Raw genomic sequence first — 260023 nt, forward strand, 5'->3', positions numbered from 1 at the left:
CGGAGCCAGCTGAGCGGGTGGGACTTTCCCCTGGACCCCCTCCGGATGTCTAGCCTGGACTGCTACCACCCCTTCACCCATCCTGGGTCCCGCCCAGGCCCAGTTGAGAAGGAGGGATCCCCTGAGGGGAGCCGGTCCTGCAGGGCCTCTGTCCTCTGGTCAACCCCAAGAAGGGATGTGCCAAGGGCATGTGTCCTGCTGAGCAACAGAAGGAGCTGAACCCACCAGCGGCCTACAGCCGGCCCCACCCTGGCATGCGGAGCCTTGTCCCTGCGGTGCTGCCCGGCCCAGATAGGACAGGTGGGCAGCGTCATACCCCAGAAGGCCAGTAGGACCCACCCAGATGCCTTCTGGATGAAGGGCCCGGAGACAGAGGACCGGTGCCAGGGCCCCACGCTCGGGCCCCAGAAGCCCCGCCCCCTTCCGCTGGAACTAGCCTGGAGGGGGCGGGGCCCTCACTCCCCGCCTGTCCCTGCCCTCGGTCTGATCCAGGCTTTTCGCGCTTGCTGTTTCCCTTTCCATCTGTCCTTGACCCCGTGTCCTGGGCATCAGGCAGTGAGGTTCTTGTTGCCGGGGGTCCCCACCCCTGCTCCCTCGTCGAGCAGCTTCCCAGCAAGTTGGAAATAGGCCTTGCACCCCCGGCTGCGTGAAGCCCAAAACGCATCTATTTCCACCCGTGTAACAAGCTCGGATAAGGGACCTAATTGGTTTCCCAGTGGTGGGTAATTTCTTGTTCCAAATATTAATCCGTTGTTTTCCTGGCGCCCGGCCCAGCCCCGCCGCGTTACTGTACTCAGAGTAGTTCCTATGCAACCAAAAGCCCCAGCAAATACTTCATGAGCTTTGCAGCTTCAGCCGAGCAGCTATGCAAATGCGCTTCTCATTTGAAGCGTGGGGCTGATGTGAAGATAAGGAATTGTTTCTCCCGGAGAAGATCCATCATTTCTGTAGCTTGCAAGCCCCCGGCTGCCCTGCTCACTTCCCAGATGTGGCAAGTGCCTCCGGGGCCTCGGGGCTCCCAGGAGACCTGACCAGCTTTTAGTGACCAAAACCAGTGCCGTGGCTTTAAAGGTAGCCCAGCCTTCCATCCCCGCCGAGGCACGTTTACAGGTCAGACGTGTCCGGGAGATTGCACGAACACCGCACACACTTGCTCCTGGAGTCTCAGTTGGTGTTTAGAATAATTGTATGTACCATGCAATTTATGGGGGGGAAAAAGCTGTACAGGCATTAACTCTAAAATAACTATTTTTTCCTCTTGCAAAATCAATAAAAGATGTTGTTAAGAATATGGTCTGATGCACTGGATTTGGGGTCAGACAGAGGGAGCCTGTGTTGCCGCCAAGAACTGAGTCAGAGTCCACTGGAGGCTGGCTGTTCTGTTTTCCCACCTGCAAATGGGGTCGTGGTCCTGGCCAGGTAATAGAAGCCTGTACGTTTATAGTGGTTATTACCTGCCTGGAACTAACTCATTTCATCCACATGCAACCCTGTAGGGTAGGTATGATTATGATCCCCCTTTTACAGACAAGGGAACCAGGGCACAGAGAGGTTGAGTAACTTGCCCAAGACACACAGCTTGGGGAGCTATTAGTCAATACACAAATCCTGAGATAACCAAGGGAGAGCTGAGATGGGGTGAAATTCCCTGGGCCCTGGGGTTTCCCTTCAGCATGTGTGGATTCTGAAAGCCCAGCCCCCAGATGCTGGATTGCTGGCTCCTCCTGCAGTTCCCCACGCCCCTGCGTCCCTTAGGGGTGAGCATTGGCATCTGGTTAAAGCAGTCATTGAGTGGGAAGAAGGTTCAGTCGAAGGGGCCAGGGGTCTAGACTACAGCTCGGTTGCCAGCAATTGCATTGGCACTAGGTAAGAGGGCCCTCTGGAGACCCCACCTCCCTCCACTGAACCAGTGAGAGGGGAGAGGGCCTCTGTCCTGCCCGAATGTAGGGAAGACGGCAGGGCCTCTAGGGGGCCCGCCCCAGCCCCTGCTCCCCTCTGAGTTCCTGTGAAGACAGAAGGGCCCTGCTCTGTCAGCCACCCTGGTGTTGCCAGGGCTTGTGTCTCTGCACCAGCCCTGGAGACCCTGAATGCAGGCCAGCCCTTCCCGCACTCCAGCTGTGGGCTGTGAGGCTGGCCGGGCATCCCAACTTCTAAGCCTCTCCAGCCACCAGCCAGGACCCTGGGCCTGGGTCCTTGTTGCTCAGGAGCCAGGCAAGCAACGTCGGGGAGCAAAGCTGGCCTTCAAGGACCTGGTCAACAGGGCAGCATGGGCCCCTTCTAGGGGGCAGCTGCAGCTCAGCACCCAGGGTCCCGCAAGGCCAGATCTTCAGGGGTTTTAAGGGAAGCCAGGAATCCAGGTGTTTTCATTATTTTTAATGTGAAATCAGACTTTTAAATGTTGGCTCTAAATTGTTTAAGTTAAAGTAAACATTGAGTGAGCCAAATAAATCCGGTTACAAGTCCTGCGTAGCTGACCGTCCACCCCAGCTCAACCTGAACATCAGCCCTCCCTCCCTTCCTGGCCCCTGGGAGCTTTCAGTCCCTGACCCCTGGCTCCATGGGTGCCCAGGGCTGGTTCCCCCCAGCCCTCCTTGCCTCTCCAGGGAGGTAAAGGGAGGGAGGAGATTATTCCTGAGACCTCAGCCCCGCCCCTCAATGCCCAGGGGCAGAAAGGCAGGGGTCAGTGGGGTAATCTTTGCCGACTGGAGCTACAGTCCCCACCCCCAGCCCTCCTGGAGAACAGAGGCCTTCCTCTCTCTCCACATCCCGCTTCCTGTTCCCTGCATCCCACCCCGACCCTGTAAACACAGGGGTGTAAATCAGCCCCAAACCAGAGCCGTCAGTTGGCACCCAAACCACGCAGGGGCTTGTTGGCACCCAGGCATGCTCTGCTGGGAATGAATCTTGGCCACAGCTGACAAGAGGATTAAGGAAGAGCAGGCACAGGCTCCCAGGGGAGCCTCCCCCAGGCCTCTGTGCCCTGGGGACCTGCCTTCTCTGATCTACAGTGGGAAGGACCTGCTTCTGTCTGTCTGTTTGGCTCCAAACAGTTCCAGCACTGGCACCATGACCTCAGAAGGGCCCAGAGGGTCCCGCAGAGCCTGCCAAGGCTGTTTTTTCTGTAGCCAGACAGGTGACAGCTGCCCCATGCCCAGACATGTTTGCTGAGATGCCCTGGGTCCCTCCGCAGGCCTCACCTCCCACCCCACCTGGAGCCAGGATGGCCCTTTCCTGAGGCTCCAGGCACCCCCTGGCCTCTGAGTGGAACGGCAGCTCACAGTCTGGAGGCTCAGCCTCCTCGGGGTTGGTTGGCTGCACTGGTCTGGCAATTCCCTGCTTCTCTGGAAAAACTGGAAGCTCTGGCAGCTCTCATCCCACATTACCAGATGGTCCCCAAAGCCAGAGCTGGCCCTGAGCCCGGCAGCTCCTCCCAGATCACCACAGTCCCCACCAGCCCCTTTTGCCTCACTGGCCTCGATGTCACAACTCCACAGCATCCGACTTGGCACCCCTGAGACAGAGACAGTTTGATCATGTGGAAGAGCAGGGGGGACGGGGTGACAGTGCTGTAGGGCCCGGCAGGGGTGGGGCTCAGCCTCCTAGGCAGGCAGAGAGCTCTCCTGGGGGCCTGGGACTCAAGCTTCAAACATCCAGTCAGGCAACAGGCCCAGACCAGGGGGCCAGGGGAAGCAGGCGAGGTGTCTGTCGTGTGTCCCAATGTGCCATGGGGCTGGCGGTCAGGCATGTCCCTGGACCTCTACGTGGCACTCACGACACCACTTCCAGGTTCCCAGCCTCTGGGAAACTGCTCCACTCAGCCCCTGCCGAAGGGGCAGCCTTTGGTAGTCATATTCTGTGATAATGACAACAAAAATAATAGCCAATGCATGCGAAGCCCATACCAAGCTGGATGCTCTGTGGGTTTCGTCACTGATGGTGCGTATCACTGTGAGACACCGAGACCTGGAGGGCACCCTTTCCCCAGCGTGCTGATGATGGGAGCAACGGCCCTGGGGCCAGCCAGCCAGGGCTCAAGTGAGGCCCCACCACCTCCTAGCTGTGCGACCTTCTCCAGTGACTTTATGCCCCGCGCTTCCTCAGCTTCCTTACCCAGGTCGCAGGGTGCCAGCCGTGCCTGATCCGTGGAGTCGCTCTGGGTGCCCTTAGGGCATCTCCTGGGAGGGAGAGCACGCTGGCTAAGTTCATTGATTGCCCTTTTTTTTTTTTTTTTTTTTGCGGTACGCGGGCCTCTCACTGTTGTGGCCTCTCCCGTTGCAGAGCACAGGCTCCGGACGCGCAGGCTCAGCAGCCATGGCTCACGGGCCCAGCCGCTCCGCGGCATGTGGGATCTTCCGGGACCGGGGCACGAACCCGTGTCCCCTGCTTCGGCAGGCGGACTCCCAACCACTGCGCCACCAGGGAAGCCCGATTGCCCCCATTTTATAGGTGTGCAAACTGAGGCTTTCACAGTAAGAGAGTGGCCTGGGGGCTGAAATGGGACCCCAGGGCTGCCCAGCTCCGGGCCGAGGCTCCTCACCAGAGCAACGCGGCACTCTCTCCCGCTCCGCCCACCTGAACTTCCGGGATGCCCTCCAGCCTCAGCTGGTCGTCCTCCAAGGGCACTGGCCTTACAGAGTGAGTGCTCTCCCCTCCCCCACCAGCTCTTGTCCCTGCTCTGAGCCCCTCCCTCGTCTCCTCTCTCTAACCCACCCTGCCTGCAACTCCCACCCCTGACACCCATCCACTCGCCCTGGAAGTTCTGGGGGAGGGTCAGCAGGGTCCAGGGAAGGGGGCTTGGTGCACTGACTCACCATCTTGGCCTCATGCCATGGAACTTCTCCCAGGCAGAGGCCCCTTCCCGCTCCCCGCCCCCCGAGTCCCAGGGCCCCTCCCTCCCCAATGTCCCGGCCAGTCCTGGCCGCTGCCTGCTCCCCTGCCAGGCCTCTGGCCGTCCCGCAGCCACCGGCCTCCCCGAAGGCAGAGGCTCAGACAGCGTCAGTCCGGGGTGAAATGTGGCCCGAGAAGCCATTTCCAGGGTATGGTGGGCCGGGCTGTGCGGGCACAGGGAAGAGGTCCCGCGCCATGATTTCCTGTCTGTCTGTGCAGTAAATCCCCACGCGGAGTAGACTGGTTTTTCCTCATGACTGGTGGTCCGGCTGGGCTGAATTTATCTTCGGTCCCACGGCGGGGCTGTCCACCAGCGCAGCAGTGTAATTCCTTCACTGCCCAGAGGCCCTGGGGGAGGGGGGAGAGGAGCTAAACTCCGGCCTCCCAGGCTGTGTGCTCCAGGGCCCCATCTCTCATGCTTTGGGGACAGGAGCTTTTCTAAGTCATCCACTCAGAGGACACTCTTTCCTGGTTTCCACGAAGGCCTCATGTGGCCTACAGCATCCCTGCCTGCACGGTATCAAAGCCCCAAAGGGAGGCTCAGAGAAAGGCCAACCCAGTCCAGGTGCCCCTCCCCACCCATCTCCCTCCAGGACCTGCAGCAGCTCCTCTCTGGTCACCCTGCCTCTGCCCTGCACCCCATCTCCCAGACCTGGATGAACTTCCCAAGACGCAGAGCTGATGTGTCCATCTCTTAAAACCCTCCTATCAGAGGTTCCCTGCAGCCTTCCAGGTGAAGGCCAAACTTGCCGTAATCCACAGGGCCCCACACACTCTGACCCCAGACACCTGCTCAGTAGCAGCCCTCATGCCCTCGCCTGGAGCTCCAGGCATACTGTCCCAGTGTCACACACAACCACACGGCATTCATGTCGACCCCAGGGCCTTTGCACATGCTGTGACTTCTGCCCACACCACCTCGTTGCCTCCTTCCTCATCCTTCAATCCCTGTTGCCATGGCCCTTCCTCTGAGAGGCCCGCCCTCACCCCTGCAGTTTAAATCCGGTCTTTCCGTGGTTCGCCTACACAGCGCTTCTCAGAAGCTGAACTGATATTTTTGTTAGAATTATTAAAGTCATCTCTGTCTCCTCCCTGGAATATACTTTCCATGAGGATAGAGTCAGTGTCTTTCTGACTCACCGTGGCAGCTCCAGTGCACACTCAGCGCCTGGCACACGGAAGCCCCTCGGCAAATAGTTCTCAATGAATGAGGCCCGATGCAGGTCAGTGGTGGTCTCAGGATTTGAACTAACTCTGCAGCCCCAGCTGCTTTCCTCTGTCCCCACTTCCTCCCAAACAAGGAGTCGGCACCTTGGAAGCAGCAGCTCTTCCCAGAGATGAGCCTCCCAGCGTGCCTTGTCCTCAGGCCTGGCTGCTGCGGACAAATGGCCATGAATCAAGTTGATTCTTCCATTACCTAAGGGAGTGTGTGGCCAGGATGGGTTGGCTTTGGTGCTGGTGGCAGGGAGGATGGCTCATCACAGCCACCAGCCGAAGAGGGCAGTCAGCCCAGTGACCTCCAGAGGCCTGGACCTGCCCGTTAGCCCCCGGGCAGGGGAAGGACCATGGCCCCAAGGGCACCTTGGGAGAAAGGGGGTGACGTGAGTAAACAAAAGGGCAGAGCCTCATTTCAGGGCACGGGGCATGTGCAGTCACGGGTCCAGGGCTGTTACATGTCCAGGGCCAGCACGTGCCCACATGAGCACGTGCTCAGGGCCAGCGGGAGCACACAGGCAAGGGTGGGTTAGCAGCTGTTCACGTACGAATTGCTAACTCAAGCTTATACAATGTCGAGGTTGGCGTGTGCACACAAGCCCCGGGTGTGTGGCTTCAGGGAGGCTGGGAGCAGGTGCCCAGGGCAGAACAGGCTGTATAAGAACTACTCTGGGCTGTGGATCAGGCCAACCTATGGGGGTCAAGGTCAACATCCAAGGCCAACGGTCATTCTATCCATGGACAGACGGATGGTCATTCTATCCATGTCTGCTCAGTACAGGGGATGGAGCTGAGAAAGTTGTCTGCTGGGGCGGAAAGAGGGCGCCTTTGCCTCCCCATCCAAGCCTCTGTGTGCTCACCCAGCACCGCTGCTTTCAAACCAGGTGGTCCTTCCTCCTCCCAAGTTCAGACAGACAGTGTGGCATTTGTTCCCTGCATGAAGACAACCCTTCCAGTAACTCTCAGTAGGGACTCATTGGGATCATTCACCTGGCCTGCCTGGAAGTGCTTCCTTTAATCTAACCTGCAGCCTTCTTGCTGCAACCTCTGTGAGACTGAAAGACAGCTACTTCTCCCCGCTGCCCAGCAGGTGCCCAAAAGGACTTGAAGCCTGAGCCATCCCATGGGCCTCCTCCCTCCTCCCTGTCTCCCTCTCTGGCCTGAGCAGAGGGTAAGAATGGCCCTTGCTTGAGCCGTCCGCGTACCATAATCACATACCACTTCCATGATTATTTATTTAATATTTTTCTTTAAGCCAACTTTTTTTCTTTAAACTTAAATGCCTATTTTGGTTTCATCTTAAGCAATAACGTCTGTGAAATCATGGCACTAATGTGCCCGTTATACATTTTTTTCCTAATACACATTTACATAAACACAACTATTAAAATAGATTAAAATTTTTCCCATGTGTCAATGAAAATCATCTCCCGGACCTCTGTGGTCCACTTGTAACTTTGAAAGGATCCTGGGTGAGAATAAAGAGCTCCAAGGGGCCCTGGGCCAGATTTCCCTTTGGACACGCCCCTGCCCAGCCTCACTCTGCTGCTGTGGTTTCTTCTCGCCCAGAGGCCAAAGCCTGACCCTCTTGTCCTGACATTCAAAGCCTTTTTATCTGGGTCCCAGTCTGTCTCCCAGACCCAGCTCCCACCCCTCATGGTAGGTCTGCAATATTTACTGGATGAAAGAATCACTGACTTAACAGCTGCATGAATGAATGAATGAATGGATAGCACACACCTCCACCTGGGTGTCCCCCAGGCACCTGAGACTCAACACATCTGACCCTGCCCCTGCCTCCCGCAGCCCATAACCTGAGAGTCATCGCTGACTTCCCCCTCTCCTCCCCCCACATCGGCCTATTTTCCCTGCTGACTAGCTCCTGAATCTGCTCTCACTGTCCCAGCCCAGGGCCTCCGTGCTAAAGCAGCCCACCCTCTTCTCTCCCTTCAGGTGTGGTGAGGATGAGGAAGGGAGCCGTCCCCCCGCATCTGTTCTCTGTCCAGAGCTGCCAGGACCTTCCTGGAATGCACAGCTGGGCGCTTCCCACTCTGCTGAAAGCATCCCCTGCTGCTCCATCCTAAAGAGGCTTCAGAGTCCCTCTGGCTCCACCGACCTCTGCTGCCACATTTCTCGCCACCTCCACTGCTCTCCCTTCTCTCCGCACCTGCCATCTAGACTATCTTAAAGTTCCTATAATGTTCCCAACTTTCTTCCCCTCTACATTTTTGCCTGCCCAACATCTAGACAACTTCATGTCTCAGCTGAAATGTCATTTTCCCACAGGAGCCTCCCCTGACCACCACTCCCCCCCCGCAACAAGCAGGTGCTGCCTTTGGGCTCCTGCAGCTTCCCCCCACCCTCAGTTCCCCTCATTGAGGTAACAGCAAACACCGACAAGAGCGTTTGTGTGCCAGGCTCTGTTCTAAATGCTTCGCATACATTCCCTCCTTTAACCCTCAGAATAGTTTCAAGAGGTAGGTGTGCTGATGATCCCCATGTGCCCATGGGGTTGAGGCACAGAGAGGTCAGGTAACTTGCCCAAGGTCTCAAGTGGAGGACCTGGGATCTGAATCCAGGCTGCCTGGTCCCAGAGCACTTCACACGCTGTCCTATATCATCATCTGTCTAGTTACGTGTCCTGCCCATCTGTGAGCTCTGTGAGGACAGATGCCCCCTCTGGATGGTTCGGTATCCTGTCTCAAGTGCCTACCACAGTGTCTGGCACATAGTAGGGGCAGAATGAATTATATCATTGGATAGATGGATACACGGATGGATGGATGGTTGAATAATGAGGATGGGTGATGCATGAAAGGATGATGGATGGTTGTCTGATACAAGGAAGAAAGACCACTGATGGGTGGATAATGGATGAATGGATGGGTGGCTGGCTGGCTGGCTGGATGGAAAATGGATGATGGATGGTTGGATGATGGGTTTATGAAAGAATGAAAAACATTCTCTACTTGAGGGAAAGCTCTAGAAATCCTTCTGGGAAGGGATGAGGCCTCTTGGAGTCAGGAGTCCTGGTTCAAACCCTCATCTGCCGCTTGCTAGCTCTGTGATCTTGGGCAAGTTACGTCATCTCTGTGACCCCAGGTTCCCTCGTCTTCACAATAGGAATGTTTCCCCAGTCACCTAAGTCTTAAGATTCCATGTAAATGTGGCTCTAGACACAGGGTAAAGGGTCCCTGTGGGAGGCAGGGTAGCTTAGCGCCTGGGTTTGAGGGCCTGTCTCTTGTCCACCCAAAGTTCCCACCTGCCCAGCCCCCATCTCGCCCACCCTCTGGAATACAAGGCAGCCTGCCAGCCTGGCTCCATCCTGACCCCACCCCCCAGACCTAGCCTCAGCTCCAGGTTCCCCACTTTGCCCCACCTGCCCATGCTTCAATGTCTGGCCCTGACCAGCACACTCAGGGCTGTTTCATCTTCAGGTTCCTTAGGGACCTGATGGGGGGGCCAGAAGGGGGCAGCCACGGCCCAGAGAGCAACTGGCCTCCACACACGGCAAGGAAACAGATTCAACAAGCATTTATTGAGCCCTTGCTGTGTGCCTGCTGTGTGATCCCCCTGGTGCCAGCGCCACTGCCCCTCCTTCAGGAAGCCCCACCCATTCCCTGCCCCCCGCAGGGCTCCACACGCTGGGGACCTCCTGAACTTCCCGGCTGGCTCGTGGGTCCCAGGTTTTCGGTGGCCGAGGTCTGTGTCTCTCCCCGCATCCCAGCTGCACCCAGGAGGGCTCTGCATGTGGCGGTGGCGAGAGTTAGGAGTTGCTGTCCCAGAGTCACGCTGTGCAGCCCTGTGCAGTCCCTCTGGCTGCCCTGGCCCCGTTTCCAGGACCCTGAGACCCAGGCAGTGGCGGGCAGGGCAGGCCACGCGTGTCCCACACAGACCAGGTTTCCAAAGGCGCCAGACCAGCGGTCTTGCAGCAGGGGGCTGGTGCCGATGACGGTCCGAGGTCTGGAGCCAGGCTGGTCGCTGTCACACCCAGTGCCCCAGGACCCAGCACTGGCGGTTCAGCTCCGGCACCTCCTGTGCAGAGCTCCGGGGCCAGGAATCTCCCATGTGTGGCTGGTATCCTGCCAAGAGACGGCGTGGTCAGTGCCAACGGCTGCCTTCCTCCACCCCCACCCCATCGGCCCACTGACACCCACCAGCTCCCCACCCACCCATCTATCAAGCTGCACCCAGCTCTCTACCCACTGTCCCACTCACCGTATCACCATCCGCCCACCCAGCTCTCCACCTCTGCCACGTCCCCATCACCCACCCATCTGCCCACCGGTCCAACACCTAGACATCCACCTGCCAGTATCCGCTGCCATCCACTCACCAACCCACCAAGCTATCCACCATCACTCACACACGAACCCCTAGGAGCCTGCACAGCCCTAGAACCCACTCAAGCATCTCCCACCTCTCAACACCCATACGCCCACCACTGCCTCATCCAGCCCCCCAGCACCCCATAATACTCCCACCAGCCTGGCTTCCCACACACACATCTACCCATAACCTGAAACATCCACCCATCCAGCCACCCAGCCACTCTCCAACTCACCCGGTTACTCATCTGCTTCCCAACCTGCCAACACATCCACTAACTCATCACGTCTCTACCCCTTAACTCACCAACATACCCATCCAACAATCCCACACTGCCCCACCACCAACCCTGCACACCCACCTGCCCTGACATTCACCCACCCCACTCAAGCCACCCACCCACCAACTTTCCATCCTCCCCCCCTTCACCTACCCACACCCTCACCTGCCCCCCAGCCATCCACCCCGTCAGGCTTCCCTGGGCTCCGCTGTGTGCTCCCACGTGCTCGAGGAGCTGTGGGATGGTTAGAAGGAGAACAGTGAAGATGACTCCTGGGCCCCAACTGTATTTGACCTCAGGCCAGCGAGAAAGTACGTGGACATCCCAAAGCCGGCCCTGAGCAGCTCCCTGGGCCAAGACATGGGGCAGAGACTCTACCGCCTCCCACTACGGCCCTCTGCTCTTTTTTTTTTTTTTTTTTTTTTTGTTGCTGTACGTGGGCCTCTCCTGTTGTGGCGTCTCCTGTTGCGGAGCACAGGCTCCGGACGCGCAGGCTCAGCGGCCATGGCTTACGGGCCCAGCCGCTCCGCGGCATGTGGGATCTTCCCAGACCGGGGCACGAACGCACGTCCCCTGCATCGGCAGGCGGACTCTCAACCACTGCGCCACCAGGGAAGCCCCGGCCCTCTGCTCTTGACGGCCTGGGCAAGCACAGGGGCTGGGAGGCTCGACTGATCCAACATGCTCACTCTTCTGTTTTTCTTGATTCTCGGAAGCTTGCTCCCTTGCCTTCACCCAAGCACCTCCTTCATGTCTTCCTAACACACCAGACCCATTTCCATCTCCAAGCTGGGACCTGCCTAAAATGCCCTTTTACCTTCTGCTGAATTGAACACTCAAAGCCCAGCTCAAGTTTCTCCTCCTACAGGAAGCCCTCCGGACATCCTCTCTCCAGCCTCAGGGGTCTCCCTCTCTTGGAGCATCCACTCCAAGTGGTGCTCCGTCAGCGCCACCCCCCCCACCCCGCCCAGCATTAGACAGCCCAGGAGAAAAATGGCTCAACCCTTGGAGAATATTCCATGGTGAATCAATGGAGCCAGAAAGATAAGAACAAAGGAGATCACAGGGAGGAGAGACTGCATGGCATGGTGGGTGAGACTGGCTCAAAGGGCAAGGGGGAAAACTAACAGTGACAGAGTGCTTATAGTCTATACACCCTGCTAGGTTCTGTCCTTGCAAGCCTGAGCCCATTTTACAGATGAGGAAACTGAGACTCAGCCAACATAAGCAGCTGCCTTAGGATTCACAGCTACAGGCCTGCTGGGTTGAATTAATTTCTTCCTGATTCGAAACTACAGCATTAAAAGAAATGTGTTCTCTGCTGGTTTGTTTCCCCCTCCGAGCTCTAAAGGATGCTCAGATATACTTCTCATCCTTTAGGGTCAGACATCCTTTAGAGCAAGCCCCTTGAGGTGGGAATTCCTGCTGAAGCCAAGTGGCTGCTTGCACTCCTCCAAGGACAGACAGCTCATCACTCTTCCTCCACCCCCAAAGTAGCTCTGACTATTGGGAGATTCTTCCCCATAACAAAGGCTGGAAGGGAACAGGCAAAGTTGGGGATGGTTGTACCAATTGTGCGGAGTGTGCATGCGTGATTTTTTTTTCCTTTGGCGTTTCTTCTGTTTTTAATATTCTCTAATGTTGGTGCTTTGCTAATTTTACTATATTTTAAAAAGGGGTGGGAAACATTTGCCAAACATTCTGGAATCGTTTGGCCTCAGGAAAAACATTTGTTTTGGCCCCAGTCACTGAAACAGTTGCATTCTTTGGAAGTGCCTGCTGCCAAGATATAGGTGTTGGGATTTTTTTAAAAATCTAAAAGCAAATATTTGGTGCACAGAAAGCCTTGATTGTTTTTCTAAATGAGTATTTAGAAATGATTGTAGCTGCTTACCATTGCCAACAGGCAGAACCTTGGAGAGTTTGTTGGAACAGAGAGAAAGTGATCATGTGATTTTAAGGAAAAAGAAGGGCCATGATCCTTATCCTTCTGTGAGTCAAAATCAGGTCAATTCGCTGATGACTGGGGTCCTCCTCCCTTCTCTAGCCTCCCAGGAGGGGCTTGGGGCCCAGAGCCATTTACAGTGAGGGGAGCCCTGTCCTCACCATACACCCCACCAGCCCACCACGACTCCCCACTCACTTCCCTTCTCCTGGTTCCTTTACTTTGGGGTCAGTCACCAGCCAGGAAAAAAGAAAAAGCCTTATGCTATAAATCAGAGAATCCCACCTCAAAATGCCTACTGGCCCAAGCAAATGACATAATTGGGTGAAGTGGCCAGAAGCAGCCTTTCCTTAGCTTTGGTTAACTGTTGTGGGGAATGTGGGCTGTGATCTCCCAAAATGATCTGAGAAACTGAAAATCGGGATTTTGAAATCAAATCTCCTGGCTTTTAAATGATGACAACTAAGGCTTTTAAAGCATTTAAAACCGTCTGTGGGCCAAGCAGCATCTCTCAGGCTGGACTCAGCCCACAGGAGGCCATTTCTGACCTCTGACTACTTCCCGGCCGGCATCTTTGTCCCATGACTCAGGTCTGTGGCTTCACACATTCCAGACCTTCGGCCGTGGCACCCTTCCCTGCTGTCCTCTGGCCGCTGAGTCCCCCACTCTTCACTTGTGAATGCGCCCTCCTCTGGGAAGCATTCCATTGGGCCTCTGTGCCCACACGGCAAGCTGCACATCCTTCTCTCCCTGTGCATGTCCCTTTGTGCTGTCGGGGTCTCCCCAACTAACCTGGGGACTCAGTGCCGTCAGGGAGTGGGTCTGCTTCATCCCGGAGCCCGCAGCCCCCAGCACCTGGCTGGGCACAGAGCATGTCCTGAGCTGACTTTTTATAACAAATAAAGAAACCATGCGGGAGGAGAAGGAGCGATCCCTGAGCTGGAGGCACGTGCTCGGCCCACCTTCCCTGAGATTCTGTACATTTGAGAGTCTCTTTGCTCAGCCTCTCCTCCTTTGGGTGCAGACTCAGGATGGGGAACTGTACTTGGAGTCTGATAGTCAAAGGTTCAAATCCAGGCTCCACCACTGACAAGCTGAGTGAACCTATTTTTTATTTAAAGCTGTGTGACTTTTGACAAGTAACTTCACCTCTCTGGGCCTGCAAATGGATGTTAGTTACTAAGGAGTCAGCAGACCCTGAAGGCCCCCTGCTAGAAGCCTTTCATTATGTGACCTCAGAGAGATGTGAAAAATTTTAAATGCCAGTATAGAGGGGGGTTGGGTTCAACCACCTCTCTTCACAGATGAGGTGGCCAAGGCCCAGAGGTGGGAAGAGATCTATCCAAGGTCTCACTCAGAGGGTTGGTAGCAAGTATGGGGTTCAAATTCCCTTGGAACCTCCCAGGCTTAGCAGAGTATTCAGCCCATAGGAGGTTCTCAGAAGATGTGATTTATCTTCCATTTTTGGTCCAAATATCAAACATGAAGTTTTTTAACATTCAGCCTCTTCCAGTCCTAACATCTCAATCCCTCAGTGGGAAATCACTGTCTCGAACTCTCTCCAAGGCACCAAGATCCTGGGAGATCCGCTCTCAGCTCTGCTGAATTGTGTGAAATCACATCTACTGTTCCAAAATGGATTCATTGGGTTGGAAGTATCCTTCAAGACCCAGAGCGGCATCACAAATGTGCAGACAGAGAAATGGGGGCGATCACAGAGGAAGTGACTTGTCCAAGGTGCTCCAAAGCCAGTAGAGGAATTAGTGAGGGTGGGCAGGTGGCTGGTATTGCTGTTCTTGACTCCATAGGAGCTCAGCCTATCAGAGAAGAGCCAGATGGACCCTCTCCACCCGCTGTCCAAGGTACTGAAGAACCCTCTCCAGGACTCATGGGCCCATCCAGAGCCTGCTGTCTGGCTGCCCAACCTTGAACTCTTACCTCTAGAAAGATCTGGGATGTGGGGAGAGATGGGGAGATGAATCAAGGTTGGCACTGAGATGTCTGGCTTTGGAGACCCTTCCAGCTAGTGACACCATCATCCCTCTTCCATTGCCGCCCTGACTGCCTCTCCAAGTCAACCTTGCTCTGTAAATCTGCATGCTGAGGGCGCTTCAGAAACTCCATCATATTTGGTAATATCTGTTTACTTGTTTCCTCCCGTTTTCCTCCTCTAGGCTGTATGGAACATGAGGACACAGACTAGCTCTGCTTTTATTCATCGCTGTGTCCTCGGCACCCAGCACAATTCCACACACAGTGCCGAGAGCATAGATTTGTTGAATGAATACGCTGGAGGATTTGGGAAGGATTTGTGTGGGATCCATGTGGAGGCGAAGGTTGGGTTTTCTGGTTTACCTTGGGGATGGGTTGTCTCCTAGGAGATCGAATGGGGGTCTCATCCCTCTCTTCACTAGAGTCCATCTGCTGGGGACTCCTTCCTGGGCCATAGCATTCTCTCCACCTCTTTCCCACACTCGGGATCAGGCTGAGTCCACTGAACCTGCCACCTCTCCCCAGAGCCACTGATTCCTTCATTTCCTCATTTGTTGAGCACCTACTGTGTGTCCGCCTCCATCTGGGTGCTGGGTCTGCAGACAGGAGTCAGATGCAGACCTGTCCTCTGGGTGCTCACAGTCTAGTGAGGGGAAGAGATGACAAGAGCAAACATGCCTCCAGCTCTCACTGTGTCAGGAGCCATTCACTGTGCCTCGTGTTCACTGGCTCATTTAATCCTCAGAAATGGGAGTTAGGTGCCATTACTATGCCCATTACACAGATGAGGAAACTCAGGCTCAGACAGGTTAAGTGACTTGTCCAGAGTCTTACTGCTGTGATTTGAACCTAGGCAGCCTCACTCCACAGGCTGGACTTGTAACCACTATAAAATTCTCCCTCATCTACTCGAGTGCCAGGGAAGGGAAATGCAGAGGTGAACACACCACCTCTGCTAGGGGCTGGAGAGGGGACTGGTTACTATTGCTGGACATCTGAGCTAGACTTGGAAAGCACTGTGAAGCTCACAATTCCACTGGTAGGGTTTGGTTTTTTTTGTGGGTTTTTTTTGCCAAAGGGAGGCAGGGAGCAGGTCATTTCGGGCAGAAGGAACAGGGTGTGAAATAGGTTCTTGGCAGGTAAATGAGGTTTTCAGGAGGTGTGAAAAAACTCATGATGTTGGTGGTTGGAGGAAAGCAAGATGGTCTGTGAGGCTGGAAAGCCCAGTACACGGGGCTGGAGGGGTGAGGAGTGGAAGGCTGCAGTTGCAAAGATGCTGGGTGCCAGGTGTAAATGGCCCGGCAGGCCCCTGGGGGGTACAGGGTTTATCCTGCACCTGGGGTTTCTGCTGTATCATCAGACTTACCTGAAGCCAATTCCTGGCCTGCCCCAAACCAAGGAATTGGGATCTCCAGGGAAATCTTTATTTTAACAACTGTCCCCAAGTGTTTCTTAGGATCGGGGATGATTGCAGAAACACTGCCTTGGGCAAAAATGGGCATAAGGAACTAAGACACAGCTTGAGCTTAGAGTCGCCCAGGCTTCTGAGCCAAGGAAAATGACATTGTTGCTCGGAATCCATGGAATGGATTTTAAAAATGGAAATAGTCCTCAGAGAAACTACCCCATGAAGACAAAGTGCGCTCAACCATTCACTGGAAAGGTACTGAGGACCAGCCCCGTGCTAGGCACTGGGGCTGCCCCACAAATGTGGTGACAAGGTCCTGGTCCTCATGACATTTCCATTCCAGTGGGGAGAGAGTTAGCAAAGGAGGATTCCAGGAGTGATGAGTGACTGAAAGAAAAGCTGAAGCACGAGCGGGATGGCTGGAGAAGGCTTCCCGGGGAATGTCCAGGAGGGTCGGCACAGGACCTGACACCCACCAGGGATGCTCTCACAGGAAGGTTTGGGGCTGGGAGGGGGTGGAGAAGACATGATTTTGTGTCTTAGGAAGATGGATGGGAAGAGAATCGGCCCGAGAAGCAGCAGTTTCCACCCAGAAGTTGCTGAATAGCCCAAACAGGTGACAAAATGCAGACTCCCTCCTGGCAGCAGCCCAGGGACAAGTGCAGTTCAGAATTTGGTCTGTGGAGCGGCAGAAGCAGCGTCTCTGGAAATGCAGAATCCCAGGCCCCACCCTGATCTCCTCAGCCAGAAACTCTGGGGTGGGACCGGGCAATCTGTGTTTCAGGGAGCCCTCCAGGGGATTCTGATGCTGACACTGGCTCAGCTCTCTCTACCCCAGTGCCAGGGTCTCAAGTATCTCCAAGCTGCATGGCTGTCTGTGTGCCCAGCAAGTTGGCATTGATATTTATTTCAGAAATATTTTCTGTTTCCATTTTAATAAAGGAAGCAGACTCAAGCAGTACTATATTGGATTTGATTTTGATCTAATAAAAATGCCAAGTTGCTCTGAGCCCGGAAAAGTCTGCCTTGAAATTCCCTCTGCTATTTTGAGGGCAGCAGCGGCAGAGACTCGTCTAGATGGAGCTCCCAGAAGCCACCTCTATACCCGGCGAGTGACAGCCTCTCACTCAGCCCAGCCTCACAGACACACCTGGCAAAATCAAAAGCTTGTCTCGGGCATTGAACTGGACAGCTGCAATCAGCTGCAAACCCCAGCTGTCCCTAAAAGGAAGACGCAGACACCTGGACCATATGGCAGCATTGCCACCATCAAATGTCACATCTGATGTGCCCCCGAGCTAGCTGGTGGCACTGCAAAGCCCCAAAGGCAGGTTTCAAAGGCAAACTCTTTCCTCAGGAAGAAAAAAAAAATGTGGCAGAATCTATATCACAGTAGCCCAAGAAAAAATAGCAACTTTTGGAACAGTTAAGATAACCAAAAGTTCATGTAACTCTTTATGTAAAAGTGGCTTCTCGGGTGGGATATGGTGGGAGAAAATGAGAAGTTTAGAGAGGCAATTCAGCACCTACTGTGTGCCACCCACTGTTGTAGGCTCTCAGGATACAGGCCTGAACAAAACAAAAGACAGGGTGCCTAATCTCATTGAACCCAGCGGAGAAAGGCAACAAAACTAAAACCAGGTATGTAAGTATAATTTCAGAGAGGTACAGATATGATGAAGAAAACACAGTGATATGAGGTCGACTGGGGAAGCTGGTGCAGGTTAGGGGAGCTGCTCTGAGGAAAAGCTCAGAGAGGAGACAAGGGACTTCCCTGGTAGCACAGTGGTTAAGAATCCGCCTGCCAATGCAGGGGACGTGGATTCGAGCCTTGGCCCGGGAAGATCCCACATGCCGCAGAGCAACTAAGCCCGTGCGCCACGACTACTGAGCCTGTGCTCTAGAGCCTGCGAGCCACAACTACTGAAGCCCATGCACCACAGCTACTGAAGCCCATGTGCCTAGAGCCCATGCTCTGCAACAAGAGAAGCCACCACAATGAGAAGCCTGTGCACCACCATGAAGAGTAGCCCCTGCTCGCCACAACTAGAGAAAGCCCATGTGCAGCAACAAAGACCCAACACAGCCAAAAATAAATAAATTAATTAATTAAATTAAAAAAAGGGGAGACAAAGCCAGCCATGCAAAGATTTAGAGGGAGAGCATTTCAGGTGGAGACAAGAGCACATGCAAAGATCCTGTGGAGTGAATGAGTTCTGTATGTTCAAGAAAGAGAAAGGCCAGGGTGGCTGGAGCAGAATGAGGGAGGGGAGAGTGGGAAGAAATGAGGTGGAGAGTTTGGGGGCCAGAGCAGGAACGGCCTGGTTCCCAGGATAAGGGGATAGATCTACACGCCAAGCTGAGTTGTACTGCCCGGGGGGCCATAGATCTCAACAAAGTCAATCTGCGTCTCAGAGCCTCAGCCTCTCAGTCTACACAATAAAAACAATCAACCCTCCTTCCCAGGGCTGTGCCAGCCATCAGATGAGACAGCTGTGAAGTGCTCAGCGGGACCTGCACACAGTAAGTGCTTAATAATGTAGGTTCCTGGCACTCCTCCTCTCCCGTGCATCCTGCTGGCAAGTCAGTACACCAACCAGATCTGAGCAGTTGCTCAGTAGAGGAATGTTGCAAAACTTGTCCAGGCCTTTCCAAAACATTTTCTTGGCCAAAATCCCACTAGCAGCTAAGACGCCGCATTCTGGAGATGGTGTCATTTCCCTAGACGGTCTGATCAGGCTGCTCTCCAGCCCATGAACCATGTGAGGACCCAGTCCACAGGTGGCTGGGCCCCGCATCCCCAAACGCTGCCTGGGGTCTGGCAGATGGGGTGTGCCCAGCCCACATTCGGGTGCCTCCCCCGTCAGCTCCGACAGCACATGGGGTCTACCTCTTCCTCACTGTTGTGACTCTGAGACCCCAGCGCCTCCGCTGGTCCCCGGGGAAAGACAGCCATCCAGATAACTCGGCTACCTGCACACATGGCAGAGGTGCTGGGGACTCTGAGGTTCCTTTCTTCCCCGAGAGGCTGGGACCTGGAAAACCTGTGGGAGCCACAGACCCTTCCCCACCGGCTTCCATGCTTCTCTTTGAGCCCCAGGGTGTTAGGACCTCGTGGCTTCTCCACCTCTCCCCACCCCACACAATCTCCCTCGATGGTCTCAAAAGTCCCCCAGCTTCAACCATCTCTGTTCTCAACCCTACACGCCCCTCAAACTTGTCCTCTCCAGGTCCATCAGTGGGTGACATCTGGCCCTTGATTGCTGGCCTGAAAGTTCTGTGCATATCTTAGGTTCCTGGCCGCCTCCATCCGTCACCTCAAGTCACCCAAGCTGATGCTGTGGGTGCGCCCTCCCTCCCAGTGGAGCAGGCTGCTGACCTCCTACGGCGCCAGAGCTTTCTCCACCCGCCCCAGGAGAATTCATGCACCCCACCCTACCCCAGCAGCCTTCAAACAACACCTGAGGAGAGCTACTGTCATGTCTGGAGGGAAAACTCAGACCGTGTGCTCTGCACTGGCTCCCCAAGTCACCCAGCAGGGCGTACAGTGATAACCAGCCTGGAACATGGCTTCCACCTGCCATCTGCCTTTCCCCGCTTAGTCTGCCTCCCTGGCACCTATTTGTATTTTCTGGGATCACCCAAATAAGGTACTTGCTGTTGGATCCTTATCTCAGGATCTGCCTCCAGAAGAGCACAAACAAAGCACTCAGACGACTCTTCCAGCAAAAAATTCTTGTATCCTCCCACTTTTATCTCTGTTGTCACAGGTCAGGCCACCGTCACTCCAGGGGATGAGGGGACAGCATCTAAGCTGGTCTGCTGGCCTCTACTCTTCCTCCCCTCCCATCCTTTTCCCACATTGCAGATGGATGTAAGGAGGGATGGATAGATGTGGATATAGGTAAAGATGATGTAGACACAGATATAGATATAGCTGCAGATACAGATACAGATAAATAATCTGGGCAAGTCTCTTCTGTGCTCAAAATGCCCCTCCCCCCCACTGCAGAGCCAGCTCCTTCCCATGGTCCTGCCTCATGGGCCCCCCAGCCCCATCTCCTCCCGCATCCCAATCCCCACCCCCCATCGCTCTCCCTGCTCCAGCCATGTGGCCTCCAGTGCTGGCTGCTGTGGAGACTTGGCACCTGCAGGCCCCTCTGCCTGGAAGGCTCTTTGTTTGGCTGACTCCTTCTATTTCCTTAGGCCCCAGCTCCAGCGGCCCCTCAAAGAGGTGGCTCTAAAGAGGCCGCCCCCGATCACTCTTTATCATCACGTTCCTTAGCACCTGACATCACCATGTTTGTTTCTGAGTTCACTTCTTTCTTGATTCTCCCTCCCTCTAGACTCCCACCCCACAAGGCAGGAGCTCTGCCTGCTCTGGCTCCCGGCTGCAGCTCCAGTGCCAGCACGGAGGGTCTGCACAGCTCAGTATTTGCCGAGGGCACGAAAGATGGAATTCTCTGCAGGCTGTTGACCTGGGGAATGCATGTGATGCTTGGGAGGTGAAGTGGATGCCAGGACAGAGGTGAGGGGCTGGGTTGGGGGTGGAGGGCTTCTGCGGCTCCGCCGACGCTGGCTGTCCTCACTTTCCATCCCAGGGCTCGCTTTCAGGGCCAGATTTGCTCTCTGGACTCTTTCTTCCATCCTCAGCCCTCAGGGATCTGGCCTTTCCTCCTCCCAGCTCCCTAGCTGCTCCCAAGACAAGCCCCACGACCTCTTTCCACCCAGGGCTTCCTGCTCACCCTGCAGGGGCCTCAGGGGGCTCCAGCCCAAGCAGGGGAGCCAGTGGCACTCTGGAACGTGCCAAGGCTCTCAGCCTGTGTCCCTACCATGTGCTGCCTGAACCCCTCTGGTGGATTCCTGCTCTCTTCTGTTATCCCTGAGGCAGGCGCTCCCCAGCCTCCTCCATGCCCTGGCTCCTGACCCCTTCCTCCAGGAAGGCCCCCACCCTGACAACTGCCATGAAGCCACAGTCTGTGGGTCCAGCATCCACCCCAGTTCCTCGGCCAGGCAGTTAGCATTCTGGACATCTTCCTGGGCTGGTGTCTCCTACAGGAGCCTCTTCCCTCAGCGTGAAGACCAGACCCTCTCCTCCTCTCCAGCCGGGCCTCCTCCCAGGCTCCTTCACCCACCTCCATCTTCTCCTCTCAGCAGAGCCATTTCTCACTCCGTTACTAGGATCCCAGGGGTTGGGGGCAGACAAACCTGAGTTTAAATCTCTGCTGTCTTAGTTCAGATTCCCCAGAAGCAAACCCTGAGATAGGAATTGGAGCAAAGGGGTGACACTACAAAGATGCAGGGAAACTTGACAGAGCAGGGGACATGGCCCAGGGGAAGGAAGGCGGCCAACCCAGGCAGCTGCTAGACCTGGTAAACCTGGCTAATCCTGCAAATCACACACCTTGGGGCGATACCACTCAAGGGGCGAGGGAGCCAGGGTATCTATATGGCAGCTTCCCTGGCACTTCCTGCCTTCTGTGGGTGGAGGTGGGGCAAGCCCCCAGGCACAGAGATACAGATACTGGCAGCTGGGAGGCACTGTAGCTTCCTAAAAGGCCTGAGAGATACAGGCAGGGCACAGACAGCACCTGCTCTAACGGCTCTGCCACTGACTAGCTAAGCTGTGTGACCTTAGGCAAGTTGCTCCACTTCTCTGAGCCCTCATTTCTGCAACGTGTGGTTAGTAATCCCGGCTGTAGGGGTTGGCGGTCAGCAAGAACAGGAGATCAGGCATAAAAAGCCCTTCGTACAGAGTGGGGTGGGCAGGGAGCATGGGGTGTGCATTCAGCAGGCTCGGATGAGATTCTGTCACTTTAACTTTAGCCTCAGCTCCTTTCTTTTCTGTGCAGAGCAAGGCCTTTCTCTCCTTTGACCTCCCCTTTGCTTTCTGGTCCAGACATCTGTTTTCTGAATAGGAGCCCTAGATTCTGACCCCCACAGTGAGGCATATGAAGTCAGTGCATTCTGAGCTGCCGCAAGTATCCACTGCTCAAACAGATCTTGTGAGCTATCACCTCCCTGACTTGGCTAGTTCTGCCCCAGAGCTGTTGTCCCTTCCAGCCAATGGCTAACCCCAGCCTGGATGGAGCTGTGGTTCGCCTGCCTGTCTTTAAGGCACCCCCATGTCCCTCTTGCTTCTTTAGCATTCCGACCCCATTGCAAGGGCTGTGGCTGCTGTGTGCGGAAGACTTGCTCTGCTAAGACCCCAGCCTCAGTTTCGCCATCTGCAGTATGTGTCTGGGGAAGAATGCAGGGGGGCAGGGAGAAGTTGGCCTGGCCCATCTCCAGGGTCCTCTCTTCTCAGACGGCTCATGAATCTGCAGCACTGGCTCCTGCAGGTGAGGCCACTTACGGGCAGGGTATCTCTCGTGGCGGCAATCCAAGTGAAGGTCCTCCTCCTCGTGCCCATCCCCCTTCTCCATCCTGGAAAGAAAAGAAGCCAAAAGCCGGTGTAAGAAAAAGCAGGCTGAGCTGGCAGAGACCCGGGACCTGGAAAAGTGCAGCCCCGCCCCTCTGGGGAACATTTTGTGAAGCAACTTGGCCCATTGTCCCACGGGATCCTTCCCACGGCCCTGTGAGATGGGCATCGTTATCTTTCCATTTTATTGATGAAGAAACTGCGGTATTGAAAGGTGATGTGACCAATCAGGTGCCATGCAGCTGATAAATTAGAGGCGGAATAGGGATGCAAACCTACGTGCTCTCACAAAAAGATGTTCAATCACGTGCAAACAGCATGTGACACGAGAATGTGTACAGTTTGATTTGCTTAAAAATTACACACGAATATGCACAAAACATTACTTGCCAGAACATATACCAAAGGGTTAGTGGTGATTAACCCCAGATAGTGAGAATATAGTGGATTAAATCTAGAACCTTCTTTTTGAACTTAGCCCTATTTCCTGATTTGGGGGCAAAGGACTTTTATTAGCTGCGTCACTTTCTTTAACTAAATCAAAACATTCCCTAAAGATGTTTCTACATAGAAACAAAGCCCTGGTCTTCTGACCTCTGCCACAGTGCTCTTTCCCACCAACCACTGTGAGAATTTCTCCTCTGGCATCTCAAGATCACTGCAGTTCCAGAGGGAGCTGTCTCTACTGGCCTGGCCGGGGATGGGATGACAAGCACAGAGCAGAGGAAGGGTCAGAGTGAAAGCAGCTGCAGATTCTCCAACACAACTCCAGACCTAGACCCTCACCCCCATCCCACCAATGGCTGAGCCAGAGAATGGGCAGGGCCATAGTCCCACCTGGCACTCATCCATGTGTAACCCAAATACATTCCAGAGCTCCACGAGGTCCAGTCCACACGTGCCTCACCTGTAGACAAACATAACCTACGCCTCCAACATAGAAACAATTCCAACCATTACTGTATGTCCTAAAGAACACTGAAAGCACCCCCGATTCCTTATCTGTGGCCCTGTACCTTGACATCGGCCCTCTATCCCTTGCTTTGCTTTTACTTGCCTTGCAGCTGTCCTAGAACATCTCTCGTCTCACATCTCACTTTCAGTGCCCCCTACGCTCTCTCCAGTGCCCCCAGCATGGTGTCTTCCCGTTTCCCCACCGTCCTCTCCTTTCCACCACTCTCCTCTTTTCTCTCACGCAAGGATGTCTCAATTCTTTCCAAAGCAAACGCCCCACCCCTGTTTTCTGACACTTCCCATCACCTCTTATTCCTAGTTGCATAGCTGTGTCCAGAAGCTTGGGGCTAGAGGAGACGTGGGGCAGGCGGTGACTGACAAGCAAGCAATGCCAGAAGTGTCCCCAGTAGAAGGGAAAGAAATACTCATGCAATGATAATTTGGGTCTCCTAACACTGTTCATTCACGCATTCAGCAGGGATTTCCTGAGGCCCTGCTCTGTGTAGTTTGTACCAGATGCTGCAGAGGGTGGAAATGTCTACTTCATAGTCTCTGCCCTCAAAGAGCTTCTAGTCAAGTAGGAAGTCAAGCACGCACACGAGTTAGAAAATGCCATGCATTAAATAACACACTTCAGGATTGCCTACGATAATGTCTGCACCAGGGGCTAGGCCTGTGCTTCCCAGGAGACAAACTCTGAACGCAGATCTTATTAACAAGGACCTTCTGTGGCCTAGGAAGCCCCAGATGGCAGAACAAAGGCCTGAGTGTAGATGCTATAGGAAGGCAGATATCCTATAGATAACTGACGCTATAGGAAGGTTCAAGGGAGGTTCAGTATAAGGGAAGATGTATTTTTGTTTGTTTGGTTGGCTGGGTTTTGTTTTTTTTTGCGGTACGCGGGCCTCACTATTTTGGCCTCTCCCGTTGCAGAGCACAGGCTCCGGACGCGCAGGCTCAGCGGCCACGGCTCACGGGCCCAGCCGCTCCGCGGCATGTGGGATCTTCCCGGACCGGGGCACGAACCCATGTCCCCTGCATCGGCAGGCGGACTCTCAACCACTGCGCCACCAGTGAAGCCCTGTAATCTGATTTTTTAACTTACCCTTAAAGTTCCAATGTCTTTTTATATCAGTACACATAAGTCCCGCTCATCTTTCCTCATAGTTGTACATGAAAGAATAATGAATATTCAATAACCTACTGATAGACATTTAGGTGTTTTCCAGTTTGTTCACTCTTCCAAGTAATGGTGCATGTGTATCTAGCAAGGGGGTGAGTTTCCCTTCTGCAGAGGTGCTAGAGGCGGGAGAATGCCCAGTCAAGAAGGTGCAACTGGGGACTTCCCTGGTAGCGCAGTGGTTAAGAATCCACCTGCCAATGCAGGGGACACGGGTTCGAGCCCTGGTCCGGGAAGATGCCACATGCCGTGGAGCAACTAAGCCTGTGCGCCACCACTACTGAGCCTGTGCTCTAGAGCCAGTGAGCCACAACTACTGAGCCCACATGCCACAACTACTGAAGCCCGGGCACCTAGAGCCCGTGCTCTGCATCAAGAGAAGCCACCGCAATGAGAAGCCCATGCACCTCAACGAAGAGTAGCCCCCGCTCGCTACAACTAGAGAGAAAGCCCGCATGCAGCACTGAAGACCCAATGCAGCCAAAAATAAATACATAAATAAATTTATTTAAAAAAATAAAAATAAGAAGGTGCAACTGGATTCAAACACTGGATAGGAGGCTGCAGCAGATAACTGAGCCCATTTCATCCCGGACACCACCTTCCTGGCCACGGCTAGAACCTCCGGGTCAATAGATACCAGCCCAGCCAAGTACTGGGCCTCCCACATCCTCCTGCATTTCACAGCCTCAACCTTGAACCCATTCCTCGATCTACTCCAGCTCCCAGTTCTCATAGCTTCTTATCCTGAGATCATCTTCCTCCAGGCCTCGTGCTGGGCACCTCCTTAGGCTCTGCTGGGAGCCCCGCCCTGGGGAGAGGGGCCAGCGAGTAAAGGAGCTGATGCTTTAGGAGAGAACAGCCCCACCTGGCATGGTAAGTCCCGTCCCTGGTCACCCAAACCTTGCTGCTAAGAAGCCCAAAGTTCAATAGTCAACATATAAGAACAGCTGCCAGTTAGTGGGCACCTGCTGAGCTGGGGGCCACAGGGACAGCTCGAAGTCCCCATCCTTGAGATGCTCACACCTGCTATACACATGAACCAATAATCACAACTTCATGTACTAAGTTTTAAGCTAGAAGGACATTACGAAGGTTGAATAAGGGTGACTGTCTAGACCAGGGGTTGGCAAACTTTTTCTCTAAAGGTCTAGATGGTAAATATGTGAGCCCTTGCGTACCACATGATCTCTGTCACAACTATTCAACTGCCCTTGCAGTTGGAAAGCAGCCGCAGACAATATGCAAATGAATGGGCACATTGCTTAATAGACGGTTATGTACAGCAGGTGGTGGCCTGGACTTGGCTTCCGGGAGATAGTAGGTTTAACCTCTGATCTAGCCAGTGGTTCTCCATGTGGAGGCCCCCTGAAGTCACCAGGGCAGTTTCAAGTTGCCCGGTGATCAGAGTGTACAAACAGGGTTGAGATTCACTTGTGTCGGGACCAGCAGAGGCTTCACAGGAGGAAGCGATGCTGGAGCTGCATCTCGAAAGCCCACAGGACGCGCTCGCCTCTCAGAGAGGTAGCTGGGATCCAGCGCAGGTCTACCTGTCTTTCTGCTGTGCTGTGTGGCCGTTCTGCAAAAAGCTGGTTCCTTGCACAAATGCAGCCCTCTCCACCAGGTTCGCCAATGAAAATAAACGGCCTGCAGGGTCCTGGCAGCTGTCTGGTGAGTGGCTAACGCTTGGTTACGGCAATGCCTGTGACCCTTTGTCCCCCTAACCACCGTGCTTCCTGGCAGAAAACATGCGAGGACAAGAGGATGCTTTGGGCACAACTGAGACCTTGGGCCCTGCAGTGAGGCGGGATCGTGGCTGAGCCCAGCTCTGTTATGAATGGACAGCTCACCTGCTCTGAATCTCTGTGATCTGGAGTTTTCTACGTGGCCATGGGCAGGACAGTGGTGGTAGGAATGACCGTAGGACAGCTACCACCGCCCCATTGGTTGTTGTGAGGTCAGAAGCCCAGGACCTGGCACAGAGGGAGGGCTCAGAACAGAGTAGCACCACTACTGGTTTTCAATCTGTTTAATCATTGGTCTCCCCAAAAACATTTTAAACTCAGAGAGAAGAAGGATGGAGTTTATCTCCTTCTCCACTTGTAGCCTCAGGGTCTAGCACAGCGATGGCACAAAGTATCCCAAAGAATGTCAGAAGGGAGGGAAGGGAGAGTGGGGTAGGTAGGGAGGCAGGGAATTGAGGAAAAGCAGCCAAGGCTAAGAGCACACCACCAGGGAGGCAGCCCAGGTTCATCCAGGGAGGCTGAGCTTTGTATTGAAAGAAAAGGAAATACTCAAATGTCACTAGATGACTGTCTTCTTTAATTTGAAGTACTTCCTGCAGGAATTATTATATGCTTTCTGAAGACAGGGTTTTTTTTTTTTTTTTTTTTTTTTGATGGTGGTGTGAGGGGTGACCCACGAATCTAAATAAATGCCTTGAAGGGTTAGCGGGGGATGCTTGGGGTGAAGCAGTGCTCAGAAGGGGCAGCGGGTGGGTCCCAGGGCCCCTCAGGCCCTCTACGCACCTGCTGTGTCACCTTCCTCTCCAGGTCTCAGCGTCTCCTCTGTGAGGGGGTGGAGCAGTGGCTCCACCATGTACTAGCTCTCTGAGTCTGGACACGTCCCTGTCATCCCTGAGCCTCGATTTCCTCATCTGATAAATGGGCATAATAATGTACCCACTCTTAGGGTTGTCATAAGGATTCAGTGCATAATACATGCTCTAGCTCCATCTGTTTGGCGTTCTTACAGCACTGCCTGCACTTGCTACTGGCACAACTGTTATTATCATCGTTGTCAGCATCCTCATTGCTGGGGCCTTTGCGATCGGTCACTCTGTGACTCTATCTCCCAGCTCCTGATGCAGAAGGATATTATTTTAACATATTAACCAATGCTCCCCCTCAAAAACCCCCACATACACCCCTTCTTTTCATTCCATCATTTTGACCTCGTTGCGTCAGGAAAGGGAAGTTTTCCAAGAAGCAGTGAAAAGGCTTCAAAGTGTGAAACACCTCTGGATTCAGGGCAGAGGGAAGCACAGGGAGTCACAGCACAGCCTTATGCCCCAGAAGAGAAGAGTCTCCCCAAACTGGGGACAAGGAGAGTCAGAGCAGAGGCTGAGTGAGCCGATGCTGTGACAGAAAGGTGAATGAGCCCTAGGGAAAGGCGACAGAAACAGAGGTAACTGCTCAGACTTTCACAGGAGAGAGAAATAAACCTGTACATTGTTTAAATCCTCATTATTTGCGGTATAATTACACCTCGTTATTTGCGGTATATTTACATTGATTCAAACCTGTATCCCAACCACAGAGGCACTACCATCATCGTCACCTTTACCATCATCCTCATTTCACAGCTGTGAAAACCTTGTAACTTGCCCAAAGCCTAGTGGTGAGCTGGTAACGATCAACAACCAGCTCTGCCATAGAAAGTGCTCTGTTCTGGGGTGTGTGTGGACCTCTGTGGGGTGAATACTCCCAGCACGGCTGATCTGAAGCAGAGAAAAGGCTTCAAGGTGTCAAACACGGGCTTCCGTGGTGGCGCAGTGGTTGAGAGTCTGCCTGCCGATGCAGGGGACACGGGTTCGTGCCCCGGTCCGGGAAGATCCCACATGCCGCGGAGTGGCTGGGCCCGTGAGCCGTGGCCGCTGAGCCTGCGCGTCCGGAGCCTGTGCTCCGCAACGGGAGAGGCCACAGCAGTGAGAGGCCCGCGTACCGCAAAAACAAACAAACAAAAAGTGTCAAACACCTCTGGACATCACTGAACGTGTGATGTCACTGAACGTGGCACCAGGAAGCCATCTGTACACTCTGCTCTCATGGGCCAGCTCCACCCCGGCAGCTGGCTGGTGACAGGGCAGGGATTTGAACTCAGGTTTATCAAGAAACAGGCCCAAGCCTGTTTCCATTGTGCCCTGCAGATTCCCGGCTGGCAAGGGATGCTCTGTCAGACTCACCATGGGTACACCTACACTATGAGGTCCCCGTGGAAAGTGGGGCTGGGCACCATCCAACTCGGGCTCTCCCAGAACAGCCAGCAGGTGTGCAAATGGCAGTGAGGGGTGTGACCACACTGTCACAGAGTCACTGCTCCAATGACCCACAACATCTGGAATCGGGCTGAGCCTGGGCATTTGCTCTTTTTGAGAGAAGAGAAGGACACAAGCGATGGAGCAGGGAGGCTCCAAGGATTTGATGGTTTGAACAAACGTCTTGTCTTACAGGGAGACCCCTGGCACCTGCCCATCTAATTCCAGAGCCAAGTGTGGCCACAGCAGCTGGGGCACAGGCAAGAGGTCTACCGGGTCTTACCTCTGTTGTGGTGGGAGCCCCGGGCCTCCCCAGCACACAGCTCCCAGCATGCTCTCCAGCTGCCGTGGCCCTCTCTGTGCCATCCTCAAAGCCAAACCCTTGCTTGCTGCCCCAGGCTGGCTTGTTTCCCAAATCTCCAGTCACTTCCTGGTACAAAGTGGCAGTCTACGATGTGTGCTTCTCAAACCGTCTGATAAAGGACTATGTTTTTCCCCCTTAATTCTCAATCTACCTCGGATCAAATTTTTAATAAAATACAATAAAAATGAGTTGCTAGAAAATGAAACACACACACACACACACAAAAGGTACGCTTGGGTGTACCAGCGATATCAACTCACCATGAACGTTTCCAAACACGTGTCTCAGTTCCTCTCCCTATATCATCATGGACGTTTGCAAATGGGCCCTGGTCCAGGGACCACACTTTGAGGAGCACTGAGGTGTAGAACCCTTCTTTATCCACTGGTCCCTACTGGCCATGTCCACCTCCTGACCCATAACCGGGCTGCATCTGCTCTGTCCTCTAGCCCGACGTTTCCCAAATGTGCCGGTGACCACAGGTCACCCGAGGAGCTTTTAAAAATGCAGATTCTGGTTCAGTGGGTCTGAGGCAGTGGGTCTGGGGCAAGGCCTGCATTCTAACAGGTTTCCAGGTGGGGTCGATGCTGTTGGGCCCCAGACCACACCTGAGGAACTAGGCATTGGACCCTGGGCTCTGGGCACTTGTGAGGCTCCGCAAAGGGTCAGCCCAGTCACCCTCTACGTCCTGGGCTGTCACCCAGTGGGCCCAGGCCTCCAGTGCCCTCCCCACAGTCCCAGCTGCAAATGAGCTTCACCGAAGAGCCCGCAGTAGTGACGGTGGGAAGGAGGGCACCTGGAGCCCTCCCGCCTCCACTGGGCTGATATTTGGAGAAAACATGGAGGTCAGGGAGCAGCTGTCCTGCAGGATCATTTCCAGTTCAAGGACCACTCTGTTCTTTTCGCTTTCCTTTCACACAGCATTGGTCGTCGAGCTAATCTTGGGAGGGCCCTGAAATTTCCATGGAGCCATCTCTAATTTCTGGGCACCCCGCGAGAGGTGCGAGGCATCCCTGAGAAGTAATATTCAAGCGGCGAGAGTGGAAACATCCAGGTAAGAGGGAGCTGCAATCGAACACGTCTCAGAGGTTAAATGGCTAAGAAACAGTCACAGAGGACAAAGAACACAATGATTTTTTTTTTTTTTTTTTTTTTTTTTTTGGTGATACGCGGGCCTCTCACTGTTGTGGCCTCTCCCGTTGTGGAGCACAGGCTCCAGACGCGCAGGCCCAGCGGCCATGGCTCACAGGCCCAGCCGCTCCGCGGCATGTGGGATCTTCCCAGACCGGGGCACAAACCCGCGTCCCCTGCATCGGCAGGCGGACTCTCAACCACTGCACCACCAGGGAAGCCCACACAATGATTTTTAAACGATGCACTGATGATGGAATGAAGGATGAAATTAAAAGAAAATTTGGCAAATGACCACAGGTAGGAGATTAAGATTCTATAACATCCCAGCAGAAATGCCATTCCAAGACGGCGGAAATAAATGGGTTTTTTAAAAGATTCTTTTTTCTCTCTCTCTTTTGCTATTTTGTGAGTAAGATCATCATGATACAGAACAGTTGGAAAATACAGGGAAGATAAATAGCCACAGTGCCAACGCCCTCCCCTGATCTTTGTGTGTGGTTGACAGTTCTACCTCCTGTTTCTCTACTGGGTTTTAAAAAGAGACCTCTAGATATTAGCGCCTTGAGATTATTTTGGGAACAGCATGGGCTAGAAATTATTACTCAGAAAAACAATCACTAGCGTTAGTGGAGCCCCTACCCCCGCACCCCGTGCCCACCTTCAACAGTTCCAAAGGCCCCTGACAACATGAAAATCTCTACACCTGACTTATCTCAAAGATCAAAAGACCAGGTGAGCAGAGGTGAGCGCACCTGAGCAGCGTGCTGTTCAGCATGGCGGCAGCAGTGTGGGAAAGGCCATGGAAGCAAGACCAGTGGCAGCTCCTAGAGGACAAAGGTCACCTTGGCCAACAGACTGACCAGCGACCTCCCCACAAGGCTCCTTCCCCTCTGCTGTCACCCTCTCCATCCATCCCCTATTTGGGAATAAAGAAGGGAGTGGACCTGCATCCCTGCCCCGTGGAACTTGCATCCATGGCCAGTGCTGAGAGAGGACGGGCGGGGGAATTCAGTCCAGTTCAGAATCGATGCTTGAGGACTTCCCTGGTGGCAGTGGTTAAGAATCCGCCTGCCAATGCGGGGCACATGGGTTCGAGCCCTGGTCCAGGAAGATCCCACATGCCATGGAGCAACTAAGCCCGTGAGCCACAACTACTGAGCCTGCGCCCTAGAGCCTGTGAGCCACAACTACTGAGCCGGCGTGCCACAACTACTGAAGCCTGCGCACCTAGAGCCCGTGTTCCACAACAAGAGAAGCCACCGCAATGAGAAGCCCACGCACCGGAACGAAGAGTAGCCCCCGCCCACCGCAACTAGAGAAAGCCCGTGCGCAGCAACGAAGACCCAACACAACTAAAAATAACTAAAATTGATTCTAAAAAAAAAAAAGAAAAGAAAACAAAGAATTGATGCTTGAGGTAAGATCTGCAGGCCCAGAATCAACAAGGCAAAGAATGGGGGGGCACCCCAGATAGAGAGGACAGCCATCCTGAGGCTGCATGGAAGCAGAACGACTCTGTCTGGGGAACTTCCAGGGGAGGGGCAGCTGTGTGCAGGGGAAGGGGCCTGGGTCCACAGGGAGGCTCATAAGTTATGGCAGGGAGCTGGGCCTTTGTCCTGGGGCTGTGGGAAGGCACTGCAGTGTTTTAGCAGAAAGATGAGGGTAGAGGCACCCTGATCACATTAGCCTAGTGAAGAGGCTTTGGCTGCTGGGGGAGGACAGATGTGGGGTTTACATCTCACCTCCACGTAGGAGGTGAGAGCTGCTGCCCTGGACGAGGATGACAGGAGTGAAGACAAAGAGAAGTGACCCACCCATAGGGGAAAAGCACTGGATTTGGGGTGTCCCGACATGATGTGCAGAAATCTGCTTGCACAAGCAGGACCACCCTGGAGAAGAGTGTGGAAATAGGACCAGGTTTGGTGGAGACCATCATGAGTGGGTACTGGCCGTGTTGATTTTCGATGCCTTTGAGGATCCAGGGTGGAAACACCAGGGAGGCGGCTGGATATGGGGCTGGGGGTCAGGAGGGGACTAAGAACTCAGGAGTCTTGGCGCGTATGTGGCCGCTGAGGCTAATGTCGAGGAAGGGCCTAGAACTGACCTTAGGAGCATCTCCATTTAACAGAACAAGGAGGAGGGGTTGGGAAGGGCTGCCTGGAGCCCAGAAGAGTGGCTGGTGGGAGCTGGAGGGAGGGTGTGTGCACATCATCTAGGCCTCTGGGAGCTGGTTCAGCAGAGTCAGGGATGGAGGGCAGCTTGCAGTGGGTTGAGCCATGAGGGGAGGGGAGGAGGTGAAGACCAGCCCTTCCAAAGGTTTCCCTACAACAGACAGGAGAGAGAGCAGAGCCAGTGGGGAGTGGGGTCCTTACGGCCCTTTCTGCTCCAGTCATGGGGATGGGTAAAGAGGGGGTGGTCCTCCACTATGCCAGAACGATTTATGGCCTAGCCAATCGCCCCCAGGTTGGGGTGAAGCTGCTCTGCGTCTGCCCAGAGCCCTGTGAGGCCTGGCACCCAGGAAGGAGGCTTGGGGACGGTCCCCATGCCGCCTTCTCATCCCAGTAACATCCAGTCCGCTACTGTGCCAGCCCCCCCGCCCCAAATGCTGTGGGAGGATGAGAGAGATGAGACAGCCAGGCCGAACTCCCACCCATACCCTACTCTCAAATCACACCAAACTGCTTAGAGTTTCCTAACTACCCTTGTGTGTTGCCTGTCCTGGCCTTTGCTCGCACTGTTGCCTGTGCCTGGGAACGCCTTCTCCCACCCACTGCCCGTCTGGCCATGCGCGCTGTGCGTACCTTTAAAAACCTGGCTTGAGGGTCTCGTCTGTGAAGGCTTCTCTAGCCTCTGCCTTCCCCGGGGTGCCCAGCCCTCCACCTGGAGTGACCTCCAGGAGACCCCATCGCGGCACCCAGGGTGATTTGCTGCCCTCCCGAGACCAGAGCCGGGGGGCCGGCAGGTGATGGAAGAGGCTGGACGGCTCTGAGGTGAGTGACTCACCTGGGGACTCACAACTAATAAACTGCAGAGCTCATTCCAGCCCTGGTCTATTTCCTCATGGCTTCCACAGGGTTAAGTGAGAGTGTACAGATAAGGCCCTCGAACAGTGCTTGCAACAGGGGGGACGGCACCACGATAATGAACAATATAATTACTACGGAAAGTTAATAACTTGTTGAGCATCTGTGGCTCTAGGTGTCAGGGACAGAGCGGAAGCCAAGAAAGCTCACTGCTCTGGTGCGGAGGCAGATAAAGTGCACGCACAAGTTCAGAGACTGGGACGCGCGCCTCATGCCTTGGAGCAAGGGCATGTGACGGGGTGATCTGACCCTGGGGAGGGCAGCTGCGCTCCTCTCTGGAGGCCCCGGCCCTTTGCTCCGACCCACCCACTCACAGCGGCTTCCCCGGGAGCGGGATGCTGGCTCAGTTGAATTCCCCCTGGAGTCCAATCCAACAGGGTCTCATTTCCTTCCCCGCATTGTTAAATGAGATCTGAACATCAAGCATTCAAGAAAGCCCCGATGTGCAGATGTTTACCTTTCGTCCTGCAGCTTTCGACCCTCCCCTGGGAGACCCGATTAAGACGCCCTCCTTGGGGACGACAGGCAGGGTGAGGCTGGGAGGGTTTAATGCCAGACGTTTCTCAGAGCTGGGACAGGCAAGGCTGCTCAGAGGAAGCAGGTTCGCCCTCCCCCACAAGCCCAACATACGGGGCACACTGGCCCCTACACATGCGCGCGCACACACACACACACACCCTTCTTCCACACACCACAACCTCTGAAGACGGTTCGGAATCTGCCCGATCACTCTTCAGACTCACAACTGGCTCCTGCAGAGAAAAATCCAGCAAGACAGGGATGGGGTGCAGTGGGGCGGGTGGCAGTACGGGCCCTGCTACTCCATCAGCCTCCACAGGGCACCGTCTTGTCCTCAGTCAGGGGTGGCTCTCTCGATGATAGTAATGGCGAGGGCGGGGGCGGGGGGTGCCTGGGAAAACCTGCACCCTCTCCAAGGGCACGTCTTATCCCACACCGCTCTTCCGTATTCACAGCCCACTTCGTACCTCACCCACCTGTTTGCTGTGTTCTGTTTTTTTGTTTGTTTTGTTTTGTTTTGTTTTGCGGTACGCGGGCCTCTCACTGTTGTGGCCTCTCCCGTTGCGGAGCACAGGCTCCGGACGCGCAGGCTCAGCGGCCATGGCTCACGGGCCCAGCCACTCCGCGGCATGTGGGATCTTCCCAGACCGGGGCACAAACCCGTGTCCCCTGCATCGGCAGGCGGACTCTCAACCACTGCGCCACCAGGGAAGCCCCTGCTGTGGTTATTAACGTGCTTCTTAGATGCCCAATATCCACAACATTGTCTTCACCTCCATCCTAAGCTAGTCATTCCCAAGCTTTGTACTGTGTATCAGTCGCAGAAGGGACACATGAAATGCCCTCCATGTGCCACGCACTGTGCTTACCACGTGACCTGGGTCCAATTTGAGCCTTGCCAAGATGACGAGAGCTCTGGGTTCTCCTACTGTAGGTCAGCGGAAATCGACGCAGAGGGGCTCAGTGACTTGCCCCAAGTCACATAGCAGTGAGAAGACAGAACTGGAAAATTCAGGTCAGGGGGGCCCTCAAACCCCTATTCTCTCCACAGCACGCCCTGTTCCCCAAGGAGTAAGAAACATGGGCAGGGGGGCTCAAGGATCTCTTCCCTCACGTCCCTGGCTATGGTTTCGGGGACTCTGGCCACTGTAGGAGTTCAGCCCTGCTGCTGGGTCCCCACAGACCTGTGTAGACATCTGTCTGTGTGCTCTGAGCTCTTTGCAGAGAAGGTACCAAAAAAAAGAAAGAAAGAAAAAAAAAAAAAAAGAACAGCCCAGCTAAGCTGAAATGTTCTCCTTGGAGAGGAAGGGAAATAAAATTTGATGAACCTCTGCATAATGTTCAAGTTATGAACGTGTAAAGTGATATTCCGCACATATGCTGGGAAGCATTTATCTTCTCCCACGTCGTTGGGGCCTGAGCTGTTCAGGACCAGCGAACAGCAGCTTCTTGCTGATGAGGTACAAAGAGGTCCTGTCTTCGGCCTCAGCAAAATGAGGGTGCCCATGGATGCTCCAGGCTCTCCCACAGCCCAGGTAACAGAGGAGGCAGTGTTAATGGAGCAGCTTTAGACACCAGGCTGCTCATGTAGCTGCTGTAAACATTTCCTGAGCACCTACTATGGGTCCCGTGCTCTGCCAGTCATCACCACCTTCCTAGTGGACATGCTCTGTCCACAGCCGTGGGCAAGGCGGGCCTGTGTGGCAGGCTGGCCTGACCTCCCTGACCACACCTGACAGGCCCAGGACTGGACAACTGACCTGGGACTTTGATGAAGGGGCGCTGGGATGCTGAACCTGCCCAGTGATGGTGGGGCTTGAGCTGCAAGTGGACGAGGCAGCCAGGGCTGAGGTCTCCGAAGAGAAGTATTCAGCCAATCACATGCACACACGCACACACACCCCCCAAACTAACCCCCAAAATGTTAAATGAGCACCTATTAGGTGCCTGGCCCAGTCCTCGGTGCTCAGAATACAGTGGGGAAGAAGTCAGCAGAGCCCTTCCATCATGGAGCTCACGGTCTACAAACTATCAAACAGATAAACACATAAAATAATGTCAGGTTGTGTAGGTGATATGAAAAAATAGCAATGATAAAGAGTGACCAGGACTGGGTGTATGGGGGTGTACAAATTTAGATGAAGTGATTAAGGAAGGCTTCGCTGAATAGGTGACATCTGAGCCAAGACCTGAGTGAGCCAGCCAGGTAAGGATTCCAGGCAGGGGCACAGCAGGTGCAAAGGCCCTGAGGTGGGGATGAGCTTGTAGTGTTCAAGAGACAGAAAGGAGGCTCAAGGGGCAAGGGAGAGATGATGGGGTCTGTAGCAGTCAGAGGGAGGTTCCGGTGTGGCCCCCACCCCCCCCCACCGTGCAACTTCTTGGCTTAAACCCTTCCATGTGCCCCACGGAGAGTCCAAGTCCTCAACGCTGCCCAGCTCCACAGTCTCCTTCCCCCTTTTCCTCCTCAGACTCTGTCATCAGTTCTGAGAACCTTTCAGTTCCCTGCCACCAAAAGGCATTATGGCATGTCCAATCAGCTCCCCAAAAGCAGGCTGTGATAAAGATTTGGGCACAGGTAGTTTATTTAGGAGATGGTCCCAGGAAATATGATAACCATTTGCTTGTCCTTCCACTCATCCATCATCCATCATCCATCCATCCATCCATCCATCCATCATCCATCCATCCATCCATCCATCATCCATCCATCCATCTATCCATCCAGCATCCATTCATCCATCCAGCATCCATCCATCCATCCATCCATCCATCCATCATCCATCATCCATCATCCATCATCCATCCATCCATCTATCCATCCAGCATCCATTCATCCATCATCCATCCATCCATCTATCCATCCATCATCCATCCATCCATCCATCCATCGAATTCATCCATATACCCACCCACCCAACCATACATACATCTGTCCATACATCCATCCAGCCACCCACCCACCCAACCATCCATCCATCCATACATCCATCACTATTTATTGTCATCTTCTCTATTCCCAGATGGACTCTAAGGACTCAGGTGATCAGATGTGGTCCCTGACCTTGAGGAGCCCTCCTCCTCTAACAACCGTCACCGATCCCACTGCTGAGTCTTTTTTTTTCACTCAGTGCTGTGACAGAGCCCAAGAAGGAAACCTTGGTTCTGCCTCTCTGTGACCCTATCTTGGTTCTAAGAAGCATGGGGCCCAAGGGCAAACACTCAAACTTGATTCCCTTCTTGGTTTCTCAGGCTCTGTTCACATAAGCCCAAGGCAACCTCATGCCCCATAAAACATTAAAATGTCCCAGAAATTCCAACATAGTGGGGTCCAAACTCTGCCTCACCCAGCCTGCCCCTTCCAACCCGCAACCCCCCAGAACACTTCTGTCAGATCACTCTAGTTTTCGACTGGCGCCCTGTGGCCACTGAGGCCGGGCCTCGGGCTTCTGATTCCCAGTGGTGGCCAGAGGTGACCCCATGTGCACTGACCTCTCCCGGAAGTACTTGATGGCCTCAGGGTCTATGAAGGTCGGCTCCTCCCGGTAGCCCTGCTCAAAGACCTTGCGCTTGTGCCGGAACTCAATGACCGTCTTGGTGTAGGAGTTGAGCGTGGTGACAGAGGCTGCCATGCAGCAGGTAAAGGAGCCCCACGCCAGGCTGCCAAGAGATGAGGAGAGAGGTGCCACGGTGAGGGTGGGCAGGGGACAGAAAACCACACCCACCAGACATCCAGACCTGAGCATGTGCTGCCGCAGAGAAGAGTAAGACTTGATCCCTGCCCCACCGTGGTCTGGCCTGGGAGACAGCATTATCTGTACATTGTGATGCAGACACCACAGAGTTCATTACTGGGAGAGGCAAGAAAAGAGCGAGTCATTCCATCCACAGGTTGGCATCAGGGAAAGTGACCAGAATACAACAACGCTTGCCGTTGGTCTTGGAGGATGAGTGAGAGCTTACTAGGGGGAACAGCATTCCAGGAGGAGGGAAGAGCATGTGTAAAGGCGTGGAGACAGGAGGCAGGAGGAAGCGCTCCACAAACTGTAGGAGGTTTGGGGTGCCGAGTGAGGGGGTGTGAGGAGGTTAGTTGGAGTTGATGATGGAAAAGTAGAGGGGGGTCAGATACCCTAGTAGCTGATTTTCCATGAGAGTTAAATCACCCTTGTTCACGAGTGACCTTGGCAAAGGTGTTTTGCCTCTCTGCCTCATAGAGTACCATGTCACAGGCCTGTTGCAAAGATGAAAGGAAACGACCCATTAAAAATATCTTAGAACAGCACCTGGAAATAGTAGGCACTCAAGAAAGGTTTGCCCTCGTTACTGCCATCACTATTATCAACATCCTTCCTACCCACTTCTTTTTTTTTTTTTAATTGGGATATAGTTGCTTTACAATGTTGTGTTAGTTTCTGATGTACAGCGAAGTGAAATCAGCTATATGTATACATATATCCCCTCTTTTTTGTCTTTCCTTCCCATTTAGGTCCCCACAGAGCACTGAGTAGAGTTCCCTGGGCTATACAGCAGGTTCTCATTAGTTATCTATTTTATACATATTAGTGTATGTATGTCAGTCCCAATCTCCCAATTTAGCTGGCTTGGTTTCCAAGCTCTTTCTCTGTTAGATTAAGGCTCTCTGCTCACACTTCCTCCGGGCACAGCTGGGGACTCCTGGCTGCGCTCACCTGATGTGGGTGTCAACCAGAGCTGGAGAATCTGTCCTGCCCACATCTGGAGAGAAGGGAAGGGGGGTGTGGAGCTAGGGGAGTCAGTTGGCCAGGATGCTGGTCTTCTCTGCTCCAGCGCCCACTCTAGAAATGGCCTCCTGCCTGCTTCCTCTGATCAAGACCGTGCAGTAACATGTAGAACCAGAAGTGAGGTACCCGCCTTGCTCCAGCTGCACCCGGTCTGGTTCCCAGGTACCTGTTGCCCAGTCTCTGTCTTGATAACTGGTTTCCTACACATCAAGGGCTCAGTTTTGTTGCTGCCAAGGCTGCACTGTCTCAGGGCCTCCAGCCTCCCCTTCCACCAGCCACCCATTGGGTCTCTCAACGTCACCACCCCTGCATTCCTCAAGGTCAGTGCAGCCCACCTCCTATACCCACTGCTCTTCTCTGTGTCAGCCTCAGAGCCCCCAGAAGGAAAGCAAAGGGAAATCTGAGGATTCCACCTTTCTCCCAGGGATCCCCATTCATTGTCTATCCTTTATCGCAAAACCCTTTAGGAGATTCCCGTTTTTCATAAGAAACTAATTTAGGTCCTCTAGAAACTCTGAGTATGTATAATAGACAGCTGCAGGGTGTCAGTCTGGCCCCTCTAAGGACTGCCCTGTCCATCAAAGGGCCTAGTAGGTGACCCCACCCTACTGTTCACAGATGACTAGAGGAGGGCCAAACATCTGGCCCAAGCTGGTCCAATCAGATACATTGTTCTCTCTTGTGAACAATGAAACTTAAGAGTCTAGCTCAATCTGGGATGTCTGTTTGAACTAGTGATGGAAATTCAGAACATGAGGACAGAGAATGAAGAAGCAGGCTTTTTCTGGGATTCCATGAGTACACGTCTGTTGGTTTGGCCTGACCAGCACCCATTCTGTAAAGGGACCACTACTCCCCTCCTCTTGGGCCGTGTGGTTCCTGTGGGGTTGGCCTCACCCCCAAACTTTAGGGGTGTGCACATGACCTAGGCCTGGCCAATGAGAGTGTCACTTCCATCTGGCCACAGTAATTGGTTCAGGGATGAACATGTGACACCCTAATTAGGCTATCGAGACTCATTCCCAGGACTTTTGCTGAAGCTATTGGGAAACAGGGCTCATCTTTTTTCTGGGGTGCCAAGCTGGTGGGATTTGAGCCAGGAGCTGCTGGAGCCCATTTGGTCACCCCCGCCCCCCACCCTGAGAATGAAGCTGACTCTAAAGGAAGCAGAGCCACAAAAAGGAGCTAGATCCCTGAGTTGAAGCCATTACTCCTGGACTTTCAATTATAGGAGCCCAAATTCCTTTTTTGGATTTTTTTCCCCCCTCAAGCCAGTTTGAATTGGGTTTCTTTCATTGGCAACAAAAGTTCTTATACAATTACTTTCTATAAATTCCCTTCTTTTGCATAAGTTCCTTTTGAAGTGATTTTCTAGTCTTTACAACCAGGGATCTTTACTCTGAACAGGTCTAACTCTTAACTCTGATGACCCAACCAAGATGGAGCATCACATACCCCTGTTTAATTTCACCACAGTCCTCATAACACCCTGTACTTCTCTTGTGTCTTCTTATCTATTATTTTTTTATTCTTTGTTTTTAAATTAAACATTTTATTTTGAGATCATTACAGATTCACATGCAGTTGTAGGAAGTGATTCAGAGAGATGCCTGTGTACTCTTTACCCAGTTTCCCCCAATGGTAACATCTTGCAAATATAGTAACAACCGGGATATTGACACTGATACAGTCAAGATACAAAACATTTCCATCCATCACCACAGTAATCCCTCCTGTTGCCGTTTTATAGACATATCCATATGGCTCCCAACCTCTGGCAACCACTCATCAGTTCTTCATTCCTATAATCTTGTCATTTCAAGAATGTTGTATTAATGGGATCACCCAGTATGTATGTTTGGGGTTGGGTTTTTTTGCTCAGCATAGTTCTCTGGAGATTCATCCAAGTTGTGTGTATCAAGGATTTGTTCCTTTATATTGCTGAATCGGATTCCTAGAGCAATGTATGAGTTGCTCCACACCCTCACCAGCTTTTGGCATTGTCACTATTTATTAGTTTTAGCTATTCTGAGAGACATGTAGAAATATCTCATCGTGGCTTTCATTTGCATTTCCCTAATGGCTAATGGTGTTGAACACCTTTTCATTTGCTTATTTGCCATCTGTGTATTCTCTTTGGTAAAACGGCTGTTCATGTTTTTTTGCCCACTTTCTTTTTTTTTAATAAATTTATTTATTTATTTTTGGTTGCATTGGGTCTTAGGTGCTGTGCACAGGCTTTCTCCAGTTGCAGCAAGCGGGGGCTACTGTTCCTTGCAGTGGGTGGGCTTCTTATTGTGGTGGATTCTCTTGTTGCGGAGCATGGGCTCTAGGTGCGTGGGCTTTTAGTAGTTGTGGCAAGCGGGCACAGTAGTTGTGGCTCGCGGGCTCTAGAGCGCAGGCTCAGCTGTGGCGCGCGGGCCTAGCCGCTCTGCGGCATGTGGGATCCTCCCGGACCAGGGCTCAAACCCATGTCCTCTGCATTGGCAGGTGGACTCCCAACCACTGCGCCACCAGGGAAGTCCTGCCCACTTTCTAATTGGATTGTTTTGTTATTGTTGTTATTTACTGTTGAGTTTTGAGAGTTTTTATATATCCTAGATATTAGTTCTTTGTCAAATATGTGGCTTCCAATAGATTCTATCAGTCTGTAGCTTATGTGTTCAACCTCTTAACAAGGTTTTTCGCACAGCAGAAGTGTTTAATTTTTTTTAATTAATTAATTAATTTAATTTTTGGCTGCGTTGGGCCTTCGTTGCTGCACACGGGCTTTCTCTAGTTGCGGTGAGCGGGGGCTACTCCTTGTTGCAATGCGTGGACTTCTCATCGCGGTGGCTTCTCTTGTTTTGGAGCACGGGCTCCACAGTGTGCCGGCTTCAGCAGTTGCAGCACACAGGCTCAGTAGTTGTGGCTTGCAGGCTCTAGAGCACAGGCTCAGTCGTTGTGGCACACGGGCTTAGTTGCTCCGCAGCATGTGGGATCTTCCTGGACCAGGGCTCGAACCCATATTCCTGCATTGGCAGGAGGATTCTTAACCACTGCGCCACCAGGGAAGGCCCAAAAGTGTTTAATTTTGATGAAATCCATTTTATCAATTTTTCCTTTGACGCTTTTGATGTCAAGTCTAAGAACTCTTTGCCAGTTCTAAATCCCAAAGATTTTCTCCTAATTTTTTTCTAAAAATTTTATAGTTTTACATTTTATACCGAGGACAATGATCCATTTAGAGTTACTTTTTATATAAAGTAAGGAGTTTAGATCAAGATTGGGTTTTGTTTGTTCGTCTGTTTGTCACCATTTGTTGAAAAAGTTATTCCCTGTTCCACTGAATGGATTTACACCTTTGTCAAAAATCAGTTGGGCATATTTGTGTGGGTCTATTTCTGGATTCTTTGTTCTGTTCCATTGATCTGTAGGCCTATCCTTCCACCAATACTACACAGTCTGGACTACTGTAGCTATATAGTAAGTCTTGAAATTGGGTAGCCTGATCCGTCCTGCTTTATTCTTCTTTCTCAAAACTGTTTTAGCTATTCTAGTTCCTTTACCTTTCCTAATAAGTTTTAGAATAATCTGGTCTAAACCTACAAGAAATGTTGCTGAGATTTTAATGGGAATTGCATTAAACCTCTATACCAACTTGAGGAGAATCAACATCTTTACCATGAACACGGTATATCTCTCCATTTATTTAGATCTTCTTTTCTTTCTTTCATTAGCATTTTGTGGTTTTCAACAAGCAAGTCAAGTAGCTGTTTTGTTAGATTTATGACTATTTCACTTTTTGAAGTGTACATGGTATTGTATTTTTTAGTTTTGTTGCCCAACTGTTTTTTCTAGCTTATAGAAATATAATTGATTTTTTAATATTTTTATCTTGTATCCTGAAACTATACTGAACTCATTTTTTAGGTCTAGGCATTTTGGAGGGGGTAGATTTCTTAGGTTTTTCTACAGAGACAATCATGTCATCTGCAGATAGGTGTAGCTTATTTCTTCCTTTCCAATCTCTATGCCTTTTATTTACTTTTCATGCCTTACTGCACTAGCAAGAACTTCCAGCACTATGTTGAGTAAGAGTGGTGTTCCCAGTCTTAGGGAGAAAGCATTCAACCTTTCACCATTAAGTATAATGTTAGCTGTAGGTGTTTGTAGATGCTCTTTACCAAATTGAGGAAGTTTCTCTCTATTTCTAGCTTTCTGCAAGTTTTTTTAAAAAATCACAAATGGATGTTGAATTTTATCAAACTTTTTTCTTCATTGATTGATATGATTATGTGGTTTTCACTTTATGCCCCTTAATCTTCTGTCATCAATAATATAATTGCCTTAAGTATTTCCTCTGAGTAATTTAGAACCACATCAGACCACATTATAATTTTTGCTTCAATCATCATGCATGATTCAGAAAACTCAAGAGAAAAGTAAAAATGTTCTTTCTTCATTCCTAACATTCCAAGATGCCTTCTTTCATTTTTTTTTTTTTTTTTCCTGTTTAGAGAACTCCTTTGGCCATTCTTTTAGGATAGGTCTGCTGACAACAAATTTTCTTAGTTTTCCGTCATCTGAGAATGTCTTGATCCACCTTTCCTTTCCTAAAGGATATTTTTGCTAGAAATGGAATTCTGAATTCTTTTCTTTCAGGAATTGAAATGTCATGTCACTTCCTTCTAGCCCCATGGTTTCTGATGCAAAATCCCCTTTTTAAATTGGTTTTCCCTACAGTTAAGGTATTGTTTCTCTCTTGCTGCTTTCAATTTGTTTTTCTTTGACTTTAGGTTTTTTTAAAACACAGATGTATCATAGTGTGGATTTCTTTGGGTTTATCCTGTTTGGGTATCCACTCAGCTTGACTCTGTAGGCTTATGTCTATTACAAAACTGGAGAGTTTTTCAGCCATTATTTCTCTGAGTATTTTTTCAGCACCCTCTTTCCTCTCCCCTTCTGGCACTCCAATGTCAGATCTTTTGTTATAGTCCCAGAGGTCCTTGAGGCTCTGTTCATTTTTTTAAAGTCTATTTTCTCTCTGTTGTTCAGATCAGGTAACTTCTGTCTTCAAGTTCACTGATTCTTTCCTCTGTCCTCTCCATTCTGCTGTTGAGCCCGCTCACAGAAGTTTTTATTTCAGTTATTGTATTTTTCAGTTCTAAAATTTCCGCTTATTTCTTTTTCATATTTTCTAGTTCTTTCCCGAGACTTATTTCTTTCCTGAGACTTTCTATTTTTTCATTTGTTTCAAGGGTGTTTGTAATTGCTTGTTGAAGCATTTTCATGATTGCTTTAGAATCTTTCTCAGATGATTCTAACACCTCTGTTATCTCAGTATTGGGACCTCACCTTTTTACTTTCAAGTTGAGATCTTCCCAGGTCTTGATATGGTGAGTGATTTTTAGTTGCAAACTTGACATTTGGGGTATCTTTTTTTATGAGACTCTGGATCTTGTTTAAACCTTCTGCTTTAGCTGACTTCCTTTGACACTGTTCTGACACAGGAAGGGGGAACACTGCCTTGTTAATGCCAGGTAGGAGTAGAAGTCCAGGTTTCCCACTGGGCGACCACAGACATTCAAGATGGAAAGGTTCCTGGTTACTGTTGGGCAGGGGTGGGAGTTCTGACCCCCTTAGGCCTTTGCAGATACCACTCTGGTTGGGAGGGGCAGAAGTGCCTCATTACTCCTCCCCAATTTGCCTCCACTGACACCACAGGGAGGGGGATGACTTCATCAACACTGGGCAGTGGTGAAAATCCTGACTCTCCACTACTTCTCCTCTGACACCACTCCAGCAGGGATAGGGAGGGTTCTTACTTGTTACTGCCTACTCGGGGTGGGAGTCCAGGCTCTCCAGGTGACCTCCACTGACACTCAGGGGTGGGTAGGGCATATTACCGTCAAGCAGGGCGAAAGTCACAGCTCCCTACTCTGGTACCAGCTTGGCAGGACGTGGGCGTGCAGTTGAGTGCCTCATTATAGCCTGATGACATGAGATCTAAACTTGGCATGAGCGGGGTAGAGCCACGGGGTGGTTTTGCTGTTGTTGTTGTTTTGGGGTTTTTTTGTTTTGTTTTTGTTTTTTTCCTGCGATGGGTGACTGGGTAGAGCAGTTATTGCTAAAAGTTTTCTGTCTTGGTAGGCTGGCCCTTTTCTGGTTCTTTGACTAGAAAGCAGACTTTTAGAGGCGTTTTTGTTGGGGGGGTGCGAGGGGGGTCGGTGCCTTTTGGCATTTCTGAGTTGCTGATTTCTTCAGCTCCAAATCTGGGATGTAGGAGACAAAAAGTACTCACCAGTGTGTTATCCCTTGGGTCCTTAGCCAGCCTACTGTCTTCCCATCACCTCTCAGAGGCTTATTATGTTTGTTTTATATATAATGTCTGGGATTTCAGTTGTACTTAGCAGGAGGGTAGGGAGAAGTGTGTCTCCTCCATCTTCCCAGAAGTGCAAGTCCTTATTATTTGTTTTCGGATTGTCTTCCCCCACACTCCAGAATGTCAGCTTTATGAAAACAGGAGCTTTATTTCGTTCACTGCTATATCCTTAGCACCTGCAACAGTGCCTGGCACATAGCAGGTACTCAATAAATATTTGTAGAATGAATAAATACAGATAAAATAAAAACAGATAGAAAAAAAACCTGTTCTGGTTTTGATGTGGGTGAGGGGTTCAGGGGTGCATCTGTGAGTCTTCAACTTCCCTGCTCCCCAAAACCCCCGGCCCTCAGGCCCCCATGCAGGGCACAGATTGAAAACTTCGCATCTAGAATGCCTGCTGGTGTTTGCAGCTTACATGGCTGGACTGGTACAGTGAGGTACATGGGTGGTTGGCCTGGTGTTTGGAGACAAGGACAGAGTGGACACTGTGACACGGATGGGGGAGGGGAAGGGGGTGGCTGTCAACTAACTCTCTGTCTTCAGGGAGCTATACGGGTGGGTCGGGGGATGCTAGGGGACCAGATTCAGAGATGCATGGATGCCACCTTGAAATCCACCCCAGGCCCTGCTCGGTGGAAAGATTGTACCTGGTCACTGAGGGAGGCAGCCCCCATCCACCTGCAGGCCAGATGGGCATAGAGTCACTGTGTGGGGCAGGACATGGTACAGATGCTCCTAAGGTAGGCCATCTTCAGTGCCTGTGAACTGAAGGAGCCAGGAGATGATGATGGCAGGTTCTGGGGCACCAGCTGGTCCATCCATGGCAGCAGGGCACCCTTGGGCACCACAGTGCTCTCTCCCTGCCCTGGTCTTAGAGAAAAGGAGGCCAGTGCCACCTGCCTAGGAGGGGGGATGAGTAAGAGCAAGAGATTCCTGCTGACCACACAGCCTCTCGGTAACACCAGCAAACACCCTGTCCAGTGGTTCTTTGTGGCCAAGGCTCTTCCAGAACCCCCCTCCTCCCACTGCAAGGGATCAACTTGCTGAAATGCCAGCTCAGCCCTGAAGAGAGGGCAGGGCAGCCTGGGATCCCCAGAGAGGGAAAGGGCTAGCTTGCTGTTTCCACAGGGTCATGTAGACTGAAGAGGAGGTGAGGGGAAGAAAGGAGGACAGTGGTGAGGCCACCACATGACACACAGATGGGCCCCAGAAGCAAACAGAGAGAGACCACCCTCCTGGGACCTGGCCTCACTTGCTACTCTCACTGCGTGACCTGGGACAAACTACTTAACCTCTCTGGGCATCTAGCTTTTATAAGTTACAACTCCATGATGTTCTACTACCCTCATTCTGTCATGTGAATGCTCAGGATTGGGGTTTCACCATGTGTGCTAGGGTAGGAGGGCCCCTTTATCCACCCCTCTCCATTTTGATCAAATGCAAAGCGGAAGTAGAAAGTGACTAGCTTTCCATTCTCCCACCATCACCAGGAAAACTGACATGTTGACATTCCAACCGGAGTCACAAACTCCAATTCCTGCAAGGTCAGACAAATGACTAAGTGAGGAAATTGTAAGGCAAGGGAAGGCAATAGGGAGCAGTGGGGACTGGGGTAAAGTAGAGAGCAGGTGCCTCATCTAAAGGGGGCAGCCTCTACTCAGCTGAAGCTGCCTGCTGCCATGCGGCAATTCAGGCTAGACACAGACATATCTTCCAATAGTCAAGAGAAGCCAGAAACCTGGATTGTTTACGTAAAGTTTTTACGAATTTGAATGATAGAAATAAATGCAAATAAAAATAAATAAATAAACCACTGTGTCAGGTCAAACAAAATATCTACAGGCTGGGTTCAGCCCTGGGCTTCATGCAATTTGGAGCCTCTGAAGCTAATTGTGTGACTTGGGCCTTTGCCCTTTCTGAGCCTGTGTCCTCATCCCTCAAGTAGACATGGCAACCCCTCCACGTAGGAGTCAATGGCAGGACGGGAAAGCTCAGGGCTTGTAAAGTGCCTCCTGCTGTGCCTGGTACAAAGTTAGGTGCTGACCAACCTTGGTCTCATCCACCCCTTCCCCACACCAAGCATCTGCTGTGTCCCCGTGCCTCCCACCTCCCAGGGTCTTGCCTTGGCACTGTCATAGGAGGACCTGGAGAGAGTCAAGACAAAGAGCTGAAAAAAAGGAGCAGACAAGAGAGCTGGAGGGACCGGGGTGCAGGGCAGGGATGGGGTTCCACAGCTTAGTGCGGGCCCACGGAGGGGAGTCTGGGCGTGAGGGGAGGGTGCGGCCAGGGCTGGATCTCAAGGAAACACTAAAGTCCTGAAAACAAGCGTGAGCATCAAGTCGGGGCAGACTGGGGAGAACGGAGCGCAAGGGGCTGCCTGCATGCCCACCGATGTCATCCTCTTGGACATTTGGGTCACATGTCTCTCCAAAAGTGACAGTGGCATTACCAAAGGCCCAATGTCATTATCACCATTTATAATCACTGCCACTTACACTTACTGTGTAGACACACTTTAAGAGCTGGGTGTCACATGGCCCTCACAATAATAACCCCATTAGACCTGCATTACTGTGATTCCTACTCTAGAGATAAAGAAGCTGAGACTCGGAGAGGATGGGTAGCTTGCCTTTAATAGCAAAACGCATCGAGCACATTCTCTGTGCTAAGTGCCTCATGTGCGTTATTTCACACAGTCTCCAAAGATGCCCCCCACCCCTGAGACACACCTCCTAGGGTTCATGCTTTGTGCAGAACTTTCTCCTTGACCCTGGCCCCATTACTTGATCTTGACCATCAGAATGCAGCAGACGTGACACTGCATGGCTTCTGAGGCAGGGTCATAAAATAAACTTGCAGCTTCCACTTGGATCTCTTGGGACACTCTCCAGGGACCCAACCACCATACCTGAGAAGCCAGTCTCGCTGACAGCCGAGCTCCCAGTGCCAGCCAGCACTGACTGCCAGCATTGTGAGGGGCCACCCTGGATGCCTAGCCCAGTGGGGCCCCAGAGGACTGACCCCAGACAGCATCTGACTGAAACATCGTGGAAGAGCCCGAGGCAGGACACCCAGCTGAGTTGGGTCAACCCACTGAACCATAAGAGATAATAACACATTTTTTATTTTAAGCCACTAAATTTTCTGATGACGCTTGATAAATCAACAGAGAACTAGAGCACCACTCACAAGAGCCCATGACGTGGAAACTCAGGCTGTCTCCATTTTACAGCTGAGGATACTGAGGCGCAGGGAGGGTAAGTGACTGGCCAGGCCCACAGTTGGTGAAGGTCAGGGTCAGGATCTGCTCCCAAGCTGCCTGATTCCCGAGGCCACCCCTCAACCACACCTTTATGCTGCTCATGGTGGCCGGCAGTGCCCGTCAGGGCGAGGTTTGAACCCAGGCTGGTGGACCCCTAACCATGGAACCTTCGCCTTCCCATGCAGGTGTGGCTCTCGAAAGCTGGTCCCCAACATCCGTTGAGCTCCTCAGAAGCCCCAACCGACAAGCCCCTGCAGCCCGTTCTTCCTCTCCTGCTGGGCCAGGAGACAGAGGCTGGTGCTGTCTTGCCATGGAGTTGGCCTCCTCCCTGGTGGGGGGCTGGAGGCAGAATTTTGACAAATGGCCGCACACATATTAAACAAGAGAGATGACACTGCACAGCCCTGGCAAGGCCCCCAGATGCGAGGGATGAAAAATGGGGCTGATCCATCTTGCGGGCCTCAGTGACAAGGAGAAATGGATCAGACCTAATAGGGGCCGCACACTGGGCACCGGCCTTAAATAAGTCAAATGGGAATCGGGTGCCCCTTGAGAGGCTGGCCCGGTGGGGAGCTGAGGAGCAGGGCAGGAGGCCTGGCTTTCAGGGGAAGAAAGTTTCCCAAGGGAGACCAGCAGCCTGGGCTCCAGGCCAGGTGGAGAGCCGGGGGCTGCTGGAAAGAGAGGCACGTCGGGGGAGGGGGTTCGGAATCCTGGGCAAGTGACCCAACCTTTCTGAGCCTCAGTGTCTACATATGCAACAGGGGGTTATTGTGCGTGTTAAATTTCACGTCAATAACGATAATATTAGAAGAACTAGTGTTCCCTGAGCATTTACATGTGCCATGTGCTAAACACACATGAACTGTCTTGCTATTAGCCCATCATCCCCTCTGGGAGGCAGAATATAGAGGTTGAGAGCGTGGGCTCGAGAGCCAGACTGCCTGGGTTCAAATCCCAGCTCTGCTGCTCAAAAGCTGGATGACCCTGGACAGGTTACTTAAGTTCTCTGTGCCTCAGTTTCCCCTCCATGAACCACCCACCTCATAGTCTGTTGTAAGGTTTCCCCACGACTGTTCTACTTAAAGGGATCAGGGTCTGTGTTGATGGGTCAAGGTCCCTTTAGGGCACATGCCTTTAGCTTTAAGGGGGTGGAGCCAAGCAGAGAGTGGGAAGGGGCAGAAACACAGCAGGAGTCCCCACTGGTCACAATCGAAGCCTTTCTTGCTCCATTCTGACCACCTTCCCCCCAAGATGCCCTCTCACTGGCAAGTCTTTGCACCTGCCATTTCCCTGCCCAACACGCTATCTTATTCCCTCCTCCACCAGCTTGCCTGACCAGATTCTCCCCCTAGGACCCACCCAAGGGGAAGCTGGGTCAGTGACCCTTTCTCCGTGCTTCCGTGGCTGTCTGTGACTCCCCCCTCCCCGAGCCAACCACCCACATCATAGCGTGGTTCAGAGTACTGCTTGTGCATTGTCTTAATCCCCTGTTACCATGCTGTCTCAGCCACTGCTGTACCCCCAGCACCTAGGAGCCGCAGCACCAGCTGCCCCCAAATAAGTGCTCACTCGGTTAATATGTGTTAAATGACTGAGTGGATAAATGCCCCTAGGCACCAGAACCGGACCTGGATGCCCTGCGTAACAGACAACTGTGGTCACTGCCTTTTCCAGGGCACATTCCTCCTTTTGAGAACACCTCGCTCCGCCCTTGCCCCACCCCCAGTTTTCCATTAGAGGACCTCTCCGCCATCTTCCTGTCCAAGAGTTTGGATGGGGCAACCCCACCCTCTGCACCACATGACTTAGGCCAGACAATTAGAGCAGCTGAGTCTCCTCAGGGTCTAAATCAGTGGTTGCAGTATGGTCACATGACTTAAGCTAACCCAGTGAAAGTCATAACCAAGATTTTGTCTGGCGATATTGGAAAGAGGCCCCATCTCTCTGCTGGTATTGCTACATTTGTAACATGTAAGCCTAGAACTGGGCTTGGTGACCAAATTTGCTACCACCTGGGGAAAAGCTGCTTATGAATAAAGACACCACAAAGAGAATGGAGTCAGAAGTGGGGAGAGAATGACTGAGTTCCTGATCAATCACCTGACCACCTGGATCCAGCTGTGCCTGAAGCAGACATTGTGGTAGCTCACCCAGCATCCATTCCACTCACTTACCATTTGAGAGTTTTGGACTCATTCCTCGTTCCAGAGGAATGGTCCAGCTGAGCCAATGTGCTCATGACTCTCCCCCAGCCATGGTGACGATTCAGAAGAGAGAAAATGACTTAAGTTGCTCTCATCAGAGGGAGGCTTGGGACTTTAGTGAATGTTAGGGAAAGAGCTCTTTCCCCTCCTGTATGTGAAAGAAGAAGCACCAGCTTCAAAGAAGCTTTCTCACCACTAGGAGGGAAGCCCACCCAGGGACAGAGTTAACATGGGGAGTGGGCAATGCTCAGTTGACCACAGAGGAAGAAAACTCAGCCCTGATGACATCAGAAACCCTGGATCAAACGTTCTCTGCCAAGCTGCACTTTCCATTTACAGGAACCAAGGTATTTCCTTATTGATTGGACTGAGGTGGGTGGGTTTTTCTGTTACAATCCATGCCCCCACCCCCAGCTGAGCCAACTGGGTTTTTCAGTTCCATGAACTAATACACACCTCCTGTTTACTTAAGCTTGGGACTCTATCACTCACAAGCCAAAGAATCCTGACGGATTCTGCCTTTCTCTTGCACACCATGCTCTGAGGTGCTGGCCCCTGAGGTGCTGGCCCCTGCAGTCAGAACCCTTCACTAGGCTCTCTACAGCTTCCATCCCACCTTCCAGAGCAGGCTCTAAGGCAGAGGCTGGCCAACTTTATCTGTAAAGGGCCAGATAGTAAATATTTTAGGCTTAGTGGGCCATTCAGTCTCTGTCACAACCACTCAGCTCTGCCATTGTAGCGTGAAAGCAGCTGTAGACAATATGTAAACAATAAGCCTGGCTATGTCCCGAGAAAACTTTATGGACACTGAAATCTGAATTTCCCATAATTTTCGCATGTCCCCAAATATTTTTCTTCTTTTGATTTATCTGTTCAAGCATTTAAAAATGTAAAAACCATCCTTAGCTTGAGGGCTACATAAAAACAGGTGATGGGCTGGATTTGGCCCAGAGGCCATAGTTTGTCAACCTCAGCTCTAGGATCTCAAAGCATCTTCGGACTCTGGGCTTCCCCCCGACGCCCCACCTTCCTCTGTTTCCCAACTGGGTTGAGCTACTGAAGTTCCAGCATGCCTCGGGGCTCTGGTGTCTGAAAGTCAAAAGCCACTTACCAGAAGGACCACCCGTAGTCCCAGGAATGGGGCCTCCAGTCTTCAGGGCCGAGGCTCACGGTGACCTGGAACACCTGCGTGTACATCATGTGGGCTACCATTCCCAGGAGGCCTGTGAGGGGGGAGCAGGACAAGGTGTCAGGAAGCAAGGTGGGGCTTTGTCTACCCACCAGGGGCCTGTTAGTGCCGGGGAGAGCATGGACCCCCAGGGAAGGACAGTCAGCAGGACTGGAACACTGGAAGACCAGAGGGCGGTGGTTTTCTAAGCCTGCCAAGGAGTTTGAGTTGAGCCCGAGGGCAAAGGGACACCCTGGAGAAATGTAAACAAGGGAGACACAGAGTCAGATCTGCTTCTGGATGGGCAAAGTTTTTCTGTTAGGGACCAGATAAGTAAATATTTTAGGCTTTCTGGGTTTCAACTCTACTGTGGCAGCACAAAGGAGCCATAGACAGTACATAAAGGGATGAGCATGGCCGTGTACCAATCAAACTTTATTTACAAAAGCAGGCGTTGGGCTGGATTTAGCCTGTGGGCCAGAGTTTGCTGATACCTGTGTTAGAAGGTCATTTGGGAGAAGTTGCTTAGAGAATGTTTATCAAACTGCAGGTCTTGACTCACTAGACTAGTGGATTGTGAACTCAACTTCATGGATTGCAACCAGCATTTAAAACAGACAAATATGGACTTCCTTGGTGGCGCAGTGGTTAAGAATCCGCCTGCCAATGCAGGGGACACCAGTTTGAACCCTGGTCCGGGAAGATCCCACATGCCGTGCTCCACGTGCCTAGAGCCTGTGCTCTGCAACAAGAGAGGTCACTGCAATGAGAAGCCCAGAACTAGAGAAAGCCTGCATGCAGCAGCGAAGACCCAACACAGCAAAATAAATTAATTAATTTTTAAAAATTAAAAAAAATAAACAAACAAGAGTGGAATGGAATAGATATCTGATACCATCAAATGTAGCAGAAGTAAATATTGTTTTGTGAAACTTTTCAGTTCTATACATGTGCGTGTCCACGCACACACGCACGTGCGTATGCACGTGCGTGTGTATAGTGATTGTAATATGAAATGTTTTTCCATGCTCATGTCAAAAATCTTGAAACCCACTGGCTGGGAGAACTCTGATTCCAAGGGATATGAGTGGGAATCCTTTTCCACCACGTTTCCACTGTGTGGCCCTGGGCGAGGCACCTCACTCTCCTGAGCTTCAAGTCTTTCAACCCTAAGATGAGGATTATGACAAGTAAGGTGAAAAGTGGCTGAAATGAAGCAAGGCAGCCTCCATGTCTGCTGCCTAGCGGGCACACAATCTTTACAGTTACCAGGATTATTATGAACCTGGGGACATTGCTCGTGTGGACACTGGCATCTGGAGCCTCTGTGGGCTAACTGGCGTGGACCTAATTTTCAGATGGAGTGATACGGTATTGATGAGGAGGGAAGAGATAGACGACAAGAGGAAGGAAGGAAACCAACAATGCATGTGCACCTACTGTGTGCCAGGCACTCTGTCAGACTCGTTCACCTCTATTACAGTATTAATCTTTTAATCTTCATGACAACCCTCTGAAGTAAGTATGATGATGTGGGCCATGTACCGCTGTTCAGGCTGCCCACTGCACATCTCCACACGGCTCCATTCACATCACAGTCTATGTGCACATCACTCCCTGGTGTTGAAGCAGAACCACACCTCCAAGGCTGTATATGGTAGTCCTGAATATGATTATTCCCATTTTACAGGTGAGAAAACAGAAGCTCAGAGTGGTCAAGTCTGTCCCAGGTCACAAAGGGAGTAGATGGCTTCGTTGTGACGGGGGCCCAGATCCAAAGGCCCTTCAAGCCAGGGCTCTTCCCACGCTGCCTAGAATGCGTCTGTCCTTCCCTTGTTGCCCCAGTCACCCTTTCCCCTGTGGAGACCAGAGAAGAGATGGAGATAAGGAGAGGAGGGGTAGAGATAAGAAAAGACAGAAGTAAAGAGGCAGTGAGGTACCGAGTCCTGAAACCCAGCCTTGCGGGCAGGTGTGAGGGCAAAGGGGAACATCCTGTGTTGTCATGGTGTGAAGGTAAATGTTTAACACCAGGTTCCCCAAAGAGGGAGAGAGAGAGAGAGAGAGAAAAAAAAAAGCTATGATTTGTAGCATTTACCAATTTCCATGGTGTGAATAATCCCACCATGGCCAATTTCAAGCTACCCGTGTAATGTCACTGAAAGCGGAGTAGAGAAGAGGTGTGCACAGCCAGGTCTTGGAAGCTGAGCCAGCAGGATCCAGCACACCTGTCTCCTTCCAGCCACCTGACCCCAGGCCCCTCGGAGACAGAGGACTCAGAGCTGGTTGCCTGTATCTCTGGGCCGGGGCCAGCCCCTCATGGACCTCTGGCCTCAGATGAGAGCTGCTCTCCAGGGCTGGCGGGGAGCACCTGAGTCAGGAAATCCAGGGAGAGGGTGACTGTGACAGGTGCTGAGGCCCCCAAAGATCCCCTAAAGGCTCAGCCTTCCCCAGCTGTCTCTGCCAGGCTTAGACCCCATCCCCAATCATACCCCGGCAGGTATGCTAGAAGCCTCTCGGGTCCCCTCTGCCTTGGCTCCGTTTGTTAGAAGGAGACAAGGGCTGAGCCACTTGGGTATCTTATTTATCTTTACTTGACACAATTCCTGGTCAACTTCCAAGAGGTACATAACAGACGTACCTTATTCTTTGGAACGGATGCATAAGATTCCCTGATAATGACACACCATGTTTTATTTATCCAATCAGTTGATGGTATTTAAGTTATTTCCAGCTTTTTGCTCTCTAAGCAATGCTGCAATGAACACGTTTCTACAAGTCGCTTTGTGCGGACAAGCAAGTATGTCTCCAGCGTGAACAACAAGGGGAACTGCCAGGTCGTAAAGCGTGTGCATTTTACATTTTAATCAGTGTCAGTGAACTGCTCTCCTGAGCAGAGGTACCGTGTCGTACTTCCGCCAGCTTCGTGAGAGTCCTCACCCAAATCCTCACCGATACTTGATGTTATAAGACATGAACAATTTTGCCCATTGCATGGTAAAAAATGACACCTCAACATTGTTTTAAGTTTTATAATTTCCCTCATTACTAGTGAGCTTGGGCATTTTTCATGTTATTTATTAACCATTTTTATTTCTTCTTCTATGACTGTGCTTGTCTGTATCCTTTGTCAATTTCCTTTTATTAAAAATCTTTCTCCTTATCAATTGATAGAAATTCTTTATGTATTCTGGATACTAAACCTGTCTATTGTATAGACTCCAAATAGCTTACTGCTTGTCTTTCCCCCTGTACACCACAGGGGAAAAAGCACTTTTTTTTTTAACTAATAGATTTTATTTTTTAGAGCAGTTTTAGGTTTACAGAAAATTAAGCGGAAAATACAGAGAGTTCCAGAGTTCCCAAATGCCCCCTCTCTCTGCCTTCACAGTTTCTCCCATGATTAACATCTTTCAACAGAGTGTATATTTGTTACAGTTGATGAGCCAATAGTGATATATTATTATTAATGAAATCCATAGTTTACATTAGGGTTCACTCTCTGTGTTGTACAGTCTATGGATTTTGACAAATGCATAGTGACATGTATCCATCATTACTGTGTCCAATAGTTATGGCCCTAAAACCCCCTGTGCTCCACTTGTTCATCCCTCCCTCCCCACTCCTTCTGAACCACTGGTAACCACTGATTTTTTTTTTTTTTGCGGTACGTGGGCCTCTCACTGTTGTGGCCTCTCCTGTTGTGGAGCACAGGCTCCGGACATGCAGGCTCAGCAGCCATGGCTCACGGGCCCAGCCACTCCACGGCACGTGGGATCTTCCCGGACCGGGGCACGAACCCGTGTCCCCTGCATCGGCAGGCGGACTCTCAACCACTGCGCCACCAGGGAAGCCCTGATTTTTTTTTTTTTAAGTGTACAGTGGGGCTGGGAATCTGTATTTTTTTAAATTAATTAATTAATTAATTTTTATTTTTGGCTGTGTTGGGTCTTCGTTTCTGTGAGAGAGCTTTCTCTACTTGTGGCAAGCGGGGGCCACTCTTCATCGCGGTGCGGGGGCCTCTCACTATCGCGGCCTCTCTTGCCGCGGAGCACAGGCTCCAGACGCGCAGGCTCAGTAGCTGTGGCTCACAGGCCTAGTTGCTCCGCGGCATGTGGGATCCTCCCAGACCAGGGCTCGAACCCGTGTCCCCTGCATTAGCAGGCAGACTCTCAACCACTGCGCCACCAGGGAAGCCCCACCACTGATTTTTTTACTGTCTCCATAGTTGGGGTGCTTTCAGAATGTCATGTAGTTGGAATCACACAGTATGTAGCCTTTTCAGATTGGCTTCTCTCACTTAGCAATATGGATTTAAGGGTTCTCCCCTATCTTTTCATGGCTTGTTTGTTCTTTTCTTTTTATTGCTAAATAATATTCCACCAAATGGATGCATCACTTATTGAAGGACATCTTGGTTGCTTCCAAGTTTTAGCAATTATGGACCAAACTGCTTTTGTCATACATTTTGATATTTAATACAGTCAAATTTAGCAGTCTTTTGCTTTTGGTTTTTGCTTCCTGTGTCTACCTTAAGAAAACCAACTCCATCAACACATTATCCTATATTTTTTCTAACATACTTATAGATAGTTATGTTAATTCATCTGGAATTTATCTTGGTGAATGGTGTCAAGTAAGGATCTAATTTAATTTTTTTTAATGAGTCGTTAATTGCTCTGAACACTTATAGAAGGGTCTGCTCTTTCCCCAATGATTTTTTTTTTTTTTTTTTTTTGCGGTACGCAGGCCTTTCACCATTGTGGCCTCTCCCGTTGCGGAGCACAGGCTCTGGATGCGCAGGCTCAGCGGCCATGGCGCACGGGCCCAGCCGCTCCGCGGCATGTGGGATCTTCCCAGACCGGGGCACGAACCCGTGTCCCTTTCATTGGCAGGCGGACCCTCAACCACTGCGCCACCAGGGAAGTCCTCCCCAATGATTTTTGATAGCACTTTTATACCACATTCCAAGCCTCACATTACATGAGTCTATTCCTAACTCTCATTCTGTGCCATGGATCTCTCTCTGTTCCTGTGACAATGCCACACTATTTTTTTGTTTTGCTGTGCTGCATGGTTTGTGGGTCCTAGTTCCCTGACCAGGGATCGAACCCAGGTCCCCAGCAGTGGAAGCTCAGAGTCCTAACCACTGGACCGCCAGGGAATTCCTGCCCCCTGTTTTTTTAATCGTTGTAACTTATGGTGGAGTCTGTTAGCTGGAAGGACAGGTCTCTTCCTTTCGGCCCACTGCTCATTCCCCCTAGAAGTGCTATCCTACCCAGAACCTTGCTCCCTCTGTGGGGCAGGACCCCTTCTTTAGCCCCACCCCCAACCCCACCCACTGCCCAGGTCCCTTTCTGAAGGCTGGACTTGCTCTCCAAACCCTCAGCTGTTGTAACGGTCAGCTTCTTCCTCACCATGTCTGTCCAGATGCTATCCAAGCTATCTGACCAGTCAGTGCCTTGGTTCTCTCATCTATAAAGTGGGGATAACAGTAGACATAGGTAATTCCAGAGAACATCCACTAAAGAAGGAAAACATTCATGAGAACAACTACTCCATGTACTAGGACAGTGGGGACAGAACAGTATTTTAATACAAAAACTACCCACCAGACCCAGAAGCTGGACCCAGCCTGTTGGCAGAAAAATTAATTTTCCAAATTGTTAGTTTAGAAATGCATTGATTTCTCAATTGAATCCCATTTATTCCCAAATATGAAAGGCCATGCTTTAAGAAAATTCAATAAATGAAAATTACAAATCATTCAAAGATAGGCTGGTGAGATTTTCTGATTGCATTCTAACGATTCTGCTTAAAAAAAGAGAGCCCTCAATCAAGTTTCTGGAAGCATGTTTGTTCTGTAAAGTGAGGTCCCCCACCAGTAGCATCTGCTGTAACAATCCTCAGCAGAAGGAATTGTTTCCAGCTCATTCTGAATTAAAAAGTGACTTTCTGCTGAGTTATGGCACCTCCTAAATCAGTGGCAACTAAATGAAGGCAGCTTTCTGTGCTGCTTCTGCTGCTTCCTGGCATGGACTCACACCACGAAACTCACAGCTGTAAATCTCTCATCCTGTGGTTTCTAGAATCTCCCAACTCCTGACACCATAAATGGCCTTCTCAGCGCCTGTGGTGAGGCAGGCATGGCTCCTCCCTGCCCCTTCGGGACCTCGGAGAGCACTGACAGGTGGGGGATGCTGGCTGAGGGCTCAGAGCTGGGCTGGGTGTGATGCCACCCAGAACCCAAGGCAAAAAGAGCTGCCATGACTCCCAGGCCTGCCCTCCGCTGGTCAGACTGAGGAAGCCGAAATCTGTTGTCAAGGCTGGAGGGGCTGGTGTCGGGGCCAGAATTAAGAGCCAAAGTCAGGAGAGTCAAAAGGTGAGCCCACAGTAAAGCAGGGGTGAAACAAAGGGAAAGGGAGGGTCTGGTTTCCAGCTCTGTCTCTTACAAGCTATATGACCTTGGGTAGATTACCTTGCCCATCTGTGCCTCAGTTTCCTCAGCTGTAATATGGGGATAATAATAATGCCTACCTTATAGATTGATATGAGGATTAAGAGGCTTATACTGTAAAGCACTTAGAATAGTGCTTGGCAGATAATAAGCCCTACATAAGTGTTTCATGAATGAATGAATGAATGTATGTTTGAGACTCACTATGTAGGCCTGCTCGACCACACACTAGTCCAGGGACCAGGTCTGTTTTCTCTCCACTGAATCCCTAGCACCGAGCCCAGGGTCTGGCACAGTAAGTGTTCCATACGTGTTTGTTAAATGAATAGATGGTTCGTTCCGTTCAATGCTGATTGCAAGGTGCTTCGGAGAGCTGCACTGCCTGGTGTAAAGGTCCGGGGTCTGGGATACGGGAATGAGCTAGGACAGAGCCAGATCTGAGAACTCTGGAGAGCAAATTGTCTCTGTACAGGAACAAACGTCAGACTCATCATTTGTTTATTTATCATTCATTCATTCATTCAATGAATATTTATCGCTGCTTTTCACATGCCAGGCACTGTTCCTGGGGGCGGGGGAGGGGTCTGCTCTCAGAAGTCTCAGGTTCTAGTGGACAGATCCAGACAATGAGCACATTGATTAACAAGAAAAAGTCAGGCAGTGAAAAGTGTGGCGATGAAAATAAAATAGGGCAAATGCCTGGGGCTCACTTCAGAGTGGGCAGTCATGGAGGTCATGGAGGGCCTCTCGGAGGAGGTGACACTTCAACAGAGGTTTGAATGGGGAACTGCAGGCAGCCACAGAGAGGTCTGGGAAAGAGCATTCCAGACAGAGGGAGTGACCGGCTGGGGCAAAGGTTTGAAGGCAACCAGAGCCTGACCTTAGGGGCAAGGGGAGAGAAGGTCTGGCAGAGTGGGAAGGGGGCGGGGCGAGGGGCGGGGTAGAGACGGGTCAGGAAGGCAGGCGAGGACCAGCTCATCCAGGACCTTGTAGGTCACAGTGAGGAATCTGGCTTTCTTCTAGGTACTATGGGAAGCCATAGTAGAGGGCTGAAGCAGGGGCCTAATGTATGTTTTCAGATCATTCTGATTACTGTGTGAAGACAGATGATGGAAGCTGGGGTAAAGAAGGGCGCCCAGGCCGAGCTGCTGCTGCTTGGTCCAAAGTTGTTGCCAGCTCTGGGGCAGGTTTCGAAGGTGGAGTCCACAGGACCTGCTGATGGGCTGGGTGCGAGGGACCAGGGCTACCCAGAGACTGGGATGACCTTGGGGTTTGCGCTTGGGCTATTGGGGCAGACCATGGTGCCGCTCATGAAGATGAAGAAGACGGAGGAAGTTGTCTGGGTGGGTCAAACCCCATTTGGGCTACATTAATTTGAAATGCCTATTTTATACCCAAGCTGAGACAACACAGCAGCACTTGGGTGTACAAGTTTGGGGTCCAGGGGGTAGTCAGAGCTGGAGATTTAAATGCGTGAGTCATTGGCGTAAGGACATGGGCCTAAAAGAGGCCTGTAGGGAGAGAAGAGAAGGGCCGGGATGGAGCCAACATCCAGCGCTGAGCAGAATAGGTGGAGCCAGCAGAGGAGGGTGAGGACCAGAGGCCCAGGCAGCAGGAGGAAAACCAGAGTGCGGCATTGCCGGGGCCAGGAGAAGGATGCATATCGAGGAGGAGGAAGTGGTTTGTTAGATCAGAGATGAAGACAGGGAAGTGACTGCTGGATTTGCCAACATGGAGGCCATGGGGGACAGATGCTCCATGGAATACGTTGAGCAGAGGACAGAAAATAGCCAAACGGTTAGAGAGAAGACGTCCAAACTTGCTGTATGGAGAAGCAGAAAAATGGGGTGATAGCTGGAGCAGGCCTGGGGTTCAGGGAGGGATCCTGAAGAGGGGAGATATAGGATGCTCCTGCATTTACCCAGAGTGCTCGAGTAGACAGGGGGAGCCTGAGGGTGCGGAGGAGCCAGACAGCAACTGTAGAAGCAAGGGAGAGAGAAGGTTCTGGAAGACAGAGGAGCTGGCTTCTGATGAGAGCAGGGATGTTTGGCCCAAGGGAACGGGAAGCAGGGCGTGCGAGTGAAGATCCCAGTACTGGGGCAGCTTTGCCTCTCCCTCTCCCCGATGAGGCCAGGCCACCAGCCTAGAGCGAGACGGCAGATGTAGGAGTTTTGAGGAACCAGGAGATGGTGTGAAATGGTCCTTTCAGAGCGTGGGAAAGCATAGAAAAACCGTGGCAGTGCGTGTGGCCGGTGGGGCAGTGCTGCCGCGTGTGAGGCCTGAGCTCAGGAATTTAAAGTGAGACCGGGCAGCATGGCCAAGGGATTCGGGTGAGGGGAGAGGAGTCAGCCTGGTCATGCAGAGTGGTGCCTCCTGGGTCTGGAGGACACACAGGAGGGCCAAGCCATGATGCCTCCCCCCAGATAGGGATACAGAGCAATGATGCCCAACTGAGTTCCAGAACTCCTCTTGCCTGCAGCCCCACTTCTCTTTTGCAGGGTTTGTACATATTATGTTAGTGGCATGCTCCATTTAATTGAGATGGCAGAGGAATCAGCTGATGAATTAATTTATAATAGAGTTTATCATTAAAGATGCTGTTCAAGAAGTTGTTACTCAGAACACTCGGGGAGTGTTCAGTCTAAACAAACATTCCGTGTACGTGGGCACTGGCCTGGATTTGCCAACATCCCATGCATGTCATGTCAGGGACGTAAGACAGAGGGGCCGGTGGGGACCTGGAGGAAGCTGAAACCAGATGAGGTGAGACACAAAGGTAGCAAAGGGAAACCCCTGCTAGGGCAGCCTGACTTTTAGTTAGTCGCTGAGCATGTACTGAGCACCTGCTGTGTACCAGGCCTCCTTCTACCTGGGGGAATATGACTAGGAATGAGAGACCTGGCTTTCAATGCTCTCAGGGAGGTGAGAGACAGAAAACTGGGGACTACTGTGTGGCAGGGCAGCCAACGGGGGAGGCCAGGGGCCTGCGGGAACCCTAGCTGGGCTCCTAGGCCAGGTTTAGGTGAGGAGGTCAGGAAAGGCGTCTAGAGGGGGTGACATCCAAGCAGGAGGGTGGACCAGGCAGTGGGGCAGCTCTAGCAGAGCCCACAGGCGAAGTGGTTTGGTGGGGCCTTAATGGGCCTTAGGTAGGGCATGTGGGTGGAGAGAGCGGCTGCTGGGAGGGTAAACAAGACGCTGCATGGAAAATTCTGAAGCCATCCTGGGAGTTCAGGCTCTCTCCTGAGGGCAATGGGCAGGAATTGCATAATTGTAAGTTCCGGGGCGAGAACCAGGCGGCCTCTTTTTAATGCCCTCTCTTCCTGCTGGTGGAGGACAGATTGGCAAGTAGGTGGGAGCAGGGAGGTCCGGGAGGGGCAGCTGCAGTGAGAGGACGAGGCCAGGCCAAGGGTGCTGAGATTAAGAGGTGGGCAAGCAGGTGGCTGGAGGGAGTCACAGCTGGCACGGCTGAGATGGACGGATTCCCAGCAAAGCCTCAGGGCACTGGAGAGCCCTGACTCAGGAATGGGGACGGACTGGGAGAAGCTGGTGGGACTGACCCAATTAGCATCAGCCCTAAAACATCCTCCCACAGAAAGAAAACTTTGAGATCCTAAGGGCTGGTATTTCATGACACCAATCAACTGGGGGCAGACGGAAAAAGAAACCCCTTATCTATGCAGATCTAAAACATCCATCCAGATGTTTGCCCCGACGGGGGCTAAAGGCTGACTCTCCCTTCTGCCCTTTGGCCTGGGGAGGACCCCACCCCGCCCGCTGCGGAGGCCTGCACTTTAAACCATCCCCAGAAGCTGAGCTGATGCTGTTTAAAGCTTGCCCAGATCTATTTTTAAAGAACAGGCTATTTTTAGATACTCTCCAGAGAATCCGCAGCCTCTCTTGGTAGCACATTTCAGGCTTTAAAAAGTTCTTCCTTACACGTAACCTAAATCTTTCCAGCGCCAATTGAAGCTAATTTCTTGCTCTGCCCTCTGAGGACAAGGGGGCTGGGGAGTAAGCTGGTCGGCATCTCCCTGAGAAGAACCTTCCCGGAGCTTGGCAGTTGCCGAGTCAGCCCTCAACTCTGTCTTCTTGGCACTACATCATTCCAATTACTCTGCCCTTGCTCCAAAGGTCTCCTTCTGGGCCCCTTGAGTTATCAGCACCACTCCTGATTGGATTCTGCCCATTTCTCTATTTGCCTTTTCAAGTGAAGTGGCCCAAATCAGAGGTGGCATTTAATGAGGGACCAAGGTTTACTGAACCCTCACCAGCCTCGTCCACCCGGCTGCCCCCATCCAGCCCTGAGACGATGAACGGGCTAAGACAGACCCCTCACCCGGGGCGGGTGGGGGCGAGCGTCTAGAATGAGTCCTGAGGCCACGCCCCCAGTTCCCAGTGAATCTTGGGGTGGTCCGGGGCAACTTGGTGGTGGATGATTTTTTTTATATTAGTGGGTATGTCCCCATACCCTCCTTCATTAGGGTAACTAGATATAAGACCTCGATGGCCTCGGCTATCACAGAGGACTGAGAAAACAAGAATCAAACCCCTGGCTTTGGGGATTTCAAAAGCCTACATGCAGGTGTTCGAAGAAAGGTTTGGAAGCATATATGATCAAGCAGTTCCTCCTCCCCTCCACCTGGAGACTAGGTAAAGTTGCCCGCCTGGGGGAAGTGGGAGGAAGAAGAGGAGGAGGAGGAGAGGATAGTGGGTCCCAAGGAGAGAATGGATGCAACGATGCAGGCGTGAGCAGGGCAGCCCCTGAGGGGGCCCAGCCTCCTCTTTATTCCCGGGAACACATGGGAGTGAAGTGGCCTCCACGAAGGGCCCTGTCCCCATCTGAGTGGACCGGGAACATCCTGGGAGTCGGGCCACGTGCTCACAGACAGGGCCAGTACATCCTGTTCAGAACGATTGCAGTCTGCCTGGGTCCCGGCCCTCGACTCCCATATGACTCTTCACGTGGACAGCCCCACTGTGACAGCCCTGGATGCCCCTAAGCCCCCCAGGATGGAGGGTCGGGCCTCTGGCCTAGAGGATGATGGTGCGAGGAAGAGGAGAAAGTCCCCCAGCCTGTGATTGGGTGGGACTGAGTAAAGCACGCTGGGAACCTCACACGGACATCCAGGCAGAGGCCGGAGGCCCCCTTCACAGACACACACACCCAAGGCACAGTCCTGCCCCTTTCCCACATCTCCACCCCGGAAATCCATGCACCACGGCACGGGGTCTTGACATTCCACCCAAGCCTTGGACTTGGGCTGCCTCTGTGGGGAACAGCCCTGACCCTATGAAACTGAGCAGGACCCTGTGGGGCTCCTGGACACAAAAGCCTTCCTGGATCCCCCATTTCTTGATTACAGGAAATAGGCTTCATTCAGCCTCTATGACCTTCCCTCAGTTCCAAAGGGTAGGTTCAAACAGTTGCTAATTAGGGAAGGGACTGGATGGGGAGACAAGGGAGGAACAGTCAAGAAACAATAGCGCAGCCTTGGGGCAGGGTCCTGGTTCCCCCTTAAGGGATACACATAAGAATATCTTTGAGCTGTTTTGCAGATACTGAAACTCCCACCAGGTGGGAGAAGTTAACTGTACACTGCCCACAGGCACGGAGACCCCAGACTGGTTGCAACCAGAAGGTTGATGAGGCTGACTCCCAGTTACCTCACTGTCAACCAATCAGAAGAATGTCCACGAGCTGACCACACCCTCTTGGAACCACTACTATAAAACTCCTCAGTACCCACTCCAGGTCGGGACGCGCAGTTTTGAGGGCCTTAGCCCGCTGTGGCCCCCTTTGCCTAACAAAGCAATAAAAGCTATTCTTTTCTACTTCACCCCAAACTGTCTCCGAGATTTAATCTGGTGTTGGGGTACAGAGGCCGGATTTGGCTTCACCTGGGCATGATGTTCCCAGCCACATGTCTGCCATGTGGCACCTTCTCAGAGGCTCCCAGCCAGCCCCACCTGCAGCCTCTAGGCCCTGCTGCTAAACGGAGATCCCCGAGGATCCCTGAGCACTTAGCGCAGGGTCCGGAGCAGTGGGGGCAAGGATCAGATTACAGGGTGGAGGAGATAGCCAGGGCAGACGGCCCTCTCAAGGCTTAATCACTGCTCACCTCTCCACTGCCCTACTAGGTACAGTGGCTGAGAGTGAGAGGGACCATATCACTGATTGCCTAAGCCAGGACACCTTTGAGATGAAAGGGATGTAACTAAAACTTACCCTGGGACAAGAGGAATACGGGCTCTTGACAATGGTGGTAGATAAATGAATGAGGGAATGAGCCCCAATCTCTCCAGGGAATCCCCCTTCTACCTGTGGATGCCCCTAACCTTTACTGAGGGCTTTCCCTCTGCCAAGGACTTTTACACCTGCTGTTTCTCTGATGGGGACAGACTCCCCTTACGGTGACCGTCTCACAAGTGAGAAAAAAAAAGTTCACCAAGGAGAGGTTACGTGCCTGACCGACAGTGGGGAATCCGGGAACAGAATCCACATCTTTTTTTTTTGCCCAAAACTTTCTTTTTTCCTTCCTTCCTTCCTTGCTTCATTGCTTCCTTCCTTCCGTCTGCACGTAACAACGGAGCCCCTACTATGAGCCAGCACTGTGCTAGGGGCTGGAAAAAGAGATAAATGAGACAGACATGGCCCCTGCCTGCTTGAAGGTCTAGTTGGGGAGACAGACACAAGCAGAAAACAACTGCCAAGGGTCAGAGAGTTAGGAGGTAGGAGGGTCAGGGGCCATAGGACCTGACATTTGGAGTCCTCTGCTCTGAGGGTCAGGGAAGGCATCCCTGGGGCGGGTGTTCCAGCTGAGCCTGAAGGATGAGGCGCAGTTAACCAGGTCAGAGCTGCCCAAGTATGGGGCATACCTCCCTGGGGTGCTCAAGCTTATTTTAGATCAGGAGTTCTAAGCCTCAGCACTATTGGCATCTGGGGCCAGATAACCCTTAGCTGCGGGGGTGAGCTGCCCTGTGCATGGCAGGTTATTTACTCATTACATGCCAGGAGCATTCACCTCCCGGCTTCCCTGGTTGTGACAACCCAAAACGTCTCCAGATGTTGGCACTTCCCTGGTGGTCCAATGGCTAAGACTCCATGCTCCCAATGCACGGGGCCTGGATTCGATCCCTGCTCAGGGAACTAGATCTCACACGCATGCTGCAACTAAGAAGTCCGCGTGCCACAAAAAAGGAGCCCGCATGCCACAACTAAGACCCGGAACAGCCACATAAATAAATAAATAAATAATCAAAATGTCTCCAGATGTTACCAAATAGCCCCGGGGGTGGGGAGGGAGCTGAGAGTGCAAAATCATCACCCCCACCCCCCCGTGAGACCACCGTTTTAAATGCTACATAAACGTCTTTACAATGGTAATGTTTTTATTTTTACAGATTTATAATTCCCTTCTATTTACTGCAAGGGATATTGGCTTTTTATTTCCAAAAGTGATCTGAAGCTTCCTTGCTGGATAAATTTAAATTTCAAAAAAAGTGAGTGATTTAGAGGGAAAAAAATGCTAAGTAAATAATGGCACATGGATGTGGCTATAGTCGTGGAGGAAGAATGCCCAGGCCTGTGGGCTGAGAAACGCTGAGTCAGGTGAGAGTGGGGCGTGTGGCACCTAAGGGAGCTGAAGGCTGGTGTGTGTGTGTGTGTGTGTGTGTGTGTTTGTGTGTGTGTGTGTTTGTGTGTGTGTGTGTGTGTGTGTGATGCTTGGGAATCCCCCAGGGCATGCCATCCTGGAGAGCACGCCCTTTCCCTCGGGAGTTCAAGGCCAGCTTTCCTCCTGCCTGGCAACAGATTGTCTCTCTTGGGTTGGGCACCAGAAGAAGGAATTGGCTAAACTTTGGGGGCCCAAGTGGTATGAAAGATAAGAATCTTTAGAAGCACACTCGTTGAGGCAAGATGCTCGCCTTATGAAAGGCATTGGGAGCCCTGAATCAATGGAGGCAGGGCCAGCACACTGGACAATCCCATCTCACTGTCCTTCTGGGGCACGTGTTCATAGGGGCCACTAGGCAGACCCCCTCCTTTTGGCTTTTTTCTCTTTCTACCTCTGGCTCTGTCTCCCTCTTTCTTCTAGTTCTGCCTTTGACTCTCATTCTGTGTCTGGCGCTCTCTCTCTCTCTCTCTCTCTCTCTCTCTCACTTTCTCATTGCCCCAGGAATATCTAGATACATGAACCCAAGTTATAAGCAGGAATAGTCACTGTACTCAGGTCTCATGCAGTGGGCCTCCACTTCGCCTCCCACTTGGCCCATGAGGGACACTGGCCTTCACAGAGAAACCTGGGGTGGGTTTGGGGCTGAAGTTTCAGGCCCACGCCTCACCCCCTGCCCGCTGACTCTTTCCACCTCAGCACAGAGTGAGCGGAGACCTTCATAAGCAGCCTCGAGAACATTCCTCCCAGGGCTACCCTTCCATGCTTCCGTCACATAAGCTGAAATGCAAATCCGATTCTTCTGGCCGGTTAGATCTTAAGTGCTCTGAGCTTCCAACTTCCCCGCAGCGCAGCAAGGCTATGATACCATCCAATTAGTTTCACTGCCTGGGAAGCTGCCTGTGCACTAGGAAAATGAGATGCCTTACTGCAGAACCTCTAGAGAACAAAACCTCTGCACAGCTCTTCCCTTCCCTGGGGACCCTACAGTTTGTAAAGCACTCAACTGTCCCATATCTCATATAATCCTTGCCTCATCCCAAGAAGGCTAGGTTTGGTGACACCCTATTTAACAAATGAGAAAGTGAAGCTCAGAGAGGTAAAGCAATCCACCCAGCAAAGCACAGCATGAAAGGAGTGTGTTTGAGTCCAGGTCTGCCCAACTCCAAGTCCAGATGTTTTACCATTCCATCATAGCCCTTTCCATCCATTCATTCAGTCAACACATATTTATTGGGTACTTGTTGTGTACCGGGCTCTCTTCATGGTTCAGGATATAAAGGAGTACGTAAGACAAGCAAGGTCCCTGCCCTCACGGAGCTGATAGTCTTATGAAGGAAGATAGAAAATAAACACAGAAGCATAGCTAAAATTTAGAGTTTAGGGGACTTCCCTGGTGGTCCAGTTGTTAAGAATCTGCCTTCCAATGCAGGGGACGCGGGTTCGATCCCTGGTCAGGGAACTAAGATCCCACACGCCATGGAGCAACTAAGCCTGCACTGTAACTACTGAGCCGGTGTGCCAAAACTAGAGAGCCTGCATGCCGCAACTACTGAGCCCGCGTGCTCTGGACCCTGCGCACCACAACTCGAGAGAAGCCCGCGAGCTACAGCAAAGAGCCCGCTTGCTGCAACGAAAGATCACGCACGCCGCAACAAAGTTTCCGCGTGCCACAACTAAGACCCAATGCAGTCAAATAAATAAATTAATTAAAACAAATAAATTAAAATAAAATTCAGAGTTTAGTAAATGCTGTGAAGGAAAAGAGGGGGCAAGAGGAAAAGAGAGATTGGGTAGTTAGTCTGGTCAAGGAAGTCAGGGCAGGCATGTCTAGGAAGGTGACCTTTAAACCGAGACCTGCATTTTTTTGAAGATTTGGGGAAGAGAGGCTTAGGCGAAGATGAGGGCAAGCACAGAGGCCTGGAGGTGGGAAGGAAGCCAGCTGTCCTCAGTCCAGGAGGCCAAGGGGGCAGGCGCCTCATCTCCACGGCGGCAGGGAGGTGTGGTTACGAGCTGTGACGAGGTGGGGGCAGAGAACCATCAGCCCCTCCTCCTTCGTGAGTGACGCTGGCTCTGGGGGTCTCTCCGCAGGCCCCCTTCCTGACCTGGCTCAGGAGGACTCAGAGGGGCCCAGACGCCAATGGACTGCAAGCCCCACTGGGCCCACTTCCGTCCTGGGACAGGAGCTAAGATGGGAGCCTTCAAGACTGGGACCCGGCCATGCATGGCCAGGGCGATGGAAGGACAGAGCTGGAGGGAGACAGTGCAACAAGCTGGAGCTGGATGTGGAGGGGCTGCCCCAGTCCCCCTCCGGCGGCGCTAAGAGCTCCCTCGGGGTGAGAGGCTGGGACTGCCTGGGGCGCTCTTGGAGGACAGGATGTGTCACGCGCATCACTGTGGGGGACCGGACACCACTGCCTTTGCTCTTATCGCCCCGGTGCCCCTGTGCCTAAGACCTTCAGCTTTTCTCCTCTGGTCCTTCCTCAGACGGGTATGGGTTTTGCAGTCCCTCTTCCAAGGAAGGCCTGGGACTCAGGCAGGTGCCCCCACTGGGGCTCCCCGGGTGCTGAGAGCAGACATTAGGGCTGAGGGGGGGTGTCCTCAGGCCACGGGGGGTCAGCTGTATCTGCGAGCTATGGAGGAGCAGAGGCAATCATCATTGTTTTTTTTTTGTTTTGTTTCACTGTTCAAGGTTTATTTATTGTTTTAGCTGGTATAACACTTAGTTGCCTGCATTATTTATGTCGATTTTTCTTTTTTACATTACATGGCAATGTACACTATTCTGATGCATATAGTACATAAAATAAGACTCTTTAGAACAGTTATGCACAAGACATGCAATACTGGATTTATAATCAATCCCAGGATGTGATTAATTGGAGAAAAAAAAGTTGGACTAGGCATCTTGGCTAAAGGAACCAGAAGTTATATAGCGCAGAGTTAAATACACATCTGGTTTGAAGGGCAACTGCAGCATCTGCAACATGGTCAGTGGTACCTTTTGAGGAAGTAGAACTATTTTACACGAACCAATTTAGGACCACACAAGATAAGTGCCATGCAGCTTCAGGATAGAGCTACAGGGTTTTATGAACCATTCTTATTGCTAATGTTAGGAAACTGATGTTTTTCCTAGGCTGTCTTAACATTACTGCTTTAGTCACAGTTCAGATATAAAGGACAATATGCACAACCTCCATTTCCTGGCCACGTCCCTCAGGGTCCAGCTTCCCCTGGGCCAGTGCCTGGCCCCCCTCATGTTTCCCCAGAGACCAGGCCCCTGAGTACCTGGCATCCGTTGCTACACCCACTCTGCTAAGTAGCTTAAAACCACCTAGAACCAAGCAGTTCCAGGACTGTGGGATTTACTTCCAATCTTTATTGAACTTATTAAAATTCTTTCTTCCTCCTATCCTCCCCCAAAGCCCAATTGCTGCCCAGCTCTGTGCCTGGGGCCAGCCTCATTTGTATAAAAGGCCCAGTGGGCTGCACATTCCCCCAGTCCTTGCTTCCAAAAGCATGCAAAGGATGTGGCAGACTTTCAATCACCATGACCAGCCTCAGCGAGGTCAAGGACAGACACAGGCTGTGCCCTCAGCACCACCTCCTGAAGACACACCGGCTGCCCCCAGCTGACAGGTCCTGGTTCCCTTCTAGAATCTTCAGACCCCTCTGCAGGTCCCTGACTTGCTTCTAACACTCCAACTCATTCATTCAGCTAACATTTGTGAAGCACTCTCTATATGCAAAGTATTGGATCAGCGACTGGGGATACAGCTGTGACTATGGCATGGCCATTCCCCCAAGGCTAATGAGGAGGACAACATAAATAGTGATGGATAATCAATGATTACAAACACCAAAATAGAAATATATACAGTCACGACCGAAAACTGGCAGCCCATGAGCTGAATCCAACCTGCAGATGTTGGCTAGAGCTGTAAAAAATGATGAAGTTTTTTCGGCCAACATTTAAAAATCTGGAGGATTTCCATTAAAAGATGGGAGTTTGGCCTTCTCTAGTAAAAATCAGAAACTGTGGCAACACTGGGTCCACATTTCCCCTCGGTGACCCTCAGCTGGAGCTGATCAGAGCCATGCTGTTTAGTGAGGACCTGTGGTGGCTGAGCCTCACAGGCTACACGGTGCCCATGGGGCCACCGTCTCCCTGTCTGCTGCCTTTGCCAACCCTGTAATATTCCCACCCACTCACGCATCCACTTTTCCTTCCAGGCCACTCAAGGCATTTACATTTTCAACCCCTGCAAAGGACCGGAGGGAGAGAAGGGGTCGGTTTTACCTGGGCTTGGGGAAAGGCTTGGAAGGGGAAGCGAGCTTCGAGCTGGGTCAGGAAAGATCAGCATGTGTTCCCCAAGAGGGGGCAGGGGGAGGCGGGGAAGAAGGAGGAAGGCAGCCTGGACGAGTAAAGAGCCCAGGCAAAGGCAGGGAAGAGAGACACAGCCAGTTCTGGGCCTCCCAGTCCTGCTGAGTTTGGCACTGGCTGCTCTGATGGGGCTCCTGACTCAGGAATGTCCCAGCTGTGCTTCATCTCCTGGGTCCTGATGCAGCCCACAAAGGGTAGGGGACATAAGAAGGGGAGGTTTCCAACTATATCATCTGTAAGCCACCTTGTAACTCTTACTGGAATTTTTTTAAAACTCCTTTTTTTTTTTTTTTTTTTTTTTTTTTGCGGTACGCGGGCCTCTCACTGTTGTGGCCTCTCCCGTTGCAGAGCACAGGCTCCGGACACGCAGGCTCAGAGGCCATGGCTCACTGGCCCAGCCGCTCCTCAGCATGTGGGATCTTCCCGGACCCGGGCAATCAGCAGGCAGACTCTCAACCACTGCATCACCAGGGAAGCCCCTAAAACTTCTTATTCTGAGATAATCATAGAGTCACAGGAAGTTGCAAAGAAATGTACAAGGACGTCTCATGCACCCTTCCCCCAGTGTTAACACTGACCCACCCTGCGTGGTCCTAGGGTACAATATCAAAGCCAAAAAATTGACCACGGCACAATCCATAGTTGACTCAGATTTCACTAGTTCTGCCTGCACCTGTTAAGTGTCTGTGTGTGTGTGTGTGTGTGTGTGTGTGTGTTCACTTGTGTAGCCTGGCATAAACACCACCACAATCAAGATACTCAACTGCACCATCACTAGACCCCATCATGTTGCCTCTTACTATCCACACCCATCTGCCCTCCATCCCTAATCCCCCATAACCACTAATCTGTTCTCCATCTCTGGAGATACTTTTGTTACATAAATGGAATCATGCAATATGTATCTTTTTGAGATTGGCTTTGTTGGCTCAGCACAATTTCCTTGAGGTCCATCCAAACTATTGTGTGTATCAGCAGTGGGTTTTTTTTGTTTGTTTGTTTTTTGCTGAGTAATGTTCTGTGGGATGGATGTGCTGCAATTTGTTTATTTACTCACTCACTGAAGGACATTTGGTTAGCTTCCAGTTCGGGGCTATTACAGATAAAGCCGCTATGAACACTCCTGTACAAGTTCCTGTGTGAAAATAAGTCTTCTTTTCTCTGGGATCAATGTCCAAGAGTGCAATTCCTGGGTCTCCTGGTAAGTCTTACGGTCAATCCATCTTTACTTTTGAAAATAACTGCTGAACTATTTTCCAGAGTGGCTGTACCATTTTACCTTCCCACCAACAATGTATGGGGTGATCAACTTCCTTGATAACTGGACTTTTATTTAAAAACAAAAAACTAGAATTCTCACTGGGAACCCAACCTTTCTGCAGTCTCAACCTTTCTGAGCGACCCCAGGACTTTGACACCTGGGCATCCCATCATTGTCAGCCTTGGACAAGGCCTGTCTCCTCCCTCTGCCACTCCCAGGCCATAAGCTCATAGAAATTGGGGGCCAGGCCCTGATCAGGTCTGCAGCCCTGGGTCCAGCATAGGCACAGCGCATAGCAGGTACTCTGTGAAGGAAATTAAATTGCACAGAAAGACGAAGCAAGTCAGCAAAGACCCACAGCCAACAAGTCAGTTAGAGAGGAGGGTAGATGCCAGGCCCCCAGGTCCCAGGGCCATGGCTTAACTCACCTTCAGGCAGGCTCTATGTGAAAGTGCTCAACCTAAAAGGTCACTGTCATCCTAGCACATGCAAAAAAAAAAAAAAGAATCTAACTGTGTAGAAAGCACAGATGTACATCATGTGTGTAAACAGATATATAGTGTATCTGTGGAGTTAAGATTTCATGAAGGGAGGGGCAATTAGGAAAAGAAAGTGTGAAACATGGAATAAGAATGAATGTAAGGTTGAGAAACGCTGTCCTGGCTGCACATCTTGGCCTTCCACCTGTGAGTCAGAGGGAGGCCTCCTGACTAGCAGAGCAGACCTTCCAAAAAGGCACTTTGACTATCTCACTTCCCTGATCTAGAACCATCACTGGCTCCCCACTGCCTCCAGGGGAGAGTCTGAACTGCCCAGTATGGCCGCCTCTCAAACCTCATCTCGACCCACAGTGCCCACGCCCACCGCTCACATTGCAGCTGCAGGAAACTCCAGATTCACCTGCACCCTCCAAGCTCGGCCATGTCTCCTTGCCTTCACACCTGCTGTTCCTTCTGCCTGAAATGCCTTCCCCCGATTCTTTACCTGATCTTCCTTCAAAGAGCAGTCAACTTGTCACCTCTGTGAAGTCTCCTTCACCTTTCCAGATGCTCCAGGTGGCCTGCAATGCTGTGTTCACCCTTCTATGGCATCTTTAACACATCAGGTTGTCACTAAGGTATGTCCTGGATGGTTTCTCCAGGCTAGACTCTGAGTTCCTTGGAGACAGGGGTTGCGTCTTACTCACCTGCAGCATTTAACGGGCATCTCAAGTTAGTGTGCCCCAGATCTAAACTCCTGATCCCCCAAACGTTCCACCCACCCCGTCTGCCCAACCTGACTGAAGGAGACTCCATCCTTTCAGTGGCTCAAATCCCTCTCTCTCTAAATCTCTCTCTTAATGTCCATCTCCATCTCCCCTACATCTGATCCATCAGTGCAGCCTGTTGTTTCTACCTCTGAAACACATCCAGAAGCCAACCCCCTCTCATGCTTCCACCACTGCCCCCCCAAATCTAAACACCCACATCTCTCACCTGGACCACATGGTAGCCTCCTCACTGGTCTCCCTGCGTCTGCGCTTCTCAACAAAGCAGCCACTGTGGTCCCTCTAAGACTAGATCAGATCATGCTTCTCTGATCAGAACACTCCAATGGCTCTCCATCTCCTTGGGGTCAAAGCCAAAGTCCTCATAAAGGATAAAGTGGCCGACAAGGACTCCACAATCTAACCCCCGCTCTTCCTGGTCTTTCTCGACCTTCTAACACTCTCCACCTTGCTCATGCCACCCCAGACAGGCGGCTTCCATTCCTCAGGAAACACCAGACGCACTGCTACCCCAGGGCCTTTGTACTTACTGTCCCCTCACTCTGAAATGCCCTTCTCCAGATAGTCCCACAGCTCCCTCACTTCTTCCAAGTCTCTACTGAAATGTAAAATACCTCTGCTGAGAGGCCTTTCCTGACCACCCTGTCTACAATAGCCCCTCCTTCCATCACTCTCTATCCCCTTACTGTATTTTTGTCAAAGCATGTTTCATCACCCGACATTATATCATCATATTATCTTTGTTTATCTAATTATATGTCCATCTCCTCCACCAGATTGTACACTCCACAAGAACAGTGATTTTGTCTGTTTGTTTGTTTGTTTGTTTGCAGTACGTGGGCCTCTCACTGTTGTGGCCTCTCCCGTTGCGCAGCACAGGCTCCGGACGCGCAGGCTCAGCGGCCATGGCTCACGGGCCCAGCCGCTCCGCGGCATGTGGGATCTTCCCAGACCGGGGCACGAACCTGTGTCCCCTGCATCGGCAGGCGGACTCTCAACCACTGCGCCACCAGGGAAGCCCGATTTTGTCTGTTTTGATCACTGTTGTATTTCCCAGATCTAGAGCAGGGGTTGGCAAAATGTGGCCCACCCGCCAAACGTGGCTGGTAGTCTGTTTTTGTAAACAAAGTTCTTTTCCTCCCAGTTTTACTGAGATATAATTGACAGATAACATTGTATTCATTTGAGGTAATTGGTGATTTGCTATATCAAATCACGTGATGATTTGATATTTGTATGTATAGGTAGTCCCCAATTTATGATTTTTCAACTTCACAGTGGTGTGAAAGTGATAGGCACTCAGAATTCTGAATTTTCTCTTTTCCCAGGCTAGTGATACGTGCTTCTTTGTGATGCTGGGCAGCAGTGGCCACCTCAGCTCCCAGGCAGCCACTCAATCACGAGGGTAAACAACCGATACACTTAGAACCATTCGGTACCCAGGCAACCATTCTGGTTTTCACCTTCAGTACAATATTCAATAAATTACATGAAATATTCAACACTCTACTATGAAATAGGCTTTGTGTTAGATAATTTTGCCCAACCGCCAGCCAATGTAAGTGTTCTGAGCATGTTTAAGGCAAGCCAGGCTCAGCTTTGATGGTTAGGTGTATTAAATGTGTTTTCAACTTATGACATTTTCAACTTAAAACAATGGGTTTATCAGGCATAACCCCCTCACAAGTTGAGGAAGATCTGTATTGCAAAATGATTACCACAATAAGTTTGGTTAAAATCCATCACCTCACATAGCTATGATTTTTTTCTTATGATGAGAATTTTTATGATCTACTCTCTTAGTAACTTTCAAATATATGATACCATGTCATTAATTTCAGTCACCATGCTGTACATTAACAACCCCAGGACTTATTTATCTTATAACTGGAAGTTTGTCCTTTTGACCACTTTCACCCATCTTACCCAACCCAACGTGCCTCCTCTGGCAACTACCAACCTGTTCTCTGCATCTATGAGTTCTACTTTTCTTTTTTTTTTTTTGATTCCACATATAAGTGAGATCATACAGTATTTGTCTTTCTCTGTCTGGCTTATTTCACTTAGCATAATGCCCTCAAGGTCTAGCCATGCTGTCACAAATGGCAGAATTTCCTTCTTTTCATGGCTGAATAATATTCCACTGTGTGTGTGTGTGTGTGTGTGTGTGTGTGTGTCTGTATATATCTCACATTTTTCTTTATCCATTCATCCATCAATGGACACTTCGGTTGTTTCCATGTCTTGGTTATTGTAAATAATGTTGCAATGCACGTGGGAATGCAGATATCTCTCAAGACAGTGATTTCGCTTCCTTCCAAGAATTACCCAGAAGTGAAATTACTGGATCATATGGTAGGTCTATTTTAAAATTTTTTTAGGAACTGCCATCCTTAAAGTTGTTTTGGAAGATGACCATGCCCGTCATTTACATATTGTCTATGGCTGCTTTCAACAGCAGTGTTGAGTGACTCTGATGGAAGACCCAATGGCCTGCCAAGCCTAAAATATTTACTCTCTGGCTTTTTATAGGAAGAGTTTGTTGACCCTGTTCTAGAACAATGTCTTGTATGTAGGAGCTCAATAAACACTGGTTGAATGAATGAATGAACCAATAATTGCTATTGCTATTCTCGGAATTCTGTTGTAATTCATTAAGGTACACACACACACACACACACACACACATACACACACACAGCTGTATTCCAGACTTTATTCAACAGTAGAGGGTCCCCAAGGTCTTCGAGTCAGAGAGGGGGTTAATCATAGGATTAACTTTGATCACGGGTCTGGCACACAGTAGGGGCTCAGTAAAAATTAGTGTCTTTGCTACCGTTTTCTTGCTGTGTCTCTTCCTTCCTTCCCCCCACCCCCTTGGCTGTCTCTTTCTCCCTGTGTGTGTGTCCCCCTGCATCCTAGGGGGTCTGTCCATCTCCCTTTGCCTCCCCCAGTCTCCTGCTCCATCTCTTTCCTTACCAGGGACCTTCTACTCTCCTCTCTTCCCTGCCCCCTCCCTCCTAGCCCTGGACAGACTGAGACATGGTGAGCAAGTATTTCCCATGAGAGGTCCCGTCTCAGCCCTCACACACCCAGAATGCACCCCTCTGTCTTCCTGACCTCAGGGCATGACTCCCCACTTCCCCATCATAGTCACAACCTGGGCACATCAACAACTCCCACCCCTGCCCTCCAGGTGCTGCCAACCCTTCTTCTCTCAAATCCATCCCCATCCCTCTCTGTTCCCACTGCCACCACCTCCTTGTGGCTAGACACCAACATAGCCTCCTAGCCGGGCTCCTGGATCTGTGCCCACCCCCCTCCCTCTACCCCAAGAACCATATTTCTAGAACTTGCCCCTGACCTTACCACTTCTTTGCTTAAAGCCTCAGAGGTCCCCAACTACACCCCCACTCTGGCAAGGCCCACATTTCCTGGCCTGGCATCCAAAGCCAGTCACAATCAGAGCCCAGTTTCCACTTCCCCGCCCTTGCCCAGCGCATCCATGTCCAGTAACTCCAGGGGGTCACCTTCCCTGAAACCTCCTTACTGAAAACCCCAAATGCCTGGCTTCCTCCCTGTGATTCTGCTAAGAAAACTCAAGCCCTGCACCATCCGCCTCTGCATCTCATCCCCAGCCCTCCTTTGCTCCCCAGTCTCCTCTCATGGCCACCTTCTCACAGATCCTCTGACATCCCGCCTGGATGGGGCCTTTGCATTTGCTGCCCCCTTGCCTGGAGCACTCTCTCTCACCCCCTCCACCCCCGCTGCCTCCTCAACCAGCTAACTCCTCCCATCCTTAGGGCCTCTGGAGGGGCCCCTGAGCCCCCAGCAGTGCGTGGTCTCTAGCCTTGGGACTGTCTCTTCATATCACAGTCCCAACTGCTCACTAATTCACTGCTTCCCCCACTAGACACAAGCCCCCGAGGGCAGAGAGCTTGCCTGGTTGTTTTCCTGGTACCTGGTACAGAGGAAATGCTCTAGGACTCTTTGTGGAAGGAAGGGAAGAAGGAGAAATGAAGGATGGATGCCGTGTGTCCCTCCGGCCTCTGCATCCGTCATCCTGCTTCCTCCCCGGCAAGGGTTTTCACACCTTTCCACCCATCCTTTAAGGCTAAGAGAGTCTTTCTCTAAGTGTCTGTCAGCTCCAGGGTGGAATTAACACTTACACCCGAGGAGAAGCTGCTGTTACAGCCCCATCCCCCAGCTCCAAACAGTCCCCACCCTGCCTGGCCTCCCTCCCTGTTGCCCAGCTGTCAACAACCACAAGAAAGACAAAGCCCAGATGAAAGTCAGCAACTCAGAGTCAAAAAAAAAATTTTTTTTTTTAAAAAGAAGTCCCATTGTTCCAGCAAGCCGAGAGAAACAGAGCGGAAATAGACCAAGCACTGGACTAGGAGAAAAGGAACAATTCAAAGGAGTGACAGCCGGAAAGGGCTGGCATTGGGGTGGGTGATTTCTGCCTTCGGAAAGGGGAGGGGAAGATGTGGATTCTTTTAAGAAGAAACTCAGAGAATAAGGCAAGAGCAGAGCCCCCAAAAGTGGGTGAGCAGACAGTTTATCATCTGAACCAGGACGCTTCTGGGAGTGAAAGGGGCCCTGTTAATAATGATGCTGGGACTGTCCTGGGCACACCTGGACACACGGTCGCCTACCCAGAAGTGTACAGCCTTGTACCCAATCCCATCGGTGTCACTGTTCTCACCCAAACTCTTCAACAAACAAGACCGAGAATGTGCTGCGTGTCCGCCCGCTCCACTGGCTCTTCATGTGGTTCGGGGGATGTCATTTCATTGCTCAAACCCATCTTGTGCAGATGCTACAAGATGCTATAAGGAACTTGCCAGACCACGCAGTTTCAACGGGACCCAACTGTGGTTTGCTCTGATCTATCTGGTTTCAGAGTCCCTGCTTGTCCTATTGGGGCGAGTTGCAAACCCCAAAGCTCAAACGTCAACAACCCCACTGTGAGGGGTCTGGCCCACGCGTGTCGCTTCTACAGTGCACTCCTACATTCAAGGAGAATTTTCTGAGGGCCAGGCCCTGGGGATACAGCAGCGAAGACAGCCGCGGCTCTCAGGGAGCCCACTGTCCAGGGCAGTGGTTCTCAACCAGGAGTGCTTTTTGCCTCCCAAGGGACATCTGGCAACGTCTGGAGACATTTTTGGTTGTCACGACTTGGGTGGGGCACTACTGGCGTCTGGTGGGTAGAGGCCAGGGACGCTGCTCACCACCCTACAACACACAGGACAGACTCTCTCCCCCCACCATAAAGAATGATCCAGCAAAGAGTGTGCCACCATTGAGAAAACCTGGTCTGAGGAGCAGAGATGGGGTGGCAGACAAGTAAACAAATTGGTATATACGTTCTCTTATCCATTCAACAAATATTCATTGAGTGCCCACCATGGTTTAGATGATGCTCAGAAAGCAGTAGGTGCCATTAAGAAAAACAAGCAGGGGACTTCCCTGGTGGTCCAGCGGGTAAGACTCCCCAATGCCAACGCAGAGGGTCAGGGTTCGATCCCTGGTCGGGGAACTAGATCCCGCGTGCATGCTGTGACTAAGTCCACATGCTGCAACTAAGAAGTCCGAATGCTGCAACTAAGAAGGCTGCATGCATGCTGTAACTACGAAGTCTGCATGCCGCAACTAAGAAGTCTGCATGCCGCAATTAAGATCCGGCACAACCAAAATAAAGAAATAAAGATTTCTAAAAAGGAAAGAAAAACAAGCAGGAGGGGATGGAAATGACTGGGGGAAAGGAGAGAGCTCCTAAGGAGATGCCATTTGAGTGACAGCTGGCTGAAGGAGGAAGTGAGCCAGGCTCATGCGGGGAAGGCAGCCCCACGGAGGGGACCACGGGCCTGGGCAGGGCCAAGCTCAGAGAGCGTGAAGGCCAGCAAGGAGGGGCTGATTGTAGGAGGTGAAGTTAGAGAGGACGGCAAAGGCCACATTTTGTGGTCTTGGGATGGAGTTTAGATTTTGTTTACAAAAGTAACATCTGATAAATACCAACTAGAAATGACAAAAACAGACTTTGTAAAAAAAAATCCCCTAAAATGTCCAATGAGGCGAAGTGAGAAAAAAGCCCTCTATATTTAAAACTCTAAAGGAGCTGGAACTTTATCACACGGAGAGCCGTACACTTGATGAGTATCAACCTGAGGTCAGTCGCTACGTATGCAAAATGACCATTCGGCAAATAGGTGCGGTGGAATATTTTTAGATAGTAATTCATGCTTTTTTCCCCTGTATTTTCCCCCCTTTTCCTTTCACTTCATTCAAACGGTAAGAGGCTCTGGACTTCTTTGTCCCAGAGGTTTTGCAGCAAAGAGGAGAAACCCATCTGCAAAATCCTTCCCTCCTGGCTTTCATCTTTAGAAGCCTTAATTTACCAAGGAGATTAGGACAGGGACCTCTGAGTCAGGGAGAGAAAGAGTGAGCTGTCTTCTAGTCCTTAGGACAAAAAAAAGGGTTGGGGACTTCCTTGGTGGCGCAGTGGTTAAGAATCCACCTGCCAATGCAGGGGACAAGGGTTCAATCCCTGGTCTGGGAAGATCCCACATGCCACGGAGCAACTAAGCCCGTGGGCCACAACTACTGAGCCTGTGCACTAGAGCCCGCGAGACACAACTACTGAAGCCCACGCGCCTAGAGCCCGTGCTCCACAATGAAGAGTAGCCCCTGCTCGCCACAACTAGAGAAAGCCCATGCACAGCAACGCAGCCCCCCCCCAAAAAAAAACAAAAGGAAAAGGGTTGGATTGTCCTTGTCCGGGGCAGGAGAGGATGCTGAGGGTCTGCAGTGATGTTTTCTTGGCTAATACAATGTTTTGAAACATCTTGAATTAAAAAGTTAAACCTAGGGTTACTAGGTAACCCAACAATTCCTCTCCTAGGAAAACATATGTCTACACAAACACTTGGACATGAATGTTCATAGCAGCATTATTTGTACTAGCCAAAAAGTGGAAAACAACACACATGTCCATCAACTGACAAACAGAGAAATAAAATGTGGTATATTTGTGCCATGGAATATTATTTGGCAATAAAACGGAATGCAGTGATGATACATCTTACAACTTGGATGAATCTTGAAAACATCACGCTAAGTGAAAGAAGCCAGTCATAAAAGACCATATAGTGTATGACTCCATTTATATAAAATGTCTAGAATCAGCAAATCCACGGAGATAGAAAGTAGATCAGCGGTTGCCTAAAGATGGGGTGGGGGTTGGTGGAAAATAGGGAGTGACTGCTAGCGGGTATGGGGTTTCTTTCTGGGGTGATGAAAAGATTTTAAAATTAGATTCTGTGACGGTTACTAAAAGCCTTTAAACTATACACTTTACATGGGTGAACTTTACGATATGTAAATTCTATCCCAATAAAGCTGTTTAAAAAACATTTTGAATTAAAAATCAGGAGGATTTCCTATAAAAAAAACCAGCTTTGGGCTCTCCTTGAATGCTGTGCATCTTCCTCCATGGCAGCAATGGGGTGCTGATGGGATGTGCACTCCCAAGTTTGCCGCCATCCCCACATCCACTGCCGTGTTACATCTGGACAGCTTGACTCACTTATGTCACCTACATGGTCCCTGTAGGCACTGCAGGGACTGAGGTCACCAGCCCCTTCTCCCACCTCCCATCTGGCCCTAGAAGCAAAGAGCTCTGGGGACTGGAAGGGACCCTGTGAACAGGGAATTAGAGGAGGCTCAGTGGCAACCTACATGGACCCATGTAACAGTAAAGCACATGGCTTTGAAGCCAGAACCACCACATACTAACTCTGTGCCTCAGTTTTCTCAACTGTAAAATGGGAATAATAATAGCACCTACCATTGTAGGGTTCAACAGAGGGAATATGTTTAGAACAGTGTCTGGCATAATAAATGCTCAATAAATGGAAGCTATTGAGCCCATAATTTCTTATCTGCAATTTCAAATTCCCAGAAGTTCTGAAATCCAAAAGCTTCTTCATAATTCATCTGGCCACAAAATCTGACTTGGCCTGAACTCATTTAGCACCAAAACCTGACCTGAATGGACATGAGGTTATTGACCGTCTTTATTTATTCCCCCCTAGAATGAATATTCACGTGTTTCACTCTGTTTGCTTACACAGTGCTGCCCCAGCCCCTACTGGGGTGTTCTGTAATGGATGGTTTATGTATTACGTTACCTGCCCAAATCTGAAACGTTCCAAATTCTGGAACACTTCTAGCCCTAAGGGTTTCAGATCAGGGACTAAGCTGTATGATGAAGATGATAATGACAAAGATTAAACCCCACCCCCTCTTTGTCTGACACTGCATAAGACCAGACAATTGCAGCACGGCCCCAGGCAAAGGCAGTAGGGAGTAAGCCCCTCAAAATTCTGACGATAAATCTTCTACCAGCCCAGGAGGATGGGAGCACAGAATCAAAATGAAGTTCTTTTCCAGAAATGAAAGAAATGCAGTGTGTTCCTTGCATAGCTGGATTCAGGGTATGAGAATCACACAGGCCAGGTTAGCTTTAGAGGACAAAACCTCACCTTGTCCTTGGTTTAGCTCCCAGACCTCATTGGGTGTCTCTTCCTTTGGCTGGTCCTGATTTGTATCCTTTATGACGATACTGTAACCCTAAGTATAGTGCTTTGCTGAGTTCTGTGAGTAGTCCTAATGAATTATCAAACTTAAGAGGGTCATGAGAAAGCTGATTTGAAGCCAGTTGGTTAGAGGCACGGGTAGCCCAGGGACCCCCTGAACTTACAGGTGGCACCTGTAGTGGGGCGGTCTTGCTAGGGACCGTGGCATCTGATGGCAAATAGCATCAGAATTGTATTGCAGGGCACAAGTTAATGTCAGAACAACACCCTTTGCCTTCGTTTGTCCTCACCCATACCCCCCTGGCCGGCACCAGAGGTCACCTGCAGCTTTAGCTGGCAGCTCCGGTGCATGTTGGTGGCTTCCTTCCTCAAACACTTTCCATCTTAGGTGGCGAAGGCCAGAAATGCTGGGGGAGTTACTGACTCAGGAGTGCCCCCTAAACCAGTGATGGATGAGAGATGGTGAATAAATTCCACTGCTTTCTCACCCCTTGGGTGTCCTACACAGTCTCTCAGAGGGTCCCCAGCAGGAGGGAAACGCAGTTGCCACCAGTGGTCACCCGCCTACCAACATTCCCTTTATTGGCCCTCCTGCCTTCTTGTCTTAAAAATCCACTGTCCGACCATACTTCCTGGGATCAGTTCCCAAATAAACTACTTGCACCCATATCTTCACCTTAGGGTCTGCTTTGGAAGAACCCAAATGAAGACCTCTACCATTCCTGGGGCTCTTGAGTCCTTTAGCTCCACTGCTGACCTGATAATCTCCCAACTTGACAAGCCAACCAATTCCCAACCACTAGGACTTCCAGTCAACAATGCCTTTGGGCAGCCACTTGTCCACCATTGCATAGTAATCCTGCTTGGTCCACGGCTAAGCCCACACCACAGGTGTGCTTAGAGCCCCAGGCCCGGCTAATCACAGTATTTCATCCTTCGGCATGATGACTGGTTCAGGAATGAGTCTATGAACCTAGGTGGTCTGATCATAGTCCTCCTTGGAGTTTTGCAGGAGGTACTTGAAAGGAGTCCTCTCTGCCTCTGGAATCTTATGTAAGGCTGGAGCTGCTTATGACTATCCACTCTCCACATGGATGGGCCTGACTGAGACAGAAGCTAAAAGAAGTCAGAGTTTGGAGATACAGCTAGATTCCTGATGACATGATCACCTGGATGCAGCCATGCCTGAAGCATAACCACCTTGTACTTTTCAATTACATGAATCAATAGAGTTCAATCACGCCCCCGCCCCCAACTTCTTCCTTTAGCTAATTTGATTGGGTTCTTGTCACTTGCAAGCAAAAGAAGCTTTTAATGATATTGAAAAACTCATTTCTCTGATTTAGACCCTCTGTACTTTTAGACACAAAAATATACAAAAGTACTTGCTCTCTCAGTTATGAGCAAGAAACCCAGTCTGGCCAGGGCAGAAGAACTGAACAGAGGGAGCTACGGGCAGGAGATTCTTTTTAGCACAGGCCCAAGGTGGCAGGGTAGCTAGTGGAATTAGTGTCTCAGGAAACTCACCCTAAAATACAATGGCAGTTTACAGTAGGAAATTACAGATCATCATACCAAGAGTAAGCTCTAAGGAAGAGCCAAAGAATTAAGTGAAGTGTGGACTGGGGAGGAATTCAAGACCACAGGCAACCTCACTTGGTGGAAGCTGCTATGACTGAACATAAAACAAACAGATCTAAGCTTCCTGGCAGCCAGTGAAAGGCAAACCTGATGGGTTAACCAGCTTACATTCGCTCACAGAAGGCAGCCTCAGACCAGGTCGTAGGGCCAATGGCTCTATAAAACTGCCTTCCTGGAACTCATAGGCTTCATGGCTCATGGGGCTGGAGGTGGGTCCAGAGGAGCATGTGTGCGCACTTTGCATGCCTCACAGCTTGGCTCCTGAGGATTTTGGTGGTCCCATGGGTGTCTGCGGTGCAGTGGGATTTGCCTGCTTTGTCCCTCAGGCCCCAGGCCTCCAGATCCCCAAAGGTCTATCCAAAACACACGGGTAGGTGTCCACCTTGCAGGCTTGCCCTTCAACTCATACCTCACCTTGAAAATAGCCCTTGAAATTTTTTTTTCTTTTTTTAATTATTATTATTATTTTTATTTTACAGAATTTACTACAAAACACCATAAAAACTGCCTTCACTTAAGCTCTCTCTCCCCGTATCCGGCGAGCCAATTGGATGTCTTTGGGCGTGATGGTGACTTTCTTCGCGTGGATGGCACACAGATTAGTATCTTCAAATAAAGCCACCAGGTACGCTTCACTAGCCTCCTGAAGCAAACCAATGGCGGCACTCTGGAACCTCAAGTCGGCGTTGAAATCCTGGGCGATCTCCCTCACCAACCTCTGGAAAGGCAGCTTCCCGATCAGAAGCTCGGTGGATTTCTGGTAACGACGGATTTCTCGAAGCGCAACGGTCCCGGGTCTGTAGCGATGAGGTTTTTTCACCCCGCCGGTAGAGGGGGCGCTTTTCCTGGCCGCTTTAGTGGCCAGCTGTTTGCGGGGCGCTTTGCCACCCGTGGACTTACAAGCAGTCTGCTTGGTTCGGGCCATTTTCTTTCACCCAATGCCTAAGTATTACGCCGCTTCTCCGACAGCCGCGCCGCTCCCGCTGCCCAATGAAGAGCCGCAGTCGCCGCACTAACGGAAGAAGCTCCTCCGACTAACGAAGAAACCACTCTGGGTTCCAGGCGCCCCCTATACCTCCGTTTTTATACCCACGCTTCACGCTGCGTCTCTGCGTCATAGTACCCTAATTTGCATACACCAACGACTTTTTCTTTTCTTTCTTTCTTTCTTTCTTTTTTTATTATTATTATTTTTTTATTAGTTTCTGCTTTATAACAAAGTGAATCAGTCATACATATACATCTGTTCCCACATCCCTTCCCTCATGCATCTCCCTCCCTCCCACCCTCCCCATCCCACCCCTCCAGGCGGTCACAAAGCACCGAGCTGATCTCCCTGTGCTCTGCGGCTGCTTCCCACTATCTATCTACCTTACGTTTGGTAGTGTATATATGTCCATGCCTCTCTTTCGTTTTGTCACAGCTTACCCTCCCCCTCCCCATATCCTCAAGTCCATTCTCAAGTAGGTCTGTGTCTTTATTCCTGTTTTACCCCTAGGTTCTTCATGACATTTTTTAAAAATTCCATATATATGTGTTAGCATACGGTATTTGTCTTTCTCTTTCTGACTTACTTCACTCTGTATGACAGACTCTAGGTCTATCCACCTCATTACAAATAGCTCAGTTTCGTTTCTTTTTATGGCTGAGTAATATTCCATTGTATATATGTGCCACATCTTCTTTACCCATTCATCCGATGATGGACACTTAGGTTGTTTCCATCTCCGGGCTATTGTGAATAGAGCTGCAATGAACATTTTGGTACATGTCTCTTTTTGAATTATGGTTTTCTCAGGGTATATGCCTAGTAGTGGGATTGCTGGATCATATGGTAGTTCTATTTTTAGTTTTTTAAGGAACCTCCATACTGTTCTCCAGAGTGGCTGTACCAATTCACATTCCCACCAGCAGTGCAAGAGTGTTCCCTTTTCTCCACACCCTCTCCAGCAAGCCCCTGAAATTTTTTTAAAGTGTATGCAATGGTGAAGACTTTAATGCTTCTCATCAAAATTCTTAGAAGTCATTCTGCATGCATAAGATTAGAATTCCTTCAAAGAAAAACATATATGATTCAAACTTTAATTCCTAACCTAAGTTTCCACTAGCCCTGTATTTTTGGGTCACAAAAGCATCAAAACATCCTCAAGTCCCATCATACTCCATTCAATTGCCTTTCAAGTTTAAGATATTCTGTATTTTTAAAAAAGAAAATTAAAAATTTCAAATCATACATTATGTATATAAGGTTAAGAAATTGAATACGAGATTAAGAGTGGTGTACTGTGCAGTGAAATACATGCGTTATGACGAAGCCAAATATGCCAAGATTACATAAAAGATAAGGTTCTATTTTCCCAGATTCAAAGAGCTACCTCATCCTTGGTCATGTTTTGTTTTATCGCAAAATTTCCTTTTCTCGATACTTAACAAAACAGACTCTGGCTGACTTCTCCATGAGGTCTGATTTTTTCCTGGAAACAGACGTGCTCTTCTTCATTCCAGTGCAGTTTTTACTAAAAGCCCACCTGTGTTAGCCTGACCGTCCAGGAGTTCTCCAAATGACTTTCTTTTCTTCCTAAGTAGATCAGCCTCATTTTTCAGAGAAACTGGGGAAGAACAGACATCTTCCAGCCTGCTTTCACATCCCCTCCAAGATACAAGACCCTGGCTGCTGGGGGAAGAGACAGCGACACAGGGAACCCCATCTTCTCCAGCACCTCTGCTAAAGTCACAGGACTGGGTGGGCGGGGGGACACTGGCAGCTGGAGCCACACCCCCATCTGGAATTAGTCTTGCTGAGGCCTGAGAGATGGAGAAAAGCCGTGGCCCAGTGCAGGGCCACATTGTGACTTTCAAGGGCCCCAGGCACTTCTGACTTCATGGGCCCGTTCCTCCATAAAAGAAATATTAAAAATTACATTTTATGATGGCAGTGGTATAAAAAATACCAGTCCAGCCTAGATTCATTCTTATGCCTTCATTATTATTCTATTTTTTTCTTCTGATTTTAAAAGCAGTCAAAATTAAAGCCCTTTGTGGGTCCCGAGAAGCACTGGGAGCTCTAGGCTCTGGACCAGCAGACCAACAACCTGTACAACCACCCTCCTGCCAGAACTGGGAACATAGCTCTGTTGGCCCTGCCCCACCACCCCTTCTCCCTTGGCTGTAGAGTCCAAATCCCTCACCCCAGCCTCACTGTGACAGGGCTGGTCCCTGGGGCCCTGATCTGCCCTTCAGTTTATTCAGGGACAACTAGGAATAATAATAATAATAACAGCGGTGACAACCTGAAGTCCTGGGGGCCAGGCCCTGCTCAAAGCACTCTGTGTGGCAGGCTCTGGGCTCAACCACTGGCTAGCTACGTGACTGCCGGCAAGTCAGTTTTCCCATCTGTGGAATGGACGTAATGTTCCTCCCACAAGGACACTGAGGAATAAAGATATTAACACATGCAGCAGGCTCAGCCCAGTGCTGGTGCAGCATGGCATCTCAGTCCGTGTTGGCAATTACGATTAATCCTAACCCACTGGCTCATTATAATAATTAATTATAATAATTGGCTCCCGTAGGGGCTGCCCTGCCTCTGCTTTCTCCTCTACCCTAGAAGGCGTTGACCTTGGGCTGAGGACCCCTCGGTGTGAGCTGGTCCGGCAGCATCACAGCCCTGGCAGCATCAGAGCCCAACCCTCTCCCCACATGGACTCAGTGGATGGGCTCTCCCCCACCCTGCTTGCCCACTCCTTCCCCTCCCACAGCAACAAACCAGAAGCCCACCCACCTCCTCCAAGCTTCTCACCCTCCCCAAACACCCTCCCCCCCAACTCCCCCCCCACCAGCTGCCTTGTTCTCAAGGGGCTCCTGAAAGGCCAGCTTCCTGGTTCCTCCAGGCCAGGCAAGTCGGGGGCTTGGCTCTCTCCTGGTCTCATGTTTCTCCCGGGTTTATTTTCTCCCAGGCATGAATACAGAATCCTTTCTCTCCACCACTTGCTTATCACATCATCTGGCTGCTACATCCTTCCAGTTACTGTTTTCTGAGGACTTAAAAGTCTTCTCCCTCCCTGCCCGCCTGGTCACTCCTGCAGTACATACTGAGAAAAGAGCAGAGCTTTGAAGCCAGCAGGAGCCGGGTTTAATCCCAGCTCCAAAACTGACCAGCTGTGTGACCTTGGGCAAGTCAGTTAACCTCCCTGAGCCGTGCATCGTGTATCTGCCTGAAATTACGGAGATGATCTTATTTTCTTTAGCAGTGGGACTCCCCGCTAGAAGGAAACTGGGGTTTTTTGAGGGGTGAAAACTTTGATAAGCCCTTTGAGGTAGGGGGAAGAGCCCCCTATCCGCTTCCCCACGAGAGAGGCTTGAAGAACCAGAGGCAGCTGCCTTGGGCTGGCCACCAGCTTTTTTTTTGTGTGTGTGTGTGTGTGTGTGGTATGCGGGCTTCTCACTGCTGTGGCCTCTCCTGTTGCGGAGCACAGGCTCCGGATGCGCAGGCTCAGCGGCCATGGCGCACGGACCCAGCCGCTCCGCGGCATGTGGGATCCTCCCAAACCGGGGCACGAACCCGTGTCCCCTGCATCGGCAGGCGGACTCTCAACCACTGCGCCACCAGGGAAGCCCCAGCTTTTGTTTTGTCACAGGAGTAAGCAGATTGAGGGGAGGGCTGGATGCTTGGGATAATGGAGGGGATTCTTTGATGCTTGGTAGAGAGAAAGAAAAGGAGAGATGAAACCACTGACAAGGAAAGGAGCCTGGACACCCCGCAGCACCTCACACCCAACCTGTTCAAAAGGGACCCATCGTCTCCTCCAGTTGCTCTTTCCCCACCTTCCCCAACTTGATGGTACCATCCCATCCTGGCCAAATGCCAGCCCAGATCAGGGGTCTGGCCATCTGGACCTAGGGGCCCCTCCCCAGAATAATGTTTTCAGCTCCATAAAATAAAATAAAAGGATTGTAGAAGAAACCAGTTACACTGAAATGCAATTAGCAAAATATTCAAATAAATGTGTTGCATAGTAATATATGTGCTTCTTCATTAGCATGTTAGATAAGATTCAGCGGAAGCTCTCAGAAGTATTGCCCTTTTGAAGGAGTGAATTTTAAGATATGTGCATATGAAAAACGTGGTTCCTATTGGTGACTATGTCACAGGTGCCACCCACGACTGTGATGCGTTGCCTCCGTTCATATTTGAAAGATATTCTAAATGTCAGTTACAAGTTAGAGAAATAAAGATGTAACTTCTCCCCCATCCAGGTTCATGGACTCTCTGAATTCTGTGGACTCCACACTAGGAACCTTTGACCTAGAGCCTCGGTTTTTCCAACCCACTCATTCCTGCCCACCTCTCCTAGTCAGTCTGCAGGCACTGTGCCTGCATCTCCTATCCCCACAGCCACTGCATGGGGTTGGGCCTCACCCTTTCTCACCTCCTGGCCGGCCTCCTCACCTCCATTCTGGCTCCACTCCTCCCGTGCTGCACCCTGAACCCTCGTCCCCAAATGCAAACCTGACCGTTATCACCCTTTGCTCTGGATTCTTCGATGGCTCCCTATTGCCTGCATGATAAAACCTACAGACCATGGCAAAGCACCAAGACCCCTACCCGGCTCTCCAGCCTCATCTCTCAACACTCCTACTCGCCTGCCTTTTCACGTTCCCATTATTTTGAACTACGTGAAGTTTCTAGAATATGCCACCTCACTAAGCTTTTTCCTGTGCTGTTCCTTCCACCCAAAATGCCCTCCCCGAGTTGTCCATCAAGGCAAACTCTTAAAGTTTTTTTCCAAGTCTCAGCTCAAATGATTGCTTCCTCAGGTCCCACCCCACCCATTGGCACCCCCTGGGCAAACGTAGGTGCCCCCTTGCAGGACTCACCACACCCAGTTCATGAAGGTCAACTGGCCATGTTACAAGGGTTTGATGAGTCTGTGTCGCTACAAGATGGCAAACTTCAGGAGGCCAGGACTGAGTCATTTTTTCTTTGACTCCCCCAAACCTAGTACGGACCCCAGAGCCCAGGAGGCCTTCAGTGAGTGTTGGTTAAGTAAATGAATACAATATGGGAAAAAAAACTGATTTCAGGCATAATGAACACACGTAATAACAGCAAACAAAGAATAACCCATCTCTCGATCTGGAATAGCCGAAAACAGGGTCACGGGGGAAGGGGAGAGCGGCCAACATCGACACTGTGCTGTGAGGATCACTCTGTTTTTCTTTTCTTCCCTTTACTATTCTGGTTAGATTTCCCACATCCTGGGAATGACAATGCGCATGTTTTGATCTATGCAGCATGCTATAATTTCTTGAATTCCGCTTTCTATTCTTTGAGAGATCCTTCTGTTATATACACATACCTCAATTAGGGGGCGATTATTTCCCTTACCAAAAGGCTCATCGTTTCGGTTTCATTAGAGAGTTCTTCCAGCTCATGAAGAATAAGATTAGATTTATAGAAATTCAGTTTACATTTGGCTTTTTAGGAACAGATGTCGTACACAGCCAAGCCACTGCTCCGTCAGGCTTCCTGAAGTTATGGTTTACTGGCTCCTTTGACTGCCTTCTGGCAAACTCCTGGCTTAACCCCTTATAAGCCGGGTCTGCTGACGCTATTCGGGGCACCTGGCCACCTAATCCAATGACCTTTGCTTGGAGCCTTCTGTCTCCACCTCCCTGAGTCATGCTGCCGCCGCTGACCATCCAATTTTTCCTAAAACCCTCAAAGTCCTTGGCCTTTGTCCACAGTCTCTGCTCACCCCACCCTCACCATTGAGATTCCAGATGTGTTTGTTCGTCAAGCTTCCTGCTGGCCATCTCCCCATGGAGGTCTCAAGGGCAAATAAGATAAAGCAGATGAGTGATGTGCCCACCACACCCGGCAGGCTCCCCTTCCATATCCCTGTGAAAGACGCCACCGTCCGCCCATTTTCACGACCACCTCCCTTTCCCTCGTGCCACAAATCCAATCCACCACTCGCCATGGGGCGTTCATCTCCTGAATACATCTCCAGCAAACCCATCTCTCTCTCCCACGTATGTTAAGCTCCATGAAGCACTGGAACTGTCTGTTTCCATTCATTACTATAACCCCATACTTATTAAACACATGACCTGGCACACGAGACACTCAGTAAACACATGCTGAATCAGAGAATAGGGGAGCAGACAAATCCTACTTTACAAACTGTAACGCTGAGGTTCAGAGAAGAGAAGTGATTGGCCCATGGTCACCTAGGGGGACCAATCAGGACTTAGCCCGAGGGTGGCTCCAGCTCCCGCATTCCCCTCTGCTCTGGGCACAGGGTTGGTTCCGGTGTGTTCTTGCCCCACTACCCGAGGCCCTCTGCCTTACCTGAGAGCACCGTGAAGACGGCCGCAAAGGCATTGAGCTTGAGCCCGTCGATGACATTGCTGGAGTGGAAGAGCTCGAGACACATGAGGCTGAAACCAACCACCAGCAGGAGGATGTAGAGCACCTCGGAGACGACCGACAGCCACAGGACCCCTGCACGGAGGAGGGAGGGAGGTCGTGAGACGGGGGCGCACAGGGCGGACTCTCCCTGGGCTCGTTCCACCCCACGCCCTTGGGTTGGGGGATCAAGTCGGTTTAGAGAAGACCTCGGTTCCAGGGTGGGTCCTGATTAGGTAAGGCGATCCTGGCCAGCCATCCTCCTCACCAGGACTGGCTCAGGAACCCCAGCCTAAGTCAGTCGGAGCGTGGCACTCTCAGGATGACAGTTACTGGTCCAGGGAGGCATGTGACCAGTAAGCGGGTCCATTCAGACTGGAGGGAGGAACTTCCATCCTGTGGCTGGATGGGAGGCTCTCTTTCTCTTCTCATCTGTTACATGACTGCCACTGGGAGCCATCTCATGGCCCAGAGAGCACCTGCCTTAGAATGAAGCTGACACTGGTTGCTGAGCAGAGCAATGGAAAGATGACCTCACTGGGCCACGCAACCACCAGCCCCGAGGGCTTCCCTGTGGCTAAGCTGGCCAGTATGATGTTCTCTGTTACCTGCAGCTATAAGCATCCCAACTCTTACACACATCATGCTTGCCCTCAAGGTACACCTACATTTTATTTACCCTGTTCCCTACTCCACTTTTTTCTAGAAACCACCACTGCTATTCCCACAGCTTCAACCAACCTTGTGATTCTCTTGGGAGCTGCCATCTTCTGCTGTGGTCCCACCCCACTGGGCACAGCTAATTGATCCAATGTGATCACGTGACCTAGAATTGGCCAGTCAAGGCCCTTCTCTAGGAATCTGTGCTTGGAACCCACTGACGTAGACAGGAAGAGAGGCCCAGATGGGAGCCCAGGCACTCTGCCAGTATGAGCGACTGGTTCCAGCTGTTCCTGAAGGCCAGCTGCACCCCATCTTGCCAGTGTTTTGGCTACCCAAACCTTCTTTTTATTCCCTAAGATAGCACAGCTCCCTCTTCCCCCAAATTGGTCCAAATTGGGTTACCATCATTTGCCACCTAATTTAGGGGGCATCTTCTATTTCTCCCATCCTACATTATTCTTCCTTCTTCCTACATACTTTTTATTTGAAGAACCCCTTTCCTCTCTCAGTCTGTGCAGTTTAGTTGCATCAGATTCACACCCTGGCTCCATGACTCGTATCTGGCCAATCAGAACTCCGTGTCCTTCTGACTCTAGTCATTGGTTCAGGAATGAACCTCTCTATGCCTCAGTTTCTTAACCTATAAAATGGGAATAATAATAACTCCTATCTCATAGCATTGTGGTGCTGCGAGGATTCACACAGCAACGTAATGAGCTTGTGCTTAGCATATAGTAAGAGCTCAGTTCACGTGCATCATTACCATTGTTGGACGGGAGGAACACGGTGGGGACTGAAAATGGAGCCAAGGGGTCCTTGAGTGAGGTCAAGGCTAGAGACAGTCAAGAGGGAGACATGACACTGTGGGAGCAGACACGATTTCTGAGAAAAAGGGTGGCGAGTAAGAGATGGAGCACATCATGTGACTTACCTTCCAAGCCACACTAACCATAGGTGTTTTTTTTTTTGCGGTATGCGGGCCTCTCACTGTTGTGGCCTCTCCCGTTGCGGATCACAGGCTCCGGACGCGCAGGCTCAGCGGCCATGGCTCACGGGCCTAGCCGCTCCACGGCATGTGGGATCTTCCTGGACCGGGGCACGAACCCGTGTCCCCTGCATCGGCAGGTGGACTCTCAACCACTGCACCACCAGGGAAGCCCTAACCATAGGTTTTGAGAAGGGACTATGGATGGACCAGGCCTGGCCAGCCAGAGATGGACACATGACCCAAATCAGTTCAGTGAGTCAGGCACAGGACTTTTGCTGAAACTATTGGGAAAGAAAATTCCTTTTTTCCACTGGGTTTGAGGCTGGGAAGATGGAAGGATGGAAGTGACTGCATCAAGTAGCAAGGGCCTCCCTGAGGGCAGAGCCAAGGCCAAGGAAGGTGGCACCAAGAGATGGAGGAAGACCGTGTCCTGTGACATTGAGCCCCCAGATCCAGCCATGCCTAAAGCTGCCAGTCATTTGTTCTTTCAATCCCATGAACCAAGAGATCCTTGTCTTTGCCTGAGCTGGTTTGGGGTAGAACTTCTGTCTCTTACAACCGACAGTCCGGATCTTCAGTTTTTCTTTTCTCGGAAGCCGTCCTTCCCTACCGCTCTGCCTTTGCACAAGTGGTTCTTTCCACCTTAATGCGCTAGGGACACCCGATATACACCATTCAGTGAAGGAAGCAAACAAACAGCAACATCTGAGCCCCTATCTATTCTCTGATGAAGGATCCAGATTCTCAAACACCCACTATCATTCCTAATGCAACGGGGCTTTCAGAGCTTTGAAGAAGTTTTTTCTTTTCTTTTTCTTTTTTTGCTACAAAAATATCGCATCTCCTGGGCAATCCCTTGGATTTCTGTAAGAGAATAATGTGCTCTTGGCAGCCTGGATGTTGTTAAAACATCCCCTGGCACCGTACACTCGCAGCCTCTCAGGCCCTTTGCTGGCCCGAGGCCCACCGGGCAGCGAGGAGGAAGGCAGGAGGTGCAGGGTGAGCTGGGCCATGCAGGGGTGCGGCTGCCCTCCGGGAGGCCTGCTCTCCCTCCCAGCAGCTTTCACCTCCAGCTGCTGTTGCCCTGCTTGTGGGTGGAGCCTCACTCCCCCGCAGTGCCCCCGCTCCCCCAGGGGATGCTCTCATCCTGCGCAAGTGGGCCCCTGGCCAAGCCTCCACCCCACCCACCACCCCTCATAGCAGGGCCCAGCTCTGCTCTTTCAGATGGGATGGGCGTGGGGGACTGAGATGCTCCAGGAGTTAAGTTAACCATGGAGAAACAGGCAGTGGAATCTCAGCTGCATGGCTGGGGTTATGCTTCTTTTTTCTGCCAGATTTATTTCCCTGTCTAGCCACTGGGCTCAGAGCACCTGTCTGCAAGTTACAGCTCACCTAAGCCAAGGAAATTAATAACTATAGTAAGAAGCGGAATTGTTGCTGAGGTTATGCTAATAGCAGCAACAATGTCACAGTAAGGGCCAAGGGATATTAGGTGTTTACCACGTGCCAAGTCATACTGGACAATGTTAATGTTCCACCCAATGTCCTTGCACCTCTTTTTAGCATTTCTGTCTTTGGAGGATTGTCTTTGGGAAACTGGACTACATCTTGCCCATATTCATTCAGAAAGTGCCTGGAAACTTACATTTTCCTCTGTTCTGTCGTCAACCAGTGGCCGACTGGGGTAGTCCTGCCCCATGGCTCCGGTGGAGACCACCCTGGGTGGTGACCCACACTGCAAAGCTCCCTCAGGGCCAAAACTGAAGCTGCCCTCTCTGGGCCCTGGTCTGACATCACCCCCTCACTTGCCTTCCTCCCTTCCCCGTTCTGCTCCCCTCAATTCCCTTACCGTTCTCCTCTGGGGCATTTCCTTTATAAATGACTTGCACATGGATCCTCAGCCCAGAGTCTGTTTCTAGGGACTCTGGCCTCAAACACCAGCATTCACATGCATGATCTCCCCCAATCTTCCTGACAACTTTGCAAGGCAGCAATGCAGCACCCATATTACAGATGAGCAAACTGAGGTTCAGGGGGATTAAACCACTGGTCTACACAGCTGAATAGTGAGTGATATAGTCAATCTGGGTTCAAACTCAGGCCTCTCTGACTCCAGAAACCATCATGGGTAGGGAGGTTGTAACCTATCAGGATAGAATGGCCACTCTGAAGTCATATCGGGGGAGTTGGGTACCCTGGCGATGGCTCTCATCTACATGCACTCCAGCATCCCAAAGAATTCCTGCATCGGAATTCTTGAAAGAAGATGGCCACGGAGTGAGATTATGGTGGGGGAGGGGGTTCTCAGTGATCCTGAGCCCAGCTGGCCACCAGGTGTGGTGGCGAAGGAGGTCGCAGGGAAGAGCAGATGGGTCTTGAGGATGCTGGTGACTCAGGCTGGGACCTAGGACCTGGGACCCTTTGCTGCAATGCTCGTACCTGGACAAAGTCTCTTCGAGCAACGAAACACAAAGAAACTATAAAGGACTAAAAATAATTGCGCGCATTGGCAGTTGGGGCAAATTATGATTATGGACAACAAGATACGAAAAGACAAAAACCCCAACTGCTGGGGCTTCCCTGGTGGTGCAGTGGTTGAGAGTCCACCTGCCGATGCAGGGGACACGGGTTCGTGCCCCGGTCCGGGAAGATCCCACATGCCGCGGAGTAGCTGGGCCCGTGAGCCATGGCCGCTGAGCCTGCGCGTCCGGAGCCTGTGATCCGCAACGGGAGAGGCCGCAACAGTGAGAGGCCCGCGTACCGCAAAAAAAAAAAAAAAAAAAAACAAAAACCCAACTGCCACTTCTGAAGAGCCAGGAGCAAAAGCACAGTACTGCGCATGCCCCTGCACACAGCACCACCAAAGGGGTGGGCAAACCACCTAAGCCATGCCTCTGGCCCGACCCCTGGACCCGCCCCTACCCTCACCCCATATAAGGAACCAGCTCACCCCTACCCCCACCCCACCCCCACTCCGGGAGCCAGCGAGCAAGGGAAACTAACTGTTGCTTGTTTTTGCTCTCTCTTGCTGCAGCAGGGGCCCGGGTAAAGCCTTGCCTGAATTTCTTGTCTGGCCTCTTATCAATTTCTACTGATTAAGGAGGCCAAGAACCCTGGTTGGTAACACTGGGAACCGGGCTGGAAAAGATGGGTTTGACCCATGCTGCAGAGGCAGGTGCAGTCCTAAAGGGCTTAGCAAGGGAAAGACATGCAGGGAGGCTTGCTCTGGAAGGGGGCTGGCTGGAAGACCCGGTGGAGGTTTGGGCCGCGCTACATGAAGAGATGGTGGTGGCCTGGGCCGTGGCAATAATGGCGGGGGGTGAGGACAAGTGGGGAGCTTGATAACTCCAGAGGGGTGGGCTCAGTGGACTGCTGACCCATGAATGCGATGGCAAAGGAGACGGAGGAGTCCAGAGTGGGGCCATGTTTCCAGCACAGGCATCTGAGCAGACAGTCATCGTTCCTCAGTGAGAATGGGATGATGCTAAGGCAGGAAGGTGGTGAGGCCACTCCTACATGTGCAGAGTCTGCAGCAGCTGCAGGACCTCCAGTGGGGAGGTGCAGGAGGCAGCTGGAGCTCAGACAGGGATGTGGGGACATTGGCAAGACATGGGCACTCACTAAATGTTTGCTGTGATTGTTAAAGAGATGGATGCCCCCAAAAAGCATTTAGAGCAAAAGAGAAAAGGGTAAGAAGTAGAATCCACAGGAACATTAATACTCAAGGGGAGGGGTGGGGAGGGGCTGCGAAGGTGTAGTGACACTGTGGGTGTCCCACCCATCCCTGCCGACAGCACTTCAATGCACCTGCCACCTGCCAGCACCTCTCTGCCCCAGGGGTTGCCCTGGTCACCAGAGCCTAGTCCCCACCTGCTGGGAGACTGACACCACCCTGCCCTCCACCTCAGCAGCAGCCCTCAACCAATGCCTAATGTTAGCTGATGAATAAGTACAAATTATACCTGTGTTTCCCACTGTAATAGGGAAGAACAAATCTGACTCCATATTGGATTAGTTTCTTTTCCTTTAACCTTTATACTCTATTGCTTTTGCTACAAGTTAAGAATATCGCCTATAGCCTGAAATATACAGGATGGCCCATTCTCAAGGTTCTGACCTTTATAGGTGTAACACTTTTCCATTCATATAGAGATAAAAAGTTGCAGAACAGAGAAGAGCATTTGTCTTGTTGGAGGTTTACAGGAACATCGTGACCTGACCTAGCTGGGCAGTTGCAAGAACAAAGGATTCCGGCACCAAGAAGTTTACATCAACAAACCACATCCCCTCCCCTTTCAGTATAAAAGAAGCTTGAATTCTAGCTTGGGGAAGATGGTTCTTTGGGACACGAGTCCACCATCTTCTCAGTCTGCTGGCTTTTGGAATAAAGTCGCTATTCCTTGCCCCAGCAACTCTATTGTCCTGCCATGCATGAGCAGTACAAGCTTGGACTCAATAACACCACCACCAGGGGAGAGATGGTGTTAAGTGTGAAGAACCACAACATTAAATTGTCTGCATCAAAGAGTGAAAACGCTATTCGCTTTTCCATTATTTTTAAAATTCTTATCAGCCCAATCAAAAGAGTCTCCACTTGGCGATAATATGTCCTTAACACTTTCCTAACACTTGTTAATTGTTTGAAACAACGAGAGGGCTCAGATCTTCAGCAGTTCCTAAGCAGACTTGAAGAACATTTTGACAGTTGCCTTCTGTGCTGGGGACTCTCCATCACCCCCATCCTCTCCCTCCCCTCCCAGGCCACAGCTCTCCACCCCTCTCTGCCCTACTCTGGGCCCCAGGGGACTGACTCCTTAGAAGGGCATCCCCAGGCTCCTGGTCCTCTGACTCAGCAATGGGGGACACCAGTTGGAAGTCGGCACATGGGAGGAGAGAGGTCAGCGTGCTTCTGCCCTGTTCCCTCTCTGTCTCTGTCTACTTCTCTGGCATCAGCTTCATCCTCTTGCCCATGACTACAGCTCCATTGTCACGGCTACTATTCTTACAGACCCCAGAACACTGTTCTTGCCCTTTTCTCCTTCCTGTCCAAGGCTGGTAACAGCTCCCCTCTGTCATCAGCCCTTGGGGGCCTCAAATTCTCTTAACCCTTTCCATGCCTCTGTTAGGAGTTCTTTCATCCAAGTGCCTTCATTTGAACCTTTTGGGAGATTCTGTTTCCCACAGACAGCCTCCTTGGCACATCATTTTTTATGGCAAGGGATCCAATTAGAGGAGTGATCTTAGCCAGTGGTCCCAGAGTAGGCCCCGAATAGCAGCAGCAGCAGCACTTGGGAACTTGTGATGCAAATTCTTGGGCCTTACTGAATCCAGGAACTCTGAGAGTAGAACCCATCTGTGTCTTTTTTTTTTAAAAATAAATTTATTTACTTATTTATTTTTGGCTGCTTTGGGTCTTTGTTGCTGTGCGTGGGCTTTCTCTAGTTGCAGTGCACGGGCTTCTCATTGTGGTGGCTTCTCTTGTTGCAGAGCACAGGCTCTAGGCACGCAGGCTTCAGTAGTTGTGGCACATGGGCCCAGTAGTTGTGGCTCGTGAGCTCTAGAGCACAGGCTCAGTAGTTGTGGCGCACAGGCTTAGCTGCTCTGCAGCATGTGGGATCTTCCCGGATCAGGGCTCGAACCCGCGTCCCCTGCATTGGCAGGCAGTTTCTTAACCACTGCACCACCAGGGAAATCCCCCATCTGTGGCTTAGTGGGCCCTCCAGGTGATGCTGACGCACATTCAAATATGAGCATCACTGATCTGAAGTCCTCTTTCAAATGTATGTAGAAAAAAGAGAGTCGACTTGTGTGGGGGAGGGGATTGAGTCAATAAATACTAGACCTTAGGTGTTGGCGTCTGGCCAAGGGAGAGAAGGTATAATGGGAACAATGAAACAATTAGGGAATCATCGTAGTGTCTGGTCTAAAATCAATGCCCACTATTAGCGTTATGGAACGCACCCACGTGTGAATAAAGGAAGCTGGGAAGGACAGTGGGCTGACAGCCTCTGGGCAGGACCAGCGGGGAGCCTTGGTGACACCCGGAAAGGCTCAATAATCACAGAGATGATTGTTTCAAATCTCTGAAACTTGCTGCTAATGGCTCAATCTGCAGCTGAGAACTGGTGACCTCCTGGGACAGAAGAAATGAAATGATTTCTCATCAGGTGCGGGGCCTGTGGGGTGACAGCTAATCCTGTTAGCTGCACTTTTTGCCTTTTTAAAAAACATCTTCATGATGCCAGCTCTGACCCTCCACTGATGCAATTGATGGGTTTGCAAGAACCATTTCCCTTTTGCCCAGGAATCCCTCCCTTGCTAAGACACTTTCCAGGGCCAGCTCATTGGCTGAGGGGAAAGTCACAGGTGGGAACCATCTTGGATGTGTGACATTGGCCGGGGGCCTTAACCTTTTGCCCTCTGTTTCCTCAATTGAAAAATGGGCGTGATAGACTTGTGAGCGTTAAATGAGACAATATCTTTAAGTCACACAAGCCTCATACTTGGAAAGTATTCAAGAGAGCTAAGTATTACTATTACTTCCTAATTAGTATAATTATTAGCAATTACAATAATTACAAGAGGCAGTGAGGCATAGGAGGCAGTGAGGCATAGGGGTGAAGAGCCAGACGTGGGCCAGGCCACCTAGATTGACACTAGCTCTGCCAGTTACTAGCTGGGAGACTGAGCAAGTGGTATCACACACTGTCCCTGTTTTCTCGCTTATAAATTGGGGATAGATCTAGTACCCACTTATGGACTGTTGTGAGGATAAAGCAAGTTAATTGATGAGTGAAGTGCTAAGGGCAGTGCCTGGCACATAGCAAGTGTTAAGTAAGTGTCAGTTACTGTTACTATTATTGTTATCATCATCATCATCATCATCATCATCATCATCATCATCATCATCGTTGTTATTCCCATGGGACGTAGCCAAGGAGTAGGCAGCCTGGAACAATTGCATCTCAGCCACTGGACAAATAACATTCTTATGGCGGCGGTGGGGGGGTGGTGGCGGTGCACAGGGGGATTGTGGTAAAATCATATGAAATCCCAAGATGCAATGGCATTTTAAGAGAAAACATTTTTCCTCCCCAAATCCATCAGTTTCATATGTCAAATCAATAAGTCGTGGTGCAGGGGCCGCTGGCTGTGGGCTCGGTGACACGCCCCCTGAAACCCAGCATGTTAAATCATGTAAATGGCATGGGCCAGGACCTCTGAGGCTGGAAACAGCTCCATGATAGCTGCTGTTTGCGAAATGTCAATACTGGAAGCTCAGAGGCAGAGATGCACAGGGGATGGGAGGAGAAAGCCAGAGGCCTCGAAGAACCATGGGGAGGGACTTTGGGGGTCACCGAGCCCCCAGCCCTCCATCTGCAGATGAGAAGTTAGCCCAGAGAGGAGTTAGGATGTGCCCCTGTCACAAAGCACGTTGGGGGCAGATTGGGGTAGGGGTGGATTTGCCACCTCCCCGGCTGCTCGATGTTGCATGATTGGGGTGACTCTTATCACAGGCACTGGGACTGAGATTTTAGGGGAAAGGGGCTGCCTTGAAGATGGTGGCTGCACCGCACGTCTGTAGCCCTGAGTTCCAGCCCTGATGCCGTGGGACCTCTGGAAGGCCCCCCGTGTCTCCAGGGGCCTCAGTTTCCCTCCCGGTAAAACAAGTGGATTCTCAAACAAGCTGCCAACAGGCCGAAGCCAGTCCGCAAAATTGTCTTGTTTGGCCCACACAGTATTTTAAAAATATCTGAATTCATTATCAACATTTAAAAATAGGAGACCACATAAAAATCCAGATTTCTGGATTTGTTTGCAAAATGGGTGGATGCAGCAATATAAAGACCCGCATCCCCATATGATGATGACTGTGAGGCTGAGCTGGGGCGGCCCCCCTCAAACAGGGCAGCCCAGACCCCAGCCAGCACCCTTCACCCCTTCATGGTTCCTTCCTAGCACTCGTGAGCATTTGGGTTTACAGCCCCCCATACAATGCTGTCTAAGGTCATTTCTATCCCTGACACTCCGCAGCGATGCAACATTTTGAGACCCTGTATGGTCCTCCCTGATATTTACATGTGGGAGTGAAATACACAGCAAAGTCTCAGTTATCCAACTTCCTCAGGGATAGGGGGTTCTAGCAAATACCATGCTACCCCACACATGAGGGTACCAATTTTCAAAGAGTCAGATTCAGAGGAAAGGCATTCAGCTCTAAAAATATGCCCAGATTGATTTAACTGAGCCAAGAGCCTGGGTCTGAACGCTATTTCCAAGAGTCATCTTGTCCACCCCAGCCCTACATCCTGTCCATGAAGGCCTGAGAGGGCCGGTGAGTAGCCCGAGGTCACGACACTGGGAATCTTCCTTTCATGAGTCAGATGGAACCTTTTAGGCTTTGACTGGAGGTCATGGTGGAGACCCTAGGTGGCTGCTCTCATGGATGTGCAAAAAACGTTGGGTAACAGAGCGCCTGGGAATGGAATGCCATTCAAACGCCCATCAGCGCGTTGCTCTGGAAACACAGGGCCTGCGCGGGGCTGTTTTCTGTGTCAGTCGCCGTCTTTTCCAGAACTGTCCTTTTCTAGAGCCTCTCTACTCAAAGCAGACCTACTGACTCAAGGTCTACATTTTAACCAGATCCCCAGCTGACCCGAACACACGTTCAAGTGTGAGCAGCACTGCTCTAGAGGATGAAGTTCATATGTTTTAATGTGGGACCCGCATCCTTGACAAGCAGGTGCTAAGTAGCCCTGCCCACCTCAGCACTGGCTGCTTGCTGAACGTTCCATGCCCTCCTGTGCCTCCAGCATGGCCCTGGCCCTTGGAGTGTTGTCCTCCTCTGGGGTCAGCTGAATAACGGCAAAGATATCCACGCCCTAATCTCCAAAACCTATGAGTATGTCACCTTATACGGCAGAAGGGACTTTGCAGACGTGATTATGATCTTGAGATGGGGACATTATCCTGGATTAATTGGATGGGCCCAATGTAATCACAAGAGTCCTTATAAGAGGGAAGCAAGAGGGTCTGAGTCAAGAACAGGAGATGTGACAATAGAAGCAGAGGTTGGAGTGATATGGGGCCACGAGCCAAGGAATGCAGGCAGCCTCTAGAAACTGGAAAACGCAAGGAAACAGGTTCTCCCCTGGAGCCTCCAGAAAGGGATGACAACACTTTGATTTTAGCCCCATAAGGCTCATTTCAGAATTCTGATCCCCAGAACTTTAAGATAATAAATCCAGGGACTTCTCTGGTGGTCAGGTGGTTAAGACTTCGTCTTCCAATGCAGGGGGTGCAGGTTCAATCCCTGGTCGAGGAGCTAAGATCCCACATGCCTCACGGCCAAAAAAACAAAACATAAAACAGAAGCAATATTGTGGCAAATTCAATAATGACTTTAAAAATGGTCCACATCAAAAATAAATAAATAAAAATAAAAAAGAATAAATTGATGTTATTTTAAGCCATTAAAGTTTGTGCTAACTTGTTACGATAGCAATAAGAAACTAATACATCTTCTTTCTTTGTTCAAGATCACCTCTTCCAGGAAGCCTCTCCTGACTACCCTAGCCCCCACTGCGGCCCCCAGACAGACCTCAGCAAACAAGAAAGCTTCTCCATCACTTCCAGGTAGGTGCCTCGCTGAGATGGAGAGAGCCTGGACTTGGGGTCAAGCAGGTCTGGATTTGACCTTGGACCCTTACCTAACTTCTCTGAGCCTCAGCCTCTTTGGCTATAAAATGGAGTCGACACCACCAATCTCACACATTTTCTGGGCAAGTTAAATGAGATTGTGGCTGAAAACCTGCCCCCACCCCCCAATAGTCCAGTTCCTGGCACATGGTAGGTCCTCAGTAAATGTTGTGTATCAAGCTGACAGGCTGGGCCCAGAGAAATGAGTCGTTCTCCTCCTCTGAGCTCACAATTAATAAACGAGTTTATCACTGGAATGGATTTTGACAATGTTTTATGGCCCCCAGAGTTCCACAAGGTTCCAGTCCCTGTCAAGTTAGAAATGACTCTGGCAGACATGCCCTTTAGAAATGCCTCTGTTGGGACCCTGGGACAATCACTGAGCATTTGAGATGTGTCTTGGTGACCTTGGCCTTCAGCATCAGGCTACAATGATTTTTCTCTCTCTTTAGAATCCAGAAGCTGGTCTTGAAAATAATCTCTGGCCCACACAAGCTGGGGCCTGGGGAGGAGGCTGGGAGGGGGAGCGTGGTGGGAAGAACTTAGAAGTCTGAGGTTGAGTACTGGCCACTACACCCCACCTGGACCTCCCATCACTTTAGCAAGTCCTCTCATCGCTCTGGGCCTCCTCCCCCTTCCGCATCTCTAAAATGGGGTTGCTATGTAGGCAAAGGAAGTAGGATGGGGTAGGTCAGAAGTTGCAAACTGGCCTGAAGACAAGTTTTTGAGATTTTTTTGCTGTGTTTCCTGGGTTGGTGTTTTGTTTTGGTTTGGTTCCTTCTCTTTCTTTGTCTCTCTGTCTTTCTGTCTCTGTCTCTCTGTCTCTGTCGTTCTTTCTTTCTCTCTTGTTATATGTGGTATTTTTAAAATTTTGAATTAGAAAAATGAATTAGAAAAATGGGAAAATCACATGAAAATCTAGATTCTTTTGGAAATCTGGTTGACCAGGGCCACCTTCCTACAGGAAGATAATGGCTGGAGCCCGGTGGTGGCCGCTCCCTGCAGGCAGTTTCTCTCTAGTTTGCCAGAGTCCTCACCCTTCCCTATAATTTACTGCCCTGGAGGCTGAGGGCTACAGCCCAGGGAATCACCCCAGAGTGCAGGCAGGTTCTTTTACAATGAGAGCTGGGATAAAGCCGTTGGGGGGGTGGGGAATGCCAGGCGGTGTGCAGCCAGGGGACAGAGATGGGCAGGGCTCGGGGAGGAGGTCTGCAGGGGATGCTGGGGAAGGCGCTGCATCAGAAGGGCCTCCCAGACACCAGCTGGCTCCTACTCCAGCTGCCACCTGCTGCCAGGTGGGAGGAGTACCCTGGAGAACACAGCTGTGAACATAGAATTGGGCTGGTCACTGCAGAGTCGGGGAAAGAAGGAAATGATTATCTGCTGTGAGATGGTAGTGTGCCCAGTGGTTAAGGGCATGGCCTGGGGAGCCAGACCACCTACAGGCAAATCTCATCTCTGCTAATGACTTGCTGTGTGGCCTTGGGCAAGTTACTTCACCTCTCTGAGCGGTTTCCTCCTCCACCTCAGAGGGTGGTTTAAGAATTAAATGAGACATGTAAAGAGGCATAATCCAGGCTCAGCTCATGATAGGCCTCAATATCTGTCAGCTATCCCCATTTAACAGATGAGAACATTGAGACTTGGAAAGAAGAAGAAAAAATTCATCTGTCTCAAGCCTGACAGAGCCAGGCCGAGTGGGTAGTGGGGAGGTACTGTCAACCGGGTGATCTGGATTCAACATTTGCCCAGGATGTCAAGAAGAAGCACAGTTTAGCCTTCTGCCTTTGGCCTCCCTGTGGTCCCCTTGCTAAATCAAGGGCATTCTGACTTGCCCTCCCCAATCCTCCCCACACCTCTAGAGTGTCCCTCTTCCCTTAAACTCACCTGAAAAACCATAGTCTCTGCACCAAACAAATTTCCCAAACCCAGACTCTGCAGAGGGCACTGTGGGGAATGCAGAGGGGAACAGACTTGGATCCAGCCCTCTGGGAACCCCAAATTTAACCTTAGGGCTGAGATTCACCCAATAAGGACAACCACGTTATATATCACCTAAGGAGGGCAAAGCACCATGCTGGGGCCTTGGCAAAGAGAAGCTCATTTCAACCCACAAGAACCCTATGACTTGGGTGCTATTATTTTCTCTGAGTTATAGATGAGAGGAAACTGGGCACAGAGAGGTTAACTACCGAGCCCAGGAACATAGCTAATAAGTGGCAGAACTGGGATTCAAAGGCCAGCCAGCCCAGGTCCCCCTGCATGCCAAGCCCAGCTGGCCTCAAGGTCTGGTGAGCCAGTGGAAAACAGGGCACTTCCTGATAACCTCTGGGTGGCCTCCCTGGTCCCTTCCAACAAGCATTCAAAACAGCTGATACAGGCTCCATCTGACAAATGAGGACACTGAGGCACAGAGAAGGAGAGTGATTTGCCCAAGGTCCCACGGCACTGGCAAGGGGAGGAGTCATGAGTGGTGCCCAGCTCTGTCTGAGCCCCCTTCCAGCTCTCTGCAGGGGCTCTTCCCCTCTTCTGGGCCATGGACCCCTATGGCATCTGATGAAGCCTAACATTTTTCTCTGAAAAATGTTTTTAAATAAAACAAACATACAGGATTGCAAAGGAAACCAATTATATTGAGATGGAGTTATCAAGACATTTTAAAAAATCAAATGTATAATATTAACCTATGTGCTTTTTTACTAATGCACAAAATAACAAGATCTAGTGCAAGTCTAATAACTTCGGTAACTTTCAAGGAGCAAGGAAGAAAGTGATATTTTCAAGACCTCTGCAAACGCTGTAATGTGTTATGAAAACTGTGATTCCAACTGGCGACAAAGTCCCAGGTGGGGCTAGGACTCCACATATCATGGAAAGAAATGCTTAGCTGCCAGTTAGAAGCTAGTGAGAGTAAAGATGTAATATTTTGCCACCCAAGTTCTGGGATCCCCTGAATTCTGACCACTGACCCCTTGGGAATTTCCAGGTTAAACATTTCTGCCTGAAGCAGTTGTTCTCAAATATGTAAGTGCTTGCTAAAATGCAATTCCCAGGCTGGCCCTAGGGAAGCTGATGCTGCAGAGACGAGGAAGAGGCTGGGCTCTGCACTGTGAAAAGCACCCCAGGTCATTCTGATGCATGGGCCATATTTTGAGAAAGAGGCGTCTTTCAAAAGCGCAAATACCATGAAGTCTCTCCTTTGTTGCAACCTTCTGGAGATTTCCCACTGCACTTGGAATAAACTCCAACTTCCTGCCCGGCTTTCAAGCCCCGCCCCCAGATTGTCAAGCCTCTGCCTACCCTTTGACACCTCCTCACCCACCGTGCTCCAGCCACCTCAGGGCCTTTGCACTTGCTGTGACCTCTTGTCCAGAATGCTCATCCCCCAGTGCTACTTGGTTGACTGCTTCCCAGATCAGACGCCACAGACCACTCCATCTAAATGAGCCACACACCCAACACACACAGTCACTTTCTGCCCTTCACCCTGTTTTATTTTTCATTATTTGAAATGGCATCTTCTCTTGGCTAACATGTGTGGTCTGTTCTCCATTCACAGTGAAAGTTCCACGCGGGCAGGGATTTTGTCAGACCGTCCAGTGCTGTCTCCTAGAACAGTATCTGGCACTGGCCCAGGAGACACTAAGTAAAAAGTTGTTAAATAAATAATTAAGAAAGGACACAAGCCAAGAGGAAAAGGAGGAGACGGCCAGACTCCCTCAGTTGCAAAGAAGCCAAGGGAAGAAACTGCTTCAAGGATGAGGCAGCTGCTGCTGTGAATGCCACCCAAAGGTCAGGAAAAAACGAGGCCCAGGAGATGAGAAAAAGGCCATGGGCTTTGGAGATTTGAGCCCATCTAGTGACATCTGTGGGGAGAGAGGCAGAGTCTTCAGAGGGGACGATGCCAAGGGGAATCTGCCTCGAGGGGCTAGGGAAGGAGTGGGTGGTGAGGCTGGTGGTGCAGACCCCCTGGGTTTTGATGATGAGAACCGGCCGGCCCAGGGGAGGTTTGCTCAAGCTTCAGTGCAGAGGGAGAGAGAAGGAGAGGCAGCCAGTTTGGAGGTTTGGTCATCTGGACTGGGTGGGTGCCCGAGTCATTAATTCAATTTCAGGGGGGGGAGGGACAACCCCGGCAGAGCAGTCCAGGAGTCCAGGGGGGAAAAGCGGGGCTCTTGGGAGCCCTGACAGAGTGGATTCAAATCCCACCTCCTCCACGTACCAGCTGTGTGATTTGGGGCAAGTTATTTACATCCTGCTGGGCCTCAGTTTCCTTATCTGTAAAATGGAATGCCTACAATGCCCATTTCAAGGGTTGTAGCAGGGATTCAATGACCTATGTGGAAATAGAGCCTGGTACACAGTGAGTGCCCAGCAAGTGCCCAGCAAGTGCAATCTTTTATTTCCTAAATGTGCTGGCACTGTGATGGAGCTGGAATGTCAGGATGAAAGGCCACTCTCAGGACACACCAGAGAGATGAGGAGAAAGACCAGCTAAGCACGGATGGTCCACGCATGAGCCTGTAAGCAGGGGCTGTGGCCAGGCTGGGAAGTTCCAAGAGTTTCTGGAGGAGATGCTGCCTCCAATGGGACTTGAAGGACGAGAGGGGACCGGGAAGGGCAAAGGCCTGGAGGAGAAGGAGTTAGGACCACAGGGAACTTCAGGTGTGGCTGGACCACAGAGGCCGAGAGGTAAAGGGCTGGGGCTGGGCAGAGGAGGCCACTTTATCTCGAGGGCAACGGGGATCTAGTGTCCAAAAGTTCATGCTGGTGCCACGCAGAAAGGGGAGGGAGGGGTGAGCCTGGAGTCGACGCTGACCTGTGGGGAGACCACTCTGGGTATCCAGAAGGCAATGCTGGATAGTGTGACCAAGGCAGCCACAGGGCTCACCCCTGAGGACTCCAGGGCGAGTTAATTGGATGCATGTCCCACTAGGACAAGTACCTGAGGTGGCCACCAAACTTCCACCTGACACCATCAACCCTTGTTCCCCCAACTCCATTATGGCCGGTTGAGGGTCACAGATGGAGCCTATTCGTAGTGCGGGGGCGAGGGGACTTCAGCTGTTGGGACTCCATCCTGGGGGCTGCGGACAGAGAGCAGCCTCAAAGCTGGAATGGGCCACCAGGGCATCAACCCCTGCAGAGCAGGCCAGGAGTCCAGGGCTCAGTGGACAGACTGCAGCTCCACCCTCCTCCCCAAGCTCCCATTTGGAAGTCCTGGCCCCAGGAGGGCCCAGCCAAGACACAGACCCTCTCCGAGGTCCTCCACGAAGCCAGTGCGAGATCCTCCAGTGGGCTCAGCCTGTTGGGGGCAGCAGTACAGTAGCCTTTAACTCCCCCACACCTCCTGACCCCATTTCCTACCCTCCTCCCCCTTGCTCACTTCCTTCTAGTCATACTGGCCTCCTTGCTGGTCCTTAAATACATCAGGCACACACCTGCCTCAGGGCCTTTGCACTTGTCTTTCCCTTCCCCTGGATCTCCCTCCCCTCCCCTAAGTTTTGCCCAAATGTTATTTCTTAGTGAGGTCTTCCCTGATCCCACTGTTTAAAACTGTCACACCCCTCCCCAATATTCCCTGGCCCCTTCCCCTTTTTATTTTTTTCTTTAGCACTTATCACCATTCAGCAGCCACAGGGATCTTTCTAGAATGTAAATGGAATCTCATTTCTTTAAGCCCTCCAATGCTCCAATGTTTTCCCATCACACTCAAAATAAAATCCAAGTTCCTTCCAGGACCCTAAATAACCTGGCCCCTGCCCACCTGTCTGGCCTGATCTCCCTTCCTCCTTGAGCCAAATGCACAAAACTCATTCCTACCTCAGGGCCTTCGCACATGCTTTTCCCTACCTTTGGCAGAAAACATGGGTGCAAGAAGTGTCTTACTTTCTTCCTTAAGTAAAGGCACAAGCACAATAATAAATGGAACTGACACCCGGCTTCCATGTCAGGAAGACAAGAGGGCAACAGGGTGGCAACTGCAGCCACCTGGAGGGCCCTACCCCAGGTAAAAGGAGAGGCTGGCTCAACTCAGCCAACTGGTGGGAGGGTGTAACCAGGGTTGCCAGATCTTCCAACTTTTCAAAAGCCAGGAATCCTGATTTTTTAATGTGAAATCTCCCCATTCTGAAACATCAGCAACAAATTCTAATATTTCCAAACACCACGTGAGTCAAACACGGATGAGCGGTGGCGGGGTCCTAGAACACTAGTGTGCATCCTTCACAGAACTCAAAACCCAATCATAACTGAGTCCTCTCCACTTCATTATTCAGATGGTAAAAATTCACCCCAGAGAGGGAAGAAGAATTAAACAAGGTCACACAGCAGCACACTGGACTCCAATCCAGGACTTCTGATTCTTAACAGACATGTCTTTAACTCCTACAGTGCTACACTAGACCACCACACAAAGAGGAAAATGCTAGTCAAGGTCATGTCAACACCTTTAAGGCATGCACGGAATAAGGGGGAAAAAATGCTTGTGGGCAGAAATCTTTTAGGACTTATCTGCAAGGGTGTGAGAAGGGCTATTCTAGCACAAAGGAAGGGCTTCTTCTATCTGAGTAGGACATTCATCATGGCGGGGGTTGGGGGAGTAATGCATGATTCTGCCTGAGTCTCCCTTGCACTTGGAATCTATTTTATTACCCTGGAGCCAGACAGCATCTTTTCTCTTGCACCCTCCCTCACCACCCCCCACCCCGCCGTCACCACCTTGGTCAAAAGGATCCTAGTTTTATGTCTCTAGCAGAGATTCTAAAAATACCTAAACTTACCAACTTCAGGGCTTTATTCTCTCATCTGGGAGGCACTCACAAAGCTTTTGCCAATATAAATGGCATTTCCTTTGGTATTTTTAAAGATCAGAGAATCCAAGAGAATATGCAAGCTGGACGGGGCCTTTGAGATCACAGCTTCCAAATGCCTCATATTTCAGGCTTTAAAAAAAAAGGCGGGCGGGGGCAGATTTTAAAGAGGCCCAAAAGGTTAGGTTTCCAGATAATTCACAAAAGAAGAAAAGAATGTAGTTAAAATTCTATGGAAAAATAGATTCAACCTCATTAGTAGTAAAATTTAAATGAACACATCCATGAAATACCATCTCTAACCAGCATATTGAGCAAAGGTTTTTCAGATAAGAGTTTCTGGCCAAAGATGTTAAAGGAAAGTGGGTTTCCCCTGCAGGAACACTTCTTACTCCATAGCCATGTGATCCCCGGTGTTCCAGACCCCTTGCAGACAGGAAGGGCTGTGTGACTTGTCCTGGCCGCTGTGCTCTGAGCAGAAACATGCATCACTTTTGAGGAAATGCACAGAAAAGCCGGCATGTGACCTCTGTAGCCCTCACCCCTGCTTACGGGGAGTGTGGGAGACCACAGGTCGAGATGTTGGTGTGTAGACCAAGTTTGCTTCAGCCTGGGGCCCTCTGCACCTAAGCTGTTCCTTCTGGAATGTTCTTTCCCCTTATCCTCACATGGCTGACCCCTTTTCTCCATTCAGGTCTCAGCTCAGATGTCATCTCTTCAGACAGGATCCTGAAAGGTCCCAGTCTCTCCGCCAATCCAACCTTCCTCTCCCCAGGCCCTCCCCACTCTAACAGCTTGTTCATCTTCCTAGCAGCTTTCCCATTTAAAATGATCATATCCTTTGCTCAGTCTCCTCATCTGTGAAATGGGCAGTTGGACTCAACAGTTCCTAAGAGCCCATCCTCTGCGACATGACTTGTGGGACTCGTGGTAGGTACTGACCCCCACGCCCCTCCCCCTCCCCCACCCCCACCCCGTTTCCACCACCTCTCCCGCTCCTGTGCCCTTGGCCAGCCCAGCATCCCTTTTGGGAATGGAATCTGCTTTTCCCTCCAGGGACCACCGCTCCCCACTCGAGTCCCTGGAATGGGTGGGACAGATCCCCCCCCAACCCAGTTCCAGTGGGGCTGGGACTCAGGCCACGGTGATTGGTTCAGGGATGGGCACATGACTCAAAGCTGAGCCAATCAGAGTCAGTCCAGAGCTTTGCTGAAACATCTGGGAAGAAGGTGTTCCTCTTCCATGGTGGGTTGCTAAACTGGGGAAGATGGAAAGCTGGAGCTGTCAGGGGCATCTCTGCCACTACATAACCCAATTGAGAATGAAGCTGACAGGAACACCAAGCTGAGAGACAGAAGCTGCTCCCTAGTGGACCCCGCTGTGCATTTTGAAGATCTACCCGACTGCTGGGTTACCTAGGCCGGCACATTCCTCCTTTGACTCAAGCCTGTTGCAATGAGTTGTCTGTCTCTTGCAACCAAAACAGCCTTCAGCCTTCACTGGCCCTTTAAGAATGCCTGTCACAGCCCCCGGAATGTTTGCTTATTGGCCAGTGTCCCTTCAGGCTGTGAGCTCCCCACAGCCCCTGGCAGGGCCTGTGGCCTCTCTGCCCCTCCACTGCCCTCCACAGCCCTGGCCAAGTGACGAGAGAAGACAGAAAGCTCAGTAGCTCGGAGTCCTCAACTGGGGAGCTGTTCTGTCAGTCGAGAAGCTTCAGACTGTGTGATCTGAGCAATTAACCTTTCTGCAGAGGCCAAGGCCAATTATATCCCCGGGCCATCTGTGACATCTGTGTAACAGACCCAGTACCTCAGCCTGACTGCCTGGGTTTTTATAGGACAAAAGTAGCATAATCAATCTCTTCCATCCCCACCGCTCTTGCCGTGGTCTGAGCCTGCGTCCTTTCCCGTGGCTGCAGCAGCCTCCTCACCACTTCCTGTCGGCCCCTCCAGTCATTCTCCACAAACTTGTCCCCAAGACAAGACAAACGACCTCTGCTGCCTCATCTGCAGCTACACCCCAGCTCTCCAATCCCCCAGACTCCCGGTGCAATAGATGGCAGACATGGCCCCAATTCTTCACCCCTCCTTGGGTCTGCGTCCTCTGCACTACCTCCCTGCTGGGACTTTGTGCTCCACCGCGTGACTTGCTTTGGCCAATGGGGTTCGAGTGGATGAGACACAAGCATAGGTGTGCCCTGTTGCTTGCACCTCTATTATTGCCACAAGGTCATGCCCGTGGCAAAGGGTAACTGACACATATGACACATAACTCACATGTCATTACCTTGGCAAGAGATCACTGACACATCTTCCAAGTCCCCCAAACACCTCCAGCCTTGGCAAGGGCTCTTCCATCTGCCTGGAAGACCTCCCCGTCCCCACTCTGATCTGCCTGGCCAACTCCTACACATCCTTCAATACTCAGCTCAAGTGTCTCATCCAATGATGACCTTCAGGAACTTCCTCCTCCCGTCCCACCCCAAGGTAGTTCATTTCTTTGTGCCCCTGCAACAGCCCTCTGTTAAAACAGGCTGGAGTCAGACAGTGTGGTTCAAGTTCTGGTGCCACCACTCACTAGTTCTGGGGGCTTTGGACCCATCATGTCACCTTACTAAACCTCGGCTTCCTCACCTGAAAATCGGGACGATGATAACAGCACCCACCTCATAGATAACCCACAGGAAGGGCTGAGCACCGCGTCTGGAGCACAGATTTCAGGGCACCATACATCTAGCTGTTATTCTTGTTACCATGGTGCTTATCACACCACAATGCAATTATCTGGCTCCCTCATCAAGGCATGAAGGCATTTGGGCTCTAGAAGTCAGGACCCACACCTTGTTCACCACCACCTGCCTGTGGCCTGGACCATAGAAAGATGGAAAAGGTAAAGTGACCCAACAACCCCCATGACCCAGGTCTGGATAAGCTGGCACTGCTGATTCTCTGAAGAGGGCATTAACAGTCCCATTTCATTGCTAAGAAAACTAAGATGCAGAGAAGCAACATAACTTGCCCATGATCACAGAGCAATTAAGTGACGTACATGCCCCTCCTGTCCTGTCCATATTTGGGACAAAGAGACAAGAAAAGTGAATGGTTCTCTTTGGTATAAATAATAATAATAGCTAATATTGTAAAGCATTTGCTGTATTACTGGTGCTGTTCTAATCAACTGACTTATTTCAACATATTTAATCTTTGCAGAAACCTCTCTGAGGTATGACTATGATTATCCCCATTTTACAGTCAAGGAAACTGAGGCACAGAAGGTTCATTGACTTGCTCAAGGTCACACAGCTAGTAAATGTCAGAGCTGGGATTTGAATAGGCTGCCTGGTGCCATGGAGCTTTCTAGGCTGACGGGCTCTCATGGAAGACAGGATCCAAGAGGAGGAGAGGGCACCCCAGCACCACTTGAACCTGTGGCTACTACCCTGTTCTGGGCTCAGCCTGGTTGCCCCGGCACCTCCTCCAGACTCAACCTCACCCCTACCTGAGTCCCACCAGCCTGTGAGTTCTGGCATTAGTCTTGTTGCCCCAGACTAGGAAATGAATACTAATGATCGCCAGTCTTCCCACAAGAGATGCCCAAACACACATACAGGTACACACACCTTGTCAACCTGCCTTACACAGTGGGAGCTTGCCTCTGTCTCCACCAAACACTCCAGTTCCCTGCGCAGAACCCCAGGCAAGGGTTGGGGCCCCAACAGTCTCTTTTGATACCAACCACTTCCTCCCCAGCAGCTGCCAGACTCTGCCACCCCCACCAGCCTGATCGGACTCTCTCAGAGTTTCTTGGCAGCCAGAATCAAGCCTGCCGTTTGCACAGCCCAGCACAGTCTGGCCCCTTTCCTCTCTAGCCTCACCTCCCTAACTCTCCTCTGTTCTCTCTTTACTCCAGGCACAATGGTCTCTTTGCTGCTTGGCTGTTCTTTGAACATACTGGGCATTCTCCTGCCTTAGGGCCTTTGCACCTGCTGTTCCTGATGCTTAGCACATTCTCCCCCCAACTCCCCCCCAGATATCCTCATGGCTTGTTCCCCCACCTCCCTCTGATCTTTGCTCAGATGTCACCTTCTCAGTGAGGTCTGCTCCGGCCACTCCATCTGAAACGCAAACACCCCTTCGCTCCCCGTTCCCTCCTTTTTCTCCACACTTATCACCACCTAAGAAAACCATGTAATTGATGACTTTTACTTTTTGAATGTTTGTTTCTCTCTTCAAGAGGGTAAGCTCCATGGAGGCAGGGATTTTTGTCCCTTTTTACACCACTGAACCCTTGCATCTTGACCAGTGCCTAACACAGAGTAGGCATTCAATATCTGTCAAATAAACAAATGATTCACTTGCCGGCTTTGAATTCAAGCTACAAACTGCTGACTACCTACTGTGGAGGTTCAGGCTGAGGCTTGGTTAGTTCCTACAAATTCTACAATGGTCTGACAGCCACCACTGTCCCACTGTCTGGCACCCAAGCTCCCAGCCTGCCTGGGGTCCAGGCCCAGCCACTGGACCACCAGGGAAGTCCCTTACTGCATTTTTATTATTGGTACTTTGAACTTATTTTCATAAATATTCTTTTGTATCTATTCCAATATTTAATGAAGTCAGGTGTTTTTAACAAGGAAAACAGGGACTTCCCTGGTGGTCCAGTGGTTATGACTCTGCGCTTCCACTGAAGGGGGCACAGGTCATCAGGGAACTAAGATCCCACATGCCACAGGGCATGGCTTAAACAAAAACTAAAAAAAGGAAAACAATAACTAGGGAAGGCTAGAGCAAGGAGGGTTGGCAAACTATGGTCCATAGTGTGGCTTACATCTTGTTTTTACAAATAAAGTTTTATTGGAACACAGCCATGTCCATTTGTTTATGAGTTGTCTGTGGCTGCTTTCACACTACAATGGCAAGGTTGACTAACTGCGACAGAGACCACAGACCCACAAAGCCAATGTTTACTATCCAGATATTTGCTATCTGGCCACTTTGCAAAAAAAGTTTGCTGAACCCTAGGCTAGAGCCTTGAGCCAAACTCACACACTAAACTAATTATTTTAAATGTTTGTTCTTATTTTTTTAATTTAGAAGTGATACATGCTCATTGTGAAGAATTTGAAAAATATGGCAACATGAAAAAATAGCAGTTTTCCATATAAGGTCAGCACCCAGCAATAACCATTAGGAAAATTGGGAGATATTTCCTTCCTTTTTTTAATGCATCTGTTCATTCCCCCCCACCCATAACCAGGAGCACGCTGATTATGCAATTTTGTACCCTACTGCGTTCACTCAATATCATCTTAGAAGCATTTTTCTGTGTGGCTTAATTACATTCAATTTTTGCTATTATAAGTAATGATGCAATTAGTATCCTTGTACACACATTTTTGTTGACAATATGAAATATATAGTCATCCAAAATGAATTCTTCAAGGAATTCTTAATGATATGGAGACTGTCATGGCTGCATTATTTATACCAGCAAAGAGACTGGAAACAAGATGAATGGGCTGGCAGTAGGAGAATCATTATAGGAACTTGGTACATTATTGGATGGAATATTCTGTAGCTACGAAGTGTGACGATCATAAAGAATAGAAAAATGGCTGTCTTTCAGAGCCTCAGTTTCCTCATCTACAAAGTGGAGACAATACCTTGCAGAGTTGTTTTAGGAAGATTACAGGAGATGATGCTTTGGAAGCATCTAGCACAAATGGCCTTCATCCTCTGTCCTAGAGCTATTATAATTAAAAATAATAATAAATAAATGGGGAAAAAAGGATATAATCAGGCTGATAGGTTAGTCCTGCATCCTACCAGCTGCTAAATTTTTGAAGATCGCCCCTGGCTACACCCACACTTAAGTAAAAAATAACAAGCTTCTGGAAGGGGCCCCAGCAAAGTGGCAGGAGGCACTCTTCTGGCTCAACTTTGCAGCCCTGTGAGGACTGTTTCCATATCATTTGTCGAAGGACTGTGATCGCAAATGGGCTTTGATGAGAACATACCTGCAACCAAAAAAGGAGCATATGGCTCTTGACTGCAGACAGAACTGAGCCGCTACTACGCAGGTATTGATCAGAGCTGAGGCAGAACCGAGCTGAGTGATGGGGTGATCCTCTCCCCTAGAGGGTATGTGTGCACACGCATGCACACACACAAGCACACCCAAATTTGGTTTCCAAAACAGGAAGGAGGGAGGGAGGGAGGGATGGGATGGGGTCTGAACACGTGACCTGCTGCCCAGGAAGTCTGGTGATTTAGGGAGCGTTTGCCAGACTCCTATTTCAGTTAGGAAAGAAATATTTGAAAGCAAAGAAATCCGTCAACAGCAGGAGGCCTTTGGGGGCCATAAATAAAGATCGGGCATACAGGGCACGGTAGTGAGCAGACAAACCACAGGGGAGAGTCAACTGGCTTCCTGGGCTCATGGCCCCACCAGTCCTCATTCACACCAGGAACATTTCCTGAGCACCTTCTATGTGCCAGGCACTGTTCAAAGTACTGGGGATGTAGCTGTTTCTTTCGAAATGATGAGTCGGATCCCTTGAGGAGACTGAAAATAAACAAGCTTTAAGAAGTCAATGAATCTTGTAATAACCTATAATGGAAAAGAATCTGTAGCTGTACACCTGAAACTAACACAATATTGTAAATCAACTATAGTTCAATAAATAAAATTTTTAAAAATTAAAAATTAAAAAAAAGAAGGGAATGAGATCATTTCATACAGTGCCAGCCAGAGCAGAGTGGCTGAAGGTACAGACTCTGGAGCCAGACAGCCTGGGTTCAAATCCTGACTCTGCCACTTGCTAGGTAGGGACATTGGGCAAGTCATTTAAGCTCTTTGTAGTGAATGCTACCCGTGCTCTGCCCCCATCCCTGGCTTCCCTGACTGTGGACCACTAAATGCTCACGTGGCTTCACGTTGCCCCCTTTTGCAGATGTCCTTGGCCGATTTACAGCAACCTCACCTGGAAGCTCATGTTCATTCCCTCTAATTCTTGAGGCAGCCAATGAGGGGAAAAGGCCCGCCCCCTTTGTCTGAAGGTGGGACCAACTCTGCGGTGCAATTCATGCTCCAAAGCTCCCCGCGGGATCAGATTGAAGCCAGTCTCTCAGAGGCCACAACCTCGCTTAGCCCTTCTCTGCAGCATCTTGCTTCCTTCACACCCCTTTCTCCTGAAGGTGCCTCTCTCAAAAACCTTGGGCACCAGAATACACATCTTAGGCTGTGTTTCTAGGGAACCTAGCTTAAGACACTCATTCTTATCAGTAAATGGAGGCTATAATGGCACTTCTCTCTGGGAATTGTTGTTGAAGACTAAATGAGTCAATATATTTCTTTTCTTCCCCAAGCTTTATTGAGATATATAATAATAATATTTATTGACATATAACATTGTGTAAGTTTAAGATATACAACGTGATGATTTGATATATGTATATGTTGTGAAATGATTACCACAATAAGGTTAACATATTTTTAAGTGCTTAGGATAGCACATTACAAGTGCTATTTAAGCATTCATAATTATTAAAGAAAAAATAAAATTGTTTAATGCAAAATAAGTGTCTAAGGGGCTACAGTAGTTAAAAGTGTCCAGGGAAAGTGTCTATGAGGAGGTGACATTTGAGCTAAACTCTGAGTGGTGGAAAGGAGTCAACTAAGAGCTGGATGAAGAGAAATCCACACACAGCAAGTGCAAAGGCCCTGTGGTGGGAATAATGTTGTTTAGTGCTTTGTTCCTGTAACAGAAGGCCAGTGTGGCTGGAACCTCAGAGGGTTTTAAGTAAGGGTGTAGTCTAATTTGATTTACACTGCAGATCACTCTGGTTGATGAGTTAAGAATGGAGTTGTTGGCTTAACAAGTACTTCCTGGTGGCTTGTTTTGTGCAAGGCAGTATAACAAGTGTTTGGAAGGATTCAAAGATGAATCTCACATCAAAGGGTTCATATCCAGAAGAGGCAGCGAGCCTTAGCATCAGGACTCTACAATCTAGAAAGTGCTGATAGAGAGGGGCAGGTGAAACCTGGGGGAGCCTGGGGGTGGAGAGCTGCTGGACCTTAAACAGTGACAGGAATGTAGATGTGAAGAGAAAGAGAGGATGTTCCAAGCAGCGGGAACAGAATGAGCAAAGGCACAGAGGCGGGAAAGGAGGAGACGGTTGAGGGCAGTTTGAAAGCCCAATTAACCTAGAGCACAGGAGACCTTAATCAGAAGCCAGAGAGAGAGAGTGGAGCCAGACTGTGGGAAATCTTGGATGCTGGGTGAGAACTTGAACATTCCTCCCAAGGCAGTGGAGAACTATTCACAAAGTTTTGAAGAAATGAATATTAAACCATCTGTTTTTTGCATATTGAAATATAAAATTTATAGCAGGTCTTCTTTTAGTTGAAAGAGACAGAAAATACAACCCAAATAGGCTTAAACAGAAGAATCATTTATCAGCTGAAAAATATAAAGGCAGGTGTAGCTTCAGGCACAACTGGATTCAGGACTTGGTCCTCTCTCTTTGGGCTCTACCTCCCACTTTGTGGCTTGGGTCTCTGGCTCTTTGCAGTGGCTAGATAGCTTCTGGCAGCCCTCAGGCCAGTGGAGTGCTGGCAAGTCTCTCAGGGAAAAAAACGTCCCTGATTTGTGGCAAATACTTCCACTGTGGCTGACTTCGAGCTACCAGTGTGACACCACTGACCGTCAAGTTGAGAAGAGGTGCAAAATGAGCTCTTAAGAACATGGGAAACACCTAGGCCTATATCCTAACACCTTCAAATCCACGGGCACAGTAGCCTTCCCTAGGGGTTGCAGCACATATTTCACTACATCTCATAACCTCTGTGGGGTCATGGGTCCACCACTTGACCCATTGCCATGATGAGGTGACTATCATGGTAGAGGCCTGGTTCTCGTATCCTATCCTCAGCCCCAAAACACACAGCCTGAGCACAGGAAGGGATTGGTGCCCAAGAAAAAAAACAGAGTATGGTTACCAGAAGGAGGGATGCTGGGTGTGAGACAAACATAATAGATTGTTAGGTTTGAGTGAGAAAATGGCCATGAAAACTCTTTGTAAAGTGGGAAGCCCTGTGTAAGTTTCCTAACTTGCTAGACATTTTTATTCCTGGTCTGGTGCTCCAAGCTGCTGATACGTCTGACTTAAAGTCTCATAAAATGCTATAGAAGACACCTCCGGGAGCATGTGGTCTTGAGGTGAATGATTCACCACTCCTTTTTTCTTTACCCATGGCAGACATTGCTAATGGATCATAGCACTCTCCCAGAGACCCTGGGTGATACTCACAATCCTCTCCATAGCTGTCCAGGCAAACTACCAAGTGAACAGAGAAGGGATGAAAGATGAAATCTTTTTGTTATCCTTGAACGAGTCCAATTCCATCATGAGCCAGAGTGGAAACAGGCCCAGAGAAGGGTGCAACTGGCCCATTTCACTGAGCAAGTCATCAGCAGAGCTTGGGGATGCCCCTAGTCTTCTTACTCCTAATTAATCCTGGTAATATCCAAGGCGACTCATATAGAGGGATGAGTCAGGAGCAAAGAAGGTTTGAGGGTGTGGAGATGCCCAAAGTGGTGATAGCTTCCCACTGCTGTTAGAATAAACTCCGAATTCCCTACCATAGCCTGCAAGGTTTTCCATAGGCTGGCTCCGGCCTTTCTCTCTGACTTCATCTCATACAAAGCTCCCCTCACCCTGCAGCCCCAGGCATCCTGTCTGTTTGTTCCTCAAAACATACCAAGCTCAGCCACTCCTCAGTGCCTTTGAAAGGTTTCCCCATGGGGAGACAAAGACCTCCACCAGCAGCTCAAGCCTAACATCCCACCAGCTTAGCCCACAAACCCCACAGAAGGAGAGCTCCATTTTTCCACTAAGTGCAGCAAAACCCCTAAGCCTGAGTCTCATTAGCCTACTAGACTCCAGAACCCACTGTGGCAGCCAAGAAGATGGAACGCTGACTGGCCAGGACTGGATCCTGAATCCCTGGAGAGTAGAGTCAGCCTCATCCTGATCACGCAGGCTGACAGTGATGGAGAGGTGGTTGCCCATGAGGAAATTACAGCACACTGGCAGAGGAAGGGAGGAACGGCTCCACAGACACTCTAGCTGGTAATGTAGAGTCCATATCATTTGGTTTTCACCTGGAAGGAGAAACCTGAGAGACAGGAGGTTTGGATGCTTATTATCCCAGGACCAAGAACAAAGAGTGCAAAGGTAAGTGGATTTATCCCATCTCTCCCGATGAGGGTCCATCCTACTCCATGCAGATGGCATATTCAGAGAGGGCTGTATTGGTGAAATACTGGGGAATCTTGACAGCAGGGAAGGAAGCTCGTTAGCCAAGATCAGAATGTCTTCCTCTGAGGCCTACTGAGGCCTTACATGACCATTGTACTTCAAAAGGACCAAAAAAAAAAAGATCTCTCATTGTCTTATTTTAAGATACCCCCAAGCCCTGAATAGCCAACATTCACGTCCACGCTCCTGTAACATTCAGGGTTAGTGGTGCCATGATCAATTAGCAATGTCTGCCGTGGGCGGAGGAGTGGGAAACAGTGGCATGCCTGCTGTGTATTTGCTGACCCTAAGCTACCAACTTTCTTGGACTCTAGAGTGGCTGCCTAAGGCCAAAAAGATCCCCCCTGGACCTGAGCTGTCAGCACACCAGGTTGACATAATTAAAGTGAGCAGAATTACTAAGTCATTATTTAACAGATCTAAAGAGTTTCCAGAAGTCCTTGGGAGCACGTACCACCTCCAGGGGAACTGCTGTGCTTTCTGTCCTCTGTCCTGGCTGCATGGCTCTCTCTCTCTTTTATCATCTCTCCCGCTGCAAGCATTTTCCCTGCTTGCTAACTGATCTCGCAAAATGGGAATGAGACATGTTTTGCTTGGGAAAACACAGAGTGGCCCAAGGAGCGTGGGTCAGCCACTGGGGACAGCCACTGGGGACAGCCACCATGCCGGGAAGCCATTGTTCATCACTGCATGTTCCTGTCACCCTCCCAGTGACAGCCTGCAGGAGCCTTGTGATGGGCTGAAAAGCCCTCAGGGAACCTGTAATTAAATCCCAGAAGATTGCCAATTCTCTCGCTGGCGAGGGGAGAAAAGAGCAAGGCACAGCGGGCATGTCCAGACAGGGCTGAGCAGAGACAGCCAGCCAGGGACAGAGGCAGCTTGGGCTGCAGTGGCCAAGAGCAGACAATGTGGGGAGCTGGGGATATGTTTAGTCACAGGGAATGAGGGGCCAGATGGAAGCAGGTGATTTCTGGCCAGGCCCAGGCTGAGAAGGACTGGAAACTTTTATATTCCGTCAGGTGGAAAGAAATCAGCCCAGACCCCTACCCATTCTAAAATTCTATTACCCATCAATCCACCTGGTGAACAAACATTTGCTGTGACCAGAGCCACTTTTTTTTTTTTTTTTTTTTGAGGTACGCGGGCCTCTCACTGTCGTGGCCTCTCCTGTTGCGGAGCACAGGCTCCAGAGGCACAGGCCCAGCGGCCATGGCTCACGGGCCCAGCCGTTCCGCGGCATGTGGGATCTTCTCGGACCGGGGCACAAACCCACGTCCCCTGCATTGGCAGGCAGACTCTCAACCACTGAGCCACCAGGGAAGCCCCAGAGCCACTTTTTAAAGCATAAATCCAATTGTATCATTCCCTTGCTCCCAACTCAGGTCTGCTGGTCAGATGATATGCACCAGTACAGCCATTCTGATGGTTCAAATATTGAAATACTTTCATATCAGTTCATACAGGTAAATAGTTGCTATCTTGAGCACCACCTCCCTGTCCCCAGTGTTCCTCCAACACACATACACTGTCCTCGCCCCTCTCCAAGACCCTTAGTTTTCCCTTCCAAGGCTTCCTCCAGCACCATGGCCAGAGTCTGTACTTACGGTTGGTGCCTGAGTGTTATTAAAAGATTTTGAATATCACTCTCCACTATTTAAAGTCCATAGCCTTTCATCTGGCATATTCGTTTATACTCTCGCCCCTACTAACTTTTCTGGGCTTATCTCTCACAACACAATCACCATGAACCCCAGTAACATGAATTTCCCACCATTCCCCAAGCAAGACTAAACAAGGCACATTCTCCCTACCTAGCTTTCGGTCTCCCTCATCTTTCCTTCAAAACCCCTACGCATCCTTCACAAGCCTTCTCAGTTTTGCCCCAATTCATACACTTGAGCTTCCTGCAAGTTGAGGAACTGGCTTGATAGCTTGGATTCTGCTCTGTGTATAACCAGATCTCTGCCTTGATTTCTTTTCCAAGTTTCTGTTTTGGTGATGTGTCTTAGACTGTAGCTCCCTCCTAAGATGAGGACTCTACCTTGATCGTACCTGTCACCATTTTTTTTGGCAGCAGCAAGAGACAGGGAGGGAAACCAAGGCACCAGGATGTCACAGTATCTGTATAATAACTCAAGACAACCCCCTAAAGACCACCAGAAGAGTATCTCTAGCCTTCCCTCCATCCACCATGTCCTCTAATCAGCTGTGCTGATGAGCAAACATAATAAACAAATTTATCAACATTACATTTATTTACCCTTGTTGTGACCATGCCTGTACACATCTCCTTTATCCATCACTCATCCTTTTCACCCTGAAAATGACTTATTTCTCTCTCCTCTAGTTCCTCCGTCTCTCTTGTGGCCACAAGAATGTCAAAACTGCAGTTTTCCCCTCTTTATCACGCATGTGTCTCCAAGTATCTTGCTGCACAAGATAGTTGTCTATTTCCATTGATCCAATATATTCTATTTCTCCCAACAAAACAGGCCTATAAAACATTTTCCAACACACATGGCCATATAATTATACTTTTTTCCTTCACATACCTATAAGCAAATACACTTTATATACTTACTACTTAACCTAACAAGTTTCCCTACTCGATTACAGTAGATTGGCCCCCGATCAATACTACCAATCACCTCTAGGGGAAGATAGGACTCTTTGATGCAGACGCTGACCTGATTCCCAGTCTCTGTGACTCCCTCCCTATCTCCTTTCCTTTGTTCACTCTGCCTTCTGCTTTCTCTCGTGACCCAAGCCTTCAGCACTGCCCAATGGACAGCTCCCCAGCACCATTTACCCCAGGGTTCGGAGTCCAAAGGTGGATGCACTGAATCCTACACAACAGCCTTCTCCCCAAACACAGACAAGTGGAGGCATCCCATGCTGATGCTCTTCAATCTCCTCATCCCCCCTCATTCTCCACAACTGATTCAACATATCACCATTTAAACATACTATTTGCATATACAGATTTGACAAATTGGACCAGTATTTACTGGCTGGGTAAAGCCTGCTGTTGGGCGACGGGCTGGGTATGATCATTAAGCTTTGCTCTGCTGCCGCTGGCTAGGGTCAGGCTCTATGTGGTCCTCAGTGCACCGTGGCCATCTGGGCAACTGTTGCTGAGCTTCTGCCTCTGTCCCTGTGCTCCCAAGAGGCTCTAGACAGCCCCAGGATGAGGACCACCTCTCACTTCTACACCCCTGATACACTCTGTCAATGCCCTGCCCTACTGCCAAGGGGGAGACCTCACCAGAAATCCATGGTACACAGCATGCTTCAGGAAAGTTCCAAAAGACCAACTACAAAGAGTACTGTGGGAGCCATTTTTTTCAGGGACACTCAAAAGGAGTGTACCATGGTGATTAAGAGCACAAACTCTGGGGAGTTCCCTGGCAGTCCAGCGGTTAGGACTCGGCGCTATCCCTGCCATGGCCAGGTTCAATCCCTGGTTGGGGAACTAATATCCCCCACCCACGCGGCACAGTAAAAAGAAAAAAAAAAAACAGGCACAAACTCTGGACCCCAGCTATCTGTGTTCAAATCTTTCCTTCCTCCGCTTACTAGCTTTGTGCCCTTATGAAAGTTACCTAACCTCTCTGGGCCTCAATCTCCTCAAAGTATTATTAAATAGGAATAATAGTACATTCCTCAGAGGGTTTGTGAGGATTAACTCAGTGTGTTAATGTTTAATGTTTAAATTTATGAATATAATATTTATATTTATAAAGTGTTTAATCTGTAGGAGCAAAATTATATATATATGTATGAATATACATCTACACATACACAAATATATATCATTATATATATCATATATAATTAGTATATACCATATATACTTATTGAACTATGTAACCAATATTAGATGTTATTATAGTACACTATATACTATACTTTATACAGTATATTTAGTATAATGTATATGTGCGTGTGTGTGTACACATTACTAAATGTAGCAGGAAGCGGGGGTAGAAATGAACAGATTCACTACCCTAACAGCTATCATCATTGTTTAAATTCTTTTCTTCTGATCTTTTTTTCATTTGCATACATTTTTATATCATGCTGGACCTACACTTTTGTGCCTTGATTTCTGGGCATAAATAATGGTATCAGCACTGTTTCATGTGACTACACAACCTTAGAGTTCCTTTTTTAATGGCTGTATAATACTCCAATGAGTAGATAGACCCGGATTGACTTAGCTGTTGCCCTTATATCTGCTAGGGTGCTTTAGGCTGCAAGTAACAAGAAGACCTGATTCAACTACTTTAAACAATAAGGGATTTTCTTATCTCACATAAATGAAACCTTGAAAGGAAAGCATCTCTGGGGTTGATTAATTTGGCAGCTCAACAGTATCATCACAAAATCCTTTCTATATTTGGGCTCTGCCATCTGCAGGGGATGGATGATGGATTGTCCTAAGACCCTTACGATCATTATATGACTGCAGCGATCCGGGCTGAAGTGGAAGAAGGGACTGATTCTTATGTCTCTTCTTTTTTTGCGGTACGCGGGCCTCTCACTGCTGTGGCCTCTCCCGTTGCGGAGCACAGGCTCCGGACGCGCAGGCCCAGCGGCCATGGCTCACGGGCCCAGCCGCTCCATGGCATGTGGTATCCTCCAGGACTGGGGCACGAACCTGCGTCCCTGCATCGGCAGGCGGACTCTCAACCACTGCGCCACCAGGGAAGCCCCCTTATGTCTCTTCTTAAGAGTAGGAAAAGCTTTCCACTGTCTCCCAACAGAACGGGGTCACACACCTACTTCTAAGCTAATCACTGCCAAAGGGACAGGACAACCTTGTTGATTTAGACCAACTGGGATTCATTCCTAGGCTGGGGATATAGGGTTACATTCCCCAAAAGTGGATACATGTGGATAGCTGAACAGAAACCAGTTCCTTTGGAAGAAGAAAGGTAGGGCGGACAGATAGTGGGGAGACAGTTAACGTATGTGCCTTGTTTCTCGTTTGGACGTTTCACTTACATCCAACTTGGAGAAGCAATTAAGTCTGAGTAAAGGGATTAAAATGCTTAAAGGAGGTGACATTTGATCTGGGCTTTGGAGGATGTGTAAATGTCAACAGTGTGGGAGGAGCCAACATTTCAGGCTGAAGTTCCAGCATGAGCAGTGAGAGGTGCAGTAAACTGTGGGGCATTTTCCAGGAAGAATGAATGTCCCAGGGAAATTGGGATGTTGGGTGCTAGAAGTGAGGAGGGGTGGAATGTAAGGCTACATTGAGGCCAAATTGGAATAAATGTTTAAATGCTGGTTGAAGAAGGCTGGACTCGGAATCTGGGGCCATGGGAAGCCACTGAAGGTTTCAGAGAGAAAAAAAAAAAACAACACAGAAAAGCTGAACTTTGGGGGAAAAATCCTGGACATAGATACAGGATGCAGGGCAGGAGAGAGGTGGGTGAAGGGAGACCGGTTAGGAACAAGGCACAGTCGTCCAAGGGTAGTGCCACAGGCTCACCCCAGTGCAGCATTCATGGGAGGGAGGTGAGAGAGCCTATCCATCCAGGGAGGTGGGATCCACAGAAGCAGCGGTGCTTTCACGTTAGGACAGGGGCCAAGGGGCAGGGGGTGATGAGATGAATGATGACATCATTAACCAAGTCAGTAAAGAAGCAAAAATAAAGAACACTACCCGACCTGCGGCAGGCACAGAGTCCTAGATTTCCAGGCTATGTGCCAGCACCTCGAATGGCGACAGCAGAGAGCAGCCCAGGAAGTCCAAACAAAAATGCATTTATGCCAACATCGGAGGGGAAGGGGAGACATTAGCTGAATGAAATGGTGTGTGTTGTTAAAGTTCCAGAGGCATCCTCCGTGAAAATTTTTCTGCATTAATTGAAGTGGGGCTTCTCACTGGATTTCAATAAAACGGGCTTCAAGAATACAAGATGGAGAAAAGGAATGACAAAGCCTAATCTACAATTATGGTTCCATCTTCTCCAAGGAAAGGCCCTGGACGTTAGATTGTAAGCGTGCGAAGCCATCACTGAAGGGTTCCACAACCCTGACCATAGGTCAGTCTGGACTCAGTCCTGGCTCCGTAAAATGCGGGAGGAGTTCTCCATTTATTTGTTCCTTCTTGGCATTCATTCATTTACCCACAAACATTAAGTGCGTGCTATGTGCCAGGCACAGAAAAAGAACCATGAAAAAGAATCATAGAAAGAGAGCCATGATCCAAATAGTGATGGTCCCTGCCTTTGCAGAGCTCGTGTTCAGTCTAGTGGGGGATGCAGGTGAGCGCAAGACAAGCTGATAAGATGCACTGACAAGGAATCCCAGTGGAGAAGCAACGAGCTGGAAGACATGCCATCTGGGGCGACGACTGAAGAGTGAGAGGGTAGCATAGAAGGTTGACCTCAGTGAAGTATCCACTGTGGAGGTAGGTCATTATCTCCCATTTAATGATCATGACAATCCAGTGAGGTGGCTATTACTACTATCCTCCCTTTTCAGATGAGGAACCTGAGGCTCAGAAGGGTTAAGAAACATTTCAGAGACTGATGCCAAACCCAAGCCCCTGACTCTACATTGAGCCACCACCTCATCCAAGCCACCGTCTTTGCTCACCCAGATGACTATGGTAACCTCCTGATGGGTCTCCCATGTCCACTTAGATCCCCCTTCAATTCACCCTCCACACAGCAGCCAGAGGGATCTTTTGAAAATGCAAATCTGACCTTGTCACCTCCCACCAGGATCCTTCAGAGGCCTCCCTTACCGTTCAGATGGAGGAAAGACTCCTCACCACGGACTTCAAGGCCTTGTGCAGTCTGGCCCCTCCCATGTCTCCACACTCATCCTCTCTGTGCTCCAGCCACACTGGCCTTTTCTCAGACCCCCTCCCCAATGCCAACTTCCTTCATGCCACAGGGCCTTTGCCCATGCTCCTCCCTGTCTCGAGCATTCTACCTCGCCTTCACCCCAACCAAGCTCTTGCCTTAGTTGGCTCACACCCATCCTTCAGCCCACCTGTCACCTCCTCCAGGATACCCTCCCTGACTTCCCAGTATAGGGAAAATCTCCCCAGGTACAGCCACAGTGGAGAATCAGTGCCTTATCATAATTTCTTCAATGCATAAATCATAATCTTATTCATGTTTGTCTCCTCCACTAGACTATAAGCTCCATGGGGGCAGAGGGTTTCCCCAAGCACCCCTCACAGTTCCTGAGAAAGCAGGCACACAATAATACTTATTCTGTGGGTGAGGATCACCATTGCAGCAGTGTGTGCCAGGCCCGCGGACTTCACGTGCACTGCCTGGTTTCATTCTCACAAAAACCCTATCAGGTGGGAATTCCTATTAGCCCCATTTGACACATGGGGAAACTGAGTCTCAAACCAGGATCAAGATCACAAAGAGAAGCGAGTCCCAGAGGGTGGATTCCAGCCCCGATCCATCTGATTCCAGAGCTTTCTCCCTACCCAACCCTGCCCATCTCCTCACATCATGGTAAAAAATAACATCTGTGAAGCTGCCGCCCCAAGGGAGACTCTGATTAAGTGTTTGACTCAGTCTTTCCCAGCCTCTTCACCCCTGAGCCCAGCTCTAAGGAAAATAAAACCCTTGTGAGTGGAGAGAAAACAAAACAAAGACCAGGGCTCCAGGTGTCAGGCCTACTGCGCACCAGGGAGAGACATCAAATTGGATTCTGTCCAGCTGAACTGGATCTTCCTGCGGCCACTTGGCTGGTGCTGGAGGGTGCAACAAAGGCCTGGCTCAGAGGGTCCTCGGAGTGGCCCACGGCCCGGGCAGTATGACTTTAATGCCCATCAGAAGCCACACTCTGATGAAGCCCACCCTGATGACCTCCATCCCTAGAGACCCGGACACTGGCCTGGAGCTCAGTTTAATATAAGCCAGAGACTGGCTGAGGGGTTTAGAGTCTGCTTATTGATTTCCGTCCCTTTTAACTTTCTTCCTTCTGAACTGGGAGACTGAAAAAATCTTTCCTAATCACAGAATGATAATATGTGGAGTGAATTAAGGAGTGGGAACCCAGGAAAGTGATTCTCAGCTCTGGCTGCCAGAGGAGCATTTAAAAAATAATGGGGCTGGGGTCCTACCTCAGACCTGTGTCTATCCAGGTAGGGCCCAGGAACCTGTATTTCTTAAAATCTACCCAGGTGGCTTTAACCTGCTGCCAGACTTGAGAACCACTGCACAAGAGGTTAAATGGCTCCTTGAAGGTGACAGAAGGTAAAATCACACTGGAGTCACCCAGTCCATCCTCCCTTCTGGTAACAGCTGCCTGGTTTTCCTTACCCTCCCTCCACTCTTATCCCTTGGTTTGGGACAGTCTCACTGCTGGCCCCGGGAAGGTCACATGACCCAAACCTGGCCAATCAGAGTTTTATGTCTCCCTAATGACAGTGATTGATTCAGGAAGGGCAAGTAGCTCAGGTCATCCCACTGAGAATCAGCCTGGGGCTTTTGTGGGTACTGCTGAGAAAGAAAAGCTGTCTCTCCTCTGGGATTGCTATGTATGGACTCTCCAGCAGTCACTGGGCCACCTCCTGGAAAAAGTCAGCCAGATAATGAAGCCATAACAGAGGAACTGTAAAGCCAACAGCTGAAAAGAAGATAGAGTCCAGAGATGTAGTGTGAGTCCTGGATCCAGCCATGCCTGAAGGTTGTTTTCAGTTACTTGGGCCCATGAAATTTCCTTTTTCCTTTCAGCTTGCCTGAGTTGTGTTTCTGTCGTGTATGGTTTTTAAAAGTCTTGATGGCTGGAGTTGGGATTAGTCTGCCTGCTCCATGGTGAGCTTGGTGAGGTGAGGCTGTGGGCCAGATTCCATTCCACATGCCCAGGGCACCCAGCTCAGAGTGAGAGAATGAGGAATGGGTGGGCAGAGTCCCAGCTCTCTGTTCTCTTCTATCACACTCTCATCTTTCCTGCTCTTATGGGTCTCCTACAGCCCAGATCACACCCCAGAAAAAACTCTCTGTGATGAAGCAGTAGCCAAGCCCTGCACAGCTGGCCATCCCCACATGTGCAGCACTTACTGAGTGCCCCATGCTGCATGTTAGAGAGCAGGTTTGAGCCCAGCTGTGCCTCTTGACCAGGGCTGGGACTTGCATGCCTCCGAGAGTGAGGGTCTCCTTATATTTTGTTTTTGGTTTTTTTTGGGGGGGGGTTTGGTTGTTTTTTTTGCGGTAAGGGGGCCTCTCACTGTTGCGGCCTCTCCCGTTGCGGAGCACAGGCTCCGGACATGCAGGCTCAGCGGCCATGGCTCACGGGCCCAGCCGCTCCGCGGCATGTGGGATCTTCCTGGACCGGAGCATGAACCCGTGTCCCCTGCCTCAGCAGGCGGACTCTCAACCACTGCGCCACCAGGGAAGCCCCTCCTTATATTTTGTACCCAAGGCCCTTCACCTTAGTCTCAGCCTGCTCCTGTGGGCAAGAGGAGCTCCTTTGGGCAAGTCACAGGACTCCCCTGAATCTCCGCTTCCTCATGTATAAACTATAGTCGTTGTACAGAGGGCCTACTAGGTGTCAGGAGCCACTCAGTGCTTTTTTGTAACACCTTGCTGACCCCATGAGGTCAATCCCCTCATCCCCTTTGGGTCTTTATTCAAAGGAGCCTTCCTCCGGCCCTATTTACAAGTGCATTCACCCTGCCCCACTTCCCTGCTTAGCACTTAACACCAACCACCTAAATAATCTACATGATCCACATTCACTTCTTATCTGACTCCCCACTGGAAGGTGAGCTGCAGGAAGGTAGAATTGTTTCCCTTTTATTCACTGCTGTATCCCAGGGCCTAGCATACGCCGTGCACATAGTAGGTGCTCAATTTGTTGACTAAATGAACGAGTTCAGTCTTCACAAGGTCCTGGTATCATCCCTGAGGTGATATCATTATCTTTCAGCCCCCGGAGCATAGGTCCTCGACTGTGGTTCAGAAATGCTCTTTTCTTGACTTCCATAGGAACCTGAGAAAGAAGGGTTTGGGGGTACCTCTCAGGTCACTCATAATACAGCAAATAATGTGACATCTGTTTCTTCACTCAGGCTCTTCATGGGGCCAATCAAGGGACTGCTAATAAAGGTTAAATAATTAATGCCACCGGGACAAAGCAGATGAGTCTGGACTTCTTTCCGGGTGAAATCTCCTGCCTGTGCTCTGACCTCAGCCCAACACGTCCAAATGGGTGGCCTGCACACCTCTGCGCCCCGCCCAGCCCCCTTCCCAGCGCCCCCCCACTCCCCCGACCTCTCTCTCCTGGTAGGAAGCACACAGTGTGAAGGATGTGAAGAGGCAGTTTCCAGAAGCGGAAACTCAAACCTGAGGGGCACGTGAAGAGACACTCAGACGCATTACTAATCAGAGAAATGCAAATTAAGGCAAGGAGACATGACTTTAGGCTTTCTACTGATTAGACAGGTAAACATTAGAAAGCTGGCTGATACCCGGATGTGAGTCCGATGGTCCGAATATGGAGGCTGTGGGACCCTCCAGCGGCGCTGGCGTTAATGTTGCAAAGTAAGAGTATATCCTACCCTATGATCCCGTAATTCTGCTCCTGGGTGTACACCTCAAGGACATCCTCACAGGGCAGACGCAAGGATGTTCTTTGCAGCATCGTTTGTGGTGACAGAGAGTGAGAAACAACCTTGGTGTCCATCTCTAGGAGAACAAATAGCACCAGAGGAGATGCTCAGCGTGGCGTATCAGGCAGGTGTTGGACTAGGTGTGCACACAGCCACATAGATGGAGCTTAAACACGCAGTGCTTAATGGAGACTTAAGAAACAAAGTGAGACCTAAAACAGATACTGCGATCAACTGCATTACTGTTCAGCAAACAGTCTCACCCCTCCTTCTTGGGGCAGGAGATACTTCCCCACCCTACTAACTTTGGGGCTGGCTGTGTGACTTGCTTTGTCCACTGGGATAGGGACAGAAGTGGCCATGCACCACTCCCTAGCCAAGACTTAAGAAGGCATCACAGATTTCTTTTCTTTTTTAGGATTTTCTTTTTGTTCTTGATGTTTTTCATGCGTGAATGGGACTTTCATTTATTTACTTATTTATTTAATTTTATTGAAGTATAGTTGATTTACAATGTTGTGTTAATTTCTTCTGTACAGCAAAGTGACTCAGCTATATATATATGTGTGTATATTCTTGTTCATATTCTTTCCCATTATGGTTTATCACAGGATATTGAATATAGTTCCCTGTGCTATACAGTAGGACCTTGTTGTTTATCCATCCTATATATGATAGTTTGCCTCTGCTAATCCCAAACTCCCATTCCTTCCCTCCCCTACCCACCCTCCCCCATGGCAGCCACAAGTCTGTTCTCTATGTCTGGCATCACAGGTTTCTCTCATCCCTTTTGCATTTCTGCCATCGCCATGAGAATATCCTCCAGGTAGATGCCGGCCCCAATGTGACAGGACACGCCCAGGGCAGACCTGAACCCAAGGCACAGCCTGGAACCAAGCCCAGTCAGCCCACAACCCACAGCAGTCACCACCCAACTCTCAGACCCACGAGCAAGAAAAATAAAGCTTGTTTTTGTAAAGCCATTGAGTTTTGGGGTGATTTGGTATAGTACAGCCTTACTGCAGAAATAGTAATACGCGTACTATTTATATAAATTTAAAGGATGCAAAAAGTGATACATGTGCAAGAATATATACAAACATAAATACTTTAAACAGAACTGAGGGCTGCCAGTATGGAAGAGAGGGGAATGGGAGGAGGGTGCGGGGGATAAAGAGAAATCAATCCATCAGTCACGTACTCTCATGGACCACTGATGGTCACTGCCTTGATCAGAGCAGTAACAAGGGCTCACTCTCTTCCCCTGAGTTTCTGCCTCAACAGAGCCAAGCCCAGGAGGGCAGGGACCTAAAATAACCCTGGGAGGGTGGGGTCCACAGTTGGTGCCCAAGAAATACCCGTTGAATCAATGACTAAGACCAAAAATCTGAAGCCAATTTTTTTTTCTTTTTTCTTCCCTTCTTTTTCACATCTTCATTGGAGTATAATTGCTTTACAATGGGTGAAGCCTTTTTGACTGTCGGAACCCCAGAACTCTCCCTTCCAGAAGAAAGGTTCACACGATTTTGTCAGAATGCAAAACTCAAGTGCCTGGAGGGAGGGTCTTTGTCACCTTTACCTTGCAGGTCTCAGAGAGGTTCAGAAGCAAGTCCAAGGTCCCCTGGGTGCTGGCCCTGCTTGGCCCCAGATCTGCTGGAGGTGAAGGCCCTATTTTGAAGCCCGGCTCAGAGGTCCTTCCGTTGGCATGAGTGCAGGAGGGGGAAGGGCCAGAGTTGAACTAAATTAAATCGTTCTGACCGTCTCAGCCAGTTTATTTGTCAACTTCAGTCGTAAAGGGATGTTGATGAGAACTCCACGGGAAATAATGAGACAGCAGAGGGGAAGCCAGGAAGGCAGGGCAGCCTTCCGTGCCCAGCAGGTTACCGGTCCATTTGTAAGGGCCCCTCCCCCTTCAGCTTATTTAACTCTAAATAAACCTCAGGATGGAATGCCCTTGAGGTGCAGAGAGGGAAGGAAGACTTAAGTGAGCTATGAATTTTATTTCCAAGGAAACTAGATTTGAAAGAGAACAAAAAGTAGAGGAAACCCAAAGCAAATGGCTCGGAAACCACCACAGAGCCTGTTCTGGAGTCCAGGCGGCCCCGGGTTGAATCCTGATGCTGTCACTTTGCAGCTGTGTGCGTGTGAGCTGTGTGCGTGTGAGCAGTGTGCTCAGCCTCTCTGAGCCTTAGTTTTCCCATGTATAGAATGGGGACAAGAATCGCCCCTGTCCCATGGGGCTGTTAGGAGAATTCAGTGAGATGCTCTGTGCACAGTGCCTGGCTCAGCAGAGCCTCCAAAATGTACCTTTGATGTTGGCTGAGCTCCTGCTGGGCGCCAAGCACCATGCTGGGATTCAGCACCGAATGAGGCAGGCTAGGCTGTGCCCTCGTGTAGCTCAAGGTGTTTTGGAAACAAGACAGAAAACAAGTAAACGCATCCAACAAGATCATTTTAGGGATTTGCAGAAGGGGTAAATCAGAGTGATTAGAGATGGGGGTGCCCATTTCAGACAGGCTGGCAGGGCAAGGCTTCTCCGAGGAGAGAACATTGAGGTGAGACCGCAAGCTGGGAAGATGCCCATGTGGGAAGTGTTGGTGCAGATAGGGTGCAGGAAGAGATCCCCCCACTCTCATCAGCAAACAGTGCCCCCTTCCCAGGGGAAGCGCAGCCAGGATGGCTGAGAAAGGCCCCGACCACAGGTCCTCCAAAAGTGGCCTTAGCCACACCTCCTCAACTCTTCACACCCTATTGGAGGAAAGGAGGGCTTCAGAGTCAGCAATGGGGGCTTTAGTTGGGCCTTTATTCCCAATGACACCTGAAGTCTATGACACAGGCCCTGATTCTGGGCTCTTTCTACCCTGAATCCATAGGACATGTAGTCAGAATCTCAACTGACAGCTAACTCAGTGCCAGTCTCTCAGACACATCTGAGAGACAGACGACCCTCTCAGGCCCTCCCCAAGCTCCCCCAGAGTTCTAGGGGCTGCTGCTTCCAACCAAGGCCACCCCTCTGCCTAGGGGTAGCTATGAATCAGTTTCCAGAGTTCAGGTCGGATCTACCACTGTTGATCCTGTTGCTGACCCTCTGGTGGCCTCCAGGATAGAGACCAAGCTTCTTTTTTTTTTTTTTTTTTTTTTTGCGATACGCAGGCCTCTCACTGTCGTGGCCTCTCCCGTTGCAGAGCACAGGCTCCGGACGCGCAGGCTCAGCGGCCATGGCTCACAGGCCCAGCTGCTCCGTGGCATGTGGGATCTTCCCAGACCGGGGCACGAACCCGTGTCCCCTGCATCGGCAGGCGGACTCTCAACCACTGCACCACCAGGGAAGCCCGAGACCAAGCTTCTTGATACGATATTTGAAGCTTGTTGAGACCCAGCCTGGCTGACCCCTCTAGCCTGGCTCCTAACTGCCCCCCACCTATCAGTGTCCAGCTAAAGCCAGTAGCTGCTGCAGACAGAACGGGCCACGGGCATCCGATCTCCTTGAATTTGCACCTGCTGATCCTCCCACTTGGAATGCCTTTCCCTACCTTAACCATTAAGCCTGCAAAGTGCATCAAGATGATACCACTCAGTACCCCCCACCTGATAATCTGATCCCTACCCCAAGCATGGTCAGGCCTAGCTCTGGGACCCACACTGTGCCATAATCTAAGACCCCTCAGTCCCAGGACCCAAGGGTCAACCCCACCCGCTCAGGACCCCACCTGACCTTCACCCAGCCTGCCCAGGACACTAAGGATTTCACATGCCCAGTGCCATCACAACCCAGGCAAGGGAAAAGGAGGTGCTAATATTCACAATACCCTTAACTGGGGGATGATCCTGACCATTTTACAAATAAGGCAACTGAGGTTCAGAGTTGGTAAGGACACCTGGCATGCAAATCAGAGCTGGGATTTGAACCCAGATCTTGGGTTTCTCTGGTTCAAAGTCCTCCTCTTTCTCCTAAACCAAACAATGGTTCACTCCCCATCCCCCCGCCACAGTAGCCCTGCCAATCATCTCCTCCCTGACCACACCACCTTCTTAATGAAACTGACCACAACCCTGGGGCGTCCTGGGTGATCCCGCCCCCTGCTTCAGCTCATCCAATCTGCGTTGTTCCCAGCTCCAAGCTGGACCAATCAGATTCTCTGTCCTCAAGTATTTGAAAATGGGACCTAGAGATTTAGTTAACAGATGGAAGGTCAGTAGACTACTATAGGGCTACGGTCATCACGCAGGAGAGGCCACAAGAAAAGAAACAGATGTGCAGAGGAAGAGAAGTAAGACTCCTGGTCAGTCCCCTTCTCATATCCTAAGTTTTGGTCTTTAAATACTTCTCATCCGGACTTTGTGGGGTTGTCCTGTCAAAATCGCCTTTGTAGTTAAGCTGGTCTGAGCAGGCTTCTGGCTCTTGCAGCCAATCTTCCTTCTTTTCTAGAACCTCCCACCAGTCCCCAGTCCAACAATGGTGCCAAGGATTTTGGGAGCACTGAGCGATTGCCTGGGTCTGTCTCACTAGGAGAATGATCTAGAGGTAGACTGCCCATTTCAGATCCCCCGTCAACAAGGGAGATGGTCTCCTGAGAGAGCATAGGGCCATGCAGGGTGACCACTGACCTTCCAAGAGTCCAAACTTTATGCTACCCAAAGGCTTCCATCGAGGCAAACATGCCTCGACACGGGCTGGAGTCCAGCAGGGATGGGAGCAGATGCCCTAATAGGGAAGGAAATCTCGAAGGCCCTGTAGGCAGGGTGTCAGGATCCTGTCGGGATGGGTAGGCGCCCACCACCAGGGACTGAGCTGGTGAAAACTGCTGGTGAGAGCAAAAGTGAGCTCTGCAGTTCTGTTCAGAACAAGAACAACTGGGCAGGAACAAACAGGCTGCTCAGGGCCATCAGTCCAATGTCAAAGCATGACAGGAAGCGATTGGAACGCCCCAAATTCTGCTTTATTTCTGACTTCTGTGGCACGAAAGAGGATCAGTTAAAGTGAAAAGGGCAGAGTGAGCACTGGCAAGGTAGAGCCGAAGTCCGAAGGGAAGCGAAGTTCTGCGCTTCCTGAATCAGCCCCCAAAGCAAATAAACACAGTCCAGGGTGCAGGGACCCACACCTGGGACTGGTGGCCCTTTGTTGCTGTGCAGGGGGGAATCCTGTGGAACCAATGAGGAATCAAGAACCTGAAAGCAGGTAATGGGCGTTTTGACTTTAAAAAGTGCAAGAAACTAGTATCTGCAAACTAAAGGGTGGCAGACACACAACTGGATTCTTGAGTTAACAGTAGCAGGATAATTTTTTGAGACATTAGGTAAGGTTTCCCACAGCCTTCCTGAACCCCTTGTCCTTCCCCACCTGTATCCACTGCTGCAGGGGAGGGGGTCCAGGGGAAAGCAGGGCCGGGTCTCGGGACACAAGAGCAAGGCTTCTGAGCTGCAAAAGCCTGGACTTTTAAGTTTAAAAGCCACAACTTTTACTGTAAATATTGTATTTAGAAAAAGGGAAGAGGGTCTGGGCTACCTCCCCTCTCCTGCCCCTTCTCCCCCCGACATCCCACACTTAATAAAGCTCCCCTGGCCTGGGGGACAGAGAAAGGGAAGACAGAGGGTATGGCAGAGACTTCCATGTGTCACCAAAGCCCATTTCCTTTTCCTCGTGGGCACACAAATAAGCTACATTTCCCTATAGCCTTTGTAGTTGAGTACAGCCATGAGACTGAGTTCCAGCCAAAGGAATGTGGGTGGAAATGAAAGGAGCCACTTCCCAGCCCAGCCGGGCCCATAGGGACCTCCCACACCATCCTCTTTCCCCAACTTCTGGCTGGATGGAGAAGACTCCAAAGCCTGCAGGGGAAGGAGCCTGGAGCTCTGGATGAGCATGAGGAAGGGGGTCGGCCATGGGATCACCTGCACAGGACCTCCCGTGATGGGAAAACCAACTCTTATCACGGAAGGCGACTAAGATTTGGAGGTTTCTTTGTTACAGCAGCTAGTGTTGCTAATTCAAGGGAAGCAAGAAAGCACAGATGCTGGAATGGATCACTGAAGGGGGCCCCTGCACCCTCTGCCAATGCACATGCGTGCACGCACACACACACATGCACACACCATCCTGCCAGGGAGAGAATAACAGACTAGGAAATCTTAAAGCAGAAATCACCCAATCTCCCAAGGAAGACAAGGAGAGTAGCAAGACTCAAGAGTTCTCCTGCGCCCAGTACAGCACAGGAACAAATGAACGTTTGCAAAGGTTTTCCAGACAAATGGGCCTGGGACAGCCCTGGAGTATTTTTCATGAGGCCAGAAGGATGTGCATGCAGCTGGAGAATCAAAATTATTGGATGGATGGATGGATGAATAAGTTTTGGGTGTGTGTTCATGCTCTTAGAAGGAAACAGGGGGAAACTTCATGACATTGCATTTGGCAATAATCTCTTGGTTACAACAACAAAAACACAGACAACAAAAGAAAAAGCAAATAAACTGGACTTCATCAAACTTGAAAGCTTTTGTGCATCAGAGGACACTATCAATAGAATGAAAACACAACCCACAAAGCGGGAGAAAATACTTGCATAGCATATATCTGATAAAGAATGATATTCAGAATATATACAGAACTCCTACAACTCAACAACAAAAAACCAAACAACCCAATTCATAAATGGGCAAAGGATCTGAACAGACATTCTCCAAAGGAGATACACAAATGGCCAAAAAGCACAAGAAGATGCTCAACGTCACCAGTCAAATCAAAACCACAGTGAGGGGCTTCCCTGGTGGCACAGTGGTTGAGAGTCCGCCTGCCGATGCAGGGGACACGGGTTCGTGCCCCAGTCTGGGAAGATCCCGCATGCTGCAGAGCGGCTGGGCCCGTGAGCCATGGCCGCTGAGCCTGCGCGCCTGGAGCCTGTGCTCCGCAACAGGAGAGGCCACAACAGTGAGAGGCCCGCGCACCTCAAAACAAAACAAAACAAAACAAAAAACCACAGTGAGATACCACCTCACATTCATTAGGATGGCTATTATCAAAACAGAAAATAACAAGCATTGGTGAGGACGTAGAGAAATTGGAACCCTTGTGCATTGTGAATGTAAAATGGTGCAGCTGTTATGGAAAACAGTATGGTGGTTCCTCAAAAAATTAAACATAGAATTACCATATGATCCAGCAATTCCATTTCTGGGTGGAAGAAGTGAAAGCAGGGATCTGAATGGATGTTAGTACACCAATGTTCACAGCACTATTATTCACAATAGCCAAAAGGTACAAACAATCCAAACGTCCGTCAACCGATGGATAAACAAAATATAGTATATAGGCTTCCCTGGTGGCGCAGTGGTTGAGAGTCCGCCTGCCGATGCAGGGGACACGGGTTCGTGCCCCGGTCTGGGAAGATCCCACATGCCGTGGAGCGGCTGGGCCCATAAGCCATGGCCGCTGAGCCTGTGCGTCCGGAGCCTGTGCTCCGCAACGGGAGAGGCCGCAACAGTGAGAGGCCCGCATACCGCAAAAAAAAATAATAATAAATTATATATATATATATATATATATATATATATATATATATATATATATATATAGTATATATACCAGACCACACCAAAACATTTTGTTTCTGACACATCCACAGTGAGGTACATAGATGAACCTCAAAGACATTACGCTAAGTGAAATAAGACAGGCACAGAAGGACAAATATTGCATATCCCACTTATATGAGGTACCTTGAGCAGTCTTATTCATAGAGACAAGAAGGAGAATGATGATTGGGAGGGGGGAATGGGAATTAGTGTTTAATGGATACTGAGTTTCAGTTTGGGAGGATAAAAACGGTATGGAGATGGATGGTGGTGATGGTTGCATAACAACGTGAATGTACTTGATGTCACTGAACTGTACAGTTAAAATGGTAAACTTTATGTTATGGATGTTTTACCACAATTTTCAAAATTAAGAATTTATATTCATCAAAAGACATCTGTGAAACGGCAAGCCCACAGAGTGACAAAAGGAGTGTGTAATACCTATAAGCAACAAAGGGTTATAATATGTAAAAAAAAAAAAAAAAACAACTTAAAAAGCAATAACTAAAAGACAAACAATCTAATAGGCAAAAGATGTGAACAGGCACTTCATGCAAGAGAAAACCCAAATAACCATAAACATGAGGAGATGCTGAACTCCTTTAATAACCAAGGAAATGCACATTGAAAACCACAATATGATACCATTTTTCATCCACACATTTGGCAAATTTTAAAAATCTGATAAAGCTAATCATTGTCGAGAATAGAACAATGGGAATTCTCATACCACGTGTGTGGGAGTATAAATTGGTACGCCCGCTTTGGAAAACAAGACGACTAGTAAAATTAAAGATATACAGAGTTGACCCAGTAATTCTATGTCTAGGTAAACACAACAGCAGCGATTCTCAAACTGGAGGATGCATCAGAATCACCCTAAGGGCTTGTTAAACACAGATTGCCAGCCCCAACCCAGAGTTTCTTGTTCAGGAGGTCTGGGGTAGGGCTTGAGAATTTACAGTTCTAATAGGCTCCCAGGTGATGTGGATGCTGCTGGTCTGGGGACCACACTTAACTAACAGCGTTATTCATAATAAAAACTGAAAATGTCCCAAATATCCACTGAGAGTAAAACGAACAAGAACAAACAGAAGGTCGTAGAGTCACACAATGGAATATTACACAGCCATAAAAATGAACAGACTACAGCTATGTGATTGCTGTAGACTGAATGTTTGTGTCCCCTACACACACACAGATTCCTATGTTGAAATTCTAACTCCCAATGTGATGGTACTTGGAGGTGGGGCATTTGGGGGTGATTAGATCATGAAGGTGGACCCCTCATGAAAGGGATTAATAACTTATAAAAGAGACTCCAAAGAGCTCCCTCACCCCTTCTGCCCTGTGAGAACACAGCAAGAAGACAGGCATCTGTGGAGGGGTGGGATAGGGAGGGTGGGAGGGAGGGAGACGCAAGAGGGAAGAGATATGGGAACATATGTATATGTATAACTGATTCACTTTGTTATAAAGCAGAAACTAACACATCATTGTAAAGCAATTATACTCCAATAAAGATGTAAAAAAAAAAAAAGACAGGCATCTGTGAACCAAGGAACAGGTTCCCACCAGACACTGAATCTGGCGATGCCTTGGTCTTGGACTTCCAGCCTCCAAAGTGGTGATAAATAAATTTCTGTTGTTTTTAGCAGCCCGAATGGACTACAGTAATGATCAACATAATGTTAAGCAAAGGAAGCCAGACACAAAAAAGGTTCATCATTGATCACATTTATGTAGAAAGTTCAGAAACAAGCAAATCTATTGTGTTTAAGTTTGCATACTTGATGGTAAACTATGAAGCAGGGTCAGCTAACCTTTTCTGTAAAGAGCCAGGGAGGAAATATCTTATGTTTTTCAGGCCATACCATCTCTGCCACAACCGCTCAACTCTGCCATTATAACACGGAAGCAGGCAGGGATATACATAAGGGAATGAGCGTAGCTGTGTTCCAGTAAAACTTTATTTACAAAAACAAGTAGTGGGCCATGCTTTGCCAGCCCCTGATGTACCGCTAAGCAAGGCAGTGACTACTCTCTTCTGGGGACAGGAGTTGGTAGTGCTCAGGAAGGGGCACATGGCATGCTGGCAATGATCTTCTTCTTTGACCTCAGTGGTAATAAAGTTTTTGCTTTCAACTACTTGTTAAGCTATATATTTTATGTACTTTGTGGAATCGTGCTGTATTTCCCAATTTTAAAAAGTGTTGATAAATAAATATCTACACAATGAAATATTATTTGGCAATAAAATAAATGAAGTACTGACACATGCTACAGTATGAATGAACCTTTAAAACATTATGCTAAGTAAAAGAAGTTAGGCACAAAAATCCTCATATTATATGATTCTGTTCATATATGTCCAGAATTGACAAATCTACAATGACAGAAAGGAGATCGTTGGTTGTGTGAGTCTGTGGGGTCTGGTGGATTGAGGGATGACAGCTAAAGGAAACAGTGTTTCTTTCCAGGGTGATGAAAATATTCTATAATTCATAGTGGTGATGATAGCACAACTCTGTGAATACACTAAAAACCACTGAACTTTAAGGGGACAAACAAATGGTAAGTGAATTATATCTCAAAGAAGCTGTTACCCCCCAATCAAAAAAATGTTTAACTAATGAATAAAACCAACAGCCTCTGCCCTCACCACCAGAGATGGGCCAGGGAAGGGGAGTGTGTGATGAGACCAACAGACAGACACCAGCTTCGGAGAAACCACTTTCCTTCCTCATGTCTCCGGAACAAGTGCATGCGCGCGCGCACACACACACACTGGGCCTTTCTCTGCCTTTGGCAAAACACGTGCTGAATACCAGAAGCCCACGGAGGTCAGAGATTCTGTGGACAAGCAGGGGACCAGGGCATCCCTGCCAAGAGACACAGGACTTTTTAAACTCAAAATGAAATTTCAGGGGAAAGCCTAAGCGAAGCAGAGCCCGTAGGAGTCAGGCTGGCTCCAGAACCAGCACCAGGTCTGCAGGAGCAAATTCCTGGGTAGCAAACCAGGGCAGGGGCTTCAGCCCTCCAGGGCCTGAAAGGGCCTCTAACTTAAGTCCATCATTCCTAGTGGGTCCAAGATATAGATAAGGTCTCAGGGGCTTAAACCCCTCTGCTCCTCACACAGGCTAAAGGCAGTGGGTTTGGGAGATTCTGTGTCACATCACAGACTTAGTGCCTCCAGGGAGCCTGGCAGATGGTTGCAAATGACGAGTCTGCAGGAGCCAGCAGATGTGGTATGTGAGGAGCAGAGGGTGCCAGGAGCAGCAGCAGCCATGGGTCCCCTTAGCTGCCACCTCCCTCTGCTCCACGCAGGCCCTGACAGCTGTGAGCCAATGGGGCCACCTGGCTGGGTCAGAACACACAGCAAAGCCAACCAAAGAACTTCCTGGGCCCAAGGAGTGGAAGAGGGGCCAGGAGGCCCCAGGCAGGGTGGAAAGACCTGTGAGGTGTGGCAGAAATAGCACCTGACTGATGGGATACATGGCTTTGCTGTGTGACCTCAGGCAAGTAGCTCAACTTCTCTGAGCCTGTTTCCTTGGGTGTAAACCAGAGATAATAGCACCTCCTCAAAGAGCTGTCAACAGAATTAAATGAACCAAGAGATGTGAAAGTATTTAGCAGGGAATGGAATTCTGTGCATGATTCAATGAAGGTTAGTTGAGTAGAAGTAAACACAAATTTGAGTTCTTTCCAAGTTAGCTTTCCAGCTGGTTGGGCCGAACTGAGGAGATGGCGGAAATATGCTGGAATATTCATTCAAGCTAGTGTTGATTGAGACAGACCCTGTGCTAACCCCTCGCGTGGATTATTCCATTTGACTCTCGGAAGAATTCCACAAAGTGGATGCTATTTATCCCCATTTTTCAGATGAAGAAAGTGAGCCATAAAGAGGATGAGAAGCATGCCTGAGGTCCCACAGCTAATGAGGTAGAGTCACAATTTGAATCCAGAGCCCATGCTCTGCATTAACACCGCACTCAGCTCTGTGATTAAATCCAAGCTCTGCCCCTCCCTGGACCAGGAGCAAGTGTCTTAGCCTGAGCCTCAGCTCCCTGATCTGAAAAGGGGGGTAACAGTAAACCCACTTTATGGGCTGTTGAGAAGATTAAATGGGATAATATGCCTGAAAGGGACTGGTATGTAGCAGGTGCTCAATAAGTGTTCCAAGAATTGCCAGGGCAGGGCTGGGGGATGCTGCCCCAGAGTGGGGACTCCATTTCTTAGGGATTGGTATGCCATTTGTACACTCATTATACAGGCACACCTTGTTATTGCATTTTGAAGATACTGCTTTTTTTACAAATTGAAGATTTGTGACAATCTTGCATTGTCAGACGATGGTTAGCATTTTTTAGCAATAAAGTATTTTTAATTAAGGTATGCATATTGTATTTTAGACATAATGCTGTTGCACACTTAATAGACTGCAGTATTGTGTAAACATAACTTTTCTATGCACTGGGAAACCAAACAATTGGTGTGACTTGCTTTATTGCGATATTTGCTTCATTGCAGTGGCCTGGAACTGAACCCGCAATATCTCTGAGGTCTACCTGTACTCAGGCCATGGCAGCCATGAAGAGTTTTATCTCAGGGCCTCAGTTTTCTTATCTGCAAAATGGAGCAGGTGAGACCAGCTCTCTGAGGCCTTCCCACCTGACAGCCCATGTGTGATGGTTAGACTCCTGTCTTGGAACTAGGATCATAACAAGAAGGAAGCAGCATTAGATGCATGAGTCATAAGGGCTTTGGAGGATGACAAGTGTCATCCCATGTGGTATGACGGCCCTTTCTCCCTCCCAGCCACACCCAGACAACACTTACCTCATCCCTTCCTTTCATTAGATTTTAGTCCTTCCCTAGTCGCGGGGATTCTTTTTCTATTTTAATAGCTCGCATCAAGGCAACAAGTGGAATGGTAAAGCACAAGGACTCTGCAGCCCACCTGCCCAGGTTCCAACCCAGCTCCACCATCGCAACCCATATGGCCTTGGGCAAGTTAACTTAACCTCTCTGGGCCTCAGTTTCCCCACCCATCACATAGTTTAACGACAGCACAAACTCACTGAGTTGTTGGGGGAATCAGCTGGGTCTGACACATTGGCAAAACAGAAATACGTTTTTGGTATTATTATTATTTATTTTAAAGCACCTTGGAAAAAAATAACATGGCACGCTAAAACCGTGCATTGACAGATCTCATTGCTCAGGATGGGGAGAAAATAATTCGACTTTGTAAGTGAATCAACGTAAAGAGAAATAGTAAGTGAATAATAATATGGGGGTGCAGTATACAGTCCAAATCGGGAAGGCAGTGCAAAATGAAAATTCAGGGGACTTCCCTGGTGGCACAGTGGTTAAGAATCCGCCCGCCCATGCAGGGGACACGGGTTCGAGCCCTGCTCCGGTAAAATCCCCCATGCCACGGAGCAACTAAGCCCATGCACCACAACTACTGAGCTTGCGCTCTAGAGCCCCCGAGCCACAACAAATGAAGCCACGCGCCTAGAGCCCGTGCTCTGCAACAAGAGAAGCCACTGCAATGAGAAGCCCACGCACCGCAACTAAGAGTAGCCCCTGCTCGCCGCAACTAAAGAAAGCCCGCGCACTGCAATGAAGACCCAACACAGCCAAATAAATAAATAAATTAATTAATTAAATTTTTTTAAAAAAGAAAATTCAGGGCCTCTTGTTGAAAAAATTATTAAGAATTTCAAGACAGATTTTGACTTCGCGACCTTGGGTTCCGGCTGCCTGCTACCTGCAGTCTACTCTGTGCGGTCATGTCTGTGCTGACTCCACTGCTGCTGAGGGGCCTGACAGGCCTGGCCCGGCGGCTCCCCGTGCCGCGGGCCCAGGTCCATTGAAGCCGCCGCGGGAGCAGCTCGGAACTATGGATATCGCCATTGGGCTCACCTCCTGCTTCCTGTGTTTCCTCCTGCCGTCGGGCTGGGTCCTGTCACACCCAGAGAACTACAAGAAGCAGGAGAGACAGTAGCTGTCCTCTCCCTCACCTTGTGACCTGGCCACCCCGGCCTGTCCTGATCATGTCTGCTGCATTCCTGGCCGGCCTCCCCGGGATCATGTCCCTCAGTTACAGTGACCTCTTCTGCGATCATGACCTCTTCATTGCTCCATGTTGACATCCTGGGACCACATGTATCCATTTAGAAGGCGCTGCTCGGTAGGGCTTCCCTTGTAACAATAAAGTCTATTTAAACCCTGCTTCAGGGGGAACTCCGCTCTCTCACTGCTGAGGGTGTGGGTTTGATCCCTGGTCAGGGAACTAAGATCCTGTGGCCTGGCCAAAAAATAAATAAATAAATAAACCCTGCTTCAGAAACTCAAAAAAAAAGAATTTCAAGACAGTTACAGGATAGCATTAAACCAAATGGAGGGTCCTTCCGTGCACGGAGCCCTATGCGACTATAAGGTCACGTGCCCATGAAGCTGGCCCTGGTTCTACATCTTGGCAAGGATGTGGGCTACATGGATGTATGCATTTCTTGAAACTCACTGAACTGTACATGTAAACTCTGTGCCGTTCACTCTTTGTATATTATATAAATGAAATTATATCAATTAAAAAAGAAACATGACAAAATAGGGTTATAAATTCCCTGCTCATCACAGGCCGTGTGGTTCAGCAATGAGGTGCAGGTATAGACCTGTATGTGGAACGTTGTCTTCTTTTAACCCAGTCTGTGTATCCCCAGCCCCTGCCTACAGTCGTACAGGATGTGCACTGCCCAACCCAATGCCACTCACGTAGATGAATCATGACCCCCAGAGTTGCACAGTGGGTAACCTACACAACTGTACCTGGTGGCCTTGATTGTAAACTTCATTTGAAGGACTCATCGTTTGTCTAAAGTGAAGGCCCTGTGTGAATGCAAAGCCTGGGCCCAATGGAAGGGTCTTATGGCAAGTTCCATCCCAAGGCCTCCCATCCAGGCAGAGATCCAGAAGGAAACCAGCCCATGCAAAGACTTTCCTAGAATGTGCAAAGGAGGCATCCTTCAAATTCCTCCACCCCCGTGCAGTTCAGCAAGCCCTATTTCCCCAATGCTGCTGAAACCTCTGCTCAGAGGGGCAAACAGCTGGATTTAAGCATCCGAGGTAATTTCTCACACCAAAGTATGATAAGACCGAAGAGTCATTTCGAAATGTTAATTACCACTGTTTACACTTAACAGAGTCTTCTCACCATGGAGAAACTGTTTCCAATTATGAAACATGAAAGCTGGTCACCGTTTGGGGTTAATATGACACTCTCTGAGACAGCGAACAGGCGAGACTATCCAGACACCTAATTACCTGGAAAGATAATCTTGAATAATTGGAATTAGAGCAACTAAAGCAATTATTGGATGTTGTGATCTCCGGGAGCAGTCCTCCACCGGCACGGGGGCTTAATCACTTTTAATAAGAGCACGTAATTAGAGGAATCCAGAATTTCAGAACTAAAGTGGCAGAACCAGCACTTCAGAATAAGGGAGGTGGGAGGACCATGTGTGATGCTAGAGAAAATGAGGCTGGAGGAATGGGTGGGAAGGAAGGGTGAGATGAGAAAGGATGGGTGGTGTTGGCAGCGTGGGCGGGATGCTGATTAAAAGCCCTCAGGATCCTGGCAGGTGAGGCTGACTCTAACCTAAGTTTGCTGTGTGACTTTGAGCAAGGCACTTAACCTCCCAGGGCTACACCTTCCTTCCACTCTTCAGTCATTCAGCAAGTGTCTATTGCACATCTGTCACGTGCCTGGCACAAGGATACTGGGTCTCACATCTTTGCACATGTCATTCATTCTACCAGGAATGACACCCCCCCACACCGCCGTGCCCCTTATGCAGTAGAAGGAATGCCACTCATCCTTCAGGATCCTCCCCATATGGAACCCTCCACACAGCCTTCTAATACTGCCATCTTTCTTTCACGGGCCTCTGGGCACCCCCATGGGTCCTTGATTCACAGATGTGACTCTCCACCTCCTTGTGTGTCTCCCCCACTAGAAGGCTCCTCAAGATCGGAAGCTGTGAGGCGTTCTCCTCACTGACCCAGCTCCTGGCACACAGCCTGGCACCGAGGGATGCTGCCCACTAGCCTGCCCTGGGAAGGTGGAGGGAAGGTGGACAAAGGTCCCTGCAGCCCTTCCCCGAAAACAAGGGCTGCAGCCTGCCCTGCTTCCAAGAATGAAATGGCTCCAGGTGAGGTGGCCTGTGTTGTGAGTTTATTGAGAATGGCCAGGAAATGATCTCCTTCTGTAGGAGGATTCCAGAGCTCTGCTGTCTCCACAGAAGGACCAGAGCCATTCAGACAAATGATGATTCCCACCCACGGTCAGAGGGCTGCAAAAACCAGCTCAATGTTGTCTGGGAATGGCAGGTGAGAGGGAAAAATGGACGTGTGGACCACTCGGGCCAGTCCCGTGCCTCTTTGTGTCCTGAATTGTCTGTCTTGTTGGGATGAAAGAATCAGAGTTCCCTTTTTGTCAGGCCCTGGACCACAGGCATGTACTCGGTGACTTGGGAGCCCAGGGCGGACATAACTAACTCAGCCTGGGGGCCAGAGAGGACTTCACAGAGGCAGGGCCTTTGGGTTGGCAGGTGAAGGTGACAGTGAGTCCCCCAAGCAGCCAGGGAGAAAAGATCACCCAGGATTAATGCACAGGCACAAGGATGCACCAGTGACTCGGGGTGTTCAGGCTGCAGCCAGCAGGCTGACCTGCTTGCAGTTCGATGTTAGAGTCTGGGCAACTGTGGAAGCTGGTTCTCCTCTCCCTTTCCTGTTTGGCATGTTCTGATCTATGCACTTTTCAGTTCTATGACATAAATCAATAAAATGCACTGAATAAATTAAGCGAGCAGCAGAATTGTAAATCGATTTCAGACGGAGAACAGAGAGGTTGAGGGAACCAACAAGAGACTGTTATAGGAATTCAGTTGAGAAATGATTCACGCAAGACTAGGGATTGTGGCCACGGAGCCACCACATTGTTGCATATCCCTGAAATATTAAACAAATGAAAGCTACAAGCTTAGGAGATTGTTTCACAAAAATTGCCGGCTGGTAGCTGCCAAAAATCCCAGCTCCCTGGGAAAGAGGGACAGGGAGCCGGGACGGCTTAAAACACAGCTCAGCCCAGGCGGGACAGAGGAGACCACGGCTTCCAGAGTCAGGATCCAGATTTCCAAACCCAGATGGGACACCCAGTATCTATAACATGGCCCCTGTTCCTTCTTTCCTTCTTTCCTTCATTCAACAAAACGTTATTAAATTCTTGTTGTGTGCCAACCCCATCTGGGGCACGGGAGCCACTGGAAAGACAAGATCCAGAGCCTGTCCTCAGGGAGTGTCCAGTCTGGTGGAGGAGATCATCTCAAGGCAGTGTGATGGGTGCTAATAGGACCAGTCACCATGAGTACTTCTGGGGTCTGAGGTGCCTTTTCAGAAGAGTTCATGTCTTAACTGGGTTTTGAAGGATAAATAGAAGTTTTCATGGCAAACAAGAGGTGGTAAAAGTAGGTCAGGCAGAGGGAAGAGAATATGCAAAGGCACAGAGGCATGAGATATGATGGAGAGTTTGGAGGGAAATGTATGCAAGTAAGGAGGCGGGGCTGGAGCACAAGGTCCACATGAGGGATTACAGGAGGTGGAGTGGAAAAGGCAGACACACAGTAGATCACGAAGGGCCACGAGTGCCGTGTTACATGGTGTATGTTTAGGAGCCAGGAAAGGCCTTTAAGCAGGAGGCTGATGGAGCCGGATTTCCAGTTTAGAAAGATAATTTAGAATTCAGTGTGGGAAATTTTCGTTTTACTTTTTATGGAAGTATCACATATACAGAAAAGGGCATTGATCACAAACGTACAGCTTGATGAACTTTCATAAACTGAACGCATCGTGTAACTAACACCTGGCTTAAGAAGCATAACATCGCCAGCTGCCAGAGCCCTCCACTGGCTCCCTTTCAGTCACACTCGCTCTTCAAGGGTAACCCCTGTCCTGACTTCTGACGGCACAGATCCGTGTTGCCTGATTTCCAGTTTTATACAAATGGAATCACATACTGTGTGTTCTTTTGAATCCAGCTCCGTTTGCCCAACAGCCATACCGCTGAGAGAAGTTGGAGACTGCACAGTACTCCACGGTGTGTGTTGATGGGCATTGAGGAATCACAGTGATTTACCAGTACAGCCTTGATGGCAAACATGAATCAGGACGAGCTCAATTCCTTCCCTCCTTCCTTCCTTCATTCATTCTTCATTCATTCATTCACAGTGAGAACCCATCCACCGGTGAGGGGAAGCTCCAACCTGGGATTTAGGAACTGGGAATTTTCCCCATACCGCACCTTGACAAATGACTTGGGACAGATCTTTACTGGGGGGTCCGGTTAACATAACAAAGGGCAGAAAACCCAAAAATCCTCATGGACACCCCCCACCCCCGCCCCACGGCAGGATCGGAGGTGGCAGCCATCATGTCCCCAGCCTTTTGCACTGGAGGGTGGCCTCCTTGTTCCTCGGCTGGAGCCCTCCCACGATGCCGGATAACCATCTCCGTAGCTCTCTCCCACTCCTGTAGGGCAGGGCCCTTCACCTCATTCGTCCTTGCATTGCCCCCCGTACCTAGCCCAGAACTTGGATCAAAGTAGGTGCTCAGGAAATGTGTGTTGAATTGGAAGGCATGTGTGCAGATGGCTGGCATGCAGAGGCTGCTCAGTGGATTGTTTGGGGAAGGAATAAATTACCTCCTTCAAATATTTTGGTTACTTTTGGAAAAATAAATAAGTCACTTTGGGATGACAATGACCAGAGGAGACCTTGATAAGCAAATTAAGCACATACACCCAGAAATCCAGCTGGGCCAGTTCCAGCACAGCCAGCTGTCAATCATCCTTAAGGCCTGTGGTCAGGCCCAGATGTGGCAGATTAGACTGATTTTAAATTTTAAATATCACTCAGCAAATATTCATTCCCACTCCACCCTCCACGTGGGTCGTGTATTTCTCGCCCCATTGATGTTGGATGCAACCCCATGACTTGCTTTAGCCAACAGGATGTTAGCAGATAGGATGTAAGCAAAGGTTTTAAATGTGCTTGTGCATGGGACTCCCCCGGCGGTCCAGAGGTTAAGACTCCACGCTTCCATGGCAGGGGGCATGGGTGCAATCCCTGGTCAGGGTACTAAGATCCTGCATGCTGCACAGTGCAGCCAAAAAAAAAAAAAAAGAATAATTTTTTTTTCTAATGTACTTGTGCAGTTAGCCACCTCGCATTTCTGTCCCCTCTATTTGGCCCCCAAAAAGAATATACATGGAGTGGACTTGAGCCCAGTCTGCAGCCTGGAACCAAGACAGCCTACATCAGCTAAACCTAAGTCAACCCACAGACATGCAAGCAAAAAAATACGTGCTGAGTGCCACTGAGTTTGGGGATGGCTTGTTACACAGCATTATAGTGACTATTGCTGACCAACACACTAGGTTTGAAAAGTATCCAGTTGGTCACAATTATTTGGTAGGAGAATCTGGCCCCAGGGGATAAGAAGTTGAGATTTGGAGAGACAAGGGAAACCTTGAAGAGGAAGATTAGGAAGCATATGAAGCTTTTCCTCTGCATTTTCAGTAACAAGTTCACAACACACAGACGTTGCTGTTTACCTGCATTTGCACATTTCATCTTCACAAACTGCTCAAGTGTCCTTAATTCATTCCTCCTCCTCTGCCTCTCATGGGCTGCTGGGCAGATCTTTGTCAGAGAACTTATTACTCTGCTCTGCCAGTAGGGCTCCAGTGCTAGGCTGGGCCCTGGAGGCACAGAGGTAAATAAGAAACCACTGCTCGGAGGGCCCCATTCTTGTGAGGGAGAAAGATATGTGTACAGGTTACTATTACTCAGCTGTGATACAAGATTCTCAAAGTGTACTGGGGACATAATCCGAATGTCCAGTGATAGGGCTTGTTGAAATAAATTGTCTCTATGTGATGGGCTATTATACAGTTGTTCCAAAAGATGAGTGAGTTCTATGTATTGATATAAAAAGCAATCTATGATTTTATACAGGTGTCTAAGTATATATGTGTATATACGTATGGGTGTGTATTTATCTATCTACCTATCTATCTATCTTTCATCCTTCTAACTTTCTTCAGGGACTAATAAACCAAATCATTACCAGTGAATATCTAAGGGTGGGCTTATAAGAGACTTTCATTTCTCATTTACACATTTAAACATTGTTATAATTTTTATAACAAGAGTGTATACAGTCAAAAATCAATGTTCATTTTTCATTAATTCAACAGTGCCAGGCATTGCTTTGGGCCCTGGGGATACAGTAAGTCACAAATAAGACAAAAATCCCTGCCCTCATGGAGCTGACATTCTTTTAGGGGAGACCACTGTTAATCAAAGAAGCACCGAGTACATTTCATATGTGATGTAAAGACAACTAAACATTGAAGAGAGTAGAGAAGGACTTGGCAGGAGGAAGGGCTGCTCTAAGGATGTTCAAGGAAGGCTGCCCTGAAGATGTGACGTTTGAGCGATGAGAAGGGACCAGCTGTGCAGAGAGCTGAGAGAACAGTGTTCCAGGAGCAGGAAACAGCAAGTGCCAAGGCACACACTAGCGTGGCTGACTCAAGGAACAGTAAAGATTTTGGAGACCTGAAGTATGGTGAGGGAGGGGAGATAACAGGAGATGAGATCCTGGATGTACAGGGCCAGATCCCCCAGACCTTACAGGCCAAGATGAGAACACTGACTTTTACTCTGAACGAGATGGGAGCCAAGGGAGGGTTTTAAACAGGGAGCCACATGAGATGATTTATGCTTTAACAGGATCATTCTGGCTACCAGTGAAGCAGGGGTCAAAAATGGAAGGACATAACCAGTTAAGAGACTGTGGCAGGAATCCAGATGAAAAATGGTTGTGGCTTAGGCTAGTTTAAAATGAAAAGATATTTCCCACGTGAAGCACAAAGCTAGAATGATCAGGAGAACTAACAAAAATATGCCATGGTAAAAACACTGATGACAGACACATATTTTGCCAGGGGAGAGGGTAGGGAGGAAAGGACAGAGGGTATTGGAGAAAATGGCAAAGACGGGGCCCATTTCAGAAGGGCCTCAATTACTCTCACACACACACACGCACACGCACACACACACACACACACACACACACAGAGGCTTGGAAGGCCTAGCTTTTCAGCAGAAGAACCAGGCATTTAAGAGCCAGACAGCTCAGTTTTAAATCCCAGCATCCTAACTGTGTGACTTTGGGCAAGTCAATTAACTCTCTAGGCCTCAGTCTCCTCATCTGTAAAATGGGGACTAAATGAGCCACCAGGTATAAAGTTCTCAGAACAGCACCTGGCACGTGGTAAGCACCGCATGAAAGCCAGTTTGTGTTAGTGTCACCTAACACTAATTATTATGATCGGATTTTGCAGAGCAGGAAGTAAGTCACAGCGGGAGTGGGTGCAGCCAGAATCTGGGAGAAGAGTGTTCTTTGGGAGAGAACACGTCTGAGCTCCAATATCGGCCCAGACTCCCTGTGTGACCCTGAACCAGTCCCCCTCTCTCTGCAGCCTGGGCTCCTCATCTGTGAAACAGACAGTGTGGAGAGGACTCGGCGAGCACACGGAGGGGTCCGGGGACACCAGGCTCCTGCAGGTGCCCCTGGGAGGGCTGGGTCGGGAGGTTCGGGAACAGGCCACAGAGCTGCCTGACCAAACCCCGCCAGCCCCAAAGGTGAGCCTAAGTGCTTGAGAGGCAGTGAGTCCATGAAAACTGGTCTGCAAAGCCAGCCCGCTCAGGCTTCTTATAAACATTTTTATACACACAGCCAGAAGGTCTTTGGCGTGGCCACCAAGCCCTGAAAGTAAAATTACGAGGCCAGTAAAACACAAAGATACAACCCGTCTGGGGCCTCGGTCCTCATACACGAGGCAGGAATAAGCCACCATACAGTCCACACTGTATGTGGACACACACATGCATGTACACACATCCACACGCTCATATGTGCACACATGTGTACATGCCTCCGTGCCCACACTCACCCACGAGTGTGCATGCAGGCACGCACACGAGACCCATGTGCACACTCTCACAGGAGCACCTGCCCATGCATGCATATCCTCACCCTCAACCAGACATGCACACACATTTACATATGCACACACGGGCCCAGCTTCCTGGAAGCCAGATTTGGAGCGGAGGAGACCCAGGAACTCCAAGGCCTTGGGGATTATGGGATGAGCACCGTAGAGGTTGCCTACAGGTACTGGCTTCTCAGATGCAGTACAACGGAGGGGAACGGAGCATGGGCTCTGCTCCTTATGAGATGTGAGACGTGAGTGGCTTAATGTCTCTAAGGCTCAGTTTTCTCATCTGTCAAGTGGGGTGAGAACGTCAGCCCCTTCTTAGCAAGGTTGTGGGGAGGTTTCTCAATTGATACATTTAAAGTATTTGGCCCAGTGCCTGACACATTGTACCTGCTCAGTAAATATCAGCCATTTATTAGCAGCTGTAGTATTTTCTGGAGAACTCAGTTTGGAAGCTGTGGCCCGAGTTGCTCAGCTCGAAACTTCAGGGATGGCCACAAGTAGCCACTAAACAGGGCATCTTCACTGGGAAGCAGAGGAAACAGAGGAGGCAGTCCCCACTGCAAAAAGCTTGCTCAGAGGGGGAGCCCTGCCTCTTCCTGGACCCAAGAGCACTATGGGCTCCCTGTCACATGCCCCTCAGTCTCACCAGCTGCCACTTGGCTGGAGCTCTTCAAGGGGACAGCGTCTGTGAGACAGGAACGTCACCAGCCTCAAAGACACGCAGCCCCCTTGCCTGTCCCACCTCTGCCAGCACCCGGGAGGGGTCAGAGACGGGGCACTTCAGGCCCTTGAACCTCCTGGCACTGCAGGGAAACTGCAAACTCAACCCCACCAGCAGGGGGCGTGGGTGACCGCATATCCTGGATTTAAGAATTTCCCCTGAGCCTCGGCCCACCAAGGCCCCCCATGTCGGGACAGTTTAGGACTGAACTCTTGTCTCAGTTTCCCCACCACGACTCCCAGGACCAGAGCCCTCTCCTAATCTCCGGCTGTCTGAAGAGACCTGCACACCTGTTCTCTCTTGGCAAGGGTTCTCCTTGGTGGCGGGGTAGGGAAGTAGAGAGGTGGCCATGCCCTACGCTCCTGTGGCAGCACATCCTCCAGTATCCATTCTCCTGTTCTTTCATAATGATAAAACCCCTGCCTTTCAGCTGAGCACATGGTTGCCGGGATAAAGACCTCATTTCCCAGCCTCCCTTGCAGCTGTGATCAAGTTCTGGCCAAGGGGGTATAAGCCCGTGTCATGGGGCAACTTCTGGGAACCTTACTGTTGACATGCAACATTTGCCCTTTCTTCTTTGCCTTTCCTCTGCCCTATTGCCTGGAGTGCAGATGTGACAGCTGTAGCTCTAGCCATCCTGTTAGTCCATCAGGACAAATGTCACAGGGATGATGGAGAGGCCCCCAGGGGCCGGGATCCTGAAGACTGCATGAAGCAGAGCCGCCCTAGATTTGAAACTTTTAAAAGGAATAAATACATTTCTCCACTGAAGCCAGTTATTGGGGTCACCATTACTTGCAGCTAAACCTAATCCTGACTGCCCTGCCCCCTACACAAGCTGCAGCCCGCTCCTAATCATCATACCTGAGCATCACTGGGCTCAGAATCTCTGCTGTCAAGCCCTGCACACCAATGGGTCCTTTCTGAATGGCAGTGCCCGATCAGGCTGGACCTCCCCACACCTGTGAGACGACAGAGACAGAACGTCTGGCTTCCCTCCCCAAGGTCAAATCCTACGCTTGGAAGCAATGCCAACACTGGTCTTGCCTGATCCCAACTTCCGCACACCCATCCTACCTCCCCCAAAGTCCCAGCACGCGCTGGAAGTAAGGGACGTGTAATGACTCTCAGAACCATCCCACTTGGGGGGTGGGGGAGGGCAAGATGATGTCCCTCCACCTGCCTCTCCCCCTACACTAACCGCTCAAGGAACTCAGAGCTTTGCAACAGGATTCTGGCCCCTGGGGCACCATCACCCAGGGATGCTGAAGGACAGGATCACCCAGGGCTTCGGGAAGTGTCCCTGGAGAGAGCAAGGTTGGCACACCTGAGCTGGGGCCACACCTACCTTTCTCTGATGCTGGGGCCAGGTCAATGAAGCTGCGGCATTTTTCACCTTTGAAAAAAAAAAAAGAAAGGTTTTCAGAATATGAAAGGAAGTGAGAGCTTCAGGCTTCCGCCTCTCCCCCTCCCACGAGCCCTGTACGGACCTGGGGGTAGGGGGGCCCAAACGTCTCTAACCCGAGCAGCATCTTCTCTAAACCCTAATTCCCAGAAAGCCAACGTCCTGAGGAATGTGGATGGCGAAGCCGCAAGTCCCCATGATGCCTCCTTCCGTCACCTCCCAGTCCAATCCATCCAGCCCTGTCACTCCCACCTCCTCAAAGCCCTCCTGCCCTTTCCACGGACTCCACCCCGTCCAGGCCCAGCAGGACAAGGGCAGAGGCCGTCACTGGGCTCCCTGGACCTCCACTCTGGCTTCTGTCGGATCCACTCTCCACACTGCAGCTGGAGGGATATTTTCAAACCACGCAGCTCTGATTACATCACATGCACACATGCAAGTACACACACTCTTGCTCAAAACACTTTATCCCAAAATAAAGCCCAAATTCCTTCACATGCATCCAGGACTGGCCCTCCCCGCCCCTCCTCCCCTCCCCCTCCTCTCAGCTCCTATACTCTTCGTGTTCCCTTCCCCGACCCCCCGACTGGGAACACAATTCATCCCTATTAGAAGCTCTCATGGCACCATGGCCTTCTCCTAGGGGGCAGCTAGTCACCTTATAACTCTTATCATTTTGTGTGTGATTCTCAGATGGATGGTTCACAAGCTGGAAGCCCCGTGAAGGCAGGTACCACATCTTCAATTCATCCCCAGCTCAGAAAATGGTACCCCCATCCTCCCAGATGCTGAGGCCAGGACCTTGATGTCACCCTTTGTTTCTCTCTTTCTCTCACACCTCCCCATCTGATCTGCAGCTCCAGCTTCCCAATATACTTAGAATCCAACTACTTTTCACCACCTCCTCTGGTCCCAGCCCCATCATCTCCTCCTGGATTACCGCAATAGCCTCTGCATGGGTCTCCCTGTTTCTGCCCTTATCCACACAGTCACCAGAAGGGTCCTGTTATAACCTAAGATGGATTACGTCTCCTCTCCGAACTTTCCCACAGTTCTCAATTCACTCAGAGTCAGAACCTAAGTCCTTACCATGGCCTATAAGGCCCTGTGTGATCTGTGCCCCCATCACCTCCCTGACCTCATCTCCTACTGGCTTGCCCCTCGCTCACTCCACTCCAGCCACACTGGCCTCCTTGCTGATCCTTAAATGTGCAGTCCTGCCTCAGGACCTTTGCACGTGCTGTTACTTCCCCCTGGAGCATTCCTCCCCCAGATAGCTGAATGGTTTACCCTTCCTCTCCTTTATCACTTTCCCCAAGTTTTACCTTCTCAGGGAGGCCTTTCCTAGCTAGTCTATTTGATATTCCAAACACCTTTTCCCTGACTCTCCCCATCTCTCTTCCCGCTGGACCCCTAGCACCTAGAACACTGCCTGGTTCATAGAGAGTGCTCAATAAATATTTATTGAAGGGCTATACGAATAAGTAAATGAATGAATGAAAAAATGAATGACTTCCACCCAAACCTTATGCCTATAAGAAACTTCAACTCTTCAGTCTTTCCGTCCAGCCTCCTTGATGCCAGGCCCTATGCTGGCCATCAAGGACACAGTGAGAGCAAGATGTGACCTAGCCTTAAGGTCCTTTCTCAGATGGGACACGTGCTCTATACTTTGCCACAGTCCCCACCACACCCTGTTGCTTTACCCCTAGACCTTAGACCTCACTGGTCCCTGAGACACTAGACTCGCTGACCTTTAGGGTGAGCTTGCAACTCCTAGTTCAAGGGTTTTACTGCTGAGCATAGCAGCAAGAGATAGATTTCACTGCTGAGCCCAACAAGGAGATAGACTTTGAGTCCAAATGGAGTCAATGTAGGTTGGGGATGAAAAGAATCTGGAAGCTCCCAGCATTCTCAATTCTCGTGTCTGCTTGAAGCTTCCTAAGTTTTCCTCTAAGAAGGTCCCTTGAAGCCCGTTTGGGCTCCTGAACCTCCTTCCAGCCCCATACAAATGCAAAGGCAGATATCAGGGAGTGGTGAGAGATGAGGCTGAGAAGGAAGGCTGGGGCCAGATCACGAAGGGTCTTAAGTGCTGAGTTAAGGAGTGGATTCCTCTCTTATATATGTCACCCCTTCCAAAGAATCATGAGGCCACAGGTGGATGGATGCTGCTCCTGTGATTCCATCGTGCTTGCTTCCTCCCCAGGCTCTATACTGAGATGTAGGACCCTCTCCTTCCTTTATAGAAAAGGCTCAGGGCCACTGAGTGATCAGCCAGGACCACACAGCAAGTCAGTGGTACCGAGATTATAAAGAGATGTTTGCTGACAGCCAAGAACCAGAAGAGAGGATTTTTAAAAATGAGAATAGGTAGTGTGCTAAGAATGGATGGATTTTGAATGCATCATCTTAAACTTTCTTTATGTTATATTGTTTTCTCAGAGCTAGAGAGGGAAAATTTTAATGACTAAATTCAGACCAGCAGCCAGGGCCCCATTAAGACTTTTGTGGACCCTAGGCTCTTTTGCCTTTGGAGTCTCTTCCTCAATAAAGACAAATTAAATTAAAAATTGTATTTTACAAATGCATTGGTTAAAGATTAATATATTAACATTATATATTAAAATTTTTCTTCACCTAAAAGGTTTTTTTTCTTCTGATTCTGAAAGAAATTAAAACATTTTATGGGCTTTTGCTCTGACCTTGTACCCTGAATCCTGCTGAATTCATTTATTAGTTCTGATAGTTTTTAGTGGATTCTTAGGATTTACTATATACAAGATCATGTAATCTACAAATAGATATAGTTTCACTTTTTCCTTTTAATCTCGATGTCATTTATTTCTTTTTCTCGACTCATTGCTCTGGCCAAAACCTCCAGTATAATGTTGAATAGAAGTGGCAAGAGCAGGCATCCTTGTCTTGCTCCTGATATGAAAGGGAAAGAATTCATTCTTGTACCACAAGTATGATGTTAACTGTACTCTTTTTCATAGATACTCTTTATCGGGTTGGGGAAGTTCTCTTCTATTTCTAGTTTGTTGAGTAGTTTTATTGCAAAAGTGTGTTTACTTTCTCTTTAATTCCACAACAACCTACAATGTAGTTCTGAGAATCCCCATTTTAGAGACAAGCAAACTGAGGCTCTGAGCTTTCAGTGACTTGCCCAAGACCACGTAGCCAGTAAGTGATGGACTCAACCCAGCACATAGACTCCAAACTCCATGCCCTAAAGTTTTTCCAGCTATCTATTCCCATTTGCAGCTAGCCATTCCCACTGTGCAGAGCTACTAGGCCCTAAAAGTAACTCTCTGAGAACATACCTCCATGCAGATAGGGAAAATCCACCAGGGACTAAATAAAATGACTCTCACGCTTCTACTTCTGCTACATGGACAAGACTGAATAGAAGATGTTTGAGCAGAGATGGTCAAACTTGGCCCACACTCCCTGTGCAGGGCAAAGCTGAGGTTTAAGGAAAAATCATAGTAATGACATAAGGACAACTGGATATTTCAATGGTCACCAAGTCTAATAACTAAAATCCAAACACAGAAGAGATTCTTGGCTCCAGACCCTCAGTTCCATGATAAAGGTTAGCTAACCATTTGTGAGAAAGATATCAAAGTGTACCATATTGGCTAATTGCTTTTAGAAGTGGCCCTTAAAACTTTAACATCTTTATCGGTTATTATTACATTTGTATGTTCAACAAGGGATTTCATTTGGGTATAAAACTGAAGAAAAGTGCACTTATCTCTTCAGACCAAAACTTGTCAATTAGATCATGGAGCTGTGGCCTGTTACTGCCACCTGATGGCAGCATACCTTCCCTGCACTGCGGAACTAGAAAGCTGGAAAGGATCTTTTTTTTTTTTTTTTTTAATAAATTTATTTATTTTTGGCTGCGTTGGGTCTTAACTGCTCCATGCAGGCTTTCTCTAGTTGCAGCGAGCGGGGGCTACTGTTCGTTGCAGTGCACAGGCTTCTCATTGCGGTGGCTTCTCTTTGTTGTGGAGCACGGGCTCTAGGCATGCTGTTTCCAGTAGTTGGGGCATGCAGTCTCACTAGTTGTGGCTCACAGGCTCTAGAGCACAGGCTCAGTAGTTGTGGCACACAGGCCTAGTTGCTCTGTGGCGTGTGGGATCTTCCCAGACCAGGGCTCGAACCTATGTCCCCTGCATTAGCAGGCGGATTCTTAATCACTGCGCCACCAGGGAAGTCCCTGGAAAGAATCTTAAAGGTCATCCAACGTAAGTGGTTCTCAGCCCTGGGAAGCCCAGGCCCCACCCACAGACATTCTGGTTTAACTGGTCAGCAGCAGGCCTAAACATCAGTGGGTTTCCAAAGCCCCCAGGTGATTCCAGTCACAGCCAGGGTGAGATTCACATTCCAATCTGATTTGCAAAAACAACTATTTTCAACATTAGAAAAGCAATAGTAAGTCATTTTAGTGACAGCTGGTGCTATCTCACGGGACACTCCTTCCAGCAACAGTGTTTATGGGGCAGGATAGCAGAGTGGCCAAGGCCTGAGCTCCGGAATCAGCAGAGGTGGCTTCAAATCCTGGCTCTGTCACTTCCCGTCATGTGAGTTCACAGTCTTTCTGGACCTTGAGTTCCTCGTCTGCAAAATAGGCATAGCACCTACAGGGGTGTTATAAAGACTCAACATGGGCAAAGAACTTAGGCAGGATGCCTGGAACAGAGTGGGAACTTAGGAGTTGGTGGCTGTCATCACCATCATAATCATCACCTGTCACACAGGGGTCAGAGGAAACATGGAACATCATGGGAAGAGAGACAAGACTGGTGCATGGACCACCATGGGGGGGGTGGCATGTGGCTCTAGAGCCAGCCCTGCATGGGTTCAGCCTGGCTCCATCACCTACTAGATATGTAACATCAACGTTAGCCTTTTGGTGCCTCAGTTTCCCTACCTATAAAAAGTGAAAATCACTAATGCTAGTGTTTCTGTAGTGCTTATTACAGGGTGGATCTGTAGGGGTTGGTGCCAACCACCAGGTGACACAGCTAGGACAGCTCAGCAGGCAGGAGTCCAGCCAAGTGGCAGCTGCAGGGATACATGGGTTCCCCTACGGCCCTGCACCTTCCGTTGTCTTCCCCTAACCATTGGACATTGCCTGGTAACTGCCTCATTTTTGCCCGTGAAGATGCCCTTTTTCCCATCACTTCCTTCCACTCTGATTCCCTCTGACCCAAGATGAGCTACCAAGATCAAGAGGATGAATGGCTGTCAGCCTTTCCTCCCCAGGAGGAGAGTTCCCTAAAGATCCACTGTGTTCCCAGAGGCCCCCTGGAGGGTAACGCTGCCCCACTTCAGGGAGGGGCAGAGGAGGGAATTTGTGCAGGAGGAGGATAGAGTCAGCAGACCCCTGGGGAGAAGTTTTGGGGGGTCCATGAGCTACAGGACCTCCACAGCCCCCTATGGAGATGTCAGGACCTTCTAGGAAAACAGCCTGGGAAAGCTGGGCTTTGGGGTCAGAGGTCACAGGTTTAACAAAAATCCTGCACCCCAGTGAGGGTCTCAGGGCCCCCATGGGCCCAGGAAACCATCAGCAATGGGGAGAAGAGGGGCAGAAGAAGACCAGAGGTTCTCCCAAAAGTTCTGAAAACTTCACATCACCCCAGGGCTGTGAGGGAACCTTCATTATGTGAGGCCTGAATTTCTCACTATCCCAGAGAATGGACGTTCAGTCCCATTAGACCAGAGGAATAAACTAATGGGAAGTACCTTGCCTGTAAGAAGGGAGCGTGCCGATTCGGACCCACCATAGCCTCGAAGGGAAACATTCTGCACAAGGTTCCTCATCATTGCATCTTTCTCCAAGGTCCGTAGTCAACAGATGGGACTTAGAACCCAGTCCCAATGCAAGGGTGGACAATACATGAGATCTCAACACCCAGCAATGACTGGGGAAGCCTGTGGGGACTGGTAACCTGGAGGAGGTGTGCCCTGTCTAAAGGAATATGAATTAACATCCTGGCCATCTGGACCAGTCAGGATCCTGGCAGGAAACAGATGGCACCCTGGAAAGGGCTCAGTGAAGACTGCTGAGTGAAGGGCCTTTTCATAGACGTGTGGACAGGGGCGGGGGTGAGCAACAGTGGGGGGCCCTCACCTCTTCCAGCCTGAAGGGGCTGCGGAGGGAAAGGAGGCTGCAAGAGATGATGCCACAGAGGAGGAACTGCCCCTCGGAGCTTAGCTGCACCGAAGCAAGCATCAAAATCAGAATTTCTGGGGCAGGGCCTGAGAATCTGCATTTCTAACAAATTCCCAGGGGTTGCTGATGCTGCTAGTCTGGGGACCACACTTTAGAACCAGTCCTTAGAGGAATGCAGTCACTGTCAAAACCTCAACAGGCCAAGAACGAGGCAGGGGAGGGGGAAACACCCCGACCTTTCTCCCCTTCTGCCCTCTTGATTTCCTTCCTATGCCTCCCACTGCCCAGAACCAATAAGAAACCAGAGGACGCAGGAGTCCGGGCCACTGCATCGGCACAGGGCAGTCTCCCACGGCCCAGGGGGCAGTGGACAGACGTGGAGGGGTGAACGGCGAACAATCAGCATGGCCCCCACCCCAGGAGGCCCTCACCCCTCCTCACCCATCACTCTCATCCTCTCACCCTGCATGCTTGTCTCTTTCATAGTCTTCCCACGATTACTATCTGAAATGATCTTGTGTACGCATTTGTTCAAGTGTTTATTATCTGTGTTCTCTACAGGATGTGTGTGGACTTCTCCTCTGCTGTGGGTTGTATTTACATGTAGGTATGCATAGGCTGTGGGCTTGACCACATTCTGGACCAGGCTGGAGGCTGCACACAGTGATGCAACAGTGAAGATGAGATCTCTCTCTCTCATTCTCTCTCTCTCTCTCTCTCTCTCTCTCTCTCTCTCTCTCTGAATCCTAGGAATCCAAATCACATCAAGCAGCGATATTTGGGGATGTTTGAATTAATTTTTTAAAAATATTTATTTACTTGTTTATTTTTGGCTGCATCCGGTCTTAGCTGCGGCGCGCGGGATCTTTCGTTTTGGCGCATGAGCTTCTCTCTAGTTGTGGTGCGCAGGCTCCAGAGCACGTGGGCTCTGTAGTTGTAGCACAGGGGCTCCAGATTGCGTGGGCTCAGTAGTTGCAGCGTGCAGGCTTAGCTGCCCCATGGCATGTGGAATCTTAGTTCCTCCATGGCATGTGGAATCTTAGTTCTCCAACCAGGGATCAAACCCGAGTCCCCTGCATTGGGAGGAAGACCCTTAACCCCTGGACCATCAGGGAAGTCCCATGTTTGAATTAATTTTGATCCCTAAAAATATACTTCTCTTTGGTTCCCAATATCAGTGTTTAGTATTCACGCATTTATATTCAATGAACATTTTTTTTTTTTGCTGTACGCAGGCCTCTCACTGTTGTGGTCTCTCCCATTGCAGAGCACCGGCTCCGGATGCACAGGGTCAGCGGCCATGGCTCACGGGCCCAGCTGCTCTGCGGCATGTGGGATCTTCCCGGACCGGGGCACGAACCCGTGTCCCCTGCATCGGCAGGCATACTCTCAACCACTGCGCCACCAGGGAAGCCCAATGAACATTTATTGAGCACCTACATGCCAGGCACCATTCAAGGTGCTGGGGGTGCAGCAGAGAACCAGAAGGCAAGTGCCCACCCTTGCAGAGCTGCTGTTCTAATATTAAAGTGTATGTATAGACACTTGGAATCCTTGCACCAAAACAGGGCGTCCCCCAGCTCATCTAAACAGTGCCCAGATGCATATATCCAGACAAAACTCTAATTCAAAAAGATACATGCACCCCTATATTTATAGTAGCGCTATTCACAATAGCCAAGGCATGGAAACAACCTAAATGTCCATCGACAGATGAATGGATAGAGAAGATGTGGTGCATATATAAAATAAATACTACTCAGCCATAAAAAAGAATAAAATAATGCCATTTGTAGCAACATGGATGCAACTAGAGATTATCATACTAAGTGAAGTAAGTCAGAAAGAGCAAGACAAATACCATGTGATATCACTTATATGTGGAATCTAAAATACGACACAAATGAACCTATCTATGAAACAGAAACAAGACTCATGGACATAGAGAACAGACTGGTGGTTGCCAAGGGGGAGGGGGTTGGGGGAGGGAGGGAGTGGGAGGTTGGGGGTAGCAGACGTAAGCTTTATACACAGGATAGATAAACAACAAGGTCCTACTGTACAGCACAGAGAACTGTATCCAATAGCCTATGATAAACCATAACGGAAAAGAATATTAAAAAAGAATGTGTATATATGTATAACTGAATCATCTTGCTGTACGACAGAAATTAACACAACATTGTAAATCAACTAACATCAATTGAAAAATTAAAAATAAATACGTAAACAGTGCCAGATAGCATCTCTGAGACAAACGGAAGCTCTGTGATCAGGTGTCTCATTCGCTGCTGTGTCCTCAAAGCCTGGGACACTAACGGGTGCTCCGGACATGACGGTGGAATAGTAAATGAAGAGCATTTCACAGATTGCCTTTATTAAGGATTACACCAAAGGGGGGCGCCTCTGCAGAAACCTACAGGTATGGCCAACACACCTGCAGGCAGAGGTGAGAATGAAAGTTGAGCTCAGGAGCGTCTCGGGGCCCATCTGGGAGGGAAGAGGCAAACAGAAAGGGGGGGTCTTCACTACCCAGGGAAGAGCAGCCATGCCCAGCCTCATGTCTGCCACGACGCAGAGGAGCCCGGAGATCAGCCTGGGCGTGAGGTCTTTGATGGTCGCCTTTCACCTCCTTTTCTGCTGTTTTGTGCCTGCTGATTCAGATTTACAACCTACCTTTTCCTACCTCTCAATCTCGACGTCTTCTCTCCCTCCATTTCCCCATGTCTGACGCAGCCCCAGCCTTCAAACCCACCAGCTCCCCCACCGTGAAGCCTGCCTTGTTCACCAACCACCTGCCCCGCCCCAAAGAGATGTCTCCCCGCTCTGAATTCCCAGTGTTCTATCATGATATCTCCCATGATACGGTCACTTTCTACCTTGGGCACAGCTTGGCCCGTTTTGACCCCCTTTGGGCTGTTAATAGCAGATCTACCCACCATCAGGTGGAAGCTTGAGTTTGTCACGTTGCCTAAGATCCAGGATCCAATGACCCAAGGAGAATCCAGGGCAAGCACCATGCTAAGAGCATGGCACACATCACAACTGTATGAGGTCAATATCCATCCCCACTTTACAGATGAGGAAACTGAGGCTCACACTGGCAAAGCGACCTACCCAAGGTTACACAGCCAAGAAGTAGCAGAACCAGGAGCTGGACCCAGGTCTGTGTCTTTCCAAAGCTCTTTCCATCATGCAAGGGACTGACTTGTCCAGAGGGAGACAGGGACCCAGGACATTCCATGACCAGACCAGCTTGTTTGGACTCCAGCAAATCAACACTGTCTCTGAAATATCTTTTTTTTTTTAACATTTTATTACGCGAAGTTCCCATCTTTTACAAATCAGAGAGACCGGTATGAAGAGTCCCATGTCGGCAGCCCAGCTTGGAAACTCACCTTGTCTCTCCGCACCCAGCAGCCCACCACTAGTGGGGTTATCTTGAAACAAATCCCAGAGGTTTGAATCTAAATGCCTCTTTGAAGGGTTTGCTCCCTTGCTCAGAAAAGACAAACGGAAGGTCATTTCTTCTTAGACACTCTGGCATCACCCTATGGGGCTGCTGACTTTTAGCACCACAGGAACAAAACATGCAACCCAAGAGGCCCTGGCCTACCCTAGCTGCTGACTCCTTTTGACTCACTGTCTGTGGGACCTGGCTGAGCTAACGGTGAGGGGGCTCAGAAATTGCCCTCAACACAGCATCTTCAGCTTGGCAGCCGGTGCTCCAATCCCACCACCAAAGGGAACACCTGGCAAGGCCCTTGGCAGAATCGAGGCTTCCAGGAATCCACACCAGAGACAATGGGAGGGTCACAGCTGCCTCCTCTCTGGCTCAGCACTCATGCCTCATTCCAGGAATCTTACCCCGAGGTCCCTCCTCCAGGTCTGATCTACTTGAGAAAGAAACTCGTGGTGGAGGCCAAGGAAGGCGGGTAGCCTGGGGTCCATGGGAGCCAGGCAGGCTGTGCTCCCTGGTGAAAAGCCTGGGCTCTGATTTCACACAGACCTGAAGCCAAATCCCAGCTCTGCCACCTGCTAGCCGTGGAACTCTGGGGGAACCATCGTTTTTATTCATTTGGTTGGGTTTTTTGGCCAGTAAAGGATGATGATTCCAGCCTCACGAGGTTGCTTGAGGGCTAAATGAGGTAACGGGTATAAAGCAAGACGTCTTCAGTTAGGATTTAAATCAGGCAGCACCTGCGAGGGATCAGCTTGATGTGCTGACACCCACATCCCCAGCCCGTCATTCATCACAGCTCCTGGGCTCCCTCCTCGAAAGGGGGTGCTCTGAAGGCAAACGGAGGTGTCTGGGTTCAGAAGCCACAAGACGTGCGTTCAAACCCCTCCTCTGCCTCCCCTGGCCCCGTGACCTCAGGAAGTGGCTTCACAAGTCTGAGCCTTTTCCTCAGGTGCCAAATGAAAGTCATTTCAGCTCTGCCCTCCAGGCTTGCAAAAAAGGATGAAAACGGAAGGGAGTGTGAGAAAATGCCTGCCCCGTGCTCGGCTCCGTAAATAAGCGCTATTTTTGATTCCATCCCTGGATCCTAAGTTAGAGTCACACTGCGCTCCTCCTAAGGAGAGCCTGAGCCAGAAGCAGGAGGCTGTAATTGTGCCACTTCAGCGGGAGTAGGTGGGGGGAGCCTGGCAGGGCCACGGGCAGAATCCAGGGAGGTGGCCAGAGGCAGATGCCCAAGGCTGGCAGAAGGGTGAGGAGTGCTGAGGGTCAGCCAAGCTGCCCTCGGCATGAACACGCAGGAGCCAGATCTGGTTGGCAGCGGGAAGACGGGCAGCAAGAGGAAGGGGCACTGGGGAGCCCAGTGTCCTTGGCTGGGTCCCCAGATCATGGGTCTGAGGTTCGTGACTTAATTTCACAACCCATCTGATGGTGGAGTTGAGGTTTCTGTGGCTTGCAAGGTAGGGAGAGGGCACCCGGAGGGAGCCCCATGGTGAGGGGCTAGGCCCAACATGCTTTACAAACTACCACCCCCATTTTACAGATGAAGAAACTGAGGCACAGATAGACTGAGTAACTTGTCTAAGGTCACACAGCCAATGGTGGAGCCTGGATTCAAATGGAGACAGACCGCCACAGAGCCTTTGCATTTGGCCACTACCCTGTGCTGCCTCTTAGGAGAGTAAGCAGATTCTAGAAAAATCTATTCTTTCTAAGGGAAGTCTCAGATGCCCTCCAAGAGGACTCCACATGTGGCAGGAGAAATCAGCATCCATCAGGATGTGGCTGCATTTCGAGATGTCCACCAGATGCCCAAACATGGCTGGTTCTGCTTTTGACTCTGGTTCTGAGACCCAGATTCCACGGAGCCCAACCTCTGGGCAGGTGCATGGCTAGTTTTCTCTATAGTAGGAGCTTTCAACTTGCTGGGAGGGCAGAGAAAAACAGTCCTGGCCCCCAACAAATGTGGCCAAAGAGAAACAATTTTAACTGTTTGGCAAGGGTGAAAATCCACACACCTTCGCTAGGCTGGATTCAAGGAATTCAGCACCGAGAGCGGGGAGTAAAGAAAAATGCCAGCAGATCTTGCATGAAGCTTCTCCTCGCGCTATCCAGGCTGGCGGCAGAGCCTTGGCAAGCACTTCCTTGGAATTCTCCGGAGGCCTCTGCCAGTTCAACCGACAGGGCAGCAGATGGCACACACTTATCTGCTGATGATATTTTGATTTATTTATCTCTTACAGATGGTACCAGGCCTTGATTTCTGGCAGGAGTTCAAAATATGGGTCAACTTTCTGGAGATAATCATTTCTCCAAGTGGATGAAACACTGGAAACTCAAATCCTGCCTGGCATCATGACTGCATCATCATGGCCTCCAGACGTACCTTGCTTGGGCATTTGGGGGCATTCTGGGTAAACTGAAGGGAATAATTTGTTCTGAAGAATTTTACAGCCAGAGGAACCTAAATACTTATTTAAAATTAACACCATAGTGGTTAAATGTAAGAGCTTTGAACTCACAGAGCCTCTGCCACTTACAACCCCTGGGACCCAGGCCAGACTCTCTGGGTCTTAGTTTCCTCATCTGTAAAATGGGTATAATTGTCTTCTCCACCACATAAGCTGTGACAGAATTACCTAGCTATCCACCAAAAAGTGTGCTACTCCTTCTGCAGTGTGGAGTTATTGCTAGAAAGTGGCTGCCCCACCAGGCACAATATTTCCCAGCACCCCCTACATCCTGCTGGGGTCAAGTGACTGGTTCTTGCCTATAAAATGTGAGTGTGAGTGATGTGTGGCACTTCCTGGGGTGGGCTTTTATGAAGTAGACGTGCCTTTTCTTTCCTCTTCCACCCAGATGCAGAGGCCTCCGAGGTCCTAGGAGATGGTAGAGGCACAATATGGAAGTTGCCAGGTCCCCAAATCACTGTGTGGAGGAGAGCTGCCATCCACCAGCATCACCTGTACCGAAGTGTTACATGAGCTACTGTGTTAATCCCCTGCCATCTCAGGGGTTTATTTGTTACAGCAGTTGTTGTTGCCTTATACATAGTTGGGGATAAAATGAGACCCTACATGTGAGAGAGCTGGTGCATGACAAGAACTCAGCAAGTGTTTACAATTATTGTCATCTTTCAAGGGAACTTGATAAATAAAGGATATTGTGATTTTTTTTATGTCATCCCATCTGTTGGGGTTAGTTAAAGCAAAGCAAAGCTGCTTTTCCTGATACCTCAGTCTTATTTTCACCCTTTTTTTGACACTATCAGGAATCCTTCTTGCATTGTCACTCCTCAAAAGAATGTCCTGAGAGAAATTAGGGAGGGAGAAGGTATGGGTAGTTTTTGGGGGGCACACTCTGGCTGACACAGGGACATCATGGCCCACAATCATCAGTGTTCCCGTTTGGCTCTTCTCCTCCCTCAGCACAGAAGTCTCCACCCGGGCTGGAGATGGGAGCGGGGACTTGGGGACCATGAATCCCACCACCCTCAGCTTCCGGACGTGGAAACCAAGGCCCAGGTAGGGCTCGTAAGTTGCTTACGATCTCATCACCAGGCAAATATTGAGCTGAAGCTGGAACCCAAGTCCTCTGCCTTCTAATCCAGAAGAAGGGATGGGAGGACAGGGGCCCCAGGCTACAGAAAATAACAGTAGCCAACACTTACTGAGCACTTACGAGGTGCCAGAAACTGTTCTAAATCTCCATATGCACCACCTTCTTTAATTCTCATAACAACCAGAGGAAGGAGACGCTATTACTGTTCCCATATATCAGATGAATAAACTGAGGCACAGTGAGGTTAAGTATCTTACCCAAAGGCACAGAGATAGTAAGTGGTGGATCCAGGATTCCACCCAGGACACTCCAATTCCAGAAGCTTCGCTTTTAATCATGTTTGGAGGGATGGAACTTGTAGGAAGCATTTTTTTTTTTTTTTTTCTGCTTGACTCCAGGGAGCAGAATTAAACCCTGTGGGCCCAAGGAGCAGCTCTCTACCTGGCACAACCAAAGAAGAGTCCAGCCATAAAAAAGGCCCCTCCAAGGTGGCATTAAACTTCCCAGTGGTGAGGGAATTTCCTGGCGGTCCAGTGGTTAGGACTCTGCACTTCCATCGCAGGGGGCCTGGTTTCGATCCCTGGTTGGGGAACTAAGATCCTGCAAGCCACGGCACGGCCAAAAGAAAACAAAACCAAGAACAAAAACAAACTTCCCATTGCTGAGGGGATGTAAGAAAGGGTTGGATTCCCAGGTGGAGATGTTGCCAAGAGATTTAAGTAGCCAGTGGGATATCTGACTGGGCCAGTGCTTCCTCACGTGTCCCACAGGTGGTTTATGATGGGGGATGTGGCACTAAATTACACTGAATCACATCATGGGTAAACGATTTCCCTTCCCAATTCTCTTCCAACCCTTCAAGATTACTTCCAGGAAAAAAATATCAGTTTTGCACTAGCCTGTCCTTAACATGGCTCTAACACTTGCTAATCTTCCCTTTTAAAAAAGGAGAAAAGGCAAAAATATCCAGTTAGCATTTGATAGCATTGTTGTCTTGTATGCATACACATACGCATGTGTATATATTTCTTCTATTTTTGGCAAGCCGCGCTGATTTTCTATTTCCAGTTGGAATTGAAAGCTCCCCTTCATTTATGTAAGGAAAATATGAGCCAATATAGAGCAAAAAAAAAAAAAAAAAAAAATTCATAGTAGAACAGGAGGATGTGACTAAGAACTAATTCATAAAGGTGTTATAAGAATAACTAAAGTTTGGCAAACACTGGGATAAAAGCATTCTATGCTTCTAGGCCCACTCCAGGCTAAGAGGTTGCAGGGTCACCATCCTGCACAATGCTGGAAGCACAGTCCACATCGTGGTTTATACAAATGAGATTCCCTGGAGTCATGCAGTGCACAGCCTGCATAGCTGTACACAGCAGGCATGGATATTTTTAGAGTAACAAATACTCCAAACATAGGATAAAAGAGAAGTAATCTTCTGTTCAGCTGCCCTGAAATTGGCAGTCAAAGTTCCTCACTCCAAATTATAGCACTCTCTGATCTTTCCACAATGTCCCCTTGCTCAGGGGGCCCCCAGGCTGCCCAAGCAGCGCTGGCACCCAACCCATCCTCAGGATGAATGGAAGAACCCCAGGCATGCGGTTCTCCTCGGGGGATGCAGCAGGAAGATGAATGGCAAGTGAGCTGCATGTTCAGCTACAAAGGCAGCGGGCAGACGTCCACAGACACAAAGACACTTGGAGAATATAGAGTCTGTGAACCATTCCTGGAATAGCTAGTTGACACTGAGATCCAGCTCACCCGGGGATGAACCAAAATCAACTCAAGAATGGAGAATTCATAGTAAAATCACCAAGGTGAGGAAGGAATCTATGTGAACACACAAACAAAATGAAACTATTGTAGATATTAGGGGCTTACAAGCCAGAGGCTGTAATGCAACCCTGACTTTGTAAAACTCATACAAACATCAAAAATCGTGAGGTCAGAGCAGTAGGAATGCTGGTGCTCTCATGTTTCTCAGGTGGGGTCTAATACTGGAAACACCTTGTTTAAAGGCTGCAAGCACACATTTTTTTCCTCCCCTCCCCGCCAAAAATCACAAAGGTAACCATATACCCAGAGTCAAATGACAGGGCAGAAGGGAAAGGAGATTAGAATTCAGGCCTGACATGTGAACACATGGACTCACTTGTCCCCAGGGACCCCAACATGGCTCTCTGACCCAGGGTCACTGAGAAAGAGCCTCTCGTGTCCTATGAATTTCCCAAGCTGATAAACAAACAAAACAAGAAAATCAACTTACACTCACCCATGCCAGGTCAGTCCTAAACTTCTCTCTCTCTCTCTCTCTCTCTCTCTCTCTCTCTCTCTCTCTCTCTCTCACACTCACACACACACACACACACACACACACACACACACACTCATCTCTCTCGAGGTCCACTGCCTCAGCCTCTCCTCCGGCCTCCCTGCCTCTACACTGTCAGCCACAGGGATGTTTATGGAGCCCAGATCTGAAATTCTGTTCAGGAGCCTCCACTTAATTTCAGTTCTCACCAGAATCATCGTGCCCTCAGACATTTATTTAAAAATGCAGACTCCCAAAGATGCATATTCTCTGTGACCCAATAATTTCGTTTCTTGGAATTCACCTTACAGACATACTCACACGTGTGCAAAATAACACAAGGTCAAGATAATTTGTTGCATCATTATTTTAATAACAAAGGACTGGAAATAATCTAAATTCCCATGAATTAAATAAGAAATACACATTCAATTTATGGAATATTCACGCCCATTAAAACAAATAGGTACAGAGCACAGAATATCAATATTCCACGAAAAAGTGGATACCCCGCTGAAGTTTTGAGACCCACTGCTCTTACAGAATAAATCTAAACAATTCTATCTGCCCCTTCTTTTATCCAGTGTGGGCTCAATCTTCTCCCTCAGATACTGTATCAGTTTCCTATGGCTGCTATAACAAGTTACCACAAACTTAAAGACTTAAACAATACAAAAATTTTATCTTATAATTCTATAGGTCAGAATTCCAACATGGGTCCCACTGGGCTAAAATCATGGTGCTGGCAGGGCTGTGCTCCTCTGTAGAGGCTCTGTGGACAATTCCTTAGCCTTGCCTTTTCTAGCTTCTCACACTCCTTGACTCTCGGTCCCTTCCTCCACCTGCAAAGTCAGCCGTGTTGAATCTCTTCTCTTCCATAGACACAGCTCCCTGTCTGACTACAACTGGAAACGTTCTCCTCTTTTAAGGACTCATGTGATTAGACTGGGCCCATCTGGAAGATTCAGGATAGTCTCCCCAACTCAAAATCCTTAACTTAATCACATCTGAAAAAGTCTCTCTCACCATTAAGGCAGCATATTCACGGGTTATGGAGAGTCTGATGCCGACCTCTTGGGGAGGGGATATTGTTCTGCCCACCGTGGATACTCTGGACTCCAGCCACCAAGGCACCAGTCACATCTCATCAAACCCAAGACCTCGTATCCATCCCTCTCTGAAATGTTCTTTCTCACTTGCCAGACTCCTACTCAAACCTTCAAGGCTGAACTCCATAGCCCCCTCCTCTGTGAAGCTCTCCCTGATTCCCCCAAGCAGAATTAGGGACACTGCTGGCACTTTGGAAAGACCCTTCTGTATGACACTTGTCACTTGGCATTTGAGTTATCTGCCTATACGTGCATCTCTCAGTAGCCAGCAAGCAACTTAAGAGTGAATACTTATTCAACCACACATCCCCACCATTCAGCATGATGCCTGGCACACAGTAGGGTTAGCAAACACTGAAGGGATGAATGACTTAATCCTTTCTATTTTACTATGGCATGAAAAATATATATAAATATACATATAAAATACATATATTATGTATATGTACAATACATATATGTATGTATATATGTGTATATATGTATATATGTGTGTGTGTGTATATATATATACATACATATATTTACTTACTGATATTTATATAATTTGTCATCCAAATATGATTTTATGTGTCTGTTGTTGTTACAGTATGTTGTCGTTGTCATTGTCAATCCACATGCCTGGCATATGATAGGCGCTCAATAAATATTTGTTGTGTAAATAAATTAATAAGCATACCCAATATTTACTGAACTTTTTCTAGATTCCAGGCACTTGGCTAAGCTTTTTATATGCTCTGCCTCCCTCATTATTTTTTCCACAATAACTCTCAAAGGACTACTACAGTAGCTGGGTAATGAATACTAGCTGCTGTTACAAACACCTCAAAATCCTAAACGTTTATTTCTCAGATGTTTCTCCTGCATGACTCCCATCCACGAGGTGACTCAAGGACCCCGGCTCCTTCCATGGTGCAGCTGTACCACCGACGAGGGAGAGAAAGCATGGGGAGAACACACTGGATACTTACCCACCTTAGCCCAAAGAGAACATATGTCACTTCCATTCATATCCCACTGGCCACACCAGTCACATGGCCAATCCAACTGCAAAGGAGGCTGGGAAATGCAGAGGAGCTCATGGATACTGATAAGCAGAGCAGTCACTGCCACAGTTATTACCTGCCTCATCTTACCGCTGGAGAAACAGAGGATCAGAGGAATGGAGACACGGCCCAAGACCTTGCAGCTAGTGTGTGGAGGAGACCAATTCAACCCCAGGTCTGTCTGCCTGCACAGACCACACTCTTAACCACTGTTTGCTCATAGGCCACCACAGAGGGCAAAGGCCTGCCTGGGACCTTGCTGAGTGGCAGGAAGGATGCCACCCTGGAATGGACATTTCCTCTGGACAATCCCCATATCGGATAATCCACACAGAGATAATCAGAAGTTGGCCAGGTCCGGTTCCACCATCTACTTCCTTACCCCTCCAGTGTCGGTTTATTCATAAGCATCTGAATGATGACACGAGGCAGATGTTTTGTGCTTGATTTTCCCCTCCAGACTGCTGCAAGAGGGGAAACAAAATCTATTTTTTTAAAGAGAGCATCAGATGATGCTTGAACAAAACCAATAACTCTTTCAGGACAAGCAGCTCTCTAAGCTTCCCACAGACGTTCTCCGAGTGTCATTTCTGGCATTTATTTGGCAGTTGTTTACCGTCTGCAAAGAAACATCGCTCCTTCCTGTATATGTTTCTCCTCTCCTCCTCCCTGTAACCTTCCCCCATGGCGTTAGCCCTTTGCCCTTGCAGTTTAAAATTGTAACAGAAAGATTTCCCCTAACCCCGGCCCCAAGTTGCTTTGCTATGCATCAATCCCAGATCCTGCATCCTCTCTCTCCAGATCCTATCGTTCCAGTCTGCCTGTTCCTTGCCTTGTAGCATCAGCATCTCAGCTGACACAACTGCAATTATAAGTCAATTCGCAGTTATTCAGGGCTGATTATTCAGGGAGTGGATTCCTCGGGCTTCTGGCTTCCCCCCTCCCTGTGGGCCTGGCACCACTCATTAGCACTTCCATCAGCAGGGAAGAAAGGAAAAGAAAGTTTGCCAAACTCTTAGCCACCAAGAGGAGTTCCTGGTCAGCCATTTCTGTTTGGCAAGGAGGCAACTCAGACACTGGACTCATCTGCTCATGCTACCTCTTCCCCAATCACACAGATGATTCGATGTTTACAATCATTTCTCCAGAAAGGAAAAGGGAGCTATGGCCGGTACCAGACTGGATCTCCCATCCTCAGGGTTGCTCCCACCAGCCTGTGATGTCTGCACACTTCACAACGCACGCGTACTTTTGTGAGCTGTGAGCGTGTTGTCAGCTACGGCGCACAGCTTGATGGCAGGGGCTGTCTCTTTACATCATGAAATATGTCGAGGGGTCAACGTGTAATGGCTTATCTAATAAATGCAATGAACTTTTTAAAAACAAAGCAGAGAGAGACAGATGGAAGGCAACTCACCCTCGCATGAAATCATCTTTGCCAGCTGACCCAAGAAGGGGCTTGTTTTCTGACACGAGGCCCTTCCCCAGGCCAAGGCCCCCATTCCTGAGGAATCTGAACCATGGTCCCCTACTGAAGGACTCTAGGAAACACAGGGGACCCACTTGAGGAGATCGTCTCCAGGGCCCACAAGAGAAAGAACAGACACTGGCCCAGGAGACAGAGTGCACATCAGCCCAGTAGGGGACCCAAGGTCAGTCCAGGTACAACTGGGCCACCTCTGCTGCACTCACCACTTCCATGCCGCCTGGCAGCCCAGTCTCCACCCACTGCTTGGGAACCTTTAGAACCATCATCTAGTGGGTCAGAGCAGCCAATGGGCAAGAGGTGGGGGGTCCTATGTGAGGAGAATGAAATGGGTCCTTTACCTTTCTCCCAGCAAACCCAGCCAAGCTCCAGCTGATCTAACCCTCAGTCCTTTTACCATTTTCTTGCATTCAATCAACAAATCTTCATTAAGCCCCTACGAGGCACTATTCAAAGCACTGAGGAGTCAGCAGTAAACAAGACGTTTCATCCCAGCAGAGAAGACAGACAGTAAATAAGTAAACAAATAAGTAAATAATAGATGGTGATATACACTCTGAATACAACAAAACAGGACGGAATGACTGGGGTGGGTGAGACTTCTTTGACAGAGTGATCTCCTCCTCTCTAATGAAAGAATAGTCCAGCTGCAACCTGATGAAGACAAGCCAGCCATGTAAGGGTCCAGGGGGAAAGCATCCCAGAGAAGCTCATCACGTGCAAAGGCCCTGGGGCAGGAATGCGCTTGCAGGGCTGCAGGAGCAGCCAAGAGTCTGGAGGGCCTGGGGCTGAGTGAGTCCTGGGTGAACAGAAGCAGGAGTCAGCAGGGCTGGGTCTTGCGGGCCTCGGGCTGGGGTTAGGCTGAGGAGCTATGCTGGGGCTCTGGGAAGTCACTGGAAGAATCCAAGCAGCACAGTGCTGTGATCTGATTTGCATTTTTAAAAAGCTCTATCTGGAGGCTGTGTAGTTACAAAAGACTGAACCAGCTCACAAGCTAATGCACGGAACCTTGTTAACTTGGAAGGATACAAGAGTATCTTGCTGAACCCAGATGCAGGGACTGCAAGGATCTGGGAGTAATCGGGAGCCAGGGCAGCCCTTCTCTGGCCATCTCCGCTCTGGGGTCTCTCTTCTCAACCCCTCTCTGCTCCTCAGACCACAGGCCCAAAGCACGTGCTCTGGCCCCTGCTCTGCATCCAGCCCTCCAGAGTCTGACCAGTCCTCCAAATGCCCAGGAGGCTGAGGCTGATTGGCCCAGCTCAGACCACGTGTCCAACCTATTGGCCAATCAGCACAGCCCCCAGCAAGGGCGAGGCTGCCCAGGAAAACATGGCTGTCGGCAGTGGCCGCAACTGTAGGTGGGGAAGCTCCCAGAGAGGAGGGCTGGGCAGACACCTCCAAGTGCCCTCTGCTTGGCGGTTCCCCAGAATTCCCTCTTGGCAGCCTTCAATGACTTCCTGCATTTCCAGTCTCCATCTCAGTCCCCACCCCCAACTCTCCAGGAGACCGTGGGCTGGCCAGACCACCAAAGTTCCCTGGGGCTTAGGAAGTGGGAGAGCTTCCCACTCAGAGAATCAGGGGACCCCAGAAGCAGGGGCAACAGAGGGGACAGGCCAAATCCTGAAGACTGAGGCTGGGGTCTGACAGGGAGAAAGCCTACTCTGCAGACCCTGGAACCAGAAATCAGGTGCAGACAAACAAGAGTCAGTGCCGCAGGGTCAGGGTGATTGCCAGAACAGCTGCTGGTGCCTATGGCTGGTGTCAAGCGCCAGCCAGGCCTGGTGGGGCTGACAGCCACTCTGCCGGAGGCTCATGTGTGCAAGGCAGGCTCAAGGAGGAAGGACAGAGCCCACGGGGAGCACAGAGAAAGTGGGGGGCTCAGCTTGGCTCCTCTGCGGCTCAGGTGCCTTCTCTCCCAGGTAGGGAGGTATCTCCATTGTCAGCTCAGTGCTGCTGCCATCAGGGCCCCAAGCTGAGACAGTGCGGGCACCCTGGGACCCGGGCATGTCTGGGCCTTGATTAGGCAGCGGTGCAATACAGAGGGCCGCTCTGGGAGGAACGGTGGCTGGAGGGGGATGGGGGACCTGGGAGGGGTCCTCTCTCATCTGCAGGGCCAGGAGGAGAGGAGGGAAGGAGGGAGGCAGAGAGATGGATTAAGGGGGGTTAGCAGTGAGGAGACAGAGGAACAGTGAGTGAGAAAAAGACAGAAGAGAGAAAGATCAGGACAGAGTAAGCAGAGCCAGAGAAACCAAAGGGAGAGAGAAAGACGGAGACAGAAGCAAGGAGAAAAACCACTGGAGAGTCAAAGAGGGAGAGCTGCCTGGGTTCAAATCCAGGCACCACAACCAATGACAAGTCACTTGTATTAGCTTGTTGGTACCAATAACTGGGCAGCTTAAACAACAAGAATCTATTGCCTCACAGTTCTGGAGGCTATAAGTTCAAGATCAAGGCATTGGCAGGAATGGTTCCTTCTGAGGCTGTGAGTGAAGAATCTGTTCCAGGCCTCACTCCTTGGTTCATAAATGGCTGTCTTCATGTTCACATGGTGTTCTCCACGTATGCGTGTGCATCTCCAAACTTCCCCATTTTATAAGGACACCAGTCGTGCTGGATTAAGGCCCACCTTAATGGCCTCATTTTAACTTGATTATCTCTGTAAGACCCTATCTCCAATCTCCTATCACATTCTGAGGTACTGGGCTGCTTAGGACTTCAACATATGAATTCTGGGAGGACACAATTCAACCCATAACATCACTTAACCTCTCTGTGCCTCCATTTTCTCATCTACCTTCCCCAGAGGATCATTCTGAGGATTCGTGAGTTTCTAAACATAAAACCTGGCAAGCTGTAAATGCTTATTAGGTGTGAGTCACGTTACCATCTTTATTATCATTATTTGGTGTGTTAGGCAGGATAATGGCCCCCAAAGATGTCCAGGCTCTAATCCTCAAAACCTGTAAGTATGTTACTTTCCACGACAAAGGGACTTTGCAGATGTAATTAATTGCATATCTTGAAATGGGGAGATTATCCAGGATTATCTAAGTGAACACAATGTAATCACACGAGTCTTTAAAAGCAGGGAACCTTTCCCCCGCTGTGAAAGGACTCAGTCACCATTGCTGGCTCTGAAGATGGAGGAAGGGGTCACAAGCCAAGAACACGGTGACCTATAGCAGCTGAGAACAGTCATCGATTTACAGCCAGCAGGAACCTGGGGACCTCAGTCCTACAACCTTGAGGAACTGAATTCTTCCAACAATCAAAATAAGCAGAAACAGAGCCTACACTAGGGCCTACAGAAAGAAATACAGCCTGCCAACACCTTGAGTTTAGGGGGGTGAGATTGTACAAGACTTCTGACCTCCAGAACTGTAAAATAATAAATCTGTGTTGTTTAAAGCCACTACATTTGTGGCAATTTGTCACAGCTGGCCCCTCCCCCACCTCCTCATTCACTGTACTCCAAACCCCGTGGCTTCTGTGCTGCTACCCACACCATCCAGGCTCAGGCTTTTGCACCTACTTGCCCTCTTCCCCCGACATCTGTGGGGTTTGCGCTCTCAGAGGCCTGACCCCCATTACAAGACAGCACTCTGCCCCTGCCCCCTCGACCCTGCCGGACGTGGCTCATCAGCACTCAACCCTGACTGTGGGACCAGATGCCTTTGCTCCTGTGCTGTGTGTGCTCATCGTCTGTCTCCACGGACTCTCAGCTCCGTGAGGGCAGGGGGTCCCCTCTGTCTTATTCACCACTAATTCCCTAATACAGTTCCTGGCACAGAGCGTGGGCACATCATATACTGGTTGAAGGAGTAAACGAATGCTTTGCTGTTACCCACATCTCTGCTCATACCAGGAAGGCTCACAACGGAAGCAAACTCAGCACCACGCTCCAGCAAAGAGGTTTTGGTGCCCCCAGGCAGAGGTGCCCCAGAAAGGGCGCTGGACTTGGGAGTCAGTGGGCCTAGACTTGTGTCCCAGGGCGCACCTCATCCAGCTGGGTCACCCTGAGAGATTCACTGCACCTCTCTGAGTCTCGGTTTCCTCATCTGTAAAATGGGGGTGATGACTTACTTCAGCCAACCTCACAGCTGTGAGCAGCACGACCAGTACCAGTCTGCCAGTACCAGAATCCCTCTGGGGGATAGAAATGACCTTGCTGAACAAAATGTTTGGATGGGTGCTGGAGTACAAGGTAAGTGTCCCACCACACGTGCACACACAAGGTTGTATGTTGGCTCCAATGGGGAAGGCTTCAGGGGAGAGGCATCAGGCATATCTTGGGAAACCCAGGGGGAAGGAGGGGCCCGTCAGATGCCAGAAGCTCCACACTGTGCACTGTAGCCTCCCACGGATCTTCAGTAAAGTCAGCTAAATCCCCCAACGCTCTCACTCTCTGAAGAGGGGTTTGTCACCATGGAAACCAAAGAAAGGACAGCATCTCATCTTGGAGCTAACCCCATTCATTAGGGGAGTCAGCTGTGGGAAACCCAGACCCTGAATGCACAGGGGGCCTCTGGGAACTTGGAAATAGTAGGGGATGGGCCCCAGAGGCCGTATGCTTTGTGGAGAATTGTGCCAGATGGACCTGGTTCTCCAGGGGGACAGAGGTCCCAGCTGAGAGATGGTGCTCAGGAAGAGCAAATTAGACCAGACTCCTACTGGGATGGGAGAGCCTTCTCCACACTGTGGAGCGCTGGCTGCCCTTGAGGTGGCAATACCTTTTCCTGCCCACAGGGACCTTTGGTCTCCAGGAGTCCCGCAGCCCCTGGAAGGCAAGCTTCTCTGCTCTCCAGCTCCACCTGAGTATCTTCATCGACATTCACCCCTAAAAGGAGACCTATTCGTCCCCCTCCTGCCTGATAGTCCCAGCTACGGACTTTGGTTGGCGTTGGTGTCAGGAATCGTGGATACCGATGGATGGCGGCAAATATCCTGACACAGGAAATCATTCCTTGGCAACTGGCCCCCCAGCAAGAGTGGGAAGAATATAGTCTAGAGCTTCCATGGGGCCTCGACTGCAAAATCCATATGCAGCCTAACGGCCCACAATTGCCTCTGACTGGAGGAAGTCTGAACAGCGTCCCAGGCCAAAAGGCTCCCGCTATGCCAGCCTCAGCCCTTTCGGGGATGGGAAAGAAGGTCAGGGAACCTCTGAGGGCAGGGCTGAGGAGGGGGCTCTGCTGGGCCAGCCACTCTCACCCCTGCGTGGGGACCCCCAGGGAGAGCCAGCTCCCAGGGCAAGGAACTCACATGCTTCAGGGACCAGGTGGGTGACGCAGGTGAGTGAAGGAGCAGATATAAGATGGTTGACACCAACAAACGGTCAGGGATACAAAAGGGAGTGGTGGGGACTGTGGAGAACTGAGGATACAGGCCCTGTCCAAAAGGGTGGATGCTATTCAACTCATGTCTGTGTGGCCCTGTGTGACCCACCACTGCTGGCGTCTTCCTGTTGTCCAACAGCCTGAACCCTGAGGCTTCCATGAAATCTCCTGATCTTTCCAGTTTGAAGTGAAAGAGACTCTTATTCAGCCCCAATATCCACCCTCTCCTCCTTTGGCGGCTGGAATCTGGCCATGACCGTGGTCTATCTCGGACCATGTGGACGAGGGCAGTATTTGGGGATGCCACAGTGACAATCTAGGAGAATCCTGGGTCCCCAGTGTGGAGCTGAGATGCCTGACTAGTTCAGGCTCTTATGTGAGAGAGGGAAAAAAGCTTCGATCACATGTAAGCTGCTGTTATTTGGGGGTGTTTGGCTCAGCGGTCAGACTTAAAATCCTAACTGATACAGTTGGCCCCAAATTCCATTGTAGGAGGCTAAGTGAGCCCAGCCAGCTCTGTCAGCCAGCCGGGGCCAGTTTGCAGCCCTGACCTGAAGTGATGTTCTGAACGGACCCTATGGGCTCACGTGGCTCCTCTGGTTACGAACCTCTGAGACTTCCCGTCAGCTCGGCTAAGTCCAAACTCCTTGGAACCCCAAAGCAGGGCTCGCACAACCAGCCCTGCATTTGGTTCCATCTTTTACACTCCCACGCAGTCGCGATAGCTACTCCAAACTACCCACAGTTTCTAAGCCTTCAAGGTCACCGCCTCCTCCAGGCAGCCATCCTCTCCCCCAGGCTGAGTCAGTCATGCCCTCCTCTGCCCTCCCACCACCCCTTAAACATACCCTATTAATACCCTATTACATCATGCGGCATTCTAATTGCATCAAGCTGTGAAAGCCAGGGCTTTGGAGGCAGACAGACTGAAATCTCAGTACCCAGACTCACAAGCTGTGTGATCTTTGGGCTGGTTCGTTAGTCAGCCTCTCTAAGCCTCAATTTCCTCATGGGTGAACTGGTGATAATACCGATTAAACAAGTAGAGACAGAATACCTATCGTGCCAGGTGTCCTGCTAAGTGCTGAGCATACAAAAATGCACCTGTCATCGTGAAGCTTACAAACGCACGGTAAGGACTGCCTTGAAAGAAAATCTTATACAACAAAAGTTACTTCAGTGCAGTTGCGATTAAATTTACAAAGGAAAAGTACCATGTGTGGATAACGGGGGGATCCAACCTAGTCTTGGGGAGGGGGTCAGAGAAAGCTTCCTTGAGGAGGTGGCATTTATGAAGAGACGGAAAGTAGGGGCTGGCTAAGGCCCGTGAGGAGAGCTGCAGGGAAGGCAGTCCCAGAAAGAAGGAAGAGTATATACAAAGGCCCTGAGGCAGGAAGAGAATGTCCTTTTCCAGGAACCCAACAGAATAACGATAATGATGTCTGAGAGCAGAGCAGCTGTGTCTTTGCGTCTCCAGGGCCCAGATCAGAGCTTGGCACGTAGCAAACATTAACAGATATCTGCTAAATGAGTGAAAGATTCTGTTCAGAGTCCACCACCCTCTGTTTCAATGACTAACACGTTACCACGCACTGGCTGCGTGTTTGCCAAAGCACCAACCACACACCAGGTGCTGCGTGGGACTGAAGGGAGATGCAGACATGGATCAGTCCTGGGTCATGCCCTCAGCCTTGCCACTCCCAAAGCAGGAAGCACGAATAGGGGACCCCAAACATGAGGCTAAGGCTCAAGGCTTGTGGCAGAGACTAGCCGTTGTCCACCAAAACCTGTTTCCTTTCTTCCATGGTACTGATGCCACGCAGGCCTCCTGGGCAGCAGGCATGGCCACACAAAGCTCTTGCCAAAGGCTTATGAGTTGACACTCCAGATCAGGGATGAAGACGCCAGGCAGGCCTCCTCCACACTCTTTCTCAGCCTCCTGGGTGGCCCAGTTTCAACCATGCAGACAACTGGGTGCCCTAAGTGTTGGCAGAGTGATGACTTGGACGGAACCAAGTTCCTGAAATGACTGGCAGGGGCAGAGCTGCTCCACCAACCGAGACTATTACCTAAGAGAGAAACAGCCTCTCGGTTCCGTAAGCCTCTGTATGGGGGGGTCTCTTTGTTACGGCAGCATAGCCTTACCCTGACTAACACAGCACCTGAATAAGAGACGTGGTTCTAGGAGTTTGGAGCAGGAAGTGGCCATTTTGTATGGCAGGAATCAAGGAAGACTTCCTGGAGGAAGATGGCATTTGCACTAGGCTTTAAGGAAGTCTGTATTCCAAATAAATAAGTGTGTATCCATTGTGGCAATACTAAACAGCTAATAAAGACAATGCGGCAGATCCATATGTGCAGACATGGGGAAATGCCCGAGTTCTGTTGTTACGAGAAGAAGGCAAAGTGCATACATCCATGTTTCCATTGCTCTGCAGAAGAATGTGGTTATAGATGGAGAGAAAATAATGGGAAAAATACAGGCTAAGCTGAGGAGTGGGGCCACAGCACAAGGGAAGAAGAGGGATTTTCGTAATTTTCACTTCTCTGTTCTACTGGGCTATTGTATCTTTTGATGATGAATACCTATCACACTATAATAAAACTTTCCTGTATTTCTAAAGCAAATTGGAAATGTGCTTGTCCTACCCTGCCCGTCCAGGACGTGAGCTCTGGAAGAAGGCCCTGGTGTAACTACTGGTCCTCAGAGTGTGGGACTCAGGGATTCTGGGACAGGGAGGTTAGGAATCAATTTCCAGTTAGTCAAGTCTGAGCTTAGTGGCTTCCCAGAGACAGAAGTCTCAGAGGCAGGGAGTTCACCCTCTCTGCCTGGGCCAGGAGCGAGGAAATGTGACCTCATAGGGCCAGGCCATGGCTAAACAGGGAAGGCCTGGGCAACACCCCATCAAAGGCAGGATGGGTCCCTTGTCTCCTGTGGTACAGGATGGACGGTGACTCAGAGAGCGAAGCCCACCCACAGAAAAGGTGGCCAAATGAATCCCAGCTTTTTCAATTAGTGACTCCTCACATCTGATCTGTCCTCGGCCATCAGGGAGGAACTGAGGCAGCCCAGCTGGCAATGGTGAACTTGTACTCATTGTATGGTAAAGCCTCTTTGTTATAGCTGCAGACCTTTATCACAACTGCACCTGGCTTCTGGGAAAGGGATGGGGTCCTGGGACCTCAGAGCAGGAAGAGGCCATGGACCTAGGAAGTTGACCATTTTCATAATTCTAGAACAGAGGTCAGAATACCTTTTCTGTAAAGAGCCAGAGAGTAAATATTTTAAGTTTTTTGGGCCATCCGGTCCCTGTCACAATTACCCAACTCTGATGTGGTAGCAAAAAAGCAGCCATACGAGATACATAAACAAATAGGCATGACTGTGTTCCAATGCAACTTTATTTACAAAAACAAGCAGTGGGCACAACAATGTGGATATACTTATCACTGCTGAACTGCATATTAAAACTGGCTGACATGGGGCTTCCCTGGCAGTCTAGCCGTTAAGACTCCACGCTTCCAATGCAGGGGGCATGGGTTCAATCCCTGGTGAGGAAACTAAGATCCCGCATGCCGCGCAGCCAAAAAATGGCTGAGATGGTAAATTTTATATTATGGTTTTTTACAATTAAAAATTAAAATTTTAATTTAAATTAAAAAACAAAAAATAAGAACAGCCAGTGGGCTGGATTTGGCCCCCAGGCTGTAGTTTGCCTACCCCCTGTTCTAGAACATCGCAGCTGGAAAGACCCTCTGAGGACACAGTCACTTCTGCTATAAGGCAGGTTCCTTTAACAAGGGTACTTCATCTGTGATGGGTAAATAGGGAAAGGATGTTGAAATAACAGGGAAATTGTGCCCATACATGATTTTCCCCAGCACGCTAGTATTTTTAAATAGTCCAGAACAAGCACAATTTTAAAAAATATCTTTAGCAGGATTTAAAGGACTTAAGAAAAAGACTAGAATTCTGTAGAAGTGCCTTCGCTTGTTATAAGTAGTAGCTGGATCAGTGGCTCCAAGGACCTCCATGCTGTCACGGGATTAAGCAATGTGGAGACATGGCAAGTTAAGATGAAGAAACTATAAAGTCATTCCTACTACCTCTCCTGAAACAATGGATTAATGACGAAGGCTATCCTTTCAATCATATTTTTAGTGAAAATGGTCCCGATTAGAAGCCACTGCCCCCCAGGACCTCCCTCTCAGGAGGCAAAAGGAGCCTCAGGGTTTAAGGCTGAAACGTGTGAATGAGTGTGTAGCTGGGCTCAAATGCCCCTGGGCGTCTGCACGTGCTCAAGTGTTTATTAGAATTGGTATTGATTTTGTGGTGCTCTGATAGATTCTGAGCAGTCTACCCGAACTCTTCTTTTCTCGTTGGCCCTGTTCTTATTCGTGCACAATTATACAGATCACAATGTCTCACAAGAGCGCATTTATGGCAAGAGAGCAGTGACACCTGGAACTTTTCTCAACCACACCGCACCACTCTGGATGAGAACTACGACCAATAGTGGCTGCTAACATTCATTGAGGGCTTACTGGATGCTGGCGTTGTGCTAAGGGACTTATACACCCCCTCTCTCCACAGTAATCCTACATTATCATCCTCGTTTTAATAGAAGAGAACACTGAGTGTCAGAGAGGGTAGGGGGCCTGTCCAAGTCGGTAATTAGAGCCAGGGAGGGCCCTCTCGCATCCTTTCAAATCTCCTTGCCTGCCCCACGTCCTCACCTCCCTACAGCACGCACGCCTGAGAATCCTAGAATGTGCCTCCGCCTGCAGAGTGGATTATTCAAAATACATAGTGAGAACCAAGGGAGAGAAATTGGATGCTGACCTTGAAGAGAAGTTCCCGCAGACGTGTGGGGAAATTGAACCAGAGGCAGTTTTGATGACTGAGGATGTCAAATCAGTTTTACCCTTACTGGGAACTCTAAAATCAGCAGAACCCAGAGATAAAGCCATGAGTGAAGCAATGGCCTTAAGGCACCCAAAATTACTTGGAGGTGATCACTTAAAGAAGTGTGAAAGCCTATATTTAATGGCAAATGGGGCAGGGCACCTCTAAAGATCAAAGGTCAACCCTGCTTGGCCACAGGGCCATTCAGAAGAGAACACACCCAGGACCAAATGTCGGTGAGGGTGTAAGCAACACGAGCATTCAGCCACTGCTGGGGGAGTATAAATGGGTGCAGCCACTTTGGAAAAGCATTTGGCATTGCCTAACCAAGGTAGCATGTGCATTCCTATGACCGAGCAACTCCACTCAAAAGCATATGCCCCAGAGTGATTCTTGCCCGTGTGTACCCTGAGACATGGACAAGAATATCCAGAGCAGCCTTGCTGGCAATGGCGACAGAACAGCAAGCATCCCAAATGCTTCCGTTTATATACAATTCAAGGATAGGCATCATTAAACATCATATGTTTGTGGACACATGGGTGAAACAACTATAAAGAACAGCAGAAAATGATTAGCATAAAGTTAAGGATAGTAGTGAGCTTTGGCGAGAATTAGGGTGTGATGGAGAGGGAAACAGGGGGTATCTAAGGTTTGGTAATGTTCAAATCCTTAACTTAGGTGGTAAGTATATGGGTATTTTTATTATTATTTGTTAGACTATACACTTATGTTTTAAACACTCTTTTGCATAAATGATATATTTCACAATTTTTTAGGTTTACAAGTAAAAAAAAAAAAAAAAAAAGAAAGAAAGAAAATGGCCTGGGGTAGGATAGAGCAAATTCAAGACTCTGTGGATGTTTAAGGGGCAGCCAATTCTCCATAGCCTCAGATAACATGCTCAAGCACTCCCTATAATATTAGGAATGCAGCTTTTGGTTGAAATCAAAAACTCCACTAGAAGTGGCCTAAATAATAAAGGCATTCAAGGATCTCTCATAACAAGAAGGTTGGTGGTTAAGGGTTGATCAAGTAGCTGAGTGATGCATTTCTCTGAAATTCTCCTAGAGGCACAAGATGGTTGCTGCAGCTCCAGACATCACATCTTAACCCAACCACTTCCAGAAGTAGGAAGTAGTGAAGGAGCCAGGATAGTAAGGAAGACTTCCCTCATATGCCCACATCCTTTCATCAAGGGGAAAATATTTCCCAAAAAGTCCCAGCAGAGTTCCACTTACATCTCACTGGCCAGAACTGGGTCATTTAAACACTGCTAGCCACAAGGGAGGCTGGGTAAATATCTGTCTTTTTCAGCCTCCCTGTCAGATAGACAAGGAAGGAGAGGGAATGCCCACTGGGCAGGAAACCATAATGCCTGTCCCAACCCACGCCCACCTCTAGGCAAATGAAGTACATCTGTCCTACCACTGATGCCTTCAGATCTGTCAAATAAACCATGCCTCACGTGGAAACTGGAGTGGATACTACACAGCCCCAAAACGAATGGTTGAGATGTGTCTGTTTCCTCCAAGAGATTCTTGGGAAGGGGGTGCTCTGAAAAGCGTTTGCTCTCCAGCCCCCACCCCAGCTCAGAGTGATAAACCTCACTTTGTCAATCAATAACAGTCGTTATCAGATGATGAAGTAAGACAGCAAGTCCTCCTGCTGTCATGATCTGGTCATTTGGAACTCTGGTGTGTGATGGTGATGACCCCAATGTCAGACCCTATAGAAAAGGGAGAAGCTAGTCAGGGGAGGCCACTAGCCACTTTACCCACTGGCTGCAAATCAACTGGCAACTTGAGCTTCGAGGGCCCAGAAGTTCACTACAGTGGTAGGCGTGGCAGCAAAGCACTGAGCGGGGGAGCAGAAATCCAGGCAGTTCTGGCCTACCGTCCTGCAGACAATGACTGCCTGGCACCTGAAATACAACGGCCCTGGAGACAGGGCATCTGTTGTCCTGTCTGCCACAGTCCCCACCGCTCCCTATTGTTTCTCCAACACTGAGGCCAGGGGTTGACTGCTGTTTATCATCACGCTCACATGGTTCTTATTGCCCTTGGCCACTTCCCAAGTTTGGGTTACCTGTCTGGTCTTACACTTGAGTTTTGGATCCTTGAACTAAAGCAGTGAAGACAGTCAAGTTTCCTGTTCTGTGGTGAAAGGAACAAGTCTACTCTCACATCAATGCCTTCATTCGCTCTGGGGCATTGATGTGGTAAATGATTGAAGTCAGACTCAATGCTTGTTCCCAAAGAGATGAAAATCAGCCCTACCATCTTGCTGGGCATCAGTCCATGCAGTGAAGCCGACATGCAAAATGGCTATGTGGGGTGCCATCTCTGCACACTGGCTCAAATGCTGCTCTGGCGGTTACTCTAAAGCACAGCTCTTTGTGACTATTGTTACATGGTGTGTCATTCCAGAAAACCTGAGCACCGACTTACAGTTACAAAATTAGGAAATAAAATGAAGCCCAGAAAAATTCATGAAGCTGATGCATTTGGCAGCATTTCTGAAATAATAATGACAACTAGGGCTCCTATGAAGCTTATCGTGTCAGCCATTGTTCTAAGTGCTTTTACCCAGATTAATTCACTTAATCCTCACAAAAACCCTAGGAGGTGGGTACTACTATCCCTATTTCAGATGGGATGTGGTAACCAGCCCCTACATGACTCCAGGGAGCCTTACCTCCTGCTCTACACACCCTTGTGCATGAACCAGGGATAATGGACTACTACAGAAGTGGCAGTGTGTGACATCCAAGGCCAGGTCACAAAAGGCACTGCAACTTCTGACTTGGTTTCTGGACCACTTGCTCTGGGGGAAGTCAGCCGCCATATTGTGAGGGCTCTCAAGCAGCCCCATGGCAAGAGGCATGTGGAGAGGAACCCACTGGCCAGTGCCAGCCTGGCAACAAGACAGTGAGCCACCTTGCAGGCCAACTCTCCAGCCCCAAGAAAGCCTCAGGTGACTTCAGGCCCAACCCTCATCTACTGCAATCTCATGAGAAACTCCCACTCAGAACCACCCACGAAACTGCTCCCAGATTCCTAACCCATAGAATCCAAGAGAGAGAGTTGACAATTATTGTTATTTTAAGCCACTAGGTTTTGGAGGTGATTTGTTAGGCAGCAATAGATAACTATTACAGGTGGTAAAACTCAGGGAGGGAGGCAGAAGTTAAATAAACTTCTGTTTATTTATTTTAACTGGCAAGTAGTGGAGCCAGGATTTGAACCCAGGCCATCTTGAGCCCCTGCATCTAACCACTCCACTATACTGCCCCTCTGGCTGTTTCCAAAAGAGATCCAGCTTGTGTTTAACTGTATTCATCTCCCTTTCTCTGAGTGCCTGCTCTGTGTTCCCAGTGTTACCTATATTAATTCATTTCACTCTCCCAACCACTCTGGCAAACACATAATATTCTCTCCATTTTATTCTTTCTATTAAAATGTAATTAGCCAAGTAATGCATCAATGCATTCCTCCTTCAAAAAAAAATCAATTAGAAGATAAGATCCCTAAATCTCCTTAGAACACTCCCATCCCTACCTCCAGGTCCCTCTCCCAAACTGACATCATCAGTTTGGTGGGTACCTTTCCAGATCTTTTTTTCTAGTCATTTATATTCATGTTTATATCCCCCAAAAACTACACAGCAGAACAACTGTGGGGTGAAGTCTCACGAAATAAAGTTGAGCAGGACACCAGTCACAACAGAATCCACTGTGTGACTCCTCTAACGTAAATACAAAACATAGGCAAAATTATACTATGGTGTTTAGGGTTGTAGGCTTAGGTGGCCAAATTATCAAGTGAATCAAGGCAGTGACCACCAGAAATGCCAGGGCAGTGGGTACTTCTCAAGGTAAAGGTGGGGGTCATTGAAGAAGTGTGAGAGAAGTTTCTGGGGTGGTGGCAATGTTCTATTTTGACCTCCGAGGTGGTTCCACGGGGTTGGCTTTGCAATAACTTATTAAACGGGGCGTTTTCGTTTTGTGTACCTTTCTGTAAGTACAATTCACAGTTTTAAAAGGCTTAGTTTAAGAAACTATGTGTTCTCTACTTCTGTTTTATAGCAAATTTCTCGTTCTATCTTTCTAAACACTGCTTCTGTTCACTCACCAATAAGTCTATCCATTTGTCACCTGAAAATTTACTTCATTCTTTTTAACAGCTGCAGTATATACTACAGAGTGGATATTCCACAATTCACTTAGCCATACCCGACTGATGAATATTTGGTGTGTTTCTAATTTGAACAAGACGGCAGTGAACATCTTTGTGGACATGTGCGTTTCCTTAGGGATGACCCCAGCAGTTGCAATTGCTGTGGCAAAAGGTAAGAACATTGATAGTTTTAATAAACGTTGCCAAAATAGTGTTCATCGTGGTTGTACTGGTGCCTCTCCCCCCAGCATCATGTGAGGATTCCCATGTTCCTTCATCCTTACCAACTCATGATATCCTCAAAGTGCTCCATTTTTTGGCCATTTGGGGGAAGGAAACTAGTGCCTCCTAATTGTCCATTTCACAGATGAAGAAACAGAGGCTCAGAGAACTTAAGCGATTTGCCTGAGACCACACAGCAAGGAAGTTGCAATACAGGGACTTGAATTCAGATCTTTTGCCTCCAAACCCAAGCTCTTGCCAAGATGTGGGGTTTTGATCCTTAAAGAACAGGTGCTCTTGAGACATGCCATGGATACCCCCTACCGAGGGGCTAAAGGCAACCTGATGTCCCCAAGGTCACAACCAGGTGAGATGCATGTGGAGCCTGGCCTGGGGTCTGGCAGGTAGACCACCACCTGCATGGAAATCATCGGGGAGGAAATGAGCTCGAAATGGAATTGACAAGGTGCCACCGCCAACTCTGATAGTAAATTAGATAAACTTGCACCTGACACGATGCATTTACAGCATGGGAACACGAGGTTCTAAGCTGCTCCCGAGCAACAAGCCACTGAGAGTAAAAAATAAAACAATCTATGAAGCTACAAAACTCAATAATGAATGATAACAGGCCCCAGAGCAGCAAGGGAGAATTATTGGAAAATCAGCTAAGAGCCCATCAGACTGGAGGCCTGAGCAGCTGGCAGCAGGAGATGGTGAACAGTGGCAGAGAGGACAGGACCTGCAGTCAGAGATGCCTGGGTGTGAAACGACTCCCACACTCGCCGACTAAGTGACCTTAAACAGATTCCTGAAGCTCTCAAAGACTCAGCTTCCTTGACTGTAAAACAGGAATGAAAACAGCACATACGACCTCCTAGCACTATTATGAGGATTAAATGAGATAGTGACTAGACAGGGCCCAGGGCTGCCAAGCACAGGTGTTCAGGTTGTGCACAAACAAGGACATTTACTTGAGGCTGTGAGTGGGGCTTCAGTCAAACCCATCCTCCATGCCCGAGCAGGAGGCTTTCTCTATTTTGCCAGAGCCTGCCGTGTGCTGCAACAGCCCTGAAAGTGCTGGGTACATAGCAGGTGCTTGATAAATGGGAGTGTTAGGATCACGGCAACCTGATTCCCCACTTGGGGGCTCAGGCCATTCTGACGGTGTCTGTAACAAGACCTCCTCTCCTAGGACCAAGAGAAAGTCCCCATGCAAGGGTCCTGAAAGCAAACCTTGCAGGACTGAGAGGAATGAGTCGTGTTCCCCCAGCAGCCCATGTAAGAAAAGCTGGAGTTCCAGTAAGTGCAAATGAACCAGGAGTTGCTGTGTCCTGTGCCTGCCATGGAGCTGCTGGCGAGCCACATCAGCAGGGAAGTAGGCGAGAAGCCAAGGTGATGGGAGAGCTTGACACTCCCCATATGGGAACTCCCAGGAGGGGAGGGCTTGGGAGGACTGGAGCCCCACCTCTAAAGGGCCACCCCAACCTCCATGTCTTTGTGCTTTTCTTTCTGCCTAAAATGCTCTCTGCTTTGTCAATCTCACCCATCCTCCTAGACCCAGCTCAAATGCCACCTCCCTGGCTCCCCCAGGCCCTCGTACACCTGTCCCAGGCTAGAAGGACTAACTGGGTCTTATTCTCCCTGGAACCGCCACCCCCCAACTGGACATAATTGGTTATCTATCTGTCTGATAAATTAAGGAATAAGTGACTGAGAGAGAGAGCACGCATGCCTGGCCTTCCTCTAGGACCCTATGAAAGAGCGGGGACCCCCATCCTTGCCTGTCCTTTTATAATTAGGACCAGTGAGGTCTGAAGTCAGAGAACAGTGTGTTAGGACAGGAGAGCGCTGACAGTTAGGCGTGATGTGCCTGTCATTCTGATGGCCCCAAGGGCTACAACAGAGTAAAATGTGACCCACAGCCAAGGCAGAGACATACCATGGCAGGCGCTGGTGGAGGATAATGAGCTGGGGAAGGATGCTCCTTGCTACAGAAAGAAGGTCTCTAGAGGCTTTCAGTCTTGCTGGACTACCTGCACTTGTAGGACCACACTTCTATTCCAGGGTCATTTTTAAAGAAATTGATCAGACAAACACGGTGCTCCAGGTCCAAGGCCAGCCCCGTGTTCAACGAAGCCAAGCTCCCAGGTCGTCTTGGGCCTGGGTCTACCAGAGCCCTCCCTGGTCCTGCTGCCCCTTCGTCACTTGCTTGCCAATCACTCTCCCTTCCAGTTGTGAGCACCTGGAGGGCAGGGACTGAATCTTGTAAGATCTTCCAATTCCAGCCCCCGGCATAGGGCAGGAGCTCAGAAAATGGTTCTGACTGAATGAACGGCAGCAAGCTCAAGAGAAATCAGGAGAGGAGCCCCTTCTGCCCTGGCCTGAGTTTGGTCCTCACTGGAGTCTGATGCTGCCACAGGTTTCAGATCCCAAAGTGGATGAGAGCAGGAAGCAGGATGGGGCAGAAGGAAGAGGATTAGGATGTGTATGAGGCAGCTTTTGCTGCAATGATGAAGAGTCCTAAAATCTCAGCTGCTTTCAGTACCAAACGTTTATTTCTTATGCTTGTTACACAAGGGCGGCAGGTTGGCCACAGCTCAAGCAGGCTCAGCTGGGCTCAGCTGGGCTTGGCTGCACTGGGCTCTGCGTGTCCTCTCTCTGGGACCAGGCAGAGGAAACAGCCACTATCTGGGGCTCTGTGTTCTCATGACAGGGGTCTAAAGCTGACGGAGGGCAGAGGCTTGCCATGCTTGGATATGGCAGACATCACGTCAGCTCACATTTCAATGGTCAAAGCAAGTCACATGACCATTCCAAAGTCAGCGTGGTAGGAAGTACACAGGGCCTCCAGGGACACATGGTAATGGTGGAGAGGAAATGAATAATTGTGAATAAATAATACTATCGAGCAGAGTATGTTATTTTTTCACTCTCCAGCTTCCCCTCTCCTCCACTCCGGAAATATATTCCATGTGGTGTGAGCGGACCTACTCACCCCCACCACTGGGTAGGCAGAGGAATTAAGCCAGCCAATCGGAGTATCCCATTCACACCCCCAGGCCACGATGATTGGTTGAGGAATGGAAATGTGGTGTAAACAGGCCAATGAGAGCTCTCCCTGAGACCTTTCTGCCAGGGCTACCAGGAAAGATGTTCTCTTCCATCTGGGGTTGCTAAGCAGGTAGGGTGTGAGTGCAGGGCTTACAAGTGTCCACACCAATCTCCACAGAGAGCAGCACAGTCCAATATGGCAGCAATGGTGGAAATGTTCTGCACTGCCCACATGTGACTGTGGCTGGTGCAGATGAGTTACTGAAGTTTACATTTTCTTTCGGGTTTAATTTAAATTTTATTTTATTTTAATTCATTTTTCATTTCAATCTTATAGCCATAGGTCGCTAGTGGCTAACATACTGGATGTAACCAATATAGAGTCATCTAAGAAATGGAAGACACTTTTATGATTTTTGGGGACCCCGGGTCCCACCAGGTTGAACCTGATGCCTTTGTCACTTATAAGAGCAAGTAAATTTCTTTGCTTTGCTTAAGCTAGTAGGGTTTCCATCATCAGAAGTGGAAAGAGTCTCAAGTAATGCCATCAGCAGCAGTATCACCTCCATTTATTTTGCCCTACTATGTGCCAGGCATTCAGCTGATATACATGTGTCATCTCACTGATCTTTCTAAATAAGCCCACGAGGAACTCGGGAGCCAGATGGCCTGGGCTTGAGTCCCACCTTCACCAAGTACTGGCTGTAGGGCTTTGGGCAAGGTATGCACTTCTTGATGCCTCAGTTTCCTATTCTGTCCAATGGGGATGATGGTCATCCCTACCTCAGAGGGCTGTGAAGGCCAAGTGAGTTATTAAATGTGGATTGCCTACAACAGTGCCAGGCACCTAGCAAACAGTCCCTAGTGTTAACTGGTTTTTTTTTTTATTATTATTTTCATCCTGATCCTGCAGGTGAGTAAACTGAGGCTCACCCTGCAAAGTGGCAAAGGTGACAAAGCCAGGACTGGAACATCAGCCTATAGGATTCCAGAATGTAAACTCTTTACCACCACGTTATGCTGTCTGTGGCTTTTAAACTCTGTCCATGGTCATGATAAGACTAATATTAATAAGCTCTAGAGATATGGGAACATATGTATATGTATAACTGATTCACTTTGTTATAAAGCAGAAACTAACACACCATTGTAAAGCAATCATACTCCAATAAAGATGTAAAAAAAAAAAAAAAAAAAGTTCTAGCACTCATTGCATGCCCAAGAATATACATCCCAGGCGGTTTTGCCTCAGAGCCCAAGCTTTTAACTCTCAGAGAAAGAAGATTCTTCCCTTTTCAATGCTCCTGTCGTCCTTCTATTAATACCAAGGAGAAAGTCCCAGCTTAGTGCTGATGTGTCTTTAATGCCTCTCTAGTACTTGCGCAAAGAGATCCAGCCTAAGGCTCAAAGCCGACCATACTATCTAAAGGGGATTTATTACTATCTAATAGGCCCTGTGCTTAACCTCTATGCTATATGCCTCCAGAAGATGCAGCAATTCTCTCTCTCTAGAGGTACTATGGCTCCTGGTAGCCAGAAAGGCAGTAGTTAGAGACGGGAGGCCTCAGCTTCAGGGAGCTCTCGGAGCCTGTGGAAGTGCCCCACAGGCTGCCAGGCTCTCATTCCCAGCCCAGGTAAGTTTCAGAGGGTGATGGATGGCAGGGCACTGGGGGACCAGCAGCCTTCTGTGACACCACCAGATGTCATACAGCCTGCATCAGCTGGTGGACAGATTCTCAACCCGCAGTGAGTGGAGGTGCAGAAAGTGCCTTGACTCACAGCATGTGATCAGGAGCCAAAGGCCCGTATCTGAGTACCAAGGTGAGGGTCCTTGGGCAGTTCCCTGCCCTCTCTGGGCCTCAGTTTCCTCATCTGAAAAACAGACATAACAATACCTACCCCCAAAGAATGGTCCTAAGAAACAAACGAGGCCATACATGAGAAAGCACCGTGTAAAGAACCAAATAAACATGAACTGATGCCATTTTTATTATTTGAGTACAAGTGTATTATTTGCATGTAGGAATCATCAGCACAAAGTAAATGGCTGACACTAAGGTGAGATGGGAGCACCTGTAACTTTTTGAATTTTCTTTGTTTTTGTATCTGTCTCTTGCTCTTTCAGGGCAGGGATCTTCTTACCCATCTGGGGAGCTCACTGCCTAAGGCAGTGCCCAGAACAGCAGAGACAGCAACAAATATTTGTTATATGGATGGATTATGGATAAACGGAGAACTGGATGTGTGGGAGTATGAGGGCATGGATGGACGGATGAAGGGATGGATAATGGATAGATGGATTGTGGATGGATGAATGGATGGGTAGTGATGGATAGATGGAAGAAAGAAGGATTGATGGGTGATGGATGTATAGCAGATGGATGAAAGATGGATGGATGAATGGATGGGTGGTGAATGAGTGGGTGATGTATTTATGAGTGATGGATGGATAAATGGATGGAGGCGGGATGGGTGATGAAACTGAAATTTTAGGATGCAACTCTTGGCTGGGTCAGAATCTTACTCTGGTACTAGATCTCAATACCCAAAACCCTCAAGGCACAGGGAGCGTGTGTGTGTGTGTGTGTGTGTGTGTGTGTGTATTGGTTGTGCTGTCCTGAGGAAGAATTTGGCAGAGAATGTGGGTTGTGAAGAAAAAGTTCAAATTAAAATGTACTTTTTTTTTAAGTGCCGGGCGGCCTCCGGGGCTGGTTTCCAGCTTGGGCATGGAAGGACTGACAGACTCACACACCTGGCCTGGCACCACTTGGTCGCTCCCTAAAATGTACTTTTTAAAACAACTTCCGGAGTATGCCCTCTGCGAGTCTGCCTTCTCCCCAGTCTCCTATGCCAGCTACACTCCCAGACCCACGCAAGGAAGGCTTGTGTTCAAGAGGCTGCAGGTAAGGTTGGTCAAGGTGAAAGATCCCCAAAAGGCATCCATCGTGCAGTTCAGCACAGCCCAGCCCCAAGGGGCACTGATTTATCTCAAACGGATTTTCAAGAATGGCTGGGACCAAGAGCTCTGGCCTCTCACCAGAATTCTCAGTTACCTGGAGTGGGCTGTCCTCCAGGCAGCCTACCTATGATGGGTTAGTCTTAGTATTTGTCTGCCTCACTGTAGGTCTCTGGGGCCCTCCTTGAGCCAGAGGTGGGACCGGCAGGTAGTAACCTGGTGCAGTCTAATTCCCAGCCCCTCTCAATACCTCAGTGATGGGGGCACAAAGTGAGAGCAGCTAACCCCACCTACAGGGGCCAAGGAAGCTTCATCAGGGAAGCAGTGTTGACTTTGAATTAGGCTCAAAGGACGTGTGGGTGACCCCTAGATGACTCACAGTGGCTTGACTGCACTGGGGCTCCCCTCATGCGTATCGCACTTTCACTGGTGAACAGGTAATTATGACAGAGTGTGGGCGGAGAGATGACTCCACACTTCTCTGTGAGCTGGGGGGACAGAGAACAGGGCGAGATGAGGCACACCAGGTCACAGATGGAGGGAGCCTCGCTTGCACAGCCTCGAAGCAAGAGGAGGAAGGACTTTTCCAGGAGGACTGGGTGGGGGCCATTTCAGAAGGGAAGTGCTTGCAAAAGACACAGAGGCATGGAGAAGCTCTTTGAAGAAAGATGTAGCAAGGTGCCTGTCTGTGGTTCTGCCGGCCCAGCACCCATGCTCCCCAACTCTGGTAGCGGCATCTTGACTCTCCTTGGGGCACCACCACCCTCAGGGTGTGAGATTCTGTTGGGGCTGACTCCACCCCTCACTCCAGCGGTGAGCAGGTGACCCAGGCCTAGACTATCAGGGCCACATTCTTCACAATGGCAGGGTTAGTGATGTCAAGTGACCCAAACCTGGCTAACGAGCCCTGCCTGGGAGGTTTACTGGTGCTAAACTGGGGGGAATAAAAACACGGAGCTGTTGGGGGCTACCATAGAGTGAATCCAACAAAAAATAAAGAATTCTGAAATGGAGAGGAAAGAAAAAAAACAGAAACAGAAGGAGAAACAAAGGGAAGTGGAGAGAAAGACAGTCACTGAATCCCATTGACAACATAGGAGCACCTGGATCTAACCGAGCCTGAAGCCATATCTTTTCCCTTGCGTGAGCCAATAAAATTTTGTTTGCTTAAGCCTCTTTTTCCCAAAGTCTTTTTGCTTCAACCAGTTTGAGTTCTGTCACTTGTGGCCAAACAAGTTGCCTTATTCATTTTTGTATCTCAATTCCCATACCAGGAACTCAGAGCTGGGAAAGGGATGGGGTTCAGCCCCACCCTTTATGGTAACTGTGCACAGGCCATGCTGTAGTGGTTCATTAGTATGAGCATCATTGCTTGAGCTCATCCATTAACTTTCCCAAAGCAAGGTGTCCAAGAACATGAGGCCCCTCTAGGTTCCAAATGGATGTGTCCATTTGTCCACTCATAAGAGGCTTCACCAGAGGGGTGACCTTAATTTCCTGCCTACTTTAAGATCCCAGACTCTTTGTAGCAAGTTGATGTGACCTGAGAGATAAGCACAGTTGTGACCCCAGCACGCGGATGGTGCTCCATAAATAGCTGCCCGATGAATCGGTTAATGCTACCTTAGGTAAATGTTAACATAAATACGAGACTCGCTTTCTGGATGTGCAGAGCACAGAAGGTGAACTCCGTGCCAATTTCCATCAGCACGCCCTCCAAGGAGAGCCTTGATGTCACAGAGGGAAAAAATGCATCCTGGGGCTTTTTGAGCCTTGACAGGAATTACAACCCTGCTGGAAAGGAAAATAATCTAGAAATAGAGAATATTATGATTTATAATGAAAAAGCAACGAGAATGTATTATGCCAAGATCAGCAGGGAGCCGCATCTCTTGGGTTTTCAAGATACACAGGGAAGAGAAGAGACAGCTCCAGCTCTATACAGGAAGGTTCCTCTCCAGTGAGCACCCCTGGCTTTCAGGGTGGAAATGGCTGGAGACGCATGAACTCAATGAGAAACACTTTTTTTCTTAATTTGGGTATCCGGCAGATTTGATTCTCCCATAGATTAGGTAAAGCTACTGAAACAAGTAACAGAGTTCCTAAAATCCAAATACAAGCAGCCAACCGATGTCTTTAAATTCACTACAGGCCACGTTTGTTTTGGAAAATTAGAAAGTTACAAAATAAAAAACATGAATGATAACATGCAGAGCTGGTATAGTTAGGGTGAAACGAATAGATTCCTACACTGATGTATGCACTAAGCACTCCCAGGTAACCTCAACCCATCCTCCCCGCCATCTCCCTTCCTCACCCCATCGCCCCTACCATGCCCCCTCTACTTGACATGGTCTCTGCGCTGTCACACAGACACAATAAACTTAACACGGCCAGTCTGAACTCAAGATTCCCTCCCCTCCTGCTAAATAAATTAATAATAAATAATAAAAACAAAAATCTGTTCCCACTTCAACCTTCTCCATCCCAATCGTGGACACAATCATGTGTGTAGAACAAAAGTCTAGGAGTTGTCCTCAGTGTCTCCTTTCCCTCACTCCACATCCAATTTGTCAGTTGATCCTGTTGGCTGTATCATCAAGCTATACCCTGAATCCATCCAGTTCTCTCCACCTCCCCCCGAGGCCAAGCCACCAGCATCTCTCACCTGGCCCATCACCTGTTAAGCCTCCTATTCCTGTCTCTATCCAATATTCTCCACTCATCAGTCAAAATGCTCTTTTGGTCAATGCAAATCATATCCTTTCACCTCTCTGCTTAAAAGCCCTCAAAGGCATCCCAGTGTATTTAGCATAAAGTCCAAATTTTATACCACCGCCAACAAGGCTCTGTATGACCAGTTCCCTCCCAAGCAATTTGACCTTTCTTGCTCCACAACAGCCCCACTGACCTCCTTCGAAGTCTTGCAATCTGCCAGCCCATTCCTACCCCAGGGCCTTTGCACTTGCTGCCTCATCTTCCTATACCACTCTTCCTTCCATTCTTACCATCTTCTAGGCTTCCACTCAAATGTCACCTCCTTAGAGAGGCCTTCTCTGCCTCCCCTCCTGTCCAAAGGAGATCTGCTCCCACACAAGCCCACAAGCAGAACAGTGGGCAGAGCGTGACCCCATTTATAAGACATAAATATAGACAAATGCTTGAAAAGTGCTACCAGAAGTCACCCCTGGGAGAGGAAGTGGGTGGCTGGGAAGAAGGAGATTTTTTACTGTGCATTGTTTAATGCCTTTGAATGTTAAATCATGTGCATATATTATTATTCCAAAATGTTTCATTAAATCAAATAAAATAAGGAAGGAAAGAAGGGAGGGAGAGAAGAGAAAAAGAAAACAGGGAGAGGGCAAGAGAGAGAAATACTCTTGGGAAATTGTCCTAAGGAAACAATTCCACAAACAAAAATGTTCTGTTCAAGAAGATAATCATTGTGGCGTTAAACTACAAGGAATCCAAAAACTAAAAATAAAATAAATGCCCAGCAACACAGGAAGGACTCAGGAAATACTGCTTTGTGAATAGGGCGGAGTAGTATGAAGCACTTAATAATGATCATTATTAAGACTGCAGAAATGTGGAGAAACATTTATGACAATAATGGAAAAGCAGACTCTAAAAGAGTATATTGAGAAGGGAAAATACTGTCAAACTGTTGAAGAGAGAAGGCCCATAGCTTTCATCACTTTCTCCAGGGAGTGTGCAACACAGAAAAACATTGGTAACATCTCAGCTCTAAGCATGGGCCCATCTTCGAGATCAGAAACTGAGGCTCACAGGGTGCCCACGCAGGACTGGCGTGGCAACAAAGGCAGGGTTAGGACTCCAGGAGATCTCAGCAGGGTGATACCAGGCCAGGGTTTCATAGCCTCTGCACTATTTACCTATGGTGCTAGATAATTCTCTGTTGTTAGGACTGTCCTGTGCACTGTGAGATGTTTAGCAGCATCCCTGGCCCTGACCCACTGGATGCCAGTAGCAGCCCCCACCTGCAGCCAAGAACCCCTATACTAGGCAAATTTCTGAACTTCTCTGACTGCCAGTTTCCCCCACTGTAAAATGGGAGAGTGCCTAGCACGTAAACTCTCTCCCCTCCTTTATTACACTAATTACAGCTACATATTTTTTTGTTCTATTATTTGGCTGCATCGGGTCTTAGCTGCAGCACGCTGGATCTTCCTTGCGGCATGCAGGATCTTTCGTTGTGGTGGGCGGGCTCTCTAGTTGTGGCGCACGGGCTCAGTAGTTGTGGCGTGCTGGCTTAGTTGCCCCGCAGCACGTGGGATCTTGGTTCCCCGACCGGGGATCCAACCCGCATCCCCTGCATTGGAAAGCAGATTCTTAACCACTGGACCACCAGGGAAGTCCCAACAGCTCTATTTTTTAAAGAAGATGTATATTAATTGGGTTTCTATGGTGCCTTTTTAATTTAAATAAAATAGGTGAGGATCCTTCTCTCGTGGGAACCCCAACTGCCAGCTTTTCAGTAGCCCGTCTCACTGACAGTAATTATTTATCATCCACTCACCCCCACGTACATACAGGCCCGGTTTTATAGCACACGGGTGCCCCTTCACAGCAGGGCTCTAATGGGGCCACGATTAATTCATAAAATATTAGGAAGCACTTCACCACACACCATGATAATAGCCCCGATTTCCACACAGGGTCTTTGTAGTTTAATGGCAGCTCAAATAATAAATTGCTTTAATGTCTTATTCAAGCTTTTCCAGAGACTGGAAATGTCAGCTCTAGAATTAGAGATTTCCTCATCCAACTCTCATTTTTCAGATGGGAGATCTGAGCTCCTTCCACCTAAGGGGACGTGACCTGTCTGAAGTCTCACAGCTCATAAACAAGAAAGCTGGGATGAGAGCCCGGTCCCCTGGGTCACTGGGCCACCTCGGTGCCACCCAGCCACACTCCCTTGGGAAAACACCGTTAATCAGTGTAGGAGTCGTTTGGGTCAGCAAACTGGGCACTTCTGACCAACAACTGAGCATCTGAGTGGGCTCCCAGGCTTGGAATTAGCCTGAGAGTGAGGCTGCAGTGGTGGTTAGGAAAAAGAAAACCAGCTGTAAAAGCTATTCTTCCTCCATGTCCACCCACCTCCAAACTCCCCCAGTCACCTGTGGGATAAAGAGCCGGGATTACAGCATCTCTCAAGTGGGCAACATGGACTAAATGCCTTCAAGATTCCACATCGCCCAGGGCAGACTCAGCCCAACTCCTCCCCAGCGGTCATCCAGGCACTACTTCCCTAACCCCATTCAGGAGGCTCACTGCCAGTTCCCAACACCTCCCCTGTGCCCTGGCACTCACCACCCCCCGGTGCTTCCTCTGGCCCCAGCGCGTGCTCAGCCAGCACCCAGAGTGGGGAAGAAGTCAATGATGCCCTCAGCCGATGGCCCATGGCAGTTGGTGGGGCACATGCCTGACTCCCCCGCGTCTCAAGCTGTCCCCCAGAGTCCTCCGTGGGGTTCCGCATTGGAACACGCACTGTACCAGCTGCCTTCCCTACCCCGTCTCATGACCCCCCCTCTTCACCAGGGCTTCTGGAACCCCCTCCCGAATAAACTGCAGGCACACAAATCAAGTCCTCATTTCAGAGTTAGCTTCGAAGGCAGTAGCCGAGCAGCCCAGGCTGGTCTGAGCTAAGCCTCCTTCCATTGGCTTTTGTCAGCACAGTCTCCCTCTGATGGTGACTCTGGGGTCTCCTAGGACAAGTCAGGGCGCTCTGCACCGCAGAAGTCCTTGAGACATTTCAAGACAGCTCCCAGATGCCCCCAGACCACTCCCCCTTCCCTGCTTCTCTTTCCTCGGCTTAAAATGCCTTTCCCCACAATTGAAACCCTCTGCCCAACACACACAGTGTTCATTGCACTTCCCATTGTGTATGAGAACCACGGGCCTGGTTTATACTCCCTAGAAGAGTGTCCACTCCATGAGGGCAGAATTTCTCTTTGTACCTTTCTTAATTCTTAGAACTGCAAGCCATTAACAGATGAATAAGACACAGCCTCCACTTCCCTGTGAAGAAGTCACCCTCCTGGTTCCTCTCCAGAAGACCCATGATAGTTCATTAATGTCCCTCTTAAGGCCAAATGCTTTGGGTGTGCCTCCACTATAGCAGAGAAGAGAGGGGCCACACCTCCCTCATGCTATACATAATATTTCTAGTGATGTAACCCAAGGTCACATTCTGGTTTGGGGAAGCCATTTTTCACTGTTGGCACAAAATCACAGTAACAACAGTAGCAGCAGCAGCAAAGATAACAGTAGTGTGTATATATATACATATATATATATATATAGACGCACAGACATTATATATATACATATACACAAACACTATATATATATAGGTACTATACATATATAGTATATATATAAGTGTGTATATATATACAGGTATATAGTATATACCTATATATAGTATTTATATATATATATATATATATATATATATATATATATATATATATATATATATATATATATGATGTGCCAGGCCCTGTTCTTATACCAAATTCACAGTTAACCAGAGCCTTGCTGAGTCTCTCATATGTTGCTGGACTTGCTCATTAGATCCTGTCATTTGCTTTCAGGACCTGAGCGCCTCACATTACGTTTTGCTATCTAATATTTCCCCTAGTGGGATACAGCCACCACCACCCTCTCCCCATCTCTCTGTACCCTGAACCCTCCCGCTACTGTCTGACAGATATACGGTTGGTCAGAGTGCCCCCAATCCCTCTTGCAGGTCATGGATTAAATGTGTCCACATCAGCATCAAGGACAGATCCTCACCACCACCTCTAAACCCCTGGTCCTCTGGTCTGGATGCGCAGACACCCGCACGCACAACTGATCCACTTCTCCCCATCTTGCCATGGCTTTGCAGCAACCTCTACAGAAACTGGATATCATACCAGGCTTGTTAAGTTCATGGACTTTTTAAAAATTTTATTTATTTATTTATTTATTTTTGGCTGCATTGGGTCTTCATTGCTGCCCACAGGCTTTCTCTAGTTGTGGCGAGCGGGGGAGCACAGGCTCTAGGTGCATGGGCTTCAGTCGTTGTGGCACGTGGGCTCAGTAGTTGTGGCTCGTGGGCTCTAGAGCGCAGGCTCAGTAGTTGTGGCGCACAGGCTTAGTTGCTCCGCGGCATGTGGGATCTTTCCGGACCAGGACTCGAACCCGTGTCCCCTGCACTGGCAGGAGGATTCCTAACCACTGCGCCACGAAGGAAGTCCCGTTAAGTTCACTGACTTAATGAACACTTACGCAGCCAGACACGGTCCTAAAAGCTTTACAAATATCAATCCATTTAATCTTCACAACAACTCTGTGGTAGGTACTATTATTATCCCACTTTACAGCTGAGGAGCTGAGGCACAGAGAAGCTAAAAAACACATCCAGTAAGGCTAGAGCTGAGACGTGCCCAGCCAGGCTGCCCAACCTGGCATCAGCACGGCTCCAAGCTGCCAGCTGCCAGAGTCATGGGCTAGTCCTTGGGTAGTCTCATTCTCAAGGGTTCTTATCAAATACATAAATAAAACACAGTGAGGCCACACATCGACCTTTGGTGAGAGGACAGCACGAACCACAGGTTTGGTTTTGTTGAATGTGTTCATTTGTTTGTGTTTTTTTTTTTTGTTTTTTTTTTTGCGGTACGCGGGCTTCTCACTGTTGTGGACTCTCCCGTTGCGGAGCACAGGCTCCGGACGCGCAGGCTCAGCGGCCATGGCTCACAGGCCCAGCCGCTCCACGGCATGTGGGATCTTCCCGGATCGGGGCACGAACCCGTGTCCCCTACATCGGCAGGCGGACTCTCAACCACTGCGCCACCAGGGAAGCCCTGTTTGTGTTTTTTTTAATCAAGGATTTAGATTCCTATCATTATGGGTTCCTGAGGTCCCTATTAACAATACAGCAAGTGAGGCTACACTCTTAAGAGTTTTTGAGAGTTCACGGGGCTCTCCCCCACTGGAGATGGAGTTTGATCCTCCCATAACGTTGCGGGGAGGGAGGAGTACTTTATCTTCATCTCACAGATAAGGAGAAGGAGGCTCCCAGAGGCTGAGCCGCTTATCCACAGTCACATGGTCAGGGAGGGGCAGAGGCAGCACTTGAACCCACAGCCCTGGCGTCCGGATCCCACAGTGCTGTCCCTCTCTAGGGTGTCCTCTGACTCCTCGCTTCTGCCCAAGCCAGAAGAAGTCTGGGTAGAGGGAAGAGGGAACGTGTGTGTGTGGTGAGTACATATGTGCAGGAGTGTGGAATCAGCTCCACAGAAAGAAGGTGGGGGAAAGTCTGTCTCCATGGTTACACGGAACCTGAACAAAACATCATACACCACACAGATTACCGTAGCCGTGAGCATTGCCACTCCTCCTCCCGGCGACAGCCTGAGACAGCCAATTGCAGAGCCTTCCAACCTGCCCGCCCGCTTCTGAGAGCCTTCCTTTTTCATTATTCCCATTATTAAATATGGCACTTGATAACAGCTAAATGTTTTCTAGTCATTTACAGGTTCACCTTCACAGCACGCCACGAGATAATGATCCACTGCACATTTCTGTAATATTCTGCCCACCTCCAAAAACTCAAATTGAGTTACCAAGATTATCTCATTGATCCTCCCACTTAAGGCTCAGATCCATAGAAAGCAGTTAGAATTGCTTTCATCTGACTTGGAGGGACACTGAGGCACAGATGGATAAAGGCTGCTGTCTAGGATTTTACTGTAAATCACTGTGTGGGCCACAGAGAGCATTCTGGGTTTTTATTTTTTTCTTTTAACCCTAGAATAAGGAGAATAAATGGGCTTCCCCTCATTACCAATCCCAGTCATAGATAAGAGCTACTGGTCAGCTGTATTAAGGATTCTGAGGCGGTATCGAGATCTGTAGGAAAAAGTAGTGTGATCAATTAGGGATGTTGACCATGGTAAGGGAGAGAGTGGTGCTAGCACTTGTACTGTGTATTTTCCATTTCTTCCTATGACAACGGCAAACGTCCCTGAGAAGGTTTCATGTTGATTCTCAACCAGGAGCGAGTTCGTCCCCGAGGAGACATTTGACAATGCCTGGAGACATTTTGATTGTCACCACTGGGATGGGTACTACTGGCATCTAGTTGGTAGAGGCCAATGAGGCTTCTAAATACTCTACAAGGCAAAAACAGTCCCCCACAACAAAGAATGATCCAGTCCAAAATGTCAACAGTGCCAAGGTTGAGAAACCCTCAGCAGAAGCAGAACAAACCCACGCATACACACCACACATACACACATGCACACAACAGTTTGGATTTCTGTCCTTGGTCCTCAGCAGGTCAGATGTCAACATGAGTATCTAGACATTAATATGACAAAAAACAAAATTCCTGGGCTTCCCTGGTGGCGCAGTGGTTGAGAGTCTGCCTGCCGATGCAGGGGACACGGGTTTGTGCCCTGGTCCGGGAAGATCCCACATGCCGCGGAGCAGCTGGGCCCGTGAGCCATGGCCGCTGAGCCTGCACGTCCGGAGCCTGTGCTCTGCAACAGGAGAGGCCACAACAGTGAGAGGCCTGCGTACAGCAAAGAAAAAAAGGAAAAAAAAAATTCCTGATTTTATCCCTAAACGTGTTCCATCCCCTTTTCCTCCGTCTCAGTAAATGGCACCACCTGTTTGTCAGGCCAACATCCTAGGGCTCATCCCTGACTCTTCTCCTTCCTTTGTGAGCCTCATCATCAAGTTCTGATGTTTCTTCCTGCAAAACAATTCCCACACTCACCCACCCTTCCTCCAGGCCCCCACCCCAGCTCAATCTACCATTTTGTGTGGACCACTGTAACTGCCTCCTAACTGGACCCCCAGCCATACCCACCTTTTTCAGTTCCTTGCTCCCACCTCAGGCCCTTTGCACTTCCTGTTCTCTCTGCCTGTTCTGCTTTCCCCAGATCTTCACTGGGAGGCTCCTTTTTGACATTCAGGTCTTAAGAAAAACATCACCTCCCCAGAGAGGCCTCCCTGCCCTGATGACCCGAGCTAAAGTAGCTCTTCAGTTACCCTCCAGCCCATCACTATTTCTTTCCTTCTTTAATTGTAATTTCACTCTCTGAAACCATCTTATTTATTCATTTGTTGCCTCATCACTCCCCTTAAAGAGATTTAAAAGTTCATAAGAGTAGAGACCTTTTTCACCACTGTCTCCTCCTCGTTACCCCCATGAAACCCCAACAAACACAAAACAAAACACACACAAACAGCATTTGGCATACAGCATGCACTCAGGGAATTCCCTGGCGGTTCAGTGGTTAGGACTCTGCACTTTCACTGCCAAGGGCCAAGGGTTCAATCCCTGGTTGGGGAACTAAGATCCTGCAAGCCACGTAGCACGGCCAAAAAAAGCAGAAAAAGAAAAAAAAGCAGCATGTACTCAAAATGTTTTCTAATAAATGAATGAATGAAATTTCAAGGATAGATGCCTTTCCAGCAACCTAAGAGGAGACCCCTTTTGTTGGGTAAGACCCAGGAGATGAAGACAGTCTCACAGCCCCAGAACTGAGAACCTTCTCTTCGCTGAGCTCTGGCCCCTCTGGACACTCAGGCAGGTGGGGGGTTTGCGGGTAGCTCCAGGGCCTCCCACCCACCCCCCTGAGGCAGGGCAGTGCCAACTGGCTTCCCAGGCATTTCTTGGAACCAGTTAAGATCTAACCAAACTCTCTTTTCTCAACAGTATTCCCGTCCCAGGCCCTCCTTTTAAATTCCAAGTGCTTTATTCATACTTGAAAGTAGCAAATGTGCACATAGCTGCCTATGCCAAGTGCTATGGGAGAGCACTCCTTGCCTGCGTCCTCTCGACCTCACCACAACCCTCCAGATGTTTGGGGTTTTTATGGCCATTTTAGTGATGGGTAAAATGAGGTACCATTAAGTCAAGTCATTTATTCAAGATCACACAGAGCTGGTAATGAAAGAATTCCTCAGAGGACAAAGACCCAATGCTAGCCGTCTTTTATCTCTAGTACCTATCAGGTAAGCACCTGATATAATATGAGCTTAATAATTCAGAGCTTAATAAATGGTCGTGGAATGAACGAGTGAGTAAATGAATGAACAACTGAGCCACAATTCCAATTCACATCTTCTTATTCTAAATCCAATAGAGATCAAGTTTCCCCTCCTCTTTATCAAAACCTATACTCAGGGCTTCCCTGGTGGCGCAGTGGTTGAGAGTCCGCCTGCCGATGCAGGGGACACGGGTTCGTGCCCCAGTACGGGAAGATCCCACGTGCTGGGAAGATCCCACGTGCCACGGAGCGGCTGGGCCCGTGAGCCATGGCCTCTGAGCCTGCACGTCCGGAGCCTGTGCTCCGCAACGGGAGAGGCCACAGCAGTGAGAGGCCCGTGTACCGCAAAAAAAAAAACAAAACCTACACTCAACAGAGGGTGCAGGGCTTCTGGGTTAAGACTGGTGGCACACCAGGGATGTATGACTTGCCCCTTTTACCCATCTTTCAATCAAAATGCTCAGGGAGACACATGAAGCAGTGAAATGTTACAAGGGGACTAGAAATTGGGCTTAGAGTCAATGATCTCTGCCAGACCAAGAAGGAATTTCTATTAATCGATTTATCTTTGCAGCCAAGAAGGAAGACCAAAGGGGTCCCACCGCCCTAGTGCAGTGACATCACTAGGTCTGGTAGAGGTGGTGCCCACCCTCTGTAGCCCAGGACCCACAGGACTGTTCAGTCCCTGGCCTCCATCCATCCGGTATCTGTGATGCCCAGTGAGGGCACATGGCAAGGGTCTGAACGGATGAGCAACAGTGCATTGCATCTTGAGTTGAAGTAAAATGGGGCAAAGACAAGAAGAAATGTAGGAATGGTGTGCTGTGGGAATTGGAGTTTTACATCAGCCATTTCTGTTAAGAAAAGAACTAGAAAGCACTGCATAGAACAAGAAGGTCATTCCTCCTTTCCATACTCAAACCACCAGGAGGGAGAAAGGAAGGTCCCACCTCCAGCAAGCTGAGTCACAAAATGTAAATAAATCCTGAAAAAAACAGAAATCAGCTTAAGGATATGAATGCCAACCATCGGTACCACTTAAGATACATGAGGAAGAATCTAACAGCAACCAGGTGAAAAGTGAAATGGATGAAAGAGAATCCACACATCCTATTTTAGAGTAAACATTAGGCCTGGAGAGACCTTTCCAGACCCAAAGATGAGGAAAACAATGACAAACAGGGCATTGGGGATAATTCTACAACCTAAAAAAGAGGAGCAGAAGCACATCTTCGAAATGTACTTATTCCAAGATAATTCATGAAAGCATTTGTTTGTGTCCCTGAGAAGATATAAACTCTATAACTGAGACTCAACAGATTGGAGACTAAGACAACAGATTTGGTTGAGAAAAGCCACCAGGAAGGCAGTCTAGGTGAAAGAAAGGACTTTAAGGAACTAAAGATGCAAAAAACAGAATCCAAATACACATGTGAAGCAGTAAAGAGCAGACTCAACCCTACAGAAAATGGAATCGACATTGCAGCATGTCAGTGACACTGAGCTCCAGAAAATTACACCACTGCCCAAGACGAGATGTTTTGATATGAGTTAGGGACACAAGGAGGCACAGCTCAAAGGCAGAGAGAATCTTCTTTTGTGTCTCTGCTCCTCCCAGCTGGAATTGAAACTAGGGCCTGGAGCCTCCTCTTGCTTTGGTGGATGCACCACATTTCACACCCTTAGAGGTCCCAACAGAATCAGTCTGGGCACAGGGAAGAGGAAGCAAGGGGACCTCTGAGACTAGACCAGGGCACCCTCAGAGCTGCCCGAGCATGGTCTAACCGTGATCACTAGAGCAAAAAAGCATCAAGGATATAGGGTCTGGAATCCACTCTCTTGAGCATTCAGAGATACCAAAAGCTGGAGAACAAACTTTCTAAACTATGTTGGCATACAAAAGAATGAGACAGGACTTCTGGTTTCTGGACCAGCATGGAAGAGGCTTGGAAATCGCCAATCCATCCTAAGAACAAGTAAAAAAGCTGAACAAACTGAAAAATCAACAACTCTTCTTAGAGCCCTAAGAGAAGTGAGGTCACAGGGCAAATGGCTGCCCCCAAAACTGGAGACAGGTGGATTCAGAGAAATACAACGTACTGCAGTAGAAACCACTGTGGAACCAGCACCGGCTTAATGCATCCTGAACTGTAATTGACGAATTGCTTGAGGCTCAGTGTGGACAAGTCTGAGAGATGAAAACTCCCGGGGGGACTCCGACATCAGGGGTCCTCACACTTTTGTGATTTTACCTCCAGAAGCTCGACCAGGTCCTCACAGAGGAAAATCCCCTCATGCCTCAGGACAGGAGGAGGAAAAGGAACCATTTTGAAATTCATCAGAGCATTCTCTTCTCAACAAGGCCTGCCCTCAGGACAAACTAGTTAACCAGAGCCTAACCTACTGGGGTGTTATCAGAGCCTAACTGACCTGGGGGAAGGGAAATACCCAACTCCAGGCATCCTATGCCACCTAACAGGATAGGGGACTGAGAAGCACTTGGGAAACTCACAGCCCAGGGGCACAGGCTTACGAAAAGGCTGAGACCTAAGTCACAGGGCGACAGGACACTCGCCCTGCCCCACACCTCACAACCACATTACTAAAGGCTATTTACAGCAGTTCCTCTTACCCAGCACATCATGTCCAGCTATTAAGAAAAAAATTACAAGGTACAGTTAACATATGATCCAGCAATACCACTCCTGGGCATATATTCAGAGAAAACTCTAATTTGAAAAGATACATGCACCCCTGTGGGACTTCCCTGGTGGTCCAGTGGTTAAGACTTTACATTCCAGTGCAGGGGGTGTGGGTTCGATCCCTGGTCAGGGAGCTAAGATCCCCCAGGCCTCTGGCCAAAAAACCAAAACATAAAAAACAGAAGCAATATTGTAACAAATTCAACAAAGATTTTAAAAATAGTCCAGATCAAATAAAATCTTTAGAAAGAAAAGATACATGCACCCCAATGTTCATGGCAGCACTATTTACAACAGCCAGGACATGGAAGCAACCTAAATGTCTATGGACAGATGAATGGATAAAGAAGATGTGGTACATATATACAATGGAGTACTACTCAGCCATAAAAAAGAATGAAATAATGCCATTTGCAGCAACATGGATGGACCTAGAGATGATCGTACTAAGTGAAGTAAGTCAGACAAAGACAAATATAATATGATATCACTTATATGTGGAATCTAAAATGTGATGCAAATTAACTTATTTACAAAATAGAAACAGACTCACAGACATAGAAAACAAACTATGGTTACCAAAGGGGAAAGTCGGGGAGGGATAAGTTAGGAGTTCGGGATTAGCAGATACAAACTACTATACATAAAATAGATAAACAACTAGGTCCTACTGTATAGCACAGGGAACTATATTCAATATCTTGTAATAAACCATAATGGCAGAGAATATGAAAAAGAATATATATATTTATATATAAATGTATTTCCCAAATTAACATCAGACACCAAACCACAGACCCAGGGAGCTCAGAGAATACCAAACAGGAAAAACTCCAAAACAATGAGCCAAAAAGAACATTAAGATTATGTGACAGACAATAATAGCCATAGAGGTCAGGGAACAGAAAGCAATCCCATAAATATGAGGTGGGTGTTTCTGAAGAAGAGCCCAGGACAAATGGAATAGTAGCAATAGTTGAAAATATAATACAATTAACCTTTCCTAAGCTGATTGCAACAGGTACCTGGTCAATTTAAAAAGGGATTTATTGGGCTTCCCTGGTGGCGCAGTGATTGAGAGTACGCCTGCCAATGCAGGGGACGTGGGTTCGTGCCCCGGTCTGGGAAGATCCCACATGCCGCGGAGCAGCTGGGCCCGTGAGCCATAGCCACTAAGCCTGCTCGTCCAGAGCCTGTGCTCCGCAACGGGAGAGGCCACAACAGTGAGAGGCCCGTGTACCGCAAAAAAAAAAAAAAAAGGGATTTATTTATTCTGTGATGAAATTCTATTTTGAGGATGAATGGGGAAAAAATCATACAAGGATTAAGGAAAAAACATCATACAAGGATTAAGGAAAAAACAAAACAAGCTGCCTACAAAGGAAAAAAATTAGGCTGACTTCAGGCATCTCTTCCTCAATGGTAGATGCCAGAAAACATGGAGTGATGCCCACAGGATGTTGAGGGCAAAGGTTTAAACCTGTGGCTTCTATACCCAGCCATGGTGTTGTCATTCATAGCCAAGGGTCACAAAGAGCTGTTCTTAAACAAGAGCTAAGAAGTAGATCATGTGCATTGGGGATAAAGCACAGCCCTCCACGCCTACAAAGCTCTCATCTTGTCTCTGCTCCCTCTTCCACTTCGCCCCACACCACTCTCCCTAGCTCACTACCCTCCGGCCACATCCATCTTCTCTCCATTCTTCCCACTCACCAAGCTCTGTCCCTCTGCAAAGGCTCTGCACTGCTGTTTCCTCTGCCTGCTCAGGGCCAGCTATTTCTCACTCTTCAAGTCTCACTTAGATTCCCCTCCTCAGAGGGAGATGGGTTTGCTTCCTTGTGTATTGTTTATATACACATGAGCACATGAGCACACATGTGTGCACACACATACACACAACTAGAAGTTCCAGGAGGGCAGGAACCTACCTCATTGGCCTCATGTCCATTGCATCTCAGCATCTAGCATGGGATCCAGCACACAGCTGGTGGCAAGAACATACACCATCGTATCTAGTGTTCAAAGCCAACCAAGATATGAATAAAATGTGCGGGAAAATGAACTAAAGGGACTTGCAATTAGTACTGAAACCAGTTGCACAAGGGATCAAGCTACAATTATTATTACAAATATGAGCAAAAAGCAGAAATCAAGAGCAACTAATCTCATCCTACCATGGAAGATGCACTATATACAGCTCTTCATAGTTAGAGAAATAGAAACCCAAGTTTTAAAAACAGAATTCACAGCGATGTGTATACTTTTTAAATCACTAGTAAAGAAAAAAGAAACAAAACTGAATCCACATACCAAAGGATAAAAACAAAGAAAACGTTTAAAGAAAAAGGAATAAAGAACTGAAGCATTCAACAAAAAGAGAGAGATGAGATCAAATTTACTGACTGTAGAAATAAATGTCATTTGGTTAAGACCCCTAGGTTGTACCAAAAGACAGAATCTAACTATGCTGTTCTTACCAGATATGCGCCTAACAGAAAGACATGAAAAAGTTAAAATAACAAGGCTAGAAAGAGATACAGCAAGAGGACACAAATAAAAGAAAACTGGGATAGCAATATTAAAATATGAAAAAATAGAAGCCAAGGCAAAAAGCATTCACTAGGGGAAAATAGTCATTTTATCTTGACAAAAGATAAAATCCACAATTCCACAGTGAAAATATAACTGTCACAAATCTTTTTGTGATGAATAACAAAGAATCAAACTTTATAAAAACAAAAACTATCAGAAACACAAGTAAAAATGGAAAGAATTCTATTGAAGAGAAAGACTTTGACCTACCTCATCCAGCTTTTGACAGATCCAGAAAGCAAAGAGAAACAAATAACAAAATGATCCTTGAAATTCTAAATTCTGTAAAGCTGCTTTCCCTTACATACAGGGAAATTACCTGCTTTTTCAAGTAAAACTTTTACCAGAAAAAGTATGAAGTAGAACCTCACAGGCCACCTCCTCCAACATTCAGTAAAACTAGACATTAATGACAAAAATTTAAGCAAATAAGGCAAAGCACCAAGAAATTTTTAATGCTCCACTAAATTATTCTTGGATCAATGAAGAAACAAAACTAAAATTTCAGAACTGCTAGAAACAAAATTGTAATTACAGAATTTTTAGAAAACAATTTTGAAAAAGGCACTGCATTTTTTTTTTTTTTTTTTTTTTTTTTTTGGCCATGCAGCATGTTGGATCTTAGCTCCCCAACCAAGGATCAGACCTATGTCCCCTGCATTGGAAGCATGGAAGCTTAACCGCTGGACCGCCAGGGAAGTCCCATGCATTTTAAAACTCACAAGATATGACCAAAGTGATGCTCATAGGCAAACTCACAGCATTAAACACATTCTTTTTTTTTTAACTATGGAAACAAAGTTTTCAACTCAAATACTTGAAAACACTAACAAAACAAACCTCAGAAAAGTAAGCCAAAAGAAATTTAATGATGCATTAGGAAATCTGAACAAACAGAATTTATAAATACAAGAGTACAGATTCTTTGGGGGAAAAAAAAAAAAAAGTTGGGGAGGGCAAGGCCTAGCTGGCAAGACCTGGACCAAAAACAAGGGAGGAAGCTGGAACAAATTACCAGAGCCTCCAACCCGAGGATATGACATCTCAGTTCAGATCCCATGTAAAGATTTCAAGCCAGTCTGCTCTTTCTGGAAGGTCTGAGAAGCAATTTTCACCAGGACCCATACCACCCTCAACAGATCTCAGCAAAGTAAATCAAGAGAAAGAGAAAAAAATACACAGGACTAGGAGTACAAAGAGGAAACTCATCAAAGAGAGACTTTTTGTTCTAATCATAAGAAAATACTTTGCTAAATTTTATGCAAATAAGTTCGAATCTCTTGATGAATAAATTATTTTCAGAGAAAATACAATCCACTAAAAATTGACTCAAGAAGTAGAAAACGGATGAAATTATTCTGCCTAGAATGCCCTCCCCCGCACCAGAACTCTGAGTGGCCACCTTATCCTAGTCATTCAGGTCTCAGTTCAAATGTCACCCCTTCAAAGAAGTTTCCCTGACACCCCATCAAGAACTCTACCCTCACGTGCTACCTCATGACCCTGCTTCATAGCACTTAGGTCTATATTGATTGATAATAAATGAAATTATTGCTTTATCCCTTTTTAACTTACTTATTTTCTCTCTCTCCACTGGAATGTGAGCTCCTTGTGAGCAGGGACCTCATTCATCGAGTTCACCAAGTATTCCTGATATAGAGAAAAGGACCCAGCACAGAGTAGGTGCTCAAAAAACATATCTGAATGAATGAAAACCAAAGAAGACAAGAGGATAGCTTCCAGAAAATCCTTCCAAATAACCTCTTATTACAAAGGAGGACAAATCTTTCAAGATGGAAATAACTATCCTGGAAAATACTTCAATGGTCAGGACAACTGGGCCAGCAGGTGAGGGTTCATATACGGGAAGGTGACCACAGGTCTCAAAACCCTACTTCAACACCATTAGAGGGGAATGAAGAACAGGCTTGAGGAGCAACCTAAATGTCCATTGATGGATGAATGGATAAAGAAGATGTGGTACGTATATACAATGGAATACTACTCAGCCATAAAAAAGAATGAAATCATGCCATTTGCAGCAACATGGATGGACCTAGAGATTGTCATACTAAGTGAAGTAAGTCAGACAGAGAAAAACAAATATCATATGATATCACCTATATGTGGAATCTAAAAAAAATGATACAAATGAACTTATTTACAAAACAGAAACAGACTCACAGGCATAGAAAACAAACTTAAATTACGGGGAAAGGCAGGGAGAGATAAATTAGGAGTTTGGGATTCACAGATACACACCACTATATATAAAATAGATAACCAACAAGGACCTACTATATAGCACAGGGAATTATACTCAATATTTTGTAATAACCTGTAAGGGAAAAGAGTCTGAAAAAGAATATATATATACACACACACACACACACACATATAACTGTGCAGTACACCTGAAACTGAAACTAACACGAGATTGTAAAACAACTATACTTCAATTTTAAAAACTCCATTAAAGAGTGAGTATTCTGACTCTACCACAGATTAAAAAATAAAATAAAATATAATAACAACAAGGACCGACTGTATAGCACAGGGAACTATATTCAATATCTTGTAATAACCTATAATGGAAAAGAATCTGAAAAAGAAAAAAATATATATATATATATATATATCTGAGTCATGTTGCTATACACCAGAAACCAACACAACATTGTAAATCAACCACACTTCAATTAAAAAAAAAAAAAGCAGCCCTGAAAAGTCACAGAGATGTGACTGGCTTATACAATTAACAACACACGTGGAAGCAGTGTGTGGCCTGTTAGCCCTCAGGGGGTCCAACTGCTTCCCTGGCCCCTGAGTCCCAGGGAATCTGGTGCTGCATAAGCCATGATGAGCGATAAAACCATTCTCATTGTCCGTCCCCTCTAGAACGTAAGCTCCATGAAGTCAGAGCCTTTGTCTGTTTTGTTCACCACTGAATCCACAGTGGCCTCAACAGGGACTCAGTTAAATGTAGGTTAAATGCACAAATATATAAACAACCTCTTACTATCTCTTTCCCTGCTCTAGAATGTAAGTTCCATGAGATTAAAAGCTTCATGTCTTGTTTGCTGCCATAATCTCTGCACCTAAACAAAACCTAGAAAGAACATAGTAGGTATTCATGAACATGAATGAAAAAATGAATAAAAATTTGAAGTTTTCCAACTTCCCACCAGTCCCAGGAAATGTGGCTTTGGGGAGGCCAAGGAGTGCCATTTTTAAAATAACAGCTCTTCTGACAAATAGAGCAAAAGTCAGGAAACTAGAGGTCAAGGTCTGTGGATCTTCAAGGGATAATCGAGGACCAGCAGCTAGAAGCCAAGGCTGAGGGGGATGCAGTCCAGGACCCAGCACCAACTCTGCTAGTGACAGGTGTGGTTTACAGGAGGTCTGTTCCCCTGCAGAGACCTGAGGGTCCTTGGCCCTAAAACAGAGTTAAGCAGCTAGTGGTTCTCAGAGTGTGGCTGGCAGATCCCTGGGGCATTGAGGTAGGCCCAGGGACTGATAGAATGTCACAAGGGAAAAGTGTTATGAAAAAAAAATTAAGCTGCGTGGTGGAAGAGGGTGTGCTGGGGTCGCAATTTTAAATAGGGTGACCAGAAAAGATCTCAAACGAAAGGAGGCATTTTATTAAAGTGAGGGGGCAGAAATCTCAGGGAAGAGTGTTCAGGCTGAGGGAACTGCAAGTGCAAAGGCCCTGAGGCAGGAACATGCCTGGGGCTTCTGTGCAAAAGCCCAGAGGATAGCGGGGCTGGAGCTGAGGAAACAAGAAAGTATGTAGTGAGAGACGAGGCAGAGGGACATCAGGGACAAGTTACATCTTGCAGCCACTGGGAGGGCTCTGGCTACACCCAAGTGAGATGGGAGCCACTAGAGGGCTTAAGCAGAGGAAGGTCTGATGTGTAGTAGGGTCCCTCGGCAGACTGTGGGGACACGTGAGGCAGAAGGGCCAGTGAGGGGGGGCTGGAGTCGTCCAGGTAAGAGATGGTGCTGGCTCGGACCAGGGTGGCAGAGGAGAGAGGGAGAAACAGTTGGACTCTGGAGGTATTTTTAAAAGAAGCCAGCAGGATTTGCTGATGGATTGAATGGTGGTGGTGGTGGTGGTAGTGGTGGGGTGTGTGTGTGTGTGTGTGTGTGTGAGAGAGAGAGAGAGAGAGAGAGAGACAGAGAGAGACAGAGAGAGGAGTTAAAGAGGACTCCAAGGTTTTGCCTGGGAAAGATGGCATTGTCCTTTATTGTTTCTTGAGATGGAGCTGAGAGGGGTGGGTGAGGTAGCCTTTCATGGTGTCACCAATCTTCCCAGTCCTCCGCTTTCTAGGCACCTGGTAGGACAGCAACACTCCAGCCCCCGAGGAGATTAGCTATGGCCATGTGACTTGCTTTGGCCAAAGAAATGCAAGCCAAATGGCATGAGCCACTTCTGGGCAGAAACTCAGCCCCGTTTCCTGCTTCTACAGCCAAGGAACCCGGAGACAGAGGCTCCTTTACCTGAGTCCCTGATGAGGACAGCAGGGAACAGAGTCCCCGGGGTTGTTTGAACCCTCCTGGATTTGCAGATGATCAGGGCAGAGTGACCCAGCCTACCCCAGCTGGTGAGGGCAGCAGAACAGGCGGCGGGTTGAGGGCTTGTTCACTGGAGATGCTGGTTAGAGCTCTGAGCAGAGATATCAACTGAGTGGAGACACTGAGACTTGTGTCCACCCTCTCCCACCCCGGCTGTGTCTGGGGAGGGTCCCCCTCCCTCTGCACCTCTTCCAGGACCACCCAGATTTCTCCTGAGGTGGGGTTCGGCAGAGTGGGGCAGCAGGGGACAAAGCCAGCAGCCGAGAGCATGGGAGGAACAGACAGGAGTTCTTCCAGAGCTGCACCCTCAGATAGAGAAAGCAGGGTGGACAGAGGCCCAGAGAGAAGGGGGGACAAACAGGACAGAGGGGAGGGGAGGCGCCACAAGTGTGTCCCAGAGGCGACAAGGGTACAGATCCAGTTGACTTGCGGAGAAGCTGCCTCCCATGTACTGAGTTTACTTAGGCTGTGAATGACTAATAAGCCATAGTTTTAAGACAAAGAAACAACCCTCAGAATGGGAGAAAATACCTGCAAACGAAGCAACTGATAAAGGATTAATCTCCGAGATGTACGAGCAGCTCATGTAGCTCAATATCAAAAAAAACAAACAACCCAATCCAAAAATGGGCAGAAGACCTACATAGACATTTCTCCAAAGAAGACATACAGATTGCCAACAAACACATGAAAGGATGCTCAACATCACTAATTATTAGGGAAATGCAGATCAAAACCACAGAGTCGAATCACCTCACACCAGTCAGAATGGCCATCATCAAAAAATCTAGAAACAATAAATGCTGGAGAGGGTGTGGAGAAAAGGGAAGCCTCCTGCACTGTTGGTGGGAATGTAAATTAATACAGCCACTATGGTGAACAGCATGGAGGTTCCTTAAAAAACTAAAAATAGAACTACCATATGACCCAGCAATCCCACTCTTGGGCATATACCCTGAGAAAACCATAATTCAAAAAGAGTCATGTAGCACAATGTTCACTGCAGCTCTATTTACAATAGCCAGGACATGGAGGCAACCTAAGTATCCATAGACTGATGAATGGATAAAGAAGATGTGGCACATATATACAATGGAATATTACTCAGCCATGAAAAGGAATGAAACAGAGTTATTTGTAGTGAGGTGGATGAACCTAGAGTCTGTCATACAGAGTGAAGTCAGTCAGAAAGAGAAAAACAAATACCATATGCTGACGCATATATATGGAATCTAAACAAAAGCGGTACTGATGAACCTAGTGGCAGGTCAGGAATGAAGACGCAGACGCAGAGAATGGACTTGAGGACACAGAGGGGGAAGGGTAAGCTGGGGCGAAGTGAGAGAGTAGCACTGACATGTATACACTACCAAATGTAAAATGGATGGCTAGTGGGAAGCAGCCACATAGCACAGGGAGATCAGCTCGGTGCTTTGTGTCCCCCTAGAGGGGTGGGATAGGGAGAGTGGGAGGGAGACGCAAGAGGGAGGGGATATGGGGATATATGTATATGTATAGCTGATTCACTTTGTTGTACAGCAGAAACTAACACAACATTGTGAAGCAATTATACTCCAATAAAGATGTGGGGAAAATATACCATAGTTTTGCTAAGATGTTTTTATTATTCTCATACATGAGTCATCACCATCATCATTATTATTGACTTGTGACAGTTCAGAGAGGGGCTGGAGAGCCGTGATGGACAGAAGCCCCTCCGGCACCAAAAAACCAGGCCCACCCACTCCCACCAGCAGCGGAGGGATGGAGGGAGGAGGAGGGAGGAGCCTGGGGGAGGGACTGGCCTGGCTGCCCTGCCTTTCCCACCTGCCGGTCACCGGGAGCTGAGGCCCCTGGGCAGAGCCGCCTCTTCTCGCCATGGACGCAGCCGTCCTGGAAAAGAGCAGCAAGAAGGGGCCATGTGTGCTCCTTCCTGCCTCCCGGGGGCTATTTCAGGCTCCCCTCACTCGCCTCTCCTCCCAGCTCCTCAGGCCTGCTCTTGTGCGTGTGTGTCTGTCTGTCTGTCTGTCTGTGTGTGTCTGTGTGTGTTTCTCTCTCTCTCTGTGTATCTCTCCCTTTCAGTTTCTCTGTTTCTCTCCTGGTTTCGGTCTCTGTGTTTATCCCTGTCTCTCCATCATCTGCATGTGTGTCCCTGTGTCTGTGACTCTCTCTGCATCCCTGTGTCTCTCTCTGTATCTCTGTGTGTCTCTCTGCCTCGCTCCCCCCAACTCCCGCTCTCGCCCCACCTGTATGTGTCCCCTTTCCCTCTGTCTCTGTCACTCTCTTTCATTACCTCCCTTCCTGGTTCCTCTGTCTGATCTCAGCCTTTCCCTGGGTCCCTCCCATATGCTGGGTGTATCTGCCATCTCTGACCCATCCCTGGGACGTTGAGACACAGGACCAGGTCCCCACAGCCACTGCCCCTCCCCCAGGCTCCAGCTCAGCTCCCGGAATCTGGAGCTGGGACACCCCTGCTGGTGTCCACCAGCAGGAAGGGGGCAGCCCCTGAGAGAGGAGCCTGCAGCCAAGTTGTCCGAAAGCCACTAGGAGGCAGCCTCAGCGTGGGCAGGTTGGGGCTAGGCCACCTCTCACACCTTGCCGACACCAGCACCCAGCTAGAATCCAATGACAGAGGCCAGTGCCTTTTTGACAATCACTTTTTGACAGTGATTCTGCCCTCCCAGTTAGAGTAGATTTAAGCAACCAGGAATCACAGGGAGGAGCTGGTCCAAGAGCTCAGGACTATCACCCCACTTGTCAGATGGGGAAACTGAGAACCACGTTTCCTCTGAAAACTCAGAAGAGGAAAAGCTCCTGCTTGCTCTGCTCTAAACCTCTGTCCCCATCCAGACCACATCTTCCTCAGAGTCCTGCGAGCCTGCCCAGGCTTCCACTCCAACTGTGCTGAGGGCCTCTCCTCGCCTCTGACCAGCACCTGGAAAGTCCTGGAGCCCCGGGCTCCACCCTCTGGAACAGGCCTGGGGGGCCGTGGGGCACTCCCCACTGGCCAGGAGGGCCTCTGTGCTTGGCTGGCCGATCCTGCCTGTCACCTTCTACCCCCTACACACACACACACACACACATACACACACACACACACACACACACAACCTGGCCCTCCTGGCAGCCCTCAATGCTTAATTTTGCTTTAAGCATGTCCAAGATAACGTGCACATCCCATGGAAGACCCGCACCCTGGGACATTGAGACCCTGGGCATCAGCTCTCCCACCCAAAGGGATTCTGCCACTTCCTAAGGACCACTGTGTTCTGGTCCTGGGACACCACGGTGAGAAGTTGAACATGGTCTCTGGTCTGCTCTGAGCTGCTCACTTTAGGATGAGAGGTACAAATCGTAAATGTGCACAGAAATAAAAAAAAAAAAAACAAGGTCATTTCAGCGAGTGGTAAGTGCTGTGAAGAAAAGAAACCTTGGGAGGACACAGCAGTGAGGGCTGGGGCTTGGGGAGGGTCTGCGGACGTGACAGCTGAGACAAGTTCTTCATATTTAGAGGAAGGGAACAGCAAACGCCCAGTGGTGGGAAGTAAGCTCGATGTGGCTGGAAGTGGAGGGAAGCAGCAAGGCACAGCAGGGAGCAGGAGGCTGAGGTGGGCTGGCAGTCATGCTCTAGCGCCGCGCTCTGCTAGCCCTGCCTGCTGCCTCCTTCCCAGATGCAGAAGGAGAGGCCTGGATGGGAACACTGGTGCCCATGCCTGCTGTGCTCTGGAACCCCCTGGGGAAATACAGATCCCTGGACCTCACCCCGGACCCATCCAGCAGTAAGTCCAAGGGCAAGACCCTGGGAATCTGTATTTTAACAAGTTCTCTAGATGACTCTGGGGCACAGCCAACTTTGGGAAACATCAGATGAATCAGAGGTTCTCAACCTGGTGTGGTCTCCAGTGTGGGCCTCGGGAAACTGTAGGCCAAATTGTGTGTTTAGGGGGACGCATTTCTCTGGATAGAGGCCCCTGGTTTCATCCCAGCATCACAGAGCCCCAGAGCCCCACACAATTAAGAACCTCTGACTCAAGAACAGCTGCAGTGTCTTGGCTAAAAAGGAATTAGGCCAGGGATGGAGGGCATGGCCACAAACTCCTTCAGTCCCCAGATGTATCCTTGTGTAAGTAGGGGGCATCTGTTGTTCTTATCTGACCAGCGTCTATTTCCCCTCTTACTGGGACAAGTCCCCGATTTTGACGAACCACCTACGATACAGTGATTGCTTTAATGGTCCCAATTCTTCACCCCTCCTGTATCCATGCCCTTGGCGATTATAACTCTGTGGTGCCCCCCGACGACAGTGACTCCAGGCTCAGCTGTGTGATTTGCTTTGGCCAATGGGATGTAAGTAAATGTGACGTAAGCAGAGGCTTGAAAAGCGCCTGCACAATTTGGCTTGCTCTGGCTTTTACCTCTCTGACACCACCTGAGAACATGCCCAGGCCAGCCTGTTGAAGGACAAGAGGCACTTGGCCCATCTGCCTCCTTCACTCCAGCCAATAGCCAGCGACCAGCACACATGTGAGTTACCTAACATTTAGGCCCAACCTAAATGTGGACCCACAGACTCTTGAGCTAAGTAAATGCTTACAATTGTCTGCCCCTGAGGTTTTGCTGTTACACAGCATTGCTGAGGCAAGGGCCAACTGACATACCCTTCTTCCACTCTCAGGCCTCATGGCCCAGAGGGACCCATCCTCATCAACACCATCTACCCCTCTGGCTACACCCATCAGTTCAGTCCAAGTTGGTCCAATGAGAACCAGTTCTGGGACTTTTGTTTGGAACTTTGGGGAGGAGGATCTCTTTTTCCCCTGAAGTTACTGGAAGGACAGGAGGTAAGCTCAAAGCTTTTGGGGCTGACCACAGTGGGAGAGTGTACTTGAGAATAAAGCTAACCCAGAAGAAGGCAGAGCCAAGGGCTGGAAAGAGAAATTCTCAATAACACTGGGATCCAGCCATGACACAACCCCGGACTTTTCTTAGGAGACTTTCTATCAAGAGTGACCATAGGAGAGGAACCAAGATGGCGGAGTAGAAGGATGTGCTCTCACTCCCTCTTGTGAGAACACCAGAATCACAAGTAACTGCTGGACAATCATCAACAGGAAGACACTGGAACTCACCCAGAAAGATATCCCACATCCAAAGACAAAGGAGAAGCCACAATGAGACGGTAGGAGGGGCACAATTACAGTAAAATCAAATCCCATAACTGCTGGGTGGATGACTCATAGACTGGAGAACACTTATATCACAGAAGTCCACCCACTGGAGTGAAGGTTCTGAGCCCCACGTCAGGCTTCCCAACCTGGGGGTCCAGCAATGGGAGGAGGAATTCCTAGAGAATCAGACTTTGAAGGCTCATGGGATTTGATTGCAGGACTTCGACAGGACTGGGGGAAACAGAGACTCCACTCTTGGAGGGCACACACAAAGTAGTGTGCGCATTGGGACCCAGGGGAAGGAGCAGTGACCCCAGGGGAGACTGAACCAGACCTACCTGGTAGTGTTGGAGGGTCTCCTGCAGAGGCAGGGGGTGGCTGTGGCTCACCGTGAGGACAAGGACACTGGCAGCAGAAGTTCTGGGAAGTACTCCTTGGGGTGAGCCCTCCCAGAGTCTGTCATTAGCCCCACCAAAGAGCCCAGGTAGGCTCCAGTGTTGGGTTGCCTCAGGCCAAACAACCAACAGGAAGAGAACCCAGCCCCACCCATCAGCAGTCAAGCGGATTAAAGTTTTACTGAGCTCTGCCCACCAGGGCAACACCCAGCTGTACCCACCACCAGTCCCTCCCGTCAGGAAGCTTGCTTAAGCCTCTTAGATAGCCTCATCCACCAGAGGGCAGACAGCAGAAGCAAGAAGAAATACAATCCTGCAGCCTGTGGAAAAAAAACCACATTCACAGAAACATAGAAAAGATGAAAAGGCAGAGGGCTATGTACCAGATGAAAGAAGATAAAACCCCAGAAAAACAATTAAATGAAGTGGAGATAGGCAACCTTCCAGAAAAAGAATTCAGAATAATGATAGTGAAGATGATCCAGGACCTCGGAAAAAGAATGGAGGCAAAGATCGAGAAGATGCAAGAAATGTTTAACAAAGACCTGGAAGAATTAAAAGAACAAACAAACAGAGATGAACAATACAATAACTGAAGTGAAAACTACACTAGAAGGAATCAATAGCAGAATAACTGAGGCAGAAGAACGGATAAGTGACCTGGAAGACAGAATGGTGGAATTCACTGCTGTGGAACAGAACAAAGAAAAAAGGATGAAAAGAAATGAAGACAGCCTAAGAGACCTCTGGGACAACATTAAACGCAACAACATTTGCATTATAGGGTTCCCAGAAAGAGAAGAGAGAGAGAAAGGACCAGAGAAAATATTTGAAGAGATTATAGTCAAAAACTTCCCTAACATGGGAAAGGAAATAGCCACCCAAGTCCAGGAAGCGCAGCGAGTCCCATACAGGATAAACTCAAGGAGAAACACGCCGAGACACATAGTAATCAAACCGGCAAAAATTAAAGACAAAGAAAAACTATTGAAAGCAGCAAGGGAAAAATGACAAATAACATACAAGGGAACTCCCATAAGGTTAACAGCTGATTTCTCAGCAGGAACTCTACAAGCCAGGAGGGAGTGGCATGATATACTTAAAGTGATGAAAGGGAAGAACCTACAACCAAGATTGCTCTACCCAGCAAGGATCTCATTCAGATTGGATGGAGAAATCAAAAGCTTTACAGACAAGCAAAAGCTAAGAGAATTCAGCACCACCAAACCAGCTCTACAACAAATGCTAAAGGAACTTCTCTAAGTGGGAAACATAAGAGAAGAAAAGGACCCACAAAAACAAACCCAAAACGATTAAGAAAATGGTCATAGGAACATATATACTGATAATTACCTTAAATGTGAATGGATTAAATGCTCCAACCAAAAGACACAGGCTTGCTGAATGGAAACAAAAACAAGACCCATCTATATGCTGTCTACAAGAGACCCACTTCAGACCTAGGGACACATACAGACTGAAAGTGAGGGGATGAAAAAGATATTCCATGCCAATGGAAATCAAAAGAAAGCTGGGGGCTTCCCTGATGGCACAGTGGTTGAGAGTCCACCTGCCGATGCAGGGAACACGGGTTCGTGCCCCGGTCTGGGAAGATCCCACATGCTGCGGAGCAGCTAGGCCCATGAGCCATGGCCGCTGAGCCTGCGCGTCCGGAGCCTGTGCTCCGCAACGGGAGAGGCCACAACAGTGAGAGAGGCCCGTGTACCGCAAAAAAAAAAAAAAAAAGAAAAAAAAAAGAAAGCTGGAGTAGCAATACTCATATCAGATAAAATAGACTTTAAAATAAAGAATATTACAAGAGACAAGGAAGGACACTACATAATGATCAAGGGATCAATCCAAGAAGAAGATATAACAATTATAAATATATATGCACCCAACATAGGAGCACCTCCATACATAAGGCAACTGCTAACAGCTCTAAAAGAGGAAATCGACAGTGACACAATAATAGTGGGGGACTTTAACACCTCACTTACACCAATGGACAGATCATCCAAGATGAAAATAAGTAAGGAAACAGAAGCTTTAAATGACACAATAGACCAGATAGATTTAATTGATATTTATAGGACATTCCATCCAAAAACAGCAGATTACACTTTCTTCTCAAGTGCCCACGGAACTTTCTCCAGGATAGATCACATCTTGGGTCACAAATCAAGGCTCAGTAAATTTAAGAAAATTGAAATCATATCAAGCATCTTTTCTGACCACAACGCTATGAGATAAGAAATGAATTACAGGGGAAAAAACGTAAAAAATACAAACACATGGAGGCTAAACAATACGTTACTAAACAACCAAGAGATCACTGAAGAAACCAAAGAGGAAATCAAAAAATACCTACACACAAATGACAATGAAAACATGACGATCCAAAACCTATGGGATGCAGCAAAAGCAGTTCTAAGAGGGAAGTTTACAGCTATACAGGTCTACCTCAAGAAACAAGAAAAATCTCAAATAAACAATCTAACCTTACACCTAAAGGAACTAGAGGAAGAAGAACAAACAAAACCCAAAGTTAGCAGAAGGAAAGAAATCATAAAGATCAGAGCAGAAATAAATGAAATAGAAACAAAACAATAGCAAAGATCAATAAAACTAAAAGCTGGTTCTTTGAGAAGATAAACAAAATTGATAAACCATTAGCCAGACTCATCAAGAAAAAGAGGGAGAGGACTCAAATCAATAAAATTAGAAATGAAAAAGGAGAAGTTACAGCAGACACCACAGAAATACAAAGCATCCTAGGAGACTACTACAAGCAACTCTATGCCAATAAAATGGACAACATGGAAGAAATGGACAAATTCTTAGAAAAGTATAACCTTCCAAGACTAAACCAGGAAGAAATAGAAAATATGAACAAACCAATCACAAGTAATGAAATTGAAACTGTGATTAAAAATCTCCCAACAAACAAAAGTCCAGGACCAGATGGCTTCACAGGTGAATTCTATCAAACATTTAGACAAGAGCTAACATCCATCCTTCTCAAACTCTTCCAAAAACTTGCGGAGGAAGGAACACTCCCAAACTCATTCTATGAGGCCACCATCACCCTGATACCAAAACGAGAAAAAGATACTACAAAAAAAAGAAAATTATAGACCAATATCACTGATGAATATAGATGCAAAAATCCTCAACAAAATACTAGCAAACAGAATCCAACAACACATTAAAAGGATCATATACCATGATCAAGTGGGATTTATCCCAGGGATGCAAGGATTCTTCAAAATACGCAAATCAACCCATGTGATACACCATATTAACAAACTGAAGAATAAAAACCATATGATCATCTCAATAGATGCAGAAAAAGCTTTTGACAAAATTCAACACCCATTTATGATAAAAACTCTCCGGAAAGTGGGCATAGAGGGAACCTACCTTAACATAATAAAGGCCATATACGATAAACCCACAGCCAACATCATTCTCAATGGTGAAAAACTGAAAGCATTTCCTCTAAGATCAGGAGCAAGACAAGGATGTCCACTCTCACCACTATTATTCAACATAGTTTTAGAAGTCCTAGCCACGGCAATCAGAGAAGAAAAAGAAATAAAAGGAATACAAATTGGAAAAGAAGAAGTAAAACTGTCACTGTTTGCAGATGACATGATACTATACATAGAGAATCCTAAAAATGCCACCAGAAAACTACTAGAGCTAATCAATGAATTTGGTAAAGTTGCAGGATACAAAGTTAATGCACAGAAATCTCTTGCATTCCTATACACTAATGATGAAAAGTCTGAAAGAGAAATTAAGGAAACACTCCCATTTACCATTGCAACAAAAAGAATAAAATACCTAGGAATAAACCTACCTAGGGAGACAAAAGACCTGTATGCAGAAAACTATAAGACACTGATGAAAGAAATTAAAGATGATAGCAACAGATGGAGAGATATACCACATTCTTGGATTGGAAGAATCAATACTGTGAAAATGACTATACTACCCAAAGCAATCTACAGATTCAATGCAATTACTATCAAATTACCAATGGCATTTTTATGGAACTAGAACAAAAAGTCTTAAAATCTGTATGGAGACACAAAAGACCCCAAATAGCAAAAGCAGTCTTGAGGGAAAAAAACTGAGCTGGAGGAATCAGACTCCCTGACTTCAGACTATACTACAAAGCTACAGTAATCAAGACAGTATGGTACTGGCACAAAAACAGAAACACAGATCAATGGAACAAGATAGAAAGCCCAGAGATAAACCCATGCACCTGTGGTCAACTAATCTATGACAAAGGAGGCAAGGATATACAATGGAGAAAAGACAGTCTCTTCAATAAGTGGTGCTGGGAAAACTGGACAGCTACATGTAAAAGAATAAAATTAGAACACTCCCTAACACCATACACAAAAATAAACTCAAAATGGGTTCGAGACCTAAATGTAAGACCGGACACTATAAAACTTTTAGAGGAAAACATAGGAAGAACACTCTTTGACATAAATCGCAGCAAGATCTTTTTTGATCCACCTCCTAGAGTAATGGAAATAAAAACAAAAGTAAACAAATGGGACCTAGTGAAATTTCAAAGCCTTTGCACAGCAAAGGAAACCATAAACAAGATGAAAAGACAACCCTCAGAATGGGAGAAAATATTTGCAAACGAATCAACAGACAAAGGATTAATCTCCAAAATATATAAACAGCTCATGCAGCTCAATATTAAATAAACAAACAACCCAATCCAAAAATGGGCAGAAGACCTAAATAGACATTTCTCCAAAGAAGGCATACAGATGGCCAAGAAGCACATGAAAGAAAAGCTGCTCAACATCATTAATGATTAGAGAAATGCAAGTCAAAACTACAATGAGGTATCACCTCACACCAGTTAGAATGGGCATCATCAGAAAATCTACAAACAACAAATGCTGGAGAGGGTGTGGAGAAAAGGGAACCCTCTTGCACTGTTGGGGGGAATGTAAATTGATACAGTCACTATGGAGAACAGTATGGAGGTTCCTTAAAAAACTAAAAATAGAATTACCATATGACCCAACAATCCCACTACTGGGCATATACCCAAAGAAAACCATAATTCAAAAAGAGACATGCACCCCAATGTTCACTGCAGCACTATTTACAATAGCCAGGTCATGGAAGCAACCTAAATGCCCGTCGATAGATGAATGGATAAAGAAGATGTAGTACATAATGGAATATTACTCAGCTATAAAAAAGAATGAAATTGGGTCATTTGTTGAGACGTGGATGGTTCTAGAGACCATCATACAGAGTGAAGTAAGTCAGAAAGAGAAAAACAAATATCGTATATTAACGCATGTATGTGGAACCTAGAAAAACGGTACAGATTAACCAGTTTGCAGAGCAGAAGTTGAGACACAGATGTAGAGAACAAACGTATGGACACCAAGGGGCGAAAGCCACGGGGGGGTGGGGATGGTGGTGTGATGAACTGGGTGATTGGGATTGACATGTATACACTGATGTGTATAAAATTGATGACTAATAAGAACCTGCTGTATTAAAAGATAAAAAATAAAAAAAAGAGCGACCATAAATTGTTTGTTTGTTTTCTTAAGCCCATTTCAGGTGAGTTTCCCTCACTTTCAGTGAGTCCTGGTGTCCTGCCTAACAGGGTCGACTCCTTTGGGGATGTCTGCCCAAGCCCCTACCTATTCCCCTGGCTTCCCCTTCCCTCTATCCACAGGATGGAGCTGTGTAATCCTACATCTCCACTCCCAGAACAGAGCAGACTGGACCAGCCATCATGGCCACCAGCACCACACTGTCCAATCAGACTGTCTCTCAAGACCATGAACCAATAACCATGGAAACAAGGAGCTGGGACTCCAATCACATGAACAACAGAGCTCTGGCCTAGAAGTTGCAAACTGGCAGGACAGGGTCTTCTCACCCCTCATAAGTGTTGGCTTTGGGCCTGCAGAGCGGGCTTCTTATTTTTAATTGAATTCATTGCCAAATTTCAACCATCAAAAAGTTTGGTATATATGTCAAAACAAAATTTGAGAAATTACACTTGAAATATTTTCAATTTTTCAAAAATTTTAAATAAAAGCAAGCTAATATACCTCAACAACTTAGCTAAATTTTTAAAAATGTAACATCTACAATTTTTAATATAAGTAAGTTTCCATTCATCTATTTCCATGATTTAATAAAACTATATTATTTCAATTGCTCTTATAATAACCATTCATCTACAAATGTATTATTTTATTAATAAATATCCATCTCCTGTTAATGTTTTCCTAACAGAGAAAGAATAAAACAAATGAAAGTGGCAGGTATCAATTCTTACTAAAAAAAAAGAGGTTTGGTATAAAAACCTAAGAGTGTTGACAAAATGGACAACTTGGCACCACGTGGGCTCCCCTCCCCCAGTGATAATGGTCACCTGGAGCTGAACAGTAGCTGCCGCTTTAGGCCAGGCAGCCGCTCCCGGTTCCCCACAGTCCCCTCCACTCCCTGTATGTTTACTCTCTTTGGTTTCCAATCTGGCCCCTGTAGGATTTTAGCTGGTGGCTCTAGACCTGAGGGAGGACTCATCAACTCTGGCCTCCAGGAGCCCAGGAGGTCCCGGCTCTGACCTCCGAGGCCTTTGCCTGGATTCTGTAGGCAGCAGCAGCATCCTTCTTTAAAACTCCCCTTTATCCTTAAGTGGCCTGAGTCTGCTTCTATCACTTGGGACCAGAAGAGCTTAACCACCACGGATGGTCCCACAGGCAGCACAGAGGCCCGAGGTCACAGCATTCCTGCAAGATGGTTCTGAGTCTGGTACCCCAGCATTTAAACAGGGAGGATGACCACAGTGAACCCCCTCAGCCCTTCACAGCAGCCCACTAAATACCTCTTCTTGGGAGCAGAACAGGGGAGGGAAGAGGGCAGAAAGAACATCTGACAAGTCCATGGGAATGATGGGCACAGAGCTTGGGGCCTCTCACTGCACACACAAGTCCTGAGAAGGTCCTAGAATCCCAAATGCTTTCAACAAGTATTCACCAAACCCTTACTCAATGCCAGCTCATCTAGTTTCTGGGATATGGCATTACGTGAAATGGACCAAGTCCTGCCACCACGGAGCTAGCATCCATGCAGGGCAGAGACATAATAAAGAAGACAAGTGAAAAACAGAAACAGAGTCACAGGTATAGAAAACAAACTTATGGTCACCAAGGGGGGCAGGGATAAATTGGGAGATTGGGATGGACATATACACACTACTATGTATAAAATAGATAACTAATAAGGACCTGCGGTTTAGCACAGGAACTCTACTCAGTACTCTGTAATGACCTATATGGGAAAAGAATCTTAAAAAGAGTGGATATATGTATATGTATAACTGATTCACTTTGCTGTAGAGCAGAAACTAGCACAACATTGTAAATCAACTATACTCCAATAAAATTTTTTAAAATTTTTTTTAATGAAAGAAAGACGATAAATGAGTGTGATATGTAGTGGGTAAGACAATAATCAGAGTGATGGGGGAATAAGGAGGGAGGGAGAAGTGTTTGGGGGTGGTGAGGTCACTGATATACATCGTGTGGTCTGGGAAGGTCTCACTGAGAAGAGGACATTTGAGCAGAGACCTGCCTGAGAAGGGAGGGAGCTGGCAGACATCTGGGAGAAGAGTTCCCACACAGAAGGAACAGCAAGTGCAAAGGCCCTGAGGCAGGAGGTCTTGGCCTGTTCAAGGACCAGCAAGGAGGCTGGTATGACTGGAGCAGAGCAGTTGCGGGGAGAGACGGTCAGAGAGGCAATAGGGGCAAATTTCAAAGGGCCCACAGGCTTTGGAGGATGTTTGGCTGTAACTGAGCGAGATGGGATGCACAGGAGGGCCCTGAGCAGTGGAGGGAAGTGACCTGACTCGGATTTAACAGGATTCCTCTGGCTGCTGGGTGGAGAACAGATGGTGGGGGCCAAGGGCAGGAGCAGGGAGCCCAGGGAGGGGCTACTGCCCTAGTCCAGGGGAGAGGCACCAGGGGCCCGGCCAGGGCAGAGCTGGAGGAACGTGATCAGGCAGGGGCTGGATTCTGACTGAAGAGCTGGCAGGATTCACCCATGGATGAGACGTGGGATGTGGGAGCAAGAGGCACCAAGGAGGACCCCAAGGCTTGGGTCCTGAGCGCCTGGAAGGTGGCAAAGTTTACCTCAATAGTGAGAAGGGGCGGGCGATGGACTCCCAGAAGGGGCAGCTGCCACTCCCACAGGAACCTGGGCCCAGCGCTGATGGATCTGCCAGATTTGGTTTTTGAGAAAAGCCATAAATCCAGATGTTTCTGTGAAGTGTCTCAATTTTCAAATATTGGCAACTTATTCAAAGATGCTGAAGACACTGCAGGGCCAAACAAACAGACGGACAGTTTGGATCTGACCCGATGGCCATGGGTCTGCAGCCTCTGACACGAGGTCAGGTCACCGAAAGCTCCATTATTGAGTGATTGCTGTGTACCAGCCAAGCATCCATGTTATCTGCTTTAACTCCAAGGACACTATCATGAAGCAGATATCATCGTCCTCTTGTCCCAGCCAAGGAAACTGAGGCCCAGAGAGGGCAAGCCCCTGCCAGAGGTCACACAGAAGGTGAGTGGTGGCATGGGGGCTGGAGCCTGAACTGTCTGACCGCAAGGCCTGTGGTCATGGGGGGCTCTGCCGCCTCCATCAACCAGACAAAAAACAAAACAAAACCCTCATTTTACACGTAAGGAAAGAAAAGGCCACAGAGAGAGGGAGTGTGACTTGTTTAAAGTCACTCAGCAAGTTGGCACTGGAGGCTGGACTTGAACCCAGGGTTCAAGACACCTGGTGCAGTGCCCTTCTCAATGAGGCCTCTTGGAGGTGCCTGGGGAGGCTGCATGAACTGGGTTGGGGGGATGGGGTGCAGCACAGCACCGCAGGCAAGAGCCAGGCTCTGGAGCCTTCTGCATATCACAACTCTGCCACTTGGAAGCTGTGTGACCTTGAACAAGTCACTTCACCTCTCTGTGCCTCGGTTTCCTCATCGGGTGTAACCATGGCACCTACCTCATAGGGCTGTTATGGGAACAAAAGGAAGTAACACTTTTGGGGGCTCAAGCCATGCCCTTCAAAGTCCAACTCTTCATGTATCAGCTGCTCCTGGCCTGTCTAATATTACACCAATGTATTCCCAAGCGCCAGAAGTCCCCAGGTTGGGGACATCACATGCATCCTCATACTTGTGAAAATGTAGCAGCATGATATAAGGGACGGACAGAAGAGCTGGGGGTTTCTGTAGAAATGAAGGGGAAGCAAGAAAGCCAGGGGGGTGGCAGGGGTCTTCTCCTGAGGGGCTATGGGCCCGCCCCACACTCATGCGTGTGTGTGTGTGTGTGTGTGTGTGTGTAAGGAGGGGTAGATGTAGCAGCAGCCTCAGCGGAAGGGGAGGGGTCCCCGGCCGGGCCCCCTGCTGCCCTGCAGCATAAGAAGGCACTTAGAGCCTGGCAGAGAACTGGACACAAAGAACAACAGACATAACAACCAACATCCATCCCACAAATGTTGACTGAACACCCACTGCTGCCAGTGTCCTGAGCACTGGGGAGCCAGCCGTGAAACAACACAAACTCAACCTCCATCTACCTTCACGGAGCTGGTGGACCACACGCAAAACAAATGAGGAACACTGAGGAAAAGTCAGTGGTGGCAAATGCTAGCAGAAAAATCAAGCAGCAAAAGTGTGGGGAGATCAATATTGAATGGGGTGCTGGGAAAGAGCTGACTTCAAGAAGTTTCCAGAAACAGTCTTCTGGCCAACTGGGGGAAGAGCATTCCAGGAAGAGGGAAAGGCAGTGCAAAGGCCACTGAGGTGGAGTGTGCTTGGTGTCAGGAGCCAGTGTGGCAGAAGCCAGTGACCAGGCGGGAGAAGGAGAGGACCCCAGAGGGGCAGAGAGGCCATGTAGCCGGGGAGGGGCTGAGGGCCACCTTCACGCAGGGCCTCAAGCTTTGGGGAGGATGTGGCTTTGACTCTAAGTGGGGGGGAGGGGCAGTTGTCAGAGGGGGGCTGTGCAAAGGGGAGACAGGATCTGACGATTACTCAGATGCAGGGTGGACAGGGGACTGGCAGGGGTGGGGGCAATGGTGGAAGCGGGGAGGCTGCTGCAGAAGTCCACAGGAGAGACGTGGGTGGCTCAGACAGGTGGCAGCCCAGAGGTGACCAGGTGCACTCATACATCCAACAGGTACCCGGCACTTCCCTGCACTATTTCACTGAATCCTTGCACCATGAGCAGCTGCTAGTTGCTCTGATCTCCCTAACCCCATTCTACAGGGCAGCAAACTGAGGCCCTCACCCAAACCACATTGCTAAAAAGAGGCAGCGCGTGGCATCCATCCTTCACAAGAGAGAGTGGGCACTGTCCCACCCATGACAGGGGAGAGAGTGGGTCTAGAGTCGGGACACCAAACGTCCAGCTCCTCCTCCCCCTGACTGGTCTCTCCCTTCTCTCTGGCCGCCCCAATCCCACTTCCCGCCGGCCACCCTCACAAGCCGTCCTAGACCCTGCCACCCCATCAAGCCTCCGGAGCCACCCATTTCCTGAGGTTCAAACACACACTCCCTGAGGCTGAAGTCCAACATCACCTGTGCTCCCAGTCAGCATAGCCACCTGCCTGCCATCCCCACCTGCCCGCCTCCAGACCTTCACTGGTGACCCTCCAGGCCTTTCTCTGCTGCCCCTCCAACCCCAATGCTTGCGTCTGCACCCACCCGAGCCTTCCGAGCATCTAATCCAGAAGAGAAATGCAATCTGCGTGAAGGGCTTGGGGTTAATTCTGTGTCGAGGCCACACTTCTCTTTCTGTTTGTTGAAGGAGACTGATGCTCCTTCTTGGAGGAAGGAGAAAAGCTTCCTTTGTGCCGGGTCTGGGGAAATTGTGTCTGTTTAGGACAGGCTGCAGTTTTCTTTGTGAACGCCGTAGATTTTTCGTGTGGGAAAAGGGTTTATTAGATTTCCCTGTGGCTGCCCAGAATGGGAAGAGGTTTTTCTGAGCACAGAAAGAAATTACCAAACAGGCGTTTGAGAGGAAGGAACATTTAGCAGCTGCTTCTCACGGAGAGGTTAGGATTTCGTGTTTGGTGTTTTCATTGGAGTGAACATAAAATGCAGAGAAAGGAAGAAAGCCTTCCCTGTAGTTTCATGGGTGTGAGGGAAGGAAGTTGGTCCTTGATGTTCTGGCGGGGAGGGCAGGATTTTGTTCGGGGGGGAGGGCTGTTGGGGTGGGGTTTTTTTTTTTCTCTTCAAGTAGAAAATAAATTTTAAAATGGTCGCAGAACCCAGAAGAAAGGTTGTCATAGCAACAAAAGTTTGAGGCCAGGTACCTCCTGACACCCTTTCAGTACCGTGACCGTGGAGGGGCAGGATTTGGGCACTGTAGGATCAGTGGGGGAAACCATCCAAAGCTTGGCTCAGATCTCCCAAATTTCTCACCAGCACTGACAGGCTGATAACTATTTTCCAAGCTCCCAGGGAGGAAAATTGTGATTTTCTGGGAGGGGCGATCTCTAGCCAACAGTGATCAAGAGGAAAGAGAAAACTGTGGGTTTGGTTTATTTACCCAACAAACTAACCATCAATGTTTTTACTAACCAAGGACTGGGGGTGAGGGTCTTATGCTGAGCCCCCCAGATCACGCCTTTCTCTGACCTCCAGCTGCACCATTCTCTTCCCTGATCACTTCATTTTGATTCCTTTGTGCCCCATGAAGACAATTCAGGACCCCTCATCAGCTGTGAGGCCAGACGAAAACCTCTCTTAGCTTCAAATTCCTCATCTGAAAAATGGGCACCACAGAAGTGCCTGCCACAAGGGTGTTGGCAAGGATTCAACAAGATCCGGCCGGTGAGAAGTTTTAACAATGTCTGGTACACATGAAGGGCTCAATAAATGTGAGCTAGCATTGTTTTTAATTAACAAATTTTTAATGCTTAGCTTTAAACATCCTGTATCAAGCCCTGGAGGAGCTACACAGACAAGCTACAGGGAAATAACTGCAAGAGTTGGGGGGCGTGACCTTCAGGAAGAAGCTAGGAGAGACCTCAAACAATTGAGAGGCTCAGCTGGCCAGTTGAGGGCCCAGGCACTCCATGGGGCAGAGACAGGACAACTCCGCTGCAGGACAGAGCATGGTATTTAAGTGTGTACATAAAGGAAAGGGCAGGGAGTCTGCATTTTTACACGAAGGAGAAACTTGGTGAGAGGCGGAGGTGAGGTGGGGGGACCCTACCCCAAAGGGTGCATATATTTCCCAGGACGAGGCATTCCGAGGCCTCCATGGGAGAGGATTGGGCTGAGCGGAAAGCAGGGAATTTTAGCCAAGATGTCTTTTAAGGTTAATTATTATTAAATCATTAAATTATTATTATTATTACATCCCAGAGTAAAAATTCAAGTCCTGAGTGCACACCAGAAGTGAGTCTGATGGGGTGAAACTGGTCAGGGGTGGGACCCTATTCAGAGTGTCTTTGGCAGACAGCCGGCATCAAGCAGGTGGTCCCAGAAAAGTTCAGTGGGGCACCCCTACAGGCAAGACAGAGCAGGCAGCACCCCGGGAAACCTCTGGTTCATGGTCCCGAAGCCTCATCCAACATTTATCCTGCAAATAGGTATTGAAGACCTTCTATGCACTAGACAGTACCCAGAGACTGGGCATGGCAATGAACAAGACGGCTGGGACCCTGCCCTCATGGAGTGACATCCTATGGTTAAGGGGAACAAGAAGCTGGTGACCAAAGGCATGCCCCCAGAAAACTTCGGGTGTGCCAAGTGTGATGGGGGAGATAAAAATGGTGATGAGATACAAAGATGGGGAGACCCTGCCTCCAGAGGGGGATAGGGAGGTCTTCTCTCGAAGGGGCCCGGCCTGGGAAGGCGGGTCAGGAAGTCCCATTGGAGCTCAGGAGGAGCCAGCCAGGGAAGATGTGGGGAAGGGCATTCCAGGCAGAGGCAGCAGCCTCCCCGGGTTTATTTCACACCTTCCTCCCTCTGTCCTTTAAACCAGTCAGGCCAACGCCGTATTCAGGGCAAACTAGCGGTTGTGGCCCACTCCTGTCTACATGAGACTACACACATAGCCCACGCTGACATCAAAGTGCTAGGCAGGCACGGGGAGTTTTAACCTTGGGCAAAGAGGTCAATTCAACTCAAGAGGGTCCCCAGACTTGGACTCGGAGCAACATCGTCTGGGAGGTACCGGGTGGTGTGGACCAGCATCCTCAGCATGTGGTACAACCACTGCCAGGCAGCTTTCCCCTGAGCCCTGCCCTAGCCTCAGTGCCTGCCTCGGGGACACTTACTCCGACCCTGGCTGCCTCCGGGCGGCGGGTCCAGGAAAGGGTGCGAGGCCGATGGAACAGTTTGATCTGCCTTCTGAAGAGTGCCCCCCCCCACCCCGCGCCCCAATTCTGATCCGAGCCTCGCCGAGCTGTCCCGCTTTCCCGCCGCATATTCTCCCGGGCGGGGGCCGGGACGCGAAGGGCTCCCTGCCGGGAACCCACCGGACTGCCCCCACTCCTCACTCCCGTGCTGCCCAAACCCGGTCCGGGAGCGGTTTAGTGCGGGCTGGGGATGGGGGTGGAAGAACGAGCCCCTCGGCTTCTGGCTCTGTGGAGCTGCGGTGGAAGGGGCGGCTGACAGCAACAGTCCCTGCGCCAACACCACCGCCACCCCAGGCGGGAAGGGCTGGATGGGAGTAGCCAGTGCCCCGCGAAAGGAAGAGGGGGAAGGGGCGAGCATGGAGATGAGTTCTGGCTCGGAAAGGAACGGGGTGGGTGCCGGGAGACGCGCCTCTCCAAGGCGCGGCGACGTCCCCACAGGCGCCTGGTGCTCGCAAGGGGCACGAGCTCTGCCCGAACCTTGAAACGGCGGAGCGTCCCGAACGCCATCATTCGACACCCCCGGACCTGCCCACCGCGCTCCCCGCCCCCGAACGTTCGGCCGAGCCTGCGGAGCGCGGGGCACGGCGTCCCGGCGGTGGCGCGGGCCCCCGGCCCGGGCGCGAGGAGGGAGCGCGGGTTCGGGTCTGGGGCGCCGGGGCCGCGCAGCCCGGGGGAGCCGGGAGCGGAGCCCCGGGGCGCCGCCGCTCACTCACCAAGCCCGCCGAGCTCCTCCTCGCACGAGTACCAGATGCCGGTGTGGAAATTCCTGAAGAGGAAGCGGTCGTCGCCCGTCTCCCAGCTGTAGAGCGCGACGCCAGGGGGGCCGTTCCCCGCGGCGGCGGCGGCGGCAGCGGCGGCGGCGGCGGCGGGGGCGGCGGTGCCGTTGGCAGTGGCGTTGGCGCCCGAGTTGGGGCAGTTGGCGCTCCCGCCCTGGCCGCAGACCGGTTTGGGCACCCGCTGCGTGCCCTGGCACCAGTGAGTGGTGAGGAAGGCGGTGGTAGCGAAGAGCAGCGCCAGCAGGTTCAGGGCCACGGCCAGGAGCGCTCGGCCGCGGCGATTCGTCTTCATGCCGCCCGCGCCGCCGGGACCGCGCCGCCGGGGAGCTCCGCGCGCCAAGTTGGCAGCCGGCGCCCCGCGTCAGCGGCCGCTGCCCGCCGCGCCCCGGGGCTCGGGCGCCTGCGATGGGCGGCGGCGGACGCGGCGCTGGCCCATGCCCCCGCCCCCGGGGTGGGGGCGCGGCGCACGGGGGGCGCGGGGGGCGGGCGGTGGCGGAGCGGCTCCTGCGCGCCCGGAGCCCGGAGCGCGAGTGCACCTCGGCGAGGAGCCGCTGGCGCCTGGCAGCGGCCACGGCGCAGGGACGCGCGCCCCTCCGTGGGGAGACACCTGCAGGCGGCCGGCGACACTGTTCTGGTTCCCGCCCTCACTGGGAGAGGGGGCGCCCCACGCCGGGCGCTGGCGGGGGCCCGGCAGAGAAGGGCGCCCCCTAAAGAGACCCGCACCCGAGTGGAGAGTCTGAGAAGCAAAGAGAGTGCCAGAAGGCGCTCTCGGAGAAAGAGGCTTCCCACCAGGGACGTGAGGCAACAAAACCAGCCGGGAGGGGTCATCTCACACAGGAACCAGAGAAGTCCCGCCCTCTGAAGAGAAGGGCAGAGCCTGCCGGGGCTCCCCACGAGGAGCATGGACCCGCAGCACCCTCCCCCGGAGGCCCGGTAGGGAGCCCCAAGAAGGAGCCCCAAAGAGTCTGAGCTGCAGAGTTGAGTTTTTTGGGCTTCCCACACCCAAGAAGCAGCAGGGCCCACTGAAAAGGATGCCTCATGACTGATCCTGGAGTTGCAGGACCTGTCAGGAGGGGTACCTCACCAGAAATGCGGGGTTGTAGAGTCTAAAGGGCTTGTGCTTCCCCTGTGGGTCTCCCAGGGAGATTTGGGCTGTGTGAACCAACAGGATAGGCTCCCCTGGCAGGATGAAGCTGCAGTCACCCGGGCTCCTTATCATGGCATGGTACAGCACAAAGGGTGGCAAAGAAGTGTGCCACACAGGATGCCAAGTGTTGGATATGACGAATGGGACTTCCCCATACAGGCGTCCCCACCCACCTGAGATCCTTAGCAGTAGGACCCAAGGAGGTACCACACCAGACACAAAGTTGTTGCAGTTATCAGGCAGGGGTGCCCTACAGAGGCTGCCAACCCAGAATCTCCAAGGTGGGGGGTGGGAACAGAAAGGTCAAGAATACTGACTTGGGGGTCAGGCGACCCTGGGGCTTGACCAGCTGTGGGCTTTGAACAAGTTATTGTACTAAACCTTTCTGTGTCTCAGTTCCATATCTATAAAAGAGAGGAGGAATATTGGGCTGTCGGAATGAGCTCACACCTGCAAAAAGCACTTGGCACATAGTAGGTGCTCAATAAACACTGGCCATCATTATTATTATTATTAACATCTGAACCAAGATCAGAGGACTAAATTCGCACAGACCTTTTCAGGATCTCTTGTGCAAGGTGGGATTGCCCAACTATGAACGCTCCATCCCCACCTCTGCTCTAAAATAACCATGTCCCCTGAAGCCCCGTCACACTGCAAAGCAGAGGGTGCCCGGATACCCAGGATGTGCAACAGTTAATTGCATGTTGATTACAAGAGCTCATCTGAATTCTGCCCAAGCTGAGAAATGCTCCAACAACCCCCTGCTCGTGGAGTGGCAGGGCTTGCAGTATTCAAGGTTAACGGATTATGAATTGCCTTACTCTAGTGGGTGAGCCTGTGCTCCCTGGCAGCTGCTGCTACTCTGCCTGGGGGTAGGTGAGAATAATTGTGGGCAGCGTTCCTGGCAGGAACCCATATGAAGGATGGCCAAGGGTCTCCAGACTTGTTCATTAGATCCCTTTTCTGGCCCTAGGCAAGGCGTCCCCAGCTATTTTGAGGAGGACCTCCATTCAGTATTGAGGGTATTGGTTGAGAGAGAAAATACATCATGGCCAAACAGCTGAAAAGAATTCAGTGACACTTTTAAACGGCCTAGCAATATTCATCGGAGGAGTATCTGTACACATTTGAAAACCAGTCCCTCAGAAGTTGGCTTGAGACGGTGGTTCATGTGCATGTGTGTAGCACTCAGGGACCTACAGGCTGGGAACCCTGTCCTGGGCATTCAAAGCCGGGAGAGCCCAAGTGACATATGTCTCAGGGACCACACTCTCTTAAGTACCCAGAGGAAGCACAGAGGGGTTTGAAATTTCCATCTAAGACACTCTTCCACTCTCTAAGTGCCCATTGGATGCTCAGCACCAGAGAGAAAAGAGCATGAGCAGCATTAATAAGTACGTTGTAGAGTCGGCAGGTGTTAAGAGCCAGGGAGAACAATAAAGCAGGGAGGAGGATAGAAGTGAGGGTAGCAGACTGTGATTTTAAATCAGGGCTTCAAGGAGATCTCACTGGGAAGTTGACATTGGAGCAAAGGCTTGAAGGAGGGTGGGAGCAGGCCATGGAGTTATCCCAGGAAAGGAGGTTCCAGGAAGAGGGAGCAGCCAGTGCAAAGGCCCTGAGGTAGGGGATAACTGAGAAAGCAGTGTGGCTGGAGATGAGTGAGCAGGGAGAGTAGAGAGGTGATGGGGGGAGGGGACAGGTCCTGGTGTGTGGAGTCAGTTACAAGGACTCCAGCATTTACTCTGAGTTGGGTGGGAGCCTGGGGAGGTTCTGAGTAGAGGAGAGACATATCTGACTTGGAGTATAACAGGACCACTCTAGGTGCTGAATTAAGAAGGGGGAAACAGAGACCAGCTGGGGGCTAGTGAGTGAATCCGTGCAAGTAATGCCAGCGGCTCAGATCAGGGTGGTTGCAACGAGGTTCTGCATCTGTGTCAATTCTCAAAAGCAAGTCGAGCAGGATCTGAGGTGGGATGTGTAAGATGCCTTTGAGGTGTTTGGCAGGAGCTCCTGCAAGGACAGAGCTGCCCTGTGCTGAGCCGGAGCCGGTGGGGTCGGGGCGCGGGGAAGCTCCAGAGTTCTGACTGATGTTGCCCTGGACCTTGTACTCAAAGTGAGGATAAGGACGAGGGGGTGGAGATTGTGCCACCAGAGGGAGCCACTGCATGTGTCTACACACCCTTCCGGAACCGAATCCAAACTCATGAGCAAGCCCCTTGGATAAGATACCTATCCTCAAATAATGTTACAGTTGCCTTGGGTGTGGACAAGTGTTAAAGAAAAATTATTCATGACGCTTGTTAAGACAGTAAGGCAGCCTTTATTCAGGGACCACTGCAAAAGGAGTTTTGCCACAGGAGAGAGATTGGGCTGAACTCTGAACACAGGGACAACAGGGGATTTATAGCCACGGAGCAGGGGGGCGGTCAGTGGACGGAGGAAACCTCAGGGCTGGGGGGATTCTGGCTAAAGTGACTTGACAGGATTCCTGCTGAAGGCGGCCCAGCAGGATAAGCTGTCTGGAGTGGGGAATGAGGAACTTGATTGGCTTTCAAGGATGAGGGATTCTTGCTAAACTGAGCCTGTAGGATTCTTGCTAAAACTGGAGTAAGCCGGCCAAGGACAGAGCCCAAGGTCAGGGCCTAGTTGAGAAGAAGGCTCGGAGGAGCCCGACTAAGATTTGGTCAAGGAGTGTCTTTGTCTGGGGTGGGGCTGGTGTGGGGAGGGAGCTTGTTTAGGAGGCCAGAAATGTGGGCCCAAGCCCCTGTCCCCTCCTCTTCAGACACTGTCAAAGGCCAAGGCCTCCTGTCTCCCAAGACCCCTGACCAGGGATTGAATCCAGGCCACAGCAGTGGAAGCACTGAGTCCTAACCACTGGACCGCCAGGGAATTTCCCCCAATGCCTCTGCTTAACCTGCTCAAGTACTGCCCTCTGCCGGCCCCAGGACAAGGTCTAGATGTCCCAGTGTGCCTTTCCAGGTCCTGTACGGCTGGCCCTGCCCACATCTCAGCCCCTCCCATGCCCCCGACACACCAAGCCGCTTTGCGCTTCCTGATAACCGTGGGCTGGGACAGTCCCCCAGGCCTCGCCCACCTCCCTCCCTCCCCCTCCCTCTGCCTGGATGCCCTTGCTGTGCTGATCCTGTGCCTTCTTCAAAGTGCTGGTCACACATCGCTCCACGCACGGCAGCGCCTTCCTTGGCTCTGTCCTCCTCCGTCTGGCCCTTCCTCACCCCTCCTCTGAGCTGTGATGTCTGTGTTCACGCTCATCTCCCCCACAGGCCTGGGGGTCCCTCAAGGTCACCTCCACCGGCAGCCTGCAGGCCAAGTTTGGCCCATGAGCATGTTTTGTTTGGCCTGGTTGGAGTTGGCCTCCACAGGGTGCTAAATTTTCATGAGTTGCCAACATTCAATAATCATGATTTCACATAAAAATCTAGACTTTCAGCTTCTCTGGCAAGATCAAGATACCTGCCGACACTGGGCCTGCATTTTTGCCTGGCAACCATTGCCAAAGTTCCCCGTAAAGCGGATCACAAGGGACCACAGTCCCACTGGGCCCTTCCATCGTTAGGGATACCTGTGGGGAGCCCCTGGGGGCATTTGAATTTGAGAACCTGGAATCAAGGCCCCAAACATTTTTGATAACACCATTTAGCACGTCTGTGGTGCTAAAAGTCAGGGTGATGGTTAGTCTCGAGGTGGCATAGTGACCGAAAGGGGCCCCTGGGGGTGGGGCTTCTGGGGGCTGGTCACATAGGTGTGTGCACTTTATGAAAACTCACTGAGCCATACAGTTGGGAACTGTGCCCTTTTTTATATTCAACAAAATTTACCAGAAAAACTGTTGCTGTTAGTAATGAAATTCATACTTTTCAGGAACCATGAATATGCTTTGAAGGGACACGACCCAAATGCATCTCACTTTCTACTTGGAGTGGGCTGCTGCAAACACTCTCACCAGCTTCTGGACCTCCTAAGTCACTTCCTGTTTTCTTTCTCTTTCTTTAAAAAATTTATTTATTTGTTTTTATTTTTGGCTGTGTTGGGTCTTCGTTGCTGTGCACGGGCTTTCTCTAGTTGTGGTGAGCAGGGGCTACTCTTCGTTGCAGTGCACGGGCTTCTCACTGTGGTGGCTTCTCTTGTTGCAGAGCATGGGCTCTAGGCACGCGGGCTTCAGTAGTTGTGGCATGTGGGCTCAGTAGTTGTGGCTCACGGGCTCTAGAGCACAGGCTCAGTAGTTTTGGCGCATGGGCTATAGTTGCTCTGTGGCATGTGGGATCTTACCAAACCAGGGCTCGAACCCATGTCCCCTGCATTGGCAGGCGGATTCTTAACCATTGCGCCATCAGGGAAGCCCAGTCACTTCCTCTTTTCTAAACCTTCAAAATAAAGCCTGGGAAACCAGAGCATCTCTGGCCTCCAGGCCCTCCTAATTACAGCAAGGGATTAGCCAATTTCCAATTACTGGTGAGGTTTTTTAAACATTGACTCCCAAGGTATCTAAGCCTAATACACACTTTACTCCCTGGTTCATATGCCTCTCCAGGGCTTCAGTGAAAGCCGGCCTCGCAACGCTGGTGTGTTTATGAGGCTGCCTACTGCTTGGGGCCAGTGTTCCCAGGGGAGGAAGGGACCCTGGAGCTCTGTGCAATCAAAGAAGTCCCAGGGTGTGGGGTCTCCGGAGGAGAAAGGAACCCACTTCATTAGCAAGTGATCGACTGGAGTTTCTTTGAAACTGTCTTAACTCTTCCAACAACTATTCAAGAAGAATTTAACAGGCCCTGGCTCTGTGCTAGGCTTTCAATGAACAAGACCAACCAGGTCCATACCTTCATGGGGCTATGTTCTAGAAAAGGAGACAATAACGAGCAAGGAAACCGCTCATACATTCAATAATTGCAGATGGTAAAACAGGATGCAAGAGACAGCAGCCAGGGGCCTCACTGAGGAGGGACGGTTGAGCTGGGTTGTGTTAGCAGATGTCCCGGATCGAGGGTGGAAGGTCTGAATTTTAATCCTGGCTCTGCCACATCTGGGCCACCCCTACCTCTCAGAGCCTCAGCTTTCTCATCTGTAAATGGGGAAGGGGTCGCCTCACCACAGGAGGAGACTTCCATCCCCTGTCACTCTCAACCCTCACAAGGCTAGTTGCCTCCATTTGACAGATGAGGAAACTGAGGCATGGAGAGAGAAGAGGCTCAGAGTGCAGGGGGTTGGGGAGAGCTCCTACCCCACGGCCTTGAACACCAACCCAGGAGCTAAGATCTTAACCCATCAGCGATGAGGATCCAGTGATGACTGTGGAGCCTAGAGCATGACACACCCAGGGTTGTGTTTCTGGAAGGTTGCCCAGGGGGCTGGCAGGGTGGGTGGCTGGGAGGTAAGGAATCCTGGAGATGTGTCAGGAGGCTCATGCTGTGGTCCACACCTGCTCTGGTGATGAGACGGAAGCCTGGGCTTGTTATCTGGCCGCATTCACAGAGAACAGGCTAGGGCACACATGCACCGCAGGACATCTGCTCAAAAATGTGCTCAGAAACCACAGCCATAGGGTGACCAACAAATCAACCTGAGCTCTGACGTCCGGGGCAGGAGGGAAGTGAGCCAGTCCTGGAGAGAAGTGGGAGGAGGACAGGAGGGCTTCACACTGGTCCCCACCATCAGCAGTGATGTCCTCTGGGTGACAGGCCAGGGAAGATCTCAGGGGGATGGAGCATGAATGAGTCACGAGAAAGAGTGTGGGAACATTTATTTAGGACTGAGGGCACGTCAGGCACTTTGGCCGAAGGGATGTAACTGAACCCTTATGGAATTCTTAATCTCAGCTGGAGAAACTGAGGCTCAAGAAGTAGCAGGGCAGGGGCCGGAGTCCAGGGCCTGGCTGGCTGTCGTCTTCAGGTGAATCAAGTGTCCAGGTGAAAGCCCCATAGCCCACTGACTCCCCTCCTTGTTTCCAGCACTCAGTGGGATTTTTCTCAGTCCTCAGGGCTGTAGCTGGTTTGTTTTACTCCAGTCTTGAGGAGGGACAGTGAGGAAGGCTGGGGAGAAAACAGACATTCTAAGGTGTCTCCTGAAACCAGCCGTTCTTGGGCTGTCTTTCCGAGTCCGTTTTCCCCCCAAGCTGTTTTTTGCTTCACTCTTCTGCCCCCTAGAGGCTGAGAATGGGGCAGCAGGCTCTGCTTCCCTGGACCAGGAAGAAAGCCTCCTTTCTCCCCATCCACCCTCCACCAAGAAGCTAAAATTGCCTCCACAGCGACCTGAGGGACACCTGGGACTCGATTAGGTGATTGAGAGCAGAGGTCTCCAAGTGGGCGTAAAAGTTTATAAATTACAAATATATTACCAGCAGTATAAAGCATATATAAAAACTAAAAATATTTAAAGGAGGACATAAAGATTAAATAAACACGGCTTTTAAATGTTTTTATTTTACTTACTAACAGTATAATAGACCTTTTGGCCTTCCTTTGAACATTCTTTATAACATATTTTTACAGCTAGCAATGCAACTGCAAATGCTTTCTTAAATTTTTTGAAAAGCATGGGTTAACACTCTGTGCTGTCGTGATTCAGGAGTCTGGTTCTATGTAGAGTTATTTCCATACTTTATTTGGCTGTTAGAGCTGAAAAGAGCGCTTTCATTTGGATTTATACAACGATTTCTAAATCCAAATGAAAGAAGCACCTCATGGGCTGTGCTTTCTAAATACCAATATTCATATTTTAGTCCCATTCTCAAAATAGGGAACTGTTTTTGGTGAAATCTGGCTAATCTACATTCGTCTTTCTAGATATCCATCACTAAGTCCGGCAAACAAATCAGAAGATTAGTATTCATGTATTTTTAACAAATGGATTCAAAACCCCCTGAAAGTTTTCTTTTTGGAAGCTTTTTGAAATTGGTTGGAATCTTCCGTTTTCAAGTTCTTAAAGTGTGCAGACTTGGAGAGTTTCTAAGGGAAACAAACTTTCCTTGCTTTTTGGCAATACAAGCTCATAACAATGGAAACATTTCCAAACATCTGCTTTCAAAATGCTCTTTCCAAAGATGTAAAAAAGCAGTTACATTCTCTCCCATTGTTTAAAAATTACCTTCCTCTTAGAGGAGCAGATTAGGTGCTTTATTTTCAGGGGGACAAATAGTCGACAGTCATGTGTCACCCCAGAAGAGGTCAGCGAATGTGGGCGCTTGTCTGTAAATACATGAGCCTCATCTCCAGGCTCAGCAGCTGTTTGAAGTCACACTCAGGGTCCCTCCCCATCTCGTAACAAGCAGCCGCATAGCACAGGGAGATCAGCTCGGTGCTTTGTGACCACCTGGAGGGGTGGGATAGGGAGGGCTGGAGGGAGGGAGACGCAAGAGGGAAGGGATATGAGAACAGATGTTTATGTATAACTGATTCACTGTGTTATAAAGCAGAAACTAACACACCATTGTGAAGCAATTATACTCCAATAAAGTTGTAAAAAAAAAATAAAGGCAACTCCAATGTAAAAAAAAAAAAGAAGTATCACTGAAGAGTCTTCTATGCAAAGGTCTTGTTCTTAGTAGTAATAATATAAATCATAAATACGATGATAGAGAATAGGGACTCTGTGCCAGGCCCTTTGTAAGCAGGCTCAGACGGATTAACTTACTATATCCACGAACAGCCCTGTGAGGCAGGTCCGATTCTAGACCTTTTTGACAGATGGAGAAACTATGGCACGGACGTGGTAAAACCATGAGAAGCCAACTGGACAGCATGTTTAGGACATCGTTGCTGTGACTGTGACAGATGATACTGGCAAAGGGGAGACTGTTGATGGGGCCAGTGTGAGAACATGGGGACCCTCAAACTTGGGAACCAGAGCTTCCCCCACCACCCAGGAGACACCATGAGCTTCTAGCTGATTTGAGTCCAGGCCTGTGGTTTCGGCACAGCCCACAAGGGACACCCACACTCTGATGGGAGGTGAGGGACACAGAACTCACTGAAAAAGGGTGAATCTTGCCTGTGCTCGCACTGCCTTATCTTCCTCAGGTTTCTGATCAAGACATATATTCTGGAGCCTCTTACCTTTACCACACAATCTGTTAAACAGTAGAGATGCTCACACACACATACACACACACACACAACTGCCTGACACTCCCTTTATTGGTTTAGCCTCCCAAGTAAAGCAAAGAGAAAGACGATTTATTGAACATCTACTAAGTGCCATACGGTGTACCCAGACCTTTATACGCATGACCTCATTTTCTCCTTGCAATAGCCCTATGAGTCAGGGGCCCTTGTATCCCCATTTCATAGATGAGAAAACTGAGGCTGAAAGAGGAGTTGACCTGCCCAAGGTCAATGGCAGAGCTAGAGTTCAACCCCAGGTATGTGACTCCCATTCCTGTGGCCCAGGATACCTTGACCTGGCAGCCATCACTTCTGGAAGTTCCACCTGGCAACTCTCTGAGTGGTCAACTCTGTTCTGTGTGTTGGGAGGGCATTTTATTTATTTGTTTGTTTTTTGGTTTTCCTAATGGAATAAATTTGACATGTAACATTGTGTAGAGTTTTTGAGCAGAAAAGAATTCTACCAAGTTAGAAGAGGGTTACATTAAAATAGGTGAAGGCAGTGAAGCATGGAGAAACAGAAGTAGGAAGAATGGGATGTATTCCATTCCTGTCACCCCAGGAGTGAGGAAAACCAAACACTGGGTTCAACCCAGTGCAAGGGAGAGAGGTCCCTCATTGGGGTAAGTTTATCATGAAGAGAAAATCTACCGTCTGACCAGCACCCCCAAGGGGAGGCTGCCCCAGGAAGGGACTTGGCTGGGGTTTGTGAGCCAAGGGTGGGCACACAGGGGGTGGATTTAGGCTGTTGAGATGAATAAATGAGGTAGATCCCATCCTCGGCCCCCATTCTTTATCCATCCTGTATCTGTACCCTTTGCCATTTTACACTGTCCTTCCACAGTGGGCTGGGCCTGCTTCCCTCCCTCTTGACTTTGGACACGGCTTTGCCAAGAGCATGAGGTCAAGATGTTGGTGGCTTGGTCCTCAGTCTAGGCCTCATGAGATTTTGCAAGTTCCCACTTGCACTTCTGTCGTCGCTGTGATCAGAACACACCTGGGCTAGGCTGCTGGCCCCAGGAGGGGGACCTTGATTGACAGCCCCCCCAACTGATTCCCAGATACATGACCAAGCCAGCCAAGACCAACAGAGCTCCCTCGCCAAGTCCAACCTGCCTGGATTCCTGACCTCACATTCTCACACCACGCCAGCTCTTTCTTAGATGATGGGGAAGTTTCTCTTTCCCAGAAGCCCCAGCAAATGGCTCTTGACGTCTCACTGTAGACAGAGAGAATGGGATGCTCCGACTGGCTTAAGACAGTCAGGACCCACCCCTGGAGCTGTGTCTGGGGTCAGTCCCTGCCCAAACATCATGGAGGAGACAGAGAGAGGTGGCTACAACAATTATTTATTGCTGTGTTAACAACTTGCAAAACGTAGCAACAATTACTATTTCTCATGATCCTGTGGGTTGGAATCTAGGCAACTATATTTCTCTCTCCTGGTACCATTCATGGGTTGCAGTCTTTTGATGGCTCGACTGGGCCATAGGATCAATGAGGAGCTCACTTGTACACCTGGAAGTTAGTACTATGTTGGTGGGGTGCCTTAGTTCATCACGTGAGCCTCCCCTCCAGTCAGCTAGATGGAGCTCCTGTTTTGCGTGTGTCTTGGAGGTCTTAGAAGGCACAGGTGGAAGCCACAAGGCCTCCTAAGCTCTGCCCTAGGCACACACATGGAGTCACTTCCATGCATTCTATTGGTCTAAGCATTTCTGCCCAGATCTAAAGGGAGAGGGAGTATTGCAAAGGGCTGGTAGGTCTGCAAACAATCCCCACAGGTGATTAGGGCAGATACAAGAGAACAGATTCTGGATGGCCAAAATGGCCAATGACCACCACGAGAGGGCAGAGGGAAGCAATGGCAGAGAGTCCTTCCTAGGCAGTGGGTGGATCTTTCTGCCCACGGGTGCCCTGGCAACTCAGCCAGCGATGCCCCTAGAGACAGTGCTCGCGTCAAACACAGGAATGTTCCTGGGACCTACACCCAGGGATAATCTTTGAGATCAGGACAGTAGGGGGTGGGATTACATGTCTCCCTCACTAAATTGAGTCATGAAACTTTTATTAAGGGATATAGTTTGTCAACGTCAAGAAAACAAGGCAATTCTGGGCAGACCCATTAAAAGCAAATCCTTCTCCACTATCGCCATCGCCGGTCCTGATGGAATTGTGAAATGACAGGGTGAAGAGGCGGGTGGGGGGTGGCAGAAGGGGCTGTCTAATCTGCTAATTGCATGCAAAGTGCTTTCCCAGGCCCCTAAGAATGCAGGCACACAGCAGCCACATCCAATTTCCCAAGGTTTCTTTGCAGAAAACTGCCTCCTTCACAGACATGAGTGACAGCTGCTTCCATCAGACACGGGAGTGTGTACCCGGCCACTTCTCCATCAACCAAGAAGGAGGGTCAAGTGTGGCTATGTCATTCCAGGAACCTGAACACACCCCTCCTGCCCCCTCTGACTGAAGGCATCAGGGACCCAGACCTCCTAGCTGGAGAGACCCTCTGGGCCCTCTGGACCACTCTGCTTAGGGAATGGGGTCACACAAAGCCCCCACTTGGAAGACTATGATGTCACCCACATCCAGATTGGCCATCTCATAGGTATGTGTTGCTGGTCAAGCAACTTAGCCCCTCTGAATGTAAGATGGGTATGACAGAGTCCACTTAACCTGTGGAAAACTCCTGGTATGACTTTTTTTTTTTTTTTTTAATATGAGCCAAGATTTTAAATCAGGAGATCGAATACAAATAATTGGATTCTCCAGCTTCTTAGGGACAATCTAAAAGTCTGCCAGCACTGGGCCTGCATTCCCAGCTAGCAGAACTGGCTGGAACTGAGTAACTGTTTTAAATAGGATACAGTCTCCCCACTTTGCCACAGTCCCCACCACTCCCTATTGTCTTACATCAGATCTACTTTGCTCATTCCTATCCCTGACCTAATCCCAGCAGGCACTGGAGTTTGCCACCACTGGGTTAGAATTTTAGTTCCACTGTCCTCAGAGCTCCACCAGATCGTTATCCCAGGGTCCACCATCACTAAACCCACAGCTCAACATCTGATCTTTGTAGGGAGCCGTCATTGCTTCCTTCTGCATCCTCCATCGCTCCAGCCACCAGGGGACTTGGAAACAACCTCCCTAGGCAGGCTTGGGGAGTAGTACTTTGTACTATTGTTGATTTTCAATTATTGTTTAAAATTCATATTAAAATTAACATGTACAGATTTGGATAATCAAATAATATCTCATAATACTCTGCTCACTCGCCCTCTAAATTCCAGCCACACTGGCCTTCCTTCTGTTCTCTAGCACATCCAGCTGATTCCTGCCACAGGGCCTTTGCACTAATATTCCTCCTTCCTGAAGACTACGCTTGGGTCTCATTGGGTCTCAGCTCCAGGTCTTGAGGTCCCCGACCGTTCATCCTGTGACGTGCAGGCGTCCCATCCCTAGCACGGTCTCCTTCCCTTGGCATGATCCCAAATGGCCACATTTAGTCATTTATGACTGTTGTTCATTTATGGTCTGTTCTGTCTTCTCCACTGGAACACCAGCTACATGAGGGTGGGACCAGGCCTGCCACTCACTGTTGAGTCCTGTGGGCCTAGAACAGAGCCCAGGATGTAGCATCCCTGAATGTTTGTCAAAGAAAGAAGTGAAGAAGCAAGTGGGGGCCGGGGGGAATGGAAGAGGCAGACACAGCCACAGGCACCTTGCCCACCTCCTTTCTCACTCTGCCTCTGGCGAATGGAACCCAACCCTCACCTGCAAACCTGACCCAAGTATAGCAGCTGCCCATCTGGGGGAGCAATGGGGGCAAGTAGAGAGGAGCCCTAAAGAGATTCTTCCAGAAGTCCCAGGCCCATCTCAGCCCAGACTCCATGAGGTGGCCAGAGAGGGATGCTGGCTTCAACCACCCAGTTGAGATTCTTTCCCGTGGCATGTGGCAGGACTAATAGCATGGGCTCCTTTGTCAGACACGTGTGTTGGGATCTGGGATCCATCACTTACAACCTTGTGCAGGACATTTACCATACTGACCTCCATTTCCTCACGTGTAAAGCGGCGGCAGTCTCACTGATGCTGCAGACGTTAATTCAGATAATATGCAGGTAACAGGCCACCCAATGAGACTTTTTTTCCTGTTTTGTCCGTGCTTAGCAGCTAAGGTCCGAAGCCGAGGACCAAAGCTTCCAGGGATCCCACATTCTAAATAGAAGGAGGCTCTGTGAGAATTGTATACACAGATGGGGGATGCCTTTAAGGAAAGGCATCTTGTTTGTCAGCTGGATGCTGGTAGAGGTAGAGGCTCCACAGGCCCACACTGGTGCCCCTACAGGAGAGAAGCATGGGCAGAGAGCTTCCTCGGGGCCCACGGAGGCGCGTAATGCATCTTTATTTTCAGCTCTTCTCCTCCATTGTGGGGTAGAAGGTGGGGATGTGTAGCAGTTAACTAAAGGCCAAGATAACACTGTGTAACAAAGAGCCACAAAACCTCAGTGGCGTCAACAACACACATGTATTTAGCTCAGGAATCTGCAGTGACCGGGGTTGGATGATCTAGAATGAGCTGGCTAGGACAGCTCTGCCGATCTCCATTGGGCCTACTCACATGTCCAGGGGCTAGCTGGGGTCAGCTGGTCTCAGCTGGGTCATCTGGGCAGCTCCACGATCTCAGCCGAACTCACTCTCATGTCAGAGGGGTGGCTGGGGTCTGCTCATCTCAGCTGGGCCTGCTCGCCTGTCTGGGGGTGACCGAGGCTGGGCTCTGCAGGGCAGCTCTGCCGAGCTTGGCAGGCTCACTCAGGTGGCTGCAGCTGATTCGTGTTGGTGACCTAGGGTGGCCTCGGCTCCTCCCCGTGTGTCCTTCATCCTCCTCTTGGGATCAGGAGGGTGGTCCAGGCCTACTCTTCATGACAATAGTACAGGTACAAGGAAGTGAGCACGAGGCCTCTGAAGGTCTAGGTCAGAACTGACATGCTGTCACTTTTTTTGCCAGAATTCAGCCTCTGTTCACCAGTGCGGAATAGAAACACGGAGACAGAGTTTTGGGTGAAGTAGAAAAGAATAGTTTTACTGCTGTGCCAGGCAAAGGGGGTCGCAGCAGGCTCATGCCCTCAAGACTGTGTGTCCCGCCCTGGAGGGGGTAGTGAGGAGTCTTATAGTGTTCAAGGAGCAGGGCGTGGTCAGCTCGTGGACATTCTTCTGATTGGTTGGTGGTGAGGTAATCGGGAGTCAGCATCATCAACCTTCTGGTTCCAACTGGTCTGGGGTCTACGCGCTTGTGGGCAGCATACAGTTAACTTCTTCCACCTGGTGGGATTTTCAGTATCTGCAAAACAGCTCAAAGGACGTGGCTCAGAATATTATCTATAGTCCCTGAGGAAGAACTAAAAGTCCTTGACTTTGTTTAATGGCTAAAGTATTATTATATTGTCTTGCTCGACTGTTTTCCTTTCTTTCTGCATTTTCTCACTTCTCTGATTAAATTTATTCTTTGACTAAAGGTTTTCTACAGACAAAAGACAGGCAGAGGACATGGGTAGGGGTCTATTCTAGGAAGGCCTCATAGGTCCTGCTTGGTTACACTTTTATTTTACCTTACTGGCCAAGGAAAGTCCATGGCCAAACCCAAGTTACACTCCGCTGTAGTGGGAGGAGCTGGAAGCCACAGACAAAGGGAGGCATAGGAGGGGTGAAGAACTGCAGCCAATAGGGCTCCACTGCACGGGGCTTGGCTCCTGGAGTTTGGGGGCGCACTTGGGAACCTGGCATCAGTGGCCAGAGACTTCTGAAGGTAAGAGGCCCCCTGCAGGGACCCTGGCCCACAGATGATCTCCACTTGAAGGGCCTGTGGTGGTGTGCACCTGGGGAGACCAGGGGAAATTGCATTTCTTCTCTGTGGCCCTCAGAAGGGTGGGAAAGGACTCTTTTTATCCCCAGTAGAGATTAGAGGAGGAAAGGAGGTCTCAGGACCACTCCTGGGACCACAGAACTGAGACATGGTGTGGACTCCCGGCCTGAGTCCGTGGTCCGTGGTGGGGACTGAACCATGGTGGGGTCCAGGTGAGGCTGGCTTCTGCTCCATGATGTATGTGGGACCCCTCTGCAGGCAGTTTGCAGGGTCGAGGGGAGGGGAGGACCTCTGAGGTGAACTGAAGACTGAGATTTCGAAACATGCAGGCCTGAGCCTACGACTGAAATGAGGCGGTTCCAACAGAAAGGGACCAGAAGCTGCGGAATCAGGCCAACATGGCACTGAGGGACAGAGTATAGTTGAGGGCAATTATGTGAATAATAAAAATACAATAAATACAATAATAATAACAATGCTACCAGCTAACATATACACCGCTTCTTGTGTACCAGCCAGCGTTCTAGTGCTTTATTTATTTATTTTAAATATTTATTTATTTATTTATATTATTTATTTATCTTTGGCTGCGTGGGATCTTCGTTGCTGTGTGCAGGGTTTCTCTTGTTGCAGCGAGCGGGGGCTACTCTTTGTTGCGGTGCACGGGCTTCTCATTGCGGTGGCTTCTCTTGTTGCAGAGCATGGGCTCTAGGTACGTGGGCTCAGTAGTTGTGGTGTGCAGGCTTAGTTGCTCCGCGGCATGTGGGATCTTCCCGGACCAGGGATCAAACCCATGTCCCCTGCATTGGCAGGCATATTCTTAACCACTGTGCCACCAGGGAAGCCCCATAGTGCTTTATTTAGATTTAGTAACTCTCTTAGCCTTCACAACAGCCCTATAATACTGTTATTATATTAATCATTATGTTATTATTATCTCCATTTCAAAGATGAGGAGGCTGCAGCAGAGAGGCTCAGAAACTTGCCCAGGGTCACACAGCAAGAGGCAGGGGCCAGGATTTGATCCCTGGCAGTTGAAATTCCGAGGCTTCTAGCTATTCTGTCTCCTTATTTTTTAAGAAACGAAACCATTTCATGTTTACACACCAGTGAGTTAGATGCCCCGATAAACCAGTCACTTAATAGGTTCTCAAGAAATGATAGTTCCCTGGCCTATTCCTCCCAATGACCTGGGCCCCGTTACCATGGTGACCCCTCCCAGGGGCGCTGTGGAGGGAGTTGAGCTGCAAGCTGGGATCCTAGGTTCTAAACCTGGCTCGACCCTGGCTCTCATATCTGTCTTGTTCCCCACTCTGGCCTCGGGCTCCCAAGCTATAGAACAGGGGCATTGAACTTGGCCGTGACCAGGGAGGCCATGTCAATACCACCCGGAGAGGCCATGTGTTCTCTGCCTCCTCAGACAATTCCTGCTCTCCCAGACGGTATGCGTGGATGTGCATGTGTATGTCAAAGTCACAGGCTGTGTCCCCAGGGTGGCAGCCATGCAGAACAGGGCAGAGCATCTGGAGGCAACAGGCGGCCATAGGGACAGCCCAGGAAAGCCTCACTGTCCACCAGCCCCCCTGGACCTGCCCAGACCATCCCGGGACACCAGGGCCAGCACTGCGGGTGAGGGGTGCTCAGGAAGAGCCCCATCTGCGTCACATGTGGCAGGAGAGGGCTGACCAGCAAGCTGCCACCATACCTGGGCTCACAGCCCCGCCTGCTGTGTCTCTGAGCATCTCTGAGCTTCTGCCTCGAAAGTGAGGATAACCATGCACCTCTCCAGGGGCATGAGGAGTGCATGAGGGACCTGGGGGGATGCCCAGCCCGGGACCATCTTCTCTCCTGACACCTGCTTCATGTCTACATCTGGCCCGTGTGTCTGACACTTTGCTCAAGCTGTCTCCATCTTTTCCAATCAAGTATCAGCTGAACCCCCAATCACCCCGACTGCTGCTGACCAGCCAAAGCCAGGCCTTCTGCGCTATGGGTTACACACCCCAATGGCCCAAAGGAGCCAGTATCAGTAACAACCCAAAGGACCACTGTTCTACTACAACTACTGCAACCCAGGCTTGAAGCTGAATACTCTACATCCATCATCTCATGTGGTCCTTCAACAACCCTGGGAGGAACTCATACTAACTCCCCTTTACAGCTGAGGACTGAGGACCAGAGAGCCTAAGTGACTTGCCTGAGGTCACACAGCTGGGCTGACTGACTTGTGTGTGGAAGCACAAGGGAGAGAGAAATCAGCCCACAGACAAGTGTAGCATCACTTTACAATATTAAATCTAATTCTATGACTTAGTATTGTGGGGTTTTTTTTCATTTTCCCCCCAGTTTTATTGAGGTATAATTGACTTAGTATTGTTTTTATTTTTAATTACTTTGGGGTTGGGGGTGGGGTGTTGGCACTACACTTTTCCAGTGTTTAGGGTCTGGCCCTGCATCTAGGAAGCAGTAGAATGTGAACTTGAACCCAGATCTGTCCGAACCTGACTCTCAGGACCTCGACAAGAACAGACAGACTCCAAGCTCCCAGGCACCCACCTCTCTGGCTGCGTCGGCACCTCCAGAGGGTCTGGGACTGCGGGGGCGGGAGGGGAAGACCGAGGACGGGGTCCCCAGGCCAGCCCCTCACACTGTCACCTGAGGGGAGGGTCTGTGGAGTGAGCCTAGCTGGAGGAGTCCTATGGATCCAGAAATACCTGTGTGGCCATCTAGTGGGCATAGGTCACACACGCAGCTGCCCACCATCTTTTTTTTTTTTCGCAGTACGCGGGCCTCTCACTGTTGTGGCCTCTCCCGTTGCGGAGCACAGGCTCCAGACGCGCAGGCTCAGCGGCCATGGCTCACGGGCCCAGCCGCTCCACGACATGTGGGATCTTCCCAGACTGGGGTACGAACCGGTGTCCCCTGCATCGGCAGGCGGACTCTCAACCACTGCGCCACCAGGGAAGCCCCATGCCCACCATCTTTTAAATAGCCTTTGTATCTGGGGGAAATTCTCGCAGTATGTGTCCATCTCCCGGCATAGAAGGCAATACACACGTCCCAGCCTCCCTGTCCCAGTCTCCCTGTTGCCATCACATGCGCAGACCTAGGATTCCAATTTGGGAGAGAGTCAAGTAGCTTCCTGGAGTAGGAGGCAGAGCGTGGTGGGGGACATCGAGATTTTAGAGGTGGTTGGTAGGACTGACCAGCGGTTGGAGTTTAGCTCCTCAGAGCGGAGCTCCAAGCCTGGTTAAGGGTTGCCCGGGCAGCTTCCTGTTCTCACCAAGTCCTGCTGGTCTGCACTGAAAGGTGAGGCTGCTTGGACATGGTCATGAAGCATCCCCTCCCTAGGGAAGTGAATGCTCTTGGTTCTCCCTGCTTGCCCCCTCAGAATGCAAGGCCAGGGCTGACCCCAAACTCTGCCCCTGGGAGGCTGGATTGGTGGGCAGAGGGGCCAGAGAGAAGATGGAGCGTGAGGATGGGGATGGGGACCGTCAGCTGTCACCACGTGCAAACTGCTGAAGACCAGCCAGTGAGCAGCCAACCCCTCAGGGGCCACATGGGTCGAGGCTTCGTGCGGGCAGCGGCCAGCATGTTGCCCAAGACTGACCAGCAGGACTGATGCCCATCTATGCTAGCACTCCGGCTCTGCCCCCTCTGACCTCACTTCTTGTTGCCAACTCCCTTTTCTACGGCCATGGCCTCTCCAGAGTTGTCTGGAAGAGTGGTGGGAGCTGGACCCCAGGGGTGTTTGAAGGTGGTAGGGGAAGCCCTAACCCGCAGGGCCCGGGTGGATTGGAGGGAGGCGGCCGAGTCACCCGAGCCCGGTCCCCAGGGTAGGGGAGGAAAGCTGAGGCTCAAGAGCAGGGGCCTGAGGCCTGCCCCAGGGCAACAGGCCACCCCCAGCCTGGAGGGTTGGAAAGGCAGGAGCTGCTCCGCCACCCACTTAACTGCTGTGGCACCAAACCGCATCGAGTCCTCAAGCCCACTCACTCTGATTTTCTACTCTGCTGACGGGAAGGTGGAGACTTCAGGCGCCGGTAACAACCTGCTCTGTCCTGGTGGGGATGGTAAAGGTCAGATGTCACAGGCAAGGGTATGGCATGCAGACACACTTAGCTTCAGACATAGGATTGAGTCGTTTTCGGATATTCAGTCCTGAGGGGACCATGATCATCTAATAGTGGCCTTTTAGTCTGAGGATCCGAAGTCCAAAATAAGACCTGGATGTCCCTCCCCCAACCCCATAAAGACGTCTGCCTACCCCCAGAAGCCATCTTGGAAAGAAGAGGGGTGAGGGGGAAGGGAGACCTCTTGAGACAAGACACTTTCAGTGGGGAGTTTGACAAGTCTGCCATGGACAGCTGTGCAGGTTGTTCACCATCCAAGAAGGCCTGGCTAAGGGAGCAAGTGTGGGGTGAAATCTTGCTTACACTCCACTCTCCTGGTGCAGAGCTGCACCTATTTGGAGGAAGAGGTGCCTTTTGAAATTCTCACAAAACTTGTCTGAAGTTTGAACTTTAATGGAATATTTTATCCAGAAGAGCCTGTTTTAAATCTGGAGAGAATGATTTCTGTTTAATGGGCAAATTTTTAAAAAATACATTTTTCCGGCCACCAGTTTTGCAGTGTAAAATGAGATGATTTCTAGAAACAGGCACGTTTTGTGTACATCTGAGTCAGGTCAGAGCACAGAGTATATTTTGTCCGTCACCCCACACATGCGCATTGTGTACACACACACACACACACACACACACTCACACTCTCTCTCTCTCTCGTAAGTAATCATGATGATATAAAGGACATGGACCACTTTCTTGAGGGCAGGACCCATGGTTATCCACACGTCAGGCCTAGTCCTCAACCCAGTACTGGTCACAGTATAAACCCTCAGTGAATGTCTGGTGATGGACTGGCAGACTGAACAGGTGAGTGATGCATAAGTGATACACACCTTTGAGCTGAGGGTGGGTCAGACACGCATCGTTCTATTAAGGGAAACCTACACAGCTGGCCTTTGGTTCCACAGCCCCTGTGCACAGAGAAACCCCAAGGAGCCTTGTGCTCAGGGATGGACCGGAGCGCCCAGGGTCTCCCAGAAGTGCACTCCACCTGGGTCATCTATACAAACTGGATTCTGCAAATAGCTCTCAAAGCCACCAGGGGAAGCAGAAGCAACTGTGTGGAGCATACTGCGTGTCAGGAAGCAGTCCCGCTCCTCACATGCCCAGGCTCCAAAACCAGAAAGGGATGGGACCCGGCAGACCCGGTGAACCTGGGCCCCCAGGGACCCAGAATCCTGGCTCTCAGCTTCCCACTGTCCCCACAGCCAGCTCAGGCTCTGGCTCTGGGACTCCTCCAGCAGTTCCATCCACAAGCACTTCCTCTAAGGAAGAACAAATCCAACTCCAGGCATAGTAGCCACAGCACCTCTGGCAGGGAACAGAATTTGGAATCCCGTAGACCTGGTTTCCCGCCCTGCCACTTACAAGCTGTGTGACCTCAGGCAAGCCACATAACCCCTCTGGGCCTCAATGTCCTTCAAGTTCAAGGGTGACAGTGACAAATGTCCTGTCTCCTCGGCTCAGCAGAATATGAGCTTAGGGGACTTCTCTGGTGGTCCAGTGGCTAAGACTCCACGCTCCCAATGCAGGGGGCCCGGGTTTGATCCCTGATCAGGGAACTAGAACCCACATGCCGCAACTAAGGATCCCACAGGCCACAACGAAGGTCCCACGTGCCACAACTAAGACCTGATGCAGCCAAATAAATAAATATTTATAAAAAAAAGAAAGAGAGAAAGAGAGAGAAAGAAAAAAGAGAAAGGAGAGAAAGAAAAAGAGGGGAAGAAAGAGAAAGGAAGGAAGGAAGGAAGGGAGAGAGAGAGAGGAGGGGAGGGAGGGAGGGAGGCGGGAGGAAACAAGCTTAGGAATGACTGACAGGAGCACAGAAGCTTCCAAGGCCCCTCAGCGTGCCGGGCCATTTCCCCAGTGAGGCTGAGCGGAGGCTGAGCAGAGGCTGGCTCCTCCGTGAGCACGGGCATAGCAGAAAGAACGCAGGCTCTGGAACCACACAGACCTAAAACTGGACCCCAGCTTTGCCAATGACTTGCCGTGTGGCCTTGGGAAATTCACTTCCCCTCTCTGCGTCTCAGTCTCCTCATCTGTTAGCGTTTGCTCTGAAAGCAGCGGATCCTAAGGGCTGGGGTGGGTGCCTGCAGAAAGCAAGCCCTGGGCAGCATCTGGAAGGCAGTGGCGGCCTGTCTCGTCCTGCAGCGGCGGAGGCGGGAACCATTTTTGGAAATGCCACAGTACAGATCAGTAAGGTAATAACAGCCCCCAGAGCGTCCTCGGGGCTCCCAGCCCCTCCCCAGGTAGGCTCAGCAGGGGGAAGCTGGAGATGCTGTGCACATCCTTCTCTGGAGTCCGAAACACTTCTACTCCAGTGGCCTTCAGAGGCTGGAAGCAAGGTGGCAGCAACTCCAGGGGAGCTCAGGACTTGGGCAGAGAGAGACAGGGCATGGGCTGGTTGCAGCCTCTGGACCTCAGGCCCCACCTCGGCAAAGTGGGGATAAGCCTTCCTCAAGGGCTCCGAGATTGGACAGTATCTGTCTTGGTTTTTCCAGAAGGAGCCACACCTCTGGACGAGTCTCTAGCCTCAGGCCCCAAGCTAACTCCAGACACCAACGTGGGTCCAAGAGACGAGGGCCCAGATTACCTCCTACAATGCTCCAGAGGGCACTTCTACCTCACTGGTCCCCGTCATGGCTTAGGCAGAAACAGCCAGACAGCTGGGGTCTCTAGGGGTCTGTGACCCACCAAAAGGTGTGTATATGCACAGAGGCCTAAGGGGGCAGAACCCTGCCACACACATAACATCATGTTGTACACCCTGAAAGAGGTGTGTGCATGTACATACACACAAGGAAAGGTCTGGAAGGCCACCCACTGTGTCATTATAATGACTTAAGAAACTTCTATTTTCTTTGTTTCTCTGAAAGGAACATGTATTGTTTGCACAATAAAGAGAAGGAAAATTGGAGCTGCTGGATGTGTTTAAATAATTAATCTTTCACCCTCCTTGCCCCCCACCACAGGCACCACACAGGGCTCTCGGCTTAGACCCAGGAGGCCTCATAACCCATGTCTGTGGCGAAACCCACCACCCCACCTAGGGCCCGAGCCAATCAATTAACATGGCTTTTAAAAGATGTTTCCAAATGATGCAGACAGGGAAGAGCGGAAAAGGGAGTCCCTGAGCTGAAGAAATCCTTCACTGAAGAGCCGTTCTCTCAAGTGCTTTTCCCTAAGGAGCCTGAAAGGCCAGGCATTCTGAGAAGACACCAAGGACGCAGCTTCATTGTGTTAAAAATTAGTGCCAGGAGAGACCTCAGTGTGACTCCAGCTTCCTCCTTTGAGGAAAAACCCATTTAGATACATCTGGAAAATCCTCACACACTCAGTATTTTGGGGGCCTGCTCCAGGCCCTACACTGAGCGCTGGGGACACAGATGCTCCCCTGCCTTCAAGGAGATCTCATCCCGGTGGGGGACAGAGGCGCCGTATGGTTAGTAAGGAAGCCTCGCTGTCAAGGGGCGTGTAGGAGAGCTTCTGAGTGGAGGACCTGGAGGAGGGCAGCCAGCTCAGGTCCAGAGGGTCAGGGAAGACCCCAGCTTTCCCCTGGAGCTGGTGTGGGGATGAACCAAATTGGTCAAACTGCAACCACCAAAATGCTGGCTGCGCAGAATACAATGTTGCTCGTCGTGTTTATCTCAGGGCTGGGGACCAGCTCAGAGTCGATCCCTCCTGATGAGCCAGGCGGCTGCACCTGAAGCTGAAAGGAAGGACGCCGGGGATCGTCTGTCTTCCAGACACAACAAGCCTCCCAGGGCCGGACACTTTCTCTTCCAGGACTAGGGAGAACAGAAGTCCCAGTTTACACCTGTCGCCCCAGAGTTATTGTGATAATGTCTCTTTTCACTCAAGACATCCTGGTTTGGGGAAAAAAAAATTATAGTCATCCTACCCATCTGTCCACCAAAGCTTCATGGCAATCTTCAAATGTCTCCAGTCAGCGCCAGCCTGCTTGCCAGCCTTAAGATGCCGTCACAACTGTGTTTTCAGCCTTCCTCTGTCCACTTGCCCAGAGGTAAGAACCTGCTCAGATGATCATCATCTGCAGTGAAGCCTCCCCTGATCCTCAGCCCTCCCCTAATCCCCTAGTTCTACAACCCTCTGTCCATTTGCTGGACTCCTAACCTTGATCACAGTCCTAAGTACTTAGATTCTGCAACAATCTGTTTGCCTTTCTCCTCACTGGTCTGTGAGTTCCTTGCAGACACAGGCTGTCTCATTAATCTCCAAATCCTTCCCTCGCAGCCCAAGCACCTGGCTTATGGAGGCATTTGGTAAGTCTGTAAAATTGACGAGCCACCACCAACCATGGCTCCCGTCAAGGTCCCTCTCCCTGGTCCCAGCTGCCTCACAGAGGTGTCACTCGGGGACACTAACATTGCTCAGAAGTGGGCAGGAGCCCTGGTTAGGCTGCCACTAAACAGCCAGGAGGCCCTGGGGCTCAGGAACCCCACGATCCACAAAATTAGGGGCTGATTTGGTCAAATGGTCTCAGTGGAGCCTTACAGCTCAGACATTTTGCAACTCTGAAGTCTAACTTTCATCCTTCTTCTGAATAGAAATCAGGCCCCAGTGATATCACAAGCCTCAAAAATATTTGACCCAGCAGTTTCACATGTAGGAACTGAACCTATGGAAATAATCACACAAGTACCAAGATTTATGTACGAGGACGTTCACTGCAGCATCATTTGTAATAAGAAAAACTGTAAACAAATCATGGTACAGCCATATGATAGAATACTGTTAACGATTGCAAGTTTGTGTGCCTGACGCCCAGTGAGGCCAAATGGAAACATCAGAGTTTGGAGCAGAGAAAGGTTTATTGCAGGGCCACGCAAGGAGATGGGTGGCTCACGCCCCACAAAACCCCAAACTACCTGAAAGCTTGCAGCAAAGCATTTTAAAAGGTGAGGGAGGGGTGTGGCTGGTTGTTACAAACTTCTTGGTGCAGGAATCCTTTGTCCCCATAGGTCAGGTCACCATGTTCCTGTAAACCTCCAACAAGCCAAGTATTATTCTCTGTTCTGCAACATTTTATCTCTGTATGAGCAGAAAAGTGTAATACTCTTAAAAGGTATAGCCCTTGGGACATTGGGATTGACATATATACACCTGTTACTACTATGTATAAAATAGGTAACTAATGAGAACCTTCTGTGTAGCACAGGGAGCTCTACTCAATGCTCTGTGGTGACCTAAATGAGAATGAAGTCCAAAAAAGAGGGTATATATATATATATCTATACGTAAAGCTGATTGTAAAGCAACTATAAGCCAATTAAACAAAAAAAGGTATAGCTTTGAGAACAGGCTGTCCTGTATATTTCAGGCTACAGGCAACATTCTTAACTGGAAGCAAAGGCAAGAGAACACAAAGATTAAAGTAAAAGAAACAGATCTAACATGGAGTCAGATTTGTTCTTCCCTATTACAATACCATCCACCATTAAAAACCATGTTTTAGTAGAATATTTAACAACATGAGAAAATGGTCATGTTAAATAAATCAAAAGGAGACTACAAAAACAGGACCTCTATTAAAAAAAAAAAAAAGGAAAAGGAAAATCATACATGTTTGCAGACAAATAGGGAAATGTTGAAAGAAAATTCACCAAAATATTAACAGTGGTTTTCTCTGGGCACTGGGATTAGATGACCCTATTTTTTTTTTTCTGCATTTTTTACATATTCTTCTACAACATTTTGTAGTTGGAGGGGGAAAAAAGGCTGTTAAAAAATGTCAACCCTCCGTTGTGTGAGGCCAATGGTAGGCAATGGAGGAAAATGCCATAAATTGTGAAAACCAGAAAATTTCATCAGAACCTTTCCCAAAGCCAGCGGCTGTGCCTTTGGTGGATGTAAATGACATAAACCAGAGGAAAAGCAGGACACGGGCATCAAATGGAGCCGAGACAACCTCCTTGCACCCAAAGGTGGCAGGGAAAGCAGCCCACCTCATTGCAACCCCCCAGCCATTATCTGTCCCCAGATGAGACTGACCTAAAGGCTCCCTCTTGTCCATCTCTATCCTTTCCCCATCCCCTTCCTCAGATCACAAAGACAGTTTCTGGATTTGCCAAGGGCCTGAGAACTTACCCAATTCCACCCAGGCGTCCTAAGGCCTGCTCTGTGCCAGGCCCTATGTGGGGCACTACAGTCAAGAGAAATCGGATCAAGACCTGTCTGACCTCCCTCCCAGGGAAGGAACCCTTCCTGCAGGTCACCCAGCCTCTTCTTGTCCCCCTCCAAGGACTGGGAGCTCACTACAATCCATGCAGCTGGGGCCACGCCCATCAGTCTTAGAATAAAAATCCTCCATCCCAGCCCACCTTACTCCTCAAGGCCTTTCCTCTACCATCCCAAGTCCTGCCTTGTGTTCCATCCAAGGGTGGGGCTCACAGGCGACCAAACCCATTCCCTCACCCCCTCGGTCGTTAGGCATTCAAAAAGCCCTTTCATCATCTTGGGCACAGGCAGCGCTCCCGGCCTTGCCTAGCAGGCAGGTGAGGTGGTGTTTATAGCCCAGGAATAACTGGATGCTAATTCCCTTCTGTAGAAGAGCGACTGAAGTTTCAATTCCCTCCTCTATGAACTCTGAACTGGGGCTAGCTGCAGCTGGGAGGCCGTGACTGATGCGGAGCAAGGGGCTGTGTGCACGTGTGCACGCACACGCACGTGCGCGTGCACACACGTAGCTCAAATCCAGCCCACGTCCCCACCCCCACCAAAGTTATTCTTATAAAGAAAGACCTCGAAGTAGAAGCCATCAGCCCCCAACTCCCTCCCCAGTTCTGTCAATGAGCCTTCACATAACACCCCTACCCTCACTTTCAGGTGGGCAAACCTCTTCCTGCCAGGCGTGGTGTTCCTCATTAGAAGCAACCCCAGTCCTGTCTGTCCAGTCCCTGTCACACCTAAAGCAGGAGGAGCTGCCGATCCGTTATCCTAGAAACTTCAAGGACAAGTGCCATTTCTGCACATGAACAGCTGGTCAAGGCCTCACCTCTCTGACACACCAGCAAGCCCTAAGTCCCACCCACTCCTCGCCCCTCACACGGCTACACCCTCCCCAACCCCCATTCTCAGACAATCCATTAAGAGACCTTCACCTCCCTATTGTCCTCAGGC

The 260023-nt window shown here is 49.5% G+C and overlaps 2 protein-coding genes across 6 annotated transcripts; both read right to left on the reverse strand.

The window, feature by feature from the left end:
- Positions 1-9968: 9968 nt before the first annotated feature.
- GSG1L (GSG1 like) lies at positions 9969-233927 on the reverse strand (the record flags this gene model as incomplete). 5 transcript variants are annotated; one of them, XM_079718647.1, is made up of 7 exons in its annotated part: positions 9969-10184; positions 22412-22482; positions 37237-37404; positions 51449-51560; positions 90137-90289; positions 153044-153091; positions 233573-233927. In XM_079718647.1, the coding sequence occupies 7 exons, from the start codon at positions 233925-233927 to the stop codon at positions 10087-10089; spliced, it is 1005 nt and encodes a 334-aa protein (XP_079574773.1). In that variant the 3' UTR covers positions 9969-10086. The 5 variants fall into 5 exon arrangements, with proteins under 5 accessions (XP_079574773.1, XP_079574772.1, XP_079574774.1 ...); XM_079718646.1 differs by having other exon boundaries at positions 37174-37404; XM_079718648.1 differs by lacking the exon at positions 153044-153091.
- On the reverse strand, positions 83297-83707 carry LOC307062789 (histone H3.3A-like; the record flags this gene model as incomplete). The annotated part of the gene is made up of 1 exon (XM_079718653.1): positions 83297-83707. One exon carries the CDS (start codon positions 83705-83707, stop codon positions 83297-83299), a length of 411 nt encoding a protein of 136 aa, XP_079574779.1.
- Positions 233928-260023: the final 26096 nt, after the last annotated feature.

The sequence above is a fragment of the Hyperoodon ampullatus genome (assembly GCF_949752795.1).
Source record: "Hyperoodon ampullatus genome assembly, chromosome: 14".
In the NCBI taxonomy this organism is placed as follows: Eukaryota; Metazoa; Chordata; class Mammalia; order Artiodactyla; family Ziphiidae; genus Hyperoodon; species Hyperoodon ampullatus.